At 39.3% G+C, this 248,651-nt stretch overlaps 4 protein-coding genes across 11 annotated transcripts; 2 read left to right on the top strand and 2 right to left on the bottom strand.

Annotated features, from left to right (window-relative positions):
• Window positions 1-11,612: 11,612 nt before the first annotated feature.
• Window positions 11,613-120,229, top strand: PHACTR3 (phosphatase and actin regulator 3). 2 transcript variants are annotated; one of them, XM_030503171.1, is made up of 13 exons: window positions 11,613-12,168; window positions 70,709-70,870; window positions 71,769-71,846; window positions 75,960-76,142; window positions 80,716-80,919; window positions 84,373-84,634; window positions 85,611-85,858; window positions 91,701-91,854; window positions 112,235-112,290; window positions 116,431-116,492; window positions 117,343-117,483; window positions 117,636-117,712; window positions 119,625-120,229. In XM_030503171.1, the coding sequence occupies exons 1-13, from the start codon at window positions 12,060-12,062 to the stop codon at window positions 119,638-119,640; spliced, it is 1,752 nt and encodes a 583-aa protein (XP_030359031.1). In that variant the 5' UTR covers window positions 11,613-12,059; the 3' UTR covers window positions 119,641-120,229. The 2 variants fall into 2 exon arrangements, with proteins under 2 accessions (XP_030359031.1, XP_030359030.1); XM_030503170.1 differs by having other exon boundaries at window positions 84,370-84,634.
• A 2,748-nt stretch (window positions 120,230-122,977) lies between these two features.
• Window positions 122,978-148,572, bottom strand: SYCP2 (synaptonemal complex protein 2). Its single transcript, XM_030503169.1, has 40 exons — window positions 148,481-148,572; window positions 147,936-147,960; window positions 146,616-146,701; window positions 145,690-145,778; window positions 144,887-144,921; window positions 144,068-144,210; window positions 143,937-143,989; window positions 143,307-143,352; window positions 143,003-143,098; window positions 142,463-142,523; window positions 141,756-141,904; window positions 140,294-140,440; window positions 139,808-139,901; window positions 138,476-138,591; window positions 137,611-137,706; window positions 137,411-137,483; window positions 137,236-137,293; window positions 136,373-136,494; window positions 135,910-136,007; window positions 135,278-135,396; window positions 134,465-134,495; window positions 133,805-133,869; window positions 133,641-133,698; window positions 132,964-133,019; window positions 132,399-132,447; window positions 132,105-132,279; window positions 131,655-131,722; window positions 130,253-130,432; window positions 129,237-129,423; window positions 128,562-128,812; window positions 128,225-128,443; window positions 127,357-127,447; window positions 126,646-126,807; window positions 126,201-126,328; window positions 125,386-125,480; window positions 125,205-125,304; window positions 124,409-124,467; window positions 123,999-124,077; window positions 123,539-123,595; window positions 122,978-123,209 (listed from the first exon to the last, which is right to left on the bottom strand). Exons 1-40 carry the CDS (start codon window positions 148,520-148,522, stop codon window positions 123,135-123,137), a joined length of 3,933 nt encoding a protein of 1,310 aa, XP_030359029.1. The 5' UTR covers window positions 148,523-148,572; the 3' UTR covers window positions 122,978-123,134.
• A 7,040-nt stretch (window positions 148,573-155,612) lies between these two features.
• On the bottom strand, window positions 155,613-160,747 carry PPP1R3D (protein phosphatase 1 regulatory subunit 3D). The gene has a single exon (XM_030503364.1). The coding sequence runs from the start codon at window positions 160,517-160,519 to the stop codon at window positions 159,596-159,598; it is 924 nt and encodes a 307-aa protein (XP_030359224.1). The 5' UTR covers window positions 160,520-160,747; the 3' UTR covers window positions 155,613-159,595.
• A 752-nt stretch (window positions 160,748-161,499) lies between these two features.
• Window positions 161,500-170,479, top strand: FAM217B (family with sequence similarity 217 member B). 7 transcript variants are annotated; one of them, XM_030503359.1, is made up of 5 exons: window positions 161,500-161,597; window positions 162,681-162,881; window positions 164,034-164,139; window positions 164,237-164,322; window positions 164,704-170,479. In XM_030503359.1, exons 2-5 carry the CDS (start codon window positions 162,862-162,864, stop codon window positions 165,890-165,892), a joined length of 1,401 nt encoding a protein of 466 aa, XP_030359219.1. In that variant the 5' UTR covers window positions 161,500-161,597; window positions 162,681-162,861; the 3' UTR covers window positions 165,893-170,479. The 7 variants fall into 7 exon arrangements, with proteins under 7 accessions (XP_030359219.1, XP_030359216.1, XP_030359217.1 ...); XM_030503356.1 differs by having other exon boundaries at window positions 162,681-162,886; XM_030503357.1 differs by having other exon boundaries at window positions 161,521-161,587; window positions 162,681-162,886.
• Window positions 170,480-248,651: the final 78,172 nt, after the last annotated feature.

Raw genomic sequence — 248,651 nt, 5'->3', positions numbered from 1 at the left:
GGAGTAGAAGGTTTCTAAACACATTTGAATACCTACAGATGAAGACAGACTGCTACCTAGCTTTTAGCAATTACTATTCTAATCCAAAACTATTTAGGTGATTTGGGATATTCTGGTGAGAAAATATCTATGTCCTTAGAATCCTAGATAAGTAAAAATTTGGTTAAGTCTGCCAGTACTTCTCAAACTACATCATCACAATAATATAACTCCATAATAGCTTGGGAAGTTCCTGGATACTAAGGCAACAGAGAGAATTACTTTTGTTGTAGATGGCTTTCTCCAGACCTCTGAAGTCCTGGTATATAACAGTCTGACAGACTATTATCCTCTGCCCATAATAACTGACACATTTTCATAACCATTGGCATGTTAGCACTGCTGTTGTAAAATGTCTTACTAAAGATAAATTAAACTTTGGTATTTGTTATTTCAGATGCATAAATAAAGGCCAAATGGCAAAATTACCCTCTAAAATCATTACATAATTCTATGCCTCCCTGGCGGGCACACCAATAATTTCCTCTGTACAATAATGTTCCATCAGTGTATTCTCTCAGCTCCATCAGATATTTATTCAGCCAAATAAAGCACAAATTGCTGAGCATAAAACGACTACTGAGTGCTTGCAGTATCATCCATTAGCTCCATGATTTCCTTGACAGCACAAAGGATTGCAGGCTGCCAATTATAATTAACCAGAGCTCCTCATTGCACTGGATAGGAAAAGGCAGGTTAAAACCCAGGAGTAATATAAAATAGACCCAAACTTGGTCTTAGTAACTGTGTTTTACAGAATTGGAAATATTGCTCTAAACAATATTTATATGGCATTATATCCATTGGGCAGAATACATAAACTGTGATGTTCTGATGCTGTCAGCTGGTCTCCTAGTCAGGAAATCCAGTAGGAGGTCCACATGAAAATTTAAGAAGTGCACTGTATCATTCAGATGCACATATATAACATCTTTACAAACTGAAAGATTCATTTTGACAGCTTTGGTTCATAATGCAATAATAAACAGAATTTTTGTAGCAGCCACAAAGCCGAGGAAAAAAGAAGACAAAATGTTAAAATAATTCCTGAGTTCTGAATGATGAAGCAGCAAACCCACTGCCATCTTCCCTCACTGATCTTATTAGACTTATTTCCACTTTATTCTTCTTGAGGGTGGAAGGGGAACACTGCCAAGCAAAAAACCCCCGTTTGCTAGTTCGCTAAGCCAGGGTATAATTACCTTATTACAAATACCTTGAGTCATACAATCCTTTACTGTATGGGCACCTACCTCCAATACACATGCCTACAAATGACAAGCAAGATTTCTAAGAAGCCCTTCACGTACATAATTATTTGCATATTTAGCAAAAATTTGCATTCCAAGCCTCTGTATTTCACATTGGGTTAGAATAAAAGAGTTTTAGATGACATGTTAATAATAAAATATCTAGTTCTGCAACTGCACCTTAGAACTTGAAGGACATGGCCTTGCAGAAGTAATTTGTAGAAGAGAGGCCTAAAATATCTATATGGTTCACAGATTATATCACGTTGATCTTGGGAACTCCTTTCCAATGCATTTTTTTGTATCTAGCCCTAGCAGTATAGATTTGTATAACAGTGAGAGGCACACAGTAGGGACAACTTCTATGTGAAAACAATGGGACTGTTTCTATTGAGTGCAAAGGGGTTTGGATGAAGCCCCATATTCCACCTTGCCCATGTCTCTGTTTTTAGTAGAGTTCCTGGTGTTTCCAGTATAAACTGGTATTCTTTGCTATTTAACTAACACTGCTGTACGCTTGCACAGTACTCAAATGACTAAAACTTCCCAATGTTTACAAACACATGACTATCAGACCAGCAACTGCTAGTATGTGGATTTTCCTTGTTGCTCTGGCTTCGTATTAGGTTATGCAAAGGGCTTGGAAACACTGGATGCAGCTGAGGCTGTTTGCCTCACAGCGTACAAATTCAGAGCTACAGGCAACGTCCTTCAAATACATACATAATACTTCCTTAAGTCCACTCCACAGCATTTCAGGGTGTTTCCTGAATTTGCTGGTGAGTGATGAGACTGCTTTTTAAAAATGTCCCTTTTGATGTAATTACAGGATAGGAGGAATTTGCCATAAATCATTCTTGCACAACAGACCCTACTGAGCTTGTAACTTGCAACCCTGTCTGCTGTGCAGCAGCAACTCTTCATTTGACCATACAGAAAAGCTAATCACTGACATAAGCCAGGTTAGAAGCAGCACTGAAGGGATTGGTTTTTAACCTTCATCTTTTCATTGATTCAGTTTATGCTACAATCCTACAACTATATTGGCACAACGGAAGGAGACAGCAAACTATGATGCACAAGACAAGCAGATCAAAATAGAATTCTGAAACCAAATTACTGTGAAGTCACCACGTCATGTAACTGTACTCTAAGATTCTTGTGTTTTAAAGATGCAATAGTCCTAGCGAAGAAAGACCTCTTCCTTTTAAATACTAATTAACTAGCTCTTACATGCTCATAAAATCTGGTCCAGAATTGGCTTTTTAATAAGTTTATCAGAAATAGCATTTGTAAAATCCTACTTGCACTTTTATTTGAGTGTGGGACTTGGCCCAGAAAGGGGCTTTGTAACAACCACCTGAATTTTGACCTCACTGGAAGAGTATGACAGGCAAGATCTGCGTTCTACTTGTTGAATAAAGATGGTAAAGGATTCGTTTCCAAAATACCTGCAATCAAAGCTGCATAGTCCAAAGGTGTTCACCTGATTACAGCCTACTGATATTTGGAAGCAAGGCTGGCAAAGGGTGTGTTTTACAACAGAACTGCAGTACAGAAATTTCCATGACTAAATTGTTCTGACATTGTTTATGATAATGTCATAGTCTTCAGCTTTGAAGTCATGGAACAGAAGATCCGTCTAATTCTATCTTGGTCTAATTTTTCAGATTAAAAGTTTACTATTAGAACTGATCCTAGGAAAACAACCACTACCTCTGTCTCCCAAAGAAGTTATGTTTAAATTGCTAAGAAGCCTGCCCTTCCCAAATTTGCAGCAAGATGGCATCTGCACCATTAGGAAACAGCATACTGAACTGCAATACAGTGGATGAGCAGATTGGTTTCAGATTGCTTGCTGTCATGGCAACATACAGAACTGTCAGAATTATACTTAAAAGTAAAAAAGTTAGCTTAGTTTTTGCTGAAGAATGGTTTCTCAAAAGACTTACTACAGCTGCAAAAGAGCAGAAGCACAACGTCCGCAGCAATGATCTTACAGCGCATCCTTGGCTAAATGAGGATGCAAATCACCACATAAATCCTTACTTCATCTCTTAGAAAGCAGTAACTTTACTATGTAGGAATGGCATTCAGTCCTAGTTTTCCTTAAAATTAAACTAAGAATTTCTGGAATTTATTTGTAGCTATTCTCCTTCCCCTCTCTACTCCTGATTCAGTTATTGGTGAGCAGGAATTGAATGGATGGAACCATCCGAAGGTTTACTCTATCCCAGATACACATAAAACTAGGTAACACACAGAAGCACCCAGAGAAGAAAAAACGTACACCACAGAGTGACTACCACACTCTTCTCTGGAGTAGCTCAAACAGCAAGCTTAATTCTCTTAAATCAGTTCTGCGCGCTGCAGCCCAATTGACTCTTCTGTTAGACCATGTAGTAGAGGAGTATGAGAATTGGAATCAGTCACTACAACTGCTAGGGAGTCATGCAATACACAACTGCAGTCTCAGAACAGATATTGTTCTGCTAACTTGAATCTTGCTTATTATGAGTTCTAACCAACTTGATCTTTCATTCTCTTGTCTTCAGCTGCTGATCAACTCTAGACTTCCGATATTTCCTTAGATGAAGACCAGCCCAAGCTAGGTACCAATTATGAGGTTGTGTCTTTCATGAGATGCTCATAAATCCTGACTATTATGGTCTTCACTAGACTTCAGGTCCCCAAGAACTGCAAATTGTGATCTACTTAAGAAAGCTCCCTCACTAGTTTCATGTAACACTGTCCCCCAAAGTATTTTAACTGTCCAATTGTGTGAAATACTAGCCAAAGTCCTGCGTTACACAAGAAATGAAACTGATTATACAGATGATATCAAAATGCCATTGAAGTAAGTGTTGAAACTTAAACTAACATGAGTGGAGTCAGATTTTTTTCCTGCAATTCTATATCTAAGATTCCTCAGCTCTCACCCAATTAGCACAGAACACCAATTTTCTCTTTTCTGCTTCTGCTGACAACTGAATGATCTTCCCTATTTGAATTAATTTTAAAAAGTTATACACTGAAATTATTCCAGATTTGGTAGCAGCAAGATGAGATCTGAATCAGAATGTACTGCCTGAATAAAATACATAATAAAAAGAAAGGACATCTCTGGTAAGCATACAAGTTATCCAAACTTATCCCTGAAAAACTGAGCTGTGTTGCTTCTAAAATAAGAACACTTCCCACAGCAAAGCATAAGCAAAACATAAACAAAATCTTTTTCATATATATTTTGTTTCCTAATGGAATGTAAGCACGCAAAATAGTTATTAATAAATGTCTACTTATTTTCTAAGCAACTAACCACTTGCAAGGAGAAAGCAGACATCACTACCACTACCACAATCACAATGTATTTGTCTCCCTTTTTTTAGGTTCTGTATCAGTCACCCTCTGAGAAATGGAAGCCAAGATCCAATGACGTGAGATATATGGAAAGCACAGGAGCTGCAGCAACCTGCACATGGTACGTATTCTGGTAACACTCCTTATGTTGGTCTTACTGAAACACGCCGATATAAACAGAAACTTACATAAGGCACTAAATGTAGGGGTGTTCTGGTGATTAGTAATACTTGAAGTGTGTACAAATAGGATTTACTCAGCTGTTCAATGCTCCATACATTCTAATAAATGTTCCATAATAGAGAAAATACAGAGGATGTAAAAAAAGGACTAGACTGCAACTATGGCTAATGCACGTATTCATACTGAATACGTATATATTCAGTATGTAATGTACTGAGCAATGTACATATTCATTTCCAGCACCTATGCAAACGCAGTTTCATGCTTTCTTCAGTAGTGTAAGGGACCACATTGCAGCTTAGAAGGAAGCCTTCCACACTACAGTTCCTTCCCAAGCGTGTGCCCTCCTGTGCTTGGGACAGAGCGATAACAATTACTGAAATCAGACCTTCACAAGCAAGTGGCAAGCAGCCTTTTTTTTTTTTTTCCTTTAATAATCCAAAAAATAAATTAATAGATGTTAAGTTTTAGCCCCTTGTGAACTTCCCCCACTTACTATACCAAGTCAAATAACTTCCAGCATTTTTTCCTCTTCTTTAATACATTCAAGTGATTTCAAAACATAAAAAAAATGGAAAGAAAGTAATATATATGAAAAGCTGTCAGACATAATTGCTCAGTGAAAGGGATGTGTTAGTGGAGACCTCAGGTACTTCAGGCATGGCATGCAAGATGAGAACTGGTGAAGGAAAAAAGGCTTCTGGGCATACTGTGACTGGTAGAATGAGGAAAGGAGTCACACACAACAGCCAGGTAGCACCAGATCTGCCACAGCAGCAATTAATGCCTGTAACAGCTTCAGGATAACAGCCCGAGAAACATGAGATAGAGGATGGTGGTTTGCCTGACAAAGTCTCAATGGATGCAAATCCCTCCTCCCACACTCCTGCTTTGCTGGACACACAAAGGGAGGACAGGAGGATGACCCGCAAGCTGTTCACAACTCCCTGACACGTGTTTCACTAGTGCTGCTGAACCTGGACTTCAGAACACTCAGGCTGTTACAAGCCCCTTGCTAACACTAATACACTATTCTTAGTGTGAAGAAAAGCCCTAGATTTTTGCAAAATTCATTTAACACAGAAATAATCTATTCCCCTGTGGATTGTTAGCAAGCAAAGCGCTAACCATAGAAGTTTCCAGGTGCTTGGAAATCGTTGGGAAAGCAGCCTTCCCTCCTCCCCTCATTAAAAAAAACAAAGGGGAAAACAAAGTCGCTATGATCAAACTATTAACTAACAATACCTACACAGTGCTACATGTGCCTGAAGCGCTCCATGAGGCCAGGCAAGGCGAGGCTCCCGGTTGTGTGGAGCCAGCGTTACTGCCAGGGCTGGGACCTGCCGCGCTGAGGTAAAGCCCGGTGGTTGAGGCACGCAGCAGGGCAGCAGCTGGGCCTAGGGGTTCAGACACACGTTAAAGTGCCCATCAGGCATTCTCTCACCATTAAGCATGCCAAAGGACAATGCAGTGGTTCAAAGTGAAGTTTCCTAACTCCAGTGGTAAAGTTTTTCTGGGATCTTACATTGCATTTTGTGTATTCACAATAAATACCAATTCCTTCAGGCTATTTCTATTATCCTGAAGTCTCAGACCTGTGCCACTTACGTTACAAATGTAACAAGAAATACTCCACTGGGTTTTCCCCATATCATTAGTAGAGCTTGCAGGGTTTTAGTTATATTGGACATGGCTTTTGGACCTCCCACATCTGCAGTTTTTCATTTTGGATATCTGAGAGAGACCATGGAATACTTAGAGGATGAAAGTGAGGAAAATGTGGAACTTCCAGCCATACACCTTCTTAAGAACACTGTGCCTCTAAAAAGAGAAAGATCTGTCTACAAAAATATTCGTTCCCTGAAAGGCAATGCAGAAAGGAGAAAGATTTGGACCTGCTATGGAAGTTGTACGTAGTCCCCTTTTCCTCAGACATACTGAAGTCTAAGGGGAACAAAACCAGGAAGAAAATCAGTTTGATCCCTTCAGAGCTCAAACAGTACTTACGCAGCACACCACCTCTAGCCTCGCTGGCTTTGACAGCACTGCAGGAGTCCTCCACTGTTCCACACAGCTGTCTTCTCCTTGCTTCTTGCGCACAATCATTATGCACAGCAATCACATCCCTGTTGGCCTCAGCATGTCACAGATTCAAGTTCCCTCTGCATAAACTGATATGTTGCTGTTACTATTATAAGCTGCATAATTTGGAGTAACTGACATAGCAGTAGATGTTCCCCTTCTCATTGTCATTACACTGCTACCTAGAAGGCGTTTCGTGAGTAGAGCTGTTTGTCAAGAAGGCAGGCAGCTGAGCCAACTATCTTCCTTTACATTTTTCCCTGCCTCTTCTTTTCCTGCTCCTTCACTTATCAAATGACAGAGTGAGCACTAGAGTTGTGAGGAAGCAAACATAAGAAAATCAGATGGGCAATTCCTAGAATAGCCCTTGAGTATCAGAGATGTTAAATGTGAATGTGTACATGAAGCCACCAATAAACACATCCCTGATGCTTATTCATTTTTTATTTGCCTTCCTTGGTAGCAACTACATCATTATGCTTTGGAGAAGACATCTTTCAAGTCTTTGTACTTACACAGTTGTGACTGCTGGATGATATTTATACCTCTTCTCAGTGACAGGCATTTATCATCTCAACAAGTAAAGGTTCAAAACAAGCCCTATGTCCTCTTTACTAAGAGAGCACCTGCGGGGAAAAAAACCCCACAAACACAAAATAAATAGAGGTAAGAGCCTTTTGAGCATAGGAATGCTCATCTTCATTGTTAGTGTAAGCACACTGAACTACAACAAGCTGTCATAAAATCTCAAAAACTAGGTTAAGACTTGGAAGCAACAGAACAAATGCTTTCTGCTGCTGCATCTAAGAAAACAGCACTGACCAAGGCTGTTCATCCTCTGGTCATCAGAACAATATTAACATGTCAGCTGAGACTGTCAATCTAAATATATCCCAAACTCATTTTTCTAAATAAGAGCACAGAAAGAACAGAGTTATGCTCAGAGATCACATGTGGGCTTCAGATTAGTGAAAATGAGGTTGTTTAATATTCTGCTGATTTGAGAAAAACAGCACTGACATGACTCACCTCTTTCCTTTCTCCTCAGAGAAACATTCCTTCTAACACAAGTTAGGATTTCTCTTTATATAACTAGATCATGAAACAGGAGTTTGGCTGTCTATTGAACAGAAAGCAAATTCATCAAGTCATGCATACCATTTATGTAACTGCATTTAAAAAAGATTTTATCAAAGGAAGGCATATCAAGCTAAATAAATTTTACTTTCTCTTTTGTTCCTTTCGTGGGTATTTCATTTTAAGAAGTATTTTTCTGCAACTGAATGGATGCCAGTTGCAGAAATATCTGCCACTAAGCTAGAAAAATCTCATCATAACTTCTCATTATAAATATTAAAAGCTAGAAATCCTCTGAGGGAGAAATGAACATATCAGATGATTGTACTTTCTGGGAAAATGTTGCAAACTTGTTTACCAGACGACTGCTATAGGAGAAAATAAACCCAATAAAAAGAGACTCATATTTCTACTAATAGTAATTCTGATCCTGCAAATATTTTTGTTTGTGACATTTATATATTACATCAAGCAGTAAAAGGGAATTTAAGGACAATTTTTCAGGTGCTTAGTACCCACAGATAGAACCAGGCTTAGTCTCTTTCCAATTTCAGAGGGCTTTAACAAATCAACATACTTACAATATGTTGGTTAGAGCATGACTCCATCAGCGTCGATTTACTTCTCTGAAGATGCTCCATTCCTTTTGGCATTGGTTCTTCAACATGAAGGAAAGGCTTTGCCTCACATTTATTTCTCCTGTCACAAAGCTTTGCCCAGAAGGAACACAGAAGGCTGCTTGAAGGGAAAGAAATGCAAAGTGCAAATAATACATCATCATCCATGAAACTTTAAAGTAGAAGACATGCAGATAATCATACTTTTTACACAAGACATTATTTAGCAACATAGGTTTAAACAATTTAACATGATTATTTTTGTTCTTGTACCCCCAGCCCCAAACACGGTGATGGTCCACACAGGAGCAGCAAGGAGGCCTCGGGGCAGCTTCATCTACTGGCACGTGCAGTCCCTAGAATTTATTCCCAGGCTGAGCCTCCTGATGCTTGGTTTGGCAGGAATGAGAGAAAATTAAATGCTTTAAGTCAAAACAGTGGGGCAGATTCCAGCCTTGTTTGACTGATCTCTATCAGAATATTAGGACCCTAAGGAACCCTACGAAGTGTCCTTCAATCAGTATGTGAGTGGTGAAAACCATGTCAGCCTCATCTCATGTGCTTCTGTAGGGCATTAAACCAGTCTTGGAGATATTTTCTTCGGTTGAAAATATTTTAATACATTCAATCTTGTCCGAATGCTTAACTCTGTTGAAGAACTTTTCAACTATATATTTTATACAAGAAATCAGTATTGTTCTTCATTGCACAATTCAGGTGTATCAATTAGTACAAACAGAGCTCCACAGAATTCACTAGAAACCATCAGCATTTTCTAGCATGACCTAAAAGCTATATAGAGAAAAACATTAAAAACTTGCTACTAAAACCAGATTTGGGTTATTATTTCACTATAAAGGAGAGATTTCTTCTTTGAAAATTGGGCCGAGTACCTATGCCAGGCAGTACTATCTGCATGCACATCGAAAAACATAAGGAACTTTTAGAGATCATGAATAACTCGAAGTTGACAACTTTGGCAACTCAAAAACTTGGCTGGAGGGGGAAAGGAGTATAAAATACACCTCATCTCTTTAAAGCATCCCTTAAACAAGTGTTTTGGATTTGTTTGTTTCCTTGGAAATGTTTTATAGTATAATAAAAATGGTTCATTTAGCTGTCTTTTCAGAATTATGATGAGCTGTTTGACTGGCAAGGCTTAGAAGAAGTTACAAAGACTGACACTGAAAATGTGTCAAGATGGGCATGTTAAGCCCTCAAAAAGCAACCAACTTACAGAAGGCTCTTGCTACATTAATTTATTCCATTTCATTATGCTACAACTGAGATTGCATTACCGCATGCTACTTTTCCTTTAGGATCTACTTTACTCACTGGAAGAAGGGAGGGCTCATGCTGAATGCAAACCTTGTTGATATTTTGCTTTAAACCCTTTGTTCAATCCCTGTTCTTGTGCTGATATCAAAACTCCCCATCAGAGGCAGCAGCTCTCCTCCCCAGCCACGGGCAGGCATTGCCCAATGGCCACACTCGGGCCCTGTTCAAATGGAGTCTTTGAAGAGTTCTCCTGTCAAGCTCTACACTAAATGCAGGCCCATGGAGTGCTTTTCTCCAAAAGGTCACCAAGCTGACCAAATCCCAAGGAATATGTAGCCCAAAGGTGACTGCAAATGAGATGTGAGCAGGTGGTTAACTTTGAAGCTCCCGCTTAAGGAAAATAGGCAAATACACTTCTCAGTGTAATAGGTGTGATTAATTTTGGGTTAAATCCCCAGAAATTCAACAACACCACAACCCCACAGAACTGCTTTGTTTGCTCCTGCTTACAGAAGTGGCTAAGTCACATTTGCTTTATGTGAGATATGCAAAATGTTTTCCATATATTTCTGTAAAGACAAATACGTATGTGAAGAATGACTGCATTTTTACAAGGGCATGTAGTCACAGGTCAAGGGAGAATGGCTTTAAGCTGACAGAGGGGAGACTGAGATGAGATTTTAGGCAGAAGTTCTTCCCTGTGAGGTGCTGAGGCGCTGGCACAGGGTGCCCAGAGAAGCTGTGGCTGCCCCATCCCTGGCAGTGTTCAAGGCCAGGTTGGACACAGGGGCTTGGAGCAACCTGCTCTAGTGGAAGGTGTCCCTGCCCTTGGCAGGGGATTAGAACTGGATGAGCTTTAAGGCCCCTTCCAACCCAAACCAGTCTAGGATTCTATGATTAATGGAAGATTTTCTGACACACAGTTTCACCCATAATATTTGACATAGTTATACCCATCTAGAGAAGAATCTCAACCAGCCTCACATGTAACCACTGCTCCCAAGTCAGCCCAAGAAATCCACTTACAGGTCTGTGCACGCCTTGATGCCAGTTCCACCTAACAAAGGCAGTGTTTGCTGTGCTCCCCAACCCTGCCCACCGGATCCCTACAGGCGCCGAGTGCTCTACGGGACTTCACCGGGAGAGGGGATAAGGAGCTTTCCCGATTTTTGCAGGTCAGGACTCTCCGGAGATCCGCCCGGAGCCCTGGGCACGCACAAGCCACCGCACCGCGGGACAGTGGAAATTGCAGAAAATATTCCATAAAAACAGTTATTCCACTTATCGAATTCCCAAACCAAACTACTTGGTCTGAGTCGAACCCTCCCCCAGTTTTCCGGGGGTTCCTTTGCCAGGAGCTCACCCCCGCCTGAGGGGCGACACGGTCGCCGCGGAACCTCCCCCCGGGACGCGCGGGTGCCCCGGCAGGGCGCGGAGTGAACGGCCGCGGCGGCCGCGCGTCCTGCCAGGGAAGAACCGGCGCTTTCTGACGCGGGGGTACCCCCCCGCCCCGACACGCTCCCTCAGCCCCGGGCCGGGACAGGCGGCGCACACCGAGCCCCGCGACCGGGCGGGATGAGGATGGGAAGGGAATGGGATGGGACGGGACGGTGCTCCCCGCGCCGCCAGTCACATGTTCCCGGTGGGGGCGGAGCCCTGAGGCCGCGCGCACCTGCGGCCCCCGCCTTTGTGCAGTGCAGGTGCAGCGCCCGCCCCCCCCCGCCGTGACGTCACACGGCCGCTCGCGGGGCACCATGGGAGAATCCCAATGTTTTCCGACGGATGCGCTCAGCAGTGTGGCGGCTTGAGGCGACTCCGGGAGCGACGCTCGGGGCGAGGCGGGGGGGACACGTCCCGGGAGGGGGGGCGTCGGCGGCGGCTGTGGCGGTGGGGGGCCGGGCCGGTGCTCCGCGCCCCGGCTCTTCCCCACCCCGCCAGGCAGCATGGCCCACCCCCGTGAGACGCCCGGAGCTGCCCCCTGAGCGCCCGGCGCCGGCGGAGCTCCCCGCCGCAGCCTGCCGACGGTGCCGGGGAAGATGCTGCTGCCGCGGCTGGTCTTGCCCGGCTGACGCCCCGCCGCCGCCGCACCCCCGTCCCCATTGTCCCCCGGCCGCCGCCGGCTCCATGAGCGCCTCCTCCTACCCCCGCCTCTAAGCTTCCCGCCCTCCACCTCATGGCTGCATCGGAAGAAGGGACCGGCTGCTTTCTCCCGAGAGGCAGGTCTCAGAGTGACCCCAGCATCCTCACCGACCCAGCGGGCCCCGGCGCCGGAGAGCGCCCAGGTACCGGCAGCGCCCGGAAGGGGGGTGGGCAGGGGCGCGCCGGGACCATCCGCCGATTCTCAGCGCGGCCAGGCAGGGGATGGGGAGCGTGGTTTCCGCAGCAAGTGACGGAATGGTGCAGCGGCTGCGCTCGGAGCGGGGTTGCAGCGGAGTAATTCCCGCGGCTTTGCGATCCCCGCGATCCTCCACTGAGTGAGCGGGCGGGGGGCGCGGCTGGCGCTGGGCGGCGGGGCTCGGCGGAACCCTCCGGTGAGGCTCCGGCGGAGCCGGCTGGTTACTTTCGAGGGGTGCTGGGGAATAAAGTCTAATGAGGCAGGCGGTTTGCATGGGATCACCATGGAGACACGGGGACACAGGGTCGTAATTAAAGGCTTTCTCCCCGCCAGAAGGTAATTGTCACTTCCAAGGAGAAGCCTGAGCTTCTTATGGGGTGTGGGCACAGGGCGAGGTGCAGGGGGGCACAGCAGGGGAGCCGGAGTATAAATAGAATATTGCGATTAGATTTTCTTTAACAATGGCTAATGGTGTTTTCAGCTTAACTTCACTTTGAGGAATAATCCTAAATGTCTGTTGGTGGTGACTCAGTCATTTCAGACTGTCAGAACCCAGAATCCAAGCAATGACCCCTTGAGAAAAAAATAAATAATAAAAAAAAGAAACAACTCCATCACTCTGATGTGATGTGACTGCATGGAAAGGCACAACAACAACCTGGAGGCAAAGGCTAAGAGCCAGTTTACTCTTGATTTCTCTGAATAGGTGGTCACACAAGAATGGGAAGGTTTCTTTATGAGAACAGGGTAATCAAACCAGCGTGAGACAATGCAGGGGGTGTTGATTGTTGCTGCCCGTTACACTGAATTCTAAACCTAGAAATAGCTCTGGGTTTTGGGTCAGGCACTGTCAGCCTGGGAGAGACAGTCCCTGAATGCAATTTTGGACTGAACTTCAGTTCCAGCCTTTTTCAGATTACTGAGTAAAATATTCCAGGCTCTTTTCATACACCTGCTATACTGCTTCCTTCTGAGACTGTGAGGATATTAATATCTGTAACTATTTTAAGTTCTCCTATTTATTTGTCTTATCAAGCAATTCTGAGCACCTTGCTCTAGAGCGAAATACAAATTAAATTAAGGCAAACAGTAAATGATTTATCTCTGATGCCCAACTGCTCTGATACCCTAAGTGAAGGGAACAAAGGACTCTTCTAACATGAACTGCTCGACTCACTCCCAAAGGGGCAATCTTGGCTGAAAGAGGAATGTATGTTTCTGCCATTTGATTTCTGGAAGCAGAAGTGACTAATGAAAGGAAGGCATATGCAGTCTCAGGTTTAATTCCTCTGTAGTATTTTCTGCTAATTAACTATTTTGGCCTTTGTGAGATATACAACAAAGAAAGTAACAACATGTCTGACAAACAAAGATATAAACATTATGATGTGTTTTCTAAGGAGAAAGAACTATCAATACTAAGTAGCATTTTTTCCCCCTGATACAGACTTCATCAGATAAGTGTCCCATTGCATGGCAGAAGCTATGCTAACACACAAGAAAAGATGTCTTTGGTGGTATTGTGTTAAACATACAACATGTGGAGAGAAACAAAAGGTGATAAATACATATGGGTTTCATCCAGGTGGGTATAGATAGTAGCAGAGTTAGCATATTTGATAAGCTTTTCACGTTTTAAATTTGCTCATCAAATAGTATTGAACATCCATGTGCTTCAAAATGATAATAAAATGAGCATAAATGACTTAATTTAAATAATATTTTACCTTACAGTGGTGTAAGTAACCTCTCACTGTGAGCAATTTCATACAATTGGCTACTCAAAAAATTGAAATACATTTTATACTATTGTAAGAATCATGTACACTAGATGACATAATTGTAATTTATCTTATTGTGGAAAATAATTTTATCATTATCATTATAATACCAACATAGCCATCTATGGACTCTAGTCAAAAGAAAGTCTTAGGAGTGCTAAATGAGACGTAGTGAGTTTGTATTTACATCCTGACCCTGCTCACAGGCAAACCATGTAGAGAAGTAAGTTGGAACATACAGGATTCTTTGTTAATTTAAAAACTGGATTAATTTTCATTAACATTTAAGTCATGCATTGAAATTGCACAGACAAAAAAAAAAAAGCCAATAACAAAATATGGATATAACTGAAGGATCACTACAAAAACATTCCTACTTTTATATGGCATTTGAATGATACTACATTCCTGCTGGAGATGCACTCCTATTTTGCAACATTTTCTTCAATGCATGATGATGTAGTCAAGGATTATTTTGTGTCAATTCATTTGCCTGGGTCTACTTAGAGGAAAGTAGATAGAAGATGTGGTAATAGATGAAGTCAACCTTTATTCTAAAGATTTTTCTGGTGTTCCTGTGGGTTGGTTTAAAGACATAATTTATATTCCTTTTCTTGACCTGTACAGTTAGAGTTTTTTAGCCCAGCTTTATACAGGACATGTCAGTGGCATAGCTGAGAATGTAGAGGTGGCAGCATGTAGCTTTTCCTGTATTTAGCTAAGAAAATTCCCCAGTGCAATGCTTCATTTTCCTTTCTCTCTTGAACCGCCAGCTGAACGTAGCATTGACTGTACACAGCTTGGTGACAAGCCTTGCTGGCTGTCCTGCACAACTTCACAACCTTCTATGACTGGACCATATTATCTCTTTTTACCTGACACTGAGTAATATAAACAGGTTCAAGGAATTCAGGATGACCAGACTGCAGATAGCAAGTATTACTTCACCTTTGTATTGCTTTCATTTGCAATTTTTTTTTTTATGAACTATTGCTTGAGGTCAAATCTCAAAGGGTCTTTAGCATGTGAGAATAAAGCTGAAGTTTGTTTTGGGGGGGCTTGGTAGTTTGGGGTCTTGTTGGTTTTTTTTGTTGTTGTTGTTTTTTGTTTGTTTATTTGTTTGAAGGGGACTCCCTCTTTTTCAACGGAGCAAGAGCACAGAATAACTAAGTAACAAGTTGGTTCAGATAATCTTAGATGTTGATTTTTGAGAAGTTTGGGACACTCACAACCCTGACTGATGCCAGCAGAAGCTGCAATTACTCCTTGAACAATCAGGGCCTCACGATAAAGCTTCTTATCAGTGTGCTGTTCTTCATAAAGCATTCACTGTAGAAATGAAAAGCTATTTTATAAGCTTGATTTTCTAGAACAGATGTAATCTTTACAGACTTCAGTAAACTTTATCACATGTAAACAACTTTAAAAATTAATACATGGCCACTATGGTCTTATTAAATATTCCTGTAGTAAATAAGATAAACATGGTGTTCAGTAACCTAGACTAGAGACAGTTAATAGCTATTTATTCAAAACCAGAGATACAAATTCACTGATTTAGATCTTTCACATGCAACTTTAATTAAACAGCAGCTCCTCACAGTGATCAATTGAGATGTCACAGTCATGGTCTGCGAAGAAAGTATGGACTTCAGTTACCTGTGCAGGCTCTACTGGCAAATAGATAATTCCCTCCAGCATTTAAATGGTGCATATAATTCTTATTGGTAGAGAATACTGGAAATAGCAGAAGAAAGATAAGAAGGAGTGAATGTTTATTTGTTTTAACTGAATCAGTTCTTTTCTCCTTTAAGACAAAACAATGCATTTCAGCCTGTGATTTAAGTGAACTATTTTCTGACCACTGAGCAATAGTTTATGAGAATCACTGTCCAGTGAATGCTGGACTTCACATTCCAGTCTTTTCTGAAGCACACTGTCACGCTGAGTGACCAAGCTTTAAGAAGGAGTATGTCCTGAATTTGAGAAGCACACATCAAAATACTTAGGTCTTGCTTAACTATAGACTGTCTCTAGACTGTGCTATTGTTAGAGTGAATTTTGTTTTCCTTATTGCACCATGACTTAATGCCAGATTCAAAGAAGTATCACAACTTTCATTTGGAAATCCCCATAGGAAAGAGCTCTAAAACCAGTAGCATCCTTCCCTGCTGCCATTAAGATGGCTGTTCAAGATCCCATTGTTTCCACTGAGTTTGGGAGAAGGCCAGAGTATGAAGTTGTATCAGATTGTGCGTATAAAGACACAGCCTAATTGATTTTAGATCTGGGGTTAGCTCTGAGCTGAAGAACTAGTCTAGAAAATATCACTTCCTGCCATAACATCAAGGGTAATTTTTTGACGCAGGGAAGTTTAAAAAAGGTAAAATACTAGTTAAGTTCTAATTTAAAAAATTAAAAGGTGGTGGTGGAAGATTATTTAGATGGCAAAAGACAGCAATCACTTAAGAAAACATAATGCAGAGAGATTTCATTCATTCCAATGATCATAGTATTTTCCTTTCCCCTTTCTCTTTCCCCTCCTCCACCTTTCCAGGTAAGGATCGAGAAAGAAAGGAGAGTCTAGAGAGGGCATGGGTATGAAATTCAGAACAGATTTCAGTATCACAATCTATCTGAGAGACAGTTGCAGGAAGCCAAAATATTGCTCTCGTTATATGCCAGTCACAGGGCATACAAAAGATTGACAAGCGCATTTGATTTGTAGTCATAGAAGACAGGGCTCCACAGACTGAAGAAGAGCACATCATGTCAAAACTCAGTATTACTTGAGGAGATATAGACAGCCATGACAATGTGTGAAAATGTCACACCACACCCTCCCCCCCCCCCTTAATTTTGGGATGGATGGATTAAATCCATTTTAATTTGTAGAAGTATACGTTGGTGCCATCCCAGTTTGCTCTTTATGCTGCTACTTTTCCTCCTTGGCACAATACAATTAAAGAATACTTTTTCAGGATGGGTGTTACTGAGTTCTTCAGCAGACCTTGCCAGTGGTCCACCATGAACTCTTTCTCCTCCAGTGTAGGATCTGTACCAAGGCAAGGAGCTGTTGTGGTGCACGCAGTATTGTTAGATGTTGTTAACACCTATATTAACATAATTTCTTAGCATTCTCATTGGAGAAGACTGATGAAGGGGGTTTCTCAGCCTCTACACTGGTTGCTGCAGTGTGCTTCCAGATCTGACAAGTTAAAGCTATTCCAGAGTAGCTCCAGAGATGTACAACTATGTTGCTGCCAGATACTAATTCCCTTTTTATTTCTATTAATACCATGTCTAATCAGCAGCACCGTGCACTGAATTAACTCGAGAACAACTGAATAAAACTTTAAGCTCCTTCATCACTGTTTCTAGTTATCATAATTCAAAAGTTTTGTAGCAGGAAGCATTCTTGTAAGTATTCTTCTGGGATGATAAGGAGAGAGTTGAAGTGGTTTGTTCCTTTTACACTGTTCCTCTCTCAGCTGAAGGATGACCTGTAACACAGCAGAGCCTCAATATAAGGACAGCATCCATCAGTAATGCCTAGGGAATGTTGTAATGCAATAAAACATCACGTTTAGGAATACTCTCTACTAGAGCTTTTCTTTTTTTTTCCCCCTCTTCTATTCTAAAGGAAATTGCTAGCAGAGCAGGCGCCAGGCCAAAGAAGATGCTGTTGATGCTCTGCCTGTCAGCTGGCTGCTGCTCTCATCCTTTTGCAGTCACTTAGATTACTGCAACTTAAATCAGGGACTTGTAGGCTTATCTGTGATGTCTTTAGTCATTGCACAGATTTGCAGATGTGACACTAACACTCGAACCAGGTCACGCCTATTAAACGTTCCTTTTTTCCCACAAGAAAGATTTTGGTTTCCATTTCATTTTCCTGTATCAACCAATCTGTTCTGTTAACAGAGATGGTCTAACCTTCATCCTATTTCTTCTGAAACAAGAAGTGTACGTACCAGGTCTCCACATCTTTTCCCATCACTATTAACTTATGACTAAAATAAAACAAGCTGGTCAATGCTTTTGCTCCAGTTTATGACTTAATCGTATGTTTCATACATATAAAGCCATGGGATATTTTAAATTCTCTCACTCAAATTAGAATGTTTCTGTTCAGATCTATCCAAAGGGCCCCCAGCTGAAAGCTGCTGTTCCACACATAATGGGGAGTATATTCAGGAATGCTCAGAAGAGACAAGAGACATGCAGGATATTAATTTACTTAATATCCCATTTCTTTTTACATTGAGATCCAAATTTCAGTCCTATAAGGTTCCTCACAACCTTTATTATTTGTGGGAATGTAGAGTTTATGGTGGTTGCCTGGGTATTTTACTTACTGAAACTCTGCTTAGTTTATTTTTGGGGATTCAAGAGAGAGCTTGATGAGGTTCTGTTTCAATGCTTCTCTTGCAACCGTTAAATGAGATCAGTTCATAAGTATGCTACTCATGTTGAGGGTTGTTTTTAGGCTTTTCCAAGGTTTGACTGTTACCAGTGTTTGGAGGTTTATATTTAGCCAAATATTGGAGTTCTGCAAATGAAATAGAGACCTTTAATGGGGGGGAGGAGGGGGGAGAAGGTGTTTTACAGTTCTGTTTTCTCTTAAATCCCAAGTTGGCAGGTACTTTGAATGATGCTGAAAAGACATTTAAACCATTTAAACCTTTTTATCCAAGAAGTGGAAATACTGATGATAGACCATCATAACCTAGACTGGATTTATGAAAGTGAGGTCATCATATCAGAAATATCTGGTAGTGTTTTATGAACTTTTTTTGTACTTATAGTTACTTCTGCATCCTTGAGTAATAACTGAGAGTCCTCTTTTCCTCTTAGCTTTACAATCATTGTCTTCTGAGCAGAAAGTTTGGACAGAATCTCACTTTGAAATTCAGAAGCCTAAGGGAACATCACACAGTCCAAATGTGTGCTCTGCTCCCACGTTACAGAGACCCAACACACTGTGACTGATATTCCGGACACTTGTTGGTTCTCTTATTCTCAGTGCTACTGGCAAAACCCCTGGGACACGTAAAGGATTTGGTCTAAACTTGAGTATCAGAGTCAGAGTAGGTAGGTAGTCTATCACATGTCAGTGAAAAGCTTTTTCACTACTTATCTGATTTAATAGTTTCTATTATCCCTTGCTGAATCAAAATTATTAGTTCTAGAATGTCTTAAATATTATATCCCCCCTGGTTCCTGGGAATTCTTTCACATGCACCAGAGGGAACCTTGTTATGTGCACACAAGTTCTTTCGTCACACTTATGTTTGCTTGCAGCAACTATACTCTGGCATTAAAAGCAGCAGGGATGACATTGCACACTGTGCAAACCATGCAGGATTGATTTTTTTATTTTTATATTGATATTTAAATAATGCACTTGCATCTTACTGAAGAAATTTTCGCGTCTTAAGTATACAACCATCAAAGCAAGCTGTATAAGTGAAAAAGGGCTTTTTTCAGAGTTGCAGTGTCTCATACATCACAGAGAACTATTACGGATCTCTTGTATATGCTCTACAAAGGGTTTCTATTTTCATCCGTAACTCTTCAGATGTTTTCATGCATCATAAAAAAACTATCACAGATTACAAAAAAGATTCAGGCTCACATTCTCCAAAACCACAGAAAACAGTGAAAAAATCCCAAGTGTTTCTTATGTTTTACGCATGGGGAATTGAGTTTTAATTAACTGCCTTTGCTGGGTTTTTGCAAGAAGCCGGTGGCACCACTGGAAGTTGACTCTGGATTTTGTAAGGCTCAGTCCCATACCTTAACCGCAGAAATCATCCATAGCAGTATTACTGTTGTGGTAAATGCTGCTTATATATCTAGGTGTTTCAGTCTACAGTCAACTTATGGAAAAAATTGGGAGGGAGAAGAAAAAATATTTTGTGTGGAAAAGGAAATCTGTTCTCATTGTAAGGCCAGACAGCTGAGATTTATTTATTTAGTGATTTATTTAAATATAGCTGCAGTTTCTTGTCCTATGGCTTTCAGTGTTTCGTATTATTAATAATGGTGAAAACAGTTTAGGCAAGTACATCTTGGAAACTTGGTGAATTAAAGAAAAAAATAAATCTGAAACTCTACTTTTTTGCATAATGTTAGACTGGGACAGTTTATTTAAAATCGCAAACGAGTCTAGTCTCTTCCCTGGAGATTTAGGACAAGAATTTGTATTTGTTAAGTCTTCAGAGATTCAGTCTTTGAGCTGAATATTGTTTCACCTAATAGGAAAAAAGGGGAAACCATGGTTGTTTTGATAGAAGATGGACAAGGATTTCTAATTACCATTTAGTACTTCTCCTTCTTCTTTGCAATTAATTTATCATCTAATGACCTTTTCTGATATGAAATAGGTAGTCGGGAACTTGACAGAGAAAGTTAAATCACAGACTATGTATTTGTTCACACTTTTCTGCCCGCCCTTGGGCAGGTATATCTACACCAGCTTCAGTAAGGACAGAATTTAAAGAAAAAAAGGAAAAAAAGAGCAGTAACAAGCATCCCTCTCCAAAGTTAGGCAGAATGGGCATTTGCACAGAGTGGAAAGGGTTCAGCTAGGCTACAGAGTCCTGAAACCCTGTCTTATCTTTCTCTCTTTGATGTTACAAGCTTTATTTTAAAACTAAAGTAAACTCCAAATCTGATTGCATACATTGAGTACAAGTACTCAGACTTAATGTGCACATATAATAATTTCTGCACTCGATTAGTTGCTTCTCTGTGCAAATAAGATAAACTCATATGGCTGTCAAATAATAAAAAAACTTCACACTTTGGCTAGGAATGAAGATGGTTTAAGATGATTCAGTCAGTTAATGTTTGCACCAGACTGAAAATGGGAGTCTCACAATGCTTGGAGCCAGGTTAATCTAGAAATGGAACTGTTTATTTTAGTGAGTAGTTAAGTAACAGTATTAATCTTTCACAATCTTTGGTTTTGGAACTGCCCAATTCGAGCTGTAATAAATAATAGGGCTAAACTATTAACGTATAACATTATGGCGTTTTCTAGCCAAATCTGTGGCTTTGTGTTTTTAAAATTTAATATGTAGCATTAATTACCCTGGCTTCTCTAAGTAGGTCAGATCTATAAATACCAAAGAGTAAGTAAAGCTAAATATGATACCTTCACTATCCTTCACAATGTAGCTGGAGTTTTTATGCTAACACAATGGATTCTTTGTGCCCATTAAATAAAATGCCTTTTTTTTTGAAATTCAAGTTGATTTATGGTCTAATGTATACACAATTGATACATGCCTTTGAGAGAACATCATATGACTACTCGACACAGGTCAATGGTTTCATGCTTGTGTCTGCATGAATATTTCAGTAAGATGATCTTAATCAAAGGGTATCTTATCTTGTGTTCTGTAGTACAGTAATATCCTGTAATCACACATGGCTCATGCATGCAGCCCTGTGATTATAGCTAAAGAAAGGCAGGTCCCTCTGCATAAAGCACTTCATGATTGTTGCATATAATGAAGAGACAGTTCAGGTGTTAACTTGGTTATTATATATATATATATTTTTTTAACATCCTCAGACTGTTCTGTTGCTGCATAACCAGCAACTGGACATAGATCACTGCATCACATCAAACCAGTGAAGCCTTCAACCCTTTCTGAAGGCTGCTACATCCCTCAGGCCATGCAGTCTTCCCTATGCCTGGCCCATATTGAGCTGCTGGGAATGTCTGTCACATTTCATTCAGTTCCTCACAGAAGTCAGCGTCTCACCTCTTAACTAAACAGCCTGCACCAAGACTTGGGGGTTTTTTTTAATCCTATAAGAGCAAAAGAAATGCTCTACTGGGTCAGAACTGTGGTCCTTCCAGTCTAGGACAGTGTTCTTCACGGGGCAGTAGAAGATGCTATTTCGGGAGAGCATCCTTTCTCAGCCTTGAAGCATGAGACAGGCTGGAAGTAAAGCAGAGGGTAACTGAATGAACACATGGGAACACCAAATGAAGCATTGAGGGTCAGTCTTCTGACTGTGACTGCAAATAACACACACAAGTGTTGATACTTTGGGCAAGTTGCTCGGCATCTAGAACCAGCCCTCCTTTCTTGGGGACTCACAGAAACAATAGGAGAAGTCAGTCTCTAAGGGAGTTTCTTGGCTCCTTTTTTATTCTTTCATCATGAATGACATGAATCTGTGTGGAATATTTAGACAGAGCAAACATTCTCAACAGAAAGGTTAGCTACTATTCCACATAAGAGTTAAACACTCTTCCATATTTCCATGTCTTGCCATGTAAGAGATGTGATGAGACTGCTTTGTAAGTAACTGTCTAAGCTAGAATACCTCAGCCTTCAGAATTAAAATGCTTTCAGTTGTGTATGATGGGCAGAGCGGGGAAGATCACAGCAAGTTTAGAACTGGAGCCTGGGAAGTTTTCCACACAGTGTTCAGTGTTGCAGCATTATTTCAGGACTTGTGGACTTGAGAACTGCAGTGAAGGAACAGGGAAAGGAAGTAGCTAAAAGATTTCTTCTCAACCAGCATACTTTCTGGGCAGTAAATAATGGCCACAGCTGACCATCCACCTGAGGGATCACTGAATTACTGTAAGCATTGCAATGACTTGTTCCCTGGATTTTGAATAGGCATGGCAGAGTGAGATGGCTGGATTGAGAACCTTAAATCTGGACCATCCCAAATTGTTTCAGCAGCAGCAAGAAAATGACAGTACAAGAGAAAAACCCACTCACTCAACAGTGTGCCAGTCACCTCTAATAATAACAGAAGTCCTGAAGAACATACTAGTTTACTGTAAACTCCTGATGCTAATTCAGCAGTGAATGATACAAAATAATTACATCTTCAGTAACCCCGTGATTCTACTAGATTTGTAATGGGAGCAAGTATCAACCCTTGCCTGAGGCTAGTTTACTCGAACCTTTGCAGTAGTGGTTAACTTAACAGATGACATGATCAGATGCGTATTTTCTTAAGGCAAACATAGGGTATGTGAACGACAGCTGTCAAGAGAGATAGCAAATAGACTTCATAGTGTTATGGTGTACATTTTCTGCTGTAATTCAACCAGAAGAATAAACTGAAAGGAAGCCAAGTAACAGAGATTATTTTAACAAGTACAAAGAAACGTCCTCCAAAATCTGGAATATTGTGCATGAATGGAAATGTGTTAAGAAGGATCCTTAACTTGTAATAGAAATGTATCCTGTATATCACTTCTTTAGTCCAATAAAGTATCTTTGAAGGCAACACAGTCTGATCTGGAAAACTGTCTTTCCTCTTATCTCATGGAGTTGGTGCTTTCTTACATTTTCTTGGTCTCTTGTGAAAGGGTAGAGCTTGTTGTAACTTCTTTTATACTTTTCAGTTTGTTTTCTCTATACTTTTTTTTCCACTTTTCTGCCATCTAGTCTGAGTTCATTCTGTTGCTAGCACTTTTCTTCTGCCTTAGCAAATGCAGGAGCCCCCTGCTCCAGATGCCTTTCTCCTGAATTATTCTTCTGGAAATAGAATGGGTGTTACTACTGTAACACCAGAGAAGCCAGCAAAGTCTGCCATCCTATAATTCTAGCATTTTCAATCCTCAATTTGATCTTGATCTGTCAAAAATCTCATTTATGACGTATGACAAGATTGGATCCTCTGTCATCTAATGAAGAGTAAGTCTCACTGAAAACTATTCCCTTAGGGCATGTACAGTGACTCTCCTGTGTGGATGCTTTGGTGTGTAAGCAAAACTGACCTCACACTGAGGCTTTTCCTACAGGTAATACTCAATAGGGTCACTGCTGTCTTTTTTCAGAAACTATATATATATCCTTTGTTGAAACTTGCCATGTTGTGGGCATCATGAGGTGAAACATGATTAAATAACCCTTGTTTCTGAAAGAAGAACCTGGGAGTAAAAAATAGAAGAAGCTGTTTTCAGTAACTTGTGGTTCCAATTATATTTTCCTCCCTCTTGCTCTCATAACACTACTTCTAGGATGTGTTTAGGCTTTATTTCAACACATCAAAGGTCTCTGGTTCTACCAACCTCTTTGAAAAACCTGCACTATGACCTGAGGCAATACTCATCTATCTTATTTGGGAGAGAACGTTTTATATAATCAGCTCTCATGTGTCCTGCACCTGTAGAAAATTCATTCCACTTCCCATCCTGGAATTTAGTATTTATCTATTCCTCCATTTCTTTTGCCTGTTGAGCATTGTAGTAACTTACTAAAAAAAACTACCCCAAACAAAAAAGCCCTAAACCCCCTGAACAATACTACCACCCTCCAAGCCAAATAACACACTACCAAGAGGTTGTGCATTTTGAGATCATGGTTTGTTTGGCTGCTCTAATGAAGTGATTTTAAAAGGGTTAAGTTACTGAATATGCTCTTAGCTGCTTAAACATCATGCAAGTAGCAGCAGAGAAATATGCCCTGAATTTCTGAAGGCGTATGTAAGGGATGATGTTTCCACTCTGTCCAAAAGGACAGGATCTCTCAGAAGGTGAATACACTTTTATATATATATTCCACCCTCCCTTTTTTTTAACTCATGCTATGAACAGAAATGGAAGGCTTCTTCTGGTGGGTTTAATTAATCAGCTCTTAATTCAAATTCCCCTTTCACCCCCCCTCAAGAAATTCCCCTGCAATTTGCCATCACAGCATTGCAGAAATCTTTTTTAGATCTTGGTAGCTGCTGTAAGGTTGTCTGAAAACAAAACTACTTTTGAACAGATTGAGTTAACTGTATGTATCCAAGTAGAAAAGAAGCAGAAGTAGCTATCCCAGATTTTCCAAACTGACTTTCATTTATGTTGTTTCTTGAAGAAAGAGGACAGCCTCAGGTATTGCATCATGGTTTCTCAGAGATACTAATTTTTAAACACCAGAAAACTTTTTTCCTGCTTTATGTTGAGCAGCTGATTTTTAGCCTGATATGTCTGTTAGAATGAAATCACACAGACTTAGAAATACCTTTTCTGACAGGAAGAGTCAAGCCTAAGCATATCAGAGCCAACGGGAATGCATGCAGTTTAGGGATTTTGTTGTTGTTATAGATCATAATATTCTCATAATACAAGAGAGATTATGGAAATACAGCATAGTCTTATTTTGTCTGACACTGTAAAGAAAGAAAGACTTAAAGGATTAGTCTTGGTAACTTAGCTGTTCCTTTGCAATGTATTGTGATATAATAAGAAATAATGCAGCGCATATCCTGAACATGAAAGAGAGCCTCTGGTCAGAATCTTGTTAACGCCAGGAATGATTTAAAGCCAGCTAACAGTCCCAGTTTTCTGTCCCAGAAATGACAACACAAGATGTGACACCTCTTATTCTAATGCTACATAAGAGCACATCATGCATATGATTAAAATAACATTCAACATGACTAATTTCTCAGGATTCACTTCTTTTCATTGTTAGAAACCTGACGATGGCACGAGAAAGCAGGATTAGGTTTTAGATGGAAGCTGCTACTTTGACAGGGAATGAAACTATCTAACTACTTTCTTTCTCAATGTCTGTTGAGAGGGATGGGCTAAGGAGGGAAGCGAACTGTTTTTCACTCAAATACGCTAAGCGCCTAATTTACACATTCATTGGGCACAAAGCTTCACTCACTGTGCTAACAAATCACCATAATGAAGCATTTGCACACCCACACACATTTATACACATGCTGTTGCTCAGCTTGCACCTGCAATGATGGTGAATAGATGTGTAATTGCATATGTAAGTTGTTGAAAGAACAGCTACTAGGCAAGGTCTATATAGCTATAGTAAGTGGTAGGTTTTTTTCTCCACATTGCTGTGGTTGGCAACTTTTTGGAAGCTGTTTTACCGCATAAATCCTGCTCTTCCATTATACAACTCTCAAAGACTTTTCCAAGGAGCCTGTATCAGCCCTACAGGTGTTGGTATTGACTCATGAAAATTTTGGGTAACTTGGTTCGTTTCCATGGGCTCGTTTGTGCCTCTTGCAAAGTCAGAGAGCTGTGAGTCTCTGATAAGCAACGGTAAGTGCTAGAGGGCCCAATTTCAAATGTACTCAGATCTTACAGCTAAAGTAAGTTGTGTAGAAGAGGTCAAAAAGTGGTACTAGAAGATTCCCATGAGACTAACAAATACTACATGCTGAAATCTGCAAAGTTTGTTTTTTATGTGTTGCTAATGGCAGTATTTCCTGGCTTATAGCTTCCAAGTTAGATCTTACAGTGACTTGATACCACAAATCAGTCATTCCACCTTCAGAGGGGCTGCTAAAATGCTGAAGCCACATCACATCATGAAACATTCAAGTCATGTTCCAAACTTTAAAATCATGACTGTTCTTGTGAAATTCTTAATTCTACCTTCTCAAAATCATGTTTCTATTCCCTCATTTCCCACATAGCCTATATCTGTGCACAAAACAAAGTCATTGATAACTTGGATGTTTTGTATTCTCCAGGAATAGCACTGAGATTCCTTTGTAGGCATTCTACCATTGCAATAAGCCTGACTGACCCAGTGCTCCTGCTCTCATCTTGTCATTTTGATAGCTTTCAGAAGGTATGACTTCAAAGCAACTGCTCTGAAATAGTATGTCTGGAGTGGTTTTAAGTAGCTGCTTTGTCTCGTTGTTCTGCCCGTAACACACTCTGCTTTGAGATGTGGAGAAGATTTCATCTATTCCACTGCCATCTAAGTCTACTTGAGGTGACAACCTTGTTATTTAGGATTACTTCTCATAACAGATGGGTTATTTACAGCAATTGTTTCCCAAAGATGTACATAGTATCATTTTCATAAATTGTTCGCAGTGTTGGGATCCCAGGTATCACGATGTATTTGTTTAGTCTTACCTACTTATCTGCAAATAGGGAAATTCAAAGCAGCTGCAACATTAGATTCCAATAACAGTGATGTTTGAATAGTAATTATAGTCTTCTTTTTAGAGTTTTATCTGAAATATAACAGTTCTAATATACGTTTTTAATGGGCATTTTATTTCTATGCTTGATATGACTGTCCATCAGTTTGTTTGACTGAGGATAATGGAAACTCACAGTAGCACATATAAACCAGTCCATCACTGCAAAACTCTTTGCACTGTTTGAATGCATGGATGCTAAATCGTGATCCTCTTTCAGGGCTTGTGCTATCATATGAACTATATCCACTGAAAATTGATGTGTACAATCACTGTTTAATTGTAGTATCTCCTAAAAAGGTTATTTTATATAAATGAAAATAATAGCATAATTGCATTCTGGATCGTCTCTCCTCTGGTAATTACAGTCTACACGTGGTCCAGGGCCTGATGGGAGGGGAAGGGGCTCGGGATTTTGTTGGTGAAGCTCTAGGATAAGGTAGGGAAGCCATCAGGTTTTATTACTATTTCAGTTTTTACCACTGTTGCTGAAAAAAATGACAGCCTTTATTGATGGGGAGAGGTGGGAAAAGGAGGGGTTAGGAGGGGATGGGAGCTGTCACCTGTTTACCTTTATATTTTTGTGTTTTCCTGTCCACATATTAGGTGAAAAGCACAACCCAAAGGGTCGTCTGGATTTCCCACAATCCCTTTCTTCATAGTTCATGTAATTATAAATTCATCAAGCCTGCAGCCACATCCTCAAACTAGCTCTGGTGAGCTTAGGAGAGACCAGCTCAGAGCACCAGCCTTAGCCCTAATATCCATATCTGAGAGGTCGCTCACCCTTCAGCTATATTTAGGACTGAATTTCAGCTGATGAAATACTACTGTAAGAGCTGTTTCTCTAAAAAAATTTAGAATGCAGAGCCAAGGCTGAAGCCATTTGGCTATCATAAGAGATGAGAGCAAAGCTTTTAGATTCAAGCAGATTTAAGTGTGGAACAGTGTTGTAGAAGTGCTTGGGCAAATCTAGTCTGACAGTCCTTAAGAAATATTGCATAACCATCTTCATTTTCCAATTTTTACCACCAAAAATTACATTTACAGTTGTAACACCCATTCTATTTCCAGAATATTCTTACCCTAACCTCCCTGAACAAGACTCCAGTAAACCTAATCCCAGCTAAAGTTTGGCCCCTCACAACAGAGAAGAGCCAGGCAGTTATGTCTGTAAGTAACATAGTTACTACTAATGGTTTTATGCAGAAAGTGCTCAAATACTCAGATCACAGACAGCATTAAAAAAAAGAAAAAAGTATATAACAGCCTTAACAGAACATTCAAGGTTTGAAGGGGCCCAAATAACCCATCCTGATGATGTGACTCATCCCTGATGGGAAGGACTGGAAGGACAAATTCAATGCGCTTGCATGCAGAATTCTTGTTCTGTAACCAAGAGAACCTCAGCTCTTCTGGGAATACTGCAGTCACTTCAGGAAAAATACAGTTTGCAATTTGTTAGTTCATGATATGCACTTTGTTTACTATACTATGAGAGATTTAATGAAATGGCTTGGGGACTTGAAACAGAATTTTTCAGCTATTCATTATTTTGTAGCTGATTTAACCATTCACCTTGAATTGTGATGCAGAGCAAGTAATTGGACATGTTAATGGCAATTACAATAACTACAGGCATAATTAAGTGGTTTGCATATGCACTCATGGGATTTTTGTGCATACAAATGATCTGTACGTTTTGGCATCTGATTTTACAAATTTTCTCCATTGTATGTAAAGGACTCTCTTTTCTATGTTGTTACCATGCCTATTTCATTTTGCACAATATACTATACTAAACATTCAAAGCATTTAAGCACACAATTGCCACTCATACGTATTTCAACCAAGTGACTGCAATTAACTGACTGCTGAACCAGACTGGATGAATCCCGGGTTTTTTTTTAATCAAAGACTGATTCTCTTGTGTTTGTCTATTTCTCTGGTAGATCAAGGACTGTCTTATTTACTAGAAATATACAAATGTTAGAAATGTGGGTTTGTAACTGAACTTTGAAAAAATCCCTTTGTGTATCTTTGGGCCCTTTCTTGAGCATCTACCTGTAGAAGAACCTACTTACTAAAGAGTTGATAGCACAGAGGCCAGAATTTGGCAGACTGCTTTCTTCCCTTTGGTTTTATTTATTTCAAATTTTTTTTTTTTTTTTTTTTTTTAAAGACTAAGTAATGGTACTAAATGGTTATCCCATCCCTACTCTTTAAGTTCTGTTTTCAGTTTAAAAACAGTCATCTTATTTAATCTTGTCACAATGGGTTTAAACGACTTGGTACAGATAGGTTATTATGCGTTGGTTAAGACAGGGAGGGCTTGTTCTGGAGCTGCATACCTTCAGGGTGTGATCATCTCCTTAGAGGCAGAAGAGAAGAAAGTCTTCTCATTACCATCTACAAAGGGCTAAATTTTAGTCTGAGTAGCACCCAGGTTGTCTGAAAGAATCAGAAGCACAGGAGCTGTCATTAAGCTTTATCCACTTTCACTTACTCCTGGTTTCTCCACACCTAAGTCGTGCCAGTTCCTTTTCAGAGTAAGCCAGGTAGAGTCCTCCAAGAGACCACAGCTGAGGTGATGGTTTGTTTGATAGGGTAAGGGGTTTTCTCTGTATATTTCACTTTTGGAAAATTTCTCTGAGATTAGCCTTGAGGTATCTGCATAACCCATTTCCCCATGAAATGGAAAAAAAGAAATGGGAAAGAATCCTCTAAATTCAGAAAACCAGCTTACATAGGAGGCCAATCCAGAAAGTTTTAGCTGTGTAAGTTGTGTGGTTTGGCAGTCTTATAAAGCAGCTAGACTTTTTTTCAGGGAGTAGAATGACTCACTGCAGAAGAGGCAGAGCTAGTGATGGTTGAAAAGTTCTAATGATGCCTTTTGTGTACAAACAAAGTACAAATGCATTATACTCTGCTTTCATTTTATTAATTAGCCATTCATTATCCACTGCACTATCAGTTAAGCCTCTCTGAAGAAATTCTTAGTATCATTCTGTTCCTTTCTATTCATAATAAAGATATCAGTCTCTGATTAAATGCCTGGATCATTGAACAAGTTTAGAGAATACAACATAGTCTACCTCTTCACAGTGCGACCCAAGGCTCCGATGAGAGAATTAACGCGTGTTCCAATGGACAGACCAGCTACCCACAGTGTGCATCCTCAGTGGTCTCATCCAAAGTCACAATGTTTATGGTTCAACCTCAAATCAGTCTCCAGCAGTGTCTCAATATACACCCCTCAGGAGTGTCTCAATATGCATATGACTTGGAACACACTGAGTCAACTGTGCTAGAACGAAGCAAGTCATAAAACCGACTAACAATCCATGTTTGCTAAAATCACAAAGTCTTACTTCAGAGCATTTTCAAATAGGTAAAACATTGAAATTCTCACAAGCAAGGTACCAAATGGTCGTGTTAGTCTGGGAACACACTCAAATGGTCCAATCTACTCTAATTTGGCTAATTTCTCCTAAAAGTTATAATGGTCTCTCACCATTTAACAAAATTAGGCAACATCTGTACAAAGCAAGGTTTGAATAACTGAGCATATGTTTTGCACACATGCAAATAAACTTAATTAAGAGTTACATTCCGTCACAGAGTGAACTGACATAAGGTATTGGACCAGAACTGAGCAATGCCATGTGTGCTTAGCTGCTGAACTCGTACAATGCACATTTTGAACACTGCAGAAATAATCTAGCAAGTATGAGTTGATGACAGTGTCAGGAAAACTGTAATACAGTCAAAGGGAATATGCCGATAGAAAGTAAGAAGGTGCAAATATATCACTCACCAAGAATTATTTGCTCAGCTATAATGGATTTCATTGCATCCAACTATAACAGTAAGGGCTGTAAAAATAACTTTGGGTCTGTCTATAACCTTAATTAGTAAGTACTAATCTTCCTAAATTCACTGCCTTCTCAACTAGCCAAAAGCCCCCCAGACTTTGGGCTCCAGTTCCCCAGATGACCTGTAATAACTTTCAGATCGCATTTCATTTAACTGCTGCTGACTTGAAACATGAACAAGTTCTATCCTTCACACAAAAAATACAGAAATAGCTAAAAATGAGAACTGGAGAGAAAGCCCTCCTTACTTCTTTTTATAGTCACAGTTTGAATTTCATGCATGGCAGTAGCTCTAAGGCATTGAAGCTATTAGATCATTTTTAGTTCTACCTATTATGTGAGGTGTTTTAAAAGAAAGAAAAACCTACTCAAATATATTTAAAGATAAAAGCAAAACATGAAATACAGCATTTTGAATGTATGCCAGCGTCTGCCTCAATGACATTCATGAGCCAACTGCATTCTAAAACAGTCACACAGAGCCTGAATTCACAGCCTGAACCATCTCGACAAAACCTGCTAGATTTAATGTATGCAGTTGTTTAATCTCCACTGTAGTCCTGACGGATGGCAATCATACATCCTGGCCACAGTGCTTCATTTTGTCATTAGTCACCAGCTTTTACCAGTCACAACAGTCTAGTACAAAAGATGGCTTTATACTCAAATGGGGAAAGTTGTTGTAGGGGGAAGCCCTTTAGTTACGTGCATAGTACTGAACGTACCTGACCACCTGTGATGTGTAATGGCTGGATTTTTAGCTGGTGGGAAGTGGCTTTCATCAGTGGAATCAGGGGTTAACTCAGGCGGAGAAATTAGTGTGTTCTCTTTTCTTATTTTTCACTTTCTCCCACATACACCCCCATTATCTTTAAAATGTTTTAACTGCTTCTACTGGGCAGAGGAGGAGATGAGAAGCAAGGTAGATTGTTGTCAGAATAATTGCCTTATTCTCTGTTTTAATTGAGATGGTAGGCCTATGTACCCTCACATTTAGGAAAGCAATCTTGAATTGCTGTTGAAAAACCAGCCTCGAAAAGTTATCCAAATATGTATAATGAAACATAAACCAAATGGGGTGCATAAAACCCTCCAGTCTATTGCCTTTGCAGAGAGCCATTAATTCTTAGAACAGAGTCATGGGCATTGTGTCCACCCCTGAGTCTGCAAACACAGCAATGCCTGCTGCACTTTCTGTGGAGGTCTGAAGTAGTAGGACATCCTCCTGCAAATAATGCTGGTTAGTACAAGCTCCTGAGCAGTGGGGAATACCTACATCAATGACAGACTTGCCTAGCTGCTTATTTTCTTCCCATCTACTAGAGGCAAATGTTTACCTAATGAAGAGGTAAAATGACAGCCTTTTTTTTCCTCTCTTAAGTCTCTACTGGTATTTGAACCACTTGGCCACCTTTTTATTTTCTATTTGTGCTTCCATTTATTTCAAAGGGATTTGGGGGTGCTTAGTGCTTTGGAATGTTTTGAACACAGTGCATAAGAGGAATGTGGAATTCAGACTTTGGAAACCACTCCTGCACAGAGTCCTGTGAAACTCAACAGGAGATAGTCTTAAAAAAACCTACTGTATACTAACATTCTACCAGAAGGACTGCTTGTGATCTAATAGGCTACTAATTTTTTCTTGTGTTTTCATAACCTATAGGTCTATGGGTTTTACATAATTTATACACACTGACTATTCTTTTTAGTCTAAAGTATTTTTGCTTCAAGAAGCTCCCATAGGTTTGTGATTAGCCTTTTCCTCTGGGTTCCTCTTACAACCTCTGTGTTGACTTGGTGCACTAATGACGTCCTTCCTGGGATACTTCCTTTACCTAAGTCATACATTTGTGAAGCGAGAAACTGAAATGTACAGAGACTCTAATAAAGATCAAAAGAATCAATGTCTTCAATTTCATCTTTCAGTACTGCTGTGCAAGTGAGAATAAAAAAGTATCTTTGCCTGTCCACTGCATCACGTGATTTTAAACACAAAGACCTTCATTCTGTAGATGTAGTAGAAAGATGCTAAAACAGACTTCCCGTTAAAAACTACCATTCACTCTATTTCTCTAATACAAGAACATCTGCGGGTTGGTTTTTTTTTTTTGAATAGAAGTTACATGTTGCTAAAGTAAAAGCTGAAAAGATCTTTCAGTTTTCATTGAAGAAAACAGTTGAACTTCCACTTTCTTCAAAGAATCTCTATATGTACTCCTGGCCATTTTAATGGTTCTCTCTAGTAAATCTGAAGCTAGAAGATCAGTTGTCATGGGAACTGGCAACAGATGACTCAAGAAAACAAAATTAAATGTTGGCTTGATGTCAACAGCTAATCTAGTGCCCTGCCAACTGAAATCACAGTTAACACGAACCATGCCTAACAAGCTGTGATTTGAACAGAGTTGCAGCCAAAGATAGAGTTTCTCACCCCATGAACAGGAGAACATTTTAAAAAACTGAAACTAATGAGGGGACCCAACAACTTTGGGAACAGTGAAACTTAAAAAAAACGTTGTTTATAATTATTGAGTTGGAGCTGTAACAGCTATAAATCAGAGTTTCTTCTTTGACATCAAAATCATGAGATCAAATTAATTATCATTTCAAGATCTGTCTTAGCATTTTCAGAATCCATAAGATTGATTTGTGCTGGGACACAGTCCAAAAATTGTTTCAAATTGACGTTTTAGTGCATCTGTTATCTAGAAATCCAATTCTTATGCTATAAGCTATTTTGAAAAGGAAGATCTTTAAGCATATGATTTTTAGACTTGGAATTTAGATAAATACTCTTTTTTTCTTAAGAATCATATCTAGCTTCTTTGTTATCAGTAGTCTTTAAGGCCTAAAGGGCTACATTAAGGACTGTAAATCAAAGAATATATAAAAAATTGTCTTTTACATACAGTGATGGAAAATAGAGTCTCAGTTAAGAACAATCCACTAATACTTGGCTCCTCCTAGTGACTGTTAAATTAGCCCATATGGAGTGTAATAGAAAATAGAACAGCCTTGAAATAACAGAAGAGTGTGTTTAGACCTTGTTTACGTAAACAAGGGCTATGAAAATCCATGCAGTTTAACTTATGAAAGTACAGTGGATTAATTAACTATTAAAATCTATGTGGACACTCATGTTGAGAATTAAAGTGAGCTCAATTTAATTTAGCTTTATTCTTTTCCAAAGTAAATGAACCTAAATTGAATTAAGATTACTTTAATTCTAGGAGAGAGTATTCATGAAATTTAGTGTGGTTTAATTAAGATATTCCAAGTACACACAGTTAGATAATTTGGATTAGAGTTTCTAAGCATTGCCATGTAAAAAAGCCCTTAGGATGCATGTAAAGGGCAACTTTTAGGCTGAAATGTCTGTGTGTGCAGTACGGTGTCAGTCTGGTTACGTCAGTAAATGTACAGTGATTGACTTCTCACTTTTTGGGGGGATTTGCCATGTTCTCTCCAGTGATGCTACATATTCCAGGCTACTGCACTGGGAACCTTTTCTAACCTTAATGCAGTTTTGGTTTTTAGAAGTATGTATACCACAATTGTCTACTACCACAACATGGTAATCTACACAACCACTTTGAAGTTTTAGAAGTTTTATACTGTCAGTGTAGCTTTGTTGTCACTGGTGGATTTCCAAAGTGTTGTTCAGAACCTATGACAATTTGTTCTCTGAAAATTAAAGCACTCTTTGGCTTGATACACAATAAATCTGAGACCTCATTTGCCTGTTTTCCGTGTATAAAATACATAGAAGCCTTCTGAGTTAGCATTTCTCATGCATCTAGATCAATTAAAGGAATAGATTCATCTAATTCTACCCAACACATCTCCATGTTTCAAGTCCGCACTCAAAGGAAATAGAAGTCAGCTAAACCTACGCAAAAATAATCTCTAGGTTTGTGAAAGACTACATACATCTGTTTAAGGGTGTGACAATGTCTGATCTGCATATAAGGGGGCATACATGCAGTCTGTTACCTCTGACATCTTTCTTCTCTGGAAGATGAAGTTGAGGAGTAGACAAGAAGTGGAAAGAGAAAAGTGCTTTTGTTGTGACAATGCAATGCCCCAGTTAGTGAGCCTGAGATGCTGCAGGTATGCAGTAAACTGCTTCTGAAAAAGTTAATTTGTGGCTGGCTTATCATGAGGCAAAGAGGGAGTTGTGCTACAGTATCATGTGTTCTGAGATGGCACAATTTATGATCTATGTTGAAGACTGTGCCTTAAAGCACAATTTAGCTCATATTTTGTGCATAGGCAATTCATTGAAATGTAGACGCAAGTGCAGTGCACACTTCATCAGGCTTTTCCCCCACCACACATACAGGCAGCTGCATTGTGCATTACTAAGAGTTAATAATGTTACAAACTGTATCTCACATCTAACCATTTCCATTATATTCCACTCAGAAGGCTCTATAAATAGTGTAGTTAATGAATAAAATTTAAGGCTTAGATTTTCATTTTGGTGAAATCTTCCCTATCAGGGTTTCTATTTCCAATAAGTGTTTTATTAATTCAAGGCTGCTTTATATTTTTGATGGAGTTTTGGCTTTGGAAGGAACCGAGGCCCTTTCCTGTGGGGTGTGCAGTCCTGAGCTGACCTTGGTGCTGAACAGCACCGGGGTCTTCCCTGCCGCACGTTAAGCTGTCACTGGTGCTCCCAGTGCTAGCGAGAGGTGTATCTTTCTGAGGACATATATCATGTTGGTTTATCTTACTCTTATTAAGTGATTAATGTAGAGCCAGTCTCAAATTATTCTAGTAATTTCTGAGGGAGGCTGATGAAGAGAGGCCCAAAAGAACAGTCCAGGAAAGCATTATTAGACAAAAATTCAGAATGGTTTGAGTTGAGAGAGACCATAAAGCTCATCCGGTTCCAACCCCCTGCCATGGGCAGGGACACCTTCCACTAGACCAGGTTGCTCCAAGCCCTGTCCAATCTGGCCTTGAATTCATGACATGCTGGTTTGGATCTATGTATATGCATAGAAATATTAGCCAGTTTTAGTCCTCAGAGCAATGAAAACATGGTGTCAAGGCCTGTGCAACATACATGATGCTTATATTCATTTGTTTAATGATTTATCCTGCACAGGGAGGACAGAACTCCGTATTTACAGAACTGACTGCAAACAAAAGACGTACCTTTACAGTGTGTAAATTGCCTTCTCATTGATTTTTCTCTTGAAAGATCATGATTTCAAGTGAAAAGGCAAGAGATATCGTGAATAAAGGCTCATGTAATGTGAGAAGAGATAGGGGAAAGTCTCAAAGGGAATTACAATGCAGTGATGCTGCTTTTTGACATCGCTCTTTTCACTTTATGTTGGCTGTTGAAAAAATGGTCATCCATGTTTCAAGTAATAGGCTCTGTGGTGATGAATGTTAGAAGTTACAACAATCTTATTTTGACAGGTGAGAAGAGAAATACATATTGTGTGTGTATTAGGTAATATCCATAAAGCTTGTCTCAAAAATTTCTTTGGAGGTCAAACTAACAATTTCAATTGCAAATGCAGAAATTCATCCCAAGAAGTTAAATAATACAAGCTGTTGATTATCAACAACTGTTCCACTTTTGCTGGTTGCATTTTTTGTACTGAACCAAAAAAAATGAACCTGACTTACTACTACTTGTTTTACAAAAGTTACCCTAGCAGTGTAGAGTAGTGGATAATTCATAGGCTTCTAAGCTTTTTGAACTTTGGTCAAGTGGAATTTTCTATTGTGCCTTAATGTTTCTGCCTGAAGATCAAAATCATACATTTGGGACTTCTGTAAAAATATAGGTAAATAATTGATGGATGTGGACATGGATTTTATTTGTTAGGGTTACATAAACAGATCATAGGATCACAGCGTGATTCAGGTTGGCAGGGGTCGCAGAAGATCATCTAGTCCAATACATAGCTTGTTTGCAGGGAAGAGTTTCTGGATTCTCAGAGGATGCTATGGTTGGAAAATAAACTGAATTACAAAGTTATATCTTGTGATTGAAAAAACAAGTGTATAGCATGATTACGTTTCTTTATTCTGTCAAACACCTCAAGATGAGCTCTTAGTCCTCTGGAAATCAGTGCCAGTGAAATAAAAAAACGCACTGTTTTTTGCTGCTTTTGGAGTACTGTTTATGGTATAATCAGTTTAGAGTCAAATTATCCAGCCTTCATTCACAGAACAACACTTTGCTGTGTAGATAATCACAGCCACGGTCAACACAAATATGAATGATTTAGTGACATGAGTGAGTAGTACTGGCAGAATCTGTCCTTTGCGTTAACTGCACTCTGATCCTCATACTCGGAATAGCTGAATATACTGTCACAGCAGCTGATGAGCTGTATCAACACCAGCTTTACCAACTGATGATATTTCCCATCCACTGTATTCATCTACAGGGTTATAATGAGTATTGATAGGAAGACCTTGAGTTCTGACACTAGTGCAGTTGGAATGCTACATTTATCATTCTTCACTTACGCTGTTGAGAGCAGGCTTAATGATTTTAATAATAGCTCAACATTACACTGAGTGGCTTCTGTTTGACAAACTGTGAAATGGCACTAGCAATGGCATACTGTTGAAATGATCATTTCAGACCCATGTAAAAAAGATATTGTAACGACATATTCCCCACTGGCTAAATTATGACTCTAGAGCCTTGGCTGTTCTGGGAACAGGCAGCACCTATTTATTTCTGACCTCTCAACAGAAGGTACCTAATCTTCTCTTGCCGCTTATACTCACAGGGTAACAAAGAGAGTAGCTACACAAATTCACATATAGAAGATGTAAATACAAACAGAAAACATATTCAAATTCTCAGCCTTTCACCATTTTGCTGTTTCCCTCTTACAGTAATTTCTGGGCTTGGACAGATTTTATACAATTCAGTTGCATAACAGCCTTTCAGTGAACCATTAAATTGCTTACACATACCACAGATTTTTATGACAGATGATAAAAACAAAAAATTACAAAAGACCTTATTGAGGAAATGAAAGGGATTTATTGCCACATTTAAACCCCCAAATTATCCTAATTAAGACTGATCAAGAGACACAGGGATAGTGGTATATGAATTTTGTAGCTTTTAAAAATACTTCTTAGGACATTTCAAAGCTACTTTAAGCTAAAAGGGGAGATTCTGGCTGGATGTGAGGCAAAAATTTTTTACAGTGAAGGTGGTAATACATTGGCACAGGTTGCTCAGAGAGGTGGTGGATGCTACATTCAAGGCCAGACTGGATGTGGTTCTGGCAACCTAATGTAGTTGAAGATGTCCCTGCTTATTGCAGAGGGGTTGGACTAGATGACCTTTGGAGGTCCCTTCCAACCCAAACTATTCTATGATTCTACTTCCAGGAATATATCGGAATATCTGGTCTCTCTTTCTCTACTAACTACAAAATCAATTCCAAACTAGAAAAAGTTACAAATATTAGTCACTGAAGTAGTAATAAAGTACTCTGAGCATGTTACTTATTCAAATGAAAAGGCTTTAAAAAAAGAGAGGGATTTCTGCAGGTTCATGACAATATGAGAACAAATGTTTCATTCTACAGTTCTAAACCTAATCTCAAAGTTTCTGGGTTAAAGACTAGTTGTTTCCCATTTTTATGAATATGCCTCTTCTATAGGTATTCATAGAATCTAATAGAAGAAAGTCTCAATACTGAGTGCAAGCACATTTTATGAGTATTTAAGAAATACTGATTAATTTAAAAGCTGTTTAAGAGGCATTCCTCAAATGTCAGTTTCAAAGTCTACTGAATCTATTTGAAGAGTTCTAAAATTAGCACTCAGCATTCTGATACATAGACAGATTCTTATACCATCATTTTTTTTTTTTTTTTTGTTAAAAAACAGGAATTGGAAGCAAAACACATTGGATTTTCAAGAAGTAACCTAGTCAGTTTGCCCTGCCCATCCCTTCCTCAATGGGGAAACAACGTTTTCAGTTTTGTATGCCAAGTTCATGCTATGTCAACTGCTCAAGACATTATCTTGTAACTTTGACAATTATATCTGTTTATTGGAAGATTTTTAAACAAACTGCACAATAAAACATTGGAAGACAGAATGTTGCCCAGCTTCAGTGAAAGGGGTTACCATTTTGTATCAGCAAAGAATATCTGATGTTTTAGCTGTAATCCAAAGATGATCTATGATCTCATAAAAAGATTAACGTCTTCTAACACAGAAATACATCAGCAGCTGAAATGTAGACTATTATACCCAAAACTGTTACCACACGCACACAATTTTAGAAGAAACATTTACAATGCTTTACTTGAAGCATGTTTGCTAAGGAAAGCTTAACAAAAACTTAGTTCTCCAGTACATGGAGAACACCGAAGTGTATGAAGGGAGTTCAGATCCTTAAAGAGATATTTTAAAAAGGCATGAATTCACTGGAGAGATTATTTATTCCTGCAGTGTAAGTTACTGGAGGTGCTTCATATACGAAAGCATAAAAATGAGAGTTCTGAGACTTATGCAAAAAGGCAAGCTTCAAGTCTGGGTCCTGCTGAGAATGAAAAGTTCTGTTCTATTTATGGCTTTGAAAAATGTGAAGTTAAGTCATTCCAAGCTTTTGGGGAATTTTACCCATCAGCAAGAGTACAGAACATTGACTTTCTCAATATGTTTCTTCATTTGTTTGCTCAGTCCTGTACCAAAAGCTTTGACTTGCCTTGGTCACCGCAGTCAGCCTCAGAAGTCCTCCAACATCACCTGTGTGGCCATGACACAACACTTCCACTGGTTAACAACCAGTTCTGTTGGCCTAAAGAGTAATGATTCATATAAACTTCTAAACCAGGAAAGATAATTTTTGTTTTTCAGCAAAACATGTAAGAAGCTTTTGCCAGATTTTCCATCTTGTGTGCCTAAATTTCAAGTATTTAGAAGCTTTAGCAAACATGGTTTTAAAACTCAAAGCAGCATGTTTGTGCATAATGCATCTCACTGACAGATGAATCCTATCAACCTTGTTAAGAACAAGTACTTAGATTTAAGCACATATTTGGGAACTTTGCTGGGTCAGAGTCTTTAAGTTTTAATAGATATTTTGCTTAATATTTTTATTTACATGTGAAAGTTAGGTCTTTGGTTGTCATAGCTGTCCCAGATCATGAGTAGAAGGGATGAATTCTGCACACAGAGTGGTGAGATAGTCATTGTCCTTTCTTTTTTTATTAGCTAAGAACTTTAATACAAGCAAGGAAGCACACTTTTAGATACTTTTCCTTGTTTGATTCTTCTTACACTTTTCCCTACTTTACCTTATTTATCTGCCTAATTTTAGCACTCCTCTAGTGAGGAATCATTCAGGGAAAGGCCAGCCTTTCCAGCAACAAGTTGAAGAGACTTACAAGATGACTCCACATCCTTCTTTCTCTTATGATACAACACAGACAGATCATTAGATTTTGCAGCACATGCCTGAGAGATTATAACAGGAAGAACTTACTGAATAACAATTAGATTAATGGCCAGATACTGATTGATGGGTCAGGATAACACTCACTAGAAAACTTCTACTAAATACTGAAAAAACAATTAGATTTTTTTTTCAGCTTGTCATTACATTTAATTCTCCAAGATACTTAATCTTCTGTCACTTTACAGATGTAATAACATCCAGATTCATCAAAAAGCAAAGTTCCCAAATTTCTGGGCTTTAGAAGAGAATCAGATCTTCTGAAATGAAAAAATAATACTTAGAAAATGTAAGGAATCCTTAGCTAGGACAGATATATATATATATGTATGGTGTATATATATACATGGTTAGAAAATTTTTGACCTATGTTATGCCATTAATTAAAAGACTCCCAGTGATGTTAATAGTCATTGAAACAGTACTTCATTCAACTTGTTCCTTAAAGTATTCCTCAGGGAGTAACAGGCTGTCCCTTGAAGTCTTGTGTATGACTGAAAGTGCCTCTGTTTTACACATGTTCATGGAATTAAAATAAATCAATCTTATATTATCCATGTTCTTAGTGCACTTTTATCAAAACAAGCAGTTTACTCGAGTTGCAGTGGGTCATTCAGTCACCGACTAGACTATTCTGGAAAATAAATGTGGGCAGTTGTAGAAAATGCATAAGAAGACTCAATAAGAGAAAAAACCTGTTAATGTATATTTCGTGGGGAAAAAAAAGACTGTGATTTAGTTTAAATTCATAAGATCTTTCTGAAAATTTGTTCAGATTTTCTCCTTGGATTTTGGAAGTTCACTAACATTTTGAAGAGCAAGAGGTATTCTCAATACTCTGAAGTGGAATTGTTTGCCACAACACTATTTCAAGGATTACCTGACCTATTACCTACAGAAGCAGACAGTGCTCAGTTTATTTAAAAAGTATTTCTCTTTAGAACTGAAAAATTATAACTTTGGAACATGAGTTTAATGTCCAACATTTCAATCTACTACAGATGCAAAATAATACTGCTTATTAATATAGGAAAAAGTATTTCTGAGCAGCCAATAAAATGCTGAAGCAGCTGTAGAATGAGATTCCAACAAAGAACTATGACTAGTGATCAATTTGAAAGAGTACAAGAATTCCTGTACCTGTGCTTTTGGCCAGCTCTGTGCAGACACACCTGAAAGACCTTCTAAAACAAGAACTGGTTTTCACTTTGATCTTATTTCCTGCATCATCGGCATAGAATACTTGAACAGAACAGTCATTGTGGTTTTAAGTCTGCTTTTGCCTTCATGCAAGAAAGCCAGTGTTCTTAAATTTAGATGGTAATAATATGTTCCCTGTGACAAAATAATGTACAAAACCATTGTGAAATACGGCTCGCTTGAAGCTGACAGCAATGCAGCTGTTCACTGAGAGTCCTCTCTTGTTTCTTTTAAATCTAGAGCATCTGCCTTTCCAAAACACTTCAGTGTTAAGTCTCCCTAATGAAGGCATTTAGGATTGCAGGAAGGAAAGACTGTTTTCCTGCGTTCTGGGAAGTATGGTTAAGACTGGGTGGGGAATAATATGAAATTTGAATATTCTAGAAAAAAAATAGTAAGGGAAAAGCCCAGAACAGGCTTTCATTACTGTAATTTAAGCTGGAATCTTTTCAGCCAGTGCTGAAGCAGTTTGCTGACAGTGCTAGAAGACAAAATTGCCTTGGGAGAAAGGAATCATAGGTTTGATGTGGTAGCTGACTGAAAGTTACAGCGGGGTTAGAGGCACTTTAATGAACAAAACATCTCCAATGTATTTGTTTCTGGTGTTAAACCAAGTCTAGAGGTCTCCTCAGCATTTCCAATTAAAAACCTGTATTGGAAGCTTCTTCTACAAGAGAGAAAAAAAGAGAAACTTTTGCCACAGAGAGAAGTTGATTTGCAGATATTCATCTGGTTCTTCATTTAGAAAACTGAGCCCAATTCTGAGCATTACGTGGGTTTTCACAGTTGCATACAGATACTATTAATGATCCAGGCGCCTGTCAGTGAGGATATGATTTTCGTGGTTAAAATAGGAAATGCATTCATCTGTTTTACATAATACAAACAGACCTGGATAGAGCCCAAAGGGTCCATCCTTGTATTCCTTTGCAACTTGAAAAGAATGAAGTGAAGGAGTTTCAAGGGAGAACAGTGGCAGAGGCTGAAAGGAAATAACTGTTTTCTTCCTTGGATTGAGCTGCTGCATTCTGTGTGCTCCGAGCAACAGCAGCACTCAGAGGTAAGTAGCAAGGAATAGAAGAAAAGAATACAGAAATGGATAAATGCTTCCTGCTACTGATGCCTTATTTTGTTAAACTGATCTATCATATTTGCTTGGAGTTTTAACTGAGGTGAGTGGATATTATTTACCCTAAAGCTTTGGGGATTTTTGAAATATTTCTCAGATTCTATATTGAGGCTGTGCAGCTAGTTTTTAACATGAAGAAATTAGGAGTCGTATGATATTTCGCTTGTGATACAATATGCCAGAATGTGTTATCTCTGTGATCATTAGGAATATAGGAAAAAAATTCCACTGACTATCTTTTAGCTGAAAAAGTAGGATTGTTCTTTTATACTTTGTGCTCGCAAATCATACATTTCATAACCATGAAGGTATTCCTCCAAAACTAGGAATCAGTGATGGTGGCAGATTAATTGCATAACTGTCTGTTACACAGGCTTCATTTCAATACTGATATATTCACTTTTTCAGTAGGGAGAGGGATTTATGTCATGGTTATGTTGCAGAGAAGGTGGGGGTGGAGCAGGGAACAGGGAATGTTTTCCACTGCAAGTGTCCCAATGCTTTTATTTCAGATGTGAGTTGGGCAGCGGGTCTCTTTCCTGCTGCCACTGCTCAGAAAAAGAGTTTCTCTAAAAAAGCCAACAGTGTAAGAAAGTTTATTTGTATGAAACCTTTAGATCTGCTCAGGTTAATTGAACAGTTGTCCAGAATGCCTATGATTGCATTTTGCCATTTAGTTTGAAGATGCCAAATGTCTGTTATACTACTTAGTGCTTAAGATATTGATGTATATTCATTGTCAACCTATAATTGAAAAAAAACCCAAACAACCCAAACAGTTGAAAAGAAAGGTATAATTTTGCAAAATAGGAACTTTTTCAAGAATGTGTAAAACAACATTTTGAAGCATTCAGAGGGAGATTTCTTGTGCCTGGTGAAATTAAATTCATGTACTTTAAAATAAAGTCAACAATTCCCTTCCTCTCTCACTCTTCCTACACATTATTCATCTGAAACAGTGAAAAGCTGTTCTGTGGCTTCCACATAAAAGCAAAGTGAAAAGAAAGACAAAGATGTTTTAGTTAAATAACCATTCTTCTTCAGGATCCTTTTAAAGCACAAAACAAAATGTTCTCCAGATACTGAGAAAACATCATATATGTAGTTTCAGATAATTACATGTTCTATACTGGAAAGCTACTATATTAAGAGCACATTAAGATTTTAAAGGCAAGCACTAAAAAATTAGGAAATGCCAGAATTCTCGTTGCCTATGCAACCTGCATTTGGCTCCTTGTGCATATGCGTTATGATGCAGCCTTGAAGTGCATATTCACACACATTTTTCTCCAGTAATCTACGAAGGCAGAAGTATTAATATATTCAGCAGCTTTTCTCTAGTGCTTTTCACTACAGTACCTGGTCCACAAAAGCTCTGAGCAGTGTGGGGCTGGTGTGTCCACCTTACATAGTTAATGAGTGTGCAGAGCATCAGAGAGAGGTTTAAAAATATTAATTTTGACTGCCTCACTTGAGACATGTACACTATCATTTTCCAGAACCATTAAACGAGGCAGCATTTTATATACTTAGAGAATAAAGTCTACTAAATGCTGTTTTGGATACTTGCCTATCTGAAGATTTGCATGTCAACTGTAGGTTAAAGATGAGCACTCTGTTTAAATGACTTATTCCATTCCCCCATGAGCAATCTGGCAGGGGTAGGAGAGAACTCACTTCTCCAAGGCCTTCTCCATCTACCTTTTCCCACATTTCCCTGACCCGTTCACAACTTTTGCAACAAATCCATCATACAGTTTCTCAATGAATGACTATAAAATATTTCATTAAGGTGATGTAGCCAACAGTGTGCATGTGTGAGTTCTAGAAAAGACTTCAGAATACAAGCCAGCCCCAGACCTTCTGCCACACAGATCAACATCACTGTTTCAGCAGCAGCATTTTAGCCAGTAGAACTACTTCAGAGAACAACGGGGTAACTGAACTGAACCAGCAGATAAGAATGAATGTAAAACTTTTACTATCAGTGTTTTCCAATAGAGAAACAGTGGTCCAAAATCCTGGATTCCACTCTGGGCAAAAGTGTGCTTTAACTTTTTTTCTTTCCTTTTAAATCTCTCCAGCTGAGTTTTGCCTCTATTGAAATTTTGGCTCCAGATCTTTCTCTCTTTCTTATTTCTAATCCTACACTTCACCATTCCCAGGCACGATTTTTCTCCTCTTAAATCTAAGTCTGAGACAGAGTTTTAGGACATGTGCTTTGAAGGCAAAGCCAATTAAGTTGTTCTGCCTTTAGCTATTTGTTTCCATTCCCACACGTAGTTCATCATCCTGCACTCAGCTGCTTGTCCTTAATTTTTGTCCACTGATTGGTTTCTGAGGCAAGGTTGTGAAGTGTAGCACTGAAATAACCCATCTTACTATTTATTCTTTAAAAAAGAAGTAATTTTACACATTAAAGGGTTAAGGAGACTCTGAGTGGCTCTTGGGGGTAACATCTTTTTCAAGTAAACCTAGATAAAATATTTTAATCTCCCTTTAAATGACTAATATAGGTTTTGCTATTAGATTTAGTGTTAGTCAATAGATTGAATCTATGATGCGTAATTCCTAGTAGCACCAATCTTCATGCCTGTAATAATCTAGTAACTATGTTGCAAGCATTAACTATTATACACAAGTGCGTACTGTGACTGTTATATTATTATTGATATTATGAGTTGATAAATTATACTTGATTAATTTGTGGATCTCAAACGCATGCAAATAATCTGTCCGCCACCAACCCCTTGTTCTGCTGGCAATCCAGCACTGTTTTGCAATTATAAAGCAACCCCGAGTTAAGAGAATGTGATTTATGTAGGTTTTAGAGGGTTGAAAAGGAGCTGATTAATAGTAGACCTCATACGGGCAACATCATACTATTCACTTCAGCGTGGTCTTGTCACAGAGACAATTGCCCAATACAACTTCAGACTTGAGTGGCTGGAACACTTCTCCTCCCTGCCCTTGTGATGTTAGAGGTGAACAAATCTCAGCTGAGAGTGGGTAGAAGATTTCCAGTTTTGTGTTAGCATTTTCCTGGTCTGTGGTTTTGATCTAAACACTTAACAGGCTTTTGTGGTAGAGAGAGAGTGGAGTACAAAGCTGTTTGGAGGAAGAAATCTACTAACCTAGGGAAGTAGAAATGTTTTTCTTAATGAATGGACAGAATCTGACATCTAATTAAGTACATAAGGTATGAAAATCCCAAAGGCCCATGTGGTGAACTGAATTAGATTGCTCTTTGATTTGCAGCAGTCACTTTACCTTATTATTGCAGTTTGCCTTTGCTATTTCTAATCTCCACAAGAGATGTCTGAGAGAGGTAACTCTGCAATGGTTTGACATTTTACATCCTCTTTTGCACTTCTGAATAATGACTCATTTTTCACTGAAGCAGCTGGTAAGGAACCTAATAGTGAAAATGCTTTAACTGAGTTAGATGACTGACTGATCTGATTTAGACAACAGTTCCTACTCTGACCTGGGAAAATTTCCTCATTGTTTCCAAGAATTGAACAAGAAGGTTCTATTTTAACATTAAAAATTTGAAAATTATGGTTTTTTTCATGGCACAAGAAATCCTGTTACTGTGTATTTCTAATGTTTATGAAAGCACTTCCATTTGATGTAAATTTTTTTCCTTACTTGTTTTTTACTGGTGACTCCTGTGGCAGATGCTCAATAGATACAATCAGTAATAAACTGATTTCATAAAAGCTGTAACAATTTATAACACTGATTGTGAATCTGCCCTTGAAAAAGTATTTTTAAAAGTGTTTAGTTCTCTGTGGTAGGAAAGTTTTGTGGTTACAATACTGGACTAAGGAAAGGATCTATTCTATATCCAATTCTTCAAAACTTTGGAAAAATCATTAAAATCTGTGCCTCAGTCTGTCTTGTAAAGTTTGACTAACCCCTTCTTGAGTATTTAAATTGCAATCTCTTCAGAAAGACACTAATTTATCAATGATTTTTTTTGGTCGTTTCTACAGCAAGTTGCAGATCTGCAACTTTCACAGCAATGATTTTTGAATTCTAAGAGGCAAGTTTATAAAAAATTATTCTTTATTGGCATGATCACAGGTCCCATCACTGTAGATAATCCTGAGCCATATACCAATACGGGCTGTTTTGCTATGAGTAGTGATCACACAGTAATCACGTTAAGTCAGAGATCTAAAACAAGAATGAAGATGTCAGAGCTACCTAGCAGCAAATGTAAATTTAATCTTAAGATAAAAGCATATCAAATATACCCAAGTGGCTTATTGCCAGAGATGCTAATTAGAAAGAACTGTATTATGCACACAGGCATTTGTTCCAAATGGCTCTTTGGGGACCAGGTTAAGGTGGCATTTCTCCTGTGTGGTTTGTTCTTGTTTTCAGAGGTTGTTAATATTTGCATAACCATCTCAGTGAAAAAAATATGTTGAGTAAATAAAATAGACTTAAATGTGACTCTGGAAATGTCAGTTTTCAGTGAAAACAACTTGCAAGACTTCAGGAGACGAAATTTTAAGGAAAAGCTGTAAATTACAAACAAGTATCAACTGCCCGTATACAGCCTGGATCACTGCCTCTTCAGTACAAGTCACAGGGATAAATAATGTTGGACACAGTAAATGAATGCTTCACCAAACAGCTAACCTCAGAACCCAGCAAAAAAGGTACCATTCTGCTCAGCACTCAGTTCAAAAGGGTTTAAGCGGGTGACAGCCAAAATACAATTGTGGGGGGACAGGAGGGGCAGTACATCCAGCATACAGGTACTTCACTTCTAGAAAAGGACTATATAAAAATGAGGTGATTAGGAAAAAAGTAAACACCAAATTAGTCCAAAAAGCGAGATGCCTACAAGATGCCTTTAAGTTGATAAAAAGATAGTATGTTTGAAACCAGGTGAAATATATAGCTAACTCAGGATAAAGCTCTCCTAAAATACCATGGATGGCAATAGGAAAGTTAACAGGATATTGTAGGGAAAAGGTTGGCATTCCAAAATTAAAGCTTGTCCAAATGAGAACAGGATCACCTTAGAAACTCTCTGCATCTGTCTCATTTCCTGCTTCCTAGCACTGCACGACTCTGCCTAAAACAGTGCTGAATAGCTCCTGCCGCAGCAAAGGCATCCTCCTGCCAAAGCAATTGCCAGGAATGTCCCCTCTGTTACACAGACATCTGTCCATTATCTGATGAATCCAATGGACATTGCAAAGGACAGTCATACCTTTCACAGTGAATTAAATTACTTGCATGACTTTTACTCAAAGAGGATAAATGAAACCCAGAGGGAGAAAACAGGTTGCTCAAGGCCACCAGACAAGTCAGCGGCAGGACTGCACTAAAAAAATATAAATCAACAGTACTCCCAGGTTTGGAATATCTTAGCCTAAACACACAGATGGTCTTTATGAAAAGTGAGGCAAGAAGTGCAACTAGTATCCAATTTATGGATAATTGTCTGAACATCCCCCTGACACTGAAGTGCAAATACTGTAAAACTTGGGGTAGAATCCTGAGCTGGGAACACTGGGTGTGTTGGAGGAATAATTAATGTTTCCTGATAAGGATTTGTTGAAAAACAAGTGAGCTGCCCCTTAGCAACATTTTTTCCTGATATATCCACCAAAGCTAGTTCTGCAATGAACCACTCTCAGTCGTAGCAACACCATAATTATATTTGCTAAGCATTTAGCAACTGTTTTGCTGTATGTCCTTACAAATAAATAATGCATTTTTGAAGAGACAAGGAAGGGAAGTGTGAATGAGCAGCTGTTAGAATCATTTCACCTGGTTGGCAGAACAACCAGCCTGGGTCAGGGTGCTCCAAGCTGTCATTGGGGACCATCATAAACAAAGCAGCTTCCAGCCCAGAATATGCTCGAATGATGATTAACTTTGCCAGAGAGCTTTTGCTTATCCAAAGCCAAAGGAACAACACAAACCTGATAGTACAACAGCATCCAGCAAAGAAAAAACTGGTTCATTATTTTATTAGGGAAACAACATAGATGTTGGCAGACCAAACGCCCAAGGGGAGGCTCAGCACATCAGCTGAGAACAGCCTGACATTACCAGGCAGGGCAGTACAGTTTACACAGGGGTCCCTGAACACACGATTTCAGCTGCCTGAATTACAGATTTGTCCTCCCACAAGCTCTCTCTGGCTCGCAACACTGCTCTTCGGATCGCCGTGCTGCCTGGGGAGGCCTATTGCTTGTGAAGACATCACCGTAGCCATTCCGCACCCTAACGAGCTATTTCCCAACTGGTCACGACTAAGCCATGCAGGCTGGGGGAGCTGCACTGCTGGCATATTCTAGGATATGGTGCTGAAAGGTCAGGGCAGTTTCACCATGTCCTATCTGCCTCTTATGCAATGCAAAACCACTAAGTTCCGAGAAAGAGAATCAATGTACCTTGTGCCACAGCAGCTCCTGGAAGCACCTCTTTGCTTCTTTGCTTTGCACTTGCCCTGGGCTTTTACTTGCGTTCTCTTACTCAGGGTCCCTCAGTGCCTAATGGGGCCAGAGCAGAGGAATTCTTGCTCTGCATTCTGCAATGTAGGTGCATTTGGTGCTTTATTATACCTATTCAGGCTGTCTGTAATGTGCTTGCTCTTATATATCCAGCTCCCGATTTACAGAGAAGCTGTGCATGCAGATGCCTCAAGTCCAGTTTATATATACAGCTGTGAATCTACCCCATGGGCACAGTTATGACAATTATGCATGCAATCTGATAATGAAAGGACAAAAATATCTAATTAAACATGAATTTGCTATTATGCAGCAAGTAGAACTGTACAAGTTTATAAATAGTGCACATAGCTCTCCCTTGCTGGATGACACAGGATTACTGCTATGAAATTGCTGCAAACCTTTGAAATCCCTGCAAAATGTGGCATCATCAGCAAGGATAGAAAGAGATGACAAAGAGAGGAGAAGCATGAGTAGAGACAGTCGTGATAGAAATATGAGACTGGCCTTATGAAGAGAAAGCTGAATTTTAACCTGCAAATTCGGAACTGCAAATGCTATCTCCTACTATTTAAACACATTGTATCACCATCCCTTCTCTAGCCACACTACCTTCAGAGATGTTTCACATTTAATAGGTTATCTGACATTTAAAAATACAAATGTGAAGAGAGTTGCTAATATATTTAGACTGGGGAGCTTCATTTTGGTCATCTCTGCCTCTAGCTTCCTCTTAAAACATTTAATAGCAGCTTCATTCCTCTTGGCTTCTGTGAAGTGGGGATTTTAATTTATTTATGCTGATGAGGAACTTTTCAATATCCTCTTCCCCTCTTGTTGCCATTACAGAGAAGAGGGCAATGATTTTTAAAGGAAACTGTTTTTTATCCAGAACATGCAAAATTAAAGAGATACTAGAAAATGCAGCATAATTCAGGTTTACAGAACTCTAGAGACCTAGTTAAAGAATACCTGTTAATGGAATAAATTTTTCATGCTCCACATACACAGAGGAATGTATTTCAGGGAATACATAGGCCTACAATATAAAATCAGAGTCAATTTCAAAGGTAATGTAATGAAATGGTAGAAACTTGACCTCATGAAAGCAGTGATTTGTTTAAACATCCCACGACTTGTTAATTGTACAACAAATGCTCAGCTTCACTCATTATGCCGTGGTTGAAGCGGAAAATGCCACATGCGACTAATCTGACAGTTACTTGTAATATTTAATGTAGCCAGCCCCCTCTCAGCCTTCTGCTTCTGATTGATCTGACCGTAGTGATAGGACAAGGGGAAATGGGTTTAAAGTCAAACAGGGGAAGTTCGGGTCACATATAAGGAAGAAGTTCTTTACTGTGAGGTGAGGGTGGTGAGGCACTGGCACAGTTTGCCCAAAAAAGTGGGAAAAGGTCCATCTCTGGCAGTGTTCAAGGCCAGGTTGGACAGAGACTTGGGCAACATGGTCTAGTGTGAGGTGTCCCTGCCCACGGCAGGGGATTGGAACTAGGTGATCTTAAGTTCCTTTCCAACCCAAACCATTCTACGATTTATAACTTTGCTGCCAAGTATTACTTTTGAACTAAAACAAAGGACAGGATTCATTCATACAAAACATAGGTCACTGCCATCCCATCTTCCCTTGAGGCTGCCCGTGGCAGCTTTCTCCACACATTCTGTGCACTGATGTTCTTCAGATTCTCTTCCCCAGTCCTCCCTGTTCTTTAATTCTTTCTACAGAAAGTTCACCTCCCTCCCCAGAAAATCTTGAGATTTTCTTAGAAGTCATGTAACTTAAATGAAACCAGGGGTTATCGAGCCTTTATGACTCACCTTACCAACCTCTTCTGAATAACCACGTGGGCCAGAAAATTAATTAATTTCTATTGTCTATTTGCAAAATCTATTAATGGCTCTTCAGAAGAAATAAGCTCTGTCACTCACAGAAAACTGAACTAGCAGACCTTAATGTTATTTTTGCAGCACTGTATTTTTACCTAAAAGCAGATCTCGGGCTATTGCAATATTATCCAGGCACGAGCACCAAGTGTAGCACCTAGGCAGCGCTTTGGAAGATGAACAAGTCTGAAGCATTAGAAAGTTGAAGAATGCAAATTTCTGATTTTCAGTTTTGGAGAGTAAGCCTTGAAAATCTGATCCACACGCACCCCAGTGGTGCAAAACCCAAGCAGCCAAAGAGATCCCCAAATTTTGTTCCCCTTTCCTTGCCCCTCTCCTACTGGGGAAAAAAAAAAGGATGTGCGTGTGCAGTTTTCAAGGCAATGTTACAACTCAGACACCTAGCAATAGTGATACAGGCAAGGGACTCTCTGTCCCTACGTCACCAAGCCACAAGTCTTCTCCCTTATTTTCAGTGCCAGAGAACTAGGACTGGGCCTGTTTGCCTGGCGCAGGCCCGGTGCCCTTTGTAAGCTGTACCTGGTGTGTTCCACCTGCACGGCTACAAACAGCTGCCCAAAGTGGAGGAAAACAGCAGGAGCCTCTCAGCTCTCCCATTATCTCAGATAATGACAACTTTTCCCTGTTTTTCATATTCCTCTCAGGAAGATGGAAGATAGGTGATAATTCCCTTTCAATACAGCATTTAACAATCATCTGGAAAGCAATAAATGCTGTACTCCAGGGAGATTTGCACAGTGAAACCTAATTATAGTGTATAAAATGAGACAGCAGTGCAACAATCTGAAAGCCCAGAGATCCTTGGAGCTGTGTGAATAACTGATATTTTACTAGGCTGGCAGTTCTGAAAAACTATTTTAAATTTTCCATTTGAAGGAAACATTCAGCATTTCATACTTGGAGAAACCGAAGGAAGTTGAAACAAATGGCTTCATAACAGAAATATGAATCAAGTTTTTCTCATGCTGGAGGGTAAGGATACTCTTCAACTCAAATGTGTCACTGAAAAATTTTATCCTGAATATTTTCTCCAGCTCCAGCTTTTGCTGTCTCAAATGAACTGATGGCATAGGTAAAAAGCCTTTGGATCTGCAGAGCAGTCAACTGTCACTATAGTGAGCATCACATTTGGAACTGGGGATTATAAAATTACAGAATCAGGAAGTTGCAAAAAAATTTTCAGTTTTCATGTAAAAAGTTGAACCTTTTTTTAATCTTCCTGGCTGCAGACAAGGAATGAGGAGGCAGCCATTAGGCTAGAGAGTCCTTGATGGCAAAACAAAAGCCAAAGTCAATCCATCAGTTAATCAGTCTTGGTATTCTGGATCTCTGACTCATGATTTTAAATAGGTTGAGGCAAAGAAATTGGGTTTGGCCTTCCTTAGTCAGATGTTTACTGTGAATATGCATTTCTGTGATTATTCAGAAGGCAATTTATGCCAAAAGACACACTCTATTGTATTCTTCCATGCATTCAATAGCATGGCAACTTACCAAATGCCATTATGAATGCACTGAAGTAACTGAAGTTAACTGTCATTTGCACATATATCAAGATGTAAACAGGTATCATTCTATAAGTACTGAAACACAGTTTGATGCTTCTCCCACCAGGCTACTTTTTTTTTGGAGTAATTCATTATTCAGTATTCAGAATTCATAATAGAAGGCAACACATCCCTGAATAACATTTAGATTTTAGGGACCTTCTGTAAATGAGGGGTTAATATATAAATGACCCACAGTGCAACTGTATTCTGGTAGACATAGCTCTTGCTTTTCTCTCAACTGGGAATGGAGCTGGATTCATCAGCAAACCAAGAAACAGACCTTCCCCCTGCCCCAGATGACAGAGCCCTGTTTTAGAGTGGAGAAAATCCCAGGAAATTTGCATTGCTTATCAGCACATGAGTGAACATTGCTAAAGGTTCAAAACAGTGCTTGGAAGATGCTTGTGAAGTTCTTTGAATGAAATGTTGAACAGGGCTCTAAAAATGAACTCTAGTTATTCAAAGTAAAGAGTGTAGTAAGAAAATTAGTATTACTGTAGAGAAAGGAACTGTTTACTTTTTATGTTTCTGCTCATTAAAAGTGTGATTAAATTGAAGAAGGCAAGATGAGATAGACCATGTGTCGTGTATTTCCACTGAAGACAGCCAGGCAGCATCATATTTGACTTCAAAATCAATTCCCCTGTAGCTGTGCATCGTAGCAGAGCTTGATTGTATTAAATGTCATGCTAGAAACTATTACTTTGCTGTGTTTGTATGAAGTAGCTACTGGTGCCATCCCATCTGTGCCTCAACCCTCATTAGCCTCTGCTCATTTTCTACGAAGATTAATCTATTTACAGAAAAATCATGGCAAGAAATTATGCTTGTATAGCAAGGTCTCATTCTGCAAATTGTGAGAGCTGTGAAGTTGTCCTTCTGTTTGCACCGAATCTAGGGCCATGGTGTCAAAAAGATGATTAAATGAGTCTGCAAAAAGGCGTATATTGGCAATCCTTGGTTTTTCCTGTGTAACTGAGTGGTTACATGTATGTAGTCAGAACTAGCCAAGAATACGGTCATTTCATACGTACAGCTGTGGCAACTGCTGATCAAATGAGGTCTAAATATGCACACACTTCATGTACAGCTGCACACTACAATCATTGAAAGTACTTTCCTGTGACTGTCAGTGCAGTCATTCTCCACACCAGTCAGGTCCGTTTAAAGAACCAACAGCTACATTATCCATTTGTGCACCTTCAGCTTCCACCCACTCCAGACAGTACTGACTTCACAGCTTCTGGGTTCTTTCATGTTCATAGCAAGATAAGATACATCAGGCCACTGGGCAACCCTGTGGAATTTCCTTGGCCTGTGACTGCAGTCAGAATTTGCTGGGCTGCAAGATTTAGCTAAAGAAACCAAAAGGCAGAGTGCTGGACCACTATTCAGGGGTGAAGGTTCTCCTTCCAGCACTTGCTCAATCCGAGATAGGTCACACTACACATTTGATTTTAGCTTTCCTCCATTGTAAAGCTTTTCGGTCCATATCTACATAACTCAGCTGTTATATTAACATAATAATTGGAAAACATGATGCTAATACATGATACTAAGCTACTTTATGTAGGTTTTTTATGTTTTTTAATGACCATAGAGTATCCAGGTTAGTTTGTAGAACAAGATGCCAAGGACCACTTTACTGAAGAGTTTGTATGCCTCAAGTGGCTTTACAGTTGCCATGGTAAAATTAATTTGCTGAGTGCTAAAGCACATCGTGGAGTTAGAGTTGTTTTCCTTCTTAAATGGTCAAAACATAAGTTAAATCCTGCAGCTAGCCTGGAACATTTTCAGCAAATAAAAGTTAGCAATTTGAAACAGGAACATTTGGGGTTTTTCAGCTAGTTTTGCCAGTTTTGGCTTGGGAGATGCTTAACTGCCAAAGCTTTTCATTTTTAATATTGACTAAGTACTAAGTGCACTGCCCTTCTGCCCTTGCCCTTCTGCCAACTTCAGGGAAAGAAAAAAGGAAAGAGAAGAGAGAAAAAAAGAGGAAACACACAAATCAGAAGAAGAAAACTCAAAGAAAAAAATACCAGGAGAGGAGAGCTCAAGAACCCTTCAGTGGGAACTGCAGTTCAACTCTGTTTGCAATCCTTTCACCCTACATGTAGCATTAGAAATATGAACATTCAAGACAGCACTGTAATAGATACCAAAATTTAACTTGTAACTTGTGCCTTAACTTATTTTATTTGAAAGTCATCATACAGGTGCATTACTGAGAACAGGTTGGAAACAGCATGGCTGAGCTAGTCAAACACTGCAGCAGGTTCTGCGAGGGCACATCTGCCAGGTAGCTTAGTTAGATTTGCCAGATCTCTGATGCTAACTATGCCACCCTAAAATCAAGCTCCCAAACCTCTCTCAGTCTGACCTACATGAGAAGTAGCTATTTTATAATCAAATCCATATTACCAGCAGACTTCCTGACAATTTTTTCAATATGTAATTGTGTAATATAATGTATAATATTGCATGCATACACATACACTGGATAGATGTATTACGTAGATACAGACACATATGGAATACCTACTGAATCTGGGGACGGTGGAGCATGCATGCATTTATAGTGCATAAGCAAAAAGCCCAAAGCCAAAACCAAACATGCGGAAAAGGATGGCCTGTTTTGCTCCAAAAATGGAGCTGTTCTGCATCACCCTGCCGCCTTGCTGGATGCAGCTGCACAGCACAGGCTCATACTCTGTGAAAACTCTCTCCTTGCTGTTTGTGTAGCACGTAGCTGCTGTTGAAAGTTGAGGTCACTGAGCAGAAGTGATGTGTACAGAGGCTAGAGCCACCACGTGATGTCTCATTTTGCTTCTTGCCACCCAGATCCCTGCGCTGGGGCAGCAGACAGAAACGATCCATTAGTTTCACATCACCTTCTGGCACTGACAGGCACTGCCACCACACAAGAGATTGATGGCAACACCAGATCTGTGCACCATGGCTTTTAACAGCAGTGCAGGTTTCATCCAGCTCAGGCATGGGCAAATGATCATATTTCTGTCAAATCAGCCAGAGCTGTGAAACAGTTTATGCCAGCTCTGTGCTTTTTGTGCCAGATTGATGCCAACTGCAGGAGGACAGACAAAGCTTAATATGGCATGAAGTGCAAGTGACACAGACAAGTGATACCTGATCCAGCAAAAAGCTTGCAGGAACAAAGCTGATTGATCAGCATTTTTTGAGCATGCTTTACATGGCAGAGTGAATTTCTACTGGATTTGCACTTTGTATCATTGGACCATGATACTGAATGCCCTAAAACTAGATATAGTGGATGCCAGCCCAAGACTGTAAACCAAGGCCTACTTGGTGTCTGTATCTTCTAAGGGTTAGCCTACGTTGTGGAAGAAAAGTTGTGTTCAGGGAATCTGAGTTGCTGTATCTAATTCAGTGCCATGCACAGATCATAGAAATATATAACTCCTCCCAGCCAGCACCCTCTAAGCTGGCAGTGCTTCTCAGAGCTCCATTTTAGAGCACCTACCTATACAAATGCTGCAGTGATACTTCAGCACCCTGGTTTGTTTGGGTTGCTCAGAGATCTTTAGCAAAATGCTTCACTGTATGTTTTACAAATATCTCTTGTAAAGAACAAAATCATAAGATGTGGTTTATTTGCAGCTTTAAGCATTGTGTTCTGGTTTTGGTGGTTTTATTGTGAATCACATGCTTTCGGTAATATACCCCTGTGGTTTCACAAATATGATCTCTGAGTGATCCCACCAGGAACGCACAAGACGTGGAACTCTCATAACTCCAGAGTAAATCGCTAGAACAGCACCTGGGCCGTGTGGTCAGCCTGTGAAGGAAATCACTGAGAGCCAGCACATGTCAGGGCAGTAAAGCCTAATGGATCAGGTGCCTGGAAGCAAGATATGAGCTATTCAGTATAAAATGTCCTCTTTAAACTCCTGGGGAGGTATTCTGTTTGCTGATTTATTGTGACAGGAATTTCTAGTCCTGTGCCCACCCAAAATGTCATCACAGCTAGTATCACTTTCATACCTCTGCAGGAAGATCATGGGGACAGGCTAACACCTGCTCTGCTAATCACAGGCCAGTTGGGCCAGGGTCAGGCTTCACTGCTCAGCAGCACGGGGAAGTTCTGCTGTTTCGTTAGCTATGCCCATTTCTCTGCATGAAGAAAAACCTGTGTTTTTCACTGCTGTCAGTGCAGTATCCTCAAATTTGCTTCCCTCAGCGCTAAGGGACAAGCTGGGCGGGCTTCTAGCAAGTATGCCACCACTGCATGCAACTGTGTGGAGAAAGGGTGTCTTGTCGATCATTCTGCCTTATTTCCAAATAAACATATTAGAGCCACAATCTGAACTCATCATTCAAAGGCTATACCAACAGCCAGATGTCAGAATCATCATTTTTGCTTCTTTCAAGCTCTTCCCCAGTGGCTTTAAATAGAAGAATAAATTTTCCACAGGGAAAGAATCTTCTATTAATAGCATTAGATCATTTCAGTACTTGAAAGGAAGAAATTAGTTGAGGTTTTTATTTTAATTTTTTTTTTTTAAGTACTTTCAAAAATACTGTAAGTTCTTTTCTTGTGCAGGCAAGAGCATCCGCCTTCACAGCTTTCATTGCTGGAGGAAAAAAATGTATCTTTCTCTGAATTCAAAACCCCAAAAATAGTGGATGAGACTATGTGAAATGGCTTAAAATAAACATCTTCAAACAATCTGGTCCTATGTGCCAGTTCTTTCTTATTCTTTGATAATCTCATCTCAGTTGTTGAAACAGACTTACACAGATTGCATAGGATGTTTGAAGATGATTGAAAGGACTTCTGCTTATCTGGTGCTGCAAATTGCCAGTAAGAGGTGATGTTCTAAAGGGCAGTCTCAATAATGTTCCTTGCTATGTTTTTTCATAACGGAGAAAATTTGGCCAGATACATTTCCATGATCTCACATTCTAAGATATGTCCTCATTCATTTAAGAAAATGAGAAGAAAACAAGCCGCAGGCTTCTCTGTCTTCTCCAAATAAACTTTGTTATCCTCTTATGTAAAACACTAAGAGGATATTCCAAGTGGCAAAGCGCTTTATACACAGCTTCACTTAAAAGCAAAAACATAAAACATGTTTTGTTCTGCAGTCACAGAAATTTCAGTCATTTATTGTAATGAATGGGCAATGTCAAAGGAACATACGGTATTTTTAGCTCTGCTTCATTACCCAATGTTGTAAACGAATCATGAATACTTGTAATGTCTAAAAGCTTTCTCTGAGAAGAAAAGCTTTTCCTGCATAGTCTTGATTAAAGTCAGGCTGTTATTGTCCGCGGGATCAGTAAACTGCACTGAGTAGGAAGAGAAGGCTGCCTGCAGGATAAGTAGTCAGATCTGTACAAATGGTGAAATGATAGCAAAAACCAGAGTTCATGTAAAAGCAGAATGTGTGTAGAGAAGAGGAAGGAGAGCCTAGTGAGAAAGGGAATAGTCTCTAATAGGGAGATGTAATTTCAGTGTGACAAACTTCTTGTCTGACCTTACGTTCAGGAATTTAGGACTGTAGCTCTATTTCGAGGCAAATGACCTGGAGCTAACATGACTGAAACAGGGCAGCATAAGGCATAATAATGCCTACAAATGCTATAGAGCTGACAGGCACATTTGATACCAATGTCCTCTGTTAATATATTTCAAAACATTTTTTTACTGTATGTTTGCTCTATGAGTCCATTTGACCTGCGAATGGATTTGGCTTATGCTTGAGTAAGTTGATCTGACCTGTTTGATATGTTCTGCTCAGTCTAGACGGGAGCCAAAATATGAGGGATCTGACTTACTCTAAATGAAGTTTCAGAATGAAGAATGGTTTTCTGCCATGAGCTTCCTCTATTATAGGTAGCTTCAAACATAGATTTGGTTTGGCTATAACTTACACTGCATAGGAAGGAACAGGCAATGATGAACATGTTATCTTAGAATAGCGTGGATCAGTGTGGCAAGCACTGAACATCCAGTTCTCATAAAAGCCTGTGGATTTCAGAGTTTCTTGGAACATCACAGGATCAAATCCAAATTATGCCTAGACCAGTGAAATTCAATACCGTCATTACACAAAACAATCCACTAAGTCAACAGCAGTCTGAAATCTCTGCAAATGCCAAAGAACAATGGCATAAATTTCCAGACAAAGGAATATGGAAATCTTTAAATATCTTACTTTTCACTACACTCACAAGTAATCAGATTTTGCAGCTAAAGTATTGTCACTTCCTCTGTTAGGTCCCATGTAGGTTTCTGGCACCAAGAAGTTTTCAGGAGATTTTTGTGTCTTCCTAGTGGTATCCCCCAAAACACACACAGGCTTCCCAATGAGGAAGCAGTTTTTATAATATTGGGGGGGGAGGTGTCCTGTTTCCAGCTCTCCATGACTCATGCAAGCAACTGAGAACACAGTTAAAATATGAAAGCTGAAAAGAAACTGAGAAGAGGGAGCAGTTATTCCACTTCTCTTTCTCTTCGAAAAACTAAAAAATACATAAATTTAGGTCAGACAGGGTAAAAATATTCCATGCTGGTTTTCCTTCCATGCTATTTGGGCTTTGTGAGGCTTATAAAAACAGGCCAGGATATGGCTGAAGTGAACAAGACTATTATTTACTTGTTTGATAAAAACCTCATGCATTTAGTTCATATTCTATGGTGGGTTTAAAATGAGAGTTTTGTCACAGATGTGGTTATCCCTTTTGCATTAAAAAAAAAAAATTTAAAAAAGAGAGAGAAAGAAACAAGGGGAAAGGCCAAATTTTCTTGCCGACGAAAAGCAAATGTTAGAAAAACATTTGTTAGATGGTTGCTTCTCAAAAACATGACCCAAATGAGAAGCAAGAGCTGGAGATCAAAGAAATACCTAGGATTGTTAGTCTCAACATGTGAACTGAAAACCTGTTGCCAATAAAATTAACAAAACTTGTTGGTACAAAGACAGAGTCTCCTGATGTGCTTGGAATTTTGAAAGCAGTATTTTTTGTTCTTGTGCATAAGCCGTGCCCAGCAGAACGGAGCTGTCAGCACGTGCTCCATAGACACCTCTCAGTATTGTAGAAGTACATCAACTTTTTTACACCATTACACTATAAATTAAGGTGTAAATGTAGAACCGGGGCAATCTTACCTGCTCAAGCAAAACGTGCAGAGCAGGATTCTGATCAGCAATTGGTGCGTACATGAAACATGGTGCAGAGAGGGGTTGTTCTACCAAGGCCGATTCAAGCTGCTCCATATCCACCGTCCTGGCCGCCACCACTAAGTTGCCTTGACAAAGCCATGGGAAAATTTATTAGTAGGAAAATCTTGTGCAACTCAGAGTTGCTCCAGAACCTCTTCTGATTCATCTGCAGGCCCATCTAGGGTGAGCAGGACAATGCCTGATGCATTAGCCACATGGTGACTTACAGAAACCTTCCAGGAACTTAAAGGTGGATGTGAGGAGCCCTTACCAATGCTGCTATACACTTTTAAATGCAAGTGCTGCTGGTAGACTTTTAAACTATCAAAAAAGCTGTTTCTTAGCAGTGCCATTTTCATTCCAGTTTAGCTCATGGCATTCTTTGACCCTACTTTAAATATGTTTGTATGCTACCACCTTCCTCCTCTGTTTATTTCAGTTTAAGGTAGTTCTTTCTAAGATGGTGTAAGCACTGTAGTCATTAAACACCATGCTTGTACATACTATTGCCTAATACTCCTAGCGATAGTACCTATCTGTAAACATATTGTTGAGGTTGGTTACGTGACCTCTGCAGTTGTTCTAAGGAGAACAACCTAACTAGTCCACAAAGTTTCTCCTTGAAGAGAACATGAATATTAAAATGGTATTTAAGACATTTCCCTCCCCTTCTTTCAAAGGTAACCATTGCATGGAATTATTATGATTTATTTTCCACCTTGTTTTTATCAACAATTTTCTAGTTGGTGTGGCAAGAATGTTTTATGAAGCCAAAAATTAATACAAAACTCAGTTCTTGCAGTGAATTGCAGAAAACCTCACTCCAATTGATGAAATCAGAACTCGGGTTAAACACAAAGCCCTTTCTCCACTAAATTCAGTGCACTATAAACCTTAGAAAAGAACAAGTTAAAAGAAATTCATCCCTCTGTGTAGTAGAGTGAGTTTTCTTTTTCTGTCACAACCATAGCATCTTTCCAGAAAGTCTGAAATTGTCATTTTATCTATTTTGTTAATTTATGCATAGCAGTTTCATTGATGCTAAAATGTCTTGCTGAAGGGCTCTAGGAAGATATAGGCCACTCTGGGCATAGGGATATATAACAGACAAGTATATATGGACATTTCAGATAAGCTGTAATATGGGCTGAAACACACTACAAGGGAATTTTTACTTTACTAAAAATTTAAGAGCCAAAGACTTGATGAAAGTTAGGGACTTCTGGTACCTACAGCTCATAGGAGTTTGCATGTGTAGGAGGCTTTTGCATCTTGTAATTTAGTAAGAGAAGTAATGACCTTTATCCTTCCTCTGGAAAGACACAGGAATTCTAAGTTCATTTTTGGAAGGATGGTTGTTTAGTTTGGTTGGCATTGTTGTTTTAAAGAAGAATCTTGTTTCCTTTGCATGTTGTAAGGAAAGAGCTTGTTCTCTGTCAAGTTTGAGCCACAAGATCACACTACTTAACAAATGCATGCCAGAAGATGTTGAGTCCCGAGCACCAGCTGTTCACAGACCCAACTTCTAATGGGCTGCATTACTTGCTAATGTAGACACGGCCAATATATTGCAGCAGCAAAAGGAATAGTAGTTACTTTCAGTTGTTCTCCCTGCTTGGCTGCTGGGTGACATGGAGAGTTAATGGACAGAGAACACTGTTCTCCTGCCAAATTCTCATTTTGTTGTTGCCATGTGGAACATTGTCTCTATCCTTTTATTTCCTACACAGGGCAAGGATTACAACTCAGTAGTTTATTTTTCCTAGCTCCTACAATACAAGAAGAAAACAATCTGGAATGCAGTCATTCCAAGAGCTGCAGAGGAGATAGCTTTATATATTTTGGGTAATTTCCATTTTCATTCGTGCCCTGAAGATTCTGCCATTTCCATTAGGAATAGATTGTGGTCTTGTTTCAAAGAAACAGTGACAATCATTACAGTAAATTTGATAAGCAATTATTTCTCTTGGTCCTCAACCAGTAAAGAATTTCCTTTTAGAAGGCATATTGTTCTGTTAGCACTTCAAAGATTGTTAACCAGAGCCCATCATTTGGAAGCAAAATCTCAGTTTTTAACAGTAGGGACCTCCTAGGAACTCATTTTTTTTTTAAAGATACTCAGATCTCTACAGTTATGGATGTTGCAGTTTTGTTAGATCTGTGCTTTAAAGTCCTTATCAGAATCTTGAAATAGTGCCATGGTAAGGAGCAGATAATGGTAACTTTAACACTTTTAACACAAGATCTAACACTTAAGAAGTGCCATGGCCCATGGGGATGTTGTAACCTCTGATGCTACTCCGTGTTTATGCATGTATGTGTGTGTCTTTTCAGTGATGCTGAGGACAACAGAGGATTTGTAGTATCGTGCCATCTTTTGAAGACTGATGAGTATTTAGTATAATTGCCTCATTGGAAAATACCAGTGGATAGTGGGATAAATAGATCTTTACAAACACTGCTTCCCTCAAAGTATTTCCTACATGTGTCTCATATTTACAGAATGTTATGTGCAGCAGACCAAGCCATCTCTAGACAGTATTTAACCATTCGTTCAAGTGATATGACCTTCTAAGAAGGGTTTCATCACAATTTACATACCAACCAAATGTAGACACCACTGGCAGCTTTATAGCAGTTTTACAAGGAGCCAAATTGGATACATAACCTTTAGACAAAAGTTTAATTCAGTCACTGTGCCTGTTTTCTATCTACCTTTCTCTGTAGCTGCTCTGGTTTATGTCCTGTTTTTGTTGTCCAAGTATTTTTAGTTCCAAATCTCTGTCCTGTTCTGGACAGCAGGCCTGGAGTATGCGCCAAAGACTGTTGACTCATGTGTGACTGTTGCCAATAGCTGTAAGGAAAGTGAAAGTGCAAAGCAGCAGGAATGATAAAGGGGAAAAAAGGAAAATAAAAAAGGCAGATGCTCTGTGTTTCACAAAGCAGAAAGAACATTTTCTATGGCAGTGGTGGCGTTGAACAGTGACAGAGCACCAGCAGAGAGCTGCGGTGCATTCGAGGGAAGAAGGAAATTATGCATTAAATTACAAGGGCATAAAAGTACACAGGACATGAGGATGGATTATTTCTCTAACATACAAGTTGGTGCTGGATATAAAGGGAGAGCTGATTGTATGCCCGACAGACATAGACCCCCATAAACAGAAGAAACTCCAAACAGGTCAATTCTTGGGGCATGAACCCCAGAAAAAAGCAATGCATAGTTCCCTATCAGCAAGTATTGTGCCCTTACACCGATGACTTCCCTGGATGTTATATGTCCTTCTAAAAGTAACTGCTATCAGGGATAAGCTACAGTGAAATGGATTTGAAGGTGCCTTTTGGAGACAGCACAGGGTGTGTTTCAGTTTGCAGACTCCCTGAGGAAGCTATAAAAAAACATCTTTTCAGCAGGTTTGCAGCAAGGCTACAGCTAATTAAACAACTGCAGGTGATGAAACACTGGTCCTGCGGTGCAGACAACACCTTTACTACTATGAGTGCATGGAAAGCCTAAATCAAGCCGTTCCTGTGGGAATGGACTTCCCTGTGTCCTGCAGAACAGCATCTCTCCAAGAAGCTTGGGGAAGGTGCCCAGTCCTGGGAATCCGTAACATGCATGTGGTACAAACCCCTCTGCAGATGCAGGATGGACAAGGCTTGGTGCATAATCTGGCTCTTGGCCCTCTGCAGAGGCAGTGCTCATTTAACTTCTTTTGGATAGATTTTTGGTGACTCTCAGGAGATGCTGCTCTGCCTGCTGCCTGCTCAAGCTCACGCTGGGGGAGAAGCATGCAAATGTCAAGTTTCCCCTCTCCAAAGAAGACATTGTACAGGCTCGGGTAACTGAATTAACTGTGATTATACAGCAATCCTTCATTAGTCTCATCTTCTTACTGTTATTTAGTTCTTCCTTACGCAGGTAAAGCATGTTGTGGGTTCATTTGTGCAAACACTGAAAAACTTCTTTTGTTAATGAATTGCTACTGTCACACTGTGCATTGCAAAGCACAGGAAGTGCCATTGGGACTTGACACAACGATCCAAAAGCATGAAAGGTTCCTGATTAATTTCTTTACACCCTGGCTCATACGACAGTAATGCTGTTAGGCGATATGTCAACTTCCTGAAGGAACATTTTCTGGAAGAAATCACAGATCTCAAGCATATAAAGAGTATTTTTATCTAAGAGATTTAGCTGGAGTTGCTGCATCCCTGCTCTCTTTCCTTTGATAAGTATAATCTGTTTCCCTGTTCATTTCAGCTAAAGCTGGTTTTAAAATCCAAATACTTTGAAGGGAGGCTCAGCATGACAGAATGGAAATAAACTTCCCTGGCAAGAACAGCCCCCTCCTGCCACCCACAAATTATGTTTTGGGTTGGGTTTTTTTTTCCTCCTTCAATTAAAGAAAGATGTTAAATCATAACTTAACATACTAAAGAGCAGTGGAAATTATAGAACAAGGATACATGGCAAACATTTGAGTATGAAGTGAAAATAGAAGCTCAGACTCTGGAGACCACATGAGGTAGAAAGGAAAGCACAGTAACTTGCATTTTCATGCAGGGAAGTATAAAAACCTAATCAGAATTCACACCAGCCAGTTAAAGGAAAGGTGATACAGCCCAAGAACAGCCTGTGCTTGGTGGAAGCTGAACCTAGAGCTGTTTTGGGGTATGGTGCTTATAAAGGACTCTATTCCCTTTTGTCATTCTGCCATTTCTCTTAATGTTTTCACACTGCCTTCATGTATCTGAACGAGCCCAAAGTCTGCACAAATTTACTGTGCCAGATTTTCCCCCCAAGGTAACTCAGTTCATGTGGATGAGCCTGCCCCACTATCCATCTGCTTCTTATGAGTTTAAACTATTGAGTGAGATGAAATCCATGGTGGGAAATCATAGACATCAAGGGTTACAATTTTGAGAAAGAGAGATAAGAATTCAAGCCACTTTTACCTACACTGTTGACCGTACAAAACCTGAACATCTGGATAGGTAAATGTCTGAATTTGAACCTCAATCCTGTAATTTTCCGTATTTTGTTTCAATATTTTTCTGGTGCAACAATACGACGTGTCAGAGCACCAATCTATGTCACACCAGCAGTTTTGCATCCAAAATTGGCTTATGATTACATTCAGTAACATACTACAGGTACCTTGCCTTTTCTAGGTAACTGTTAGGAGCTAGGTTTTCTGTTTTACAAAGGACTCTGTGTAAACATTTAAAATCCAACCCAAAACAGTACTGAAATATTCCCAGCTTCAAATACAAAGTTCTTCAAAAATTAAATACATTTCGGTTCATCAAAAGCTTTTTTCCTCATTTCTCATTTTAATTTCTAATTTCTAACAGTCATTCAAAATACTGTATGCTCAAAAAACTGAAATGGAAACTTCAAACTGGAACATTCCACTACAGTTTTCTTTCAAAGAGAGTCAAGAAACAGAGCATGTCTGCAGAACTGCAGCTGACAGAAAACATTTTTAAACCAAGGAAGAGCTCCATCACAGGAAACATGTAACTAGTGCAATAAAACAGCTCTTGAGTTTGAATTCTGTTTCTCTGGAACAGAACAGAAGCATTCAAAGGCTCCTAGACTCAAACAATTTAGCCCTGTCCTGCAGATTCAATCACTATGATTAGTTTGTCCTCTTTCAGGATGCTAAAAGAGGGAAAAAAAGGCTTTGTTTCTGCTGCCAATTCTTCCCAAAGCTCAGGGTAGTCCTTACTCTATGCCCAAGACAATCTTTTCTGCCTTCTTTCCTCTGCAGTTTTCTCTCACTAGATAAGTACCACCCCATCTGTATAGAGCACCCTTTGCTGAGAAGTGCAGTTTCTTGGCTCACCTCACACGTTTAGCTTTGCGTGATCAGGACTGAGCAGTGCTAGACATGAACCCTTTCAAAGCTCAGCTCTTGCTGTCACATCCTCCTTACTGTCCTTGTTAGGGGTAGGCAGTAATTCTAGGCAGCACTGAAAGTTAGTAGTAGTAAAGGCAGCTCTCTCCCAAAAGCCAAAAAGGTCATTTTGATTTCTCTCACTGTCTATACCCTCCAGAGTGGACCAGAGGGAACCTTTATTCCTTTTTTAACTCTGTATCCGAATTGCACAGACAGACGCAATGACAATAAAGGGGAAAACATGCAGAGCTGCATTACAAACTAATTCATCAGGAAACAGAGCACGCCTGCCTTACAGATTTGCCTGCAGCTCTTGTCTGCTGTGTTATTTTTAAACTGCCTGCAGGTTGCAGATTTTTCAGTGGTCCTTCTCCGACCAGTGTACATAGAGGATATAGCAAGGCACAACTTCTATTACTGTGAATTTAAGTTACCAAAATCCCCAGCACATTAAAATTCAGCATCTTTCATCTTCCCATAAACTCCTTGCTGCAATTCGCGTATTCACACAAGGGTATCCCAAATCTCTTAAGGACTCCCTCTATGGCAAGGTCAGTATAACTCGGCTCTGCATCCCTGATGTTCCCAACTGCCATACGTCAGCCTGCAGAGTGCAGCCTGCAGTTGCTATAATCAGCAACCGAGGCATCAAGCCTCTTGGTCACCATGAACAACCCAAGAAAAAAGACCCAACTGACTGAACCCAGTGCTCAAGTTCACAAATTGTGATCACTCAGACATGATCACCTCGGCACCAAGACCATGTGCTGTACAAATGAAGGCTGTGTGCAGGCATAGGGCACTCTTCCATCACACATCCAGGACACAAACTTCACAGCAAACCTGTCCCACTTCTGGTGGGGGGGGTGGGGTGTGTTGAACAGAACATCCAGAATTTGACATCTGTATATGGAAGAGCTTCTGTATGCAGAAAAACTTCACAATGAATGCACAATTCCTATAGAGCAGGCACGAACAGGAAGAGAAGTCTATTTATGTCACCACAGTATTTTAAAGAAGCAAGCAATGGGGCATTTTTCAGAAACACTGATCACCACAACTGCTCTCGATGTAAACAAGAAGCTGCAGATGCTCAGACTTTCTGAGGGGTCATACCCTGCAGCCAAATGTAATGAATATTATGGTTTGTTTCCTTCTTCTTTGTTGCCTGGTTTATTCTGCAGCTCAGAGCAGTACTTCAGAGCAATATCCATCAGGTCAAAACCTCTCTCCTCATCTGGTTTGGAATATCTCAGACATCAAACCATTCACCCTCTTGACCATTGTCAGGAGCTCTAGAAATTACCCCACTAGCTGTAAGAAGCACTTGCCCAGCATCTTTAGCAGTGGCACAGCCACGTTAATTTCTACCCCTTTGACACACACAGAGCAGATGACAACTGCGTGATAGATGAGGAGTTTTGTTTGGATCTGGAGCTCCAGCACAGAAGCCTTTGGCCTCTAGAATACAGCAGGGACATGAAAGTAATTCCAATATAAACAGCCACCAAGCTTCAGTCAGAGCAAAACCCTCTGGCCCCACAGGGCTGACAACTGTCTCCATGTGGGACAGCGTGGGACCAGCTCTGTCTCAGCAGTGGCGGCGAAGCAGAGCCTGGCCTCCCTGCGTTGGGTAGGGTGAGGTTGCTGTGCTGTGGGTTAAGCTTGTGCTCGCTTGACCCTGTATAATGACTGTCCCTCTTCCTTCTCCATTTACACAGCTAGTAAGGCTGCTGCTCATTTCTCCTTGCTGATTTGGAGAGTCTTCATTCGGCTCTTGGCTGTTTACATTTTGCAGCCATCGTCTATGTGATTGCATGGCCTGGCCCCAGGCTGTCAGGCTCTGGGAGGAATAACCGCAGTATTGCACAGAGCAGTTACCATCATTAAAATATTGATTGCAGATTACAAAAATGTGCTGAATATTTCACAGAGTGGTTGGAGGGTTGGCAAGTCTTGGCAGCTTGTTGGCTGCAGGAACTGGCTGATATTTAGGCACTCCTTCTCCTTCAGTATTCATTGCTGTACGTGGGAACTGCTTTTTGTGCTGTCAACTTCTTATCTCCCAAGCAGCCAACCCACAACCAAGAAAAAAGTAATGAACTGACTGGAAATGAGGAGCTCCAAGGGCTTTCTTGTGATTCTTATTGCCAGTGAGACCACTTCCTTGTTATTTATGACTTCAGGACATCTGTCTTACTGAGTCTCTATCTATTTTTATTTGTGTCCATCTCTCCAAATGCACAGTGTAGGAACTGCATATGGTGAGAATATACCAGGTGATAAAACCATTTGCTTAAGAACTGTCTGTACCATATGAGAAGAGAAGCATTAATAAAGTTTAAAAGCCCAAGAAAACCTCCATTGGAACATTTGTTTCAGCTACCGTTCCTTCTTTGACATTTGATTTCTATCTGTATTTCATCTGTAACCAAAGTCTAAGGCATAAAATCCTTACATTTCCACAACCAAGAGGGCAGAAGGGGACGGAAGAAACCCGGTTGACAGGGCTGGTAGAAACTACAGAAGCACTGATCACTACAGAGCACTCAGGGAATTCTTAGTGCCCTTTCAGTATCTCTCCATTCTCTTTCTTAGGCGAATATCTGTGATAACAAAGTGCTAGAGACACATAGGTTTAGGATTGAATGGCTTCCTGGTTCTGTCTACATCCCCTGCTATCTGGCCAAAAAGGTAAAATGATCTCATGCCACCAGTGTTAAACAAAACATGTGGATGATGCCTAAACCACTTTGCAGACACCTACATCCTGAATGAAATGCAGTAGGATCAGTAACTTGCCAAGGTACTGCTTTAAATCAGCTTTAAGAAGCTGATTTAATCTTCACTTACATGATTGAGAAATTCCTGGAATAGCAGGAAGTGTTTGAGCAGCAGTGCAGCCCCACAGCAAGGACTGGGATGGCTGAGCCGAGACTGTCCTACTCTCCTGTCGCTTCCAGGGACAAGGGTCTGATTTACAGTTCGATCTACAGCTCTTTTGAGACAAGCTAATTTTGTGAACATTTCCATTCACACTCAAGGGGTGTCACAAGAAATGGCCAAATGCTATTTTCTGAGGCTTCTATTACAGCTTTAAAGTAATCATAATAGCAAATTAACAGCAGATCTACTCTGCCATTTTCCATTCCCATTGCCATCTCTGGCAATCGAGAGTAGCTCTATTTCTTCAAAGCTTATTTCTGCAATACTTCTCATTTCTGAACATGGAGTTAGGAAAAAAGCATGATATCTTGGCACTCCAGCTGTGGTCTGTAGGCTACTGCCCTTCTGTGCTACGCTCATTGCTAGTTTCTGCTCTTTGTACTGACCTCCAAACCATAAATCATAAATATCACCTTGGGTAGACACCATTCTTTCAAAGGCAAAACTAAATTTTTATATACATTTTAAATCTTTTTTAAAGTAATCCCAGGGATAAACTCTGTGGAATGAGACAAGGATGCTCTAAATTCAGTACGTTGAAAGAGAAATTCACTGGGCAGGCAAAACGCAGGGAGGGAATTGGTACAGTCTTTTCTCTGTTCTGGTGGTTCACATGGCCAAGTTTTTAGTTTGTCTCCACTGAATGATTCATCTCTATTATCAGCATTTTCAAAATTAAATGGAAGAGGAGGAATGTTTTCATTTCCCTGCTGTGTTTAATAATTTTCCAAAAATTGTTTCCTGTTTACTTGGAAATCCCCACCTCCATGCTGCAATTTAAGCATTTTCACCCTGATCACTTAAAAACAAAGCCTAGAAGATGCTATATAGTTTTTATCTTGCAATCATACAGCAATTTGTGATATATGCTGTTGTTCCAGAGAGAAATTACTTGGAAATGTACATGTACATAGCTTCACATTGCTCATTTAAGTCATAACTGATTGTGGAAAAAACACAAATTGCTATTGAGATTTTATTCATGTAGCATGTCTGATGCCCGATGGCAGCTTCCCTTGTAACAATCACTGTGCTGCTCAAATACAAATCCCAGTAGAGACATCAATAACCCCATTTATGGAACTGTGCTACTTTCTTTCATGGTACTGGCTAGCACACAACTGTGAATAGTCACTATGTGTTGTTTTGTGCAAGAAAAACTTACAGTGTATTTTCAAGACAAAATATTGAGAACACTTAAATTGCTTTTCCAGTTGAAGCATTATCTCTGAATTCCTGTGGGTCGGCTGGAAAAAAAGGGAAAGAATTTTCCCTTTAGCTTCCTCAAGGAATAAATTTGCACAACAGTTCTAAGATTTTACTTATGTACCATGTATCAAACGGACTATTCTTATGTAAAAGATTTGCATTAGCTCATACCAGTCAGTGTGCTCTGTGTTAGCTTATGTGAAAACAGTTCATTTAAAAGGCAGCAATATCCTGTGGCCTGAGAGCAGAACTGGAAGCTGGGAATCCAGAAGGGACCTGAGCTTTCTCACACTTGCTCTCAGATTTGCAGAAAGGTCTAAATTTTTCTAAATGAACATTACATTTACGTGATTAACTGGAGGCCACATGGGTCTGATTTACAGATGTGTTAAATTTCTACTGCTTCTATTAAAGCTGTTGGGAGCTCTCAGCTCTCCACATTCCAGAAAGCTGTAATGCAGTTACACACAGCCCTTGGGAGGGAGAGTACCAGGCATGGACAAAAGTAGGAAAGCAAGGGAATAAAGCATAGGGTGTACAAATTCAGCACATGCTCTTCTCTGTGGGCTTGATTAATCCATAAGGGATGGCAGCAGTGGAGGTACTGAAATATTTGGCATCCAGACAGGTACTGTGCAAGGGCTGAGTCAAGAGAGCAGATGGTAGGAAGCACCAGGCTGGCACAGTGATGTTGAACACCTCTCAGCCTGGCCACCGGCTCCAGCAATGCAGAGACTTTCAAACTCTTGCATTGCTTATCTCAGTGACTAGACTGAATGCTTGGTAGCTGGTGAGCCTCCGTTTGCCTCCCCTTTTTAAGTCTATGCTGAAGTTCTCTGTCTAACAGCTCGCCTTCCTCTCTTCCCCTCTCAGATGAGATGGAGCAGTCCCCTGCAATGCGTTCTGACTACTTGGTCTCAGGGATTCGAACTCCACCAGTGAGGAGGAACAGCAAACTGGCAACACTGGGCAGGATCTTCAAACCATGGAAGTGGCGGAAAAAGAAAAACGAGAAGCTAAAGCAGACATCTGCAGGTAGGAGGAGAACAGGAGAGTGATGCTGCACACAGCAAAGCCTAGATTGAGTGAGATTTGCTTACACAGGAAATGTTAACAGTGACTTAATCTAAACCTAATTCACAGATTTCAGCATGTTACAGATTAATAATGTTTAAGGCTAGAGAGGCCATATAGGCTGCCTTCCTATATAATATGATATAGTACATTTAGAAGAAAAGGTCAAAATAGGAGAGTGAAGCTCAAGCTTTGATACAGGCTGCTTTTCATGGGCTGTCCTTTCACCAAAATTTGCTACATTTATGGCCCCAAGTATCATCACCCCTTTTATTTAAGGTAAGAAGAGTATATAGGTCACAGTAACATTATGAAAAGTGACAGGAGGGAGCTACAGCATGTAAAATATCTTCCCTCAAGCAGTTGTCTCTGTGGTGAAGGAGTCCAGCACACTGCACTGCATTCTCTCACTAGTCTCCAGGGATGTCCCAGGAGACCAGGAAGGAGACAAACTCATTGCCTTTTCCTAAGGTAGGATGGTGCAATTCCCTCCACTTGCCCCAATAGCCTGTGGAGTGTCACAGTAAAAGACACTGCTTCACAGTGACATAGCTCCAATGTGCCATATTAAACAGCGTGAAGGCTCTAATATCCCCTTTACTCTGCACCCAGTGTGATCAGACAGTGGGTTAGATCATAAATCTCAGCTCTGCATGAGTGTGATTTTACAGCTGTTCTAACAAAGGAAAAGGCACAAACAGGCTGGTCAGTCCATGCTCCCCGAAACAAAATCCTTGCTCTTTTTTCCAAGCACACAGTAGTTGAGACTAGAGGGAATTTCCACTTTGCATCTTTCTCACTCCATTATATGAGTACTCTGTTGTTAACTGGTGCTGTGTTATGCTACTACTTTGTGCAGTGCTGGAGAAGAAGATGACAGCACGACAAGGTCGGGATGAGCTCATTAAGAAAGGCCTTCTGGAGATGATGGAACAAGGTAAGTAAAACTTCATCTTTTTTATTGGAGTCTTTTTCAGGAAACATAATTGCAAAAGAAAAACCTTCAATCCAAACAGAGAGGAACATTTAGTATCTGAGTTAAGCATGTCTGTCTTCCAAAGCCTCCCTGCTGCAATCAATCCATTTAGTTTAATTTTTGATGGTTTACCATCTTGAATGCAACTCCATCTTTGCCTGATTTATCCATGTTACAAGCTGAGCTGATATGTGTTTTATGCTAAATCCTACTGCTAAGAAAGTCAGCTAAAGCTGGTATACATATAAACTTAAACATACAGATGCATTCAGCTAACGTGTACAACTCATGAATCCTAATCTCATAAAATGATACTAATCTGATGTTTTCAGCTGTCTTTTTCTGGTAAACCAAGTCTGTGACAAAACATATTACCATTCTGCCTGGTTTTCATTCACATGGAAGCATTTTGAAGTGTCATTTTAAAGCTTTCCTGAGTACAAACCAGTTTGAGCAGAAGTCACTGAATGAAAGATGATAAAGAGGCACAAAGGGCTGTGGTTCTGTATACCCCTGCCCCACAGCCCTGACAGATGCTCAGGAGAGGCAGAGATCTGGGTGAATATTCTGCAAGATCAAGCAAGCTACCAGTGCTATGGATAACATCCCGACTGCCATTTCCACCTAAACAGAGATGGAGAAATACAGTAAAAATTCCCTCTTTACTTTGAAAACTTCATAGCAGAAAGTACTGTCATGAAGAAAGACGGTCTTTTGTGTTTGACCAATCTGATAGATAGAAATTATGTTCTTTGAAACTAATAATTGAGTTTCTTTGTATAAAACAAATGCCATGCCTATAAATAGCCTGTGGGACAATACTCAGTGATGCTATGCTGGAGTGTAACCGAGCAACTGAAGCGTCAGAAAAAGAGCATTTTAAACAGGATTTTTTTCATTGCCATAAAGCAAATTTTGTATTGGCTTATTGGAGATATTTTAATATTAGGTTTATGTTCAAATTACAAAAAAGAAAAATCTATTAAACCGTCATCTTATTCAAAAATGGAAGTTTTTAGAAAGCTCATTTTTAATTCCTGTCCATTGAACTCTTTGCATCTCTCATATTTCTAGATAACTGTTTGCCTTATTAGCATATAAGCACTATTGGATAGAAAAATACATCCCATTTCTGCTAGAAATAGGCAAGTTCCCCATATTCCATTAATTTGAAGACATGCCTATGTAGAGCTTTGCAAAAGAACATTAAAATAAAACTCCATAGAGCACGTTAAAAGGTAATAATACTGAATCAATAAACCTCTTGTCTGCCTAAAGATCTGGGAGGAAAACAGATGGTCCTAAGTTGCAAGATCATTTTAACAAAATTTAAATAGTTTAAATAAATACATATAGTTCAGTGAGGAGTGATAACAAGTTGTGCTTTTAAAAAAGGCATTTGCAAACAGACTGCTTTACCTGCCTGCAATAAAGTTACATAGAGCTCCTATAAACATCAAACCTTTTGAGTACCACCCTGCTGCCTAGAAAGGAAAGAATGGCCAACAGCCAGCTGAAGGACACTGCAGCCACCTGCAAGTTATTTTTCTTTACAGTGTTGTGAATCTCCAGGGTTATTTTATTATATTATTAGTAGAAGCAGCTTATTAACTGGAATAAAAAATTGACCCACATAATTCTCAGTAAATGATTAGTGCCCTACTTGGACTGAGCTTAAGTGGCAGCAGTTTCAAGGCTAAATCCTCATTTTGCAGTAAGTTGCAACTGTCAAGGCAGCAATGCTATGCTAGAAGACTACAGGAAAACCCTAAAATCCCTCTGTTTCACCAGGTTCTACTCCACTTCCAAGCACCTGATTCCTGCCCACTTTCATACATAGTCCAAAAACTGGGATGCAGCTGTAGCCCAAGAAACCTTCAGAGCAGCTTCCTGCATTTACAACAGCTGGGTCACACTCCAGTTCATAGCACAGGGTCTGTCAAGCAGCATTTTGAGCTGGACCGTTTGGCTCAGAGCAAACCAGAAAGTTAGTGCAGACTCTGCACCAAGCTGCGAGCAGCCCAGGGTGAAACTGCAGCATCCTTGCATTGGTGATGAGTCATCTGGACAGGTCACGCCACCCTTTCTCCTCACCCAACCCCAACGCCTGGCTGCCCAGACACACCACATAGGCACAGCCGGACACTCCTGTCCTCTCCAGCTCTGCTCACATGGGGCAAATGCCACCCTGCCCCTTGAAAACTCCTGAACCTGAAATACAGCTTCACTCTAGGGAACCAACTGGCACTCTAAGAGGTTACAGGGTGCAGGGCTTGGCATATCATGGGATTCATTCCCAACAAAATTACAGCTCTACTTGTTCTGATTACTTTGCAATACTCAAGACACTGCTGCTTTACTTACCAGTGCATCTAAGGTCTGTGCTTTCTTCTGTCCCCAGACAACCTCTAAAACACAATGCTGGGACCCACTGCCGATCAAAGCAGCACACCCACTTTGATCTAAGCACAAGCTGATCATTTCTGAGCAGCAACATCACTGTTGTGAGTCTCATATGCTCCTCAACAGAAATCCTTGAACAAGTCTGGTTTTTGCCTGTCATTACTTCATTAGTCATTACACTTTGCACTGGCCGGGATCTGAAGGAACTTGTATCTCAGACTGCAGTTCTGCTGTGGCACCGCTGCCAGCAGCTTGCCCTTCTGAGGATGTGAGCAACGTGCAAAGTAGAGTTACCTTGAAAACATTTAGGGAGCTTCCCCCAGTATTTCTCCCCATTGTGAGCACTAAACTGGCCAGATGTAGCCAAGAGCTAAAGGCTGCCTGTCAAATAGTGCAGGCAGCTGTTAATACACCGATGATTATGTATAGGCTGCCTTCACAATGAGCTGAAATGTAGGCAATGAACTTTTTCCCCCTCCCCTTCGCTGTATCATAGCAACTGTGCTACTGCAAGGGCTATTTTAAGAACAGTAACTTTTCACCAAACGTGATTATGAGGCAGACTGAGTGAGCTCAGCGTACAAAAATACTGCAGCCCTTCCGCAGCATCTCTGGGCCAAAATCTGATACCCTTACCCAAAAGCCCAATAAATTAGCCCGCAGATTGTCCAAATAGTATTAAAAATGGGTAGCTATGCATGCTAGCTATTTTAAATCAATGTTTAAAAAACTTGTCATGATATCATTGCAAGAAAACATAGCCCTGTCAGGAGCTTCCAGAAAGGAGTGTCTAGGGCTGAGAAATACAAGTGAGGAGGTCAGGGGTGGACAGCAGACATGTCCATCAGCACGACGCCTGGCTACAGTGGGAAGTAATTGCTTGCTTTGGTTTGCAGCAGCGATGTAGATCTTGTAAATTCTGGGAGAGTCATGAATTAAAGGGTAGTTTGTATTCTGAGGACTCTTGCCTGAATAGGAGAATACTAGAAAAGCTTCAGTCATCAAGATGCGTACAGCTGCAGGGATCACTGGCACAAAAATCTTTCAGAGTAAGCAAAGGGAGCAGTTTCTAGGTCTGCACGAAAAGGGATTTGAATTTCTGATCAGCTCAATCACACAGGACATGCTTTTCAAAGCTGAGTAACTAAAACTATGTTCAAAACCTACAGCCTGGTAGGGAATATTAGCAGCCTTGTCTCTGGTAAGGCTCCAGCATTACTGTTGGGGCAGCCGGATGGCACTGTGTCATGCACAGAGCCTGACACCACTCAGACACATCAGACCAACCTGAGAACACAATGCACCATGAGCTCTGCTCATGCAACAAATTCCCTTCTCCTAGAGACCTCTGGTTCTCCATGCTTGTGCTCATATCCCACATAGCAGGTGCTTCCAGAGCACAGTGGCCAGTTGCCCAGGCTACTGGATGCCCACAGAAAAAGGTGTCCTGTTGAGAAAACTGTGTGGATATTAGCATCCAGATGGCTGATCGCCACAAGTTTTGCATTACGGGTGCTTATTAACACTGTTAGAGTTCAGATGCTGCTCTAAGACAATCTCAGTCTCCTGAGCACTAGCAGCTTTGAGTTTTGCTCTTCACAAACGGACAACAGAGAGTTTCAGCCTTCACTGCTCATGGTTTAGTTAAGATTAAATGATTTGGTGTTTTAGATACTGAAGGCAAAGCCTGCACTGGTGACGATGCCACGAGAGCAACGCAGAGTGACCCTCCAGCTCCTGCATGCCAGGCACTTGCCTCTGAAGAGGTGCAGCAAGAGAGTACAGCAGCGGCCACGACAGCTGTGCCCTCGTTTGGTGAGGAGCTGCATGTGGATGAGCTGAAAGAAGATGCAGGTATTGGATATAAAATGTTTTCAAATAACTATGACATATTTAAAAAATAGTTCTGCTAAGTTGCTTTATGAGGAGTCAAATACATTAGTGCATTAAAGGCTCAGAACATCTGGTTCAGCTCAGCCCATATGAGGTTATCAATCAGTACCTAAAACTGGGGATTTGAGACTGCTATCAAACTGAGGGTCCACACAAAGCTTGGCATAATGAGATTTATTTGATTATGAGACAATCCAGTGTTGGCATGGTGCCCCTTTGGTATTAGCAGTGACTGCTGAGAAGATGAAACAAGCTTCTCAAAAACATTTCTTAAACTTTTGTGCCAATCCTGAAATGGTTTGTCCTGACTTGTGAGAACAATGTCAATACACAGCTCATGCTGGCCGTACCATCACCCTGTCTACACCATGCTGCAAATAACAATGAAGTTCAATATCAGGAGCACAGGTAAGCTAACCAAAGCTCCTTTCATGCAACTGTGCTCCAGCAGAGCTCATCCATGACAGCAGTTCCTTAGGACCAGAGCAGCCAGGCGCCATCCAGCAGCTGAAGGGTTTCCATTCACTTCCTGACAATCAAGAAATGCAAAACTGCAGAGGTAACATTTGATCCTAGTTTGTGAGGAGTGCCATGTAGTGATTATAGATCTTTCTGCCCTCTGGTCAGTCTTTACACCATCTCTATCTGCTCTGGTTGCCTTTTGTTCTCCAACCCACCCCCCATGCCCTGCTTTCTTTGGGGTCTCCTTGCTTTCACCAAGCCCACCCCTACCTGCTGTGGTTTGCTGAGCAATGCTGCCTGCTTGCACCCTCAGTCTGCTTCAGCAGCTCAGAAGGGAAACCATTCTTTGAAGCATTTTCCATTTCTTTGCTTTATCCTTTCCCACTTTCTTTTCCTCCTGCCCCTTCCATCCTCATGACTCATGCAATTTTGCTCCTTTATGCTTTTATATAATACTGCTCTTCTGGCCCGTTTGTAGCTCCACTCCACTCCACTCTGAATTGCTTTGACAACAGAACCTCTTCTATCTCCCAAAAGTACCTCTCCTCCTGTTTGCCCACCACAAGGGTATTTTTTTTTGTAAGCTTAACATCACCATTGTGTCACCCATCACCTTCATTTCAACTACATGTGTTCTTTAATCAGGAAATATCCCAAAGCACCGTATGTGGGCTTCTAAAGATTTATCCTCTTTTCTGCTTCTTAAAATAGAGCAAAAAAATAGATAATTGGACATAGACAGCCTCTATAAATACATGCCCTTTATGGTGTTTTCCTTTCTCTTCAAACTCTATGGCTGTGTTTGGTTTTGCATCACCCTAAAAATTGAGGCAAAACCCATTCAGAGTGTATTGCTAAGTTTATTATAATGTTGAGTCTTTCATAACATTTGTCCTCAGGCTCAATCCATGCCCAGTGCAGGAGGTGTCTTTTCACAAATTCGTATGAATATTTGACCAGCTAGAAACAAAATGGATTTATTTGCTGTACACCAAATATGTCATACTTCTTCCTCAAGATGTGGGATGAAGGTCAGGAAGGGGAAGAGTGGGAAAAACAAGGAAATATTTGTGGACTTCATGTTTGGTTAATACACAGAAAAAGAACAGCCTAGGCAGAAAGAGGGCAGTTTTTCCCACCTAACCTAGCCAAAGGGCTTGGGAGCAGTCCCAAGGGGAGGGTTTCTACCTAGCAGTGAGATGGCATTTTGACAAGTGGCACTCCATGAATAATTAGCTACTCCAGCAAGGAGTCTATGCCGAGCACTTGGAATATTTTCAGCAGGATAATGTTCTCTCTGCAGTATGAAATCTATTAATAGGTTTGTGTACTCAGGACTTAGGTCTGCCTTCAAACTGAGCCAAACGTGCTGCTGTTACCAGAAACAACCACAGAAAAAAACAGAAGGAAACCATTCTTTGCAGGGAATGTAGAGTGGACATTCCTTGGACAAGAGCACACAGTGCCAGTTTGGTTTTGTGATACACTCTCAGAACAGGATTGAGTTCAGAAACAAAAAGATCTATCTGACTGAGGCTGAGTGTGCTTCGGATCCACCTTCTCTATAGGAAAGGTCCCAGTACAGATGCTCCTCCACATCTGTGCTGAACAGCTCTTCATGTCACTGATTTCAGGGAAGTTCCTGCCAGAAAAAAGTATTGCTCCACTCAGGGGAATGCACTCAGATCTGACTAATTTTCCTATCAAGCTACTAATGTCTACTGAAGCTCTTGATCTTTCTGTAATGTAACCTATTAGTGACTTTATTTTTCTCTTCCTCTATTCCACATTTTGTCTTCTATGCAATAGGCACAAAATATAAAGTGTTGTCAGCCTGGAACAAAGCATTTCCCTAGGAGTATATTTAAAAGAAAATTACTTCCTTCTATAATTCAGGCATATATCACATATGGCAGTTTTCCCGTCAAGCCAAATTTCATAAGAATTCCTGGTAACAATGCATATTTATTCTACTTTCATGTCTTTTTTGAATGATAAATACTCATTCCTCCTCTTCTAGGCACACTCATTAATCTGTTTGTCAACAAATTAAATGCTATTATCTTGCCAGTGCTATTGTTTCCAACTGCCTAAGTGCTCTGGTGCCTCCCCATGCACTCTGAACATGAGGATGCTGAATGTTCATTAATAGAGAGAGTTTATGCTCCAAACAAGACATAAAACTGAGCCAAGAAAAGCTTTGTGACGTGGCAGTTGTGGGTACCCACTGCTGTGAATTTTTAGGAGGTGCCCTAGAATGGTTTGGAGGAAAGGTGCTTTGTCTGGGTAATTCAGAATGCTAGGAGGACTGGCATTTGCCATTTATCCAGCCCAAGCAGTCTGGACCACTGTCACGCTCTGCTCTGGTGAGGCCCTACCTGCAGTGCTGTGTCCAGCCCTAGAGTCCTCAGCACAGGAAAGACATGGACCTGTTGGAGCGGTTCCAGAGGAGGCCACAAAAATGCTGCGAGGGCTGGAGCAGCTCTGCTGTGGAGCCAGGCTGAGAGAGCTGAGCTGGGTCAGCCTGGAGGACAGAAGGCTTCAGGGAGACCTTTAAAGTACTTAAAGGAGCTTAGAACAAAGATGGAGATGAACTTTTTAGCAGGGCCTGCTGTGATAGGACAAGGGTTAATGGTTTTAAACTAAAAGAGGGGAGATTTAGACTGGGTATAAGGTAGAAATTTTTTATAATGAGGGTGAAAGACTGGCACAGGTTGCCCAGAGAGGTGGTAGATGGCCCATCCCTGGGAACATTCAAGGTCAGGCTGGAGAAGGCTTTGAGCAACCTGGTCTAGTTGAAGGTGTCCCTCCTCATTGCAGGGTGGGGTTGACTAAATGGCCTTTAAAGATTCCTTCCAAACCAAAGTATTCTATGATTCTGTGCTGAGGAGAGACTTAAACACTGATCTCCCATTTGGATAGGTGCTTCACCTGCTAGGGTAGGAAAAATAACCCTCATGGCTATTACTGAGCCTGTTGTCACTGGAAATGCAGTTTGGGGAGAGCCTGGCCATGGCTGGGGTTGTGGATCAGAGTCAGCCTCCAGCATCTCTGTGGGTCCTCATGTATGACAAGGCAGAGATCAGGATGTGTAACAGAGTGGGAAAGTCAAATAGTGAGGCACTTTGTGAGTTTAAGCACTGCCAGAGTCAGATGACATCTGAGCAGGGTTCAAGGATGCTAATTCTGGACTTCGTCATTGAAATCCCACCTATGTCCTGCTTCAGCTTCATGCCTTTCTGGATCTATTCCCATGTGCCCTCATCACAGCCAGGTCAATTTGATGAACTGCTCACTGACTCAGCCTGCACTAACTTTAAGAGCTAAGTGCTTTTACCATCTTTCAGGAGGCAACCTTGAAACGAGCCGCTGCTTCACCATTTCTTTGGTGATTGAAGTTTTTCTTAAGTACTTCACCAATTCGCTGTTCCTCACCAGCTGCTGAGATCCAATGGCAAATCTTTTTCATGGCTTTTCTTGGTTATCAGCTTTAACCTCAGGAAAGACTCAACTGTTCTGGAGTTGGGTACAGTAAGAGACGACTTGGGATGAAAGCTGAAGTCATGTATTAAATAAGACAAAAATTAAACTGTGAAAATAAATGTGTACAACAAACATTTGGAAAGTCAGCTTTCGTGTAGTGTTACCGGTTTGATACTCTTTGCCCTTTGGCTGTGTGTTCCTAGTGTAGAAGAGTACTCACTCAGTAACTGTGCCACTGCAGCTGCACGCTGTAAGAAAATTCACTGCAGTTCTTGAAACTTGCTTTGCCTTGCTGTCTTCATTGTTAACAAAAACAAAAAATAGGAAAGGGAAAAAGGCTTTAGGGAAGTAAGGGAAACTCAGCAGTTTTCTCAGTAACATCAAAACTAATGTTTCTTCAATATCCTCATCCATTTTATTCTTCACCTGCCTTGGCTGGTTGGCTATTTCACACAATAATTTTCATTATGAAAGAGAAGCGTTTTATCTGTGTGCCATGTGTTCTGTTTTTCTGACTGTTCCTGGCATTGGCCCCCAGCCTATCATTATTAACTTCATGTTCCATTAATTTTATTTATCTTCCTACTAGCCAAGAAACCTTCAGCACCCACAGAAGAATTAGAAGATGCCAGCCTGCCAGCATCTGAAGACAGTCCACAAGCCTTACTTGTATCTGAATCCACAGATTCCCCCCAGAAACAGGCGGAAAGAAACCCAGCACAGCTTCCCAGCCCTCCGCTGCTCCCAGCTCCACCGCCAAAGGCAATCTCCAAAATCACAAAGAGCGGAACAGGTCAGTCATCACTGGTCAGTAAAGACTTTCCCATCCCTTCTGTGTTGTTCACCTACACAGCACAGTGTATCATTTTTTTTCTCACATCCTTTTTTAAGCCTATTGCCACAAGCTGCTGTGAATCAGGCTACTTCTATCGAGTGAACAGAACACTAATGATTTCCACGAACCTAGCGGTCCAGTTGCCCGATAATAACGCACTGATCTTTGTACTTCACATGTTTATCTGAATCTCTCAGGGGATTATTTGTTGTGAGTCTATTGCACTAAACACATGCAAAACAAATCAAACCAACTACAAACATCTGCTGAATCAGATGCTCATATTGATGTGCCACAAAACACAAGCAAGATTTAAATGTTTTCATTACCTACACTCCCACTGGATAACAGGACAACAGCCAAAATCAAGTTCAATTCAATAGGTTCTGTAGAGGTTTCTCTGAAGGGTTCGCTCTCTAGGGTAGGCCTAAACTTGAGCTATGAAATCTGGTCTAGTTAGACAGAACACACTTAAGTGATACACCTGGGTCCCACAAGGCAATCCTCCATGCCAGACTTCATGGAATGTTTCAAGAGCAATTCCTCTGGGCATGATTTTCTAATGTATTGCCAATGTTGTTACATTTTCCAACATTCTGGCACTGCAGAAAGGGTGTTAAAATGAATATGATTTTAGTTTATTCCAATTTTAGGGCCCCTACATATGGCAAAAGCAGTTAAAAGGGCCTTATTGCAATTATAATCAAGTCCTGACATCAAAATGTCAGACCTGTTGGATATTTAGACTTTAAAATGACAGCCATTATCTCAGCCCTTATTTGCATCCACTCTCATGTACTGGCACAATAAATAGGGTTTCCAAAGTCACCAGGAAATAAAATATCAGAAGGTCATTGTGATCTGACCACTGGGATTCATAGAAAATATCAGGGATTCAGTCTTTTTGAGAAAAATTACAAGTATTTGTTTCTCCATGGAAAATACCCATATTTTTTCCATGCTTAAAAGCTGTAAGAGCTTAAGTGGGAGCTGGATTCAAAATGGTGTCAGAATGCTCCTTGGGAGCTGCTGTTGGGATCACTTCAATGTTCTGTGCTATGGGGCAGGCGAGAACAGGCTGAGGTTGAAAAGCTCTTTTGTGTTTAGTCTTTCCCCCCTTAACAATGTTAGAGATGCTATTAGAGGAGTAAGAAATAAGCCAAGCACCAATTAATCACAGAGGGGGAGGAGGGCAAGATGCCAAGACATCACTTTGCAAGATTATTCACTGAGCATCTGTCATCAGGACAAATAAGGTGTGATCCAAGGAAACTCTCAATACTGGCCCAAGATGCAATGAGGCCCTTGACCTGTTCCAGGAATAAGCCAGTATAAAGATAAAACAAAGTCTCCTGCCATCCTGCTTTAGGGTTGAGCTGAACCCAAGGTTCTTGCTCTGAGAAAACATGGCCACTCTCACTGTGCAGTGGCACAGTGACTTATGGTGGGTTTTTTTGTTTTGCGTTTCTTTTTCATCCCCTCAGGCCATGATTCAATGGGCAATGATTGACCATAAATGCTCTCTGTGCATCTCCACAGTAGCATATAATCAAAATCCCCTTGAGTGCCGAAAACTATATTTGCTCAGCAGAGGTTGGCTGTCTCCTGGTTAGAGCAGTCATCCTGATCAGTGCAGGAGAAACTCCAAGGTGGGAACGTGGCTCATTGCCAACACTACACGTTGAGCACCAAGACTCTTGAAGAAATGCCCTTGTGCTTTCAGACATTTCAGATTTTAAACAGGGTGACTTTTGGATGAGCTTGTCCACTGCCTCCTGGGTGCACAGAGAGATGAATGAAACTCTGGCCATTGATGTGGGTTCGGGTTGGAGGGAGAGAAATGTGCAAAAATGCTTTCGAAAGTAAGTAAAAACAAAAAGTTAGACCTTGCTTAGCATAAGAGGGAAGATTTTATTGTGGATGCAACTCTCCTCATTGAAGGATGCTCTCGTCCTCACCACACAGATGTGAAACAGAGACCAGGCTTAGTACTGTCACTCTCAAATGTTTGATTTTGCTTATGGCTACAGCAGCTCTTCTTCCTACTTGTGCTTTTGCTGTTGTCCTCAGTAATTCTGCTGTCCAGCCTCCATGCCCTGCTCTGTTTGCAGCGCTGCCCTCATGGAGCTGCACCAGATTTCCCGCAGTGAACTTAGGAAAAGGCATGTAGTCAGGAACCATTATGCAGGGTGCTGGGTCTGTGAGGAAGTATTTAATAACTGAAGTTAATACTCAAACCTACACCTGTATACCAGTTCTCTAGTAAGTAATTTTTCCTGCTAATAGGAACCAAGACATTTTATGCAGGTATTTCAGGATAATCCTGGTCTGAGCAGAAGTTTTTCTCTGCTATGAACTGAAGGATTTATCTTAAAAGTAAGTGAAAAAAGTAAAAACTAGCTGAAATCAAGTTTGTACAACAAACTTGTTCAAGCTGTGTCAGTTTAAATTCCTGTTTTAAACACCAGGTGGCAACAAGAGAAAAGAAATACTCTTGCATGAAGCACTTGCACTGCCTTTTCACACCCAGACTGAGCTACTGGTGTAAACAACGTTGTGTGCCAGAGGCTCGGGCTGGAGATGTAGGGGAAAGGGGAAGAGAACTGCACAACAGGAAAACTAATCAGTGTCTTTTTCAGGCCAGATGTTCACTTATCTTAAGAGTGTGAAACTACCCAATTTACAACCAGGGAAATGTCAACTGCGTTTTGGATTTGGGTGCTAGAGAAATGTATATATCAAAGTCTGATTTCCAATAAAATGCTCAGATTGCATAAAAAATATCTGAGTATGGGGGTAAAAACCAGATTAGATTGCCCCACTTTTTCTTCTTCATCTTAGTGCTCAATACCACATCTTTCCTTCGGATTTCATTTGGCAAGTTTTGTTATGCAAACATTATCCTCATATGATAATGATTTTGGCATTTCCTCAACTGGCATATGAAAGCCAGCGGCCCAAGATGTGCAGCAATCACAGAGGAGCAGATAATAGACACTGGTACATTTTGTCCTGCCTGAGAACCACAGTGCATAAATTTTAATACAGTCTTGCCAGAGTCCAGCAGTGAAAGTGCTAGATTGGGAACCTACTGCAGCATGAGCCATTGGTGGTTAGGAGGAAGAGTGCTAGCACTCAAGAATTCAGTGGTGGGCTGGGAAAAGGGAGAATCTGATACTGTGGGAAAGATGGGAAATGGGGGAGGCATCTGTTTTGCTAGATTAAAGATCTGGATCTGTGTAGTATGAGCCTTTTGAATTGAGTTACTCAACTTAACCAGTTACCTCCGAGCTGGAACAAACGTGACCATTTCCTCTGTTCAACACAACAAGTTAATTTCAGTGCAGACTCTGCGTGCCAAAAAATAAGCAACATTGCACAACCTCTTACCCTCTTGTGTTTTGACAGCAGGAAGTGAAATAGAGGACCCTGCCATGAAATCTCCTCCTTCTACCATCCTGAAGAATTATGTCATTGTTGGTTCCTCCCAAATCTCAGGACAAGCTGCCCTCTTCCATCCCTCTGGCCAGAAAAGTTCAGATCCCCATGTCAGAGGACAGGTAACAACACCAACCGGTTCCCCTCACCTGGCTGCCGTCCACCTGCCTTTACCTCCCAGCAGAGTCATTGAAGAACTCCACAGGGCTCTGGCCACCAAACACCGGCAGGACAGGTACCTACAGCCTCTTGGCTATAGGGGTGCATGAGGAGAGCCATTCCACTAAATCATTTTTCTTGGCAAATGTTCCTACCCTGTTATTACCATTTTATTTACTCCTACAGCTTGAGTTTGCCTTCCTCTTCATGTCACTACTTTGAACATCCATCCCTGATTAAAGTGCTTAATTTGGCAGTTACTTCCAAAGCATGTTCTTCCTTTATAAGGCGGCTACTGTGACATGGAAGTAGGTTTTCAAACAGCTAGAATAATTTGATATCCTTGACCTATTGCGAAAGAAAATTTCTCCACAAGATACCAAGTTAGAGTAAGTAAGGCATATCCTGCTCTAAATATCAGCACTTTGCATGTGAGAAATGCTACTATTTCAGTATATGTCTCTTGGCTTATACATGAGCATATATGGTATCCATTTTTAATACAAATGCTTGTGTGGGAGTACACTGGGTCCTTTGTCTGGTTTTCATAAGAAGCCCTCCTGTATATTAGAGGAGAACAGAGATAACCTTTTGCATCACAGCTTTGGAGTTAAGTTGGTAATATTTCTTAATTCCATAACAGCTATTTCCATAGGGAACAGATTCATATGATATTATTTCCAGGCCCCATTAAACCTTTGTCATGATCATAAAATAACAGACTGGTAATATTTCATGCCATGTATGTTTTACATTAGAAGGACGTGCTGTGTGGTTTTTTTAATCAGTACAGTATAGCATGTGTCTATATATCAAAGAAATCCATTAGCACCTTTCCATACCTCATTTTTATGACAGAGACAGGAAAATAGATCTGCATTAGCCATTCTCAACAGAGTCTTGAGAATGCCATCCATGTCGTCCCATGTGAACTCTCTGCCCTGGCCGTTTTAACCTACAAGACATTTTGCTCATTCTCATGTAATGATAAATTCCTACCTTGGCAATAAAAGTCTTTTGTAAAAACCGGGCTGCACACCTTCCACCCACAGCTTCCATGGAAGAGAAAGCAAAGGCTCTCCAAAAAAAAGAGTGGATGTCCGTCCATCCAGAACATCTAGCATTGAGCGCAACAAAGAAAAGGAGAACTCCCTGAGTTACAGCAGTGATTCAGAAAACAAGCGGAACTCAGTGAAAGAGTCAGATGAGAACAAAGAAAACATGATCATGAATTCAGAGCTCAAGGAAGACTCTGTTTTTTATCAGGATGAGGAAGTTTTGAATGACTCCATTATTTCTGGTAAGGAAAGTCACTTCTCATATCATAAAAATACACTATTGTAACCTAAGGGAACTCTCTAAACAAGGCAGCATGTCCCAGAAAATACTGAGCAGTGTAAATTCCTCTATTGTCACATCACCTTTGTCTAGGAATCCTGGTGAAAAGCTGAAGTTAAATGTGAGTCACAGTGATTGTGATCATGTTTGTCTTGGTATGTACTACACACTAAGCTGACATTTAGAGTTACGTTGCTATGTCAATGTATCAGTATGCTCCACCCCTTCAGTTACATCCCCTTTGTACTACTATATATGAATGGCAGCACTTGCAGACACATCTCACCATCAGGAGGCAACCTTCTGTACAGATGGTGCCAATGCTGTGGATGGTTTAGAAGCATTCCATTTTCCAAGTGTTATTCCATTGCAGTGATGGTACAGCAAAAAGTAGAAGACACAGTGAATGCAGGAAGGACAAACATCTTAAAGGACAAAGTTATTCCCTATTTGGTCCTTTTTACCCTTTCTTGAGACATATGGGGAATGCACTATATAATCCTAAGCACTTATTTAAGTGGGCTTTAGTAAAATAATCAGCTCTTCGTAGCAATTTTTTTTAGTGTAATGATTATATACGTATTAGTATTTACCTGCAGATGTACACTGGGAGCAAAGAGAGCAAACAAAGGTGGTTTATCATTTGATAAAGAGGACACAGATATTAATACAATCCCTTTTTCCCTGCAAAACACTTTCCAGCTTCAGCAAAACTAATTTTTAGGAAGAATTTTCTTTCATTTCTCTGTTTGTTGCTATACAGCCTTCTTCCTTGTCCTTAATCTCACTTTTTGGCATTCAAGTCTTTTCACACCTAAACTTCAGCCTCTGCATGAAGACGACTGTTGCATACACCCCTTAAACTTACCCAAGTCACCATAAGACTTGAGCTTTATGGATAAGATCATTTTACTTAACATGGCTGAAGATCGTTGTGGACTTGTCCTTGCAGGTTGTAAATGTGCATTTACAGAAGACCTAATTCTTTATACAAGCCTGGTGCTTGTTCTGCCGGTGTTTGAGTTCAGGCACATTGTAGGCACACGACAAAACCTCAGGCCACACAAAGTTCCAGCTGTTTGATGTCTAAGGAGGCGGCTATGGATAGGTACCGGGCAAGCTGGGCAACGCAGCTGCTTAAACCATGGAAGTCCCCCAACAGCTCTGGGGATGCGGTCGCTGCCCATTTACTCCCAAGCTCAGACATAAGCAAGATATTTCTCGTCTAGACACTGGGTGGCACTACTTGTGCCAGCATTCATTCAAATGCATCCGTTAGCATTTCAGAGAGGAATGAGAGCTAGTGACAACAAGTGACAGGGATAGCGCCAGAATAATTCCCTCAAAAGATCCAGGTTCTTTCTAGTTTAAAAGAATCTGGGCTTGCTTGCAAGTCAGGAGGTAAAACTATCCATTCATCCAAAGTTGCTTTACAAACAGTGTCCTGCCCTAGTATGTCATCAGCTTCACCATTGCCACTGCGATGCAGAACAGTGCAACAGCCCTGTGGTTACGGGGAGATTGGTACAGACAACTCTGAAAAAAGTGAGGAATTGGCTTTCCATGAGCACCCTCCTCAATAAATCATTCTTTGAAATCTCTAAAAATACCAGCCAAGACGCTAGTCCTGTGCACAAGCTTAAAAAATAACCTAACTAGCATGTAGCCCACAACTGATAACTAGTGCAAGCAAGGTCTTCCATGCAGTATTAGGTTTTGTCTTTTGCTTGATAGAAAGAACAGTAAACATACAGGAATTCAATGTCATGATTCAACTGAATTAAACCAGGAACTTTAGTCAGGAACCTGCAAACCAAGCATGAAAAGGGTGTGAATTTTCATAACATTTATGGGTGACCAGGCTGAGCTGCCAGAAACCATGAAACAAGCCACAGGCAAGATCCTGCCAGAGATAGTTTGGTCATGGGGCAGACCAGCATTGAACATGCCTTTCTGACCAGGAAAAACAACCCTTAGGAAGAGAATAGTTAAATAAGGGTATTTGCAAGTTCACTTTCTACTGAGATTGTGATCAGGAAGGAATTTGCCTTGGGGTGCTGAAAAAGGACTGGGGAAAATTAGTTTGTGGCTTTTTTTCCTCTTTGTTCTCTGGTTTTGTTTTATTTATTAGTTTATTAATTCTGAAACCTCAGATTTGGGTTTCTGCAGCAGGTGGAATAACAGAACTGGCCATCAGTTCCCAGCATGTCTTCCGGATGGGGGGGGAAACTTCATCCCCTCCTTTCACTTTGTGGGACAGGTATTATTTTTCAGCAATTAACCCAATTGCTCAGGCCTGGGGAATGGCTCCTTAGACTTGCAGATCAGTTTAATCCAGGTCTCTTGCATTTTTATTTGGTGAAATACCCTAAAGATTAATCAGTGCCCAGTGCATATGGACCATGGGAGTGGTTATAGCATAAGCCTTTTAGAAATCCAGACATCTGGATGAAGTGAGCACAGCTTATCCTGAGTAGGTTATATGCTTTCCACTCCTCTAATACCACAGCAGGATTTGGGTTAAAGTTGAGATGTTTTCAGATATGATTTGTGTTTTTAATTTCACAAAGTAGCAGACTCTTTTTAAGTGTACAGCAGAGCAGCCTGGGAGCAGTCAAGACTCTGAAGAGCAGCTTCATTTTACTTTGTCTCAAGCAAAGTCTTTCATTGTTCCTTCTTAAAATAATAGAAGAAATAGAAGCCTCTAGGGCATACATTAAGCTAGCTTTAGCCAGTGCCTCCACATCAGCTTCAAAACCTGACTTCTTGCAAAAAGGTCCAGTGCAGAACTGCAGAACATTGGGTTCAGCTGGCCTTCATCTCAGAGAGCAGGGACAGCAGAAAATGAGCTCTGACCTCATGGGAGCAAATAATCACTGGGATTCTCCCACTATTCAAAGATCAGGTATAATATGGTATGGCAAGAATCAGGTATAATCAGGTATGGTATGGCAAAAAGTTTTATAGCAGCCTGAAGGGAGTAGGGATAGTCCTGCATGCTCATACCTTCACTGTCACCAGTGGATGGGAGAATAACTGTTTAGGGTGCATCTCCAAACAAAAAGTGTTTACTACACATGTGGAGCTCCCTTGTTCTAAGCAGTTCTGGACACAGACATATGCACGTGCACATCTATTGCTTTCAGTGCAGCCAAGACGCACTGAACTGTCTGCAAATGCACTATGCAGATGGCCAGCACATGGGTGGCATGACTATCATGTTCTGGAGCCATTGGGCTTAATGTGCACGTGCAGCCTCTCTGCAGCAATCTCCTGACATGACCAAATTCCTCTTACTGACCCATTAAAATTTCCAGGTGAAAATGAGAACATGGTCAGAGATACCTGGGAGTTTGCCAGCCCCAGGTGTGTTTCAGATTGTTTCCAGAAGGAATTCTGTCGCTTCCTGGGCTATATGGATCGAGCACTGCGAACGCCCACTCTGCACCCGCTCCCAGTGTGGTGGAGGCTTGAAAAACCTTGACAGAATCCCAAGTCTGTGGCTTCATGAGCCAAGTATTTCTGAAGGAGTCATATATTCAGTTAGCAGAAGGCTGTGTGTGGCATCAGCCAAATCATTTGACTTCTTTACCCATCTGTTAAATGTATACGTACTACTACACAGAGGGCTGTGTGGTTTAATTTAATTAATGTTTGCAACAGACTTTGAAAGCATTAGAGGAAGGTGATAAATGAGGGCACAGCTTTAGACTTTAAGTGCGGTTTTGAGCTTAGTTTCTAAAAAGTTTAATTTTAAACCACTGCAACTGCTAAGAGACTTGCTCCTGCTCACACAAGGACACCATAACTACTTCCTGCCCCAGTCTTCCCAACATGTATATGTGGATGTAGTGTAGACTCCTCTCCCCTGCATAAAGAAATCATGCACTATCATCAATAGTGATGATAATAATAATACATAATAATAATAACAAGAGAAATAGTAATAATGAGAATGTAGGTCCACAGATCCCTAGCAAATAAAACCCGAATATTTGAGAATGAGAATCTATTTAGGATTTAGAATCTTACCAACCTCCAGAGCATCCTTTAAAAAATAGACTTTAATCCTATCTCAAATGCCAAACAAAAATACCAATTGAATATAATTTTCTTTAAAAATTAGGTGACCTTTTCTAGAAAAGGTGAAGCATTAAATCAAAACCCTTTAAAGCAGAAAGGAACCAAAACAAAATAACCTCCTATTACACACCGCCCTCCCAAGATGAAGCAAATACGAAGGTTTAACTGTAGATCCTGTGTACCCTGACAATACTCTAAACCCCATCTGACCGATGCTGCTCTGCAAAGATGATTTTCAGACTCCCTGAAGCCCTGGACTGGACAGCAGAAAAGTCAGCACAGCACAGGAGGTGTGCAGGGACCTGGTGGAAATTTACTTGCTTATAACCTCCCTGTGACATGATTGCTGGCAGACTGCAGTCCTACCAGTATGACTCAGCAACTCACTGGTTTTAATAGCACTTCCCTTTTCTCTCTCCCCCCCCCACCCCCCCATCATAAGCAAACTACCCCTCATGAATATGGACATCACCTCAGACTTTCAGTCTGCATCTGAAAACAAAGATGGTTTTCTACTTTACAGCCATTCTACTGCACAACTTCCCTAACACATGGCAAAGTGGTTTTCTAAGCTCAGGAGTCCAATTTTCATTTGTTTAGTCTGCTGAATTCTAAAGAGTTCCGCCAGAGATACAGAAACACCTAAACTCAAACACAATTCCCTCAAGTAAGAGTAAAAGGATGTTTCTAATGTCATCAGAGAGGCAGCATCAAGGACTCAACATCCAGCACACAGAAAAGCAGTAGACTCCTACCCAAAACAGTTGCTGCACGTTCTCGTATGAACAGTTTTTGTAATGGCAATGTTTCCGGTTATCTGGTTTGATGGAAAGCATGTGTTATATGTTTTACAGTAAGCACGACCAGTCATGCAATCACAGTAACAATTTGTGTCTCTTACTGCCCAAACACCCAGTGAAGTTGCCATTATTCTGTGAGTCATCATAAAACCTGGCCTTTTCTGTCATTCCTTGGAATATTTGCCCCTGCTCCATTCAGAGGAAAAGGCCTAATGCCTACAGAATAATAATGATTGATAAATGAAATTCTGTTATGACACACTGTCACACTGGGCAGGATGTAGACATGCATCATGGCTTATATTTAATGTTAGAGTGACACACAGTGTCTGGTCACAGTTCTGATCCTCTAATTTCTAATGCCAGAAAACCAGAATGATACTTCATATATATGCCTCTCTCTATATATTTTTTACATAGATGTGTGTGCATATATACACACATGCCATGCAACAACTTTGGTTGTTTCAGTTACCATTATCTATCCCTTGTTACACCTGGTGACCCAGAGAGGAAGCTGTACATGTCCTGGCCACTTCTGCCACCGGGCGATCCAGTCCTCTTGCAAAGGAACCACTAACTGGTTCAGGAAACAGGGACTGCTCTGGGCTATAGGGATGCTCAGAGGACTGAGGCAAGAGGCACAGCTTTCGACTTCTAAACTAGTGATGTGACTCATGGCTCAGCTGCAAATAATTTTCACCTGAGAGCACTGCTTGCTTCTAATGGATAATAATGGCAGCAGAGGAATATGATCCTTCTGGATTTGTATGCAGTTTTGTGTCTGAGCCCTGCAGAGCTGCTCATTGCACACTGACATACAGACCACTGTCGCTCTGTAGGTTTTCTGCTCTTTTAATGTTCACCTTTCCTCTCCAGGAGCTGTCTTTCTAATTGCTTTCTTTTCAATGCATGTCCCAGGTACTTTGCCAAGAAAATGCAAGAAAGAACTGCTGGCAGTAAAACTACGAAACAGACCAAGTAAGCAGGAGCTGGAAGACAGGAATATTTTCCCAAGGAGGACAGATGAGGAAAGACAGGAAATCCGGCAGCAAATTGAAATGAAACTCTCAAAGTAAGTCTATCTAAGAAGAGGGGGGAGCTTCCCTTTACAATGAAGTGTCCTCTGGGTACTGTCAGATGAGACAGTCACCCACTCCCAAGTCCATTTCCTGCACATCAACCACTTAAAAAAAAAGAAATCTTAACTACCTCTTCAGTCAGGATTCCCTTGATTCAATAGAAAACAAGTCGGAAGTTAATGTGGGAGACAAAAGTCTGCCAAATCTACCTGCAGCTCCACTGCAATGAAGGGCAACAGAGCTGGTGAAGTCTTGAGAACAAGTCTGATGAAGAACGGCTGAGGGAACTGGGGTGTTTAGTCTGGAGAAGAGAAGGTTCAGGGAGGATCTTATAGCTCTCTACAACTACCTGAAAGGTGGGGGTCAGTCTCTTCTCCCAGGTAACAAGAGATAGGACAAGAGGCAATGGCCTCAAGCTGCACCAGGGGAGGTTTAGGTTGGATATTAGGAAAAATTTCTTCCCCGAGAGGGTGACCAGGCATTGGAACAGGCTGCCCAGGGTTGTGGAACCACCGTCCCTGGAAGTGTTCAAAAAACACAGTTTAGTGGTGGCCTTGGCAGTGCTGGGGTAAAGGTTGGACTTGATCTTAAAAGTCTTTTCCAACCTAGTTCATTCTATGATTCTATGATGTAATCAAGATTTTGAGGTCCTCCAGAAAGGCTAATGATTTAACAAAAATAACAATGGAATTATTCGTTAACCTGATTTTGCTTTGTCAGTACTAGGTGAATTTGAGGATAAAGGCAATTGTTATAGCTGCATATTTACTTGAACAAGGGAAAGCTGCTGTACACAGTGGTGGCTGTATTTCTCCTGTAGTGAAGAAGCAGGTTCAGCAGCGCTGCCCTCACATGGGTGAGGTGTTTGTGCGAGGCCGGCAGCAGGGACAGCAGGGATGGGCTGGTTTTGATCAGTAACCAGGGCAACAGGGTAGAGCAAAGAGAGAAACAGCATTACTGTGGCGTGCAGCCTAAAGCAAAGATTTAAGGTTCTGTGAGGCTCAGACTGCACCATTTGGGTTTTATGCATGGTTTTTTTTGAGAGCTACATTTGGATATCTGCAAACATGAATATTTTAGATGAGACAAAGTGGATTGTTAAATAATCTGTGCTGTGCCTGCCCACACTGGGACAGCAGACACTGCTCACCGCCAAAACGCTTGCAATCAAATTGAGAAACATGAATAAAAGTTCATTTTCGAGGCTTATTAAATATTAAATATCTCAAGCCTCTCCTGAAAGAAACATTTATTGATATTTAGACTAGCTCCATTCATGTGTGTGCATTTGATTAAACTTTACCTCAGGGGACAGGGAATGAGAAGTATGCATATGGATCAAAGCAAATAGGCCAGAGTTTATGGAGGAAAACACCACTGCCATAGGCACACTTGCCCTCAGCTAAGAAATGAGCTGCTGAGTGAACACAGACAAGATTTTGGGTGCACTTCATGATGCTCCTGCAGCACTGGAGATAGAGTAATCACCTTCCTCCAGTCTCAGTGACTGCTGTTTATTCTTTGTAGCATGGTAGCACTTAATAGCCAAAGGAGAACAGCGCATCATGCCAGTGACTGCCCAAGACAGAGCAGGTGACAGTCCCTGTCAAAAAATCCCGTGTGTATCCCATACAAGAAGAGAATATCACATTACAGTTTACATTATGTTCCAAGGAAGTACAGGCAGAGTAAATCATAGATGTGCCACATTAATACCCATTGTCTTAGGAAGGAAATTGCCCCAGACTTTGACCATGGCCTTGACCATCTTGACCTTGCAAGCTTTCTGTGTTCGTGTCAGGGAAATATTTCAAGCTGCACTCCAATATTGTTAATGCCAGTATTTTGGCCAGTCAATTGCTCATGAAATGTCTTCATAGGTCAGGAGCTTAATTTTATGATTCTAAAATATGCAAAAAATGGTTTCCACCCCACTACATCCCTAAAATCAAGTTCAACCATCACAGAGTATTCACTGACATATCCAGCCTACCTCATATTACTGAGCTGCCTAGAAGGTCACATCTCTCTTCAATACAGTCTGACTTCTCTTAGTGTGAAATGTTTAATGGAATCGCAGCTTCAAGTAGCATAACTACAGGCTTTATCTTTCTCATTTACCATTTCTCTTGCTTAATAAGAAGCCTAAAGAATTATTTTAAAGGAGGCATACCTAAAGTCAAGTGTCAGTACAAGGACTTAAAAAGGAAACTGCTCTACTGTAAGAGGGTTGGTCATTACTAAAAGCTGGGAAATGTACTCTCTATAGGTAAATGCAGTGAAGGCAGCCTCGATAGTGTCTACTGTGGTCCTATGGAGCAATCTTCGGTACAGGCCATTAGTCTCACTGGTGATGTCTAGAGGATGGCTAAAAGCCATCTTTGTTCCAAGTAGTTGAAGGCAGGCTTTCATCTAGCAACTTCCTCCCGGAATGTGGAAGATTCAGCGCATTTCGGGGAACAGACGGTGCAGAGATTGCTGGAATAGCCAGGAATGGCAAAACAGATTGGAAGCAATTTCCCATACAGCTTCCAGCACATATGTGCATTGGCAGAGCTCAGCTCGGCTCTTAACTCATCCACCAGAATAGAACATGATCATGCAAACAAGCTCAGGTGGTGGATGCATGCAGAAAAATATTTACACCAGGGAAAGCAAGTAAGTGTCCAAAAAGACAAAAAGTAAAACTGGGTACTGGTAAAGGGCAAAGACTCAAAGCCTTAGTGATATCCCTGTGGAGTTTCTGATTGGGACTGATGAGGTCTCACTCCACAAAATCCAGACGACCCCAGAGTTCCCACTCAGAGCACAACCTGGCAGTAGCATTGAAATATAACCACTCTGGAAAGAGAGAAACTCTTGGATGAGATTTTGTGGTCTTAAAATTCATTCATTTTACTGATTCTTGTGCGGCATAATCTCTTTGTGACAACTTGGAAGTTTATCATTAGGGAATCCTAAGAGTTCTGGTGTGAGGTACTGGCTGGGAAATGGGATCCAATAGAAATGTCTGTTCTCTGGATGATTTTGCAACTACTTATGCAGATAAGAGCACAACGCTGCTGCTGCTGCTGCACTGGTAACACTGATCACAGCCATGGGACTTGCTGGCTCAGTTCTGAACCCATATATACCATCATACTATAGACCTGTACTTTAGCACAAAAGAATAATGTCCAGGAAGATTAACGAGTAGCTATTCAATAGTTGGCTGCATGAGAATGGCAAGTACACAGTACAAGTACACAGGCAGTTGTTTTCAAGATCAATATTTCTCAGCACATTTGTACATATTTGAAAGCTCACTAGCAAATTGTCTCAGTCCCACAGTCCTATACTCTGGAGGGAAAGCTGTGCTGATGTATATAATGTGCAAAGTATACCGAATAATAGCATCTATGTAACTTCAAAAATAGAGAGACAAAAAACCCCAACATTTTCTCAAAAGTGCTGTATTTTTAAATGGTTCTGGCTGTAACACAGTTGTGAACCTTCTGGGAAAACCAGCTCTCTGCTGTCATGCTGATGAGATTTTATGCAGTCAAGGCTAAAATCCTTATTTTTCTTCACTTTCCCATTCATTACATCTCAAAAGAGAGATTGAGGAATTCTGTTATATCTTTTGAGCCAGATTCTACGTTTAAGCAGTGCAAGTCCACTGACTTCAGATTTACCATTGACTGACAGCAGCGTGAGTACAGATTCAAGTATTCATTTATGTGTATTGCTGCTTTTGAAAAGTGTATTTCCCTATTTCCTGCTCCCAGCCAATTCAGCCTCCCACTTGTTGCCATTGGAAACAAGCATGTCTCCCTCCTCCTCCATCCAAAATGGCAAGATTCCATTTTCCCAAGATTTCCCTTTCCAGTAGTGTTTCTTTTACTAATTCACACGTCCCCAGTGTCCCAGGCATAGTGTGCACTTGCAATATTCTACTGTGCATTAGGCAACAGGGCTCCCAACAGGTCTTGGTTCCCATTATTATGTGTTAGGAGTGCAGATAATAAGCCCTCAGTGGAATTCCATGAATTGAGAGCTCTTTGTGTCAAGAGGCAGAAGAGACATTTGCAAGTACGATTATTTGCAATATCTGTTTTCTGCCTTACAGACTTACTTTATTCTAGAAGCTGAAAGCTGGGGGAGTAAAATAGTTGCTAGACTGAAGAGTGATGCAGGAAAAGGTTGTTTAATTAAATTTGATATCTGACTGCTTAGAAAGTTCATGTTTGAACTGCCTGGGTGGCTGGGGCTTCTCAAGTGTGCCTTGTATAACCACAGTTAAAGGCACTCCACTATTACTTAGTGTTTCAACGAAAACATGAGTTCCCGGAAAAGACTACACTTGTAATTTTCACTTCATGTTCTGTTTCACCTCCTTGGATATTTGCATAAGTAGACACGATGCATTAAGCAGCACTTAAAAGATTATGGAGAGAGGAATTCAGATACAGCAATGTGGGCATCGAAGGAGTCAGACGGGAAGAATGATGCTTTTGTGGAGGCAGAGCGGAACCAAAGCTCGAATACCTAAAACTGATCTTTACCACATTGGAAATGTTGGCATGAGTAAGTGGCTCATGCCGGGGCAAGGTTTCTTGGCAATGTAAAGTGAAAAGGAGATATCTCATTCAGTACTTTACCACATCTGGTTCTTGGAAAGGCATTTTGAGTTGACTTGCCCAGAAACTGCAGACATAGCTAAATGCACACCCAGATTAGACCCTGGGTTGTACCTCAGCCTCATGTAACAGAACGTGAAGTTCACAGTGGAGACAGAACAATACCAAGCAAACAGCACTTCAGATTTTGCAGCCTAAAAGCATAAAGCGTGACAGCTCAACATGGAGCAGTCATAAAGGAAAATTCTACCTATCAGCGACACAAAAGCTGTGCCCTGGTTCAAGAACAGCATGTCCAGTGCCACTTCCTCACAGAAATGTCTCAGTCCAGCTTTGCACTGAAAAGGCATCAGCCCTCCAGACTGAGAGATTCAGTGGGAAACTGGGCTGAATCCATGGAACTTTGGGGAATATTTGATTTTGACCAAGAAAGGGGGAGAGGGGGTGTCTACAAACTACTAGTAGCCCTAATGCAGAAATCAAGTAGATACTGAAGTGAGCCCAGTTTAGAGGTAAGCCTATATTCACCTGGAGATTATCAAGGTTTTTTGATGAAGCTCTGACTGTGCTTAAACTCCCACTTTGCTGAACTAGAAATCAGGGAACTGCCCTGATTTCACGAGGCTGGGAAAACTTGGCACAGATTTACTGCAGAGCCAGAAAGGCAGGAGCAGGCACAAAGAAAAGATCAGCTGTCGTCTCTAATGTTATCTACATACAATTCAGTGCATTTCATTCTGATTTGGCAGAATCATCCAGGTAACCTTGTCACTGATGCTAAAAATAACCCTGGCAAGTGCAGCGGGGGAGTGTGTGAAAGCCTCAGCTCCTGCGTGAGGCGGGAGCTATATATAGAGCTAGCATTTAATTCCATGGGTGTGTGTTCAAGCCAGAGGAGTCTCCCGCTCTCCCTGCTCTGCATTAGGCAGCAAGAGGAGATGCTGGCAGCAGGGACTGGCTGGGGGTTGCTTTGGGAGATTTGCATGTGGCTGGGGGATTTTATTAACGGCTTGCACAGTGCCTGAGTGCATTTGAAACCTGGTGCTGTGTGAGGATTTGAGGTTTTCTTAATGTTTTGTCCCTTTTATGTTACGGGCTCAGCTTTTCAGGCTACAGTAAAGAAAAACATGGCAGAGGATGGGGGAAGGACTGGAAAAATGGGGGAGGTGCAAGTGATAGCTGAGATTTTTTGGAATTGTCTCCAGGATTCAGATGTCTGGATTCCATAGGCATTAATACTCCCTATTCCTTGGTGTCAGGCAGCAATTCACAGTTGGAAACCCTGCTTTGTACCCACTGACAGACAGCACTGGCCTTACAATTAAGGACGCTGAGATTTAGTGTCTGCTGCCAGAGGTACTCTGAGACAGTCTTCAAGGATAAAAATCAGGAGGAAAGGGAGAAAGCTCGAGTTTTATTAACGTCTCCAAGCAATGAATCAGTTTAGCCTCCCATTTACATGGCTCTTCAGGTCCAAGGGAGCCGCAGCACAGCTCAAATACTTGTATTAAAAGAGGTTCAACTGCATCTCAATGTGCCTTACCTTGACTACCCTGCCCCTTTAGGACTGAAGAGCCTTTGTTCTCTTTCAGGTATTAGACTTGCAAAATAGAATGAAGTTCACTAACATGAATCCCTGGCCAGCAAGTAACAAACCCTGGTTATAACGGACCCTCCAGACAGCAGCTCTTTAGCCAGAGTTGCTTGTTGCTTCAGTAATGAAACACAGTGCCGGCACAATTAATTATGGAGCACCCCAGCAGCTCTGGGCAAGAGCCATGATCTGCAGCTGAACCAGAAAGAGCAATTTTCTGTCTCAGACCAGCCCACAACATGTTTGGCAAGAATTTTTGAACACACTAATTCATTTATAAAGGATTGCAACAGGGAGGACTTAGTCCTGTGTGTTAGCTTTGGATTTGAACAACATGCACATGACTCAAAGCTGCTCTCGGTGCAGGTTTGTATCACTGAGGATTCAGCGAGCACCTCGTGTTAAACATTGGGCATTCACTTTGTGCAAACATGGGAAGTGCCACTGCAGAGGGCAGTTACTACTGCCTGGGGACAAGTAAAAGTTTCACATGTCCAGAGCAGAGCTGATGAGAGATTGTCTTCTGGGAAGACACTAACTCCTTGTACAACTCTGTTCTACTTCTGTGGCTCCAGCGTCATGAATTCATAATCAAACATGTTTTCCAGGCACAGTGAAGGCAAGGGCAGCAGGTCATGCACAGCAGGGAAGGGATGAGCAGAGCAGCAGGTGTAAACACAGAGAGGAATAAAGGGCCTTTTCTGGGACACAAAGTCAATTCCTGGAATAGATCTTCTGGGATAAGTGGCACATATGAAACGAGAAATAGAAAAAAAAAAACAGGGTTCAGAAAGCTGTAAAGTGTCACAAGGGAGCATAATTGTGTGAATAAACTTACAGGAAAACTGCTAAAGCAGGTGTCATTAAATAAGGAAAAAACATTTTCAGGAAGCAAACAGTGCACTTGTTTTGCCCTGCCAAACTGCCTCCCGACAGCAGCGTGTGTTCGGGCTCAGATCCTCTCTCAGAACTGAGGCACCTACACATGCCTCAAGAGCTGGGCCCAAGCCCTGCCCAGTGACAAGCAGCCATAAATCAACCTGGAAATCTGCAGAAAGCCAATAATGCTCTGTAATGCCTCACCTTACACTGGATTGTGATTCAGGTCCTCAAGCTACTTTGGATCTGCAGCATCAGTAATTACAGGAACAAATTGCTTTAATTTAATTTGCAGAGCTGAATCGATAGGGACCACAGTAACACTGCTCTGGCTGTCACAACCCTTTGTGCTGCTTAATGACAAAACCCAGACCAGAACAAGGCACTGTAGCAGTTGTGAGTTCCTGATAACCCCAGCATTGAGCAGGGATTCAGGCACTCACAGTGGCAGCACTCCCTATTTGTGGGGATGGTTGCTGTGGTACTGAGATTATTTAAGACTTTTTCTTTTTGGTTTAGACCTGTTAATGAAATTCAGGAAGCAAGTTTTATGCACTTAAAGCCAAGCACTTACTTCACTGTAGTTGAAACAGAAGCAAGATAGGATGGACACTGTATATCTGAAATGCTGTGAACTGGTATAAGCAAAATCTCAGCCAGAAAGGACTTCAGCTGCAAGTTTTTCAGTTTTAACATACCCAATTTCTGACTTGCCACTTGAAAGCGTATAAGAACAAAAAAGAGAGAGGGGGAGTTTTGGTGTTGGGTTGGTTCTCCCCCCTCTTCTAAAGCTAGCCAAATTTATATGCAGAGTGGGTGTATTTCACCGTAACTGTTTCACCGTAACTGTTGCTGGGAATTGCTAGCAGAACACCTAAGCAGATAGAATTCACTTCTCCCGCAAAATTTCTAGTGTGGCTTTTAGTTTGGGGAAGGGAGGAGACAAAGGCTTTCCCATTGTGTGGTGTCACATCTGCACAGGCATGCCTGGAGGGCATATGGCCAGTACCGCAGTAATATGTTATCACTGATTTACGGGGCAGTGTTGTCAGGAGTCACCTGCACTTTGCATGAAGAACCTGAGCATGTTTTTGGACTCTCTTCCAAGAACTGGCTCATCTTATGTGATCCAAGGAAACCGCAATTCATATGGTGCAGTTGCTGGCCCTCCAAATACTGTTTGAGTTACTACAGTTTCCTCCTGTGGCTCTGAGAACAGCTTCTGTAGCCTGGTTCATTCAAGATCTTAATTCCTCCCAGCAACCAGAGCCTTGGGCTTGCTGTTTTCATAGAGGAAAACTGGGTCAGTCTAGCACAGTTTCTACCTTGCTGAAATAACCTTAGAGAAGGCAAGGGGGGGTGAAAAATGAAGGAAATAAATATTTAGAAAATAGGGAGGGGCAAAGAGAGAAAAAGAGGTCAGAAAGGAAGGGCATTGGTTTTAATCAAACGCTGCTTAATAGATATTGTACAGTCTTAGCTAGGACTACATTTTAATAATTGATAAACATTTATGATTCTATTGCCTGTGCCCACCTGCAAGCTGCAGTTCTATAATCAGGTCTTGTGGGGTTTTTCCTGTTATTTGTGTAGCTTGGGAGCTGCTTGGATCAAACAGAGCAGGGCAAGTTTCCTTCAGTGGTCAGCACACTTCTTTGACCTCTCCAGACTATAGAGTGGTTTTTTTTTAACCCTGGTAATCACTCTCATTTACTATCTTTTTCTTTAGCTGTCACATGTAACAGATCAAAAGACAAAAAAGAACTCCCAGATTTATCAAGCCATGCTCGAGCATTTATGCAGTGAAATAAAAAAACAAACAGACACCTCTGGAGGTTGGGGAGCTCCGTCTGTTCAAAGTCCACTTATGCAGAGAACTGTATCAAGGCAAATAGGAAACACACCTTCTTGAAGAACCAACGTGTTGGTAAAATCTCAGAGTTAAATCACATTAGAAAGAGGTTACTTGAGTCTAGTTAGTCCATTATTGTACGAAGATGTGACAGGTATTTTGTTTTGTTAAAATTATGCAAAAATACTACTGGGCCAAGAGCAAACACCAAGATAAAACCATGAGTGCCCCACTGTTGAAGAAAGCCCTCAGAAATCAAGACTACATGGCTCACAGATGAGCAACCATTGTCATTTGCTTGAGCTGATCATGTTCATTAAGCAAATTACATTCTGAATGAATTAATAATTCATTAGTTTTTCAGAAATCATGTTAAAAACAATTAAAAAGCAGGATGTCCCATCAGTCTCTCCAGGTAGCAGCTGATCTATTGCAATGGGATCAGGCTTGTATGAGGGGGTCTGCAAAAGCCATGTTCTGGCCAGGCTACACTGAGCCTTGTATTATAATTCTCACAGGGAGTGGCTCCAGTACTTCCAAATACCACCCAACAGGGGAAAAATCCTCCTCCTTAAGTAAAGGTTAAACAAACCACTACTAATGTGGTAAGGTTATATTTACAGGCATCATGCAATGAAGTTTAAAGAAATCTTTTGCGGCTTGTTTACAACATACAGGAAAAAGATAACGGTGAACAAGAGGCATGTGGAAATACCAAGCTTAGGTCTACACAGATGATTAGAGCAGGAAGCTTAGCAGGGACTAGCTGGTGGACTAGAGGCCCAGCATTCAAATGCAGGATTACCTGCGACTTGCTGTGCAACAGCTGCAATGAAAAAACCACGCTCTAAAAGCCTAGAAAAGCAGTGTACGATGGAGCTCACCTGCAGAGAGTCAAGGGCTGTTCTAGCCTTGAACTCACTCCCACCTTACACTGCTCTGCTTAGATTCCTCCTATCCTAGCAGTCAGAAAGCAACTCTAAGGAGACACAGATGTGTCTCCTTCAAATTGAATCCTTTCCCAAGAACATGGAGAGCTCACAAAGGTTTTCTGTCACAGCCTTGCACTTTGACAGTAAAAGACAATGTATGTTGTACCACAACAAATCATAGCAGTAATATCAAAACCAAATGCTCAGGTCAACAGCAAATGTTACATAATTAAATCCTTATATTTATTCAACCCAGATTTCAAAAGGTCAGAATTTTCTGTCCTGACTGAAATTTGCCAGCAACCTCTATCTGGATTTACATCACCACAACTAAACACAGGATCCTAAATGGAACTAAGGAGGGTCCCAGAAAGCTTTGGGGAAGAATAGACAGAATATGAGGATGTTTTTGAATTCAAATCCTCTCTGTGTTTCCATGCAAGTTAGCCTGTTGGTAACGCTCAGTGTCACACTTTGTGGTATCAAGTGACAAGTCATACTCCTCTCACAGCCCAATTTAAAACCAAAGAAAAACATAATCACTGAAATGCTATTTGCAGTGGGAAATTAATAAATCCCTGATGGGTCTACAAGCCTGATTTTTCAGCCAAGACACTTTGCCACATTTTCCTATTCTGTACAATAGACCAGCTCTGCAGAGATCTGCTGGTGAAACAACTAAATCACAGATGATTATTTCTGTTGTGTCCAGGGCACTCGCACTCCTGCAGAGTGCTGGGCCACATCTCTGAGCTGGCAGTGAAATCTCTCATTTCACTCTGAATGCTGATAGCGGGAACACTCTTTGCATTCAAAATCAACAAATAACCCGAAAGGTTGAAAAAAAAATAAATAAATAGGAATGCAATAAAGAAGCAGGATTCAGAACATGCTTTGGGCAAAGGCTGGCCAGCCTTGGTTAATGACAGCATGAGGGCAAGCTGTTGGTCTAGCTGTGTGCTGAAAAATACTGGGCTAACAATAGCGTGCAGAAGAGAAACAGGAAATAGTACAACAGATGGTGATATGCTATCTGAAGGCAGGGATATCCCATCCTTTTGGAGATGCTGTGTGGGTGAGTGACAGGCAAGAACTAGAAAGTCCTTGCGTTGCCAGGGAGAGTGTTCCCAGAGAGATTCCTGCAATTTGATAGCAGGTGTGCAGTCATACATATGGTCCCAGCAGGGACTGTCTATCCCAGAAGCATTTGCAACATCAGGAATCACTATCATTTAGGGTTTTTTTCTTTAGGGATTACACAAAGCCAAGAAAGTGCTCCACTTTCCTTGATTGACTTCAGTAATTAAGAAGCTGTCCCTTGGCATGAAGCCTGACATTCCAACCCGTCTGCAAAGTGCAGCAGCATGCACTCTCCTGCTGGGATTTGAGGCTGCTGGGTTAGTAGGCGCACACAGCTTCATACCACCAGCTCTGGGGTAAATCCTTGCTGTTGCTTTATGCAACACTTTGCAGTGGCAAATATGCCTGCAGATGTTTATTTGTCACTTTACAGATTGCCAAAGGGTCCTTTATATACAAATGCAGGTTACAGGGAATGGAGAAGTACCTTCTCCAGAGCTCACATCTCATGGGGAAACTCTCAGCAGTTTGTATCCAGAGCAAGAATGGCCATTCCCAAATTATTCTGCTTTAAATGAGAAGGTGAAGGAGAACTTACATAGAGCCAGCAGAGGCAGGCTGCCAAGCTATGCATACCAATATTTCTTTGTCTGCTCTCTGCAAATCCAGCTGTGGTTTCTTCCAGTGACCCAAATCCCACAGTTGTACAACTGCGGTGGCATCTGTTAGTAGGAGTAACTGTTTACAGGTTAAGTAAGTGGACAGTATTGCAGGATCTTAATGCTAGTTGTCCAACAGGGAGCATCCTAGCTCAATTCAGGACATTTTGGGTGCTTCCATCCATGTACTGCATCTCTGTTTGATGGACTCTGAAATGCAGCTAGTGCTACAGTCCAACTGGCATGTCCTTCTGTCTTCCCGTCCCTGTTCCCTCTGACTGCAGTGGCTGAAACTGTGTTCCTGGCTGCCCGGGAAGTTGAGTCATGAGCCTACAGACACTTCATTTCTCACAGGGCCAGGGCTGGCTGGGAAGCCAGCCTCAGTTCCCTGCAGGAGATCAAGCACAGGCACTGTATTAGGCATTATTCATACAGTGAAACTAAAACCTACCTTCTTTTTTCTTTCTTTTTGTACATATCATTACCCAGGAGTATGCAACTGTTTCACTAGCAGTATTGTCTCAGTAAAGTGGCAGTCCCCACCATTGGGCAAAGGTTTGCTTCTCGTCCATAGAAATTGACCAGCAGAGTCCCCTCTTTTGCTCAAGCAGTTTCTATCAGAGTTGATTTTACTATCGTTTCAGCAGTGGCAGATGTCTTTATTTAAAATAATATAATGGTAATACATACACAATAAGATAGAACTAAAACCCTGGGAATTATATGATTCCTCTTGTTTGCTTGTCCTGAAGCATCAAACCCACAATGTTCTCAATTTGCCCAAATCAGATATATGTAACATTGATGGGTTTTTTCCTGTGGGAACACAGGGCTCCAGTGTTTTACTGCTGCTTCAGAAAAAAAAAAAAAAAAAAATTATAAACAGTCTATTACTTTGTAATGAAATATTATTAACCATTTTCAGTGACCCACAGAGTGTGACCCAGGTCATAACCAGCATGTGGTTTCACCTAGAAGACCCTTCAACATACATTTTAATGCACAGCCTTGAGCCCTCATCAGCCTTCAGCAGAGGAGTTGCACTGGGAGCCTGCACCACTCGCGCTGTTCTCTGAAGAACACGTTCTTTCAGCAGTTTTTCTTGCTGAGCTATTTTTAGCTTGAACGTATTCCCCAAGCCAGATTTTTGCCCAGCTGCAAGGCAAAGCAGAAGCAAGAGCAAGTAGTAGAGCTGCTCACTCTGACACTGCTACCAGAAGACAGAGCATGTCTTTGGTTGAATAATCGACTGTACTTTTGTCACCCTAATGGCCAAATATTGTAATTCTACTACAAACAGGACAGATCCACTATGTAACAGCTTTGTTAAACCACAGAGTGGGGGAGCAAATGGAAGGGGGAGCAGAAAGCTCCTGTTCTGAAATAAGCAGCTATTACATTTACACCCTAATGTAGACATGTTAGTTCTTGTATATTAACTAATAGCTCAACTGAAAATGGAAACCTTTACGTTATGCCAGTCCTGGGATGTGCCACAACATCCTCCAAGAGCCCTTAACTGCATGTTGAGAGAGGTATGAAAGCAAAAGCCTCCTGAAGGTTATGGAAGGATGCTCAGTATCTTCACTGAGCTTTGCAGCAGGCCTTTGAACTGAGAGGCAGGCTCTGCTCTCCAGCTGTGTCTGGCCTTTCTTCCTTACACATTGAGATAACTATGAAACCAAAGGTCAAATGCAGTGGGGCTTTCACAGGTGGTGAAAACAGTGATTACCGTAAAGCCTTCTCCATCTGAATCCTCTCACATAATTAGATCCTGGCTCTGTTGGTGTATTTCAGCCCACACAGTTATTATCACCAAGTAACACTGTGCAGTACCAAACCTGTCACAAGGATGTAGGTCATTTGTGGACAGTAGGTTATGATACAAGGGTCACGCTGGGCAAGTATGTAGTATTTATTCCAGCTGAAATCTGAACTCCTCATTGCAGGGCTTATATCACAGAAATTATAATGATGGACAACTGTAATTGCCTGGAAAATGAGTGACAACATAATTAACTGAAACTCTTGCTGATTTGCAGCCTTGAAAATCCAGCCAGAACTAAAGGCCAAACAAATGAGTAAGATATGTAATTAAGGCAACAAACACAGCCTCTGCATTTATCCACCACCTTCTACTGGACACCCAAAGGCAGTTTTCTTAACTGGGTGCAAAAAATAGTCTATGGAGGAACACAGACACAAATATTGGGCAACTAAAGTAAAAGTTTTTGTATGCAACTCACAAAATCTACCATACCAACTCCTCTTTGTCATACTGGTCTATCAAAGAATGGCAGCAACTACTCTTTCCCCTTTATGGGAAATGCTGGCACATCATTCAGCTACCACTTTTTACATGCTCCAGAATTACCTTGGGGTAAAATAAGTTTGTGTCTCAGTGTCTGCCTTCTAATTTTGTACAGACTGTAAAAGGCAGGTCCCTCCTACCAAGAATTTACTACTACCCATAATTGTACATTGCCAGCAGTACTGCACTGCCACAGTGCAGCGTGGGGGTGACTCAAAGCCCTGGCACACGTCCTCATCACAGCTACTTATAGGAAGGATGAAAATAAACTTCTTGTTGAATTGAACATGATGTTCTGGTAATAGAGACGCCAATTTAAGAGGCAGAGCCTTTGCCTCCTGATAGGCAACAGACACAAGCTGGTTTATGAGAAGCAAGCACAGGGCACTCCCATTTCTCCTCCCCTTGCCTGGATGGAGGTCTCCTGTGAAAAGAATCCTCCCCACCCCCATTCCCAGCTCTAGCTGCAAAACTACCTGTCACAAGAGGCAATCAATGCAGTTGCTGCTGGCTACAGCTCACTTACTGAAAGCTGGATTGATTGCTCACTTGTCAGTCCAGAGTCCACAGGCACATGCACGTGTCCAACCCTACCCAGCCTATTCCTCCCTTCACAGAAGATTATCAGAATCACATGGATCTAACTAAGTAAAAGCAGAAACAAGATTCCAAAGTATGTCTTTTGGCTTCAGCTACAAATCCATAAGAAATCCAGTTTTACGACAATCATACATACAGATACTGTGCAACAGAATCTATGCAATAATTGGGAAACAAAGGAACACATTTTGGGGACAGATAAGAAACCCCATGAACCAAGAACATGAGCTTTTTTGCACTGTATTCTGCTGAACACTAGCTAGGGTCTGCCAGGCAGGTGAGACTGCAGGCTGGTAAGATGAGCTTGAAAGGAAGGACTGAGATGGGGGAAGTCGGCATAGCCCCATATGCATATAGGTGGGCTGTTTGTGTCTCATCAGCTATTCTGTGCCTGTACCTGCAAGCCCACAGCTTGCTGTGGCTTTGCTGAGATGCAGTTCCCATGACAGAGAAAGCAGACACTGCTAAGGTGAACTACGAGGACAGAGAACTTGGCAGCATCTCGGCTTGCAGGACATATTGGTGCATTGCCCATCTGATAGCAGACCCTGGGATCCTAGTGACATGCAAATCCTCAGACTGCTGAGGGTTCAGAGTCACCTGTAACAGTCCAGTGCTATCAACCTTGGTGTAATGCTGGTCCACAACATTAATTCCCTTGAAAGTGAAGGAGACGATCTGGCTGCATGAAGTAAGTATCGATCCATTGATCAGGAGTCACAGGCGCATGTTAGAGTCATTGGGCTCATCAGCATGTGCCCTTGCTCCAGAAGGGATGAGCAATTAGTGGTTTTCCCCTTGAAGCTGACTCTGGCATCTGTACTTGTGCATGTGTCAAACACATTAGCTAGCAGGACCTCAAACTGGGCGCTCGTGGCAGAGGGCTGCAGCTTGCTCCACCAGACCAGCCAGCAGAGACCTGCCCACCCATGGGGCTGGTAGGGGCAGCAGTCATTTTTCCCCGGGGCAGCCTGTTTTGCTACAGTTACACACCACATGTGTGCGCCAAGGGAAACCGCCAGACACGCATAGATTTATTGCCCCTCTCAGAGCCAGCATGGAGCACTCATGCTCATCCCAGCATACCCATGTGCACATTGCATGCAGAAAATAACCTTGAGGCCATGTGCAGACTCTCAGTGCCTGAGGTACCCTGAGACCAGGAGCGCACATGGCCATACCTGCAGGGTGTTCTTGGGGTGAACCACAGGTGACTGAGCTACCCTGCAGCGCCCGTGCCTCCCGCCCTTGGAGTAACACTGCAGAGGACACGGGACCGGGCAAAGCCTTTGGCTTCTGAGAGATGGCAGCAGATAAATTTATCCAGTTGTCTTTCTGAACCCAAATTACTGGAGAAAACATTCTAAATGTAATCTGAAAATACCCCCAGAACACTCCCCGAACTTCAAACAGCTGAAGAACACATGGTGCTTGAAGATTTTTCCTCGCTTTGCACAGAACAACATTAACAGAAAAACGTATTTTTCTGAACTTAAGAAATAGCTGTCCATGTAGTATTGTATCATCCCCACCGATGTATGGCGACTGCTTTAGCATTGTGAGAAAATATTCAGGCTTTGGTCTCTCTCCTATCTTGGAGCATCACTGACACATGTACAGCAAACTCTCTCTGACCTGTACCCAAACGTTATTTACAGGGAAGCCAGACTGGTGCCTCAATTTCTGCTTGGTTTCCCTGACTCCCTCTCCCCAGGCTGAGGTGCTGGCAGTTCAGCTCCGCTTACTTCTGCTGTTGGCATCTCTTGGTTTAAGCTAATGGGAAACAAATTCCTGGAGTGGATACACTTAATAAGAGACCCTGGCAATATCAATCTCAGCCCATGTATTTACACCACGGGGAATCTAGACAGAGGTAGGACTTGCCTTTAAGTTACTTCAGAGTTTTCAGTCAAGACCATTGCACAAATGGCTGTCCCTGCAGAGGTGCCCAGAGGGAACGCTCCTACTCACCAGATAGTACAAAAATACCCAAACCGAGATTTTCGTATCACCCAAGAACGCAACAGCATTAATTGGGTGTTTTTCTCAAAAGCAAGAAATAGATATTAAAAAATAAAGGCAACTGAAAAGAACCCACTGCTGTGACACAACAGAAGTTGAGCCCTATGTTAGTCCTCCCAGCTGAGCTTACAGTCACTTCACTAAGTCCCATACTGGACTGAATCTCTAGGTGAAAAAAGCAATAGAAATGGAAAGCACAGGACTCACCCATCCATATCCATGTCCATGTCCATGTCCACATCACAGGAGTGCTGGAGCCTCATGCCCACCTCAGCCCTCCAAGCAGCAACCACAGGGCAGGCAGGCAAGCCCCAGGTGGAGCCCTGCCACCACCCACACTCAGGTGCAGGAGCTTTGTGAACCCCCAGGAAAGGAGCCAGGACTCTGCTTCAAAATGGCCTGCAGCTCTGAAATACAAAATCCTCTCTGTGCAACACTTGTGGGCATCACCCACAGTCCACTGAGGGCTCAGTTTTTAGCCTTCACAAAGGCTGCTTCATGCCAGGTGCCTGCTTCATCCTCTGGGATCGCACACCAGCTCCCCTGCTGCGATGCAATCTGCTGATAATCGTTAGTCAGCTGGAGTTTGTTTCCTTTAAACACAGGAGACTTGAGCATCCCCTCCCTAGAGCCTTAGTCTCTCAGTCCCTGCTTCCTGGCCTGTGCTCCCAGCAAGGGTGTGAGGAGAGCATCCGCCATTTCCCCAGGCTGCCTTTCCCGAGGCCATGGCGCTGCCTCTCTGCAGGGCGGGATGGCCACCTTCTGAGGGAACACACGGAGCTCAATGCACAGGGGGTGCGCTCTGGTTCTGCCAGAGGTAGGAGTTCATGTTTAACAGCTTCAGAGAATAAATATCCAAAACAGAGATGCAGGAGAGCATGCAGAGCTCCATGGTGCCCAGAAAACAGCTCGTCTAAGCAGAAGCACAAACTCATCTGAAACAGCTTCTTGCTTACAAGCTCCCTTCAGGAGGCACAGGCATTTTTGACAGGGGTAACCTGCCGCTTTCCCCTGTGCTACACTCAGCCACTGACCTGACTGGAGCCCTCAGAAACGTGTCTGTCCTTATCTCGCTCCGAGCCCAGCTGCAGGCGTTCTGAGGGTGTCAAGGGGGACTGCGAGCCCCCTTCTGAGGAAGCTGAGGGCTGCTGAGCCCCCTGTGGGGGATGAAGCACCCTCCTCCATCCACCCAAAGCAGCTCAGGCAGGACAGGCTCAGGACAGGCTCTGCTCCCACACTGAACACTCGCAGCAGTTTCTTGCCGCAATGGACGATCAGGTGAGGCAGCACGCTCTGCAAGCGGGCACGCTGCCCTCTGCATGTGCAAGAGACCCTCCTGCGTCCTGATTTACTCCACCAGAGCTCATCAGGGATGTGTGTCACCCCCTGGCCCTCACTGCTCACTGCTGCTTCCCCTCACTAACACCAGCAGCCATCAGTGGAGGCTTCTGGAGTCCTTCACCTTCACCAACCTGCGCCATTTCCCCTTTGCCCAGAGCGCAGCCACCATGCAGCACAGCTCTCACAGCAGAGAAAGGGAACCAAAGGGGGGTCTGGACACAGAGAGGCTTCTTGTGAACAGAAACACCTTGGTAGCAACAGTGTCAGTAGCGTTGCCACTTCCCGTTGTTTGATCGTGACTCTCACTGTATGTGGCGCTTTCACTTCGTTCCCAGCTTCCTGAAATCGTGTTACAAATTTGTTTTGAAGAAATTCCACATCTGGTTTCATGATTATGACAAAAAGCTTGGAAGTGTGGTCCATATCTCTGAAAAACTTAGGGGGAAAAAAAAAAGCAATGCCCTCCATTTGTATTTATATACCTGTGTATATCTGCACCTCTTCCTTCTATTGTGGGTAAAGCTGAGGATGTGCACAGAAACATGTCTCAGGGCACCTACCACGTATTTATCAAAGCCAGAAGGGAAACAAGGTTTCATCAATCACACGTATCATAACTATATATACATACAAAGAGCATTCATATACATAGGCATTCTTATACTGCTTTAATCACTTCTTATAGGCTTTTAATCCCCCAGTTTAAAAGGGGCCTCTGAAGTCTAATGTACAGATTCTGGGAGAATCTATAAATCTCACATGGAAGGGCTGTAATTAAGAATGGTTTCAGAGAGATGCATGTGAGCAGCAGGTCGGGTGGATCTTTCATTTGCAGATAAGCTCTCCCAGTAAGTCATTCTTCTCTGATTTATATTATAAAATGCATGTTTATCTCTTTCAAACAAAACCTAGACAGAGTTGTATCATTTCTGAGGCATAAAGGGGAATGAGTGAAGAAGGAGGAGTCCAAGGGTAACAGGAATTAAAAATACATGTTTGAAGCCTTTAGTATGGCATTTCAGCATCATTCCTGTTTCACTTGGGATTATTGCAACATCCACTGCTGGTGTATCTAACTCTTTACTCCGAAGAGAAATCCAGAGACCAGGAGAAAACTCTTACGTGATCCAAAATGTTAGGTAGGAAGAAAGAGAGTTAGGCTGTGGGTGTTTCTGAGCACAGGAGCTCATCGTCTAAGTTTTCTGTTGGTGTGAATCTGGTATAGCAGTTGTGATGCTTTCCTGTTGCCAAAGCTGAAAGCTTTCCCAGGGATCTCAGGGAAATTGATTAAAAAAGGGTAAGGAGTTGCATTTATAATTTGGGCTGCTGGTCTGATAATAAAGACAGGGTTGATTTTGAATGAATATATGTGGTAAGAACAAGGAGAAATTAGAATCAGGTACTTTTACCAGTTTTTTTACTGTCTGGTGACAGTGTCTCCATGTAGATAAAATGTAGATCTTGTTATAGCATTACTTTATAATCATTCCTTTGTTTGCTATACTCAGTAGAGGGATAACTACTGCAGCAGGGGTTTGCAGTGTGGTCCCTGCTCTGAGTATTTCTTTGTAACTCCATCTCTGGCTTGGCAACATCTGCTGGAGAGGAGACGATGAGAATCCTTAACGTTGCCAGGACGCAGGCCAGAAAGCATCATAAACTCTTTCCGATCTGCTTGCTGGATTACTACATGGAAGACGGCAAATGCAGTGTGTGTGTGTGTGCCAAGGGGAGGGGTTCAATTACCTGAGATTCTCTGCAGATATTAGCAGTGTCTCATGGGGAAGTCTCATTTAGTATGCAGAATAAAATCGCCGTGGCACTGGTCATATGATTTGAAGACTCAATCCTGAAGCAGCACTACTGAAAAGGGGAGGTGAAACTGCATAAGACATTCCGTTCAGACAGCATGAGGCTGTGAGCAGCACACGAATTTTTATTCAGCAGGCAGGAGGAGAGCTGCTGGATTGGTCTGTTAGATGTGTACTCGGGAAACCACAGGAAAGCTTTATTCTGGCAAGTCTGCATTTTGTCAGGATGCACCACTGGTGTTCCTAGAAAAAAGGAACTACTGCTACCTGAGATTAAAAGGGACAGGCAGTGATAGCTACAGAAGATCACTGTGAAACTCATTTGATAACCACCTTAAATACCCCCTCAAGAGTGAGTTTAACTGTTAGAGAGCAGTGGTTCCAACTGACTGTGTGGGAAGTGTGGTGAAAAGGATGCACATTCTGAGGAAGCACTTCACCGACAGCAGAGCAAACTAGAGGAGAACTTCTACCTGCATTGCTGACATTTGGGAAAATAATACAAGAAAGCATTCTGGTGTCAGGATTCTTGCATTTTTTTTTTTCTTCCTGAGTCCTGGAGAGGGATTTTGTAGTCCCCTCCCTGAGGAAAACACTAACCAGAACTCAGAATACTGCAGACTTTCCAAAGAACAGGCATGGTACAAAATGTGATTTTGGTGTTTTTCCGCAGGCGACTCAGCCAAAGACCTGCTGTTGAGGAGCTAGAAAGAAGAAATATACTGAAACGTGAGTATTTTTTTTTTCCTGAAGTATTTTATATGTGTTTGCTGAAACCAGTGGCTGCATTTCTAGAACATAGTAATTTTAAATAGACAAATTAATTGACTGGGATTATTTTCTGTACCTAAAAGTTTTAGTTTTTCACATGTCCTGGGTTTCAAATACTGTGGATTCAGAATTTACAACTTGATAAAGGCATGCAATTTAGTACAGAAAAGAGAGACTGGTTCAAAGGTAGTCTTTCAAGTCATTTTCATTCTGATTACGCTGTTAGGGATGTCTAAGGGGAATACAATCCTAGTGTAACACAGTGCAATGGGAATTGGACTGACATGTTTCAAGACATGGACTGTCATGGCAAACCGTACAGTGAATATCCCCAAGGCTGAAGTGAATGAGGAAGGCATCCCTGCAGAGGTGCTATTCTCCTAACATTTGTTCATATCATTAGAGAGCTTCCCAAAGACAAGTCAAAGAAGGATCATTCTGAGACATTAGTAGAGGGACATTTCCAGGCCTGTAACAGATACTGCCACAGGGGAATGTTCTCTACATCTCTCAAATAAACACAAGGCAGAAATGTGCAACTCTTCCTAAAGATCTCTGTTCTGGCCTGGGGATCAAACAAGTGGTGAACATTGAACATCATCCCTTTCCTCTCAAGTGCTGGGAATCTTGTAAGTGAGGGGAAGGTGAGACAGCGCTTTGGAATTGTCTCCACTATGGGTCTCAGACAGGAGGAAGGGGGAGGCCATCTGCTTGAAGGAAAAGTATCTTGCTTTTGTTATTTTCATGGTCTATTTACTGTTGAAAGATGAAAACCAGAATAATGTAAATAGCTTGTTTCTCATTAAACAAGGATAAAACTTTATGTTTTATGGCCACATAAGTTTGCCATACAAGCAATACTGCCTTTGCTATTTGATTCATATTTCATATGATTGTAAATTGCTAGGAAAAATGTTGTCTACATTTTGTTACCTAAAATTTAATGTCTCTGAACTTTCTTGGTAGTTCACAGAAAAAACCTTATGCTCTTGCCATTGAACTTATTGGAGATTTCAGTTTTTTTTAACACAAAGGAATTCCACAGTGTACTTCCTGGTATTTTCAGCACTGTTCCAATGCATACAATGCACATGGTAAAATTAGATGTCTCACATATACATAGCTAAATGGGAAAAAGGGTAGATGCTTTGCAAATGTGAATGGAACTTGTCCTAACTTCATCTGTCATCTACCACAAGACACAAGAAACAGCAGTAACCCAAGATTCTGAAATATGTGGGGCCAGATTTTCAAGAGTCAGTACCCAAGATCTCCGAAATCCTGTTTCTTTGGGGTTTTCCCTGGCTAAGGAAGAGCTGATCTCCTCTGAAAAAATCTGTTCCTGTCTGTTTACTTTTTGAAGTGTGCTGGTTACATCCTTAATCTGGGTTAAACTGACCAGCTTTAATAATAAAAAAAGTTTGAATACATTCATATAATGAGCTTAGAGAGAGATAAAGGAGAAAGAAGATAAAGCAGAATTAAAGATATTTCCTGAATGCCAGCTAAACATACTGGTTTAGATTTGTATCTCTTTTAAAGAGCTCCCAGCATGGAGCACATTTACTGACTTCAGTTCAGTGGCTCAGGCTTTGCACAGGTTCGGCTAAGATCAGAACCACTTCTATTTTATTTACCTCTTTCACTATATAAAAAGCTAAGTATCTTGTAAAGAGCTGTGGCCATCACTTACCTGTGCCAGCAATCATCTTAAAAGGCTGGACAGATGCAACAACTCTAGTCTCAGTTTTGAGTGACTTTAGAAATTAGTAGTCTCCTTCTATTACAAGTAGGGTATAAATGCCCTTCAGTTAAATCACTGCAACCTCCTCCAGGTTGTAAGAGTTTGTACAGTTGTGTTCTTAGTTTCCTAACATCTTCAATGTTCTCAATACATACTGCTAACAGAAGCAATGCTACACCAAAGCTGTTGCAAGGACTGATAATTCACATTTGAACTCCTCTGTCAAATAAGAAGCACATTGCAAGCGCCTGAGTGCAATTACTGTGTTATTCTCTAACAAATCTTGGGAAGATTAAAAGAAGCGACTTTTTATCTCCCTTAGGGAGATGTTCCTCAAATAAAAGTAATACTTAAAAAGCAAACTTAAAGCCAACACTTTCTTACAATATTGTGGATCTTCTAAGTCCTTTAACTACAGGAACACTGCTGGTTTACCATGAACATGAAAAGCACATAAACTGTCACAGCCCAGGTGGTCACATATGTTTCTCCTGCATTCATCAGAAAGCTGGTGCTCACATGGGAAAAGACAGCATCTTGTAACTCACGCTGTACAGTCCCTGGTTCCTTCTTAACAGCAGCAACTGGTTTAGCGCCACGCACAGCCAAGAGTTCCCTGAGTAACTCAGAGAACAGCAAAATGAGTTGCAGCACTGAACATGTTACTTCGTGACTGGGAGATTCTCTCCACCGAGATTTACAAAACCAGCCCTCCAAGCATAGGCAGAGTGATATTGATGGGAAAAACCTCTCTGGTTTGGCTCTGTAAAAACACCCGAGTTTTATAATGCACTTGCTAGCATTTCCTCTCAAATTCTGGGTTAGTTTTTTCTAAAAGAACTATTTTTTTATTATTATTTCTTGGAGCTGGGTATAAGCACTGAACCTGATGCATGTCTCATCGAATTAGGTCACTAAACATGTTTACTGTATTTGGAAAAGCTTTTTTATCAGAAATGAGCCCTTGTAGGTTTGCATTAGGAATTCTCTCAGTGCATATTAGAATGATACCTTAAAAAGGCCCTACACCACAGAAAGATCTCTGTTTAAAATATATAGATAAGAAGATCTGCTTTAAAAGGAGTGAATTAAACCTGAATGAAGCATATTAGTAACTTCTTGCATCGTAGAATACACTCTACTTTTTAAAGCCTGTTCTCTTTTTAAACATTCCAGACTTCAACAGCTGCTCACCCCTGACAAAGCAGCACTAATTTTAGCTGTCTTATTCTTTTACATTTGTGTGCCTCGCCACCAAATTGTAATACAGCACATTACAGCATTTTAGATTCATTTGATTTACATTTCTACTATAGCCAGTTGTAGCTATGCACTGCAGTGTTATTTTAAATAGATACTTACAATTGCACTTCAGTGTAATCTAATGAGCCTAAAAGTAAGGCAGAAAAATCCTTCATTACTATAATTTTGGAAACTCATCTGCAGTTGTAGTGTTCTTTCAAGGCATGTTAAAAATCATGTGTGTGCTTTAACACTGGAAATATCTCATGCAAGTGGTGTAGGTATCTACAGATATATAGTCACAGCCGTATCTAGAGAATCCCACAATGGTTAAACATTTTTCTCTGGGTCTTCAGCTTTTTTCAGGTCACAGGCTCCCACCTTAATTTAGTAACAGATAGTACTAGAAATAGAGACGCCATTAAGTCGTTTCCTAAGGCAAAGGATATATTTCACACAGTGTTACAGCACTCTGGTCTATTTTTAGACCCTGGGTGGAGGAGTTATCACGGCCTGAATGTTAATAGGCACAACACACAAAAGCAGCCTGCCTTAGGTTAGAATGGAACGACACTACAAAAGCAAACCCCGTGAGGATAAAGAGGTTCCAATGTCAGTGGCATATCCCGAATAGCAAAGAGAAAAAGCATGCAAGTGCAAGATAACTACTGTGGCAGTGTGATCATCTAAAGGTGTCACCTCAGAATGAGGTTATACAGGAAAGAACACACTTTCCCTGGAGCTGCTGCAATAAATCTTTTCAGCATCTAACAGCAGTGAGTGGCTCCAGCAATATGGAGAATAAAAAATTATGATTAACTATGAAATATTTTGATTTTCCTTCTGAAGTTTATCTAGCTGGAGAGTTGGCGTGGCTGCTGTTGTTTTATTAAATCTCTTTAGGAAAAGCTGATACTGGCATCAGGACGTTGTCACTACAGAGGTTACTAGATATTCTGACAGAGAAGCAGGGAGATGTACTGAACTAACAAAACACACAACTAAGAACCACCTACTAATATTTCTGTGCTTTCATTTTTGTTGCCTGGAACTTTAGAAAATACCAACCTCCTCATGTGGAGAGTCATCTCTCTTTTTTATATTCTCCACAGAACGAAATGATCAAACAGAACAGGAAGAAAGGAGGGAAATCAAACAGAGACTGACAAGAAAGGTAAGATCTTGCAATACCATCCGTTGTTTTTAGAAATGTAGCAAAAGCAACATAGCATCAACCAGCCATAGAGGTCATTATTACACAAATCCTCCCTTAACAGACATCTTCCTCAGCAGTGTCTGAGATAGTGGCATTGGGTAATATGAATTATAAAAGTATCTACCTTATCTCGGCTATGGGAGACTTAGTAGAATATTTACATATAAAGTTTAAGTCAGAAAAGGGATATTTGCTTGCACACCGGGTATTTTGCAGCTATACTGCTGGAAAAGGACTACTTCACTTTCTGCAGCAATCAGGAGCAGGGCTGACTCCCTGCTGAGCACCAGGTGTGCTCCCACAATAGATTTCTCTTTGCAGTTAAGGTATTCTTAGAATCAGAACTAGATCTGTTGTTCTGTTCCTAGGAATCCCCACTGGAATGATAAGCCAAATATGCTGATAACTTGGAAAAGCTGAACTGAAATTCTTACAATGGGTCCAGTCCTGAAAACCTCACACAGACAATCTGCTGCTGACTGTAGTAGAAAACCCCTACAGCATGTGTCATTATACATACACCATAACAAATTCATTATCATTCCTTTACATATTGTAAATGCACTTTATCAAAATCCAGGGTAAAATATTTTCCTCTTTCATCCATTATAAACCCACTGTGCTGTAGCTCACAACTCCCTTTAAACCATTATTACTCTCCTAACAGTCCTCCAAAGGATTGAGTATTTCCCTGGAATTTCCAAGGATTGGGGCTTAGCACACTAAGCTAAGATGGGAAGCACAAAACGTTGCATATTTTGTTGAGATGTTTGTTATTAACACTGTTTTACAAAACTATTTAATACAGCTTAACCAGAGACCTACAGTTGATGAACTAAGAGACAGAAAGATCCTGATTCGATTCAGTGATTATGTGGAAGTGGCAAAAGCACAGGACTATGACAGGCGAGCAGACAAACCATGGACAAGACTATCAGCAGCAGATAAGGTACTGACATAATTAAAATGACATCTTCCTTTGCTATACCCAAGACCTATTATTTCTGCTTTAGAAAACTCCTGTTCTGCTCTGCAAGTCTGGTATTTTACACCACTTATGCTTTACAAAATTGTTAACTATCTTCTATTTGCAATTTCTAGGCAGCAATTCGGAAAGAGCTAAATGAATACAAAAGTAATGAAATGGAGGTACATGCATCAAGCAAACACTTGACAAGGTCAGTTTTTCAGCTCTTTATTTCCATTGCCTGCTAAACCCAGTCTGCTTGAGTCCCAAAGTTGTAGCCTTTGCTTTCATATGCTGGATGTGGGAGAAGACTATGCAAAGGAAGCTGTTTTAAAACAAACGTGGAAGTATTTCTTTTCCTGTTCAGAACCTGGCTTCTCTATTTTAGTTTTGCTTTGATTAGCATGTACTGAGAAGCCCCCAGAGCATCTCCAGAACATCACTCAGCTTGCATTCTTTGCACTGAAGATTCAAAAGCTATGACAAAAAAATTAAATGTAGGGAATAACACAGAAAAAAAATAGTATTTTTTAAGCAGACAAACAATACACTATATAAAGGTTTTTGAATTAAATGTACTTGAGTGTGCAACCTCATTATCACAGACATTGCAACTTCCCTGCTAAGAGAAATTCTACATACTGTAACAAGACATATATAATGCCTGGAAGTAATAATTAGTTCCAGTGGGATTTGTTCTAATGGATTCAATATCCCTTGCATGCCAGTCCAGTTGCTACTGCAAGGATTGCAGCCCCCCAGCACACTTAATGGCAGTGGAGAGGGCAGGAAAGAGAACTGGTTTTGAGTCCTGTCACTGTCCGAGTGGTCAGGCCAACGAGAACCTAGTCACTGCACTGCTTGCTTCATGTGCCAGCACTGCTGACAGGTCCATGCTTAAGCATGCATGAAAACATTCATCTCCCTTTTCCAAGTGGGGAAAAAATGTGAGAGGCTGATTCCACAGGCATCGTTACTTCCAAAAAGACCTTGTTAGAGAAAAATTGAAACAGCAATCAGTTGGTTCCTACAATTTCCATTATACCCCTTGAGCAAGTCCAATTGCTCTTAAAACACAATTTTTGGAGCTGCTGGGAGTACAGTGTATTCTTGCCGTGTCTGTAAGCATCCTCAGGTGTGCTTGCTGCTAAAATAAGTTGCCTAACACTGTACTCGGGAACTTAATGTGCAGTCTGGTGTTCTGGAAGGCTCCCTTCAGCCACGCCTGGGCCCATGGTGCCATACTTAGCTCCGAATGGCAATGAATTCCAGCTCCAGTGAGCTTCGGATGCTCAGTGAAAAGATGGTCTAGGGAAATACACTCAAGTCATAAATGCAATGCACTTGATCTACATGCTGTAGTTGTATAATTCTAGACTGCTCATGCAATTGTCAGGGCTCTTAACATTACAGAGTCATCACTGCATTGACAGAATGGAGGGGGGGAATGGGATGGCTCCAGTTTAAGTCTGAAAGCGAGATACACATTCTCTCATTGTAGGTACCTGGGGAATTTAAGTAGATTATAAAGGTATGTTTTGAAATTTGTTCAGGATATTAGGAGTAAACAGGCTCACAATTTACAATTAGTGCTAAGGCATTATAAATCATTGGGACTGCAATTACATACCACAACCAAAGAACAAGCCTACAGAGCAAGAGTGAATTTATTCCAGACAGACTTTTAATACCGTTGTACCTTAACCCAACAGTATGTCCTTGTATTTTCCAAAGCATTAGCTCAACCTGTTAGAAAATAACACAATCACTGCACAATAAAGAATATTTCTACCAACGACAAACTGTGGCTTAATTCCCAAAAGGAAAGAAACCAAAATCAACTCCATTACCTATATTTGCATTTCCACTTCTAGTAACTGTGAACTGGTCACACTGGGCCCTGAGGACTGTAACTGCATTACAGTCATGGCACACGTGTGGAACTGTGCTGGTGAATGTTAAGAATTAAAGTTGCTGTTCTTCAGTACTGTTACTGTACCCTTAAACAGAATGAATACTGTTAAAAACACACTTCTCTTTGTTACTCTAAGAGAATCTTTTAAAATTATGCAACATTGAAACAAATTCAAAGTGGTTTGAAACATATCTCTTATTTCTCCCAGATTTCACAGGCCATAGAAATTTTCTTCTGAGAAGAATCTGTCTTTACTTTTTGATATTGCTGCTGAACTCACATCAGGGAATATATAAGTCTTTCCCTAAAGTTCAGTTCAGGCTACCTTGATGTTTATGTGGAAGAAGGACTCTGCAGCTGAAGTCTGCAGCACTTACAGACAGAAAGAAGCACCAGAGCTGTACTCTGCTCTGAAGTCAGAAGAGAGATGGCCTGTGGAGTGGGATGATCTGCTGAAAAAGACTGAAGTAAAGCTACTTGAAAGAACTACTACTCTCCTTCAACACTTGTTTTAAACTGTTTTGCAGTCTATCTTGGAAGAGGAGATGTTGTGCATGTACAGGCTTTACCATTCCAAGGCCTCTGACATAAATGGACATGACACACTGTCATTCAGTATTATGTTGACGAGACATTTTGAACTTACCACAATTAGTTTGTAAAACACTTAAGTTCATGATCTAAAAACTAATTTAATGTATTATAATTTCATTCTTTTTTTATATAATGTCTAACAGAATCACAGCTGCAAGCATTTTTGATTCCTGTTACTTTTGTTCTTTAATTAAATGACTACTTATTGCAGGAAATGAACACGTTTCCTAAAGCTCTTTTTTTTCCCAGGGACAGCTGGGAAGGGAGGAGATCACTGTCATTATGCACCAGCTCATGACAGAATCTTCAAAAGAATGACCTTAACTGAGGTTTTCTGTCCTCTGGAATATCAGTGGTTTGGACTAGATCCTAACCAGCAGAATATGATTGTCATTTTACACTAGCTGAGGTTCTGGTCCTCTAAAGAATGACAGTTAAGGTCACTGTTATTCAAAATCAGTAAACTGGACAAGCACAGATAGATACGTAACAATGTGCTCTGATGTTTGGCAAACAAATAATTCTTATGCTTTCTTGACAGTAAGAAAAAAAGTTACTAGATACCAATAAGAAAGCTAATACAACTGTTTGAGGAAAAAAGTTACGCCAGACATTCTATTAATGCTCAACACCAAGGAGCATCTGAGAATTCTACTCAAAATACTACTAAGGAAGAGCTTAGGAAAAAAGAAGTGCTAGCTGGAAAGCGTGCCTGCTAAGACAGCAACAAAATGGCATATCCACTCACAGGACAAGAATTTCTCTGCAAGAGTCTTAAATGACATCCTTTTAGGGAGCTGCTTAGTATTAAAGACTTGAAGAAGGTGCTCTTGATCTTGTAGCTTCATTGAGATGATCTCCATAAAGCACGAAAATAACAGAAAACACAGAATGTAAAATTGTATAAACTACTCCTGAATCACTGTGAGGTGGTGAATGAATCAATGCAAACAGTGAATGGACTAACTTTCCATTCTCTTCTGCTGCTCAGTGTTGGGATGGAGTAAGGTAAATACAGTGCTCGTCTTTGGCTAAACTAAAATTTAATAGAAGGTAAGTACATACAGAACAACACTTAAAATATATGTCAGAAAGTGAAGAATCCTGGGAGTGTGGTGCCCAGGCCCAGTGAGGCTCGCTGGCTTTGCTGTAGCTACCTGCAGTTTTGTACAACTTTTTATGTTTGACTTACGTGACCATCAGTTGAAGACCTGAATTACCCAAAGATATTTTTTTCTTATTTATTGCAATTTTATAACTTGCTGGCTTTTCACAGGTACATGTAACATACTGTAACTAGTAACATACTGTTATTTATATTGATCAATAACTTTAATTTTATTATTAATAAAATACTATTAATTCTAAACAACAACATAGTGATAGTCCAGGTGTAATATATAAAAAGGGTAAACAGAAAGGGTAGAAAAGTTTCTTCAGCAGAACGACCACTTAGTTTGAGAACAGGAGATGACCCGCTGTTAACTACAGCCTTGGCTAACAGTCCATGAAAATAACACTCCTGTTTAGCAGTGACATGTGCTTTCACTGGTAATAAAAACACTGCATAAAACACATTAAAGGGATGTTGAAAAATATGACAGAAGAAAAGATTTCAAGGGTAACTAAGAGCAGCTTTAGAAATTTCTAACAGTGGCTATGAGCTGTACCACTAATGTGACTTAACCATCTTGTAGTTATGCAGCAAGAAACTTTACTTCTTCCCCACGTTCTCAGCTGTCCTTCCACCACCAGCATCCCAGGCTTCAGTCTGGTAAGAGCCAGCAGGTTGTGACTACTGCAGAGGCACCCGGGGTCACTCTCAGCTTGCTGCTGGGCAGCTCTGTTGAGTTGTTTGGAGACCACATGCAAAAAAAAAAGTCATTTCCCAATGCTGAATGTTGCCTTTGTGAATGCTCCCTTGTGACACTGCTTAAATAGGCTTATACCTGCTCTTTTAGAAGGTAACAGGGCTGGGTCAAGACTGACGGGAGGACAGTGAACGTTCATACTTGTAATTTTATCACAAGTCCTCACTAAAATTAGCAGTTGTATTATTTTTTCCAATATGCACTCGCTATGGGAAAAGAATTCAGGCCTTCCATTGGACTTTTTAAAACCTTGTACAGTTAGGAGGAAAAAAAAAATACTATCTCATATACTGATAAAATTCAGTTAGCCCAGTAAGAAAGAAGTTTACCATCTCATGAGGTCCATCTAGTGGAGATAACGGTGATCACAGGGTAAAAATATAAGAAACCCCCCCTCAAAAAGCAGAAGCTCAGAAAAATCAGAAAAGTATTATGTACATTTAGGCAGATGGGATGAGTGGAAAAAATTATTTACTGACAACCTCCATATAATAATTTCCAGAGGCAACACAGCCTTGTATTTTTCAAATTAATTCATAGGAAATATATTTCATTTACAGCTATTTCTGTAATAAACCATCTCCCTCCCCATCACTGAAGACTAAGAACACTTACTCTGCATTCTACTCAGTGCACAGTAAGATGTAGTTGACTGATGTTCACATATGTGTTACTGATTTAAAGCAAAACAGTAATGACATTTTGTAAAACAAAAGACAGACAATATACATTTTTCTTGAAATATTTAATTCAACTATGTGCAACACAGCTCAACCACAAGTGTTAAGGTTTTGTTTTCTCTTAGAAACTCCTAATGAAGTCTAACAGCACAGACAAATAGGACTGAGATCAAAACAGGCAATTTGATCCCTAAGTAAATTCTGACTATATTCTGGATCAGACAAAAGGGGTGTTCTGTACACACAGACCCAAACCAGAGATTCAAAGTGAAATTCAAAGTGATTTCTTTGAAAGTCAGTTAAATAACCTATCAAAATTGTTAAAGACTTCTTAAAAAAATAGCATATGCTAAAAATCCAAGAATTTACATACTGCATTTTATCAGATTCTGTAAAATCATTTCAAATCTCACATATAAAAGAAGTCTTATCCACAAAGATTTGAATATTATTAAGGAAAAAACACTTTCATTACAGCAGTTTCCTTGAGATCAAAACCCCAAAGCTGTCACATTTTACATTATAAAAGAGCATTTATATTCACCTTGAATTTCAGGAAGGTATCTGACAATATTACTGCAGAATTCTATCTTCTGATTGAAACAATGTCTGCAATCCTCTGCGAACATTGCACAACTCCTCTTCTTGCTGTGTAAAAAGCATTACATTTATCACATAAAGTATTATAATTCTGGTGCATAGCATATGCTGCTTTTAACATGCCAAAGATGATATTTTTCTTTTCCATCTCAATGCTCAATATATTAAGACTCAGAATTAAAACAGTTCATCTGAATCTATGTGCTGCTTTCACCCCCCAGATAAGGTTTCAAGTATAACATGTCAGTGACACTTGGATTCTGACTCATTTTTATTTTTTATATATAGGACTAGAAATTGCAATTTTTAATAATTCAGTGTTCAAACAGCTATAATTGAACAATGAATAAAACTGAAGACAACATAACTTCATTTACCATTTCTTTCAGAAGCTTCTCTTGGAATCCTTTTAAGTCTTCTTTCATCAGATTCATCTATAAAAAGATACATTCAGTATCTTCTGTGTTCACACTTGGTAACCCATTTCAAGACGACAATTACATCCCTAAATGGTTTATAACAGAGATACAGAGGCACATGCATCCACCTTCTTAAGGAAAGGGATGCGTGTTTTGTATTTGTTCTTTCTTGGATGATTAACACTGGTAAACAGAGTCACAGAATACAGAATACATCTTGCAGCAGTTTTGCAGATAATTGCATAGACCTTCTAATGCATGAAATCTAGGCCTAAAACATTGAATATTGTTATGTTAAAGGACATCTTATGACAATGAAAAAGGATAAAGACTTTCTTTGGGAAAAAAGTCAATGCTGTATCTGTTGGTAAAATCGAAGAATTGTTAAGAAGAAGAAAGAAACAAAAGTTCATCATACCTCTGAAGTAAAAACATGTTCTTCACAGTCACCAGTATGGCAGATGTTCTTTTCAAATGAGCTTTTAAGAATCTGAATTCTAGAGAAATAAAATGCAGTTCAAACAGCTTTGCTACGTATGAACTTTCCACACACACCGTGAATACATGCCATTATTCGTAGTCTATTTGTACTTAAAAGCATGGATAAACGTTACCATCATTGTTACTACTGGAATAGTCCCTCAGGTATATGGAGAAATTTACACAGAGAATAATCACATTTTTCCTGTAACAGAATATTTTAATCGAATTTTCTCATCTCATCTATCTCTATTTTATGGAAGAGAGAAACTGCACAGAGTTGGCCTAACTTATACTTCAAACAAACAGAACGCAAATCTCACCCCAGAATTAGTGAAGCCTACTAACCTCTGCTGCTCATTTTTCACGTATGTACTAAAAGTATGTGTATGCTTTTTCCAAAAGGTCTGGAAAGAAAAATATTAATAGATGATAACCAGTAGGAGCTCATATTTTCTGACCTAAAACTGACTAATATCTACTATGAATAAATCACAGACTCAGCACAGAATGGGTAGGAGTTAACACAGTCACCACAGAAGCGTGGGGCGGGAGAAGAGGGGAAGCTTAGCTGGCAGGATGAGGCACTTCAGGAATTCTATTTTCATGGAACCAATTTAACCAAAAATCTGTTCTGCCTACCAGTTTCAAAACAATGAAAGAGAACATGCATAGCATTTTAATCAGAACTTCCATATAATTTAAGCCATGCCTCCAGAGACAAAGAAAAAGCAAGTGTAGTCTTGTGTTTACATGATTTTTACATATTGATTTTTACATTACAGCAGGTAGGAGAAACAACGTCAACTGGCTGGGCGTAGAACACACAGCAAATCAGGTTCAAACACCTACATGCTGTTCCTGAAAATAAGGCTCCTGAAGTGGGGTAAATACCCATTGAAACTGGTTGTGGTAGTTTGTTCTAGGAAGAAAACCATAGAGCGCTGATGTAGAAATTGTAAGAGCAATGCATTAGCCAATGCTAACACCTCAAACCCATTATTTGAAATGTAACCCAACTTTAAGCAAAATGATGAAGGCTTTTTAAATCAAAACTAAGGATCTCAGGTTAAAGACGATATGAACATCTATGGAATCCACAAGAATTCCCTCTTCTCCATGATCAAGCAATTAAAATACAAACCGAGAATTCTTTTTCCATGTTTTTCAGGGACTGAGAATCATTCTCAAAATTCTCAAGTTGCTCAAGGAGAGCAGAACGGAATTCATCCAGCTGCCTGCTCCTGCCAAAACAAAACGAGCTGCTTTCAGGAGGTATTCACTGCATTTTAAGGATGTTTTAAAATAAACCTTTGCTTACAAACCTGTGTTCATGAAGCTGGTAACTCATGGCTGACAAATGCTCATGGGCAGCTTGCAGTGATTGTTTCGCAAAATTATCCATTTTCCTGGAGCGGCTCTATGGGGATGTTTTAACATTAAATTCAGATTATTTTCACTTTAAGAAAAAACCCCAACCCTGTAGCATGTTTTGTACTGTAATTGCTCAGTATCACAGCTCATACTGAGCAAAACCCCCCTTTTTTTATCATCTATCTTTGAAAGCAAAGCTTTCTATTAATGAAATGTAAGATAGCTTTATGTTTTTAATAAAACTCTACCTGATTTTAATGTACTTAAATAGAAGTACATTATGTACATATATAAAATTAAATAATGTACTTAGAAGTACATTGTTTGAAAAATACATTTCTTCAAACTAGAGTAAGTACACATCGAATGAATGATGTGTGTGTGCAGCTGTCAGAGATGAACAAATACATTATTCAGGCTCATGTTTTCCTTTCTGCAAAGGAATTTCATTCATGGCTTTCATAATTAAAAAAATAAATAAAAATCAAAATGCAGTATGCTCACTCCTTTAAATACACACACTTGTTTTGAACTACACACATGATAAAAACCAAAGCAGAGCTGGAAAGAAAATCGTTCGAGAGCCACGTACATAAAGGAACTGAAAAAGGCATAAAAGGAAACTTGAATTTTATGATTTCCTGACATTCTATGCACATAGCTGTTTTCATGTCCTTTTAAGCAAAGCCTGTAGTGTACTAGAAGCTATCATTTACATGCACATGTACTCACATGGACAACTAATATTGTATATGAAATATCTTGCCTCAATTTTCTTAGTAAATTCTTTTTGGAGCTTCTGACAGATACTGATAGTTGAACAACCCGGCTCCCAGATTTCCCCATCCAAACCAGACAGATCATTTGCAGATTCAGTAGATACGCTTTCAGACACTGAAGTAAAAAAAAAAAAAAGATAATGTTAAAATTCAGAATGAAGAAGTATCCTATCTGAAGCTACAAAAGGGCCTATAACAGCTTTTGTTGAATACAGATGTCTGAAATGGCTCCGAAATTAAATGGCTGAGACCAGTTTCTGGTTTCCTGTAAAATTTTTTTTAATGGATATAGTCTCTAAATATTTAGAATTTCTTTTTATTTCTTTCTTAAACACGTAAAATGTTTTTTAGTGGATATTATCTTTTCTTGTTAAAACTTTGTTATGTTACTTTAAACTTCTGCACAAGCACAGCTTTCACTCCGTAACTAACCTCTGTGTGTAGCAGCACTCTCTGTTTTAAATAGTTCTCTAGGCTGTAACTTTGTTCTTCTCTTTCCTTTCTTTTCCTCCTCTTTGCTTGTTTCTGCTTCATCAGAATTGCTTTCTGGATCACTGTGGTACCTTCGCTTGAGAAATGGCTGTATAGTTGGTCCTTTAATAAACATGAAAACAAAGCTTCTTGTTAGGCTTAATTTAGAATAATGACATGGGAGGATAAAGAAGAGCCAAACTCTAGGAGTATGTGGCTTTAAAGCTCGAGAATTATATAAAAATTAATTAGCATTACCTTCAAGGAGGGCACATTCAGTGATAGAAGTTGTCAATGAACAGCAAGATTTCAATGAACACAGCCCCATTCAAGACTTGCTCATTATAGGGGTTCACGCTAAGCCCTCTTTTCCTGATAATACCATTTAGCCCCACTTTTTTTTCAGTGTCAAAAGAAATCTTAATCAATATCTTAAGAGCACAACTAACTCCTTACAGTAACTGCATTTTGGAGCCCAATTTTCTTTTTTTTTTTTTTTTTTGAATGGGATAATTAAAACAATGCAGAAAATGAGCAAAAGAGTAGACATGGAATAATACTGAAAACATAATTTAAGAACTTGAGTCATATTTTTATGCCAAATAAACATTTTTCTTAACCTTCACAAGACAACACATAGAAAGTCTTCTGCTTAAAATGAAATGTTTGTACCTGACTCATGCACAGGGGCATAAGGTTCTTCACTCCAAGATTGTACTTTACTTCCACTGGAAGCAGACGATGGAGGTGGTGCTACACAATCCTGAAAGAAAAGTCACTGACTGATTAACTTCCAAATTCAAGCACTTTCAGAAGTCTTCAGAAATCCACATTTAAGTTGCTTTTCATTATAGCAGGGACATGAACACACTACAGTTCGACAAAAAAAAAAGAATCACTGCATGAATTACTACTGGGTCACACTGGATGAAAGAACAAACAACTTCATCACATTGACCATTAATGATAGCAGTACCTCAAGTGACCAATAAGGTCTGTTTCCTGCAAAAGAACACAAACAAAAGGATTTCTTTAAGAAGTCATTAGTGCTTTTTTTCACCAGAAAAAGTACTCAGAAGACATGCTCTGAAGGCATACAGCAGTTTCAGTTCATATGCCAACGCTACAATAGTTGTTATATTGAGCAGTACGTTAATGCTAAAACTGTAAGAGCACTTTTTCACCTCAAGAATTTTTCCATGCAGATGTCACAATTCTTTAGTTTGTGAAAAATTGTTTCTTTTCTATTGAAAATCCAGAAGGAAATATTTACTCCCTGTTGTTTAATATATTAATTATCACCGATCTTGCTAGGATACAATTCTTCCCCTGTATCCATGTGACAAACAATTCCCTAACTTAGCTCAAATATTTAAACAATAACTAGTAAGATTTTCCAAGAAGGTCACAAGTAAACATTATATATAGCATTTAACATTAAGAAAGATGCATTTCCCTTAAACCTCCCCATCTGTAAAGTAGATAAAACAGAGGAAAAATGGCTGCTCGTTTCTGGAGAGCAAAGGCTTTAGTAACATACCTCCTCTTTACTTTTGGTGATAGGTTTAGTTGTATCTTGTAGTTTTCCTTTAATAGAACATGTGTCTATTGTTGTAGTTGTATCATGCAGTTTTCCTTTAATAGAACGCGTGTCTGAAAAGCAATGTCTGAAACTCGAATCTTCATTATTATCACGTGTTTTGCATGTGGATCCCTTTGCAGGTTTTCCATTAACAGTTTTACATGTTGGTAAGCTGAGCTACACATTAACAAAACATAATAATTGAGAGGGGATGTACAAAAAGCATAAAGCAGTCGGCAGCTGAAGAGAATCATTTTCAGTTAAAATAACTGTAGAGTAACTTCAATGTTCTTACCAAAGATGCTTCACTTAAAGCTGGTGAGAAACTTTTATTTCCAAATGTTAACTTTTTAGCAGGCATCTCAGGGGACTGATTGAGACACAGACTTTGAAAGTTCTTTTTCTGGGGACAGAAATCACTGGGAGAGATTCCTTTCTCAAAGTTTAACATTTCTGTTTTTTCTGGTGTTAACTCCTGAAGACTGAGTGATCTTTCACTACCAGTATGTTCTTGAGTAACATCTCCTCCTGATATTCTTTCAGTACCTAGAAAACAGTTACTAAACTGTCAGCACAAAGAATGAAAGTTGAAAAAGGTAAGTTAAAGCCCCATATTGCTAACTGTTGCAACTCTAGGTATTTGCACATCTCAGATGTGTGGAATTTCACTTCAAGTGTCAGCATACTACTTCCCACACTTGCACTTTTTGCACTCCCTGCACTATTTTAGCAGTTACCACATTCATTCTAACACTTCTGTATTGCACTTCTATACTATGCTAATGTCAAATAACTGCATCAACCTATAAAAGTGTGACATGTTAATACACTTCCTTAAATTATGTGCTACACACTGAATTCGGGGATATCTTTTTAAAAGATGAAATAAATGTAAAGTTGTACTACTATGATAATCCTCATTTAACCTCCAACTTTTGATACAGCGTTGCTGTAAAGTCAAAATACCTACATCTCATGATCTCAAGAGACATGGGACTCTCAAATGAGGGCATTTCAATTTTCTTTTCTTCTGCAAAGTTCTTTGATTCAGTAAATGCTTTCTGTACACAGTTTGCTACTCTCTTTGGCTCCGTAGATGAAATATTCTGGAGTTCCTTTTGCTGATTATCATCCCTATTTTCTCCATTCATACGTTTCTATTACAATACAAAGTTTATATAAACATTATTTGTAAACATATGGAAACATATGGAAAATATATATACACACACACAGGCAAAGAGCATATTATCCATATGTACTGTTGAACAAGCAGAAGGTCCAAAAGGAATATCATTAGAAGAATTTAAATTCATGGGTATATCAGGTGTTCTAATACCAGTAAATATTGAGTTTGTTTAATTCGGCACCCAAATTCCTATTCTTATGAACTTCTTCACTATTGGAAGCAATTACTGATGCTTCAGGACCTAATCAATGAAGTTTGCAGACCTCTCCATGTACAGGGAAATGCTACACTAAAAGAATGCAAAGAGTTTTAGCAGCCAATGTCATTGCTTAATTTACTAGAAATCCTGTTTGGATATTTAGCAAATATACTGACATACCCCCTATCAAGTCAGTCTTTTTATTGTACACAGAATAGGCTTAGGATTATCCATACTACACTACAGAAAAGAGCAAAATCTGGCTCCATAGAACTTATGTTTTTTAAATAAAGGACACAGTAGTACTTTGGAGCAGAATAAATTTCATAAATGGAAACCGAAATCCTATTATGACTGAAAGATTATTTAGGACTGATTTTCTTAGCAGCTAAATACTCATTATTAAAAAGGGCACTACTAGAAATAATAAAATATTCTATAATAATAATAAAAAAAAAATATAATAATAAAAAAAAATTTCAATGCGCTCATGTTGGGCACTTAAAATCAGGAGCACTAAGTACAAAGTGGACCAGAATATATAATAAAAAAAAAAAGGTCAGAAGTGAATTTTTAAGAATAAAGTACAACTCTATACCCGTATTTTTGATTTCTCCTCCTTAGAGATGCATGTTAGAGATTCCCTTTCACTCTCTGACTCTGAACTGGAAAGCTCTTTGTAGTTTTTTGCTAACGCTGCTCTTCGAGGCCGTTTTTGTCTGGTCGTTGGTTTTATTGGTTCATCAGTTCTTGAATTCTCTTTTTTACATTTGTTTGTCTTTGGAAGAATAAAAATACCTTCAGATCACATCAGAATAATTAACAAATAGGTAAGAATAACTGGCAGGTAACTTGGTTTCATTACTTGAAATCCATTATTTCAGAACAACTAAAAATCATAACTTCACTAAGTCTTGGAGAGTCCAACCATCAATCTACTAAGCATTTTAGGCAGATAATTTTCACTGTAGATCAGGCTCAGTGCAGTCAGGAATGCGAGTCAAAAAAGTGAAGAGTCAAAATAAACCTGATTTTTGAACTACAGCAAAGCTGCAGTGGGTTTCCAAAGGTGGCTCTCTGAAATACACACACATTTAAATGAGACTGTACCTAGTTTGAAGTAGAACAAAGCCAAAAGCCTGCACAGTGAGCAGGAACCAGCATCCTTGATCATTACCTCTGAACTGATCACCTTAACAACCAGACCAGAATCAGTCTTCCTTTTCCTATCTGTCCCCCTTCTACTCCGTTACTACTGCCACTTTACACAGCAGGCAGTGTTCAGAAATAGAGCAAATCATGTTCTCACTGAAAGTACCCCAGGGACCTGACATTAGAAGGGATGAAAAAAATGTAAGTGCAACACCTCTCAGACTAGGAGATATTAGAACTCTGGCCTCCTACTCTCTTGAAAAGTGCTCTAGACAAAATGTATGCTGGGAAACAGCTTCCTCATTTCCAGGGTCAAGTCTGTTAGTGACTTCAGATGCCCTCCACCTAAATCTGTGCAGTAGTGGAACTCTACCTCCTCAAAGTAGGCACTTTGAACTTGCTTTGGTAGATCTGGGGCATTTTGTTACTAAAAAAGGCACATTAGTAAGCAGACAGATTCAACACTGAGCAATTGAACCCTCCTCAGGGTATTATATGAATATTATATGATGATTATAATTATTACATGAATATTATATATTCATTAGAGTAGATGGCTATTAAGCAGTAAATAGACATAATCGATAATTTCATTAGTAGAACTTACAATAACATCAATGTATAACAGTCACTCTAACTCACAGCCAGTGTTATGCCTGAAATACTAGCTAGATACTACAGAAAAAGAATACAGTACCTGAAAAGAATAAACTGTATTTAACAAGAGATCTTGAAATAAGCACAGAGAAATGGTACATATTTATGAAAAATTATTTTAAAACACTTTATGTAGCGAGTTAAAGCATTTTGACTATGTATTACAAGTCTAGTTGCAAATTTACATTTACCTTTTTCTTATTTGCATTTTTGCCTTTAGGTTTATCCACGTGGCAAACAGGTTCAGGCAATTTATCTGCTGTCACAATGCATAAAGTTAGAAAAATCAGCAAAATATTCAAATGTTTGACATCCAGAGTTTTAGCTGTAAAGTCACAGAATCACTTTTATACCCCCAAAGTTACTGATTCAGTACACTGCTTTCAGCACATTATTTTCAAAAGTCAAAGGGGTTTTTTTTGTTGACCACCACCTCTGCCTGTCCCATTTTCCATGTTAAAATCCAGCCTTTTTAGAAAGTCACCTTTGTAAATTATTAGAACTAATCTGAACATTCCTTACGCTTGGAAATAAGACAAAAAACCCCTTATCTGTAGCACAGCACATTACATGCTGTGCAGTTAATGTCTGTGGACAAACTTACTGCAGTATTCTTAAGAAATATAGAAAAAGTTTCTCACTTTTGACTGTGTTTATGGGTTTCCCCAAGTGCTTATTTCTGCTGTAATCAATTAAGTGGGCTTTAGGTTTTCTATTCGATTCTCGCAGCCAACTAATGTCTGTCTTGCAGTCATCACCTCTGTTTTCTGTATCCGTGTCACTGAACAAATGCTTCTGGTTTTTGTTGTTTGTAATCTACAAGACGAAAAATCTTTTTAATTTATCCATTACTTTTAATATACCTTTCACTTACATAATTGGTATGTAAAGGCAGGAAGACCAGGTATTCTGAGCCACAAAAATAGAAGCCTTACTTGTTTTCTTTCTTTCACTTCAGTGCTAGTTTTACCATCATCTGCATTCCTTAATGAGAAAAATAAGACACACCTTTAAACGATACATTTACAAATACTTGTTCTAAATGTTTCTACTGTTCATGTGATATGTGGATTAGGCATTCGAACAAATGCACCTACTTTTTGTTTTCACATCGATTTTGGAAATACCTGTTCACCTTCAACCTTAAAGGATGTGCTTATTTGCTAATGATCCATGAGAACACACAGTAAGGATATGTCTCTTTGCAGGCTGATCATAAACAAAACCCTCCCCTCTCTACTCAGGAGTTTCTATCCCCGTAGTATTCTATGAAGAGAACTAAAGTTGTTTTCTTCATGAAACACATTCTTTCCTTTTAGTCAGCTTTCCAGAGGAAAATCATGAGACCACAGCAGCTATGTTTATTGCTTGAAAAACCAACACAGTCAAGATACTATTATCATGGCTACATTCCCTGGATTTTCATAACAGAATGCTGCTGAATGCAAACAGTACTATTGCTGATAATCAGCAGACTAGGACAAAATAGACCATTCCTACCCTTTTTTGTTTGAATCTGTATGAGTGCTCACTTTAGTAACATGCAATTCTTCCATCTGAAAATGTAAGTAAATAACAAACAAGTGGAGGTTTTCATTTGTTATACAATTTTAACAAAATTAAACAGGCCACCCCTGTAAAAGGTAGGGGCTTTTTCTGCTTGCTTTTTATACTCAGCAATTAACTTATGATGATTAATTTCTATCTTAGAAATTACTTAAGAACAGAACCAAGTGGCAAGGACCAAAGCTTTCACTGTCTCAAACTAATAAATGATTTCCATTCATTTGCTTTGCTACTTTCACCAATCCAGCAGGCTCCTTCGAGCCGTAAGGAGCAAAACTATCTTTCCTTGTCTTTTGCTTCTATCTTAGCCCCGTTCTCTTTTCACTCAAACATCTGGGCAAAGACGTCTTTACAATGGGGATCAGAAGGATGACAATAACACTTTCAGGGTAACAGGATAACTGAAAAATGATGATACTCCTAACAAACAGTTTGCTTCTTAATTGAGGAAAGCATTGTTATAGCTTTAAGTGTAAGGTATTTACACAGCAAACTTTTTCCCCCACTTAGTTCAGTGATATGATTGAATTTTTAGATGTTAACAATACTTTCGGTTGACTGAATTCTTTTATATTCTATTCATAACATAGCAGTTTCAGGTATATTCTTACTCCAAGCTTTATCGTAGGCTCATCAAACCCAGTGATGTTAAAGTTGTAGACATCATCCCTGTCAAACAGACACAGAGATCAGTTTCTCAACTGAATTGTGAACATTCCACAAAGTCAAGCACGAGTACATGGAAATTTTGTTTGAAAACATTTTAACTACTTACACAACAGGACCAGCAGTTACATTAAGAAAAGTAGAGCTTTTCAGCTTTCTATCCTGAACTCCGTCCTATATATAAAGAAAAAGTTAACTCCTATGCCAAATTTGGACTATGTTTTCATATACAGTCACCGTACAAAGTTCTTCATCAGGGACATACGGAAAAACCTCAGACCTCCACTTGATTAGCAACAGTACAATGTGGCAAAAGGGGACAAGGACTAATAGAAACTAAATCTTTTAGAATTTAACCTTTAAGGATATCAACAAAGCCTCAGAATTCTCCCCCTCTCCTCCCCTCCAAACATTATACTAATTTCTGTCCTGGCTATACCCCATTCAAGGATTCTGTAATCTCATTTATGACAATATTTTTATTCTAAATATTTAGCATTGCCATGTTCAAAATGAACAGATTTGGTTATATAATATGGAAACAGAAATTACTTTGGGTTTCAGTGGCTGACAGCTGCCTGTAAAAATATTATTCCACATAAGTAAATATATAAAAAGTATTTTAAGTATATACAGTCAATGCATAATGAACATCTACAGATGTTTAACATTCAGAAGTATTTGTGAACTTTTGCTTTACTTCTACTAGCTACCACCCTATGTACATATAGCAGTATGAAAAATATTTCCAACAAAAGCAATATGTTACCTTAGAGACACAGGATTTATTTAAATGTGGCCTAAAAAGTAAGGACACATTTTGTTGAATGACAATTAGAATATATGCATTAGAATACTGCTTATATATAATAAAAACCTTATCAAACACAACAAATTTATTCAGGCATTTAAATACAAACCTAAGTGGATTAAGAGAGATCAGCCTCTTTCTTTTCTGTGCTCTAGAAAAATTGATTCCAGCTCACACAGCTACACTGCAGGTTCTGCATGCCTTCCAAGTTGCTATCCAAAATGCTTAAAAGGTGACACAGCCTCACTGTTCCTGTCCTTCGTCACCCAGTTACAATCAAACATGGGGAGCATGTAAACACATGTAGAGTGTATTTCCAAACATCAGTTCCAGCAAGGAAAGACTGATTTTCTTATTTATTTAATTTAAACTAACAGCCAACTCTTTCAGGAAGACAACCAGGAGTTTTAGATGATCAGAAGGTTGATGGCTGAATCCAACTTTGACCCCCAAACTACGATGATGGAATGGAGACACTCAGCATGTGCAGTGCCCATGAACCATACCCGCTGATTTCTCTCCACAAAACATGTTTGAATGAATGAGCAACAGACCACTGAAGTTTCTAAAAGCCTTTTAGTTATTTCAACTACTGGAACTATTCGACTACTAGACTCCTACTCTTCAGTACAACAGGGTTTATCAGAAGTGAACAAATGATTCAGATGAAAGCAGGACATGAAATAACTGTAGACAGAGGAGCAGATCATAGACAAAGCCACAGGCACAAGAAGAACAAGCACAAAACTAAATTAATAGTTCACATCATACCTGTTAAAACCCAAGGAGTCTCTTGCTTTGCTTTTCTCATCTGTCTTTACTTTATATCTGTCACTGATTTTACTAATCAGTGATTTTGCAGCATCTGTCATTTCTTTAGACTTTGTTTTCTATAAAAACAGAATTGAAGACTCAGCTTCGAACCCACTCAACAGAAGGGAGAAGCTGCGAACAGAACTACAGGTTCCCAGCAGCCACCTCAACTTCCTTAAATGCCTTCAAGAGGTACTATCAATTCTTTGAAAACTATTTTCCCTTGCATTACCCAAACAGTGAGCAGTGAAATACCAGTTTAGCAGATATTGTCTTTTCCATGTTGTGGGTTTGGGTACTGTAACATTCAAAAGTAAACAAAAAAGTACATGAGAAGCTCAAGTTGGTGCTCAGTTAAGGATTATTTTGTAAAAAGATGATTACTAAAAAGAAATTCAGAGTAAACTAATCTTACACAGGTCACACTGAAAAAGCAAAGAGTGAAGCCGATGGTATTTAATGCACTTGATATTAGTGAAAAATCAATTAAGTTTGTGGCTAAATGAAAGTAAAATACAAATTCTGAAACACTGAAACTTTGATAATTCTCTTAATTGCAAGTCAAAGAAATGAAGGTAAGAAACTCCCACCGTGTTTGATGCTTTTGGATTTGCTGTCTCTTTTCTAACAGGAACATCAGATTCCTCTTTCGTAAAACCAGAATGCAAAGATGTTTCGGATGCTCTAGCTGAAAGAAATGTTTTAAACGACATCTCAGTAGTAGTTTCAATATTTTTCCCTTCTGTACTTAACAGTTTCTCTTCCAAATGACTAACACTAACTGTCCACTAAATATTTTGCTGTTTTCTTCCCACGTGATACACATTCAATTTTCTTGGTTTTCTTCTCTTAATTTCTTTGCTTATCTTTAGAGATACTTAAAAAAAAACTAAACCCACACAAAAAAATGCTTTTTGTTTCACAGCTTATTCACTAACAACAGAAACTAATACAAGATCAAAATAAAAAGCACAGCTGTAAGTTCAAATTTCATCTAAACCACTTTAGTGCTAATGGTTAACAAAGTGTGAACACAAACTGGATGGGACGTACGTTCCAATGATTGATTCAGCTTTTGCCTGTCGCCCGTTGATATATTCTTCTCAGGAACAGAGCATGATCTTTTTTTCCATGCTTTGCTTTTATCAAAAGAACTCTCCAAAACACAAGGTAGCCTATAAAAAGGTAATAACACCTTATTATCAGTGAACTGCAGAAAGTGAGTCTTTATTATAATAAACATGCATCAAAAATAGGAAAATAGTTCTATCTGGTAGCTATCAATGCATTTTACAGCGGTACCTAAGCCTGCTGGCACTGTTCAAGTAGTCACCACCTTGTAAAATGGCAAACCTTCAGAAACAAGATGTATTTTTAAGTCAGCTTCAAAAAGGCAACAACATCCTACAGCCATCATTAAACCTTGAACCTAGGTAGATCTGATGTGTCAAATCTACTACTTTTTAATGGCACATTTCACTTATATAAACCCAGGTGTCATTTGTAGTTTACCTTCTGATGTCATCTAAATTAGTCTCCTTGTTACTACTAAAGCTGACTTAAACTCCTACTCTGGATTGTGCTAGTGAGTACTATTTTCATCAACAGATTGACCAATTTAAAATCTTTTGATTAAGACAACAGACCAGTACTGTTCATGAAGCAGCGTTAGCAAACACATGTAGGAGCGCTGGTTTGGTGCCATGGCTTTCAGGGTAACAAGAAAAGTGACATAACAGAAGTGACCTGACTTACACAGCCAACAGTTCTGAATGCAACCCCCAGGAAGACAAAACAATTCAATTCTGGCATTTTCTGAAACCATGCAACAAAATTTCAATTCTGGCAATACTTTAAATACACCCTTCAAAGTGAGGGACAACAACAGTGACTTGGCATTCTTTTCCAGTACTTACAACGGTTTGTTGCTTCTCCCTACTGGCTGAGAATCAGGAACAATATCTAACACTTCATCTAAATGAGACATTAATTTGGTATCAATTAATACAACAGAAATGGACAAAATTAAAATAACTTTTAAAAAGTCCAGATTTTAAAGTAAGGACTGTCAACACCTGGACAATTACTTACCTAAGGTTTGCTTTTGCGTGGCCCCAACTTCCGCCTCTTTTATCATTTCTAAAGCTTCTTCAGCACACATTTGCTACAGTGGGATAACACCCAAAAGAATATTAGTGTAGGACTATAAGCAGTATAACCTCATAAACTTGTATTTTCCCTAATAAAATATGAAATTATTTTTCGTTTCATACAAGTGCTGATGCCAGTACCTTTTCAGGGGGTTTTGCCTCATTTCTGATACTTGATTTCCTGACTTTCTGTTCTGTTTCACTAGACAGTAAGTTCTGTGTATGTCGTTGCCCACTCTGGAAAGCACAAATAGTAACACTAAACAACTACAATACATAAAAACATGAGAAGGAAAATTCTCATAGAAAGTAGCACTTGAAATATTCTAAACCACACATTCTATATGTTAAAGCATTTTTTGAAAGCATTTTTTCTGAAGCAAAAACTGCTTCAGAATCCTATAGTCTGGGATTTGATCTGAATTTCACCCAGAAGCATATTTAGAGCCAGGAATAAAATAAAAATGTTACTTTGAAATCTTTATTCAACTCGAACACAAGCAAAAATATCTATACTCCAACTGCAGTTCAGTGACACCTATGTGTTTTTGTTTGATTTTAGTGAATGCCTAATAAAAAATGCACTAAACCCAATACGATAAATACTATAACCTGGAGGTATTAACATTTCACAGCTGCAGCTGAATGTATGTTTTTAAAAGTATTTCAACACTGCATAATTAATTTGGGATTCTGTGCATACTCCATTTTCATGTTATATACAAAGGAAGAATTGTGGCCCTAGTAAATGCAACTAACTCTGGGGTCAGAACTGAGGAGTGACTGCAAATTTTAGCTAATTCTGGAAGATTTCTGTCTGACTTTAGACATTTTAAACCTGAAATGCAGAGGTCAAGAAAACATGCAATAAAGTAAACACACTATTTTCTAAAAGTGAGTTGCTGACTGCAAAACTCTAGCTTTTTAAAATACACATTAGGAACAAATTAGAGTTGAAATTAATATTACTCTAAGTAAAAGACTTAGCTACAGATGACATGCATACTCCAGTAGATTCTTGATAGAAGTTCTTTGTTCTGGTCTCATTTGCTGTACTGTTAGACCTTTCAGCAGAGCTCATCATTTCCAAAGGTAATTTAAATCGTCCTTTGCAAGGAGTGGCTGAAGACAAATCAGAGACATGTCAGAATTCTACCATTTCTTCTAGTAAAATTCCTGTGCTGTCTGTGACATCAATATGAAGAGTTTTGCCCATAATCACATCTATACCAAAAGCATTAAAAAAATGGCTAGTGTTTATATCACCTCATGTACCTCTTCTAATTCTAGTGATTTCAGTTGAGTTACATGGAGGTTAACAAGCCCATAGACTGGGGATGTGTGGAGGTAGACAATGCTTTTACAGGCTGGCTCTGGTGAAAAATAGTTGGTCATCTATTTAAAGATTTTACTGTAATATATTTTTGCTGGAATACACTGGTTAAGTTCCGAATAAAAAAAGTTACATAAGTCTTGTTCCATCCCAATCTGAAAATACTTTCTTTTCTAGCCTCTGGTACTCTTAATTTATACATGATACATGGTTCTACAGAACTAAGGATACTCATGCACCTGAGACAGTTAAAGCAGGAAAATTAAGTTTGTTAGTCGTGCTGTTCTGCCACCAGTTGCATCTCCAGGCTCTAACTGGTCTTTGTTTTATAAATCTCTCCCTTGTAGACAGTATTAAATATCCATTACAGTAAGACTATTAGCAGGAAAGTAATGACTCCTAGTTGTGATGAAGTCTCTTCCTTATCCTGTTCTGCGAGAAGCACTTCTGACATAAGCATCATTGGCACTGGACCTGTAACTCAACCTGGCAGGGAATCCCACCTTGCTCACTAGCCACATAATCAACTGCCCCTTGGAGAAACACATGCAGCATTTAGATAAGAGTAACATGCAAGTGATAGATGTACACATTGGAGAAAGACGATTTTCCACCACCACTGCTATAAAGAACACTGCTGAGGAGTCTTTAAACCAAAAGCATGTGAGGAGAGAGATGTAAACCCACCTAGTTTTACATCTTCACATTTTCCAATCGACTGCTGACTTCTCAGCTTGCTCCAGCACAAACAGCTGACTGACAGCAGCAGTAACAACAATAGGTGGTCTTTGGCTGTTTGGAATGCATGTGCAGCTACTACCCTGCATCATGTCTATGGACCAGTAGCAAGTGGCCTAGTTTAAAAACTTCAAGTTTAAAGGACCTGTGAGGGAAATTTATAAGGTCTACTCTTCATTTGCAGCTGTGCAAAGGATCACAGTTTATGTTTGTATTTCAAAGATGATTTATAGCATGTTTTTACTCGGAAAGTATGCAGAAACTTACATGTGCTAACAAATACCAGTGGACTTCTTGTGGAAAATCTTCCAGGAATAAGCACAGATGCTTCAGACACTTTCCTTTTACAAGACGTAGTTACCTTGAGGAACAGAAAAACTGGACCATAATATACAGATTTAAGAAAGACAAGACAAATTCTACCTCCAAGAGTCTTTTGACACTGCATTATTGGAATGTCAATTGCTGTTGATGCACAAATCAATGTAATGTGATTTTTATGTAGTTCCCTTTTTAGGGGAAGTTCACCAAAATACCTGAATTATTTAATACTCAAAATGAATGTTTTTGAACTGAGATCAGTGATTGTGATTGTTGTTTTCTAAATTAATTCAATGAAGTTTGGACAAATCCCAGCCCTTGTCAACAATCAAAGTAGCCAAGATGATTCCCAGGAGTTTCTGCAAAGCTATTGCATAAATACTTAAATTCACTTGTATTTTTTATGCCCTCTGTTTTGATAACCCTACTTACCTTGGAGGAACCACCTCTGCAGTTTTCTTGGCTGTTATTTTTATTCAGAGTCCTCAAAGATCCAGGAGGTTGTTGGGTTTTGTACTTACTGAGTTTGCCCTCCTCTTCAGATTTTTCTGGTGACAACTGACTTTCTGGTACCAGAACCTATATAATATTTTGCATTATTTAAATTTTTATACAATGTTTTGTTTTTAGCATGTTTGATATTTTATATTTATACCAACACACACTGGGTAACTTCTTTACCCTAAGCATCACATTCCTTACTCTAGATTTTGATAAACTTCAGAGCTTACATACTTCTAGTTTTAAATACATCCAACCTAACTATTATTTTTGCTAACAATGATGAGTTACCAAATCACAACTCACATAAAAGAAATGCACCTGTGTATATTTGCCTGATGTAGTCTAAGATTTGGATATTAACATTATTATCTCCTCAGATATACAATATATGCTTACTAGAAATCACTTAACTGGTTTTTGAGTTATCTTTACTGGCATTTTGTAAGTCCCTGTTTTTATGATGAATGATCATAAATTAGTTAATAATCAGACAAAATATAAACTTCATGAAAACAAGAATCTCAGCATACTGAAGTGAAATACCTGTGATCCGCTTTCATCAAAGACGACATGTACAGTTGTTTTGGCAACTGATGCAGACTGCTTCTTACTAAAATCCTACAAAGTGAGTAACCATCTATGAAAAATACACACTTTGCTCATTTTTCTTTTTAAAACCAGAAATGGAAAGAAAATATTTAAGTCAGAGATGATACGTGTCTGCAACCAGGTTATAGGGGAAAATAGATTCTACAAGCTCAAAGCACTTCCATTCCTCATGAGCTTCTAAGAATTCAGAGCAAAGCAGTTTGTTATACGCAATAAAGAGTAAGCTATGGCTTGCTAAAAATTTACTAAAGGAGTAAATTAACAAGAGTGGTAAGTGCACTGTAAAAGTGGGATAGCTAAGGAATCATTTCTGAGAGACTTCCATATTTTAAGCATCCAGTTCTTGGATTTTTGTGGAAAATTACATATGCAAAATTTGACTCAAGTCCAGCTGTTCACCCAGCACTGCCAAATCCACCACTAAACCATGTCCCCAAGCACCACAGCTACACATCTTTTAAGTACCTCCAGGGACAGTGACTCTACCACTTCCCTGGGCAGCCTGTTCCAGTGCTTGACAACCCTCTTAGGCAAGAAATTTTTCCTAATATCCAATTTAAACCTCCCCTGGTAAAACGTGAGGCCGTTTTCTTGTGTCCTTATTAGGCATCTTTACCAAGGCTTAACATATGATGGGAGAAATGGTGTTCTGCATTGACAACGCTAATCAGAAACTGTTGGTACAGACAGACAGCAATAATCACAGCTATAACAACATTTATATGGCAATGAGACATTTATTTTGAATCAGTCAATTATTCAAAAGGTGTTTAAATCTTACCTTACATTTATTAAATCCATAAATCTTTCTAGTTACATCTTTGATTTCCAAGATGGAATCAAAATATAAGAAGAATTTCTCTCCTTCTTGATTCCCCACATGCATTGGGCTTTTCAGAGATATTGTTAATAATTTCTTTGAATCTTTTTCTGGAAAAAAGCAAAATTTGAAAAGTAGTTTCATTATAGTTTAGTAACATCTCATTTAATGTTTGTAAATACATGAAACTTACTTGTATTCTTCAGCTGAGCTATTAAAAATGTGTATTTTATTTAATTCACTCCCACATACAATTTATTTTTATTGAAACAATTCAAGATTCCATCTTTAAGCAATTCTCTATATTATCCTGTAGAATTTTCCTTATCCTTATTCTCTATAGATAGCATCTTTTAGAATTTTCTTTGAAAGTGATTCACTATAGCTTCAGACAAATTGGAGAATTTACAAAACTATTCTAACTAGTTTAAAAGGAACATTATTAAATGTCATTGTCTTATGCATTGTCTTATTTTGTACTGACATAACAATAAGACACTATTTGAATAAAATCACACCTGCATGTCTAAAATGTAATTTTATTCCTGATAAAAACAATGCCTATAATATTTTAAGTTGGAATTTTGCTTTGCTGAGGATTGAGTCAGTACTTCAGGATTAATCCAAGTTATTGTGTAATAAAAGGTCATGTTTTTGAGTGCCAATACCTTCAAGGCTGTACTGGTCTACCTCTTCTTCTGGTATAATGACTGTTTCCCAATGGTGATCCTTGTAAGAAAAATATGTATTTTAAAAGATAGAAAAGCATTATATTACAATTCAAAGTGCAATGTTCACGAAGTTATTCAGAGAGAACAAACTTTCAACTTTTTTAATCCTCTATTACAAGGACTGACAATGAGCACAATAAGCACTTGCTTCATTTATAAGAGCGAACAGCATTTCAGAAGAGCTTTGGTAAAGACATTAAACAGTTGAGTCTCATCTACAAAAACAACTGCAATTTTGTGAAATGGCTTCTTGTTCATGTATGCATATATTAAACTGTTTGCAAAGAGTATTTGGAAGTCATTACTTGGAAATTGTTTGATCTAAATAGGTACACAAAGTCTAGATTTCCCCCCCCTCCACACCGAGTGCACACATAGCTCTGACATGTTGATATGGGGAAATAAATTTGATACCCTTAAAGAACATGCATCTACTGTCTCAGACCAATCTAGTATGAGGGACAAAAATTAGCTTACTGCATCATCTGCTGCCACATAGAAAGATATACTTCTGCTACCAACATTGAAATCAATCCAGAATTCTTCAAGATTTTCATCCAACGGTATCTGTAGCTAAACCAAAACAAAACAAGGAGTAAGAGCTGAGAGCAATGACTTACACCAGCTAACAGGCTTTGTGTTACAGTGTGACAAGCTTTAAATACATGCACATCTGTATACTGCTGGAAAAAAACATTATTTTTTCTTAACTAGAAGGCAAAGAAATTCTTCAGCTGCACAAAGGAAAATCTGTGGATATATGAAGACGACTGTAACTTACCTCATATTCATCAAGAGCTGCTGATAAACATGGATATGTAAAAACCCTGTAAGAAAAGGGTATTTTGTCAAGTATCCTAAACTGCTGTAAATAAATTTTGCATATCTGAACACAGCAACCTGATTGCGTTTTCAGCACAATAAAAGATCAAAGCAACCAAAAGAGCAGTCACTTGACTTCACTTCTTCCCCAAAGGAGATAACATGAAATTTTAAACATTCTCACAATTAAAGAGTAGTCTCAGACCTCTAGTCACTACATTCATACTTCCACCTTACATGCTGGTATTTTAAGAATGATATTCAATCTCTTTACTGTCATAACATATAAAATTAACACGCAGAGCATGTGATCATATAGATAAGAAAAAGCTCATATTTTCTTTCCTTTTCACATCCTATTTCTCTAGCAGATATTCTCCTCGATCGTTACCTCCTAAATCAATAAAGTAACATATACCAACAGATTCTATTGTTTAAGAATCTTTTCAAACGAATGTTCTTTATGTAGTGAACAGTTTCTTCAAGCTGTTATCTAAGACAAACATAATGTGTTAAAAAGGTTACTCCCAATGAATGGCCATTAAAAAGAACAAAGAAAATGTCTTAGCTTTAAAAAATTCCATTTTACCTTCTTTTGTCTCCCAGCATGCCATTCACCTGGTTAAGAAATTTTCTGCAATCCTATTAAAACACAAAAATTTCTTAAAGAACCAAAAAACGGAAGTTTACCTCCCTGGAAATATTTTTTATATGACTTACTGTTTCAAACTCAGAATCTTTAATTCCTTTAAATGCACTGGACGCAAACTCCATGGAAAACCACTGGCATGCCAGTTCTCCTCTTTGTTTCTCTGATATCATTCTGCATAAAGCTTCTGTAATGGCTACCTGCAGGTCATAGTCTACAACACAATGCATTTTACAGGAATAGTAGTTTTAAAGATACTACTGATATGAAAAAAGCATTATTATGTTTTGATTATACTACAGAACAGTATATTATATACTATATCACGATTATACTAGGAAACTAGTATAAGCAGTGCTGAACATTTAATGTTACCTATCACATTAGATCCAAACACATAACCCATAAAGGATATATAGATAAAGAATTAAGGGAATGAGAATGACTAACCAACTTATGTTTCACAATGAAATTTCAAGCAAGCGTTCAAGGAATGTCAGAGGAACACTAGGCAAGCAAGACGAGAGGTTTTCAGCTTTCACCTGTCTGATTTGGGAAACTGTTGGATACCAAAGTGATTCCTGAGAGAAGTAGTTCAGTACTACTAAAAATGGCTTGCAAGTCACTATCTGAGAAGACTAACTTCCTTACCATCTTTTGCTATTTTGAAACTTACATTTTAGAGAAGGACTGAAAACATCAAAGAGCCATGCACTGCATGCATCTGAAACATTCCAGCTTGCAGATTGTTTTCATGCAGTATTCATATTTTTCAGAGGACTAATTGCAACATTCTGCAGCTTTTAAATGCCTTCTCTGGATTTTTAATGGGTCTGTATATAATTTTTAAGAAGCTCAATATTAAATTGTTTATTAAGTTTCACGCTCACCTCCAGCATCCAAAATTCTCTTCCCCATGTCACTCCTGCCAAACAAAGTAATGTTTCATCAAAATATGACAGCAACACAAAGTACAGAAGAAAAGTTTTATTTAATTGCAAGCTTTAATGTAGGAGACAAACGCCTGATTCTACTAAACCATTAGACTTCAAAGGGGTCAGTGTGTTCTGCTAAGGCTGTGCACCTGAAACTACCACTGGGGGAAGTGAATCACCTCATACATATTTAATTTTTATTCTACTTATTTTTTGAAATGCTATTAAAAAAAAAAAAAAAATCCTAAGGTGAACAGCTTGTCCTTCCAATGACTGATTCATGTGCTTTACACACCTTCTTAAAAATAAGTATTTCATTATTTTAAGACAACTGGGATGAGAAAAAGCCTAACCCAGATCAGGAAAGACGTAAATTAAGGCTTGTAATGGAGAATAATCCATGAGAATATCTGCCCACAGCCACTACGCTGGCAGTACAATAGCAAATGCAAAGCGAGTTAAACACGGACTGTGAGGGTCGTGAGGCACTGGAAGAGGTTGCGCAAAGAAATGGTAAATGCTCCATCCCTGGCAGTGTTCAGGGCCAGGCTGGACAGAGCCTTGGGCAACACGGTCAAGTGTGAGGTGTCTCTGCCCATGGCAGGGGGTTAGAACTGGATGATCTTAAGGTCCTTTCCAACCCAAACCATTCTAGGATTCTGTGATCTGCACATGTTATAAACAGCCTTAGCAAAAATTGCCTTCCCAGCTATGCAAATACCGTAATGATATAAAAAATTATACTGAAGATTATTTACATGACACACAACATTTCCTTTGTAGAAAATATCTTTTTCCTGGCATCTCGAGGCATGTTGTCGAGCATTAAGTTAAGTTTTCTTACTACCTAAAAAAGTGGGAAAAAAGGGAGCAAGATTTAATGTAAGTTGTTAAACTTAAAGTTATTCTTATTTCCAGCTCTTCTAATATACTTCATACCACTGAAGAAAACAGCATGCTTAAATAATTGCAAAACAAGAAAAGACAATGAGGTCTAGCTGACCTTAACTACCTCAATTTCAATAAATTACATTACCTTTAATGTGAACATCAGTTGTTAAAGGGTTATAGTTCTTATTTGTAGGTTTAAATATAGAACACACCCCCCCAACTTTCAAAGATAGAGTTCAGTTGGTTGCTGAGCTAAAGTGTTCCTGAAATTTGCATTAAAAACCCTTCCTTTGAGGATGTAGGCTTTGCTGAAGATGGTTTTTTTTTTGTAACTTTCCCTTGCTTTCGAGAGGAAAAAAAAAGGACCTGACAACCTGAGATTACCAAAATAAACAGGAGAAATCTGCAGTATGCTGGAAGAGATACAAATTTCCTGCAAGCATCAAGAGAATTTACAACCAACAATCTTAATCCTTTTTATAGCAGTTCTAACAGAGCATATTATTTCCTATGCTTTTATACAGCTTTCTCACCCGAACCTTAATACCACTCTTGTGCAATTTACTGTCCAAGACAAAAATTGTAGGTCAGTAATCTCAAAAACAAACCAACCAACCACCCAGTATGTAGAAACCAACAAATATTCCTAGAGAAACATTAAATCATCCTTCCGATACCACAACACTACAATATTATCTTTTTTGTGCAGCATCTGTGCAGTTGAATAACCACCTTCACAAAGTCTGTTAAAACACTAACCAGGAAACTATTGCTTGTAAATAAGAATGTTTACCTCTTGCTGGACGTAGATATTAATTCTTACGTCAGTGATGAGGGTGCACGTTCTCAGAACAAAGTTTTCCAGTATTTCCAGTTTACCTCATGAACAGGAAAAAAATAAAGAGTTATTGACAGTGTATTAGGGTGCGCCCTCATCTGCATATGGGAGAAGATTCATTTTCATTCAGAAATGTAGCATGCCTTCTTTTCCATACAGCATTACTGATATTTAAAAATAAACATCTTAAACTTCTTGGTTAAATGCAAGACAGAATGGTTACTTCAATCTATTGTAAACATGGCTCTTTATGGTGTTTCTACTCCTGTGCATCACTGCATAAGTCCCCTGGGCATGAGATCCTAATTTTTTAAATATATTCAGATCAATGCTGTAACTTAGGTCTCCAAGATCAAATTCTGACCCAGGAATTTATCTTCCCAGGGACAAGGAAATGAATCTTTCATTCCTATTGAGACATCAAAATGGTCTGTAGTGACCTTCCACCTAGTGCTATACTAAAAGGTAAGAGCAGTGTGATACTCATGCTAACAAAGTCAATAAAGGAGGACTACCGTGCTGTGCTGAGCTGTGACAGCTTAGAAACAGAACAGTGCCTGCCTTTTTCCTATAGCTATGCGTGTTACATTGGTGAGGGGACAAGCTGTGTAGTTACACTTCACATTCCAGGGTGTTTATAGGAAAAAATGTACTTCATACTAAGCTGTGTAAAATTAAACACACCTAAAAATCCATCTGTGTTCTGCCTCTCTGTGCACCACTCTCAGAACTCCTGGAGCACGGCTCACAGAGTGCAAACATCCAGTCGCTGCTCCCACACCCGAGGTGCCAGGACATCAAACTGGTGTTGGGCATCACCTGCACACGGTGAGCTCTGGAACAGTGCCACTCTTTTTAGGAAAAACTCAATTCAGTTGCCATCTCTGAGAAGACTAGACTATCCTGCTTTTTCATTACTGACATTGACAAGTTACAAGGAAATCTGACAGTAGAGAAACCTCAAATTAAACAAAGTTACAGATGACATTAAGGCTTTTTCTCACATGAATAAGAAATTTAGTCCTCTGTGTGCAGAACAGCCCTCTTGAGGATAAGCCCATTCTGTTACAGTTTATGAACTGAAGCAAATAGATCTGGTGGGGTATTTACATCAGACCAAGAAACTTTGCACCATCCTCATTACACATGTTCTTCTCAGAACTACCTTGCCTCAAGATGGTTCCACAAGTACTGTGTGATTTTAACACCGATAACTTTGCGATGCTTTTTCAGAACACTTTAGCATATTTAGTCTACACTTTTTGTAAAGCTCACCTTCAGGTCTGCTGTCCCATAGAGCCTGTAATTAAAAAAAAAAAACAAAACACATTTTGATACTGTAAATATTACAGCATGCAAGTCAGGTAACATACCTACAAGCAAGTAATCGAAAAGCATTTAAGATTTTAAAATTACTTCATCCTTAATGAAGGACGTAGGAGAATTCTTTTAATCCCAAGTGTGGCTTCCCAAAATATTTCAGTTAAATTTATGAAAATTATTTCCCTAGTGACAAAAATGTTATGAACTGAAGCCAACTGACAAACCTTATAAACCTGGACTCCTGGGATTAGCATACCAATAATTTATGTAATCAAAATTGGACCAGGATGAAATTTTTTTGCTCACTGAACACTCCCATTGTTGTTTTTCTTTATTTCATGATGCTAATCATGATAGGAAAAGGAGAAAAAATACAGGCAAACTATTAACTTCAGAAGGATATTAAATAGAAACACATTGGAAAGTCTTGTTGCTAAACTAGTAATAATTACTTTGACAACTACACACAAGGTATTTTACTATCAATCTCTTTTTACCAGCAACACATCGAAGAAATCTTCAGCCAGGCTTATAATCATTTCACTCTTTTCATTTCCTCTGAAGATCAAAATTTCTTTTATCTTTTCAAACCAATTCACCATGTAAAGGGAAAATAAATCTATTTTAATAGCACGAAAAAGGACAACAGGTCTTATTATAGTTGAGTAAAATTAGTTACTCTGCTGAGTGTACTTTGGCCCCAAACTGAACTTTTTTCACTCACAATAAACAAACGTAGGTGATTTCAAACTGATTTCAGTAGCTGACTTTCTAACGCAAAACCCAGACATCTACTTTTACGTCTGCCGTCACAGATAAGGAGCTGAAAAACTGGCAGTAGGTGGATGAGAAAGTGTGTTTGCAGGTGTGAATATAAGCACGAAATTACCACCACTCTTTTTTAGTTTTAATTAAGGCAGTTGAGAAGGCAATTGAGTAACACTCAGCTGAAATTGCCATCAATTTGCTGCAGTGAATTCCCTAGTGAAAGCAATAAGGAAGTGGTGTCTATTTTTCAGTATATGTATGATGTTAACACATTTAACATGCAGGTTGAAATAACGCAAAATAATCAGAATAGCACTATAATCTGTTGAAAGAACAGGTACAACATTGCTGTTGTGAGTGTTAACAAAGAAAAAATAAATTAAATTGCACCAGCAATGGAAAAAGATACCATCTTCTTAAAATTGCTGTAAATTACCTATCTGTTGTATGATTTGCAAAACCTTCTCTGCAGCAGAGTGGTGTCACTTTATAAGGAGCCACTTGTTAAAGAACATTTAAATCTGAATCATGTTTGTTCCAAAGTTATGGGAAATTCTTAATTCAAAAACAATCAAGGACCAAATTGAGTACCAAGCTATTGAGCACTGAAGCATTACTTATGCATGCTCTATTAATAGTTATTTTTGGAAGTTCATGTATGTGTTATGGTTTTACTTATCCTTCCAATAAGACCATATTTTATCATTGCTGGGAACCCATCTTCTCCTGCTATGCTGATTTTTTCTGCACATTTCTGAAGAGAATTCAGTAAAATGGAAATGCTTCTGACTTCTTGTTTGTCAATTTCCTGAAATTGAAATTGTAACATAAGCTTTAATGTAGAGTTCTAGAAGAACCTGTATTTATTTAGCCAGGTACCTTTTTGCTCTCAAAAGCCACCTGAATTGCAGCTTGAAGTAGAGATTTAATTCTTAAATTTTATTTCAGTTTTTCAAATCAACTGCTGGTATAAACCAAAAGAAACAATCTTTTTCAGACTATTCCAATGACAGTATAGATGACTCTGATGGAATGGTTACATTACCCGACACAGCAGCTTGTCTAATTTGTTGACAAACTGTTTGCTGCATTTGTGAGAGGCATTTTCACAGTCTTCTGTTGCGAGAAATTGTTCTAATAATTGAAAATCTTTTTTTCTTGTAGCTTCATCAATTAACTTCTCAAACTGTCAACAATAAAAGTAAACAGAGCAACTATATTATTGTATGCTTAACACCCATACTGATTTAACAGTATTTAACATAAGTTGTCTGCAATCATCTGCTGCATTCTAAGCAAATATTCTGAACAACATCATGAAATGTAAAACCTGAAGTTCAGAACACTGCACCTAATACACGAATCATGCAAATACTCATGGATTTTTAATTTTTTGCTAGTTTTCCTTAACTAGTTTTTCTTCCCTTGTGTTACAAATAAATGCTTATGCAAGTGCTCACCGTGTTAATACCCCTTCCTTAGTACATTTAGCATTTTGTATTTCTACATTATCTACTAGGAACTTTAAAAGATATTAACATATTGGAGGATTACTACCTTCCTCAACTATTTTGCCACTCTATTCTTTCTCCATCGATTATAACCTGATTTCAACATTCTGATCTTGAGTATCATCCCAAATGATTCATGTGCAACAAATAAATACAGTTTATTTTAATCAATAACAACTTCCAGCTCCTCTTGCTTTCTACCCAGCTACTTAGCAGTAACCTGTGTCAAAGGAAAATGTCTTCCTACTACATTCTTTGCCAGAGTGCAAATTTTACATGTAATTAAACACCAGGAGTGCATTAAGCTAGTAATTAAAACAATCAATACTCTCATTCTGGTCCATAAGCACATACCTGCATCTCATTCCTGGCTGCCATTCTTGCAATACATCCTCTCAGGTGCATCAGAAGGGAACAATCATCACTTGACCAAAACACAACTCACTGACACAGGCTTCATAACAGGTTCTGGAAACATGTCACTTACCAGTCAAAACACGTTACAAATGCCAACACTTGTCACTAGTATAAATACTATTATTACTTTAGGAAATTAAAGTAACTGGGGCTTTAAGGAAACATCCTTACATGCATAGACAATTGCTTGAACTCAGACAGGAAGGAACGATCAGCTGTGGCAATGTAGGAACTGAGGGTCCTGCAGTGGACTCTCAATATTTCTCAGCAAGAACAGAACATGAAGATGGCCAACACCACATTGTTCAAAATAGGCAGGTCAGCAGCAGAACTCCAGAAGGGCCTCGTTACATTTAAGAAAAATGTGATAAATGCACGCAGAGAAGAAAGTCTTCTTAATTACAGATACAGTGATGGGCTCCAAGATGACTATTAACAGCAAATGTGAGATCTCAAAACTGGTTTACTGAAAACTCTGTCTTAATACTGAAGAGTCATCAAATTATCTGTTTTTGAGAGTTAACATGTAAAAAAAAAAAAAAAAAGAAAAAACCAAACTTTTTGATACTTTGTACAAATTAATCTACATTGACCAATCTACCATGTGCAGTTTTGGTCTCTCCATCCCAGAAATTACATAGCACTAGACAAAGCAAAGCAAAGGGAAATGACTAAAAATAGAAAATTACTTCTATAGAACAAGCAAGTAGGAACATAAGTTAGTCATTTCTGTACACCTAAGTAATACAGAAATAACAACTACAGTGCGTTTTATTTTTTCAATACAAGCACACAACAACCTATATTGAAGCCTTTGCTATCACCTCACAGGGCTCTCGCTTCCTGCCTAGTCAGACAAGACAGAGAAGAAATTATGAACCCCTTCCAGGCGCCTCCTCCTCTACGAAGGCGTGAAACCTCCACCCTCGATCCACACGCAGTCGCTGGCATCCCCCCCGTCCCAGAGCTTCGCTACTGAGCGGAACGCGCCCGGCAATGCCCCCGCCGCCTCAGCAGCGAGGCCCCACACAGCATGGCGCCCTCCCCTCACCGCCGAAGCAAAAAGAAGCGCCACTTCCCGCTGGCCAATCACTCCCAGCGCCGGTAACCTACAGCCAATCCCTGCCCGCGAGGGCGGCGTGCCGACCAATCGCCGTCGGAGGTGCGGGGCGGGAGGTGGGGTTTCCTTGCCGTGAGGCCGCCTCTCGCAGTGGTTTCTCTTCTCTCTGCACCCGGCACAGTCTTGCCCCTCTGCCGCGGAGGAGGCGGCGCTTTGCTGAGGCGGTGCCGCGTCTGGCGGTGCTTCCGCGCACTTCACCCATTGGGAGCTGCTGCAGGCTGCCCGCTGCGAGCTGGGCCCCGCTGGTGGCCCCCGAACGCGGTTCCTGACCCCGGGCGGGAGCGGGGCCGAGCCTTGTGCCTGCTCTTCCCGCCCAGCGCTGAGGGAAGAGACCTGCGGGTCCTGGTGGACACAAACTCAATAGGAGTGAGCGGCATGCTGGGTCACATCAACAAGGGCATCACGAGCAGGGATACAGAAGTCATTATCCCGCCCTACTCAGTGCTTGTCAGGCCACACCTGGAATACTGTGTTCAGTTTTGGTCCCCACTCTATAAAAAAGATATGGATGCGCTGGAGAAGGTCCAGAGAAAGGCCACAAAGATGATCAAGAATTGGGAAGCCACATAAGGAGAGGCTGAGAGCTGCATTTCTTCAGCCTTGAGAAAAGAAGGCTCAGGGGAGACCTTGTCCCCATGTTCCAGTATTTAAAGGGTGGCTATGGAGAAGATTGAGACTCCCTTTTTACAAGGAGTCAAAGGGAAAAGACAGGGGGTGATGGGCGCAAATTACTCCTGGGGAGATTCCAACCGGACACGAGGAAAATATTGATTAATGGGAACACTCAGGCACTGCAGTAATCTCCCCAAGGAAGTGGTGGCTTCCCCAGCACTGGCTAGTGTTAAGATTTGGCTGGGCAGGGTACTGGGACAGCTAGTCTAGCTCATGCTTTGCCTGGAAAGATTGGACCAGACGATCCTTGAGGTCCCTTCCAGCCTGGTGTTCTGTGATTCCTGCGGTGGGGAAGGAGAGGGCCGTGGGGTTGTTATACTAATGAGCAATAATCACATTATCAAAGGACTGTGCCTGCTTACACAGGACCTGCACCATTCTAATTGTTTTATGTTACAAATCGCCTTTTTTGATAACCAGTATTTAGAACATTACTTTCAGTGCATACTATAGAGAAGAGTTACCGGGTATGAGGTTGCTAAACCAGTGTAATTCATCTGTATTCTTAATTCAGAAACATTTTCATCACCATCAATGCCCAAGTAGGTAAAGAAGAAACAGAAACTCACATACAGACCTGGTGTTGATAAAGGGCTTCTACTGACATTTGCGGTTTTTATTATCCAGGTGGAACTGGGTAATGTGTTTGAATGAAATCCAACAGTTCCAAAGTGGGGCGTTACCTGTACTGATGTGATATGGATGTATCTGACATCTGTATCACAAATACAAGTGATAAAATTTATCATGAATCTCATACGTTCCAGTGGAGTATCAGGCAGCACCTCTGTTCATACCTGGAATAAGCAGCAATAGTGGAGCATCTGTGAGCGGAATCACCTTCATGGCAGATAAATCTGCAGCAACAGTAAATACAGAACGCCACTGACTTACTAAAATAAGAAAGAAACCAAATCAATACTATAAAAGGAAAAAAAAGCCGTGCACAAAGTATTCAAAATACCACCAGATGTCACTGTAACTCAAGTTACAACTGGTATCAGAACTGGAGTATCTCCACTGAGGAGGTGATCCCACAGGAGTGAATAGGGCTGAGCACATTCAGCCAAAAAGATTAACTGCAGCATTAATCACTGTTAAATTTGCTGTTGGGATAACTTATTAAAAGGCAGTGGGTGATCTGAAGCAGATCTGAACAAGTACAGCTTTACTGACAAACCTCCTAGGGACAAAACTTCACATGAGGAATTTGGAGCGTCAGAAGTTTTCTATAAAAACTGAATTCTGAATTCCACTTTCATCATAGTTCCAAGCAGAAGTAATAAAAGCCAGTTTGAATTTGATGCTTTCCTCTACCAGTCACATTAGCATACACCCAGGCCTAGACTGTCCACAGATTTCCAGATCTTGTGAAGAGAACAGCCTTACTCATTCTATAGTGAAAGAAAAGCGAGTCAGAAAGTACAGGAGAAATGGATCATACACTTTACATCCTTCACTAGGTACTTTGACATGACTGAGAGGCTACTGTATGTTCATTTCTCCTTCTCTAATGTCTCTTTCATTTGGTTTGGCAGAAGGGAGGGCAACAGAAAGCTGAATTTCCATTAAGTTATGCATTAAACAGATTGGAACACGCAGTGAAATTATTCGGGCCACAGATACAGCAACTATACTTAAAATTTTCAGACAAAATGGAAGCAAAACTAAGTATAGGGACCCTTCTTCACTACAGTAGCAGAAATATTCACCTTCATTACAGGTACGTGAAAACACTGTACTGGTCAATACAGTCACCCTTTGGCACAGCTGCTGTTGTGTGCAGAACTGAGAAGGGTTAAAAGCATTGATGCCAACAGTTTTAATATCAAGTGTCAGCTGAAATAGTTGCAGATCTGAGATCATAAGGAGAAAGTCAAGTTACGAAAGAAGTCAGTACTAACATTAGACTCACATTGACAAATGACCAATCATTTAGACTTGCCGTTCTGTGTCTTGACCAGCAATGCTCTAAAGGACACATAACATTGTACTGAACACTGGTGATAACAGTAAATTAAGAACTGTAGTTACAGCTGACTGTTAGCATATTACTATTACTGCAAGCTGAATTTAATTTATTCTCTGTAAGATAACTACAAAGAAACTACAAATTTGAAACTAAATATAAAAATAACACCTGTATTACAGGTAACACTAACTACCTGTAAGATATTCACAGCAAAAGCCAGTCCTTCTCTTAAATATTCTTATACCCAGCCCACTCCAAGGATAAAATAAATTCACACTGTTTTCAAGTGATTTGTTAAAATCAAAGACCACTGTCTTTGTCCTTTGCTGGTCTCCTGGCTAGTCTGCACTGTCATTGCCATATTTATTTCCAGATGACAATACTCTTTTAGTGGGTGAAGTTATGACAGTTAAGGTGGTATTGCTAGTTCTGATTTAGAGCAGTCGTATAGGAAAATGCAAAAACGAGTCATAAAGAGAAGATATTATAATACCATGCTTTCTAAAAGCACCCTCCTTTATGCATCTACATGCATATAAGACATAATCTGTACACTTTGTAATAAAAAGTGACATTGACATTCTTAAGCAACTTAGCATAATATAGACATTCCCTTGTATTTAAATTGCAAATTTAAATTTGCAATAATCATCCTTCCCCCAAGCAACTTGGACAATGTAGTGTTGAAGTTATTAACACTGATTAAAAAGTAATTGGCAATGTATGTCTTTATTAAATATGTCTAATTAAATGTCTCCATTTTGCTTTTGAAGAAACCTGGCAACACATTATTCAAATCTTGGACTATATCAAGTAAAAGCTTGGCACTGATGGAGATGTATTTCATATAGAGGATATGGACACTCAGAGATGCACAGATGACGGACGCTCTCTTACCATACTACATTCAGATGTATTTTCAAGAAACCTGTGAGTGAAAAGAACATGGTGGATTAAGAGGACAGTCTGCAGCAATGAAAACTAAAGAACAAACAGACGAAAGAATAACACAACCGTGAGGCTCAGAAATTAATGTGTTTAGTACAGTCTAGCACACCTTTGGGAAGTGCAATTAGAAGAAAACCCCTTTCTCTTCCATGAAACAACATTCAAATCAGCTGGCAGTGTGCCATTTTCCAACATTAGATCGTAATCCAGCAGGTGCTGCCCGCACAGAACTCTGAGCTGAAACGGCAGCAAATTCCATGTCAGAAGGGGAGCCTCATCATTTTAGCAGCTGTATAGACCGATATTTATCAAGTGCTCTTCATTTTTTAGCAACTCAAACCCACCTTACTTTCCTGAGTATGTGGCTCTAAGTGACAACTCAGCACTAAGTTGCGCCACTAAACTCAGGAATTTCCTTACCTGTTAACAGGAGAAACATTGACAAAACCATAAAATTGTGAAAAGCTTTTATTACAATCTTTTGTATTACAATAGCCATCATTTTATTGTTTTTAGGATGAAATAAAGTGAAGCACTTTGCAATTATACAACTCTCCACTAAAATAAAATGATCTTTTGTCTAGCATATGTGCTTTACTGATATACTATGTAATGTACTTTCATCTGGACAAGACGATTAATTGGGAAAGATAACCCCCTTTCATTTACATGGATTCCATACGTTGCTTTAGAAAACATGCCCAAAAGAACCTTGAAACTGGACTAGACATTTGTTTATTGTATGACTACAATAAATACAGGTTTTTAAAAGTGCATTATATGGCAATTACCCTTGTGAAGAATTCACTTTTACAAACTCCTCATTATAAGGGAAGTGCTCAGTTTGAACACAGTGCAAGCAGTCAAGTTGTCCTGAGAATTTATAAAGGTGGTCAGAAATCAACCTTCACCACAGGTGTGTAATACCACTATGTAATGGCTTCATCCCTTTTTTTGTCAGCTAGAATCCTTTTGGTATTCACTACTGAGTATGACAGGAAAACCTAAGTGCAAATTTTATCTTTCCTGACAGGTGCCAATACTCGTTTGAATATTTAGCAGCTTAACCCAGAGATCATCACTCAGTTCCATTACAAGGCAGGGCTGCTCAACTTAGCACCATCAGACAACTGGGTTAGTAACAGCTGTCAGTTCTTCTCCAGCACTGCAAAACAAGCAAAGAGAGGAAAGGCAAACCTGCAAAAATACTTCAGTGTTCAAGATATTGTACATGCAAATACCCTGAGAGGCCGTGGAGGAAAGACAATACAAGCCAAACTCATTGCCAAGTCATTAATTTCTCACCTCTCTCCAACACATGACACTAACTTTCACACTGACAACCTCAGCTTTACATAATCAGTCCCTGCCTGCAGTAACACTCAGATTTGACATTTGGTAGCACATGAAAGACTCTCTCCCAGAAGGTGGCAACAGCATCTTTCTGCCAGTAAGACAAGTATGGCATTGGGCTCCAGCAACAGCTAGTGTAAAGTGGTGTCAAATACCGGTCTCATAAGAGAGGAATTTTTAATGGTGTGCTGAAAGGTGATTGAGTGGTTTTGCTGATGGAAGAAATACAGTAATTGGGAAGAGGGGAGGAGGAATGCAACAGTAGTTTAAAATAGTGACTTTTATTCAGCCCAAGTGCTTCTGTGCTCGTGTCTGTGTTCTTACTTCGCTGACAAGTACATAAAACTTTGCTCCTGTGGACTTCAACAATACTGGATAAACTTTAATGGAATTCCTTAAGTGAGCAAGTTTCACTAAAGTAAAGGTATGCAATTTCAACTTACACCAAGAAAGATTCTTCTGCAGTCACTGAAGGTTTGTTTCAGCTCATCTAACTCAACATCTACAGATTGGCATAATTTGGCACAACCTGTGCTACTGCTGAGAATTTCAGTTTGGCAGAGCCAGCTCTGCAGTGTCCTCTCTGCGCTCTGTCACACCATAGGTAGACTGCTAACTATAGCAAAAACATCCCTATTGACTATGCAGAATATAGGTTCAGGTATATTATGTCCTATATTGCCATACTGTCATTTATTCATATAAAGGCCACCATAGGAGGCAAAAAACTTTACAATTAGGTAGTGTTCCTTCCTTCTTAGAGCTCTCACTTTTTGTGACTCATGGGGAGGGCCAGACTTCCAGTTCCCTGCAATGATTTTTCTAGGAGAGGAAGAGTTGCTGCTAGATGGGTAATCATCACTCCTCTAACCCTGACACAGAAAACAATGCAGGTGGATTGAAAGCAGACAGCACTCCTTCCTCTCTCTAGTTTGCAATCACACCTCAGCCTCACCTAATCCTTCAGAACAATTTCAACTTAAACATTCAACCTCACAGTGCTCCAACACAAAGTTGAAGCAGACACACAGTCACTTCTCAATGGTTTCAAATAGGATTGAGTTTCCTCAGTAACTGCAAGTAACTGCTCAGCAGCTCATAGGATCATCTGCATGACTTTGATTTCTTTGAAAGCCAAAGATCAATGGAACCAGGCAGCTGCTTCACTTGAAATCCTAGCTTTGCTAAACAGGTATCACAACTAAGGAGTAACATTAAGTTGCCAGACACATTAATTTTCTTGGGGTTTCTGCACTTCCAGAATTACTCAGTAAGCTTTCTGGACTAATATATACTTGGGGTTGCTTACAACAGTGATTTTTAAAACTTGTGATTTTGATGAATAAGCAGCAATCCAAAATAAGATACCCAAATAAGTGGCCTGATTTTCATAGCACAGTCCTAAAAAGCAGCTCTTATACAACCATACAGCCAGTTTTGAAAGTTTATGGTACACATATAAAGCTAAACTTTCCATGCAGTTATGAATATGTATGAAATACGGGGGGTTTTTTTTTACAGTCTTTTACTTACTAGATTTAAGCCTGATGCCAATCTTAAATCACACTAAAACCACAGAATGAAAGTAGTAGAGCAAGAAGCATGGGAAGACTGCATCTAACAGTGTTCCTGTGCTCTCCCTGCTGTAGAAAGGATTCTGTTTGTGGGTCTGTGGAAGTATCAGTTTACCAGACATCATTTTGCTTTCAAGCTCCCTCTTTGTATTGCAAAGGATGCAGTCTTGGAGTTCAACTAGTTTATGAGAAACAGTTGATTAAAGAATTCAAAGGTACTACGGCGGCAGTACTGGGATGCTGGGGAACAGGGAGCCAGGATTCAGGGTTCTGGCATGTTATTCCAAGACTCGGCAACCAGCTCCTTTGTACTGGCTATTTATTTTATATATATCTCTCATATTAATTTCTTGATTTATAAACTTACCAGGAACAGTGGTAAAATCACCAGCATTCATATAGTACTTTAAGATCTTCAATTGCTGCCCAAGTGCAAAATTGTTCTAGTTTCCCTTAGTAAAAAACAGGCATGCAAGGAATGGACAATTCCTGTACCACCACCTAGACAAAAAAGCCTACTTATGCATCACCTGAAAGAGATGAGAACTTCCCTGTGAAGATCTGCCTTACACACACTTTGGGAACAGTCATTCCTGCTGCCTACTGCAAACACTGGAGATAAGAAAAGGCACAGGCACCTTTTTTTTTTTTTCCTAAGGGAAACAGAGGGGCTGATGGCACATTTTCATGTATGTTCTGCTCATAATAACATTTAACTTCCAACCCAAATATTAATGGAAATATTCAACGTGGTTACAGTCTTAATAACATATATATAAAAATACAAGTACTCCCTAAAGTGTCTGCCATCCAAGTTATGCATAAATGGAAAAGTGCCCAGGCTTGGTGAGATAATATAAACAAAATTAGAAACAAAACCAGTAAAGCCACACTCCACATTTAGGAAACAGACAGTACAAAATGGTAAAATAGATCAGTTAGAAATATTCTGTGAAACCTAGAATATTGCTAGCCACATGAAGTGTCATTTTGCTCTCTGGTAGTCTGACAGCATTCCCTGGGACCATTCTGCACCAACGCATACCCTACAAGAAATCACAGGGGCTTTCAATGTAACTCAATACATTTGGCCTTTTTTACTTTCTGAAAAGTTTAGAACAGTTTGTCCGGGTCATGGGCTACTTCCTTGCCCTGGAGCGCTTCATCAGGCTTGGCAGGTTTCAAAAACGAGACTGTTGCCATAGGAGCAGAGCAGCATGCCAAGGAAGAGAGTGCCACCAGACTACTGACAAGCTGCTCTGTGCCCACTTCCTGTGTTAGATAAAGTGGATCCAGCTCTCCTCACATTCCCTAGGCATCTTAAGGGGGTGAGTCCGGCAGGTAAGACTGTAGTTATTCCCTCTGTTGTTATCCCAGTACTCCTGGCCGTTGACTTGGTACCTTGCTGCAAACTGGACTACAGAGCACAGCTGAAGGAGGAAGGGAGGCACAGGGAGAAAGAAAGTGAAAACATCAACCTGATCCTGCCCGTTTTTCTCATGGATGCTACTGTGCCAGTGGGCACACACTTCATGGAGGCTTTTCCACTGGTTGAAGGTGTATCGCACAGATACCTGCTTCTCAAAAGCAACATTGCGAACCTGGATGGTGCCACTGAGCCCCAGATCTGAGCTGGTCACTCGTTCAAGACACACCTGCTGCTCCTGAAGTCGGGAGGAGAAATCCATACAGTCTGCAGGTTGGTGGAAGTCAGGGACCAAACACTGCATAGTAAACTCCAAGTCTGAGCTGCTGTGCCAGAGGTCTGAGTTTATGGAGAGCCTGGAAAGGACATGCAAGGGGATCGATGGATCCTCCCCGCTCTGGAAGACTTTCACTTCAGTGAGCTCCAAGCCCAAAGCATCAGCAAATCTCACCCGGTTCATACGACTCTGGCATCCAGGAACTTGACACTGCACTCCTGCTCGCTTCCTTCTTTCAGGCGATGTAGGCAAAGATCTTGCTCGGCGGCGTATAATAGGCCGTAATGCTGGATCACAGCTGGAGGAAGTGCTGCTCTGAAGCTTATTTGGCTGGGGGCTCCCCTTAGCTGGGGTATTGCTCCAAAGAATCATATTGCTACTTATATGGACTGCGGGGGGCTGTTGCTGGCCACGTCGCGGGGCTTCTTCAGCCTGTAACATGTTCTGATAGAGGTCAGAGAGATAGCTGGGATTCCTGCGTGGCCCACGTACCTCCATTCTTAATCGATGACAAAAATCAGTGTTAACACAGCAGGTAATACACACTGCCTCTCTGAAACACTTGGGAGTGCAGCCATGGACAGTACGTATTTGAGCTTCCTGTACTGGAACTTCAGCAAGAATCAACTGAAGCAACGCAGCCTTCTGAATGAAGGCCAGAAACCTGGAAGCTCCAACAGTAGCTGAAGTGAACCAGAGGCTAGTGCATGATACCGGAAGATGAAGACAGTCTCACTGGCTGGTAAACTCGAGGCTGCTGTGCTGGCTGGTGGACCCGTTGCTCAGGCTGGAAAGGGATTCAAGGCTATCACCCGTGATGCTGGAGGACCTGAAGCTCTCACACAGGCTGGACACCGACTGGAGGCTGTCGTGCTGGACACCAAGGGACTCCAGGCTGTCGGAGAGGCCGCTGAATGCCTGGGGGTTGCAGCGGTGCACCCCACAGCACGGTAACCCGCTACAGAGGAGCAGAGGGGCCTGCAGGCTGTCCTCGCACACGCCGGCCGACCCTGCGCTCCCGCAGCAGCAGCAGCAGCAGGAGCAGCAGCAGGGACACTCCAGGCTGTCACACTGGATGCTGGGCGAGTCGCGAGGGCTGCCGACGCTGGGGAAGGCTTGGAGGCTGTCGGGCGGGAGGGAGCTGGAGCCGAGGCCGGGGCTGCTGCAGGGGCTGTCGCGGCGGAGGCTGTCGGGCGGGGCTGTGGAGGAAATCTCGGTACTGCAGCTGGAGGAAGTGCGATCCTCGCTTGGGGACTCTACAGCCCACATCAGCTGCACAGTCCTCCCTCCGTCCGTCCCGCGGCAAGGCCCGGCGGTGCCCAGCCAGCCCCTGCGCCGGCCGAGGGCAAGGCAGGGCAGAGCAGAGCGGCGGCGGCGACAGCGCCCGGCCCGGGACACCCGACACCCAACACGCCGCCCGTCGCGGCGCCCGCGGCCGCGAACTCGCCCTCAGTGGCAGCGCATGCGCGGGGACGCCCCTCCAACCCACCCGCCTCCGGGCGCCTGCGCACTGCCCACGTGACGCCGCAGCCGTCAGGATGCCCTTAGCTGCCGGTGGCGGCTGAGGTGGAGGCAGGTACTGGACAGCGGAGGAGCGGGAGCGGGGCGGCTGCCGGGGAGAGAAAGCGGGAGGTCCTGTCCTTTGATTAACGAGCTGCCCTCGGTCGTTGCCGCTACGCAGCGCGGTGGGGGTCAGCGCCGGGAGCTGCTGGTGCATCCCGGGAGAGAGGGGAGCGGGGCCCGGCGCGGTGGCTGCGGCGCGCACAGCCTGCGGTGGCGGCTCGGAGCCGCGGGAGCTGCCTGCAGCCGCTGCTGCGTTAGATCGGCCCTTCCCGGGTTGTGAGCTGCCGCTGGGCGCGGTGGGCTGAGCCCCCGGGGTCCTGCCCCAACGGGATGTGGTAGCGCCGGGAGCGCGGGCGGGGGGATGGCGGAGAGAGGACTGGAGAACCAGGGCAGCGCCAGATGTAAACAGACACTGATGTGAATGTGAATATATAAACACCACTGCAACGACATGAATATAAATAAATAAACGTCACCGCAGCAAAAACAGAGGTGGGTAAGTGAGGTGTTTGGGTGCATCTTTCAGCTGTCGCAGGTCCTGTCTGTGCCCCCCGGGTATGGGAATGAAGATTCTGGAAAATAAAAGAATGTTGTGAATTCTGCTCTGACTATTTTTAGTAAGAATTTATGATACCGAGAGATTCGTTCGGAAAAGAGAAAAAAAAAAATCAAAACGATTTGATACAAAATTTGCATATATGAATATAGGAAGAGCGCATTTTCTGGTGCAAAAAGGACAACTCCACACACTTCAACCGCAGGTGGCTGATCATCTGTTCTTGTTAAATTAAGAGCAGAAACACCCACCACCATTTGACTGTGATACTTGGCTCCAGTCAATACATGGAATGCTGCGCAGGAGGAACAAAATGATGATGAGCACGTTACACAATGGAAAATAGCTCTTCTAACGCTGCTGTACTGTCAGATCTTTTCCTATATTTTACCAGCAGTCCTTCAGGGACTGGCTTGTAAACCTCAGGGGAAGAGCTCTGTGGTTTGTTGTTCATTTGGTAGCTGATTATATTTATCTTAACGCTTTAAAATTAAATCAAGTTGGGAGGAATCACGTGGTGTTTGTTTATTCCTTCTCCAGGAGGTGGTGATGTTTGCGTTCGATACGCTGTGTCTTACAAACCCCAAAGACTGGAGTTGTTCGAAGATGATATAAAAATAAAGGTGGAGTTACCCTTTAAAGAGAGTAATTATGGGACCAGGCATTCAAGAATATCCCTTATTACTGCACGGAGAGACACAGAAAAAGGAGAGCCAAATCAATGAAAGCCACAAAGGAATGGTAAAGTAAGGAAATTATTTTCTCTCTTGTTACAGAATTCTGTAGATACTGGAGGTTAGTTAAAAAGTGTGTAGCTGAACTGTTCAGATTCTCATCCTCTCCTCTGATCCACAGCAAGAGAACCAATTGTGCAGTGTGATTGTGCAGGTCACAGTGACAGAGGTGACTGCGTCAGTGCTGGAGGCATAAGACTCATTTTCATTCTTTTATAATCTCTTCAGTTGGTGACATTATGGGTTTTAAAACAAAAACAAAATCTGACTATACCGACATAAAAACTGCATGACAAGTTAACCGAACTGCAGTCATACTAGACTAGATAGGGAGGGCACAGTTTGCTTATTCCAGTTCTAAAATGACATTTAAAAGCTTTCCTTTATTAAAATTAGTAATAATTCTTGTTTGTAGAACAGACACTGTTTTCTGATTTTTACGGAATGCACTGATTTAATAATTCTGTGTGCTTACAAAGAAATGTTCTTATTTAATTGGGGAAATACATATTTTGGTTTTAAGCTGTTCAGATCAGTAATGCCATTCCCTTTGCTTGCATATGTGTTTTTCTCCTACTAATATTTCCACAACTTCATTGTAACATGAAATAGTGAATTTTGTTTGTGCTTTTGTTGTGAAATAGTATTAATATCAGAATAGACTGTATGCACCCTGCTTGCTTCCACTCCTTAACTTCCTAGGAATAATCCTTTAAATGATCCTTTAAATTTTGTTGAAAGTATGCAAATGAGAAAGGCAACCAGGAGTTGGCTTGCAGTGGCCTTCATCTGGTACTTTATAACTAATTTTGTTAAATTGCATTAGGACCATGTACTAGGTACTATACAAATTAGTAGTTGTGTATGTAGTCTCTAATATTTACTATTTGTTATTCATGAAGTTACTTTGGGATCCTCTGATAGAGGGCTAAATTCTATTATTATACCATCTGATTGAATTACTCACTTTTGCATTAGTAGTATAAAAACCAAAAAGTGACCATGGCATAGTTCTGGTGAACTTTTAAGAGTAGTTGCAATCAACCATCTCTCTTCTAAAAACTGAATTGCACTTTAAACTTGTGTTGTGTTTCTATTCTGATGATTGTATATGTTGCTATTAAGATGTGATAGTCTGTTTAATCCTTGCTAATTACAGTAATGGAAAAAGCCATCCGAGCACCAAAGGACTAAGTAAACCAATTTTGTATATGAAACCTTCTCCTGGAAGATTGGACAAAAATGTATCAAGCGCCATTGAAAAGGTAAGTATTTTTGGTTGATTGGTTTTTGTTTACAGAAGAAGGGTACTTAGTTTATGTCAGCTTCTGAATAATGTCACATACTTATATATCTTTTCAGATTCCGCATGACACTCAAGATGGTAACCAACCAAGCATTTTTAAGAAGGGAAGAAACCAGCTGGATGACAGTGCTCAGTCAAAGAGGTAGTTTTATGTTAAGATTGTTTAATTTGTAGTCATTTCAAGCTGGTATATAAAATGCTTGTGATGAAATCATGGCTTCTGTGTTTTGCCTTTGACTTCACTGACCCCAGAATTCAGCATTTATGAGGATAACAAATTTAAGTTATCGATATGGAAACTTACTATCCTGCCCTAGTGAGTTCTCAGGCAAAATCGGAACAAAATAAACCAAAAAGTCAGTAGCAGGCAGTGTTAAGCTCTGCCAGCAAATACTAATTTTACCTCATTACCACGCTTCATTCATGTAGACCCATGTCCTTGAAGGAAGTAGGAAGACCTTTATAAACTGATGTTCAAAGGCATTAATCATTCTAACAGGATATGATCTTTCCTTTTATTTAGGATCACAAGTGTTTGCACATCACTGCACAGAGTACAAGGACCAAAGAGGAGTCTCCCAGAAAGAAGGCAAAATGAATCTTTTCTGCACAGGATCCCTCCTAGCACAAAGGGCAGCACACAAGGTAGCTTCTGCAGGGTTAGAGACATCCCGGTGCAACATTTTTACTGCAGTAAAAAAGAACAGTTGGAAGAGAATCACAAAGAACATGCTGCTGTAGCTCGTCCATGCTCTTCTAAATGGCAAGAAGCATCTGTAGATGAAATGTTTCTTGATTTTGAATCAGCACAAATTATTAAAGAAGATGCTGAAGATGATAGTGCCAGTGATCTCTCTGATTCAGAAAGGATTCCCCTTCCCCCATCTCCTTGCACACCACCAGAACTCATTCTTAGAGCTGAAGAAATTGATCCAGTTTGTTTGGAATGCATCCCTGATACAGGTTTTAAAGAATCAGAATATTACTACCCAGACTTCCTCCCACCCCCTTTCAACTCCTGGGACTTAAAGCAACTGGCCATCTTTGTTAACGTAGAGGGTAAAACTGAATTTCGACCAAAGCCAACAGGATTTCTTCAGAAATACATCGATCGCCTTTTGCAGCTGGAATGGCTGCAGATGCAGACTGTACAGAACGAGAAAGGAAAGGCAGCCAAAGCCAGGCCACAGACTGCTCCTGGCTCTGTCCGTACTCTAAAAAGCCCTGGCAAAGGCAAAGCATTGCTCAGCCCTTTGCCTAACAAGCAGGTGGTTCCCCAAGAAAGTGTTGCAAAGCTGCCCAGAAGCTATTTGGGTCACAGGGGAGATTCATACTTTGAAAAAAGTCGCCAGTTATATTCCCATCCAGGTCACTTGAAACTTTCAGAGAGAACGGGATGTGAAATGTCTTCTCAGAGACAATCTGGAGAAGTAAGGAGTGAACTGAAAAAAAAGACTGCAAAGCAACAGCTTCTCAACGTGGAGCCCTCCGAGAATGGTTCTAAAATTCAAAGTGTTGGTAATATCAGACCCCCTAAGCAAACCCCAGTGTTTCATGGTTCAGCTGCTCCCATCAGAGGCTTAAAAACATACGCATGTACAAATCCAAAGAAAAATGGCAATGCCAACAATTATGTTCCTTCAAAAAAACCAACAGGGGACAGGAAAATAAAAACAAATGGCACAAAGCAAACATCATGCAAATTTAAATGATGAAAAAAATCATAATGCTTTGTGACTGCTAGAAAGCATTTGGCCAGTCCAGGAGGGTCATGTTTTCTTTATAGGAAGATCCTGAGAAAATATGTTCTTGATGCATGGCTCTAAGTCAGCACTGTTCATTCTATGATTTCAATACATGTGATCTTAAGCCAGCAAGGCCAGCAGGAAATCTTTTCCCTGAAGGCAGGTGTCTTCCATTGGTCTTTCCTCAAAAATATTTCCAGTTGCTCAATAAAAGTAACAATAGCAGAGTATGAAAGTTTAGAGAAATATACAATTATAACATGTCCTATTTGCACCCATTGAAGTCCACTGAAGTCTGTGGTGTTTCTTACTCTCACCGTGGTGTATTTGAGAGAATAGGATTCATACTTTTCCTGAACGGATGTGTTATTTTGTGAGACAGGTTTGGTGGTGGTTTCTGATGGAAAAGGGTTCAACTGTTTTTATAAAACAATGGCGCATGCTTATCTATGCAAAGTCAAACTAATTCTTCACAGAAGATGATGAATTGGATTTTTTTGATGAACTAGATATTTTTTTATAAGAATGGAGATAATGTTTTGAAATATTTTAATGCAGAAAGGATTCTTTTTAGGACAAAAAATTAATAGGGAGCAGACAGCTTCACTAGTGACAGGTTAAGAAAATTGAATGTGTATTTTTATACCCAGGAATTTTCACTGTGTTTACAGACAGCTTTCCTTGAAAAGTTCCTTTTGTAAGCCTTGTCATTCAGAGGAAATGACCAAATTTCAAATTGCACATGGATATATACGACTAATGCAAAGTGACGGTGTTATTAGGGACTCTGTGGCCTAGTTTGCAGAATGGGTAGCCTCATAAAAAATAGACTCTTGGGGGTGAAATTAAAGGCTATTGTTAGTTCAAGTAAAGATATATTTTGATACAAAAGATACCTATTTTTAGTCACCCAAGATGATTATTATTTATCCCATGGACCAGCCTACTTTAGTTAGCATAGCTTCTTTTTTCAAGTTAGTGAACTGACGTGGGGAAATACCCTACAGAAATAAATGGTACAACCAGGAGTGGGTCCTGTCCTCGGACCCTGTGTTTTCTCTTGTGTCCATGAGGTACAAGAGAATACAAAGGACAGTTCAGTGACTATTCGAGTGTCAGTTCATGTGCTGCAATTTCCAATCAATCACAGCAGCTGGAGGCACATTCTTGTTAAAAATGAAATTCCAGAGGAAGTTTTGTACTTTAATTTTAGAATGAGTTACTGAGTAGCATTAACTTCACCCTCAGCAACCAGTGACAGTGAATTGTTCCTGAGAAGTGATCTGAGGTCTGACAGACCGGATTTTGCAAGTGGATCCTTCACATTGTGATAGAAAATGAAAAAGTAGCAAATACTAAAGAGTACATTATGTATATAGTTAAATTGCACTTCTCTTGTTGATCTCATCTGGGTTTTAAGACGCTTAGCTGTTTCTATTCTTTCATTGTGCCTACCAGATATTCAGCTTTGTAAAATTTCAAAGCATGGATTTATATGTAGTTTAAAATGTGAGAATGTAGTAATAAACTAGAGTATTTTACAGTACATAAAAACATTGCTCAGGAATAGTCAAAGAAATATTTTTAGTGAGAGTTTTTTTTTTTCCCTAGTCTGCTGGAGACCAAATGTGAAATTTTAAATTGGTAAAGGAAACAAATGTAATGTACAGTATTATATTTCCATATTATTTGTGAAGTTACAGTTAAAATGAATTGTAGTTGCATGTTCATTCAGCACTATGCAATTAAAGTGAAACAATCTGACATGCTCACAGATCAAGTAAATTGGCTGTGTCAGAGGTGTGATGAAAGTCAAAGGATGGCATTCAACACCAGCAACTGCAGAGGACCAGCACATTCCATTGTTCCTATTTCATCCTTTTTTTCCAGACTCATCATCTATTTCAGCTTTTTTAGATGAAAGGTTCATGCATCGAATGCTAGAATTTCAAGGTGTGGCCAAATTCTGCAAGCCTTCATTAGTCACGTTTTCCTGATTCACCTTAACAGTAGTGACGGGTAGTAGGCCTCCTCTTACCAGTAAGCACTACTTCAGCGCATAATTTTAGCACACTGTTCTAGAGCACTGTTACAAGCACCAAAAGCAAGGTGAGCAGGCTCAATAATCAGAATAGCAGTTTTTTAAAACAAATTCTATTAGATGCAGCAGTTAATTTAGCATGTTATTATAGCACTGAATATTAGTGTATGCTAAATTTTCCTCTGAAACATTATATTGATGCTCTCCTAGGTTACAAGGAGGGTATATAGATACAGGCCCATTTTGCATGGTCACTTCTTAAAGAACAAGTAAACAGTGTTTCAAGTCCAAGTTCTTGTTCATCATTAAGCTCTGGCTATGATCTGGCCAAGTTTGTCTCACATGATAATCATACAACACTAATTTTTGTTCGTTAATTTGATACTTCTTCCACAGTCATCTTAGTTCACACACAGAAACAGACAGCTCCTAGCCTGAGCAGATGTGCAAGGGTTGGATTTTATCCTGCAGCACTTTTGCTTCTGTTTTAACTTGATGATGTTGTGGGCCTATAAAGAGCTCTACTTAAGAATAGGACTCTGCTTTAGGTTTCCTTTGTTTTGTATTGATGGATATTATCTTTAGAAGCACTTCTGAATATAGCAGAAAAGTTTATTCCATCAAATACATTCAGCTTGGAATTAGAACACTTCCACAGCACAGTATTTATGTGGCTATTTATATTTTTTTTCACTATGTTTAGCAATATAATTATATGTGTGTCTAAGCCTAGCATTGATGATGCTTCTTGAAGAACAAGTTTACTGTGATGTGAGATATTTAAAGAGTGATTTATTTTTTTTCTAGATAATTTAAAGGTTTAACGTTCTGCGGTACTATACAGAACAAATATGCTCAGGTTGCATTTTAAATAAACAGCCAGATTCTATGTCAGTTATACTGGTATAAACTTTGAACAACTCTAGTGTTTTCAAGGAAATTACCCTGTTACAAAGATGTGAAGAAACAGAATTTTACTCCAATATGTATAAACTGTTTTCTGTAGTAAAGTTGAACTGTATTTTTAATGCATAACTTGAAATTTAAAACAACATTGTTTCTCTCTTGACATGGTCCTTTTTTCTCTGTTACTTGCATTTCTGCAGTGAAATAATGTGATCGGTTAACATTTTACCTCCCTTGCACCCCCTGAGACCTCGTAGCTTTCAGTTACCTACAGCAATTCTGAAGTTTCTGCACAATGCCTCCAGATCCTTGCTCTGTTACCAGTACAAGCATCAAGCTTCTGCAGTGACTGAGAATTTATGCGCCCAAGAGGGGTTATCACTGTGTGAGCAATGCCTACCATTCTGGGTAGGGGGACTTCACATCTTCCTCAAGTGGAAGAGCCTTGCAAGGAAGACGAAGTCAATCCATGCTGCTGGTTCAGTATCGTAAATCAAGGGGTCGCCTCGTTAAAACTGATAAGGTGGACTGTGTTTTTCTTCCCAAATGAGAGATTACATTTGCTGGTACAAATGCAGGGGTGATGGTGCTTCTCACAGAGGCAAAAAGGCTCAGCAGTATTCGTTCTGAGAAAGCTGAGATTAGAGCAAATGGGTTGCCACAAGTGGGGAGCTCATCTCCCACCGATGCCCCTCTCTCAGGATGCTGTGGCCGTAGCTCCCAGCCGTGCCCCAAGTGCTACCATGCCCCTGGTGACCCTCAGAAGAGGGGTGTGATGCTGCACGGGGTGGTTGCACTTAATTGGACTAAACTGCCTTGTTTGACTCCAGACTGCTCAGTTCTGCTGTAATCCCACTATTGCTTGTGTTCTTCCTGTGTTTCAGTTGTTGTTTGAAGTAACTTTTATCTTGTATTTGCTGTTCAAAGGATCTTGTTAGAAGTTTGAGAATATTTTGACAGTTTGTTCAGTCAGTATGTGATACCTTTTCTGGAGTTGATATAGTTGAAATTGCTACAGTAGGAAATTGCCCTTAATGTACTATTTTTTACCTTATTTTAAAGGTATTGCGCCTTTGTTGCTCCCATTTGCATTAGTAGGTTTTCTTCTGAAAAATAAACAGACTCTGCTCTATCTAGAAAGATTGGAACTCAATTAACTGAGAATTTACAGCCCAGCTTTTGATGTTGGTAATCATGTGTTCTTATTTATTTCAAGTTTTTGTGGATATTTTTGCCAGGAATTTCATTGGAAAGTGATCATGTAATTCAAAGTTACTGTATATTTACTATATTAAAAGTGCAATACTGTCTTATTTGTTACTTAGTTGTATTATTTTCATCACCCACAAGGTGGCATCTCTGAATTTTTCTTTTAGAAAATCTTTCCTATAGTGTAGGATAGAGCTTGTGGCTCTGTACCTCTCAGCTATATTGCTGCTGGTGGCCAAGCTGGGTAATATAAGCTGTGTGATTATTTCTACTCCATGTGGCAGCCGCTTCTGTAATGGGTATGTTAAGGCATCATAATAGGTGAAAATAACAGGGAAAAGTTAACTTCATCACGTTCATACCTTCTATTTTAAATGCACTAATCAATGAGTTTCACATTCTCTGTTATAATGTCCAGGACACTTAGAACATGATCCAAAGAACAGCAAAGAAAGACATGTGGGTAGGTGCTTGCAGAAAGCCACATTCCCATGTTGCTAGTATACATGGATAAGTATGTTTAACTTAATTTCACACACAGAGTGTTCATATATTCAGATGAGACTAATCAAGAGGAAAATTAATGGAGAGAGGGAAAAAAAATAAAGGCATTTCCTGTTGCTGAAAATCCCTTTGCTTTCCTATTCTTGTAATCCTTATATTAAGCATTACAAAACTCTTCTGTAAGATTATCACACAAGTATTTTACAATCAGAATGTTCTGACTTCCCACAGGGACAAGTGCTCTGGCTGCATGGAAGACACCATTGGTCCCCCTAAGGTGCCTCTGAGAATGGTGGCTCTTTGTCCCCCAGTACTGGGCTCAGGTCTCCTGGAAGCAGGTTTGCAGGCCCTCTCACTAGGGATACCAAGGCGTTCATGCCTGATGGAGCACACTGGTGTGTAGTGTTGACCGTGCTAATTTAATGATCCCCCACAGTAACTCAGTTCATTTCGACGAGTATTGATGTGAGTTTCATGGTCCTGAACGGGGTCGTTCCAGGGTTAGATACAATTTAATACAACACTGTCAAAACTGGATCAATATGTTTCTGTGAAGCCAAATTCCCCCTAGACAACATATCAATATTTCTAGTTAGCCACACTTCTCACAATCACCTTTTTTTTAGCTTGGGTTTTGTTTTTTTTTTTCCACAAGGTTCCTGCTGCCAACAGATTTTCTCATGAAATTGAAAATTGCAGTGTTAGACGAGACATCCAGAAGGTTTTTGAACTCTGTTCTCTAGAAAATGTCTGTTTTTATTGTAAAGAATGCCTGAAGGATATTTTGGTCTACATCAGTAGGTGACTGCTATGTGTCCTGTTCGTAAGTGTACAGTGACCACTAAGAAACTCTCAATCTGTGTTACAGCAGGCAAAGAAAACGTAAACTAGTCTTTTTTTATGTATGTAAGAACCCAATTCCACAATCTTTAAGACCATAGTTAGGAGCTAGGATTACCTGTGTGAGTAGACATTATAAAGTTCTGTTGTCATGTTTGGTGCCATTAATGAAAAGGAATGCAATAAATTTAGAGGAAGAAACATATTTAACTACTGGAGATTGTGAAGAATGCCTACAGTTTGTGACTCTGTGTCCACATAGAGTACGTACTCATAAGAAGGAACAGTCCCTGAACAGAGTAAGCTGGAATGTAACTGGAGAAGGAAGCATAAGAGAAATTGATGTAACAGAAAGATAACTGGACTTATTTGTATTCGAAAGAAATGTTAGTAGGTAACTTTATGCTGGTCAAACCTGAGATACTATGTCTGTCTTCCAGGATGACCTGTACGCTAATGAGACATTACGAGTAAGACACCTTGGTTACATCATCCAGACAGTGGGCAAAATACTGGATCAGGTAAGAAATGAATGTTGAATCCCTCCGTTGTCAAGCTGCCTTGTAAGAAGAGGAAAAAAGGCTTGCAAAACTGGGAAGCTGCTATGGCTTCAGCTACTCTCTCAGCCCACATCAAAGCAGCGTTACAATTGTCAGCCAAAAGCGTGACATGTCTGGAAGATCCACTCTGCAGAGATGATGAAGTGATTTTGGCATATTCTGGGCAGACTTAAGACTGATATTAAGGATCCTCTACTTAGTATGCAACAGAAAAAACCAAGTCTATTAGGCTAGAAATTCCCATCAAAGTTCCATATGGAAATAAGTCAGCTGGGCCAGCGAAACAGTCGTGTCTCCAGTGGTCTCCTTAAATCCAAGATTAATGTTAGTACAGTGCTGTGTGCATCTGACTTGATGATCAGATCTTTAATTTCTATAGGACACTGAAACTCAAAGAGAAAGTGCACTTTTAATGTGACTGTAAGCGCATAAAGACCTGGGATGGCTGCACCATCCTTGCCTTCTAGCATAAAATGGGCATTTATCTAGTGCTTGCATGCTTGTGCTGGCATCTGGTGGCTGTTAGTATTATCACACGATTATAAATCTAAAAGCTAAGAAATTGTTGCTAGAGGACAAGGTATGGTTATTCCTTTCATTCAAATAAATTTGAACTTGAATAAATTTGAATTCGAATAAATTTGAATTCTTTAATTTGTTACGAGTGACCATGATGAGAAAATTCACATATTTCCTCAAGCACCATTGATAAAACAGATGAAATGATAAAGTATGGCATCAGATTTCGCCATATGGAAACCAGATATGTGTTACTTTTAAATTTTGTGGTGTGTACATGTCTGAATGTGTGCAGCTGACCTATGCTCAGTTATAGCATGACGGCTATATCAGGGTTACAATATGTGAATGAGGAAAGAATAGCTCAGAAGATAGTATTCAGCCATTAGGTAAGTTATACATCCAACACGAGATGGAATTTGTCACAAATCTTAATCTGTTCTATTACAATTCTGTGCTAAAAGAAAAATGCTTTGCCTAAGGCAGGCACTAAGTCTGGTATCTAAGGTACTGTTTTTCTGTTTCAAAATTTACTTAAACAATAAATTACACTTTTGCTCAGATATTATTAACTAGTAATTCAAGGCTGGAAACTTCCGTCAAGTGTGATAAAAGAAGTTGGCTGAGTGGCAGGCAAATAAGTTTTCCTAAATGCCAGCAACAAGATCTGTTTACACAACAAATCACTACTCTGATAAACTGTCCTTAACTTCTAATTCCAGGTGGAAGACTTCAAGTCAGGCCAGGGATGTAGCAGCACTGCTCATAATAATTTTATTGCAAACTATAACCATACTTTGTAAGGTTAGAACTGTGCCATGTTCTGCTGTTTCTTCTGAAAATTATGGGAGATTAAAAATAATAGTAAAAGTATTCTGTGTGTTTATTTTTTGTCTAAGCTTGTATCGGGCCTATAGCACAACACATGAACAAACACCAAAACAGTAGATATGATCAGACCCACAGCTGCTAATGCCAGAGAAAACTGTCTCTCTCTTGTATGGGGAAAAAAAAAAGAACTGTTTTAGTGAAAAGCTATTGTAGAGCAAATGAGAATGTTCACTGGATGTTCTTACAATCATCTACAATGTGCCCATACAGATAGCAACAGTCATTATCTCAGTGTCCTGAAGAAGATCTATACACACTGAGCTAATACAGCTTCTCAGCATCACTGTGAGATAAAGATGTGTTTACACTTTAAAAAGCAGACATTTAGGCTGCAAGAGCTCCTGGGTTGACCAGTCACACATGGAGCTTGCAGCAAACTGAGGAATGGCACTTAGCAGTTGTGCTCTGTGTATATCTTGCCTTTCACCAATAATGTTGACCTTTGCTGCAGCTTTTTACAGCATTTCTTTTGGCCAGACCTGAAGAATACACACTCTGCTATGGTCATATCAAAACTACAAATTCTTTAATATTCACAGTCTCAAAGAGTGATGGAAGTAACAGATTAAACCCTTCATTTTACAGATAAGGGACTGATGCACAGAAATCAGAAGTCAGCTCCCATAATCAAAAAGAGACTTGCAGAATGGATCTAGATTTTCAGAATCCCCTTTTGGCATTGTAATAATTATATTCGTATTTCCTGTCAAGCCCTGTCATTTATGCAATTACCAGGACAAAAAAAAATTCCACCTTTTTCTCACTAAGCATTTGCAGTCACAAATCTGGTGATATGATGCTTGAACTCCTGTTAATGATCACATTTTTCATTGATCTTTTAGCTAACTACGGTAGCTGTATATACCATGTAAGTGCGTAATGAGGTGTTCAGTTCATTTGAGTGACTGCTCTAATATTTTATGTGCCTTTTAGTAGGAATGAGTACTTTTATGTAGGAATGACAAAGCATGCTACAAACACCTAAAAAACCACTCAAGCTGCTGAAAGCTATTATGATCCCTGATGCCAAAATATGGACAGTTAATCTGCCATGCATCGACTGAGGGTGTCTGGGCAACAGCAAAACTCAACAGAGGATCCAGAAAGTCTAGTGTTGTAGGTATGTGTCTCAGCTCCATATGACAATTGCTTCTTTCACCATCTGGACATAAGCTCTGAGCTGACATTTTTTTCTCCAATGGGAGTGAAGTTAACCTAAACTTGTTTATTAGTCTCCCATTGTCTTAAAACCTAGAAACATCTGCTGAGACACCAGTAGCTTTTAAGTGGAGTTTGGCAGAAGGGAGGCTCAGGCTGAGGAGGTACACCTCCACTACTAAATTACTACAGTTGCAAAGGTTTCTTTAAAGGCTTTCATGGGACACAATGATTACTAAGTAATGAAAATGAGGTGTAAATCAGCATTCTCACCTACATCATACATATGCATCAATCACACTTTTAAATACACTGTTGCAGGGAGCTAGTCAGTAAAGGGATTTTTACCACGTCTACACGTCTGAGGTATGCATCAGGAGACAGACAAAAGTGCCTGGTGGCAGCATGTTTACTTGTGCCACACGGCACACTGGATTTTATGATGATATCCGAATCAGGCTCTGGGTCTCAAACCACTGTTAGCCTGTCCTCAGTGAGGGTACCAGTGAACCATCCACTGAGGGAGCTTTCAAATGTTCACATGAAGGTTGATGTGAGGTCTCTGCCTGATACATACCCCTTCTTAGCCAGTGCCTTGCAGCAAACCTGGGCTGAGGGACAGAACATTTAGTCCAGGCGACTTGCCACATTTCTTCCCAAGGCCCCTCTGCCTGGTGCACTCTTCCCAAAGCTGGGCAGACAGCTTGTACATGGCCCACAGACCCACATACGAATAGTCATGGCTCAGGGGACAATGCCTGCACGGGTGCCAGAGAAGTGCTGTCTACACAAACACACGTATATATTATTTGTATCCTCAGCTTCTGCTTTGCTCATACATGACAGAGGGAGAGTGTGAAGCTGCTGTTTTTTTCAAGGTCTGCTTTAAACTAAGTACCTTCATGGCTTGCTGTTTTGTAAATGCTGGTGATGGGCTATAGTGTTTCAATTACCTGTTCACAGTGAGAGGTCTAATCACAATGCCTGTGAATCCCCATTACTGCTGGCCCCTGCTGCGCCCAAGTCAGTGGGAGACCCAGCAGCACGAATGTTTATCTCCACACAATCTTCATCTCTGTCTTTGTTTTGGCTCATTTATAAAAATCTTACTTAAAAGTAAATGACACACAATCAGTAAAGAGGGAATTAATCACACTGGCACCAAACTTCTGACACTGAGGTTTAAAGGAAACAAGAGAGACTGATCATAAGGTGGTCCTACAGCGAGTGGATGTCAGCATGTTAGCAATAAAATCTTTCTGCCTCAGACAGAAAGCATTTTCCCTGTCTGCTCTCTCCTCTACTCTGCTGTGCAATGGCAGATCCCCTGAGATCTTTAGGCTGCCACAGAAGGAGTATAAGTTTTAATCAAATCTGCCTGTGCCAGTTTGGGGTCATTTTCTCACTTCCGGAAGATCCATTTGTCCTGATAAGGGTATTACAAGAAGTCATTTAAAGGACAAATAAATGACAAGAGATTTTATGAGCCCACATGCTAAGTGGGCTATAATTAGTTCCTTCTATGAACGCCTTCTATAGGTGTTCTTGTATTTCACAATCCTAATAATTAAATGCTTAGTAACCGAGTGTTGGATTAGTGTTTTAAGAAAACCCACAGTCCAAGCTGGAGACTTTTCTTAAGGTTTTCGGAGAGCAAGCAGGGAACAGATATTGTAGCATTTGTGGTAGTTGCAAAGTTTCTCAACTCAGTTCAAAAGCCACCGTCACCTTCAAAGAAACTGAAACTGGGCTTTTTCTTTCTGAGCATGTGCAGATGCTGAAAATTAAGGACACAGTTATGCCATTCCAATGTGGCTTTGCATTTTAGCCTGTAATTGCACCTGGATGGGAAAGCTGGTGGTTGAGGAAAAGTGAGGGAAGACACATGAAAAGCTCAGGCAGGCAGATGCTGTAGCATGGCTTCCATGGGCCATTCCTGTTCTTCACACTGCTATTATTTCACACATTTCAAAAGAGATTGAAAGTGTTCAGAATGGAAACTTCTACTCTCCTCTGCTCACCCTGTTAGTGAGACATGGCGCATTGATCTGGATCTGACCAGGACACTTTCTTGATGTCCAGAATAGCATAATTTACAATGTCTTCTATAATCATAGAATAGTTTGGGTTGGAAGGGACCTTCAAAGGCCATCTAGTCCAATCCCTCTGCAATGAGCAGGGGCATCTTCAACTAGATCAGGTTGCTCAGAACCATGTCCAGCCTGGCCTTGAATGTCTCCAGGGCTGGTACATCCACCACCTCTCTCAGCAGCCTGTTACAGTTTTCTACTACCCTCATTGTAAAAAATTTCTTCCTTGTGTCCAGCCTAAATCTCCCCTCTTTTAGTTTCAAACCATTACCCCTCGTCCTATCGCAACAGGTCCTGCTAAAAAGGTCCTATCACAACAGGTCCTGCTAAATAATGACTTAATTGTATCCTGAATGCACATTTATTAGGGACCATTACATATCTCAAGAAACAGAAGGCATTTGAAAAACTTGAATATTTAATATTTTAGATGCCTGCTTTGTTTTGCTTAACGTTTGTGCTAGGAATCTACTATTTCCAGTTACCCTATGAGGTGTGAACTGAAACTCAAACTCATGAAATGTGGTTTACTCTGAAGGATAAACCTCTACATTTCTTCTGCTCTGCCTGTGCCTCCTCTCTCCTGTTGAGAATGTTGCAGTAAACCCCAGTTTGCAAGATAACCATTGTGTACTCTGGCACATAAAGCAAGCGGAGGCTACAGAAGACAGTGGAGGCCCTTCAGCCGTTTTCCCTGTCCCCTAGGCAGATGTAATTACCCAATGTGAGATTTGGCAAGAATGATTAAATGAGTAAATAGAATAGCAAAGATTTCCAGAAAGCTCATACAACATCATCTGCTATTTGCAGGTTCTTCTACCACTGGCATCAGAACAGTAACAGTGTCACACAGCACAGTTATCTCCAGCTGCGTATTATGCAACATGATTGACATCTATTCCTTCTTTCTCGTTATCCCCAAGAGATAAAAACCCAGCCTTTTGATGAGAAAATGGGGCTCTCATTAGTAAGATATCTGTATAAAAAAGTACTTTTTTGTAAAACAAAACTTCAATAAATATCTCAGTATTATTGAGACCACAATTACAAAGATCTTTTTTGTACAATCTACTGATTATTCATAATAGCTGAATATGATACATGGTTAATAATTCAGTAGGCTTTGGGTTGTTCTAAATTCTATAAAATAAGAAAGAAAATTACTTCAGGGATTCAATTAGCAAATTATTTCAAGGCACTGATAATTATTAACGCTTCTTGATAGAAGCTTTTACTGCATAAAGACAGTTCTGTAATTATCCAGAAGATGGCATAAGTAGGCCAGTTATCGATCTTCTAGTACCACAAAGTAAAAATACAGAAGATTTATTAACACCCTATTTAAAAACAAATCTACTTATAAAAATGTGTATTTTGGTATGGTCAGTGGAGAGGAGTTTTATTTCTTGAGATGTAACCCTTTCCTCATCAGTATCATGCAAGGAAAGTACCACTTAATATCTATATAACTGTACTGAGAAAAAGAAATGCGAGGAGGCTAATCTGAAAATCTTAAGCAGACGTTTATGATTTTTATTTCTTTTTGCATTAGGCTATTTAGAAATCTTTCTATTTATCCACGGTTTCTTCTCATGAAGAGACAGCAACAATGGCTGCTAAGACAGATATCTCTGTATTTTCGTATCTGTATTATACTCTGGGTAGCTCATTTCAATCCGTTTGCTTTTCCAAAGGGTTTTATTCAAATAATTTCTAAAAGTACAGGGCACATGGGAGAATCCGTTCACACCAGCAAACAAACACTTCTGAGCACAAACTGGGGATTTATGTTTGCAACTGGTCTTCACTATGTAACTTTCCATATGAGCAATTTACATATTCTGATATATATTTTAAGTATTCAAACCTATAAATTCCATAAACAGAAAAGACGCTCTGCACACTGTGGTAACTGATACTTCAAGGAAGAAAAAAATTAGGGGAGATCAGTTTCCCTCTTTTCATTCAGTGTTGTTAAATGCCTTAATTGTGGCTCAGGGAGACATCTGATAGTGTCAAATTGTAATTCCTGACAATATAAGTGTACTTGGGATGGGTATGACATTTGCTAACTTGAAATCTGCTGTCTGTCACGCTAAGGTTATTGCCCAGAAGTGAAACCATGGAGAAATGCAGTTAAACAAGCAACACTTCTTGGACCCTGGGTCAAATCCTGATTATTCAGATGCTGAAAGTGACATTGATAGACTCTGCATTCACATCTTTTTTTCCTAGGCATTTGCAAAGTGCCACAGATGTCATAGTTGAAGCCTCCCAATATGAAAGGCCAAGAGCTGAGTTAGTAGAGTTGTTACAAATTAGCTCTGAGATGCAACAGTTCAGTTATGTAGGGAGATTTGTAAACAGCAGGCAAGGCAAGTGTCACATTTCTAAGTTCTGAATGAATTCCAAGGAAGTGATAAGGGTAAAATGTCCAGGATTGGAAGAGATGAGCATATTAATATAAAAGAGAAGAAAAAATATTAAACTTACCTTTTCCTTTCAGAACTGTAGAGCATCACTGCACCATCCTTCCTGATCTCCATCAAACATAACCAAAGACAGGAATCTCACATTTAAAAAAAATCCATGGTTTTGTTTTCAAATACTTAGTTTAAGAAACATCAGCTATGGCCAGGACTATCATAACACCACAAAACTCAGTCCACTTCAGCTTGTCGTGTTGCCAAGAATGCTGCTTAGATTACTGCAAATGCCATCAACCTATTTAATTGACTTGCATTTAGAAGAGGTATGGAGAAGAAGAGGAAATGATTGTGGAAGTTGTACCAAGTCTTCCAAAGAACATGTTACAGATTTTTATATAAAAAAAAAAAAAAAAAATTACAAATGCATCAGAAGGCAGGCACTAGCACTCACAGTTGTTCCTAGCAGAAAGTCAACATAAAGAAATGGCTTTTAATTTAGAAATTTGAGTGTACTCTGGATCCTGAAAAGCTGCTGACACCGGCTGTAACTAATGGAAATCCAAGAGAACCTGTCATCTCCATGTTACAGTACTGACAGCATTAAAAGTATTTTCATTTAGAAATTCATTTGAAAGCAGTAGTGACAAGAGAATTCCTATTTCCATCTACAGTGGAAAGAATTTCTCACTCCGGTGCCTTATCCTTCTTTCTGTTATGTTAGGGAAAATCAAGAATGATTCTAGTAAAGCCAGTGTGATCGAATGAAGCAAATGGAGAAGATGGGGCCCCATGTAGTTCTTGGTCAGAGCATCCATGGCTGTGACCAGGACATTCTACTTACAGATGCCAGGATTACACAGGAGGAACCATATGTCTTGTTGAAGAGAGGACATTTTGGAGTCAAACTTATGGAAGTTGGAAAAGAAAGCTAAAAAACTTCCCCAGTGATGTCAGAAGTTGGGAAAGCCTGGGTTGCAGAATCTGGGCAACTTCTTATTCAGATATTCTTAAAAATCATAGTATAAACCAGTACCTCTTCAAATCCAAACTGGAATGAACAAGAAAAGAATTCTGGAGTGACTCAACACTTTAAGGCTTAATATTGTTTGTTAGAGGAGCACCGTACTGGGAAGGGTATAATGCAAACGTAGATGTAACTGCACTAGAGAGGTGCTGTGTCTCCAGAGCAATTCCATACACGGATGAGTACTCGAACTGCAAAATCCGTCTCCAGACACAGCAGTGTCTTTTCCCAAGCAAACCAGGACCTCATGTGGAGGAGACAGTTCATGTCTGCATCTTGTAACTGGAGCATGCATCTGTCATAGGAGCTGGGAAGCACTGCCAAGGCCGATAATTAAGATATAATCTAAGTTTTCTTGCTGAACATCCAGGTGGCTTACTCCAAAATAGAGCCAGAGAGCAAGCTACCACTATGGTATGATGGATAATGGGGAAGTTTTGGCTCAAGTTTGAGCTGAAAACCTAAGCTAATACTGCTGTGTACACCTAATCATGGTACTCAAAATAAAGTACCCTCAACATGAGAGGAAAACCAGGAAGCTGGGTGTGTCAATGGGTTGATTGCTGATCAGGAACTCAGAAAATCATGAGATTCCTCTGTGACCCTGGGTAAGTTATTTGCAGCCAGATTTTAACAAAGTATATCAGCACCTACCTCCGCTGGAACTAATGGAAATTAAAAGTCATAAATGTCTACTACTTCTCTCCATCTGTGAAATGGGGAAAGTCCTTCCTGTCTCAAATAAATAGTTCCAAAGATTATGAAGTGCTTTGACAGGACAGTAATAGCAAGTGTGTAAGTATCCTAAACAGAAATATGAATTTTTCCTTAACTGATGATATGCTGATGTGCTGAACAAATATTGTCTTTAGGTTTTTCACAATATTCAGGTTTATGAGCCAAATGAAAGCCAGGCATGGATGATATTTTTAATGTGCTGAATAAATATTCATCAGGACATGCATTTTTTAAGCTAAAGATCCAATATCACGTATAGTCTGTGCTTTCATGTAGAGGAGCTAGTTATATCAGAAATAAGGAGGAAAACACACTGCTATGAAGTTGCTGGATATTTGCTAACACCATAACCAGGGTAAAAAAATCATGTGCTTCACTTGAATTGAGTGTGGGGGAGTTCAACACCTCTGAAAAATTGAGATTTATTTCAGTATCTTGTTGAATGTCAATAGTTAACTTCATGCATTCAAATAGTTCATGTAAGATACTTGGCAAACATCACAGTGAGACATTGACAGAAACAGGCGAACCCCAGACACATCTACTGATTTAAAATCCCAAGATCTTTCAATGTAGGTGGTTTTAACATGGCAGAGAGACATCATTATAGGAAATCTTGTCTAACACTCAAAACACAGGCTACATTCTTCCTGGATTACTGGAGGAGGTGGAAGGTGTGTCTGAACAGGAGTTTGTTTTCTCTGTTTTACCAGATGAAGGCAATACCTAAATCAGCAAGTGGCGATTCACAACAAAAGGAACAGCAGAGTTCCCAGTTTTCCTTTTTGGCTCTCATTTGGTTCATGGAAAATTTTTAGAACCATATTCTGGGAATTAAGTATCTAGTATTTAAATTGGAATACCTGGAAAGACCTCAGAAAATGTACTTCCAGGTTTTGATTTCAGTTTATCAGGAAGGTTTATGTAAAGCCAATGGCAACAGTGTCTCTCCTTCCCCCCTATGTTACTGCATACATTCCATCATTATATGCCTCTAAAAATGAAAAATAGGTCAAGAAATTGCAAGGTGAATGAGTTAATACATAAACCATTATCACATTGAAGTGCTATACAACTGAATATCTTCTATTTAATTATGAGGCAGTAGAGACAGTACAGTGTGCTGACATTAATCACTACAATACAGAACTTTTGTTACTATGCTGTGAGGTTTTTTAAGAGGTAACTCTTTTAAGATGTAAATTAACTTTGTCTTAGAATTTCCTTCCTCACACCCTCAGTCAAGCAGTAATCACTGTTTATAGGCATCGTGTCAAAAGGATATGTTGAGTTTCTAGAGCAACTCAGAGACCTTATTAAGTATTCCCATAATAGTTACCACCATCCTTATTTTGGCCCTATTTTAAAGGCATACAATTTCCTCGCTGTCTCTTTGCACTTTCTAGCAGACATTTTAATAGTCAAGGAATGTTATGCAATGACAGCTATAGAGCTTAATATCCTTTATCTAACACAAAGAATTGCAGAACAGACATTTGTCCCTGCTGTTGGCCAGCCCAACCATCAGGACAGCAGAATGTGTCTCTAAGCTCTGTTTGCCCCTTTCTCCAGGTTGCACACCAAGTGTAGCTCTGCAGCAGAGCGAGAATGCCTTTTGTGTGCATACAGATATTTATCAGAATTTGTTCCCACAAATCCTACCTAAAAAGACCACAGGACAAACTGGATCTTCACCCAACGCTCCAGACACGTCTCCATCACACCTAACTCTTGGTTTTATGTCCTAACACTTAATTTAGGCTCAGAGCTGGACAGAAATGACGGAGTGGGGTGTTTTCTGGAACCAGACCAATTCCTGGGGAAAGAGAATGAAGTCTGTGAGGCTTGGATCAGACCCAGGTTAGAGATGCTGAGGAAGCAATTCTGGGTTGGGCTGAAGGTCTGCTGAATAGATGTGGTCAGGGAGTAGACAAGAGGGAAAAGCTGGAGCAGGCAATAACATCTTTTAGGCACGAATTTGTTATTGTAAATTTATAGTAAAGTCAACATTCCCACGTACACAAAGCTGAATTTTCCATTGAGTTAAATTGTGTCAATTATCCTGATTTTGGCCACAAAATTGTCTCTGGAAGACAGACTAGATTATTCTTATGGCTACAAAACAAATACTCTGTTGTTGTGAAGGTAATAATTTTGTGCTTTCTGACTGAAAGACTATTGTCAATAAGTTACGGTTAGAACTCATAATAGAGCCTGAGGGAGTCAGACACTGAAATGCCATTGAACTTCACAAACAGCTGAGTGCTTATGTCCTTTAGACTCCTCTTGTAAATCCTTCATTAAATTACAAAACTGGCCTATAAACACAAAAATCTATTAGATTGAAAGAAAGATTTGCAATAAAGTATGGATCCATCCTAAATCCTTTGTTCATGAGATGCTGATCAATATGTATTAAATATACATAGCACTGTTGTGTTAGCTCATCACTTGTAAAACCTTTTGACCTTGAACTGTTTTCATTTCTTAATTTCTTTTTTTTTTTTTTATTGCCAACTATCTGAACCAAAGCTCTCCAAAATAAAAAATAACATTATTAATTCTATAGTTATTGGCTCAGACTCTAAGCAAGGTACATAAACCAGTTTCTTTTTGCTTACAAATCCCTCTTGTAGAACAGTTGCAAAGTTTTCTGTGTAGTCCTTTGAAGTTCATTTTCAGCTTCTAATCTCCCACTGGAGTGAAATTCAAAGGACAATGGGCTGCCTAGGATTCCTTTCTTGAATTTGTTTTGATTTTAGTCAAACTTCAGCATTTCTGCCTTTTGATTGGAATCACTTTGTCCTGACCCATCCATCAGAGAAGCCACGCCTATCTCTTTTTGGCATGGAGACACCATTTTGCTGTGAAAAATGAATTGCATGCAAAACACTATGCATTTGCATAACCTTTTTGGTAACAGTTTGTCAAGAAACCCTCTCAGTATTTTTTTCTGTGACAACAGGGCTTTTTCTAATGATATCTCTGTCTGGCGTATTACAATATCTTAAATACATTATTAAATCCAGCCTCTCCTAACAGTATTCTTCTAGTATTTGTCTTCACACAGTCACTTAAGGGCTTGTTAAACCCCTACAAAGCACATTTTCTGAGAACTACCCATGAAGTTTCTCTTGGTAAAGAATTTTTGACAGATGCCTTATCATCTTTTTTTCTTGCTTTGGTTCACTGAGATGATTATCAGAAACATAACCATGTTTTATTAAATATCAACACTGTCAACTGCTTCAGTACTCTTACTTTCTGATCTTAACCAAGGTTTGACCAGAGCATATATATGGAGACTTTAGTAAAAAAATCCATCCCAGTGCCTTGGTACTGGGAAGTGTCATGGTCACAGCTTTTAGATTCCTTGAAGCTCTCTACCTCTACTTATTAAAACACTTGCATGACCATGTAGGACAGCTGACGGAAGAACCATTACTTACCAAATTTCCATACAGTTGCATGGAGATTTCAGTCTATTTTCTATCTATTCTATGAGATGATTTACATACTGTAGGTCAGAATTAAGACATTGGCTCTGTTGAAGAAGCACTTTTTTGTATTACTGCACAGTATTCTCTTTGTTCTGGTGTACTCACATTACCTTACGAGTTCTTGGAGTTCCAAGGCAGTGAGTGTACAGTAGGTGGCACTCACTGTCTGGAGGAGATAGACAGGATCAGCACCTCTTTAATTAGAAAATAGAAGGCAGCTTATCTTCTCACTTGCAAAATTAACAGCTCAGAATAGGTAATCACTAACTGTGGATCAATTTAATTAGTGTCCTGTCAACGTCTGCAACCACCCTTTTGATCTATATCCATATGCATATACCTGACGCATCTCTCTTACGGTTTACAAACTGGACATTAAGAAGAATCGGATTATCTGACTGAAGCCCTGACTGTGCTTGGATTAGGGGTCATCATTCATGTTAAACTTATTAAACATGTATATATGCTATCGATGTTGTATTATTGCTCAAACGTTAGAGTGATTCTCTGTTATGTCTCCCCTGTCTGAGATACTTGCAATAAATGTAGACAACACTAGAATATAAAAGGATAAAAGCCCCTTGTTCAATATAAAGTGGGTGCCATTAAGCAATCATTGCTTAACAACTCACTGTTGGAAACCTGTAGACAACATTTAGCAGTGCATAAGTCACTTCCCAGTTTGAACTGCTTTTGATTTAAGATACAAATATCTCTGTATCTCAGTGATCTTTGCCTGACAACTCATAGAATTGTTGGAAAAACATATTAGAGACCAGTAACAAACTCCAGTTGCTCACACTTAGCTTGACTTTCCAGGAACCTAATGGAAAAACTAAATTGTATTACATTTTATAGATTTTGTTTTTATTTGCTAGATTAACTGATAAGCCTGGTATGAAAGTGAGTGCACACAGTTGTTCTGTACAAAGTTGTGACATAAACTGGTTTTATAAATGTTGCATACAGGGTTAGAGTGGCTGTTGATACTGATATTGAAAAGGTAATATCACCAAAGATTAAATCAGTAGGCACAGTTTGACTCAAGAGCAATGTACACGAAGATAATATGATTTTTTTTTCCGCAGAATGATTTAATGAAAATTTAGATTTTCAGAAGCATTCAATCACTTTGTGTGTAAAAATTAGTAAGAGCTGAATTCTACCAGCTCTAGCCGTGTTTAAGAATGCCACTACAGCAGCTGAACGTGCAGCATACTTGTTGCTGATGAGAATGCTTTTCGTGCACTGTAAATAAAAAGCCTAGTAAGAGTGCAACAAGCATTCTTTAAAATTCATACTAAAACCAGGAAAAAATTACTTGCTATAGTATTTGTCCACAGAACTTAATTTAACTTCCATCTACTGAGGAGTAAACCAGCATTGCAAACAAATGAGTTCTCAACAAACTCTTAAGGAATTTCCCATTGGCTAGTAGCCTTGGGCTTCTGGGTACTCACATGCAACCTATGACAGCAGAAAAAGAAGGGACATGAGTTCTCTAAGCTCTCTCCTCTCCTAAAGAATGGCTTCTGTAGTATTGGAAGACCCATTCCTCTCATTATTTGTGATGCGGTTTTTGAAATGGAAAGGTGGACAAAAGGTACAGTATGGAGGATGGGATGAGATAAAGGAGCTGCAATGTGGCTATCATACAGCACATATATCTTCTCCACAGGTGTTTGGGAGCATTTTTTTCTGACTGAAAGAAACACCCGGTTGAATTGTTAAGTGGGAGAGCAATCCCCTTTGGAGAATATCCAAGTTCTGATGTTTTATACCTGATTATACTGTCTGACATTATTGATGTTGACAGCAACTGTAAAGTGAATTTGGAGAGATTAAGTGTACAGGGGTATTGTCTATAATTTTTAATAATCCTCTTCTCTTAGATTCTGAAGAAAAGGAACCTGATTTTTGTGGATGTATTAATGGAATCTGCCTGTCAAAATAATGAAATTAAAAAGCTTTTATTGGGTATGTATATCATAGAAATGTTAGCATTATATATGTCCCTTGAGCCAAATGTTTTACCACAGCAGTAAGTGGAGAAACATCAACAGGAACACAGTATATAATGATGCTTAAAAATCCCACCTATATTGACACTGATATAAAACTAGCCAGGTGAACTAGCCACATTTCACCAAATAAGCTGTAACACTTTCTATTAGCATTTAATATTTTTTTTTTCTTTGTCTAAGTATTATTCTAACAGGAAATTATTAAGAGGTCTGGAATGCAAATTCAAACTCTTTTATGTCAGGTGCAGCATTACAGAACCCATTTCCTCCCCTTAGCAAACTTGCTCATGTGAGATATTGTATATCATACAGCTTTTCAGCTTGAGGCTGAAATTTTCCATGAATGAATGGCCAGTCAGATACAAGAAAAATATAAGATGAAATCTAATCAAATAATTGCGAAGTATTGTAGTCATTAAAGTATATAACAGGCATCATAGTACAGAAGGTTTGTGTGAGGTAAAGTGGCAGTTAATAAGGACATGTTATTACAAAAAAGTAATAAATAAATACTGGTAGTAATTATTTATTTCCAAGAAGCACTAATGCTTCAGCTGAAGTATATTATCTCTGGATCTGAAATTCATACTTTGGGAAAGCTGTTAATAAAATGAAGAGAAGCCAGAGGAGAGGGACAAAAATGGCAGTAGATGTGAACAAAACACCTGGACTGGTTTGCTGAAGCAAAGAGAAGACTGCTCTCCTTGTCTGTGGAGACTAGGACAAGAAGTGTATCATTTCACTTTCAGTAAGGCAAAATGAAAAGGGTCAGTTTTCTAATATTAGTATGGGAATAGATTGCTCAAGGAAACAGTGGAATCACCATCTTTGAATAATTTATAACACATCTGGTAAGAATTGTCAAAATGTACCTAATTATCAGAAGAGGAGAATGGACTAGATAACAGGTACCCAAACTGCTGGTTGCCTGCAGTCTGCAAGGCTTAAAGGAAATCTGGAATCCCAGAGCAAAGATGACTTTTTCATGTCCTTTAGTGCAAAGATATATTTTGTTAATAGTGGACACAGGTTAAATAAATGTTAGAAATCAGAAACTGTTGCTAGGACAGGACATTTTTTTTTTTTTTTAATTAACTTTTTGAACGATTTTTGTGAGCAGTGACTCAACTATTTTCTGTGGTTTTAGTGTGCACACACATAAACCAGATTGTATATCTGCAGGAAATTTGCATGCCTGAAGATGAAGGATTTAATATCAGTGTTAAACAGCATGCAATGTACGACACCACCACCCTACCTTCAGAATTTATGTTCCAGTTGAGGAGTCTACGATCAGGAAATTCTAAACAATGCAGGAAGAAATGAATGTGTCAGCCCTTAAATATCAGGTTAGTGAGTCAGAGTCAGTCTTGGGGAGGTAGGAGACACTTTTTCCTTATCACACACTTCTAAAAAAAAAATAAAATCAAAAGTTTGTGCTGCAGCTGTAAATTGACAAGTTAAGCAGTGCAGCAGAGCTGCAGAAGTGCAGGAATGGAGAGGTAACATCTCTTTCATGGCATATCATGCAGCTCAGAGACGGCTTGGAACAAGAGCAGTGTGAAACACTTCATAGTGTTTGCAGGTGGGTTTGCTCAGAGACTCATTTATTTTTCTTTCCTTCCAAGAATGATTAATTTCTGTCTCTTCAATGTAAAATATCTGTTGCTCCTCTTGTTTCATGACATGATGGCAGAAATCTGGGCCTGTGGTCTCTGTGGGCGAGACTGGCAGTGTGATGACTCCTGGTACACATACCTCTTCCTGCTGAACCTGAGAAGCTGGGAAAGTCAGTGCAATGGAAGTGTGCTTGGCTGGCTCTGGCTACCAAGGAGGAGAGGATGCACAGGCAAATTCTGAAGCTTTCAATTCAATTAGTGAACATCCCTGCCGCTGGCAACAGGAACGAACTACAGCTAGTACCAAAGAAATGCCTAAAATACTGGAAACAGTTATTCTGCCTCAGCCTCGCTTCCGCTGCTGGCAACCATTAGACTGTTTGTCTCCTCTTTGTTGAACTGGCATTGCTGGGAGCAAGACCAGTGGCATGACAATGATTGATAGCAGATGCTGCATTGGGAGGCACAAATTGGGTGAAATAGGAGCAGCAGACCACAGCTCACAAGGCATTCTTCATGAAAAGTGAAGGGACTTGCAAAGCAACCTGGACTCACTGCTAATGGGGAAAGGGCAAGGCAGGAAGGCTGAACATGAGAGGAAGAAAATGCCTATGTGAATTTGTAACCCTGAGCACAAGCTCGTATGATCAAGCCAGCTCTTTGCCATTGCAGGAAATGATGTGAGTGACTGTTCTGTCTGGATTAAAAAATGAGAATTACTGTGGTGCCTGAAAGTATGAGAGACTTATTTGCATGCCCTGTCATCTGGAACATGTTACCTTTCTTTCTGACCTGGGTGCTGTCACATTTTTTAAACCATGGCTCAGTTCTTACTAGAAAACTTTCTGATGGACCACTTATTTCATTATTTATCCCTGCATGGACTACATTTTCCCTTCCTCTTGGGAAAATACTATTCAGACCCCTCTGACAGTTAGAACAGCTTATTAAAAACAGCCAAGGAAGTACCTCTTAAAATCCAGTTGTTTCAATTTAAAAAGTGGACTCTCCATTGCCATGACAAATATGAATGGACAGAAACAAAGTAAAATGATACCATCATCAAGTACAAGGCTTTGAGAACCTCTGTACCCTCTCATTTTAAACACAAACCTAAATGCTAGGCTTGATCCCTGTTTTTCTCTCTCAGTTCATTACAGAAACATGAGCAGGCAGTTCACCCTCATTGTGGGAAGAGAGATGTATGACACAGGAGAAACACTTGTTCTCCAGTACTTGAACCCGATTTTCCTTCTGTGTGGACAAGCTTTCCTTCCACAGTACCACCATCATTTCTTTATTCACTTCAGATGGTAAATGTTTTTGCAGCAGATAGTGCATCTTTGTATCTGCTAACAAGGTAGCAGGACAGATGGCACACCTAAAGCATACCATGAGACATATGTTTTTATGCAAGTACTTAAAGATTTTCAGTTCACAGGAACGTATATTTAATTTTGTTACTAAGAACTTTATATGAATATTGGTCAGCTGGTGATCTGGCACAGCATCTCTAACAATTCATGAGACAAAATTTCTAAAGTGCAAATTGCTACCTAATTTTTTAAAGCTTAAATTGAAGCTAGCTATGCTGCTCAGTAACAGGAAGTTGACGAGATATTTGTGGTCTCATGTTAATATTCAGAGCCCTGTGGTATGACTTGAAGAATAACAGATTCCTGTAGATAACTGGTGTATAGACAATGAAAGAAGATATTTAGCCTTGCCAGTCCGATTTCAAATACCTCTTGGTAGCTGAAAAACATGAAGGGCATGTAAAATGAATTTGTGGCTGAGGATAAGATAGAAAGAGAGGGGGGAAAAAAAAATAAAACAAAACAAAACCACAACAGGCTTTTGGTTGAGGAAAAGATCAAAGGTAAAGGCAATGCTGTTGCTTTTGGAGATCTCTTCAGGAGCAGCATTTCATGCAGACACCTGCTGGGTGCCATCTGCTGCTCTCTGCATTTCTGTGGTCTCTGCCAAAGAGACTTTTGGGGAATGTTTACAGAAATGTGCAACTTGCTGATATAACATACCACAAAGTGAAAAGTTTTGTTGTTTTATTTACAGCAACCTTTTCTTTGCCTGGATCATGTTTTCCTGTGTATCACAGCACCTCTGGCATATTGGAATCTGAGCACTAGCAGAACCTCAGAGTGTTGCTGCAACACAAGTAATGACCAACTACAGGTTTTCTTCACTGATTCTTAAAACTAATGCCTTTCAAAATAACCTCAATGATCTCTAGACTCTTAATGGTTTACAAGTGGGAGATATTACAAACACTAGCTAGAGCTGCTGGGTTTTCAGAAAGCATGAATCTAGGCTGGTTTTAGGTATCTCTCTTCCAAGCAGAAAACAGAAGCTTCTGCAGAAAATTTTAAGAACTTCTGACATCATGTGAAATATTTGACCTGGATTGTGCACAATCATAGTGGCAAAACTAATTTGTCTTATATTTTCCATATGCCTAATTTATCCTATTACTAAAACACCCAAATTTAAACTACAAATGGTTAATAAGAAATAATGTATTTATAAATAAGTTCTTTATCAGTGTCTTGATTGTGATTATTACACAGTATTTTAAAGACAATGTGAGATCTGGGAGCTATGAATTTTTTCAGATCCTGGATGAAATAGAGACCCTGTGCAACAGGGATGCAATGCATGAATACAAAAACTCTTTTAAATTATAAAACAAAAGCTGGCCAAGCAACCAAGCCTCCTTTTCATCTTCTTGTCAGTCCAGCTCAAGATGTAAATACCCTGAGTGAGTAATACATCCTCAGAGTGACAGCACTGGGCCATCACTCACTTGTAAAAGCCACACAAACTGTAGCTCTGATGGGCTGCAAGAGGAGATTGAAGCACTGCAGTTCTGCTGAAGAGAGTGCAGCAAAATGTCATCTGAAGTACAGAGGAATGGATTGTCAAAGCAGTGTAGGAGTTTCGAGTTTTCATGCAGCATGCCAGTAGAAGGTGTGAGATGTCCAAATGCACCAAAAGGACATGAGATGCTAGTGGTCTCTTTGGCTGCTAGGCCTAGTAACAGGAGGACTACACTACTGCAAACTGGTATACAAAAAGGAAAAAAAGGACCTTAAATATGAATGGCCTTAGTAGAAGGTATCAGGGTTCAGGAGGAGAAATGAAATTTATTTTCTCTTTTAATACGACTCTTTGTAAAATTGCATTGAAAGACCCAATGAACCTATCCATAGACGCAGGACCTATCTGACCACAGAACAGAACATTGAGCACTCTGCCTGTTGCTGAAGGAGCCTCTCACAGCAGTGATGGAAGTTTCTTTAAGCTGGTTTCTGTTAGAAAGATGCATCTCACCACAACTGAAATATTAGGGTCTGCTGCGTAATTTATGCTAGCCCTTTCAAAGCAGCAGAATAAACCCATAATGCCAGGGAAGATTACTCTTTAATGACTGATATGAGCAAAAGTTAGTCAGGGGCTAAAGGCTCTTCAAAATAGATGAGAGCTGAGATTGTTCTGCAGGATTTGGCTGTAGTTGCCCAATTACAAACAGCTATCAGATTCAGATTAATCAGATGATGCAGACATCAGAGATTGAAAGGTATTTGAAGCTAGACAGATTTCTTGTACACAGTTTTGGCATTTTAGATATTTTGCTATTTTTTTTCCTCTCTGAAAAGAGCTTGCAACCATCACAGAGCATTATCTAAACTGCCACCTACAAACCTGCTAGGCCTCTGACATTCCTTTGCACAGAACCAGCATAGCTCCTCTGTCTCTCACATTTTTAGGGTCCATAACACCTCCTTTCTGCTTCACTGAATGCTCTCACCATGCTCCTTTGAGAGCCTTGTGCTCCCATTTGTCTTGCACAGTTCAGACATCTTACCAGAGCAGACTTAGCAGAACAGCTGCCTCTACAGAAATCAGATTGATGCACATGATTACATGGACTGTTAACTTTGGTTTAAAAAAATTATTTAGCTGCCAATACTCAGACACCTTCACAAACCACTTGCTGATGACACTTCTGTTCACCTTGGAAAGGACATGAAAGGAAGAACACAGTGTGACGTTCTTAATGGATTGCCTAGAATTTGCTGCAGCACTCATGCTGTATGACGCATGCCATGTCCAAGAAATACAATATTTCTAAGAAACGGAAGATTTACTAAGGAAATAAAGTCTATATGTCTGTATTATTAAAGAAATTCCATCACAAAACACAAAAATTTTAAAGAAGGTGGCAAATCAGCTACTCTGCAGTGCAACACCGGTTACGACTCAATTTTTCCACACTTTGTACAATAGTTTTAAAAGGACAGTTTTAGCAACTAATGGGAAATGGTACATTATTATTTTATTAGGATCTGTCAGTGCACACTTGTGTAAGTGGACAACAATTCTCAGAAAATTCAGCAGAGAAAAGAGCCTAGAGGAAAGAAGAAAATTATCTGTTTGCACTGGGGAAAACATCCAGAAGTCTCCAAATCTGATGAATTACTCTTAATCAAGATAGCATCCACTGGAAATTCTACCTGTCTTTGGTAGCATTTCCTGATTGAGACCACATATCTGACAGCTTCCCTATGCTCTCAAACCTCCTGCCTAGTGTTAGGGGATTTCTGTGGGCTTCATTACTATTGCCTATCTCACGTGTTACAAATTCCACGAGGAAACAAAAAATAACGAGCTTCAGCTTCTAATTTTTTGACCATAGGGACCATAGTCTCAAGACTTCTAGTCTGAAGGCTAGAATTGTTTTCATTTTGTGAAAGCTGATAACCCCCCATTAACTCACAGGACGAGAGATACCCCCCCCCCCCCCCCCCAAAAAAAAAAAAAAAGATGAGTCTCAGTCACAGTGAGTGTTGATAACTCTGGCTATTCTTTTGAAGTGGAAGAGTAATTACTCACATGGAACTAATTTTGCATAAAGAAATAAATACATGTAAATTAATAGATATTCTAAGCCAACAGGGGGGAAGGCATCAACGACAACCTCATAAACTTTGTTCTAGTAAGTGACTTAACAGCAGCTCAGAGATATTTCACCATAAACTGGGAGCTTCTGCAAAGAAGAGTTTCTACAACACTGGAGTCAAATATTCTAAAAAGGTGGAATTGATACTTTCCAAATGCACTCCATTTTTAGCACTATCTGGTTTGGAACTTGTAAAAAACAGCTGTATTTATGGAAACTTACTGATCTTCTAAAAACGGGATGCATTCATTCGCTAGCTCAGATAAAACATGCCATGTTGGAAGATAAATGTCTAGGATCTAAGAGAAAGCAAACAATTGTTTTGCTGTTTGAGAACGCTGTTTCTTTGTCACAGAGAGATTGAGCTCTGTAGATCTTTTTAATCCCCATGAAGAATTTTGCAAATATTTGCAAGATGTCAAAAATAATTAGACAAAAGCAGTTTCACCCTCTCTGGTATAAATAGTACCTACATTGTAGAGATCAAAGGAATTCAGTTTCTCTCTTGTAAATCTAAAAAAAGTTTCTTTGAAGAAAAAATAGGAATCAATAGTAGAGAAAAAAGAATGCAATATATTCATCTATTAGAGTAACTGATTTTATTAAAACCGTGTCAGAAATAGGTCTGGATTAAAGGCAGTTGATCTCAAACATAATGAAATGCTGAGCTCCTGAGGTGTTATTCTGTGCAGTGAGAATTGCTGATTCTTAGCAAATATTTAGAATCACTCAAGGTTTGTCCACTGATTCATTTGTTCGGGGTTAATATCAGATGATAGTGTTTGAAACGATGCTTGCTATTGTGAAATATTTCAACACAAACAGAAATGATTAAAATTGCACTTCTTTCAAAAAATATTTCTGTGATGGTTACAAACAATATCTACCCTAAATCATAGAATCATAGAATAGTAAGGGTTGGAAAGGACCTTAAGATCATCTAGTTCCAACCCCCCTGCCATGGGCAGGGACATCTCGCACTAAACCATGTCACCCAAGGCTCTGTCCAACCTGGCCTGGAACACTGCCAGGGATGGAGCATCCACAACCTCCCTGGGGAACCCATTCCAGTGCTTCACCACCCCCACTGCAAAGAACTTCTTCCTTATATCTAATCTAAACTTCCCCTGTTTAAGTTTGAACTCATTACCCCTTGTCCTACCACTACAGTCCCTAAGGAAGAGTCCCTCCCCAGCATCCTTATAGGCCCCCTTCAGATACTGGAAGGCTGCTCTGAGGTCTCCACGCAGCCTTCTCTTCTCCAGGCTGAACAGCCCCAACTCTCTCAGCCTGTCTTCATGCGGGAGGTGCTCCAGCCCTCTCATCATCCTCGTGGCCCTCCTCTGGACTCGCTCCAACAGCTCCGTGTCCTTTTTATGTTGAGGACACCAGAACTGTACGCAGTACTCCAAGTGAGGTCTCACAAGAACGGAGTAGAGGGGCAGGATCACCTCCTTCGACCTGCTGGTCACACTTCTTTTGATGCAGAAATTGAAAAGGGGGAAACTATCTATTGTGTCTGTCAGCTGACTCTGTACCTTTGGCATCACTCTGTGTCTAGCCTGTCACACGTTTGTGCTGTACAGCCAGTCAGATCCCCTCTGTTTGTGTGGGTGTACTGCATAGCCTCACATGATATAACCCATTTTAAACAAACAGCATCCCACTGTTTATCATTGCTTGGATGGATACATACCAGTAAAAAAGACAAAGAAAGTCCAAGGGTAGGTAAAGTATCTAAAAATCCCTTTTATACTCTTGCTTTTACTCCTTCAGCTCACTATCTCCTCCCTGGTCTGCCAGTTTGCCAAAACATGGTTTCTCCTCACCAAGACATGGCTGTTACAAAACCTGACAGTACGTTCGCAGTCCTTTAATCATAAATCAAGAAACTGAGTGAGACCACACAAAGAAATGGTTAAAAAATATGTGCTTTGCACAAACAAATACAAAGATAATTAATAGGAGAGGGGGGAAAAAATAACATACTATCTGTCTCTCCTATTGCATATTGCCTACTTACATGTGTTGCATTCAGGGCACATAGGAAGGAAAAACATTTCTTTCTTTCCCTGATCCATGTTCATATTTGTGGAAATCAAATGCAAGTAGTCCTCTGCTCAAAGTTAAGCTGGGTACATACCTAAATGTTTGCAGGAACTAGTCCTCAAACTAGAAAGAATAAACAGCTCTTTCTACAATACATTCAAGTTCTCAGCCAGGCACCTCTTGTGTAACAATGTTCACCACCAAAAATATCTTATTATAAAATATCGGAGTATATTTCTAGCAACACTGCTACTAACACTACAATGCTCATGGTCAGCATCATTGGGCACTTTGTCTCCCATGTATAGACAATCTATCACTGTTTTTAATGCAACATAATCTCTCCTGTTCAAAGTACTTAGATGATGTAAAGTGCAATTTAATTTCTAAGTATTCTTACAAAATATAGAAGCTTCCAAGCACCTACAGCACAGTATGCTAATTCAGACACCACCCATTTAAGCAACGTTAATCATACACACATCTCTCAACTCATCTTCAGTACATGGGTGGAGATATGTCAAATCTGTCAGCATAGTAATTTATTACTACACCTGTTCTACTTATTTTCTATTAACTCATCTATCACAGCAACCTTATCAAGACAGAACAGTATCAAAATATCCACTACTTCACTTTTTCTTATCAATAGCAAGTGAAAGACCCTTCAAAAGCTGAAGTTCTTTGAGTAACACGGGTCTAATGTTTCTGCTTTTAAAGTACAAGAAAAGATAGCAGAAGTCAAGGGCAGAAGAGCAATAGCAAACAAAATTTGCATAGATCTCTAAAGCTTTAATAAAAGATGACAAGAAAGACACTTCATTTTATAGAAGTAACAAGGTGGTCTGTTGGTGGAGCTACATGAGAAACTGCTAGGTTCTCAAGGCTCTAACTCTTCTAAATGTTCACCTACCTGAAACCTTCAAATACATTTTATCGCACTTTGATCATCATGCTTGCATGCACAACTAGGACATGAGGCTGTGTTTTAAGTCAAGCTAGAAAATACTCAATTCATAGAATAAATCATAGAATGGATCTGTTGGAAGGGACTTAAAGCTCATCTAGCTCCAACCCATCTGCCACGGGCAGAGACATCTTCCACTAGTGCAGGTTGCTCCAAGCCCCTGTGTCCAACCTGGCCTTGAATACTGCAGGGATGGGGCAGGCACAGCTTCTCTAGGCAACCTAATAATCCCTCATTCACAATGAAGAGACGGGCAAAAGTGGATGGGTAAAAATTGCTGTAAGTATTCCAAAGCTCTACAAACAACTGGTCCACAGTCTGAGAAGTCCAATTGCAAATGATTCCTCAGTACAAACTCTACCAGTCCAACCCAAAGCCGAGTTAGCTCTGCATTCTGTTTCTCACAGTGAACAAGAATAGACAACTGATGAAAAGGGTAAGAACAAGGCAAGACAAAAATGCTTCCACAGTGTATTATCTCTGCTTCCAACAAGTGATACTGTCAACTTTTATTCCTCTGTTGCACTCTGCTGAAATTGGACAACAGACGTAAATGTTACTAGGGGTCATTGATCGATACTACGCAGACACAATGTAGTTGCATGATCTGCATTTCCTTAGGAATGCCTCACTGAACATGCAACTTCAGTAATGTGGGGAAATAATCACTTCTTGCTGCTTATTCTGTAAAAAGGGGGGAAAAAAGGGATGTTTAGGCAGAAACTGTTACAAAGTGTCTGCCCAGATCTGGTATAATCATACAAGTCATGTTCTACCTGTAATCCAAAGAAAAGAAATGTCAACTTAATGTCATAACAGTATCTTAAGAACACATCAGGATTAAGCAAAAGCAGGCATACTTGGCACCTCCATGCAACTATTTAGCAACATTTACAAACATTTATGGAAAACTCTCACTAGGTGCACATATACTTATTTCAAGTCTATTTGTTTATCCACACCAGGTTATGCCTGATGCTGCTCTACTGAATATGAACTTGGCCCAGGCATGACAGACAAGTAGCACAATAATAGTAATAAGCGTGACTCTCACTACTGCCCTTAGCTCTGGCATCTTAATTTATCTCTACTTGGTGAATTTTTAAACAGTCATGTAGACACCTTGGCACACAATTAAAGCTATAATAGTTGTTATTCCCTGTCTCCATTTTCCTCTTGTTTTTCACTACCACTTCCCTTTTCCTCAGATCCTACTACCACTTAAGTGAAATCCCTTTTCCATTTATGAATGATATTTAAATTTGAACAGAAGATGTGACTCTGCACTTATGAAGTCACTGTCTACATCCTGTGGCATAAATATGGAAAAGTATGAAGCGCAGGTCAGCAACTAGCAGGTAGCTGGTACTATCCAGAAGAATGGGGAGAATATTGCAATTGTGTCATAACTTACCATAACTTTTCTTTCTCCTGGGGAAAAGGTGAACTCTCAGTTCTTCAGCTCATAAAGACTCCTGGTGTGTTCTACTCTTTGGACATAAAGCAGGATCAGAGAAGGTTTATTTTACAGCCAGTCTTGCACTAATAGTGAGGAAAAACTTCTGGAATTTCTTTCCTCTGTAATTTTCTTTAAACAATCATGATTTTGTTTCATTTGAAACTTCATTTTTGAAAACTATATTAAAATTGTTGATTCCAAAGCCTTGCTTACTCATTTCCTCAGTGGAAAGTAAACATGGCAAGTGACATTTCCACTTCTGACAAGAAAAAAAAAGAAAATGTTTCTGCAAAATATGTTTTTGTTACAAGCAACATTTTTTCCCCTGAAATAAATTGACCAACTCTATTTATACTTCTTATATTAATGAGACAATCAATCTAGGTGTTCATCCTGCTGGTGCTATTTTGCATGTTAGGCAGAGACAGCCTGGGACTTGTGTCTCACAGCGGAAGATCTAGATCCATTATTCCTTTTGCTTATTCACAGTACCCCAGGCCTATAATGATGAATCAGTTATTAAAACAATCCAGTTGAAAACTATGCACATTTTCCCACTATAGTTTCTGTGCAGTCAGGCATGACTGTACAGAGACATATGGAAGGACATTTGTCGTGGTTTAACCCAGCAGGCAGCTAAACACCACACAGCCCTTTCCTCACTCCTTGCCACAGTGTGATGGGGGAGAGTCAGTTTAATAGGATAGAAAGGGAAGGGATAATAATAATGATAAAAGAATTAGACTAAAGAATTAGACTATACAAAGCAAGTGATGCACAATGCAATTGCTCACCACTCACTGACCGATGCCCAGCCAGTCTCCAAGCGGTGGCCCCAGCCATCTTTCCCGCTAGTTTATATACTGGGCATGATGCTGTATGGTCTGGGATATCCTTTTGGACAGTTGGGGTCAACTGTCCTGACCATGTCTCCTCCCAGCTTCTTATGCCCACCAGCCTCCTCACTGTTAAGGCACTATGAGAAGCTGAAAAGCTGACCACTGCTCAGCAACAATTAAAACATCAGTGTGTTATCAGCATTATTCTCATCCTAAATCCAAACCACAGCACCATACCAGCTACAGGAAAGAAAATTAACTCTGTCCCAGCTGAAACCAGGACATTTGAAAGAAATAAGTTGTTGTTATTAAACTTTTGCGGTAAATTTCTTTTAGTTAAAATCATGAGAACATGAGTAGATGAACAGATGCTTTACCAGGCACTTACCAACTACCTGTAGCCTGGGTAGGTATCAGCAACAATCACTAGAGGTTTAGCAACTCCTTTTTGGAGTCACTCTAAATTAATAAGTAACAGCTTGCTTTTTTTCTTTTTCTCTGCTTTGCTGATTTCTAATCACTTGTCACCAAATTGTGTGTCTTTTTTTTTTTCCGAATAGCTGAACTCCCTACTTCAACCAAAATATTTACAGGTACTTGTGTGAGAATTCAGGGAAACAACATAACCTGATCTGCTCTGAGTACTGGTGATGCACAGTTGCATTACCCGGGAGCACACAAGATAAAAAAAACCAACTGCTTGGAAGAGCTGCAGTTACATCACAAAGAAAACTGCTTGTTACTCATACAGATCAGTCTCAAGTGACTTTCCTGTCTAAATGAGTTTGCTATTGCTGGGCTTTTTATACAGGTGTCCTATCTAGAGTTTGCCTCCAATGCTAAGTTAAATGAAATGATAACTCAGTTCTAGCTCCTTATTTGGTTCCCGTCAAAACACAACATGCCTAAGCCTAAGTGTTTTCGACTTGCATTGATTGACCTAAGACAGGTTATGAACTAAAAGCTCACTAAGAACAACTTCTCAGCTGCTTATATAAGCATCGAGGAATCAAGTGGACTGGACTTGGCCTTGCTGCACTCGAATGCAGCTCATCTTCAGTACCTTTTACACAAATTTCATTTGAGGAAGAACAGGCACACTGCATCACACAAACAGACTAGAGAAGTAAAAGAGCAGAGCAGCAGAAACAGCCTTACCCATCCCTAACATATCTGAATAGAAGTAGAATCTCTGAGCTTTATATTCCATAATAGTTTATTGTACATTATTGTCATTGTTTTATAAATTCAAAGACAATACTTTTTAAAAGTGGCTACACTTTAGTACTCTTTTTCACTGATGTCTTATTTCTGGAGCTTGTCTGGCTCTGTATGGTTATGACAGTCTTGAATCCTATACTTTTCACTGACACTGCAGAGAATTTCCAGCCAAGACTTGTAAATCCTGACTTCATGAGGGAAGATGGTGCTCTGTCAAAGTAGCAGTCTCTAGTCTCTAAAAGATTCTGTTTCCATAGTGACATTTCTGATGTACTCTGTTAAACCTTTTAAAGGTGTCCTTTGGCTACTTGGGTAAGCAAAGACAAAACTGGAAGTGTGTCATGGTCACAATCTGTTCAGACGGGATATTCAGCTCTGCTGAATACATCTATGATATAATTTGAGAGCTTTAATCAGAACTCCTAAAGAGGTGGCTATGTAAATATTATGCAGTGTCAAACTAATCACAGAGTCAGATATGAACTCACACCATGGTGTTTGATCCTCCAGGGCACACTGCCCTTCCAGTATGATTTCATAGACTATAAATGATCTTTGGTGTGAAAACAAGCTCCCTGGATTCTTTCCAGTCCTCCCTTACATATTACACTTGCTGTAGAACAACTGTAATTTAGCGAAGTCTTCATAGACTTTAAATGTCTTTAGAAACCATCTTGATTTTTAGTAATGAAAGAAAAAAAACCCCACCCTGAAATTGCTTAATCATCTACTGATTGCAGCATTTGGAGCTTGCTTTAGTTCTGGCTCTTTATTCAGTTGATATCTTAGCTGAGGCACACACAAAATATAATTGTCTGTGCTTTGTTAGAATTGCTCGCACAGGACTTGTCTCTGTGCAATGGTCTCTAGCAGCATGTGATTAACTCAGAACAGATTTAAAGTTAACATGTCACCATGGTACATTTAAACTGTACATCAAGGCGAAGTGGGATGGTACAGAACTTGTCTGCATGAGAACAAGACGGAATAAAGTTTGCACTATAATTAATACAGTTCATTTAATTGTTAGGGCTTATCACTAAAATTTTTAATGATAGGGACAGCAATGACACAAACAATTAAGCTATGCTATCTGCAATATCTTCTACCTACAAGTGTCATTCACTGTAGAGTTCATTCATTAATTAAACCTCGTATGAACCTTAGTGAGAGAAGGAAAATGTGTTCAAGACCTTTACTGAAACCAGGGGAGCTTGAATGGATGATGTGATTATCTGAGATCTTGGTGGCAGCAGTGAGAGCAGAAGCCAAAAGCCATGGCTCCCAGTCCAGCTTAGCACTCCAATGAGCAAAGGCCGTTTTATTCTAAATAGAGTATTCAGTTTTCAAGAATCACCAGTATAACACTGCTGAATATCATCTAAGAGATGAAATACCAAATCAGGTACATCTGTTTGCACCAGAGTTTAGTACTGAAGTTGAAAGATCATTGTGTTAGGTAAGCCTTGCAGGTCTTCAGGGAAACAGAGCTCTTCCCATTTCCATCACAGATCATTGGAAAATATTCTAAATAACCCCATGTCTCTGCAGAAATAATCAAAATTTTATCACAGTTTTATATAAGCAATGTCCTCTGAATACTTCTAATGCTAGGTAAAGTCTCACTAGTAACTAATACATTAGAAGTTTCTATTAAAAAAAATCACCAGCTTCCTAATTTGATTGTTTTAAAGTAACATTTAGTGACATCTCTATTTGCTGTTCTCCCATGAATAGTCACCATATGTTGGAGTTAATAGAAACATTGCATCATCTTTTATGAGTACATCAACTTATCTGCAATTAACTTTAGATTGTCTAATAAAATTCAGTGACATTTTAGCCTACAATTTATTTTCCAGTGAAAGGCTCCTCTGAATGTTATTGCCTTAAGGATTCATGTAATGACTAAAGATAAACCATTTTATTTCAGGCTGGACAGATGAACATGTCAGCAGAAAACAAAACAGGTAATAAATGAATATACAGTCAGTGAGGCAACTGAGACAAGGAACTCTATGAAGTTCAGCCAAAACTGCATGATCCAAGAAACTCCAGAATAGTTTAACAATAAAGGAAAGAAACTGATAGAGTTAGCAGTTTTAGCTTTGTGTTCCTTCCAATCTCTGTAGAAGTGCTTACTGTATATGAGAGAGAAAGACAATGAAGGGCAAAGTATTTGGTGAAGAAAGACTCAAATTCTCCTGTCAATTTAATAACTGTTGTGTCCGCACCTTTAGTTGCAAGAAACGACAGACTAAGACACTTCATTTAGAGCTCAATCTGAATTCCTATGCATTTGGAAGTTTGTTGTTACCCACAGTCTAGTTTCTTGGAAAGCCTTACCACAACCTACCAGGTCCAACCTACTTTGAATTGGAGATTCCCTGAGGACTGTAATATTTTTTGGTTCTTGCCCAACTCAGTAGAAAGTGTGCATATAGTGTTTTATTTCTCCAAGCAGAACACTTATTGGGTATGGATAAATTCAGTGTTCCAGTCAATCCTTGGCCTTGTTGAAAGCATTCCCAAAATCGCTAATTAATGCTTGTGCAGACAAAATTGTATTTCTGGATATGGATATCAAACATGGCAAGACTCCTAATTTCCCTAAGGATATTTAGACTCTGAAAGCACAGACTGCTCTAACAGACCATTCGTCAGCACTGTTCACTGTCCAATTTAAAAATTCTCCCCTTTTGCTGTAAAATTCATATTAGTCTGCCTTTTCCTGAATGTTACACATTATTTATTTAATTTAAAACCCTTGTCTTCAAAAAGAAAAGGGTAAGAGAGGAGGAAAATGGAGTTCTGGAAAGGTTGATAGACAAGGATGGATTGCAGCCAAAACCTAATTGAAGAAAATCTGTCAATTCTCCATTTAAAACTAAAAGCAACTTTCCAGCTGAGGATTCATCTTCAAACATGAGCCTAGTTCTTTAATGAAAAAGAGAGCAAAATACACTTTAAAGAACTGTCCTGAGAGACTTTTCAAACACTTTGAATTTGTCGTGCCAACCTAGATTAACAAATGTCATGGATGAACCTTTTGCTATAAGATAGAACATGTGCAAACTCCTCCATGATTTGGGGTTTTTGAAAATCATCTCTGAAACTGTTTATGAAGCAAGTTCATACATAAAATATTCTGCTGGTCCTCACCCAGTAGCACTTTTATTTTTACTTTAGACACCAATGTCTAACTTGGAGGGAAGAAAAAGAAAGGATGAAGGCTCAGTATTGCTGTGATATGTTCATCTAGATCTCAAAGTGAAAACAAAATTTCAACATTATGCTGGAAGTCTGCATATAAGAAAAAAACTAAAGCAGATACGTATGCGAATCTTCCAACCATATCACTGCATGGCTATTACTACTTTGGTTCTAGAAATAGAAATGGGATGATCCAGACAAAAATAGCTGGCATTAAACTTTCCAAGTCCTCTCTTTCTGCTATGCCAGAGTGTGCCATGAAGAAAACTTCACTGGAAACTGCTCATTGATACCTTCATGTGTCTTCAAGAATGAAATTACCTCCAAAAATTTGGAAGAAAGTTACATTCCCAAGTAGTCTTTAAATGGAAAGTAAATGTAATTTTAAAATAGCTATTACTTGAATGAAATGATGTATTATTATGTATCCTTGTAGGTAATTTAATATATTTACTTTAATAAGCCATAATAGGTGTTTGAATCAGATATGTGCTTTAATAATATTTGTTAACAAAAATGTTTACAAAGTGTAGCCATTTAGAGGGAAGATATATTAGCCATAAAATTAATAGACAGTCCCTTCCCTTTGCTTTATTCAATACAAAATGACAAAGAGAGTCTTTGTTTAGTTCTTTATCTGAAATACTCTGTTATTCAACTTGGAATAATGTATCCAAATGATTTTTATACAACAATGAGCTGCATAAGCCTAGCACTAATATTTAAAAGTGATGGATGTAAACAACCTGTCCACATTTCATCCTCTTGCAATATTTATTCAGCAGAAAAAAGATGCGGGGTGGGAAGTGAACTTTACAAAGTAATTACTTTTGATCTTGACAAAATCTATTCACAGGCCTTCAGGTAAACATCAGCTTAATGGGTGCACTGTGGTTTGCAACAGTTATGCGCTGTGCTTAATGGAACTGTGATGTATGTTGAAACTAACAGCTGGCCCAGGGAATTACAGAAAATATTTAGAAAAAAACAACATGAGCCACTCGTAAGCTATCCACTGGCAAAGCAGCAGGAGCTGCTTTCTATTTGCTTTCATTTCTGTGAAAGTAAAGAGAGTGACTCAAAGCAATAGGGTAAAAAAAACCCCAAAACCCCATCAATTCTGCTTCTAAATGCAATTTATAATAGATGAGGATTATATGAATTAAAAAGACAATCAATGGTAGGGCTAGGTTCCAGAATAAAGCAGTTACCACATCTAACACATGCCTGTATCTATCACTATTGTTTTCGAAAGGACTATTTATATGCTTGTATGTAACATATGTTCAAACATTTTGAAAGATGACTTGAAGAAGTCCTCTAAAGTTACAGATATAATAATTTTATAAACAGTAAAGATGCAATATTGCTTTTCATATTTCCCGAGCCCTTTCCCAATACAAAAAAAAAATAAAAATGCTGTTGATGTTCAGAATATGATCAGGTCTCAGCCTTTTTGGGCTGAGAAAAGTCCTTTTTACCACTAGCTCTATTAATTTTTCCATTAATTTCCATGGCTGTCTGCTTATGTGAGTATCTGATCTTGTATTAGGAAGAGTTTGCAAAACTTGTCAGCTATATATGGCTATTAGAAAATCATGAATTTTATATAATAGCTTCAGAAAAACTCAATTTTTACAAAGATAAATGATAAATCTACATCAGAGTAACAGTTTTCTCCCTCAAAAAACTATCTTCATTTTACAAGAGAAACCAAAATAGGATAAATATTACTTTTTCATAAAGACACAAAGTGTATTCCTTTTCATCTGCTGGTCCCTAGTCACGCTGGTACTGGAATGCTGCACTAGCATTCTTGGAGTGGGATATCTGGATTGTTGTAGTTATGACTAGTGGACTGAAACCCTATGTTGTGTGGTTCCATTACAGCTGTGGCTCAGCATTCACTGTGCACTTAGAGAGGATCTTGCAGCCAAAGGAGAGCAAAATCCATCTGTCTACCTGAGGCTCATGAGAAAAAAAAAAAAAAAAGTGTGCTGTAGGAAGCAGTCCTGATGATTTTCAGATAGGAATGGGGCTGTCCAATTTTTGAAGCGGGTGCTAAAAAGCAGACCTTGCTGCAGGTACTGTTCCAGGCAGACTGACAACAAAACCAGGACAGTTTAGCAGTTCTCTGCTCCTGACATGTAAAATGTGCTGCTTCCCCTCCCCTGGCTCCCAATCAGGCTCCTGTTGACCTGGCTGCAGTCCTTTAGTGACCTTTAGCAAGTTAACTCAGTTAACTTAACCAACAGAAAATTATACTACTTTTTTTTTTTTTTTTCCCTTTTGGGTTGATTTTCTGGATTAACTCAGTGAACATGTCATCTCACCAAAGTGGTAGGTGGGCATGCCAGCCAATATAAAGGTAGCACTGCTAAAGTCTGTGATTAGGAACAAAAACTATGATTAGTGAGGTTTCTGCTTTTCTTGGCAGTGAGTTGTGGGAGTCCAGTCCTTGCTGTGAAGTCACACCTTCAGTGCCATCGCCACTAAAGACTTATTAGTACTTCTATTAGAAAGGCATTACCTTGGAAATTATGAGCTGCTATATCCACCCAACAAACGTGATGACATTGCTACTGGATACTCCCTTCCAGTTTGAAATCACGTGTAACGCTGCTGGATGCTGTCAAATAGTATAACAATCCACATGAAGTTGGCTGCATTCTACATTTCTTTATATAAAAGTCTGAAAAGCACATTTGGATCATCCAGAATGAAAGGCATTCTGTAAATGTGATTACAGATTGATGTTGTTGAGTCTGAATAAAATTTACAGTGAACAACAGACTTTACATCTCTCTCACACATGCAAGCACATATACATGCAAAGAAAACTGAGCATAATGGAGCATTCTAAGGGGAATAATTACTGTCAAATAGGACCACAAGAAATCAAAAGCTTCTTATTACAGTAAGCAAAACTGGAGAAGTTAGTAGGAAATGTTTTATATGCATATTTTCCTTATTATAGTTCAAGCACACAAAAAAAGTAAAGTAAATTTTGTTGCAGCAGTATACTTGGTATGGTAGTTGTTTTACTACTGTAATGATTTTATCTTCTCATTTCTTTGTAGATAAACAGCAATAAAGAAAAACTGGTCAATAAAACATTACTCCTTCATTTTTTGCATATGTTGCCTACTCTAGGTTACATTTTCAGCATTCCTAAATAAAAACGTTCTAATTTAATGATCTCTGTTATTTGTTGTTATATGAGGAAACAGAGCTGAGAATTCAAGAATGAAGAGTCTTCCAGATGGAGCTTACACATTAACATTTGATATTTATGACATGGAAAGGCCACCATACAAAACTTTCTACCCGCTGAATGAAAAATAAATTTCGAAATTAGGAGTAGCTGATGCTCAGTTCCTGCTGTGGATGTTGGAGTCTGGGAAGTGAAAAGGAAAATTTGGATTTCAAGGGAACAGAAAGAGATTCACACCTGGGGTAAAAATGTTGATGAAAATGTTGTTTAACGACCTGTGCTGTGCCAGGGTAGGGACCTTTTAATGAACTAGAACATTATCACAGTGGCTGCTGTACAAGTGTAGAAAAAACACCTATGTTCAATAGAATAGTGAATCTAAACAGTGAATAAAATAGAGCGAGACAAATTCTAAAGTTCAAGGAAACAGCAAAACTGCTGTTCAATAAAAGTAGAAGCCTATGCTTATTAGCTATCTGCATGTTATCTCGTATTTTGAATTCTTATTATATGTACAGATGAGATCTAATGCATTTCACTGTGATTGTACTCAGTTCCAAGCAAGGCAGACATGTCCTGCGCCAATGCATTATGACTTGCAAGAGGTGACAGATGGCAGTATAGACCTCAAATGCAGTGTCACTGAGATACACTCATGCAGAACTGAGACATGGAGTGGATATCTGTGGAGGAAAGACATGGACTTTGGAAAGAATGGTCAAAAAAATCCTGAAGGCATTGCAGACTCATTTATTCTAAAATCTTATAGTTTTAAAATACTATATATTATCAATCAATTCTATTAAAAAACACAAACCCAAAGTTGTTAGAATAACCTCGCTGCAGGTGACTGTGGAAATGGAAGTAGATTAAAAAGTAATAGTTCCTGAACAGTGGCTCTAAAGCATGGGAAAAATCTTTGGTGATACGAATGTAACCTGGGAGAGGATCCTGTGGCAGAAGTCACTGAAAGCCTTTTTTGCCTTCGTCTCTCTCTTTTCTCCACTCTCACTTGACATTTACTTTTCTTTGGCAGCCATGTGAATACTATAGCATTTACTTCGAGCTAGCTGGAAAAAAAAAGAATGGCAGTTTACAAGATTAGACTCTGGTCTAAACTTTCTGTTTCTATTTCCTTCAGTTTATTTGCCTTTCTATCTTACATATAATTCCAGTTTGCTCAAGTTAAGCCTTGTAAAAGAAGAAAAAGTGATGGTTTTGTATATAACTTCTAAGAAGCTCTTTGTGCAAGGGATCTGGAACAAGCCAACAAGTACAATGATTTGTCTCAGTTGTTTCTCTATACAAGAGAGAAAGGTGAAAGTGAGTGGGGAAGTGAGGAAGAACATTGCATCAGAAAATACCAGTGTTTTGTTTAGGAGAATCTTTAAGTAATACTCAGAGTTAATTAAAAGCAACAATTTGCAATATTTGTGTGAGTGCTGTGATTTACTACCTGGACAAGTGAAGGTTCCACTTTAACACCACCGATGAACCCTCAGGAAAGATTTATCTGCTATGTAAAACACTAGACTGCAGATAACCCTAAAAGGAATTTTAGTGTGGATATTGACATATCTGTAATGAGACAATTGCTGATCTTCTGGTCTGTTTTTCACTTACAGCCTGAGAAGTCTTCTCCCTCTGCCAAAATAAGTAAGTATTGGTAAGATTTTTCAGCTTCTCTGTTTCAAAACCACAAATATTCAGTACTGTGCATGAAACTTCTCACCTTCATTCTTTCTGCCCACTACAGCAACAGAGAGGGGCAGTGCCTGCAAACCACTACAGTGACAAGCCCCACAGGACACACTGCGCAGAGAGGTGTGAGAATGAATGTCACAGCATGAAAAGAGCCTTTTGGTAGTGATAAGAGCATTCTGGCTTCACATATTTTTGAGATGCTGTTAAAAGGTGAAAAACACTGTGATAGTGTTTCCCAGCATGCATTAAATGTGCATACTATCAAGGGCATAGGAACATGCAGATGACATATATTAACTTCTGATAGGAATCATCTATGCACACAATAGGATGTGCTCTAGGAGGTTTGGGAACAATATTGGGGATCCTCTTTTAATCTAGAGGGAGAAGGAGTGTCACAGAAGCTAAGGGGATTGTAAAAGGGTCAGCCGTGGGAGGTATGAAGGGTGGGAGGGAGAGAGGAAGAAAGTAAGATGAAAGACTGTACTGTAAAATCACATAATAAGATTTATATTAATTCATAATTCCAAAAATATGCAAATATAATTAGGTAAACACTGCAAGACAATGATCAGAAAGTCATTCTCAACTGTCATTTTTATGACTCATATCAAACCAGGCCAGCTTCATAACCTGGCTTTTTCTGCTGGCTGACAAATTTGCCTTTTTCCATTCATGTTCTCTTAAACCTGGTGTTAAAAAGGAAGGACATATATGTTTCGCCTTTAAGCTAGATTCTGAACTCCTCAAACAAGAAGGTAGAGTTTTCCCTACAGGGTCACTTTTTCAGAAGGGTAACTCTTTGAAGGATAAAAAGGTTTTCTCTCTACTGGGGACATAAGAGCCTTGCAGGTAGAAGCTGCAATGTGTATGTGATCAATCAAAGCATCCCATGCTGGCCCCCAAACTAATGCTACTTTAACCTCCCTCTGGTGGACTTTCTATCTTGAATGCTGCTTTGTTCCAGTACCATCAAAATGAGACTATGGCCTTGTGGACATGTAATCCTCTGAAAGAGGTGATTATGGTTATTGCCATTTTCACAATCTACACCAAAGGCCACAAATTTCTGATCATCTGGTTAAAACAAACAGATCAAATCTTCTATCAAGAAGCAAATGCAGTCAGTGAAGATACCCTGCTAATGCCACCCTTTCTGCTATTTAGGCACCCTTAGAAAACAGCTTGCCATTGTGATGGGTTACCTAGGATAACTGTAGAGGAGTTTGGGAAAATTAATCACATCTAAACCTATTTGATACCCCTTCTCATAGTTTGTACCTAGGATAATGAACTGGGTAAACTCTACTCAGAATTGGCTTCAAAATTATATAACAAATCAACGCATAACGTGATTGCCGTCCTCTTTTCCACTCCAATATTGCGGTGACCTCTCCAGGTTACACTGAAGTGTGTATAGGTCTGAGTACACAAAGAACATCACTTTTGGTGACTACAATAGCATAGTGGCTGGTATGTTAGGGCACAGTATTAGCTCAGATCCAGGATCAATACAGCAGCATTAGTAAGTTAATACAGACAACAAACTGCTATGATGTCCAAATATAAAGCAGCCTCGTTTTAAGGTAACTGACACTTTTCAAAAGATGAAAATAATAACAAATTACAGAAAATAATAGTAAAACATTAAGCTGCAGTGCTGCTCCTCTGTGCAGCTCACTCTAAATCTATAGGTTATCTCACAAGTCACCTCCTTGCATTTACCTGCCTAGTCTTGCATTTCTTACCATTTCAACATCCTATTGACAAAGTGCTTATTGCCCTTCTTGCCCACTTGTCAGTATCTTGCACGTGGTCAGCTCTGGAGTCAGAGTAGAGACTAAAGCATTGAAAATCTGGACCCAAGTGCTGTTAAATATATACTCGTGGATGGAAATAAAACTTTTTTTATTTCAATATTCCAAAAAAGTTTTATTTAGGGTCAATCCAAGCAGAATCTATTTTTCCCTCAGTATGGCAGCTGAACCAAAGAAAAAGAATCAATTATTCACAGAGCCCTAAGAGCCTTGCTTAGCCCCCAAGGAACAGTGCTCCACTAATGATTTTTTTGAGTTATTTTGGTTTTATAGCAAAAAGGCTGCATCTGAGTTGAGCCATGAGCATTTTGTAAGGTTTGTGTGTCAGCATTACAATGCTTTTATTTTCTCTTCTCTAAAGTAAGACTGTTTGAAGCTTAATACTGTGATCATTTATTTACACATAGCCCAGAAGGAGGCAGTTCTGGTTGTTTAATATGCAATACAGATTTCTGCAAGTGATTGTCTGTGGGTTGCGTTCTCCACATTAGACATATGCTGTAAGTTTATTGTGCAGAAAAGGATGTTGTTTTCACCATGACATTATAATTTTGTAATGAACTAATTTTCATCTTAACCTACTCATGGATGATCTATTGGTAGTGAAAATAACTGTCAGGCCCTTCTGGGTTTTTCTAGAGCTATCACTTTACAAGTACTGAGACTTGTTTGCATGCAAACTGTGCTAGCAGAAGAAAGAATATTGAAAGAGGAATAATTCACATGCTACTTCCCAAGGAAAAAAAAGTCTTAAGAAACAGAATCATTTGAAGATAAGAAACTGTGATGAAACACTTTTAAAAGGTATGTGGTCAATATTTCATCCACTATATACTGAAACTAAAGGAGATGTCTTAATTAATTTTATATGCAGAACTGAACCCCAAGGTTACTAGTTTAGATAAGTAACACAGGCCATGAGATGCTGCTGCTGCTGACAAATACCAGCATTGTACAAACTACTGAACACAATTAAGTTTAGCTGCAGAAGATACCCCATTGAAAACACAGAAGAACTCTTTGCAAGGGCACATTTGCCTATATTTAATGTTTAGATTAATTAAGAGAAACAAAATCAATGAAATCTTCAGTAGTTCTTTAGCTGTTAAGTCACTGACTATTATGCAGCTGCGCGATTTCTAATGGATTTCGTGGTTGATGAGTTTGAGGATTTTTTTCTTCTTTTTTGCAAATGCAAAAATTGAGTTTCTAGCCCTGGTGAGGGTCACAGTTCAAGAGGAAGAGCAGAGCAATGGGTTACCAGGCAAGAAATAAAAAGCTGAGTTCAGAACATTACCTCTTTGCCTGCAGACTGTTCTGGGCAGGAGAACAACCATGGGTGATGCATGGATTATGTATCTCTGAGAATGCACACCCATCTCTCCCCTCTAATTTGCAAGGATAACAAAAATCATCTTCATCAAAGTGAGAATTCAAACTATGTTGCCTTGACAATTACCAAATAATTCTCATTTCTTTCTGTACCTCATTCTTTCCATACACAAGTTCAGTAGGCTCTCTTTCAAACATCGTGTTTTGAATTTCTCCTTTCATGAGTCTACAGACATATTTAGAGAGGCCCGTGTATTTTTAAGAGCAATTCCAGTCAAAAATTACAGGATATCTTTCTCTGCAGCAAGGATTTCATGAAGGTAGCTGTAATACTTAAAATGATAGAGATCATAAAGTAGATCTACAGTAGTCCCATGCACTGAAATCTGGTAGTCAATCAGTTACCCAGCCTGATTCTGCTTCTTTGCCCGATATATGTAAACTTTAGGAAACAAGAATTTGGCCAGTATCTTAAGAGTCTATCTTAAGAGTAGCTGAAAAATGGCTTTACATTTTTGCACTGCATGCAGGTTAGTGACATAATGCAGGTTTTATTTCTGTATCATTGGTAAGATGTGCTAATTTATCTTGAATCTTTTATCCAGTGTACTTGCCTTGTGGTATTTCCAAATGCAAAAATTGTCATAGCTGATGCTGGCTAAATGCAAATTACATGCAAGCTGTTAAAACAGAGCCTTAAGGCATGCATGAGGCTGTTGAGGGTTGTACATGTTTCGTTTGGTTTGAAAGAAGGGAGCAATTATGTATGGGATTAATTCAATTTATATACTACACTTAATACAGCATAACTGATATTTTACCAGCTATTTCAAGATTGCATCTCACTAGTGAAAACAATGTGAATTCTAATCCCAAGTCTTTTCTGCTTTCAATAGAGTGCTGAGTAAATCCTCTGAAGATGATTGTAAACTCCCTTTTTTCTTGGTAGAGTTCAGCAGCCTTGTGCAAACTGGCACTCGGATAATGTGTCTAAATATCCTCCTACCATTGAGTTCACAGAAAGAGTGGAATATTATACATTAAAAAAAAAGCAACTTTATTTTTTGCAGGAAGACGATGGAATTAATTAGCTGTTAAAGGAGTGTCTTTCTCTTGTGTCTATAAGCAGGCTGGTCATGGACATGTAAGCCTATATGACCAGGCACACACATTTAGTTTACATAATTATTTCTTGGTAAAATTATAACCTTTGCATACGATGAGAGTTCTGATTTAAGCCAGGAATAAGTCAACTTCTTGCTAGACATAAGCAACTATTGTGCTTCCTGGAACTGCAATGCTGGATGAATTCAAAACACACAGTGTCACCAGTGATCTAACAAGAAGAGAGGATCACAGTCACAAACCAGAAATCAAATATTGGGACCATGTTTTGAAATCTGCAAGCATTTTTGGAAAATGTTATAATTCTGAAGTGAAGATTTAGGTTAGTTTATATCCATTAGATGTTATGAAAGGCCGTCTCTCAAGTAATCTTTTGCTAGTTCTGGTGCAAACTCATTATTCAGCTTCTGTTTAACCTTTTAAATTCTATTTCAGTTTCATTAAAAATACTGTTTTCCTTACTTTATAACCCAAGTCATATCATCCCTTCCATCTCTTTTCCACTCATGTCACGCCAAACAATTATTTTGACATATATCTGTTGAGGATCTGGTTCATTATCTCCTGAAGAACATCTTTTTCTCAAATGTCAAAACAAAAGTTAGTATGCTCAGCTGTTCTGCAGAAATTTGCAAACTAATGGACCTTTCACTCTAGAAATAAAGGCCTGTAATTGACTATTGTAATGTAGTTGGGAGGATGTGGAAGATGGATGAATGAAAGTGTCTTTTACCAACAAAGAGTAATGTTGAAAAAATGTGGGGGAAGTGCATAATTAGTTTCTGTTTTCATCAGACAAGATACTTAGCTTCCAGAAGGTCTGATCTAAAATAATTTGGGTATGTAACATTTTCAAAAGAAATTTTTAGTGCTCATTTACTGCACAAGTGTGGTAAAAGATGGTTTCCACAACATGTATCAAAAGTACAACAACTGGATGTATTTTTGCCAGACTCTCTTTTACCTAAAATGTTTCTATTTTCTCGTAAGGGTAAATTATTTTAAATTATATTTAAGTGCATTCTTATGGCTTTCAGGAACAGCACCTTTCTAATTTCCTGCTCTGATAAGTCTTTGTCATAGGGTCTCCTGCCCATGAAATGAATCATGTTGCATGCTGCTACCAGCAGGCTTGATGTATCATAGCAACAACCATTAATGTGGAAAATTCAAACAGAAAAAAGACACTTGACAAGCACTGAGGTGACATTCTAGAGACTTCATAGGAAGTTATTCAACTGTTTAAGTTACCAGGAGCTTCTCCTCAGTGCAGAACATGGATGTGAGCAAAAAAGGCTTCCTGTAGTTGGAGAGCAGGCTGCATATTGCATCCTGTACATGCGTGCACTGAATATCTCAATGATCAAATTAATTTTGGGGGAAATTATCTCTGCCCTTCTCACTGTTCTGAAATTGCCCAAGCTTTATGAGGTTCAGTTTTTGAGTTTTAAAAACTTGATCCATGTTTTTCTCTTATTGTTTTGTATGTTTTTATACTTCATTCTGAAATAAATCTGAGCACAGGTGTGCTGATGTACAGCCAAAAGGAGGAGTTTTCTATGTTGCCTCTTATCTATGAGGCAGAAAATTTTCTTTAAAATTAAAATGTAATTTCTGCTACATATTTCAGAACGTCTCCTTCCCCTCCCAAAAAACCCCACCACTAGCACTCAAATGACTTATCTTAACTAGTGGTAGGAAACTGGCAGAGGCAGAAATGGGAATCTTGTCTCCTGTAGTGCAAAATCCTAACCATTAAACCTAATTCTTATCTATTTGTTTTTCTCACTAATTCTGTAGACTTTATATTCCTGATAATTTTGCAGCAATTCAGAATCCATCCAGCCATGAGCATGGTAGAAATGATGGGAATTTGTGACTGATGCTGTCAACTAAGACAGCAAATACAGAGAGAAAACCAGCCTTTTTTCCAAAATTCTTGCAGCCACGTCCCATGTCGTTTCCATGCCTGATTCACAGCAGTCCAGCAATAACTAGACAGACTATAGGCCACTGCTGCAAAATCCAAGAAAACGTAATGAGAGACCCTTCGCACCAGTGCACCATCTGTTCTTTCTGTGCAAGGATATAAAACTGTTTTGTTATTTACATTCGAAAAAAAGAAAATCCAGCAAGGATCCAAATGGTGGTGATTTGTGTTTATTAAGATCTGATGTATTGTCAGGGGGATTTTCAACATAGCTAGAATGCAGATGTTCAAAATGTACTTTAGAAAAAGAGAGCCCTATATGGGTCAAGAACACACTACACAGAGCAGAAAGAGTCATTAATACATTTGGCTAGTTTTTCATTACAACATGCTGGTTAAATAAGCTTGTTTATGCTTCATTCCTTTTTAATTTAGCATGGCTTCTTTCCCCATCTTACAAATGCCTTTCAGTGGATCTACTATAGGTCAATACTGTCAAGTGGCCTAAAGCATAATATGGGTATACTGGGACTCCTGTATTCCTTGGACTATTTTATCTGATTTTTACTCCAAGTCTTAAAAATGCCCTGAATACTAATGAAAAGAGCTGCAGTTCTATTTTCTGGCTTAAGAATTCTTCATCAAAAAGCAGAATGAGTTGGTCCTTTATCCCATAGCAAAATTTAATTTCTCATGCTGCCATCATTTTGATAAAGCAAAACAAATGTAGAATTTGACTGTTTAAATCTGAAGTCTCGGGAACATTGTGGTAAACTGAAAGTGAATACAATTTGTTCATTAATACCTAATGTTTTGAAATAATTTATCATATAAACATTTCCTGGAAAACAAAAGCAACTTACGTGAAGGCAACTTCTAAAATGTTACTTGTTTATCTAATAAACTGCCCTGGAGCCAACAAGTACCTTAGCATTGCATAAACTTTCTGACTTATTCATCATCACTATTTATTATTAAAACTTTATCTGTTTCAACTTAGTGAATAGCTGCCTTGGGATACGCTGCTCAGAGCAGAAGCAACAAAATAAAGTTTATGTAATTTGCATAATATTGTACAACGGATATTAGCTTAGAACAATATGAATCCCCTGGATCATTTGCACAGCCCCTTTGGTGTTTAATGTTGGTAAATATTTAAATAACAGCAAGCCTATATAATTACGGAGATTCCTCTTCCTAATCTGCACAGATTGTACAAAATGTTATAAATCATGTCCATTACACAGTTTTAGCTAGACTAAGAAGAGAGAGATGACTTAGATGTGCTTGTTACCTTTTCTGGGAATTTTATGACCCATCATTCAACAACATGTTGGCTTACAAGCAGAACAGACACACAACAGAGTGCTGTGTAGTATGTACATCACATATGACTTAAGAGGGATGATTACAGCAGGCTTTAAAAGATGAGGACCATTTTTTTCATTGTTCTGTTGTGGTTTTTCATTACTGCAAATTGTATGTAAATCAATACTATTCAGGTGTATGAAAATTGTACATTACCTCTGCATTCATTTTGTACTGTTGCAAAAAATACTAGATAGAATGGAATAAGATGAGTTTTTTTCACAGAATTGGGATCTTTCTTGGAAAGGAATGTCCCTTGGTCCAGCCACTGCTAATGTTCCAGGAAAAAAAATACACCAATACATCCACCAAATACTTACAAAGATCCATATACCCAGTGAAGGTAGGAAATTCATTCTGCTATGATCCAGTCTATGGTTTCACGCAGATTGTCATATAGGCAAACTTGACACTTCAGAGGGCCTCCAGGCAAGGAGAAGGGGTAGACTGTGCAGAGCTCACTGCCTGAATCCCTCTGCATAGCCACGGACCCTATTATTTCATTAGCTTCTAACCTGTAATCTCATGTGGCTTCATTACCCTGAACAGCTCCACTGATGTCAACTGACAGGAAAAATAAAATTCTCATGGTAATTAAGCATGCATGTAAGTATTTGGAGAGCTGTCCAAGTAACATTTTGCTGTCAATAGCACATACAAATGTTTTCTTCAGATACAACTTGACTGCTCATGCTCTTGTATGCATCACTAATCATTGTGATGCGTACAAAAATACAGTATGTAACCAAGTGACAAATGAGCACTTAGACAGAGTGAAGTAAAAGATGAAGGAAAAAAAAAGGGGACAGATGTTGTCCAGAAACATTTTAAATAAATAAAGTATCACAGTAGAAACAGGACTGTCAGCTTAGAAAGATACTAGATTGTAGACAGAGATCAATCATGAGACTACCAAAGACATACATGGGTCAGCATCACAGAAAGCCATAAATAAATGGTGAAGTCAGGAAGGAATTCCAGTTCAGAAATAAAACAATTAGAAGGAACAATTATCTCATCCATTTTGTGGATAAGTCTTGTCAGCACATAGCCCAACTAACATTAAAATGGTAGTTAACAGTGATTCTAATATATTAAGGCAGCATAGAATAATTCTGTTTTATTGAGCTCCTTACTGCACTTCTGTGTTCCCAACACTGGAGTCTGTTACTGGCAGAAAATATTAATGTAATCCTTCAGAGGAAATAAGCATTGTCCTTTTCTAACAGACTTTAGTCCTCCAAGTTCTCTATATCCACAACAAACTATAGGACCTGTATTAAGGTTTGGTTAAAAGCATAAGACAGAATACGTCTGGGTGTTCTCACACTGTCACACAGGTCAGCTATGTGTGACCACACAGAAACCAGGAAATCTGTACAACAAAATAATACTAAATTAAAGGGGGGTCAGGGAGAAAGGAATAAAAGATGAGAACCCTCATTGGATTCTGCTAGTGTTATTCAGACAGGGAAGAGGGCTGCATAAACTCTTTCCCCACCTCCTTCAGATCAGGCAGAAGAGAAAAGATTAAATACCGTGTTCTTCTGCCTTTTCTTTCATTTATGGCATTTTTAATCAAGAGATGAGTCAATGAGGGGCATCACTTGGTGGTGAGATAGGGGCAGGACTAGATGGAACATGAGTGATGGCACAGAGATGAATTGACTCTATGATCCAATAACCTGACATGGGTATTGACCAGGAGCAAATTGTATTTGCTTTGTATTGAATGGCAAAGAAAGAAATTAAAAAGTAAAGAGAAGGGACTGTGACCCCAAGACTCAACATAAAAGATAGTAAATGAAGACTAAAGTGGTCTTCTTTGATCCTACTGATGGGAGAAAACAGAAGGTCTTTTCTCTGAAGAGAATGCTAACAAAAGGAAGAAGAAGAAATGGAAGATGTGATGAGAAAACAATATGCTTTAGTTTTCTTAGGGCTAGAAAAAGTTAGATGAAGCAGAACCAAACTCTTCTTTTCTTACTTCCAAGAAAAGAAAGGCTACAAGAATATTCCATAGTCCATGTAGAGTGCCTTGTTTAACTGGGAAATTACTATGATGGCCTGATGAGCTGAGATGATTAAGATCCTTTCTTTTTGAAAATAAAAAGTGTTTTAAAAGAAGGCAGATAGACTATGGTAGCATTTGTTTTTAAATAGGAAGGCTTTTGGTGGTCAAATTTTCCAAGTTTTGCAGGAAATTTAACACACCATGTATTATATAGGAAATTTATTTAGCTTTTTGAAATATTTACTCCTCAAACAAATTAGCAGAGTTTTCTGTAAACAGGAGAAGCAGCAAATGTTGCTTTGGCAAGATTTGAAAGGAAAATGGTAGTGATCCAGAAGCATCTTTTTGTATATATTAAGACTATAGCAAGATGTCGCAAACAACACTTCCAGTTCACTGCCTCTTAAGATATTTTGCAGCTTAAGAGAACCTATGAAATAGTTGTTTGGTCTCATCTTTTGGCTCTTATTCTACTGACTTACTATATGCTCTTTCTATACATTCACCAAGACAACACTCATTTCATTAACCTTCCTTTCATGCCCTTTCTTGATATAAAACCAACAGTATAATGTCCTGTAGGGAATACATATTAATCTTGATGTAGATTAGACCAGGTAAAAGAAGAGGAATTCCAGAAGAGCAGTCCATTTGGTGCAATATTCTTTCTGCAAACCTGCCAGGAGCAACTTCTTCAGACACAGAGACAAGTAAGAAATTACCTTCCTCAAATATAATTTGCTCAAAGTTTGTTTCTTCCCAAATACATTAAATAGAGGTTAAATGTATTATCTACCTTCTCTTGGAGAAAAGCTCCTAGATGCAAATTCTTCTCATTTGACACACACGTAACATTTGTATTTTCAAGTGAGTAAGTCTTTTTCATGTGCAATGCAGGTGATACTGTAACCATTCTTCATTCTTGTAGCATCCACAGCAAATGTGCTCTCTAGTACCATGGCAATTGAATTTAAAGAGAGTGGCCACCTAGAACCAGAAATCTACACCATTTCTAAAAGAAGCATATTGTGGGGCATTTCAAGAGTGTACTTGAGAACATACATAGATAATTAGCAACAGAATTTTACAAATCTGTGTCAGAAGTTCTAAAATAATGTGCATACTGTAGAAAACAGAAAGTGTGAACCTAACAGAGAATTAGTGCAGATATTTCCATCCACTGAATGATAAAGAAATGTAGAGTTATGGGTTCTTTTTTCTGTAATAAATTTAGTTTCATATATTAATTTCCAAATTATATATTTTTTGCAATATACTTAAAAATTATCCTAACTGAATTTTATTTTGAAAAATTATTTATTTTTGATGATACACTTTATCAAATACCAAGGAAATTTAAAAATATACTAGAAGAAAATGAATTGAAAGTTTTCAAACAGAATTGATCAAATACTTTGCTGTTGTAATGCAAACATTTTGCTTTTCTAATTAAACAAACAAAAATGCTGGTGTGGGAAATCTAAAGAAACCATTGAAGAATAGAGCTGGGATGTGAAGGATGTATAATAATGTCAGTCCAACAATATTTGTGGTGGTTTAGCTGTATCTGAATGTGAAAAAATAAGCCTGGGCTGCTGTTTCACTGTCATCCATGGCTGCATTCTGAAACACTTGGAAGGATTTGCTCTGAAAACTGCAGGTCTGTTCTTACTGATTGAAAACACCCAGGGAATGCAAAGGGCTTACAAAGACTAAGAGGTCTGGGAAGCTAAGCTCAGATGAAACTTTGAACACTTTCATCAGAACTCAGAACAAGTGGGGAAAAAAACCCAAACACATAAGCCTTTTTTTTTTTTGCAATCATCTTACTTTCTGTAAAAATCTCAGGGTGAATTCACATGCATCCCCTATCGTCTTTTGCGGAACTTCCTTGACATATCCTATAATGAAAGGAATATGGAGTCTGTCCTAGAGATGGCACTGTTGCATTTCTGTGATTACCCGTAGTTCGGTAATGGAAAAGTCCTAATTTGGGGGGGTTGGGGTGGAGGGGGGGAGAGAAAATTAAACATGCATCAACTGTCATGTTACAGGAGTTTTACTGGTAAGTTACTTCTAAGGATCAAAATCCCCTCACCTTTTTTCCTGTCACATTCAGATAACTTTGCTGGTCTACCTAAACTAAGAGAAAAGGAAATTATTATATTTGACTGTGTAACAAATTACGGCATTTTGCTCTTAGAAAAATGAATTTCTTCAAATAACTACCTTAAGTTTAATTTTTATACCAAAAAAAGTAACTTTAAAAGATTAATTTAAATACCAAAGCTCTAGTAACATTTATTCTACTTCTTAGACATTACATTTCATTTTTATGCTTGTGTGGGAGTGGGCATGTAAGTATTATGGTCTGGGAGCAATACTGACTGAGCACAGTAAACACGAGACACTGCAGAACACCAGGAGCTAAGCTTCTCACCTTGGTGGTGTCATTGAGTTCTGACAGAACAAGCAGTGCAGGATAAAAACTTAAAACTTCAGCTCTTAAAACCCTTAAATCCCAAACTTAACAGTTTACATTCTTGTTCTGTGAGCTGCCCAGTTTTCCAAAGTGGGAAACCCTCCTTTCAGAAGTAGGCACCTACTTAGCTGGTTACAAAACAAAGTCCTCACTCTGACCGAGGTGATATCGAAATATTCCCATGAAGCATTCCCAGCTCACATCCTGTAGTGTTTCACAGGTAGGAATAGGCTGAGTGATACATAAGGCTAAGGAAGCATGCCAGAGTTAGAAACTAGTAGGTAATAGAAACAGTGGGGGAAGTCCCCAAATCCAAGCTGATTTCTCAAAAAGAGGAAGGATCAAAACCAGACCTCTGCCTCTTGGCTTGCATGAATAAAAGTGACATAGCAAACAATCAGAGCAGATTATGTGAAATCTTGCTTTTTCCTGCTTGCCTGAAAAGCAACATCTGACCTTGTGGCTTGTCTATTAGTTGCTTTGATAAAACTGAGTTCAATTGCCACATAGAAGAGATGTACTGTGAGCATGAATTGATCAGCTCAACTGTCTCAACTCAGCCAAGCTGTCTGCACAGGTGTAGTTATTTCAGTAAGTTTCTTTAAATAAAATGTACCACTGAAGGCTTATATTTAAAAAGGAATTCAGTGATGAGGTGACCTTGGTACAGCCAAGTCAAGCATATAAATCAGTTAAGAGTATTTAAATCCTTGGAGGACACACTTTTTCTTGCTCACATATGCTTACTTTTTTTCTAAATACGATTTAATGGGGCATGTACAGACTGATAACAGCTCTTTGTCACAACTCAGTGTACAAAAATGCAATACTTGATTAACTGCTCTGCAGGACCAGGTCCTCCGTTTCATACTACTTAAAAGAAATAGCTCCTGTGGAGCAAAGAGATTAATTCAAAGTTTTATCAAATTAAACTTATGAAAAATTTGTTTACAAAATTACTATGCTAGAATCATACATTTTTGGATTGTAGACTTTTTAACATATACCTAACACATTAAACACGTAGAGTGTTTTAAAAGTGATGGCTTTGTCAACCAAGCAATATGGGGTTTTGCCCAAAGAACTCAGAAAAACGACTGCATAAAAACTTAGAATTTTTTTAATATGACAATAGGGTACTGTTATTAAAGCCAAAATGTATCATGGAGTAGGCAGGTATAGAAAAGCAATCTGTGTTGTTTGACAGACAGAAGTGGTTCTTCTGTGTCCTTCAGCTTGTGCTCATGTTGGAAAACAACTGCATTGCGTATCAAATTGGACCCCTGAAGCCTCTGAAACAGATTGTTGGGCTCTAAAATGTAAACCTAACATGTTATTAAATATGTTCTGAATACCAAGAAGATACAGTTCTATTATAAGAAAGTTTGGAATAATATGTTTGCAAGATCTTTCTAAACAGCACGTCCTCTCAGAAGTACATAGAAAAGCATGGTCCTGTATGAACAGCAATTCTATGTGCCATCAAAAGTGGTGCCTACATACTCTCCTTGTGGGTGGAAGAGCGAACACATGCAAACATATATATTAGGAAGCTCTGTGCTCTTCCCTTCCTATGTGCAGATCGACGAGTGCAATGCTTGCATTTTAGGAGAGCTTATAGCTGAAGCTTCATATTGAATTGTGTAAGACACTGCAGCTGAAAAGACATTGTCTTTAAAAGCAAAGCAGATGAATAGCTTCAAGGCACTCTGTCCCCTCTAACCTGTATGTCCCCTATTCCCCTTTATGCTGTAGGCTATTTTGTCCATAACAAATAAATGCAACTAACTTGTTAGTCCCAGGAAGCAAGCCCAATTCAATATCGCACCTGTAAACAGTTATGCATTTCTATAGCAACTAATGTTTGCTGGTGTGACCAAAGAATTCCCTTTATGATAAAAAACCTGAACAGTAGGGGGGAAATACATTACTGAAGAAATACCCAGTTCCAGGTAGAAAGGTCAGAATTGCTCTTGGGTTCTCAACAGTGCATGCATGTACCTTTGGGTGCTTCTGCAATCCACTTAAGAGCTCACACTGCATTTTTTTATACCACCCACAGGCTGCTGCTTCAAGAACACAATTTTTCATAGTCTTACAAAGAATGACATTAGAGTAAAATCCAATAGCCATGACCATGTGTTTTTTCTCCAGTTCTTAATGTTTCAGGGATTTTTGAAAGTAGTAAACCCAAAACCTTCATTATAATGGGATAAGGCAGCCTGCGAATGTAAAGTTTGGGGAAACCCCTCGTGGTCAAAACCCTCATTGCCTTGTTTGGACACAGGACAAACCATCCTAGTTTAGTAGCACAAGTTATTAGTTATAAGCCCCAGCACTTTAGCTGTTATCAATAAGGTTACCATGGAGTTTAACACAGTGCATAGTAAAGTCCATAGAGAATACTAGGGGTGTTTTGTGGAAGCAGTGCAGTAGAAAAATAACAGGGAAGGTTTTCAAGTTGAGTTCAGAATTGGTACAAGTCCAGTAAGAAAATCATGATGCCACAACAGGTTACTCAGTATCTCCTTGCCTCATCTGTACCCAGGGAAAAATTGCTAAGTGTATAAAACACAAAGCACAGCTCCTTCCAGTTCATGTTAATGATCTGTATTGCTGCTCCTTGTAGGGTAGGAAACAGCAATTCCATTATTCATAATTATGCCTTACCTATTTCCCGTTCCTGTTTTACTTGGAAATAGTTTTAATTAATCTGGTTTCCTTCTTGCACGGTACCTTTTACCAGAATTGCTAGGCAGAGTAAAAATCACGTTACAAGTGTCTCTCTAGAGACTACTTATTTAGAAGGCATTGCATATAATGGATGTGAATAATTCTCAGCACTTTTTGTATTCAGGATTCAGGTGAAAATGGTATTTGTCAGGGAAAAGAAAAACGTACTAAAGTGTCTGCATTGTCACAGTCTGGCAAAGAACTGTTGATAAATTAGCTGGGCAGCACTCATCAGAATAGGCTGACCCTTGCAGATTTGGTCACAGCTTGTGTCATTCAGTCCCAGCGACCTTGGAACATTGGAGGCAGAGGTCAGGACTGGTGCTGTACATTTGAACTGACAGTAGATTCATTGCTGAACTAATGGTGGTTTGTCATAGCATGCAGTATGCAGTTAAAAACACTATTTTGTGCAAGGCCCCAGGAAGTCAACCCTAACTATTCTATGATTCTATGTTCTAAATCTTACCTCATTTCAATAGGCCTATGAACATACCTATGCCTTGCAGAAGATTATGGTGTAGGTATAAACGTAGCACAGTTAAGTCAGCACGGTGTCACTAGCAGGCTAATTTGTCTTATCAAAGTTGCCATCAAGTACCATGATTTTGACATTTGAGCTAATTTGGAGAACTGTAAGACAGAAGTGCTTTGCACAGCATAGACAAATCCTACACTTCACAGTTTCGAGTAATTTTGGAGCTAGGAATCCAGAGAATACAAATGTTTTCTTCAGTTTTCATGTCATGAATTAGTTCAGCAACCTAAATAGTGTCCATTATTTAGTTCTGCCACACTACAGTGGCAGAACTCCTCTGCAGTCATGATGAACCCTCAGTGAATGCAGGTAAAGTGTGGACTAGGAAAGGCAAAGCCTATAATTTCTGAGGTAACTAACTGTAGAATAGGAATGCAAATCCAACGTACTTCATGTACTCAACTCTTTATATGTAAAAACTGGTGATCAAACCAAAATTCTCCACATGGCCAAAGGTGTACAAAGTATTCTCGGTTAGCTAAGGTGAAGGATGAGACATTGGACATCAGACTGGAAATAGTTTATAGTGGGCTACTTCATAAATGCAGTTCACAAGTGTTTCAGTAGGAAATACTTTGGCCCAAATTTTCAACAGTGCTCAACTCCTTAAAAATCCAGTGATAATGAGTATACTTTGCTAAAATTGATACTTCTACCAATTTGGTTCACAGTATCTGCTTTGCTAATAAATTAGGTTACAAGTCTAGAAACCTGAAATAATTCCAATCTAACTAAGAACAAATTCAGGATTCCCTAACTTTATGATAAGAAACCACATTACAAATAGTCAACAGACAGAAAAAACACAAACAAATCCTTCGGTGAAGCAATATACAAGTCATACTCTTACAAGATGTTCCAACAAAGAACTTCTTTGTCCCTAATACTGTGCAAATAACCAGGATCTGGATCCTTATAAACTGCCAGGAAGATTCATCATGCTCTCCTGAAAAGTCCCTGTTAAGAAAATGCAGTTGTACGAGTTGCCTGGTATGAGATACTGCTATAAATAAATCTGACAAGCAAGCACCTACAGCAAAATGGGTTGTAGCTGATAGAGAGTTAGGCTGGTCTGTAATCAGAGGTCTTTTATGGCTGAGAAAAATGAAAGAACAATTTTCGTGAAAGAGTAAGATAACCAATACAGTCAGTACTTAGGTACAATTATTTTAAAACACCCCCAGGTATTCAGTATTTTCTTAACTGCCTGATCACAAAATATGATCAGTGAACCCTAAAGATATCGAGGTCTAAATCTTTAGAGCAAATTTGATAGATCTGGGTGTTAGTCTGTGTATCCTGACCTCTATTTGAGAGAATGCTCTAGAGATACCAGAGCACTCCACTTCATTATGCAAAGTGATACCTAGGGGTTTATTTGTAATAACTTTCCAGGAACTGTAATTTTAAAAAGTACTTTAAAGTATTTATTAAAATGATAAATGATCTCTGACACTTGGATATTCTTTGTTTTGGAAAGATGAACCACTATTATATGTGTAAGTGCATGTGAATGATGAGAATTGTCATATTTCCCTTTCTCCGGTTAAAAAAGAAAAAAAAAGACTATTGGTTGATTGGTTTCTTTAATAAAACATGCCAAAATGGAAAAAAAGTTCCTATACTGGATTGAGTGTATGCACTCTGAAGTGTCCAATCAGTTTAGTATAACTGCTGTAAAACCACATCTCACCTTTTTCTGAAATAACCTTCCTGTATGCCTCAGGAATCTTCACAGTTATCTTGTGATATTAAAATAGATCCCAAATCCCTATTAAAGCATAGCATATCAACTTTAAAGAATAATCGTAAAGATACTTTTCAGACTCAATATGGTTATTGTTTCATTTTCTGTCTTGCTACCATTCCTTATTTTGCAGGCACGATGGGGAAATATCTTCTGGTTTGGAGCTATTGCCCTGTTCACATGAGTAGCAAAACGCTGAGCTGCGTTTCAGAAATGATCAGTGCTGCCGGAACTGCTCCTGTTCAAAGAGCTAGGCTAGCAAAGCCCTGTGAAACTCTGGCTGCTCATGACATTTCCAGTACTTTTGGTTACAGCTGGCAGAAAGGAGCAATGTTATGACTTCAAGGCTTTCATTTGTAGTTAAGAGAGACAACACAGAAATTAAAAAAGTGAAAACTAAGAGGCAGCATGAAATATTAAAGAAAGCTCCAGCCTTAGCTTCAGGAGAGCTTAAATTTGCTTTGGGCTCAGCTATTACTGGCCTTCGTCCATGAGTGAAGACAGCTGCCCTCTACTTCTTTCGACTATTTAGATCTACAGTCTGTGAGCCTGATGTTTCTCATTATAACTTGACCTTAGCACATCAAGGCAATAATCTTGGATTAATGATACCACACTATAAATAAATAATATTTAAATATTGACTCTAATTAATGAATTTAAATTAACTAGTTTGAGCTTGAAAGTCCATTCCGATATTAGAGAAATGAGCAAATATTCAAACTGGTGATTTTTAAAGCTGCCTTAAGTCTAAGTTCAAGATCTAATGCCAAGGAAAATAGTGAATATTAAAACGTCTTACTACACATCGAACAACAAATGCTGCACATGGTCATTTATGTGAAGAAAATGTTATTCCAAAAATAAGAGTAAGTAATAATCAGGCTGTTGGAATATATTGGATGTTTATGCAACACTTCTTACATTATGACTCTGCATTTGTTCCTCTGATTACAGGAAATTATTGAAATATATGTTAGATCAATACAAACTGTTTAAAGAAAGACCAAGGAAATTCAAACCAGCACCATTCTTAAGAAAACCCTGGAAAAATATGTATCCTCACAGAAGATTAAGCATTTAAAAATATAGTCTATAAAACCAATATAAATTCATAGCATAAGATTAGAGTTTTGAGTTTACTTAATTCAAGCTAGATCATACTTTAAATATTTTCTCATTGTGTTCTAGCAGCCAAAAGTTAATTCAATGTGTGCACATCTGCAAGACTATTTAACAAGAAGCAGCAGAAAAATAATTCAGATGACAGGTAGTGTGTTTTACTGGTTATTTGTATGTACAGCATAACTGTGTATGAAATGAACAAGCATTTCTGCTTTTGGGAAAGTAGAGGTCCATATTTCTAATCTCTGAAATTAAATCCACATACACAATAATCTGGCCTTTTTTGGCTTTGCTTCATAAATAGAAGATCATCTAGCTCCAACCCCCTGGCATAGGCAGGGGTGCCTCACAATAGACCATGTTGCCCAAAGCTCTGCCAAACCTGGTCTTGAACACTGCCAGGTATGGGGCAGTCACAGCTTCTCTGGGCACCCTGTGCCAGCGCCTCACCACCCTCACAGGGAAGAACTTCGTCCTTATATCTAACCTGATATATAAAAGAATATGCAAGATGAAAGTAATATCTTCATGACAAAATTCTCATTCCTCTGGCAATAAATCGGAGATACTTGGTGTTTGAACAGTATTGTGCTGTGCGCTCGAGACAAACATCTGGAAGCAGGTGAGGAGAAATACTTTAAAATAGCGTGAAGAACATCCGGGAAAGCATTCCTGAAAGATGTTACATATAAGTATCATAATATAATACTCATCAGAAGCATGTTCTGCTCTTACGTAAGAAATTATGTCTGTGAATGGCTTTTTCCTGTGTTTTTTTAATTATTATTAATAATTTCTGTTTGTTGGATTCCATATGCATACCACACATCTGCCAGTATTAGGGTTAGCTTTTTGTCTTTGGTCCTGATGCAACAGGTTTTCCATTTACAAGGTTAAATTTCCTTCTGTACAACAGAGCAGGAATATAAAAATCTCTGGAAACATTAAGATTGCATTGAACTCTGACAGCTGTTCTTGCTAACTTTGCTGCTTACCAGTGCTGAGGCTTTCTACTAAGCAGAGAATTAACATCTGCTGTCACAAGCTGATTCCAGAAGTGACAGTAAGTTGCAAACTGAAAAATGTTGGCACAATTTCTCTGTATCCCTTGCACTGAAGACAACTTCTAGGAATTCACTGACTATGTGCAAGGGAGGCACTGTTCAGTAATTAATGGCATATTTAAAGTCTGTGGCCCACATTTGCATTTGTTTCTAGAGAAGATGACAGCATCTAGGTAAACACTAAGCAGAATTTCACACAGGATTCTTCTGTCTCAGTTATCTCAAAGCTTGCTGTAACCAACTGAAGATTGTATTTGCCCCACTGGGAGAATTCCCAGAAATTAAAAAGTTTTCTGACAATTTGTGATACCCTATTTTTTTTGCCTTCAAATTAATCAATTTTCAATTCAGAAAAAGAACCTAAAAAAGATTAGAACCTCAACTTCAACTTCCAGAGATTGGCATAAGGTGGAGAACTGGCTAGTTCATCCTCTGTCACTTTTACTTCTTATTTTGAAATCTGCAGGTGGTGAATGGATACTATTAGTTCCCCGTGAAACTGTCAGGTTTTCAGCAGTCAATAAAGCCTTCACTTATTTCCATGTGAATAACTGATACAGAATGAGAAATTAAGAAGTGACTTAAGTGATCAATGCCCAGAAGTAAGAGCCAAATTTGAAGTCTGACATGTTTGTCTTATTGCGTTTGGCTCATTGGTGCAACATGATTGGATCTCTAGATAACATTAATAATTAAGTGATAAGAGCCATCTGTTCAGCTGCCTATAGGAAATGGATCAGTAGTCCTGAGCCCGGCTATAACTGCTCAAAATAGCTACACACAGCTTCTATTAAAGAAATGAGGCAGTTGTAACTCCAAAAGGCTTCATGACTGTGTCAGAAATGCACAGGTATTTATACCAGTTATTTGGCCAACTTGAACCACACTGCAAACAACATCAGTGAAAAACCTGACTAAGACTAAATCACATCTCCTCTGCCAGTGCAGTATTTCTCTTTGCTGCAGTTATTTTAAGAACGATATGGAGAAACATCCCAATCACTCGCATGGAAAAAAGAGGGAAGTCCAGCTTCATCTGTTTGCTCTTAGAAGACATGGTGAAGCTGTCATTTCAAATCATATTTTAACTAAATGTGCGGCAATATGTGTGAGACAAGGGAAAGATAAGAGAACTTATACTTAGGCAAGACAAAGACAAGCTTTTCTTATACAAATCTTATTCTTATGTTGTTCCTACTAGTTCTGCCTCCTTCCCTCTGAAGTTTCCACTTCCTTTCACTTGTTAACACTTCTTACAGCCTCAGGTAATGCACTCTGGCAAAATGCTATGCTAATCAAGATATAAACTTTAAGACACACAGAACACATCAGTGATTTCACACAGGAAAATCTTATTCAACAGGCATCCTTCAACAATAAGTAGTATTAAGTAACAGCTTCAGAAACCTTCCTGTTAGAAGAAAAAAAAAGCACCCCTGACTGACGATTCATTCCTCATAATATGGCAAGATTGATTGCCTTAGAAAGCCTATGAAATCATATTCACAGTGATATTATTTAAAGGCTCTGTATAATTCATCGACCACCCTGTCATGCATTGTGCATGTGATGTTATATTTTGGACACACTGCAAAGTATTAGATATAAAATTACTTTGTATGACGCAGCCCAAATGTAAAAAAGTGCATTGCTTGGGACTACAAGATTCAGTGAGAAAATATAAATGGGGAATTACTGGAGCTGAAATTTTATTGCAAAGTTATTTATCTTTGTTATTACTTTCTGAATCCTTTTGCGCTTAGTGGTCGCTACAACAAATAGAGCAACTCTTACCTACGCTTTAAGCTGAGGATTATGAAGGTGGAAGTAGTCACTGCATACCAAAAAAAAGAGATTAACATCTGGTCCAAGCTGGTGTTTATTCTCATAATGCCTGAAATTGATTTTTTCTTGTGAATGTATATATTGCTTATACATATGCACATGCACACTCTCACACACAAAAATATCCATTTGGTCTGTATAAATGGTTCTAGAATTACACTGAACATGAATAGTGATGTATTATTTTAAGAGATAAAGATGTGAGAACTACCTGATTTTAAACAAAAGGAAGGATAAGAAAAAAATTATACACACATATAAATGCCCTGGCTCTCCATAGATTTCTTAGCAATGCAAATGTTTATAAGAAAAACAGAACATGTAGAGAGAGCTTCTAGTGCTGTAAAACACAGAGCAGGCTTTCAGTTTCTATCATTGCAGTGGAAGCCTGTCTTAGGACTTCAGTCAAGGTGCATCCCATGTACAATTCACTGTTCAATTAATTTCATATTCATGTATATAATTAGAGCACTGATCATCAAAAATTTAAAAAATGGGCTTTTATTTACGTTGTGAATGTGACCACTGACAGTCATGACTCTACTTGTAAATTAGTCATGTTGTGGCACTACACAGCCAGGTGTAGTAGATTTTAATTTTGGCCTGTGCCAACTTCAGTTTCAGACCATTTAAACTTCTGAACTGTCTTTTCATAAAACTATGACAAATTACATGCAACGAGCTTGCAGAGAACAAGTCATGAGAGAAATATACACACAGTTTGCAGTGAGAAAACAAGGAGGCATCAGCAGACTGCAGTATGCTACCATGAAACATCTTTGCATCACTAATTCCTTATTTCTCTTTTATAAAGGTTCCCAGCATGTGATCCATCTCTCTGGAAGAAGACAGAAAAGAAAAGGACATTCACATTTAAATATCATAATCTCCAACTGGATTTCACTATTGCTATGTGTAAAGGGAATTAGAGATTTACAAAGGAGGCTTCAGCACGATATAAATCTCCGAAGTCTTGCCCTTTGCTCCAGCTACTTCCCTGGTCGAAGCTGAGCAGACTATAACTCATGCTGGTTTAAAAGCATCTTCAACAAATATGAGAAAATGAATTAAAAACAGGACACAGAGAATCCCATGTGATGTAGACAGCTGAGCTCTTTGCATTATTTCTTATTCTTTATAGTCTGAAAGGATACAGTAATGCTAATTTTTGTGAATCCTCATGATGGCAAGGTGAGAAGGAAGCATATGCCACAGTGGTTTATGTGGCTATAACAGAACTTTCTGTAGCTCATAAAAACAACCTAAAGATTCCATGAACAGCACAGCTGTTCATATAGAGAAAACAGCAGAAATCCTAAAATACATAGGGAACCAGATTTACCAGGAAATGGTAAATATCCTGGGCAACGCAGGATCTGGTAAGCACATAAAATGTGAATAAAATTAAACAAGAAATCATAGCTCTATGTTTTAAACAAGATACTTGCAAAACTGTGCATGCTTATAGTTTCACAAATCAGAAAATTCCAGCTGGCAAATTTATTGTGTTTTAACCTTTGCTTAATATATTGCTCTTAATTGTGGTAATATGACAATAATGTTAATTAAATGATCATGTAATTTATCTCACATAGGTATTACTAAGGATCTACATACTAACATGGAAGTGCAATTGCATTCCTGATAGGGATGCATTGGAAATAAATCTAAAAGCGGTATTAAATCCTTACAAAGGGATATCTGCTTCAGGGAGAAGAAATTTGAGATGCTCAGAAGTATGAAGTTTGGGTTTTTTTCCAGTAAAAAGGTCCAATATGCTGATTCAGAGTAGTTAATGAACAACTAAACAGATTCAGCTTGTAATTAGGGAATATATATTTGGTGTGAGCGGGTATTTTGAAGCTAAAGCACAGAGAAGGAGAGAACTTTTGATTTGAAGAAGGTAATGTTAGGTAGGACTTAGTACAAAAAAAAGTTTTTTCTAGCTTTTCTCTTGCCTGTCATTTTCCTGTGCGTGTCAAGTTGTGTGCAAGCCTACATGTATCAGCTATAATAAACCCCAGCTCTTAGAAATGGCATCAAGTTATTTAAGCATGCCTAGGAAGAAGATACAGGAATGACAAATACTGCTTTTAACATAGTAACATATTCATATTGGCCATTAGTTGGTGCAAGTAATTTATATTTTTATTAAAAAGACAGATTTACACCTGCATTTCCATTGTCTCAAATTCAAGTGGTACATAAAAAGACAGAGAAATGCCTACGTTTTGTTAAGACAGACTTTGCTCAGCTCTTTAACCAAGTATTAAACCAGAATTTCTTACAGTTCATTTCCATACTCATTTTTGCTCAAATCTTTTGTAAATTTAAACCCATTTTCCAAAGGTTAATATTTAACATGGAATGAGTACTGAACAAACTAAGATTTTACCCCCACCACTGTTAGCCAAGTGTTTAAAACCCACCTTTTCTGCATGAAGGGATGATTCTGAGTGACTAGACCCCAGGTACTCACTAGCTATTTAAGTAAATTCTTCCATCTATCTTTTCTGAGCAAAGAACTGAAACACGCTTACACATGAAGTCATTTTAATAGCAGACTGTCCACAGTGGTGGATTGCTGAATTGGAGCATTTCCCACTCATCCCAAACTACACCTTTATGCTCATGCTGATACAATTTTTATTTGAACTGAAAGAAAATACATCTCCAGAACAACTTAACTGTTTATTTTGTTACAGCGAACTATGCTTCAGTCTCCACAGGAAACAAAAGCTGGACCCTACATGGAATTTCCAATACTGTAAATATTCATTACTATGTAAGATTAATTTCTTTTCTTTGCCTGTGCACACAGAGCCTTTCAAAGCACATTCAAGCACCATGTAGCTAAAAAAATTAATTTCTCCTTATCCTTCCTCTTTAGACTTGGATTTATTTTTTTCCCCCCTAAAAATGACAATTTTAATTGGACTATCTCAGCATGGATGTTTTTCTGTATCACTGCAGCCATGCAAGTGGTTGCCTTGTGAAAAATTGCCCTAGATTAGTCCAGCCTGAGTTTTGCTGACTTCTTTTGTATCATGAGCTGGACTGGCACCTTAACCTGAAGAGACATGTCCTCTAAATGTATTCTTGCTGTTGATTGTATTAAATACTACCCTGTACCAAGAGCTCGGTAACATGCTCTCAAATCCTATCAAGCTCAGACAGCCACCCTCATAAACTTTGACAGCTTTATGAAAGAGCCTTAACTTTTCATTATCTATCTACATCATCTTTCTTCATAAAAAGGAAACTCTTTACCTGTAATTCCTATATTTTACAAAATGTTTTTGGGTCCATATCAACTTGTACCATTATTTTAAAGTAAGCAGTATTTGGAAAATACAGCTAAAATATTTATGTTAAAAAATGCCTCTTTGCAGCATTATAGAGTTTCTTAATTTTGTGATTGCCTATAACTGAAGGGCCAAGAAATTGGACTGTAGGTTGTACTTCTGGAGTTCACAGCCCTGTCTGTGGCTCTGCCCCTCATTTAGCAGCTGACTAGTAAAACAGTTTCCTTTGTCTACAACTCTACTTTCCCATTTCTGAAAGCCCGAGCCAGCAAAAAGCCCTAATTAAAGCTTCAGGAAGACTACCTGCACATCTCATACTAGACAGCCTGTGACTCACGTTTCAGATGTTATGATTTTGTGCAATGAAAAGCAATGGTTGCTCTAATTATGCTCTAATTGGTTCATTATTGACTGCAAAGGAAAGTGCATGTATCTGTGCATGTGCTCCTCTGACAGGTGTATGAAACACAAAAAGAAAAGAACAGAAGTACAATATTTTCAGATATTCCCAGACATACTAACCAATATATCATTCCAATAAATTTCAGTTTTGAGATGAATATGAAAGCTGAACACTTTCTATAGAATAGCTCCAGACAAACTGCCAGAAATAAAAAGATCTTGAATTCATAGTGCTTAATATATGATCACATCTCCAAGTACAGTAACTCAGAAGTGGGAGGGTACTAAGGGAATGTTAAATGTAGAGCATTATATATTAATATAATTTCTTTCTTTCCGCAAGAAAAAGAATATTTTTCCTCACACAGCCTTAATTTAGCTGGCCTGTCAAGGCCTGCTTTCTGCAGTGTCATGGTGAAAGACACTGACGGGGGCCAGCAGAGGCAGTACTGGGGCTTTTCAACTATTACTGTATAAATCCTAATGAATATCCTGCAATAAAAGACCCCACAAGCTCCCTCGTCTACACCCTCCATTATAACATCCACAAATGATCCATTTGTTTGCTTGTGCTGAATCTCAGAACATTTTGGATGTGCTGAAATCACTGTAAGGACTCACACTGATTTCACATGGTGCTGTAGCAGCCCTTAATGCCCAGATCCTGCTATGAATCCATGTTTGTAAAAGCTCCATGGACTCTACATGAGTTCAGTGGTTTACTTGTGCAGAGCTTGTGCGAAACCTAAGCAATGACAGTGGATCTATGGTGAAATGGATATGCGAGTTCAGCTTGGACTGTGCATACCTAATCTAGCTAATATGCTCACAGGTCATCTCTAGGCCTAGGGCAGGAGCCAGATGTTGGGAGGCAACAAAATTCCCGTGACACTGCTACCTATTTTGTCTGTGCCAGAGTGCCAGGTCGCAACGCAAATCCAAATGGCTTTAGGCATGATCCATATGGGACTGTGCTGTGGTGGCACCCACTGTCACTGGGAGGAGACTAAGCATCATCAGTGAATGCCACCAGCAATCTTTCCATTTCCACAAAAACCAACAATCCAGCTTTCCACTCTCTGTCTCACTCTCCATGTTACTCCTATTGGGTGAAAGCTCACGTCTCAACCTGCCTCGTGATAGGCATGCTAGGGCCTTAGCTCCTCTCGGGTTCATAATCCAGTTTTGCCTGCTCCACTGAGAAAACCTGGGCCTGCTCGGTGCAGTTTGCAGTGCTGAGACATTGAAAACCCTGCCTTTGTCTTCAGTTGTCATTACACAAATGTATTATCAGACTACACTACAATCACACCTTTCTTTTTCAGAGGAGACACATCTCGATGTTTTTCCTGTCATATTGCAGTAGACGTTTGCTGGTTTGGCCATCCTAATTAAGCAGCTCCTTTATAGTAGTCACACATTGCCACAGTGCAAAGCAGTTTTAAGCTCTGCTACAAATAAAACAGTTTATCATAATTAACTGCACGATGGGATAGAGCTCCCTAAAGACAACTATAAATATTGCTTCCCTGCTACTGACAAGCTGGCAATGAGGATTTGCCACTAGGCAAAAGAAACATCTATTTTTTACTACCTCAAGTAAGGAAGTGGGCTAACCAGAGTAGTAATTGCAATGATCATACTCTTCACCTATTGATTCAATTGTGCAGAGAAATATGCAGTGACATCACTCGAGAGTGGTCTCTGCTGAGCGGGATCAGTGGTGATGCAGCAAGGACTGGAATGTTAATACTTGCAATAAAACCAGCCTATTTATGCCTCATCAATCACCATCTCCACAGATACCAGAAATGTGCTAAAAGAATTTCCATTGAAAGACTAGGTTTAATTAACTCTCGCCCTCACTCAACACAGGAAAAAAACGTGCCTGATTCAAACTGCTCTAAATGTGCTTTCTTATGCCTGCAAAGTGGTTTGATTTAGCAGTGTGCATGTCTCAGGTGGCTCATGCAGACCGGTGTTTCTCAGCTGAGAGAGCCACAAGAAGGAATCAGAAGGGTCAGGAAGCTTTGAAAATTTTACTGTAATCTAAATCAAAGGAAATCATGTTCATCCACTCCCTTTACATCTTTATACTTCAAGGTCAAGTATTTTCTGTAAACTTTTTCAGACGCACATAGAAAAAAAAATGCAGGCTTATCCTTGCCACAGAACCACTTTAGCTCTCCCATGGTAAACGTTAAGACTGCAATGAAAAATGCAAGGAGGGAAATGGATAGACCATAGGATCAGGGATGCTCCATCGATGTGTAGCATAACAACTATTTTCAGCGTGAACAATTTCAAACTGGATCTCTCTGACTGTTGACATCTTCCTTTTTAGATGAAACTCTAAAGCCTGACTTCTACAGGATCTGGATGCAATGAGTACCTCTGAAAATAGGGTCCAGTGTGCTCAGACCTAGAGAGAAATTCCCTTAACAGTAACTTTGAAAGAGTAAGAAATTTTGTGATGCAGAATAGTAAACTGAGACAATCAGGAAAATGGACTGACAGACAGTGAAAGAGGCAGTAGACTATGCCTGGTCACAAACCATAGTGATGTTTTACTTCCAAGAAGGAAAGCACTAAAAACCAAATAAAATCTTAAGAATAAGAAAGCCGTCGGCTCAAAATAAATCATCTGTTCACTGATTCAGATCCTTTTCTTATTTTCATGCCACAACCCTTAATCCCTGGTGTCAAGAATCTCATCTAATTCTTTCATCTACATCCTGATGCTCCTTGAATATATTCTTTGACATTGTTACGCAGGGGTGCAGGCTCATTACTTGCTACATGAACCTGCTCTATATAGTTTGTATTTGACTCCTGATTTTGTAAGCCTTCAGATTAAGTCCTCTTATTGTTAGGCTCTTTTGGATCACCTTTATCAAGATTTTTATTTCTTCCTAGAGTTATTACTTTATTAAATTTATATCTTTAATAAAGTCTTCTTTCCCCATGACAATAAACTTATCATGAATAAACTTCTCACAACTTTTGCAATTTTCCAAGCCCTTATTTTCTTACTAAAATCTGAAAGATTTCTACATAAGATGCATTATTTGTAATGTGTAAGATGCGTTATGTGTAACAAAAGAAACTAAAAAATCTAAACCAAACGTATGAGTTGTGGGTGAAATTCTTACCTTCAGCATATTGTGTTCTAGGGTTTACGCGTGATATCTGGCCTGTTACTGGAATGCCTGTGCTAGATTAGGGGCAACTACGTCTGAGACAATGTGATTCCAATTCTTATTGTTATAACACTTGCATAAGCAAAAGCCAGCTCCTCGGTTATGATTTGCTTATGTATGCTTAGTGCAGAGTCCTTGTAACAGACTCTGTATTTGTGCTGACAATGGCTTCATTTAGGTTGTGATAGAATACAACAAAGCAACATCCCAAGATCTTCCTTACCTCCCCTACTAAATAATGAACTACGGCTTTGTTTTGATTTATGCCTATTCTTTAGCAGCACTTAGTCACACAATACAGTCTGGCTGCTGTGTTGGGAGGGGTGGTTGCTAATCAACCCAGGGGAGCAGGCAAAGACATCTTTCTTTAAAGGGCAAGCTTTACTTCTCCAGAGCATAAAATCCACCTAAGGTCATAGAAGCAACACTTGCAGTGCTGGAGACTCCATTATTCTTTGGCTAGTTTCCCATTAGACTTGGAAGTTAACCTCTCAAGTATAAGCTAATTGGAAATCGCCCATGAAATCATGGAGACTAGTACCCCACATCTCTGTATGACTCCTTCAAGTACTCTTGAAAGTATGTTGTCCAGATCTAGTAATTCATCAACTGGAACTCAAGACTTTGTGTCTTTAATTAGGTCTGTGCCAAAGTACCTGAGTCCAGTGGAGATGCCTAGGTGGCAGCACTCTCTCCATTCCACTTCTATTTTAATGGTTTCATTACAGATGGATGTTCACAGTGATAGCCTGGATACACATTACAGAACAGCTGATCTGCTGAAGTGCTGCTGGGTTTGATTTGTGTCTGTGTTGCGCTGTACCACGTTACAACACTTAAAAATCCCTATTATGCTGGGCCACACAGAGAGCTGACGTGATATAATGTGGCATGACACTGCATAACCAAATTAATAGCTTAATAACATGACACCTGGTGTCCACAATTACAGTGGCCACTGCTCGTAAGTTTGGCTTCTGGAAAAGGCAGGGATAATGAATTATTCATCAACTGCTCTGATCATCAGATAATTCAGAACTCATACCTCCTTTGGCCTTCAATAAGCCTTTTCACTGTTATTTATAATCATCCTTTTGCTTTGTAAAGATAAATGCTAAGTAATTGTTAAATATCTCTGCCATTTCCTGCATAAACTGAAGTTACTGAAAAATAATACCTACTAATATATTTGCAATGTATTCATTTTGTCATGTTTGAATTACGCTACAAGAAAGAAAAAGGAGTGAATATCACTAAACAAGAAACCAAGAGGCCCTGACCAGTGTAAAAGCAATACCTTGACAAAGCAAAATACTAATTTGTTGACATCAATATTTCTTATATGTCAGTAATGGTATTCTTGCATTCTAAATAGTAACAAAAATTGCAGTGGCTCTTAGTCACAAATGAGATGAAATGTTAATGCCAGCTGCTTTAAACTTCTGTAGCTATTACTTGGTTGTTTAAACTAATACATAAGATTGAGACAGGACCACTACCTGCTATATATCCTGTTGCCACAGTGAATTCTCAGGGCCAGTTTTGCTACGCATATTAGGCCAAAATATACTGATAAAAAAACCTGAGTCAAGGAACGCTGCATGTGGAGTATTCTAAAAGTTAGAGACAATTTTATTCCAGCTCACTGTAGCAGTTTCTATGCTAATCTTTGATGCTATTGTGCCTCTTAGTGTATACCGTAAGCACATGTACAGCCCAATGGAGATCTTGGGTAACAACAGGGATTGAAACACTACCTGCTGTGCTAAAAACATGTCTTTGCCTTTTGAAAATCATATTCCCTCTGCCCTTAGTCTACAGAGAATACACATAAGCCAGCTACAATGCATTAAAAAATGCAGTTTTTCAGCTTTCTTCTGTTTCTTTAAATTCCACATTTAAGCAGCTATTTAAGTCCTACTGTTTTCAAAGTCACTGACCACCTAGAGCCTCCTCTAGTTTGCTGTGAATATTTAATTCTTTGACATCGTTTTTGACTGAAGAGTCAAATTTTTAGCACTCAAGTTTCTAAATATTTGTCCAATTCTACTGGTCATGACCTGTTCTGAGTCTAACTTGTTATATAAATCTTCATTCAAAGTCCATGGAAGCATAAGATAATATTTTCATTGAGTTCTGTAAGCTTTGGATTAAGGTTATTGTGTAAAATAATATAAGTCATTTAACAATTCGTAAGTTTCAACCCATAAGAACTTTGATCAATGCAGGTCTGACTGTTAGAAGTTCTGAGCAATTCTTGCTTGCTTCAAAATCAATAGGTGGCACAGCAGCTCTCAATCTTTGCTAATTTGATCCACAAGTGAAAGCTTAAGAATTTGACCCTATAGGCAGAACTTTTTCTACATAATCAATATGCAAGACAACAGCCATATCCAAGACAGCTCTGCTGCTGTAAACCTGCTTAAAAATTGTGTCAGTGTCTGTGCTGTAGATAACCTCAGGCTTTGTGGAATTTCCAGAAAACAGGGGGAATTATTAAGTATATAGAAATGGTTTTCAGAAATTATAAAATGGAGCCTTTTATATATAGGAACTTTCTGCAGTAGCGACCCATAAATTACTATATAATCATATCTTCCTAAAGACAATCCCACTCATTACTGTGTGTTTGTGGCTTGTTTATTCTGGTACCACAATCAATAATGTCCTATCAAGCCTAGCAGAAAAAACAAGGAATTTCCAGGACCCATGGCTGAGATCTTTACAGGGCGACAGCAGTTGCTCTTTGATATGACAAAGTAATAAGGTTCTCTACATTGATGCAAATGCATTCCTAAGGGTCACCTTAAGTTTAAAGAAAGTGTCATGAGGAAAATCTGATTTCTCAGTGCTGATTCAATAGCACAATGTGTTAGCACTTTCACAATGTGCTAGCACTTTTCGGGAGACTTTGCCACTGGCACTTGCTATTTTTATCTATCCACCAGGCAGCTCAGCAAACCCAAGAAACAATTTAACTTTGTTCATTCTTCTCCCTTGTGTATATAATATTATAAGAAGAAGAAATAAGGGGAAAACATAAAATGATCATTAAAAATGAATGAGAAGAGTAAGGATGGAAAAATTATGGGTAAATGGATTGTGTCCTCATTGGCACATGACATGGTTTTTTTACTTTGCTATAGGTTAGACAGAATATTAACTATTTGCTCTGATTAAAGTGCATTATGTTGTTGCACTGGAGGAACAACAGAGGAATAAATTCTGAACAGGAGATCAATACTGTGGCTGCTGCTTCTCCCTTGCTCCAGGGGGAAGGGAATTATATATCTTTTGTTCTGCAACCTACTTCCATTCCTTGCTAACTCGGTTGTTACCTGGCACATTAGGTGGAGCTATGATTTTCCACTTCTTAACTGCCTGCCTGCTCTTTACTCGCCCATGAAAAGGTACACAGAGGAGTACAGCATGGTGTTTGGAATCTTCTTCCACATATGCAAGTGTTTGGTAGTTTACTGAGCTGATCTTAGAGTACATGGAAAGATCACTATGTTTTGCCACTGACTTTTATATTATGTTATGGAAGATTACTATTAAAATTCTAATATTACCACTGGAGTTTTTAGCTAGCAAGGTACACAGGTAAAAAGCATGCAACTTCAACTGCACAACAGTTCTGCTGTCATCTTTATGAGTACCAGTGTCTTTTAAATGGTTTGTTGCATCACATGCTAAGGTTATAATCACTAATCAAAAAAAGGGATTTGAATAGCCATCCTTATGGCTATGCTAATCAATCCCTCTGGAATTGGACACCCACATCAAGCCTTAGTGTGCAATATTTTGTTCAAGTTCACATCTGAGCTCATTTCACAACTGCTTTCTCATACAGATAAGCAGAATTCACAAAGGAATTGAGGCAATCCTCTAACAGAATTAGGATATATGTAACTAAACTGCCTTTACCTTTGTGCTAAAGAGGAAATTAAGGATGCCTTTAAGATGATACCACTGAAAATTCAAGCACCTACATTTCTTTTAGCATAGGAAACTCTTGACAAGATTTAGAAAGATCAATCTGCACTTCAAGTATCTCACTAAAAGACATGGCCACCAAATGACAACTATTTTGTTTTCTTTGTTTGTTTGCTATGGGACTCTTGACTACAACTACTACCGTTCTCCTAAACTAATGTATAGCAGTTCAAGCACAAATTCTAAGCCAGGGAACATTTCTAGTTCAATCTGTGCTAAAACTGCATGATCATATTTAACACCCAACATTTAGTTCTACAAAGTGACCTTGCCAATGCTGTTTCAGTGGTGTTCAGACAACACTGATATTACAAAGCAAAACTATAGTTCATGGAATACACTGGTAGCTTTTGAAGGCATTCACAAGAGCACTGGAACAATAGAAAACAAAAAAACCCCAAAACATTTAAGGCTTCCGAACTGTAAAGCTTTAATTCCAGAATGATACTGAAACAACAGATGGTTTGACATTTTCCAGAAGTGCAGTTCGCTGACAAAGCACATTTCTTCCCTCTCCCATCCCCACTACGACTTTACTGTCTTCTGATCAATGTGAAAATAGCTAATAACAATACTCCACAGGAGAGCTCCTAAACAATACACCACATGCCAACACATTTATAAGGTGTGGTTCATGAACAAAGCTGCCACAAGCCTCCTTTTCTGCAAGTGAAGTAGGGTCCACCTTCCTGTACTGCGGACCACACGATATTAGGGCATCTCAAAACATTCCAAACTGTGCATGGCCACTGGTACATACAAACTGCAAAAATGTTCTGTGTGGAAGAATTTATGCCCAAGCAGAGATCTCAGGAAAAGTTTCTAGGCATGCAGCAGTAGGATACAGACCATTTCTGCTTTAGGTAGTAACCAGATGGCAGCAGTAGTTTGTCTCAGAAATAAATGACCAGAAATGCTCAGTGCTAAGCCTCTCTATAGAGTATTCTACAAAGAGGAAAGCACCCCACCCTTTACACATTTGTTATACTTATTTTTCAAGGAACAGCAAGAAGGCACATAGGAGGGAAGAATAGATGTTGCTTAGCAATGAGATGCTCCTAGCATGGTTGATTTTTAATAGCTTTTGCTAAATATACACATACAAAACTAAGATAAAACCACCTCAAGTACAATGGAAAAGTAAAATTGTGTTCCTAAGAATGGAATTACTTAGGCCAAAAATTTCATTTCTCTCCATATCCAGTATCCAATAAAGTAAATACTCAGGGAAAGAGTGTAAGAAAAGCAGCAAGTATGAAAAAGGGTCATTTCCATGGTATTCTCTCTTAATCGTGTCAGCAATTTCAGGACTTGCTGAGCCACAAAGTGCATTCATATCATTTGTGTATCCTCATGGAAGTATCCTCCATTAATCCACAGCGTAGTTATGGTAAGTGTTACAGATATTTCCTTTGTTTGTGTTAAAAGTGCATCCTGGTGATCTTCTTGTCCCCTGGCTCCTTCATTGTTGCTTATTCACCTTCTCCTAATTGGTAGTCCGGACATTGTCCTCTGACAAACTATCTCCTCTGAACCTCTTTGGGGCTCAGGATTTGGGAATAACCACACGCTGGGCATGCAGAGAGGAAGGAGGTATGCTGGAGCATCTCCAGGGCAGATGCTTGGCTGGGATCTCCAGCTGCAAGAGATGGAGACCTCATCTTGCAGCACCACTAGTGAATGGGAACTCCAAAGCTATGATCCGTCCCCCAGATCTCCCAGCAGAATAAGATGCAAAGTTTTCCTGACCAGCTCTTCACTTGCAAGTATATATTCAAATACTTAGGAAATACATAGATTTGACACCTAGAATTTGCTAAAAGACCGGAAGATCCTACCAGAAGATCCTGCCAGTTACAAACTATTTAGGAATGTCAGTTTTAGCAACCTGACAAATGCATCTATATACAGAAATACCTGCAAAATTTTCTCTTTTCTGTAAAATTAAATAAAGTACTTACATTTTACTTAAATGCACAAAAAAAGAAATCAATTTGATTGAAGTATCAGTGAAGATTTGGTTCTAGGTTGTACACTTATTTTCTGAAAAAAGGTGAGGGTTTTTTTTGGTTTTGTTTTTTCTTGGGGGGGGTTAAATATTAAAGTCAATAGAACTTACAAAAATCTAAGTTCATTACTTGTAATATGTTCCACAAAATTCTTTTCTGCTATGATTCACTAATATTCATGCTGATGAAAGAAAATCTTATCTAGTTTTTCTGCCTAATTAAAATGTGAAGAATGCACAAAAAATGAAGAAATAATCAAGCATATTTTTCTGGTTCTTTTTTGCTGGAATAACATTTTGAGAAGAGATCCTTCTTGGTTTTATGCTATTAATAATCCTCCATTTGCAAAATCATCAATGTCTGCACAATTATAAGACTGTAATTTCAATTACTGGAGTATGAACAAGTGGGATGAAAGCATGAGTTATGAGGGAGAAACACTGCTTTTTCTTCAACATTTCACTATTAAATCAGGAAACTAACAATCTGTGAGTGGTAAATGGACTTATTTCTAAACAGAACGTTGGGTAAAATTAGATTACACACGCAAGTAATTTCTGAAGGTAAGCAGATTTGAAGTATTATCAGCTGGGTGGTCAAGTTGCACAGCTGGTGTTCTTATTGGAGATTCTAAGCACTGGCAAAGAGATACTCAAGCGAATACACAGTAGTTAAGTATTTTGACTACTACTCTACTGTGATTTTCACCACATCTTTTGGCCTCTATAATGGAAAGATGGGAGGTGAAATGCCTTCTTAGATTAGTGAAAGTCACTGTTATAAGTTAAATCTAATTGAATATAGCCTTCTAGACACTTTAGCATCTTTTCTGCAAACAACAAATAGTTGCTACCATCTAAAACACAATTGTACATCAGCCATTGTAGCTGGCTTGCCATGCCAGTTGAGGATTTCCCAGAAAGCTTGAAGTAGGAAACACAAAGGGCCTGTGCACAGATTAGTGATAACAAAAGTGCCTGCCTCATGGGAGAAAGAGGAGAAAAGCTAAAGAAATAGTTAAAATAAAACACACCACCCAGATCCCCCTTGGTTTATTTCAGAGTTACCTATGGGCTGCAAAGAGTGGGACTATGAGAAACTGACTCTAAGTCAGTCCTGAATTGCTGAGGGAAAATGGGTTTTCCTTGCATTTTGGAAGTACAAAGCACAGCATCTGTGAGACTCCTGTTCCACTGCTCTATTTCTCTCTGCCGACAGAAAAAGTTTTGTCTGAGGTCTGTTAAAGAAAGTGTTACAGACCTTCAGAACTGTAGGAGCCCAGGATAATATAAGAAGCAATAAAAATATTTTATTTTCTTTATGTAACCCAATTTAGTTTTAGAAAGATCTAAAATACAGTCAAGCTACAGCACACAGTTTTACTAGTACTGGTTTACCTGCAGTTGCTGCAGCAACTTCCGAAAAAGAGACCAGTTTTATTTCGGAGTGCAATGAGCTATACACTCTCATAATCAAGCTCTCTTCAAGGCAGACATTTCCTGTGGACAATCTAAGAACATGTAATTTGAATAGCAGCTATATCTCAGAGTTATGATCTGTAACTATTACAGATCTTAACCAAAAAACCCCGAAAAGGAAATGACAACCATTCCTGGCTGTAAGAGCCTGCCATAAGCAACTAGAAATATTTACTAGAACACGTGATTTACAGCATCAAATCTTAAAGACTGAGCTATACTGGAGTAGCTGGAGCATTCCAGCAACTGGAAAAGAATTGACTGTTTCTGGAACTGTTACTTTTGACACCAGAGGAGCACTAATTTCAGCAGGAAAAATGCTCTGAATATGACTTCTCAAAACAGATAAGTCACTAATACAACTGTATTTCAGTCAAGCACAAAATGACAACATACAGTGCACAGAAACTGATGACACCGATTATCTCACAGCTTTTTTTACTGAAGCAAGAATGACAAAACACATCACCCATGAAGTGGTAATGCAAAAAAGTTTTAACAGGTCTTTCAAATACCTCTGAGACAGGTTTCTCAGCATAGCAGTTAGATTGGTTATTGCATTAGTACTAATAACCTGCTCAAAAAAGAGGATCTCTCTCCCTAGAAATAGGGCAAAAAGGTAAAAAACATATTGGGTACTTTCTATAGAGGTGCTTTCTATAGATGTATGTCGTGGTTTAATCCCAGCTGGCAGCAAAGTACCATGCAACCGCTTGCTCACTCATTTCCCCTGGACATACATTATAATTAGTACTGTCTTGCACCAAAAGGACAGCATGCATCTGGTATTTGACACTGAATTAAGTGGATGATATTCCAGGATGATATTCCTGATTTTGAAAGTATGTACTGTCATCTATTCCTAGTATGGTTAAAAATAATCTAGTTCTAAACAGCCTGAGTGATTTTAGCACCAGCTTCCATCTCTAAAATATCAAGAACCCTATAAGAAAAGTTATGAGGGGGAAGCTACTGTGAATTTGTTTTAAGAGGAAACATCACTATTTTTAATCCCTTGTCCTAATAGCAAAACTTTGAATGTTTTAAAATGAAAACTGTGGCTTTGCAAAACTGAGCTTACAACTTCCAGCCTTCTAAATTCTGCTTCTTCTGTGTGCAGTGCTAATTATCATATAGAAGACAGATAATTAAGCCATGCGTTTCCACCTCCCATCCCTTCTTGGTTAAAAATGTAAGAAAAACATAGCAAATGAGATTTTGTCTCAAGTGTTTTCCCCCTGCTATTAAAGATGCTCTCTGAAAGGAGCACTTGCTGGTTTTATGCTATTAATAATCCTCTATTTGTGACATCAGCCCATCCCCACAGCAACATACAGTGTTTCAGCTACTGGCTTAGATCCTCTGGCTGGTTTTAATGAGAAGATGGACTAAAAATCATGGAAAGCTGCATCCCTCTCATACGTGAGGTTTGAAATTTGGCTAGTCTGTGTTTTTCATGAGTAAGTTAGCCTTTCGTTAGTAAGAGGAGTGTTCACCTATTTAATGACGCAAATCTACCTAAAAGTTTACTGATACGGTAGCCATTTGCCCTCACGTGAGTAGAGATTAGTTGGATCAGCCCTATCATTTGCTAGTTCATGCTAAATATAGTCTGGTAGTAGCAATGGGGAGAGGATTGATGTGCCTAAGTGGAAATTCAGACAGCTTGTCATGTGCAAACCTATTATGTTCTGGACAAACCTATCTCAGGCAAAAAAAGAAAAAGGAGGAATAAAACCAAACAACCCCCCGTGTGATATTTAGACTATTTTCATGCTGCCACTGTTAAAATCTCTGAAATACTGTGTTCAGGAGTTCCCATTAACATGGATTTTAATGGAAGATATTTGTCTGAGCAACTAAGTCATTTACGCTTACATAAGGCTGCCATTTACAACAAGAAGTATAATGGCATCTTTGAGCTTTTTAATTAAAAATTAATTAGGAGATTTAAGAACAAACTCATTGGGGGTTACCGTACAATAACATGTTTACAAAATTAGGTCTGGGCTTTTTGTTAAGTGTTTCAATCAATTCTGTGTCTATTAAATATAATTACGTATGACGCTTCCTCAAAATTATAATGTAGCATTTAAAGAGCAGCTGGGAAAAGTCTGTAATTTTAACTCCAGAACTAGGGTAACCATTAAAATGCAAATAGGTGGAAACAGCAGTTTGTTGTTGAAGAGAACCCTCAGCATAAACATTTTATCCATTAATCTTGAGATTACAAAGATTCCTTCTGTTTTATTATTTCTTATTATTTTTGCCAGTTAAGTTTCCTAGAAGATGTCGGATTCCCTCACGAATAATTCACTGTTCAGAATAAAAGCCTGTTCTTACTACACAGGATAACAGACATAAACATTAACCTCTGTACATATACATATGCTAAAAATACGTTATATGGAAATGTCTGCAGTGAATTAAGCACGAAAAGAAAAATTTTGTTCCTTTTTCATAATAGATTTACCATTTTGAAAAAGAATCTAGGTATTCCACTTCTACTGTAGCTTGAGCAAGTAGCTTAAATGGATCAGACTTCAATCTTCTGCCCTGATTTAGGAAGGTATTCAACCATTTGCTTAATTTTATTTTAAACAAGGAAAAGAAAGAATGAGCTCAGGTTTCAGAGATGTATTTCTGGCCTGGGGATTTATTTATGCTAAGTTTATTTATTCCAAAGCTTTAAACGGAGTTATTCTAATTTGCTACTGCTTCTGTGGATTTTACCCACTGCATTCTTTGATGGAACTATATGGATAAGCAAGTAAGTAAAGTATGCTTGTTCGAAATAACCTATTTCACAAATTCAGGTAAATTGAGTTTAACATCAGTTTATCCAACAGAACTAAATTAGTATAGAAGCTTGAATAAGATTACAATTTTGAATGCCAACATCTACAAAGAAAGATTTTTCTCAAAGGTGAAGTGTAGAAATTGCGCATAGATAAACAACAAGCCTGGCCATGCGACAATGCAGTTGAAGGTACAAGCAAAAAGCAAGAAGTAACTCAAACATGCCACTTCTGTGAATGATACTAACACAAGAGAAGTATCATTCACTGTCATACTAGTGTGGGCAAGCAGAGATTCACCCACACTGTAGCTTCGAAGCCTTCCCTCCCAGGATACAGCAGGAGAATATATTATTCTGTGGTTCTAGTCAGCCAGTTCCTACATTGGGATTCCACTGCCAGACACAGAAACAACAAACCAGCCCACTGTACATACACCTCCTTGCCATTTGATAAGGGAAGATCACATACTTAGTGTTTTGAGTGTCTACCAAGGCTGTTTGGTCTCTGTTTTTATTGTCAGCATCATGGTCTTTTACACCATTCAGCCCATTTCTGGGAATTCTTCTGTTAAAGTCGAGACAAAGTATTCTACCTTCATTGTTACCAAAAAGAAAACAAAACGCCCCTCTTCTTATAGTTGTTAAAAAAAAAAAAAAAGGCCCTAAACACTCTATTGAAAATCAGATGATGTCATAACTTCAGATTGCTCAAGGCTGCCTGCAATGTATATCACACAGTGTCTTAAAACACTGGAAAAATAGGTTGTTCCCTTCATCTGCATATACTCTGCTCCAAGCATGCACTGGTTAACTAATTCATCCTGACAGTGACCTTTCTACTCTCTTTTTACGTAAATGTTTCCTGTAATTGGGTTTTTTTAATGTAAATATTAGGCATGGTTTGACAACTACTCCATCCCACTGCCATACCTTGGCAGGCTACTCATTCTTTGAGAGGTTGTTTCCTTGAAGGCATTGCTTAGACTTCTGATGTGCAAAAGCTAAGTGAGGATTGTGCAGTGAACAAAGAACTTAATTACTCAACTAAACCACAAAAGGATTCACATCTTGTCTGGTAAGTTTGCGACCCAGCCAAACAATTCATTAACAGACAGATGTTTCTATTAGAGGTTTCTGGGGGACCATGAATCATTATTACACTTATAATGACAATGCTTGGCTTAAGGCAACCAGCCTTAAAATTTTAGGAGTTCTAGATTCAGAAATATGTCACCCAAAAGTAAGAAAACAGATTTTGCTGATAGAAATCTAAATTTAGACTGACACTATGACAGACAAACTTGTTCAGGGAGAAAATGGAACCATAAAGAAAAAGATTTCATTTCACTGAACTCAGTGGGAGCTTTTCCAGTTTTGGCAACATGAAACCAGAAGAGTAATATTCTGGGATTGACTCTTCCAACACTTTTTGCTCCCAAAGACATGAATTTTCCTGAAATTCAAAAACATGATTTCAAAATGAAGATCAAGAGGCAGCATGATTACATGGGTGAATACCCGAAGTACTAGAAGGGCTTTAATCTATCAGGAGAAATTATCTCAAGCAGAAGTTGGCTACTGAATCTGAAGAGAAAACACAGGGGACTGTGGAGGTCAGGGGAGATATCTGAGGAATGGAAGAAAGCAAGAAGGACAAGGAGGAGGATCTGACGAACTACAGACCAGACAGCCCCACCTTAAGGATAAGAGCACAAACTGGAATTCCATTGTTAAACTGCGAGCTTAGTCAAACATGGGAATAGCTTGCTTAAAGAGGTTGTGGAGTCTCCACCCTTGGAAATATTCAACTCCTGGATGCACATAGTCCTGAACACCCTGTTCTTGTTGACGTTGCTTTGAGCAGGGTGGTTTGACTAGGTGCCTTCTAGAGGGAGATAAGATTTGAAATGTGACCTATGTTGTAGCTGTCTTTTAGACATCTTTACTTATGAGCTCTGTTACATACTTATGAAGTAAAGAGATTACTTTACCCAGTCTGAATTTAGCATCTGAGATAGTTCCATATAATCAGCATTTTCAATAAAGTAACAATTACCGAATAACATATTGTCCAACTATGAGCCTCTGTTTGTCTTCAGCTGAAAAATCAAATTACTTCAACAGCTTCATTGAACTTTAAATGGGGCAGAAATAACAGAACCACTTAAAAAAATTGTAAAACAGAGCACTTTCTTCATTCAGTTTAAACTCCTATTGCAGACACTTAGAGAACAGAAATAAAATGAGAACATTTACTCATGCCAAAAAAAAAAATCCTCTAAAAAAAGTAAAGAAAATCCAACCAATTTTATTGATGGAGAACTGGGTCTAAGAGATTCAAAGCCATACTTGGAACCTCAAAGGACAACAGAACTGGAACACAAAATTGAATTTTTGGAAGAGTCTTGGTCCAGTGCCTTTCCAGAAGGGACTCGAGAGTCGAGGTTGAATCTACTGCAAAGAATGTGATCAAACTAAGGTGATAAATGCCAATTGGCAGAAGTGGAGTGTGGGCTCCTAGCAAGCAGCATTTTAAACATTCTCCTTACTTTAAAATTCAGTGGAGCTTGTTTATCAGGCTTGGGACACATTAAGTAACACAAGATTTGCAGGAAATATCTCTACTGCAAAATAAATTCTTTGTCTGACAATACTGAAGCTATAAACTCCTTTAAAGATATAAAGAAACCTACAACATAATTTCTACTGGCAGTGAAATT

This window comes from Strigops habroptila, chromosome 13, assembly GCF_004027225.2.
Source record: "Strigops habroptila isolate Jane chromosome 13, bStrHab1.2.pri, whole genome shotgun sequence".
In the NCBI taxonomy this organism is placed as follows: domain Eukaryota; kingdom Metazoa; phylum Chordata; class Aves; order Psittaciformes; family Psittacidae; genus Strigops; species Strigops habroptila.
Note: the sequence above shows the minus strand (reverse complement) of the source record. Positions and strands in the feature narration are given on the sequence as shown.

Coding starts and splice junctions, on each gene's coding strand:
- SYCP2 (XM_030503169.1), bottom strand. CDS start 148,522: ATGATTATAAGCCTGGCTGAAGATTTCTTCGATGTGTTGCTG. Junction 143,099..143,306: donor CAGCTCTTGATGAATATGAG/GTAAGTTACAGT, acceptor GTTTTGGTTTAG/CTACAGATACCGTTGGATGA. Junction 137,294..137,410: donor CACGCAAAAGCAAACCTTAG/GTAAGTAATTGT, acceptor TGTCTCATTTAG/ATGAAGTGTTAGATATTGTT.
- FAM217B (XM_030503356.1), top strand. CDS start 162,792: ATGGGACCAGGCATTCAAGAATATCCCTTATTACTGCACGGAGAGACA. Junction 162,887..164,033: donor AGCCACAAAGGAATGGTAAA/GTAAGGAAATTA, acceptor TGCTAATTACAG/TAATGGAAAAAGCCATCCGA. Junction 164,323..164,703: donor GACAGTGCTCAGTCAAAGAG/GTAGTTTTATGT, acceptor CCTTTTATTTAG/GATCACAAGTGTTTGCACAT.
- PPP1R3D (XM_030503364.1), bottom strand. CDS start 160,519: ATGGAGGTACGTGGGCCACGCAGGAATCCCAGCTATCTCTCTGACCTC.
- PHACTR3 (XM_030503170.1), top strand. CDS start 12,060: ATGGCTGCATCGGAAGAAGGGACCGGCTGCTTTCTCCCGAGAGGCAGG. Junction 80,920..84,369: donor AATCACAAAGAGCGGAACAG/GTCAGTCATCAC, acceptor GTGTTTTGACAG/CAGGAAGTGAAATAGAGGAC. Junction 91,855..112,234: donor ATTGAAATGAAACTCTCAAA/GTAAGTCTATCT, acceptor GTTTTTCCGCAG/GCGACTCAGCCAAAGACCTG.